Below are 288,358 nucleotides of genomic sequence, written 5' to 3' on the forward strand. Positions count from 1 at the left end.
TTATTGAATTAAGTTTTCTCTTCCCATTAGATAGTGAAAGAGCGACTTAAGTGTGTATGTAATGTGTAATCTTTCGGGGCTGTGACTCTTATTTTTTGGGATGGTGGTGAGGCTTTGGCGTCGGGACACGTTCTTTGCAGTGCACCGCAGACAAGAATGGTCCGACATCCTTTTCATCGTTGAATGTCCTCGGAGTGCCTGAGTGATCAGGCTCCTTGGACTGCACACTCTTTTGGGCACGCTTTGCCTGGCCCGTAACCACCGAGGGCTTCAAAAACGCCTCAGATGGCGCAGGCAGTTTGGCCGTGTTAAGTGCTGCCTCGGGTGGCTCGGTCTCCATCTCCTCCGTGCCCTCGCTTGTGCTTTGGGACAGTGGAGAGAAAGCCGCGGATGCAGCAGCATCCCGAACAAACGTGATTGCAACCACCGCTGCTACTGGCTGAGCAGGCTGTGTGGTGACTGCTTTGGCTGCCCGCGGCAACCCGAGGGGGTTGCGGGCGGGACCAGGTCCTAGTCGCGGTGCTGGGTCCTCGCTGAAACCAGACACCGCTCAGCCCCCCGTCGATCTGCGTTGGCTGTGTCTGCGTCACCAATACTCTCACCAAGACTACTCAAGGTGCCCCAGGTGGGGTTGAGCATGACCCAATTACACTCCCACTCCTTCATGAACAATGCTCGTATCGGTGCCGTTGTTTCTGATATACAAGGCAGAAAGCGTCCGATATGGTTGACAAGTCCCAGGTGGCGACGAACACCTGAGACGTCTTGCGGTGCAGGCATGACTTTTATCGCTGCTACCTTGTTTGGATCCTGAGAGATGCCCTCTGTACCTACAATGACAACGAGGAACTTGACGCTGCTGGCTTCGAAGGTGCACTTGTCGCAGTTGAGCGTGACGCTTGCGTTCCTTAGCCAAGTAAAAACTTCTTGCAGGCGACGGTTGTGCTAAGCGCGTGTCCTGCCGAACACGATATTATGGTCAATCATGTTCAGCACCCCCGCTTAGGCCTTTCAGGATCCTGGTCATCTGTCGCTGGAAGTACTGTGTAACTATCACGACCCCAAATGGAATGATGAGGAAACAGTCACGAAAGAACGGGGTTATGAACGGGGTGAATCCCTGTAATACGGACGACAGCTTGACCTTGTGAAAGCTCGACGTAACGTCCAAATTGGGGAAACCTGTGGTCTCCCCAGCAGACCAAGGCAATGTCCAACTGTGGGTAACATGTGGCGTTCCTTCAGAACAACCTTGTTGAGTCGGGTTAGAATCAAACAAAGCCTGTACCCAACCAAAGCCTTGAGAACCCCGTCCATTCCGGGGAACCAGGGTGTAGGTGTGTCAACGCGACGAATCACCCCGTCCCGTTCTAGCTTGTCCAACTCCGCGTTGATTGGATCCCGAAGTTACAGTGGCAGGGGTTTGGGTACGAGAAACGAGAGCGGAGTGGCATCTGTTATTACGCGGATAGTGAACACCTCAAAAACAGCTCCAAGTCCTTGAAAAAGGCTGGGTCGAGGCGTAGCTAACTGCAGGGTTCTGGAGCCTAAGAAACATGGTCCAAAAACTTGCACACGCCCAGGGCTTCAATGGCCGGAATGCCAAGCAGAGGAACGCTATCTAAAGGAAGGACATACAGCTGCTGCTTGACCGACTTGCCATGTCACCTCAAAGTAGCATTGTGCGTGCCTAGAACTGGTAGGGCCTTATTGCCCGGCCCCTTCAACTCACCCTCGGAATTCTGAAGCTTGGAAAGAATTACAGGAAACGTACTCGTGAACACTGAGACCTTGGCGACAGAAACCACTTTAAACGACAATGTGCGTCCGTCTATAAACACTTCAATGAACTTCGCGTTCGGGCGACAACCCCATCTTCCGACAGCCTGACGTTTCACCGAATTGGCCGAACATTTCCGGTTTTGCTTCCAGCCTACTGAGTTTTTTTTCATGCAAACTACCTTGAATTGGCCACTCTTGCCGCAAAAGGTGCAGATGGCACGACGGGTGGGGCGCTCCGTCCGTAGATGCGATGGGCGCCCGCAGAACGAGCAATGACAGGCCAGCCTATAGCCTTATGCAAGCTTCCCCTTCTGCGCTCCCGTAGCGTCGATGGCGAGCGAAGGCGGTTCTTCCGAGCTCCCAATTTTGTGTTCGTTATCTGCAACTTCGTGCTGACGTGCCTGAGTCAAGGCATCTGGCAATGTTAACTTTGGGCCTAGGCATAGCTGATCCGATAACTTGCGGTCGAGTAACTCAACTACGAAGCGATCGCGAACAAGCCTAGCTTCAACAGCCGGCGTTGAGCAGTTGCAGCTCTTTAACATGGTAGAAGTGCGGTGAAAAAACACCCACGACATCACCCGGTTGCTGTATCTGCCGCTGGAAGCGAGCACACTCGTAAAACTCATTGATGGGGTGGACGAAAAGGTTGCTGAAGGCCTTCTTGACAGCCGACGAGACCATGGTGTCGGCTTCTGATGCAAGAATGATGACGATGGTTTGTGTTTAATGGTGCAAGGCCGACGATGGCAAAAAGCACCAGAGAAGTTATTTAATGAAAAGAAGTGATTACCACAAAAGGTAGGTATAAAACGTGTAAACTGGACATCGTAAGATCGATAAAGATAATGGTGATGGCTGGGTATAGGGCCAGATCTGATTATGCATGATAGGAGATGAGGTTTAAAAATTTAACATCTGACAAATATTTAACACGCGTTTCACAGAAACCATGGCATTGTCACCCAGAAACAACGATGGGTGTAGGAGAATATGTTGTCTGTAGAGATCTTTGAAGTGTTTGTGTCGTGTTGTGTCAAGTGCCTTGCATTGTATGAGTATGTGAGCTACGGATAAGCCCTCCCCACACCTGCTGCACAGGGTTCTTGGAGATCGCGTGAGCAGGTGGGAATGTGTTGCATGCGTGTGGCCTATCCGTAATCGAGCCAGGGTGGTGTATGCTCCCAAGAGTGGCTTTATAATGTGTAGTTTGTTGTCAGTCTGTTGATTCCAGTGTACTTGCCATGTTGTGCGGAGGTGTTGTCTGATGTGTGGTTTGAGGTCGGTGTAGGGTATTGTTGTTATGTCAACTGTAGTTGTAAGGGCAGCAGCGGCCGCCATTCGGTCTGTGGTCTCATTACCTGGAATTAGAGTGCCCTGGCACCCAGCACACGGTCACCTCAAGGGGTAACGCATGCACAGACATAATAGTACAAATGAGAGCATTGACCACATGGTTTTTAGACTTCTGTGAGGATAATGTACGCACAACATTTACAGAATCAGTATAAATTACCGATTTGGGAATTGGACTTACAACAATATGTTTAACTACAAGAAGTATGCCATAGACCTCTGCCGTAAAGATACTCGTATTTCTACTCATAGTTCTACAGACATTAAAGGTGCCACCATGCGCAGCACAGGAAACAGTTGTGGCAGTTTTTGAACCATCCGGGTAAAATTCAGCACACTTATAATTGTGCTGCAGGGACAAAAAATGTTGCACGATCGCGCTTCAAGGCACTCTGTTTTTCTCGACAATTGTAAAAGATACATCACATGATATTGGGCGAAGCTGCCTCGGTACTAGAAGTTCAGTAGCAGAGGTTTTGATGGTGTCCGAGAACATGACATCAAGTTGCGACGCTTCTTTTCTTACTCTGAAAGCGAAGGGAGCAGAGACTGATGGACGATTAGTAAGAAGTTGAGATATGGATGTATCATAAAAAACTGAATTAAAAGGATGGTGAGGCATAGATGAGATTTTAAAAGCATAAAGCAGGTCTGTGTAAGCTCGCTGATGTTCTAGGCTTCATTTGTTACACTCTACATACAGATTTTCGACTGGACTAGTCCGAAAGGCACCACACGACAAGCGGAGCCCTAGATGAAGCACAGGGTACAGCATTGTGAGGGATGTTTTAGTGGCTGACCCATACACAACAATACCATAGTCCGGTCGTGAACCTACCAAGCTGGTAAAAACACGTAAAAGAAGTTGTTTGTCAGCACCAAAAGAAATCTGCGACGAAACCTTCAGGATAGTCATTGTTTTTTTGCATTTATGTTTTTGTTGTTTTATGTGTGAGATAAATGTGAGCTTTTCGTCAAAGATTATACCTAAAAACGTGTATTCCTTCTTGACAGGAATGGAAACACCATTGAGATGAATGTCTGGATCCGGCGGGATGCCACGCCTCTTGGAAAACAAGACACAAGTGCACTTCTCTGGAATAAATTTAAAGCCGTTGCTGTCTGCCCAACCAGCTAGCTTGTTAACACCAAGCTGTACTTGGCGCTGGCAGACAGACAGGTTACAAGACTTAAAGGATAATTGTACGTCGTCTACATAAATTGAGCAGGAAATCGATGGTGGTAGCGCCTTTCGAAGGGAATTCATTTTTACAATAAACAAAGTGCAACTCAAAACTCCACCTTGCGGCACGCCGTTTTCCTGCACATGAACCCTAGAAAGTGCAGTTCCAACTCGCACGCAAAACGTTCTTTCAGACAGGTAACTAACAAGCGTGTTCATGATGTTACCCGACATGCCAAAGGAATTCAAGTCGTTAAGGATGCGGTACCGCCAAGCAGTATCGTACGCCTTTTCAAGATCAAAGAAGACTGTCATACAGTACTGCTTGTGGAGGAAAGCATCTTGGATGTAAGATTCTAATGCAACGAGTTGATCGTTGGTAGATCGCCCTGCCCTGAAGCCTGCCTGGCAGCTCTCGAGAAGACCATTGTACTCTAAGAAGTACACAAGTCCCCTGTTTGTCATCTTCTTGAAGAGCTTACACAGGCAGCTTGTCAGGGCAATGGGGAGGTAACTGGCAGGAGAGGAAGGGTCCTTCCCTTCTGTTAGGAACGCCACTACTCTGGCCTCCCTCCAAGAGCGTGGAAAGTTCCCCGAAAGAAATATTTTATTGTAGAGGTGAAGAAGTGTTTCAAGCGTGTCTGCATGTAAGTGTTGGAACGTGTATGAAATCCTGTCAAAACAGACGACTGGGCGAGTTGGTACATTGTCTTGCTTGGTCACAGCGCAAATAAAACAGGACACAAAAGGAAGAAGGAACGGACACAGCGCTGACTTACAACTGAAATTTTATTGCGGTTGCCAGCGGTTTTGTAGGAACACTGGCAATAACAACAAAAAGGAAAAAGTAGAAAAGGAGAAGGAAAAAAAAGTTTTTATACATGATAACATGAAAGGAATAGATACATCACGTATTCCTTGGCGTGTCACGATAAGAATTTTGGGAAGGCATAAAACTCACAGTGGTCATGACGAAACGAGATAAGTACAATTGACATAACAAAAATAATGGTCGCAATCGAACCGTGGGACAGACCTAAGTAATCTTCATTTACCGGGAGGGGTGCGCTGCGCCAGTTAGGACAACAATGCGTAAGCACTCCATCTATCTCCCTCTCAGATAAGGAGTGTCAGTACTTGGCGCAGCGCACCGCTCCCGGTAAATGAAGATTACTTAGGCCTGTCCCACGGTTCGATTGCGACCATGATTTTTGTTATGTCATTTGTACTTATCTCGTTTCGTCATGACCACTGTGAGTTTTATGCCTTCCCAAAATTCTTATCGTGACACGACAAGGAATACGTGATGTATCTATTCCTTTCATGTTATCATGTATAAAGACTTTTCTTTTCCTTCTCCTTTTCTACTTTTTCCTTTTTGTTGTTATTGCCAGTGTTCCTACAAAACCGCTGGCAACCGCAATAAAATTTCAGTTGTAAGTCAGCGCTGTGTCCGTTCCTTCTTCCTTTTGTGTCCTGTTTTATTTGCGCTGTTACCAAGCAAGAAAATGAAATACTATCTCCAGCTAGAGCTGAAGGTTTATAAGTACCAGGAGCGACCTTCAGCTCATGAAGTGAAAAGGGGGTTTCATAGGATGAGTTCGACTTATTACTGTCTCGCAAGGACTTCTTCTCGCATGATGCTTTGTGTTTAATAAAAGTGTTGGTGTAGTGTGCTGAGCTGGACACGTGTTCGAAGTGTTGTGCAAGCGTGTTGGCCTGGTGTTCGAGTGTGTCCCCTGTTGTGCTAACCAAGGACAGGCTGTGTGTCTGTGTTCCTTTTAGCTTGCGTATTCGTGTCCAGGCTTCGTGAGTGTCGCTGTATGAGTTGATGGAAGTGAGGAAGGCGCGCCAACTCTCCCTTTTCGCCTCACGACGCACACACTTCCCAAGAGCCTTTGCCCGTTTAAAGGAAATGAGATTATCTGGCGTGGGGTACCGGCGAAGGACACCCATGCCTTGTTCTGGGCCTCTGGCACCCGCCTACAGCCCTCGATCCAACAGGGCCTCCTTGGGTTGTGGGACGTACTGGAGGACTGGGGCATGAACGTTTCGGCAGCGTCGAGTATGTGTGCCGTGATGAGTTCGGCTGCTTCCTCCACGTGTAGGTGTTTTATGGTTGTGTGGTGTAGTTTAGATGTTTCTGTGAATATACTCCAGTTTGCTTTTGATTTATTAAACCTGTTCTGGGAAGATCGACTGCATAGGCCTTTACCTATGTACGTTAGGAAAGTGGGGAAGTGGTCACAATCATATTGGTCCGTGCCCACACCCCACTCAAGACATGGAAAGAGAATTGAAGAACCAATAGCCAAGTCAAGATGCGAGTATGTGTTGTGTCCTAAGTTATGGTATATAGGCTGTTTTTTGTTGAAAAGGCATGCTCCTGAAGATTTAAGGAATTTCTCTATCAGGCGACCTCGGGCCTCCATTCTAGAGGAGCCCCAAAGAGAGTTGTGCTCATTAAGGTCACCTGTTAAGATGTATGGTTCGGGCAGCTGGTCGACCAGCACCCCGAAGTCAGAGCTCGAGAATGCATGATCAGGAGGAATGTAAATGGAGCATACCGTTATCAACCTATTAAATATTATCGTACGGATTGCTACACCCTTAAGGACCGTGTTCAGAGTGACAGGGTGGCAGGCTAAGAATTTCTGGGCGACAATTGCCACACCTCTTGAAGAGTGTGTGCAGCCAACTGTGTCCTTTCTGAATACCATGCGCCTATTTAAGAAATTTGTTTGTTTAGAATTGAGGTGGGTTTCCTGGAGACACATTATACTTGGCTGATTGGCATTCAGCATCTCATACACATGGTCAAGATTTTTAAGGAGGCCTCTGCAGTTCCATTGGATGATGTTTTCAGTTTCCATTATTTAAATTTAAGAATAATTGGAGTGTGTGTGTTTTTTGTTCATGTGTCGTCTTTCGGGGCTGTTATTCGAGGATTTTTAGGCCTTTCTGTCGGCTTGGACATCGGAGGCCGCTCCTTGCGCTGCGTTGCAGGCAGGAACGGCGCCACATCCATCTCCTCGTCGGATGCGAGAAGGGTGCCCGGCGGACCAGGCCCCTCGGACTTGGCACCCTTTCGGGAGAGGCGTTCTGCTGCTGTGCACGAGGTCGCGGGTTCGATTCCCGGCTGCGGCGGCCGCTTTTCTGATGGAGGCGAAAAGCAAAAACGCCCGTGTGTTCGAGATTTCGGCGCACGTTAAAGATCCCCAGGTGGTCAAAATTAATCCGGAGCCCTCCACTACGGCGCGCCTCATCGCCTGCGTTGCGTCGGCGCGTTAAACCCTACAACCACTAATCACCTTTCGGGAGCCCTTCGTTTGAGGCGCCACCGCCGAGGGCGTCCGGGACACCAAAGGTGGCACGGGAGGTGCGGTGGCGGTGGGAGCCGATGCAGGGCCCCCGGTGTCCATCCGGTCGGCACCCTCGAACGCACTGGAGGACGCGGAGGTGGAAGCGGGAGCGCCACCAGTCTCTACAGAAGAGGTTGTCACCACAACCGCTGCTGCCTCAGCAAGCGGCGTGGCGATGGATTGGGCTGCCTGAGGCACCCACGGGGGGGGGGGGGCGGGGAAAGGACCAGGTCAGACTCGCTGAACTGCGTCCCTGTGGACACCAGACACCGCTCCGCCCCCCGGCGAGCCGCGTCGGCGTACGTCCCCAGGGGGAAAGAGGCGAAACTCTTCCGCGCATCTGGGAAGGTGATGTTCTCAGTGACCTTCGCATTTATGATCGCCTTCTCCTGATTAAACTTCACCCATTTTCGAGAGTAGGCAGCGTGGGGTCCCTCGCAGTTGGCGCAAGTGAGGGTTGATGATGGACAATTGTCAGATGAATGATCATGCTGAGCGCACTTTGCGCAGGTGAGACGGCCACGACAGGAGTTGGTTCCGTGCCCGAACCGCTGGCACTTAAAGCAGCGACGCGGGTTCGGAATGTAGGGCCGGACATTACAATGTACAAAACCTCCATTGACGTACTCTGGGAGTGTGAACCGGTCAAAAGTAAGGATAATGTGCTTGGTCGAAACTACTTTGTCATCCCTCCTCATAGTTATGCGCCTCACAGCTGTCACGCCCTGATTTCTCAAGCCCTCCAGCAGGTCAGCATCTGTCTCATTCATCAGGTCTAGTTCGGAGATGACACCTTGAGTACTGTTCAGGGTCCGGTGGGGTGTCACCCTGATTTCAAGATTGGCTATGCGAGTTTGTTCAAGGAGGATGTTGGCATGCTGTTGGTTGTGTACTTAAACCAGGATTTCTCCAGTGTTTTGTTTTTTGGCCTTATATTTGTAGCCAATGATGCCCTCAAGAAATTTTGATATAGTAACACGGACTGTGATGCAAGAGGCTTTTCTTGTTCACTGGATTCCAACACCAAAAAAAGGGGGGGGGTTATCGGGCTTTGGAAGACTGAGGGTTGGGAGTGGTAGAAATGAACCTTCGGAAATGAACCTTTTCAGGGGCCGATCATGTTTGGGGGGGGGGGGGGGGGGTTTACGATTTACCATATGGCATGTAAAAGAAGCAGGGGACGGGGGTACTTTCTTCTCAAACCTTACCCTGATAGCCTGAGAGGTCCCGGAGCTCCCTGCCTGGTAAACAGACAGGGAGCCCATCCGCCGGAGCTTCACCTGGGCTCCGACGGCCACCGTTTCAGGTTTCTGCCCTTCCCCCTAAAACTCGTTACCACGGTCGGTTACAGCGTGAGTATGGGGGCTCGGGGTCCGCGGTGTCGCCAACACCATCAACAAGATTGCTCAAGGTGCCCCGTGCGGGGTCTGATGAAAGAACCGCTCTTGCATGCGGCCACATTAAGTGAAGCATGGACGGCGTTTGCACTTCCCGCCCCGCTGTATGAAGTCAGATGGCATAGCTGAAGTCCTCGAACTGCAGCAGCCACACGGGGCAGGTACTTGGACTGTCGACGTCGAACTGTGGCGGTGGGTATAGCGCCATCCCTAGCGAGGAATGAGGGGTGGTGGTGGCGTTCATGGGAAAGAGCGACCCACGGATCACTCGCATCGCAATCGCACTGCTGCCACCATGTTGCGGGGCGTACTTTCTCAAGCACGTACCGGGTAATCATGAACACACGACTGCCGGGTAAAGGGAAACTGACCCCCAAGACTTAATTTCTCTCGGAGTATATACATGAGCAAACGTGGCAGTGGTGCCTTCTCTCGGTAGCACACACTACATCAATGGTCGCCGGTTTGCCCTCTGTCTCTACGAGCACGCACTACAATTTCGTGCTTTGTCCTCCTATATGACGCTGTCTGATCTTCGTGTATAGAAAGTGCGCAAAAAACTACTAGCTTATTACGTGAGGCAAAATTTTATTCAAGCGCCTATATGTTCGAGAGGTGTCCGGCTTCGCCTGCAGTGTTCCGCCGCATGCAGGGCACCGTCTACAGAATTGAGACAGTTCGTTTAAAGCAAGGGTTCCACAAAATGTGGTGTCAAACTTTGTTCCAGGAAGGTATTTCTTTAACAGTGTGCAGTAAACACGCTCTAAAAGACGGAGCAATTCAATGCACACGTAAAAATAGGCGGGGAACACGACAAAAAGTAGCGAAAGGCCTTACCTGTACCGACGCCGGCGGATTTCATTGTACTTGAATAGTGGGTTCATCTCACCCTATTTGTAGAGGTCTCACATTCTATATTAGATGCAAAGCATCTCTTGCTCGGGGCTATATCAGGCGTACGTCCGTTTTCCGCACCTGTCCCCCTACACTATATAAAAAATGAAATAGTTAGCGACGCCCGGTTTTGATCCCACGACTCTCTAGTCGCATACGAAGGTACGCGGTGCTCTTCCCACTACGCTACAAAACCTTTTTTTATTGCGATATTTCAGTACAAAACCAGCACCATCAAACAAAAAACTGCAACGATAAAACTGCTAGTCATCACCTTACCAGCAGAAAAACGAATAAAATTATTTGAGGCTGGTCAGTGTTTCCATGACAGGTAACCACTCTGAAGGCTCAGGCTGAGCCCTCCATACTTCAATATTCATAGGCATTGAATCACCAAAATATTCTCTTGACCATTTACGTCAACGTCACTATGGCTTATAGCCATGCGGGACTTCCAAATTTTATGTAGGGCCAGGACCATCAGGAAGTCGTAAGGTACTTCGTCACTCTCAATCGGTAGTTACAAATTGAGGCCAGCTTCACCTAATGCCGTGAGCACCCAGGGGAAAATCTTTTTTGAGGGTCGGCTGATGCACGTTACAAACGAAGACCCCGTCCCAGCAGTTGAAAAACACGTGTTCTACGATCTCGGGTTTTCTGCACTGTAGCAGTCCACCCCACCCGGCAAAAACATTCCCTTTTCCTTCTGCCACGTTTTCACATCAAGGACGGCCGAGTGAAGTTTAACGAAAAATGCCTTAACCCATGAACCAATCTCCATACTTTTCACACGCTTAAGCATATCCTGTCCTGACCATACACGGTACAGCGATCTATACAATGGAACGGGAAGTACGGATTTAACGAGGTCATTATACACTCTTTTACGCGTAACACTAGATAAGTACTCTAGCGTGAAGCGTGCATGCAAAAACATGGTGGCTTGTACCACCTCACGGAAGTAGCCTTTCGTTGCGCCAAACGAAAAAGAAGCTGACGTTACAACAAAATCAGGAAGCGCTCTGGCCAGCTTCACCTTACACACAGTGCGCAAAAAGGGGTCCTTCACATCCCGAAGAAACAAAAAATGATTTACCACTTGACGCAAAAACAGATGCGATAATGATAGCAAGACGCACGCGCCGGAACAGGTTCGTACGGCTGGTTCTCTCCCATGACGACTCCCCAATCAACACAAAAAAAACTTGGTGCAAGGCGTGTACATGTGCCCACGAACAATGCAACACCTGTAGAACGTACCACAGTTTGCTAATTAAAAACACATTACACACTGAGGCCCTCGCAAATATTGAAAGTACGCTACCCTTCCATTTCTAGGCCTTTTGACGCAATTCGACTGTTTGACTGCGCCAATAAGGGTCGCTGTCTACAAACTTCTCCAGGGGCACTCCCAAGTACTTCACCGGCGCCGTCTGCCAGCTGATAAACTCGAAAACACTAGGCGTACTCTTCTACTGGCCATGCCAGAGGCCTATACATTTCTTCCAATTAACACCAATGGCACTGTACCTACCAAAACTTTTCAAGGTTTTTACAGAAATGTTTATGCTTCTCCTATCAACAAGAAAGAGAGCAATCTAGTCAGCGTAATGTAACACCCGCACTTCACCCGACTGAAGTTCAAACCCTTTGACGTCTTCGCTCCTGATTACACTTAAACAAAACACTTCAATGTACAAACAAAAAACAAAGGAGACAATGGGCAACCCTGACGAGCGGCACGTGGAACAGGAACGGGTGTGTCGATCGTTTCGTTTTGTTAATAACAAGCCTAGAAAAACACCCAGTGTGCGCCATGCGCACACCATTAGGAATAACAGAACCGAAATTCACGTGTTACAACGTATTTAACGAAAGTTCGTGCGACACGTGCTCGAAGGCTTTAGCCATGTCTACCTGGAGCAATGCCAAAGTACCTTGCATTCCATCACAACACTCGAGAACACTTCGGGCAGTATGAATATTTGTAACTACCGACCGCCTTTGATCCCGCACGTTTGATGCGGGCCTACCACGTCCTTTATGGCAGTCTGTAAGCGGCTAGCCAATATTTTCATTAAAACCTTATAGTCGACATTTGTCAGACTATTAGGACAATACCCAGATATCTGCCTGAGTTTCAAGCTTCCTCCGATTTCGGTATAAACACAGTGTGAGACACGAGAAAAGAAGGTGGCCGCACACCTTTATGGTACGCCTCAGAGTAAACTTTACATAAAATCGGGCTCATGTCAACCTTCAACGCCTTGTAGAAAGCGGCGCTGAGGCCATCAAGGCCCGGCGTCTTCCCTGGGCTCAAGTCGTCGATACCGCCGCGTATCTCTTCTACTGTAGTATCTCTTTGGAGATGCGCCTTAACTTCCTCGTCTAAGCACGGTAGCAAAGACGTAAACTCTTCTCTAAACTCAAAGACATCGAAAGGATGACAAGGAAACAAATTTTTATAGAAGTCACAAAAACGACGCTCTATATTAGCCTGGTCACTATAAACCACACCTTCGGCTTCAATTTCCACTATCGCATTTCTGCCAGCATACTTTTTTTTCTTCGCTGAACACTCTTTTCGTCGGCGCTTCCCCGTGCAAAAATCGTTGAGCTCTTTCGCGCACAAGCGCACCCTCATACTTCTCCTTATCTATTACTTCGAGCGGCGCTTTTAATCTTCTAATTTCATCCTTAAACGCCCCGGGCGATTCAAACTCTTTCTTAACGTAAACGTCCAGGGTACTTCGTAACCCGGCTTCTCTTCGCTTCTCGTCGTCTTTGATTGCGGATGATTTTTCAATGGCCTTTAACTTAACTTCTTGTTGGAAGAGCTCCCAATTGAGCGTAAAGTTCTTTTCTTTTCTCCACCGAAAAACGCCCGTGCACATGCGTTAACGACCTCGATGAAATGTTCATCCTGGAGCAGCTTGTTATTAAGCTTCCAAAGCCCCCAACAGAACGCGTGCGCCTGGTTTTTAATTCTACCAATGGTTACGGTCGCAAGGCAGTGATCGCTGAAGGAAACGGGGGAGGATCGGTAGCGATCGCTCTCCGGCAGATTCTCTGACGAAACATGCACTCTGTTGAGACACGCATGACTGCTGCCCTAAACGTGTGTAGCGAACGGTACACTGACGAAACATGCACTCTGTCGAGACACGCATTACTGCTGCCCTAAACGTGTGTGTAGCGAACGGTACCACTACTCCGAAGGCTATCGGCCACATCTTCCAACGCGAACTCAGCGACGATATCAGTTAAAACTATCGTACTCGCATCGCGGAAACTTGTCGAGCTACTTTTGTCTTGCGCGGGGCAGGCGCAGTTAAAGTCGCCAAGTAAAATAAGAAGCCTCTTCGTATCGCAAAACCCGCGAGCATCCTCAAAAAAAAACATATTCTTTCCGCTGCCTTTGTGGGGGCGTACACACAGATCAAGCGCCATTCGCTTGACGATAAAACAAAATCGCACACAACAAAACACCCACAATCGGACGCGGTGACGGTCTCTAGGGTTGCCCCAAAACTCCTTCGTACACTACGCTACAAAACCGGGACAGGAGCAAGTGCTACGAACGCGCCTTAAGTCCTCGACTCATTCAAACTATGTGAAGACGCTACTGATACAACGAAGGCACGCGAAGCTGAGCGTCAACGGAAATGACGAATTGAAAACTCTAGAGGAGGACGTTGAATTTCCCGCGGGAAAGCTGTTGAGGGAGGCGCCACGCGCCATGCAACTCAACCAGCCCCGTCTTCAGCGCCTCTGATGCTGATTGTGGCAGGATGCCCCTAAGGACAGGCCAACCAAACAATACATCACGAGATAGCTTCGCCTTCAACCACCGTCGTCACCTTCCCGTATGGGAACCGATGAAGAAGGAGAATAATACAAAGCTGCGAAGAGGAGGCCATGTACGTAGCTCTCGCCCCGTCCGCAGCACCTCTGATAATGATAGTGGCAGGATGTCGCTAGCGATTGGCCAACCAAAGAATCCATCACGAGATAGCTTCGCGTTCAACCACCGTCGTAATCTTCCCGTAAGGGAACCGCCGAAGAAGAAGCAGAAAAAGACAAAACTGCGAAGAGGAGGGCGTTTAAATGGTCTCAGCCGGTGCACCAATGTCAACAACCGTTACCTCACCAACACTGACGGAGGCTGCCGATTCTACCACAGTGCAACAGCATCGACAAGAATATGATGGAAGTCAGGCGTAGATGATCCATCAGTAAAAATGTGGGTCATACGAGAGTATTGGTCACTTATATGGGCAAGTGTTAGTTGAAGCAGGCATATCTGAGGCATAACTTTTTTTGATGTGAGTCCAGGTATGTTTAATTTTATCCATAGGGGTGATAGAGTCCAAGGCGGGAAATCAGATGGCATGAGTTGTCGTCGTTGGGTAAATACAGAGATGTTTATAGTATTAAGAGTTTCTGCGAAGCTTGAAATTTTGTTGCATCGCACAATACCTGCCAAAACTTGGATTTTGCGTGCAGCCTATGCCTCAAGTATATTCGAAATGTTTCCTGCATTCTAATAATAACTAAAGGCAAGCAACCAGCCTCTGCGACAGTGCCAACGCACGATGAGCCCTTAGGAAGGCCGAGGCAGGTACCCAGGCAGTTATTTCTAGCCGCATTGAGTTGCTTCTTGCCTGTGGGCGACAGCCGTTGCAGAACAGGCAGGCTGTAGCGCAGCAAGCCGTCTACATACGCTTTGCAGAGAAGCACCATGGATCTGCAGTCGCTGCCCCATCGACATCCAGCAAGGTATCCAATAACTTGTGCCACCGCAGAGAGACGAGTACGTAATCGCTTGACTTCCGGCGCCCATAATAGATTTCTATCTACGATGATCTCTGAGCTCTTCATTACATCCACCGGCCAAGCACTCTCATACCGTCTTGAGCGCCCAACATCATCTACATCTGCTGAGCTTCATGCCATCAAACAAGCACTTCGCTACATTCTCCGCCAGCAGCCAGCACGGTGGGTAATCTTTATGGATTCGAAGGCAGCACTGCAAACTCTTCGACGTGCTAGCTGCTTCAGCATTCACGAACATATATCCCCGATGTCTCTTACCTAAATCATCTAGTTTGTGTCGCCGGACACCGCGTAATACTGCAGTGGATCCCTGCCCATTGCGGCATCATAGGCAATGAAAAAGCAGATGAGGCTGCCAAGAGAGGATTGCAACTGCGGAACGTGAGGAACATTTTCTTCACGAAGCACGATGCCTCTAGGCTAGCAAAGGAGCTTGTTTTCAGGGTAAAAAGCACCTTCTGGTCTCTCCCGGAAAACCAGCACCCATTCCTGCATCATGTCGACCCAACTTTGGCAGTGAGGTTACCGGAGCGACTTCCACGTCGGCTAGAGACTTTGCTCCATCGCTTACGTCTCAACGTGGCGCTAAGACATACCTACCGCTATCGCCTTGGCCTAACCTCGAACCCCTATTGTGACAACTGCGGTTCACCAGAAACCGTCGAGCACATTTTACTGGAGTGTCCTACAGACTATCAAGCAAGAAACAACCTTGCACAGAAGATCGAATGCCTCAACCACAGTTCCTTGACTTTAAAAGCACTTCTAGGACCATGGCCATCTCCCTCCTCTCAGCGTAAAGTGCTAACCGCATTATTTGAATATCTCAATGACATCGGCGTCGCTGAGCTGATATAGGACCAGACCATTCTTGCACTGTACAACCGCCCATAGACTTTTCACGTGTCGCACTGACGGACTCCAACGCACACGCTTCCTCCTTTTCTTTTCACTTCTTTTATTTTCTCCTTTCTTCTCTCTCTTCCACCTTTCTTCCTATTGCAACTTTTTTTCCCTCCTGCCGTTCCCCGCAGAGTAGCATGTCGGCGTTAACATGCCGGCAGACCTCTGTGCTTTCCTCTAATAAAGAGATTTCTCTCTCTCTTTCTGATGGAAGAGTTTCGGCACCTCAAGAGCCACCACCTACTCACCGTAACACAACAGTACTTGCGGGCCGTTGCCACCGGTGTGGACCCCGACACGGAAATCCCCCTGGCGCTAGTAAACACCAGATCACTCAACATAACGGCCACACAGTGGAACCACACGGGACCCCCAAGATGCTTCGCATCCTCATCAGGGTTCCCCACGGGAAGATGGTGCGATTTTTTTTCTGTTACAGTTATGAACTGTGCAATTAGTAGGCAGCGTCATATTCATCAATACCCTCGTCCTACTCATGGAAATCAACATACCGAATGTGGAAGCGTTCCGCACGCTCTACTGGATATCGTAGACCTCTATCATTTCCTGCTCGTCAAATCGAGGGAGGGATATCTGCAAGTTGGCTCGGTAAGGCGTTGCACAGTCGCAGGCCTGTGACGCTGAGCGGTCGCCGCCAGGCACGGGCTCACGGGCGCTCGGCATTTTTAACCTGTTACGCGCTATGCGTTGCCCGCCATAAACTACGGCCAGCCGCAATGACGAGTGCCTTTGCTTTCTGAGTTAGTTTTCCACTTTTTTCTCTCAATGTTTCTTTTCCCACAGCTCTCCCTATTCTGTGATTGTTCTTAGGCCGTCACGTAGCGTGTCAAGGCTGTCCTCCTGGCCATCGGTTAAAGCGCGAACTTTTTCTGAAAGGTTATTTTAAACTTCGGCGTTCTGGCTCTAACTGATGTTGTGTGGCGGTTTCTACGTTTTCCTAGTTTAGCACTTTCTCTCTTAAGATTCAACCTTATTGCGCACCTGTTATTTCTTTTGGCACTGCTGCGTCCCTTGCCTACCATCTCTACGTCCTGCACAATAGCCTCGTTTTCACTGCGAATGAACTGAATTTTGTTTTTTTCTTTGCGTTTGTGACTTTTTTATGTTCATTTCCAATTCGTTGTCTGGGACAGAGTGCCTTCTTTATTTCTGGGTTATTCCTTTCTCCAAATCCCCCCAGTGTATTTATTGCACTCTGAGAGCGATCTATTCTAAAGTTTCCAACTGACCTTCTTGATCTTTGCTTATCGCCTGATTTTAGAACAAAGTCTCCAATCACAATCGTTACTGGGTTTCTCCCTGCTTTATAGCTGTTTCGAAGGCCCCGTGGGAAATCTCTGCGCCAGGTGGCCCATAGGCTGGTACTATCAATAATATGCATCCCTTGTTTAGCTCGATAACAGTGATCGAGACTCGTCGTTATGCTAGAAAATTCTTCCACGTTCCCTGCAACTTTTGTGCAGTGCAAAAATGAAATCCCACGCTCTTCCTATTCCTGAGTGATCGGTAGAAGAAAATACGCCCAAGAGCATGCTCCGCAAAGCCTTCGCTTGATATTTTAGTTTCACCTATTAAACCTTTATATCTTTTTTAATGTCCGAGAGCTCCGGTAATAGAACAAGGAAGCTTCCTTCACTACTAGGGGTTCGCGCGCTGTAAGCTTTTAGGTGCAAGTTCCGAGGGCCACCATTCTGGATGTAGATATTCGAAGCAGCTTCTGTTGTGTAGCTGTCCGGTCCGCCAACGTGGTTGGGTGCTCGATACGGCTGGAAACTAAAGGACGAGTACTTCATTGTACGGTCATTGAAAATGGTCAAGACATAAGAAAAGCCACCTGTTCTTATTGCTCAAAAATTATTTCATTCCATTTTGCAAAGAAAGAACATTCCCTTCAGCGCGCTAGGCTTCGTATGAGTTTTGCTTTTCCATGATTTCGTACGTAAGAAACGCGTCAGTATACTGGCCTTAATATTTGCCCTATGAATAAGGTACGCCCGTCTTCCAGATGGCTGTAAGGTGGGCAAACTCGTTCCGGTAGAGAAGGCTGGTGGCGTTCGAGGCACTTGAATTACCGACCAGTTTTTAACCTGAATATGTAGCTCAATAATTGATAATGTATTTATTCGCTGCATCATAGTTATCTTAGATCTAAAGGCTTGTTTGGTTGAAGAAAACGGCCCTTAAAATAGCATTCACTAATAAAACATCCAGAGCCTTCTACAATTCATCTGTCATTCAGTGCAGTCGTCTTTATTTCGCTAAAGCGTTCTACCTTTATGTTACAACACACTGTTTTGAACTCCGGAAACTAAAGTTGACCCCGATATTTAGAAACATTAAATTTTTGGCCAATTCACACGCATTATGTAGCTGTAATTACTAGTATGTTAACATTTTCCCCCTATAACCTGATGGGTTCCCTGCAATTTGTACATGGCCCTGTTTTTACTTAGCATACATTATGAGTAACAGTATATTTCTTTATGAGACTCTTCCCTGATGACTGCCTAGTTTATAGAGAAATCAATGGCTCACCTGACTTCTCTATCTCAGAGCAGGATGTCCGGTCAACATAAGTACTAAGTACAGCACATGGCTAATTAAGAACTGTTCAAAAAAGATCTGAATAATATGGCGAGCCCAACTACCTTGGCCATGTCCATATTTTATCTCAGTATATTCTGTGAAGCATAGATGTTATGTCAAATGTAACGCATTCGAGAACGAGAAATGGTTGTTGCAGTTTACAGTGTCACACTTGTGGTTCCATAGCAAAGAACAAGTTTGGTTCTTACAGCATTCAAGATTTATGGAAGCAAGTACGCGCTCCCCCCAAAAAAGATTACCTAAAACAACGGAAATTTGGGTAGAAAAGTCGACAAACTGGAATGCACATACACACACCAAAAATTAAATGCATCAACATCTCGATAAAGTGTCATTCGTGATAAATTATTGCACTGCAATATTTATCACGAACTGCTATGCATTGTCCAACCATCAACAGTAGTTTCAAATAGGGACGAAGAGTTTGGGATGGTGACTACAAGGTTCAACCCCCGTGTTGAATTTTATTCTGTCGCACACGTCCAAATAAACGAGATGTGGAAGCGGACATGGCTTGAGGAAAACGCGGAAAAAAGAATAATGAGAAAGAAGACTATCAGCGGACGCCATGGTTATAGTAGAGTAAGTTGTAGCTAGTTCTAGTAGCAGTGACAGCGAGTAAATTAAGTGTATTGTAAAAAGCGTTTCTTCTACTGCTGGTATGTAGACTCCTTTCTGCCACATATAATGGTGCCTCTAAACTCGGGAACGGAATTGGAGCAGCAAAGACAGCACATCAGAGGCCAAGAAATATTTCCTTCAAAGCGGTATCAATGTGCACAAAGCGAACCAGTTCACAGCAAGAAGAAGCTGGAAATGAAGAGACCGGGTCGTCGCAAACAGAGTAGGTGGATGATCAATGAAGCAAAAATTCTTTTGGATACTGCTGAATTGGAGACTTTGGGTGCGCTCAAAAAACGGTTATAGTCAAAAAATGACGAACTGGGCTAGCTGAACGTCGAGCTACAGGGAGCCATACAGCAAGAAGAGCTCGCTCCAGAGTGCTTTGCCGTGCTGATGCAAAAAACGCCATTAATGGCATACTGGGCCAGTTAAAGGCGAAGGAGAGGTCACTCCGGAGTGGTCAACGGCTGCCAAAATCGACAGCTACAGTCTCTGTGATAGATCCTGAGAGTAACGAGCATAACCGCCATGGGAGCTCCGTGATGCTCCCGACGCAGCAGCTCCAAACATTCAACGGCGAGCTTTGCCAGTGGCTGAGCTTTTGGAAGCTGAACGTTTTTAGATGCAAAGCATCTTTTCCTCGGGGCTATGTCCGGTCCGGCGTCGGTCCGTTGTCCGCACCTCTCCCCTTACACTATAAAAAAAGAAATCGTTAGCGGCGCCCGGTTTTGATCTCACGACTCTCTGGCCGCAACGGGAGGTACGCGGTGCACTTCCCACTATGCTACAAAACTGGGACAGGAACAAGTGCTACGAATGCGCCTTATATCCTTGACTCATACAAACAATGTCAAGAAGCGACTGATACAACGAAGGCACGCGAAGATGAACGTCAACGGAAACGACGAACTGAAAACTTTAGAGTAGGACGTTGAATTTTCGGTGGGAAAGCTGTGGCGGGAAGCGCTACGCCCATTGCAGCTCAACCAGTCCCATCCGCCACGCCTCTGATGCTGATTGTGGCAGGATGCCCCCAGAGATTTGCCAACCAAAGAATCCATCACGAGATAGCTTCGCGTTCAACCACCGTCGTCATATTCCCGTAGGGGAACCGATGAAGAAGAAGAATACAAAGCTACGAAGAGGAGGGCGTGTACGTTGCTCTCGCCCCGTCCGCAGCACCTCTCATTGACGGCGGCAGGATGTCTCTAGGGATTGGCCAAACAAAGAATCCATCGCGAGATAGCTTCGCGTTCAACCAATGTCGTCATCATCCGTAAGGGAATCGCCGAAGAAGAAGACGAAGAAGACAAAGCTGCGAAGGGGAGGGCGTGTACATTGCTCTCAGCCAGTGGACCAATATCAACAACCTTTACCTCACCTACGCTGACAGAGACTACCGATTGTGCCACAGAGACGACAACATTGACAGGAACATGATGGACGAGTTTTGGCGCCTTGAGAACCACCGCCTACTCATTGTAACACAGCAGTACTTACGTGCCTTTGCCACCGATGCGGACGCGGACGCGGAATTGCCTCTGGCGCTAGTAAACACCAGATCACTCAACATAACGGCAACAAAATAGAACCACACGGAACCACCACGATGCTTCGCATCCTAATCAGGGTTCCATACGGGCAGATGCTGTTATTTTCTTCAGCCGCGTACTCTACAATGATAATTGACGTGCTTTTGAGCGCATCACGATCAGACATCGAAGTTGACTGCAACCTGCAGATAGCGCACAATTCACCTCGTTCAGTCCCAACAGGCGGACAGTCGTCAGTCCGCGTAGCTGCTGCATCACAGTCATCCTTTTACGGTGAACTTGAAACGCTTCTGTTCAACCTCAAGATTGAATTAGAGAGTAGAAAAACAAGTATTATAGGCATTAGAGCGGACCAAGCTGAAACCAAATTAGGGTATAAAAGGTGCTCATGCTACCAAATGCGGCCGTGCTAAGTTTTATCTCCTCGAGCGAGTTCAGTTGTCTATTCTGTCATTCCAATACGTACTCTAGAGAATAATGCCACGAAATCAGTAGCTTCAAGAATAAAATCAAGAAGTTCTCAAATGACCGAGGATGCTTTCGCTGTACCTTGGGAGGGCATGTTTCAAGAGACTGTCGGCGTAAAGTCGAGTTTGAATACCGTTCCAGCCGGCATGTCTCTTCGGTGTACGATACTGGCAGCCAGCGCCGGGGAGCAGACAGATTGCGGAAGATGGACACCAGGAACCTGATGATGATGATGGTTGGTGTTTCATGGCGCAAGGCCAGCGAGGGCAAAGAGCGCCAGAAAAGAAGTTATATAATGAAGCGAAGTGATTACCATAAAAAGGTAGGTATAAAAACATGTAAATCGGACATTGTAAAATCAATTAAAGGTAATGGTGATGGCTGGTGTATAGGGCCAGATTTGATTACGCGTGATATGAGATAAGGTTTAAAAACTTAACATCTGACAAATAATCAAACACACGTTTCATAGAAACACTGGCATCGTCACCTAGAAACAGCGATGGGTGTAGTGGGATATGTTGTCTGTAGAGTTCTCTGAAGTGTTTGTGTCGTGTTGTGTGAAGTGCCTTGCATGTTATTAGTATGTGGACTACGGATAGGCCCTCCCCGCACCTGCTACACAGGGGTCTTGGAGATCCCGTGAGCAGGTGGGAATGTGTTGCATGCGTGTGGCTTATCCGTAATCGAGCCAGGGTAACTTCGTTGTGTCTGTTGTGAGTATCCGTGGTGTATGCTCCCAAGAGTGGCTTTATAATGTGTAGTTTGTTGTCAGTCTGTTGATTCCAGTGCGCTTGCCATGTTGTGCGAAGGTGTTGTCTGATGTGTGATTTGAGGTCGGTGTAGGGTATTGTTGTTATGTCAACTGTTTTTGTAAGGGCAGCAGCGCCCGCCATTCGGTCTGCGGTCTCATTACCTGGAATTCCAGAGTGCCCTGGCACCCAGCACACGGTCACCTCAAGGTTTAACGCATGCACAGTCATAATAGTACTAATGAGAGTATTGACCACATGGTTTTTAGACTTCTGTGAGGATAATGTACGCACAACACTTAAAGAATCAGTATAAATTACAGATTTCGGAATTCGACTTAGAACAATATGTTTAACTACAAGAAGTATGCCATAGGCCTCTGCCGTAAAGATACTTGTATTTCTATTCATAGTTCTACAGACATTAAAGGTACCACCACCATGCGCAGCACAGGAAACAGTTGTGGCAGTTTTAGAAGCATCTGTGTAAAATTCAGCACACTTGTATTTGTGCTGCAGGGACAAGAAATGTTGCACGATCGCGCTTCTAGGCACTCTGTTTATCTCGACACTTTTAAAAGATACATCACATGATATCGGGCGAAGCTGCCACGGTACTAGAAGTTCAGTAGAGGAGGTTTTGATGGTGTCTGAGAACATGACATCAAGTTGTGACGCTTCTTCTCTTACTCTGAAAGCGAAGGGAGCAGAGACTGATGGGCGATTAGTAAGAAGTTGAGATATTGATGTATCATAAAAAACTGACGTAAAAGGATGGTGAGGCATTGATGAGATTTTAAAAGCATAAAGCAGGTCTGTGTAGGCTCGCTGACGTTCTAGGCTCCATTTGTTGCACTCTACATACAGACTTTCGACTGGACTAGTCCGAAAGGCACCACACGACAAGCGGGGCCCTAGATGAAGCACGGGGTCCAGCATTCTGAGGGATGTTTTAGTGGCTGACCCATAGACAACGCTACCATAGTCCAGTCGTGAGCCTATCAAGCTGGTAAAAACACGTAAAAGAAGTTGTTTGTCAGCACCAAAAGAAATGTGCGACAGAACCTTCAGGATATTCATTGTTTTTAAGCATTTATGTTTTAGTTGTTTTATATGTGGGATAAACGTGAGCTTTTCGTCAAAGATTATACCTAAAAACTTGTGTTCTTTCTTGACAGGAATCGAGACACCATTGAGATGAATGTCTGGATCCGGCCGGATGCCACGCCTCTTGGAAAATAAGACACAAGTGCACTTCCCTGGATTAAATTTAAAACCGTTGCTGTCTGCCCAACCAGCTAGCTTGTTAACACTAAGCTGGACTTGGCGCTCGCAGACAGAGAGGTTACAAGACTTAAAGGATAATTGTACGTCGTCTACATAAACGGAGCAGGAAATCGATGGTGGCAACACCTTCCTGAGGGAATTCATTTTTACAATAAAAAGGGTGCAACTTAAAACTCCACCTTGCGGCACGCCGTTTTCCTGCACATGAACCCTAGAAAGTGCAGTTCCAAGTCGCACGCGAAACGTCCTTTCGGACATGTAACTAGAAAGCGTGTTCATCATGTTACCCCTTATGCCAAAGGACTTTAGGTCGATGAGGATACCATACCTCCAAGCAGTATCATACGCCTTTTCTAGATCAAAGAATACTGTCATACAGTACTGCTTATGGAGGAAAGCATCTTTTATATACGCCTCTAATGCAACGAGTTGATCGTTGGTAGATCGCCCCGCCCTGAAGCCCGCCTGGCAACTCTCGAGAAGACCATTGTACTCTAAGAAGTACACAAGTCTCCTGTTTATCATCTTCTCGAAGAGCTTACACAGGCAGCTTGTCAGGGCAATGGGGCGATAACTGGCAGGAGAGGAAGGGTCCTTCCCTTCCTTTAGGACAGCCACTACTATGGCCTCCCTCCAAGAGCGAGGAATGTGCCCCGAAAGCCATATTTTATTGTATAGGTGTAAGAGTGTTTCAAGAGTGTCTCGGTGTAGGTGCTGTATCATGGTGTATGTAATCTTATCTGCGCCTGGAGCTGAAGGTTTGCACGTGCTCAGGGCAGCCCTCAACTCATAGAGAGTGAATTCAGAGTTGTAGGAAGTTTTTGATCTGTCTTTGTCGTGTAAGGGCTTTTTTTCTGCAGATGTTTTGTGTTTCATGAAAGTGTTCGTGTAGTGTGCTGAACTGGACACGTGTTCGAAGTGTTGTGCAAGTGTGTTAGCCTGGTCTTCCAGTGTGTCCCCTGTTGTACTAACCAGGGGCAGGCTGTGTGTCTGTTGTCCTTTTAGTTTTCGTATTCGTGTCCAGACTTTGTGTGTATCAGTGTATGAATTGATGGAAGTGAGGAAGGTGCGCCAACTCTCCCTTTTCGCCTCACGACGCACTCGCTTCCCAAAAGCTTTTGCCCGTTTAAAAGAAATGAGGTTGTCTGACGTGGGGTACCGGCGAAGGACACCCCACGCCTTGTTCTGGGCCTCTCGCGCCCGCCTGCAGTCCTCGTTCCACCAGGGCCTCCTTGGGCAGCGGGACCCACTGGAGGCCTGGGGAATGGACTTTTCGGCGGCGTCGAGGATGTGCGCCGTGACGAGTTGGGCGGCTTCCTCCACGTGTAGGTGTTTTATGTATGTGTGGTGTAGTTGAGATGTTTGTGTGAATGTGCTCCAGTTTGCTTGTGATTCATTAAACCTTTTATGGGAAGATGGACTGCTCGGGCCTATACCTATATACGTTAATGAAGTGGGGAAATGGTCACTACCATATGGGTCTGTGCCCACACCCCAATCAAGACATGGAAAGAGAACTGGGGAACCAATAGCCAAGTCAAGATGCGAGTATGTATTGTGTCCTAAGTTATGGTATGTAGGCTGTTTTTTGTTGAAAAGGCATGCTCCGGAGGATGTAAGGAACTTCTCTATCAGGCGACCTCGGGCATCCGTTCTGGTGGAGCCCCAAAGAGAGTTGTGCGCATTAAGGTCGCCTGTTAGTATGTATGGTTCGGGCAGCTGGTCAACCAGTGCCTCGAAATCAGAGCTCAGAAGTGCAAAATCAGGAGAGATGTAAATAGAGCATACCGTTATCAACCTATTAAATATTATGGTACGGATCGCTACAGCCTCGAGGACAGTGTTTAAAGTGACAGGGTGGCATGCTAATGATTTCCGGGCGATAATGGCCACACCTCCTGAAGAGTGGGTGCAGCCAACCCTGTCCTTTCTAAATACCATGTACCTATTTAGGAAATTTGTTTGTTTAGAGTTGAGGTGGGTTTCCTGGAGACACATAATACTTGGCTGACTGGCATGCAGAATCTCATACACATCGTCAAGATTTTTAAGGAGGCCTCTGCAGTTCCATTGGATAATATTTTCTGTTCCCATTATTTAAATTTAAGAATGACTGGAATGTGTGTGTTCGTGTGTGTTCATGTGTCGTCTTTCGGGGCTGTTACTCTTGGATTGGGCTTTTTGGGCCTTTCTGTAGGCTTGGAAGTCGGTGGCCGCTCCTTGCGCTGCGTTGCAGGCAGGAACGGCCCGACGTCCATCTCGTCGTCAGATGTCCGAGGGGTGCCCGACGGACCGGGCCCCCCGGACTTGGCCCCCCTTCGGGAGCCCTTCGCTTGAGCCGCCACCGCCGCAGGCGTCGGGAACGCCAAAAGTGGCACGGGCGGTGCGGTGGCGGTGGGAGCCGGTGCGGGGCCCGTGGTGTCCATCACCTCGGTACCCTCCAACGCACTGGAGGACGGGGAGACAGAGGCGGGAGCGGCACCGGTCCCGACGGAAGACGTGGCCACCACAACCGCTGCTGCCTCAGCAGGCGGCGTCGTGGCAGGTTGGACTGCCCGAGGCAACCCAGGGGGGGGCGGAGGAGGGACCAGGTCAGACTCGCTGAACTGGGTCCCTGTGGAAACCAGACGCCGCTCCGCCCCCCGGCGAGCTGCGTCGGCGTACCTCCCCAGAGGGAAAGAGGCGAACCTCTTTCTCGCCTCTTGAAAAGTGATGTTCTCAGTGACCTTAATGTTTATAATCTTTTTCTCTAGTTGGAATTTTTCGCACTTGCGGGAGTACGCTGCATGCGGCCCCCCGCAGTTTACACAAGTGAGGGTTTCGGATGCGCAGTTCTCGCTCGGATGATCGTGCGCCGCGCATTTCGCACACGTCGTTCGGCCACGGCAAGAGTTCGTACCATGCCCGAACCGCTGGCACTTAAAACAGCGTCGCGGGTTCGGGATGTACGGACGGATGGAGCTACGGATAAAACCTGCATTTATGTGTTGTGGGAGTACTGCGCGGTCGAAAGTCAAGATAATGTGTTTGGTGGGAATCTCCTTGTCGTCTCTGCGGATAGTGATGCGTCTCACGGCAGTGACGCCCTGATCCTTCAAGCCGGCAAGGAGATCCGCATCCGTTTCATTCAAGAGATCTGACTCTGATATCACACCCTGCGAGCTGTTGAGGCTCCGATGGGGTGTGACCCTGATGTCGAGATCAGCCAGTCTAGTCTGAGCTAGAAGCTTTGCAGACTGCTGCTTGTCATTTATTTCGATTAGGAGTTCACCAGACCTTTGTTTTTTGCATTTATACGATTTTCCTATTATTGCTTCAAGATACTTGGCGATCAAGAAGACTGACTGAGATGCAAGAGGGTGGGTTGGATTGAGGGATTCCATCACAAGAAATCGAGAAAAATGGTCCGGTTCAGGAAAGGTTAACGACGGCAACGGAGGAAAGGATACTTCGGTGCGGCCCCTTTTCAGGGACCGATCACGGTTGGGGGGGGTTTTAGACAATACCATAAAGCATAGTATAAAAGCAGGGAGACGGGGGTACTTTCTTCCACAACCTTACCCTGATAGCTGAGGAGGTCCCGGAGCTCCCTGCCTGGTAAACAGACAGGGAGCCCATCCGCCGGAGCTTGACCTGGGCTCCGACGGCCACCGTTAGAGGTTTCTACCCTTCACCTTAAAAACACATCACCACGGTTGGATCCAGCTTATGTTTGGGGGCTCGGGGTCCGCGGTATCGCCAGTACCGTCACCAAGATTGCTCGGACACCAGGAACCTGCACTGCCGCACTCGCCCTACTCTCGATATGGAAGTGCTGCTGCCGACGTGCAGGATGTGAATTCAAGGGAACGAGCAATGGGCCTACATACGCGGCCTTTTGGATGGAGGCATTCAACGCTCATTCATACGCGAGATGTTGCAGGTACCCTCCGTCTGCGGGAGCTTGGATTGGAAAGACAAGTTTACATCTTCTTGCCTTTGGCCAAGATGAGTCGTACAAAGACAATATCGTCTAATTCAAGTGCTTGTGCGGAGCCAGTACAGCGGCGTTGTATTCCCTATAGCAGCAATTTAATTTCCTTTTGTTTTCAAGGTTATCATTCCAGTATCCACGAAGAGTGGCTTTGTGGCTTCTATCGAAACGGGTGGCGAACCCATTGCGGAAAACGTCTTCTATAAAGCATCACCGCTTAACTGGGATCAGTCTTCTACTTGTAGCAAGCTACCTCTGGAAGGGTATGACAGGAGAAGAACGCCTTCATCACAGAAACAACGGCCGGATTGCATTGAAGTCGGTCTTCGGTTGGAAGTGTCAGGGCACCTTGTCTGTGGACAGTTCACCGGATATCGCAGCGAATGTCGCCGGTTTGCGAGTGATCCCTGAGTTCGCAGAGGTGGGCCAAGATTTTTAGCTGTTTCGTGTTCTTCAAAGTACAGAAACGTCTCATACAAAGGCTACATGTGGAACGAGCGTAGCTTACAAAGACAGGAAGGGCAACGAGAGTGGCAGAGCAACTCCGCAAAAACGCCATCAAGCTTGTAGCAGATGCCGCTGAGATGCTGAGAGCAATCAGTACAAAGAGCTAGAAGTTACGTTCACAGAGCCCCAGTCACAACCTAAGGAACTTTTAAGTATTTTCAGTAGCCGAGGCACGCTGTCTTCAGAAGTTCAGTCTTTGAGCTCCCTGCGCAAATGCTTCCCACACAAAAAGTGTCATGATTGGAGCAGTGAAGTGTTTCGGCGAAGCCTATCGTCTATGGCGCAATACGAAAAGGAACGAGGTATAAAAAAGCGACATCCGCTCCTATCACGTCACAGATCACATTACATTTCGTCGTGTGAAAACCTTTGTACTCAAGCTGCAAAAAACAAACTGAAGCTCAAGTGTGCAAGTGAAAATGAGGGCGGCGGAGGATAAGCAGTTAGAAGAACAGATGGCGAACACCGCTGATGAAAGTGGAAGACAGTCGGAAGCGACCACACTGGACTGAGCCGGTCTGGAACCAGCATTAGTAATTCAAGGAACCTAATGAACACTTCAAATCTCGGTGGAGAGTAGTAGGTGCAACACCGAACCTTTTCATCCACGAAACCACCTCTATTTTCAGTGTTGTAGGTGCACCGGGATAGTAGAATTTGGCGCAAAGGCTGTATGAACGACGCCACGAGCTTGTATTTTTTGTGAGGTGAGGAGGCTGAAGATGTTCGGCCGACGCCAAGGTACTTACAGTAGCTAATATATTCAGTGTATTGTAAATGGAGTTGTTTGTTCTATTGCTAGAACTTGTACTCCTTTCTGCAACAGCCCTCTCATAGAACAAGACGACACAGCGCTTCATACCGCAGCAAGAAAAAGCTGTTCCTGCAGCGCAAAATGGCAACAAAACCAACCAAGTAATTCACCGCATTTCGTCGTCGCAATTATTAATTATATATTAAGTGAACGTTTCTCGGTTCAGCGGACAGCGGTTGCCCGATTATTAACGGGTTGATGCTTTCTCAAAAAACACTGCTCGACTGTTTAGGCTGCGAATTATCGTTGGGGTTCAAGGCCTAAAATTTGTTTTTATACAGAAAGAATCTCGTAAGTTTAGGTTTATTATGTAAAAATTGCCCCATTCAGCATGCATGTTTTCGTGTAAATATTTGGGCTTCAAGATATTTCGGCTGATGGGCACTATAAACAAAAATTTTGAGTAACTCCTAAAGGCAATAAATCAAAAATGTAACCGACTAGTTGTAAATTCTAAAGCAGCAACACATTATTACACATTTTGCAGAAAATGAAAAGTGCATTTAAATGCGGTGATCTTTATTATTGCTCTTAACATGAGCAGGCAAGAAAAGGTAACATCGAGATGGCAACCATTTAGGCGTTCAGACTAACAGTGACCGGTATTTTTCATATTCCGAATAAACTATATTGGAGCCTCCATTGCTCAAAACGATATTTTTGAATAAGGCACACTAGATCAGAGTGCTGAACGTCAATATAGACCACCTGAAGAGAATACCGACTATATCATGCGCGACTTTTATGGTGTTCATTATTTCCGGATACAGGCCTCATGACCATTATCAAACATGCAATCCTGCGCCCACATGTAAATCCACGTTACCAAGATTCTTTTAGAGGCAGCCTCGAAAATCGGCACACAAAAAAATCGTCCCAAAACAAGCCTCGCAGCCCCACGCTGAGATACACCATTAATAACCAGCTAATGTAAAGGAAATCTTCGAGGAAGTAAGCTAAATATTGTTACGTGGCGCGAGAACAAAGGAGACTATTCATGGTTAAGTAGAGGCGTAAGTAACACCGCAAGCGGTCAACGTATTTACAGTATGCACACGGCCGACAGCGCAGAGCATGAGCTTGCTGCATATCTGCCCTTTTCACGACATCGTCGTTATCAATGGCGGGGCATTGCAGCGTGCGGCAAAGCCACGCATGTCCGTTGACATAATGTCCGTTGTCATGACCGTTGATACAACGGTAGTTGGACATATAATTGTCAGCTTGTCTCGGCACAGCCCGTCTTAGATAATCTTCACTGGATATTCTAGGGCTTCGCACACGGACTTGGAGACATTGTGAAGTTGTGATGTTGGCTGGGCTGTCTCTCCCCTTTGCGTCTCAGTTATTTTTCACGGGAGTGTCCACGCCGACGCGATGGAAAACAAGAGTTCAGAAATTGGGATTATCCCGCCAGCTACGCTAGATATGTTACGTGGTGGCAGAACAGATGAGTCAGTGACAGATGAGCTACCAGAACCTCTATACTACGAGATCATTTCACTGCTCACTCTCAACCGCGTGGATGTGGCGCACAGATGACAGAGGCCGTTTTATTGAGAGCTTTTGGTGTCGTCCAGCTACAGTACAGCCCACAATACATACACACATATCAACTTGGGTATTTGGTCCTCAGATCTGTTCCCAATGATTAACTGGGAGGTGGACGCAAACCCCTATGGAAGTGCCGACTTCCGAGCCGCATTGAAATGTCGTGATGTAGTACTTTACAGTGGTTTTTCGCATAAAATTTTACGAAATCGGTGTAGACTGGAGTAAATTCAAACAAAATCAATCTTTCACTCACAACAATAACATATCTAGGCATTGACGCGACTTGCAGAGTCATTGCTGCACATTTGGTAAATGGTGCAGAAAAGTCCAAACCACAAACCTGTGGTGTCTTCTGCAATAGTAGAAGGCCTTTGTGGAATTACTAATGTAGACAGGCAGGACAAACTCAACATAAGGCCGGGGGTGTTCTTCGTAAGTAACCCATTGCCCAAAACCTCATTGGTTTGAAGCTTGCTAAAGCCATGGGAAAGCGAATTTCAGAGTGGCAAGAGCCAAGAGCTGGAGGTTCTTCTATCATCTAATAATTCCTTCACAGGTACAGCCAAAGTACTGAATCGAATAAGAAAATTTAAACTATACAAAACAAACAATCTACCTCTGTCAGCACCACTGACTAGAGCACCTGACAAATAAACTTGCAAAACACTTTGAACACATATCCAGTTAGTCACACTAAACAAGTACATTTATGCAGTATAAAATAGTTACCTGGGCGTAAGCCCATGCGGGAGAACAAGCCATCGAACGTCTCTTACAACTTCCATTCTCCCTCAAGGAGTTCCAGATTCCTCTGGCATGGACCACACCTCATGGAAAATGATCCCACACCTCCACCCAGACACAGTGAACACTCTCCTCTGCTTCTTTAACAAAATGTGGTGTCTCGGACTCCTTCCACGGCAATGTAAAGAATCAATTGTCGCGTCTATTCTGAGATAAGAAATAGATGCATGCTCTCTCTTTGTTTACCGCCTGATTGCCCTCACCACCTGCTTGTGTAAGGTGCTGGGAAAGATTATTAAGGCACGACATGTATTTCTTGGAATACCATCGTATCCTTGGTAGTTCCGAGGCAGGATTTAGGTCGGGAAGATCCGCGACTGTTCAATTGGTGGCATTGGAGTCATACGTCAAAGATGATTTTCTTCACACACAGTACTGCGTGTCTAATTTATTCAACTTGTAAAATGCACATGACACTGCTTGGCATTGCGGTATCCTGCGCGACCAAAAATCTCAAGGTATATTACGACACAGTCGGAACACACTGGAAAACTACCTGTCTGAACGTACCATTCGAGTAAGAGTAGGTGTTGCACTTTCCAAATTGCACACACAAGAAAATGGGTTTCACAGGGTAGATACTAAGCTTTAAACTTTTTATCATTAGGATGAGCACCCTTAAAAAGCACTGCCAGCAACAATTTCTTACTTCCTTTATAACAATGATATTTATATCAGGTACTAATCTTCTACCTCTTCATTAGTGAGCGGCACGTACAACTGGGTGTGAAGAAAGTTCCCAAGTGGGCTGATAAGAATGGGTTTAACGGAAATACTACAAAGAGCACGTGTTTTGTTCTCCAGTCAGCGTTGCCTAAGGCCAGATCCTGATAATATTTGGAATGGTATAGCCGTTGCGGTAAAAATAGCATAAATTTCTTGGTATTGTCCTAGATAACACGCGAACGCTTGTACCACGCACTAAACTCAGCAATGAGTGCATTAGGGCGCTGAATATACTGCAAGTATCAAACCATTAGTAATACGGAGTAAATGAACATTCCTTTTGCGTCTCTTCATAGCCTCGTGGGGTGGCGCGTGGACTATGGAAGTGACATATATGAATGCGCCACTAAAACAGCATTAAAGTGATGGATGCAGTTTTGCACCAATGGCCCCGCCTTGCGTGTGAAGCGTTTCGGACGAACCGCAGCCATAGCTTTTACGTTGAATGTGAGCCGTGTAGCCTACAGCACCAGCGCATGTATACAGCGATATGTATGCTCCCAAGGTGGCATCACAGAATAATTATCAAGGTGAAGTTATTCATTATAGACAAGTTGGCCACCAAGCTCTTTTTTAACCGTCCATTCATCACCATGTCCTTCTGTTTGCCTATGGGCGCGCAGGCACAGGAACTGGGTATCACGAATAAATATAAATGCAAAACTACTCCCACAGAGATCGTTGCTTCTTGGATATGTCTCCAGTGTCCTGTGATATCTCTTCTAGACGAAAAGACAAATAAAGATATGGAGAGAACTTATGTTACAGCATTTTCTGCACTTACAACACACACACCTTTACACCAATTTTTACACAGACGCCTCGAAGTCTTTTTTTGTGGTCTTATTTGCAGCGCATGTCTCAAACTTCCCTTCTACAAAACCACTGAAGGCTGACTAGTATTTTACAGCAGAACCACACCTAATTTTAGTGATGGTAATTCCATCATTGAGAAGAACAAACAGTCTATTTTGTTGAGAGATTTTCGTAGTGCCGTGATGGTATTACTGGTGAGAAAACCAAGTAAACATCCTTTCAAAAATTATTAGAAGGTAATATAGGGCACTGTAGCATTCGGGGAAACGAAATCGCCGACCAGTATGCTGTGGCGGCCGCTCTTCTTACTGGCGTGGATGAACATCATGTGCCGTATTCAGATATAAAACCTGCTATACGGTGGAGCATTCGTGAACTATGGGTGTAGCAAATAATCACATAAAAACTGTACACAATGAAACCACAAATGTAAGAACCTCATTGAGAAACAAGTTATCATTTGTGAATTATCTTGTTGAGATTATAAGTAGCCCACACTGACGCGTCGCACGCATATTTTTTGAATGGCGCACTGCCACAAAATTGTGACAGGTGTGCGGTACGGCTAAACGTGCTCCACGTGCTAATTGAGTACACATCCTTCAATGCTGCACGAAAACGACCCTTTCCTAAGATATACGCATACAAAATTCCGTTGCAACCTTCACTATTCTTGTGACGTGAAACAATGTTCACTTACATATGTGCCTTAACATATCTTGCAGATACCAATTTCTAAAACTCGTACCATATTGGGCGTGCCCTGAGACACCCTTATCCTTGAGGGAGTTGCTGATGATTCTTGTGTGCCCACAGGGAGCCCCACTAGCACAGCGCACTCAGTTTCCGGGCGCTTTCACAGGTCAACCATAGCCCCCTTCGTCTGGAATTATTAGCATCTTCATGTAGTAATATATTGGCCCTCTACACCCATATCTACAACATTTTGGGCAGCCCCATCGTCATCGTATTTCCATTTTAGGCACGAACCTGAAATTGAAGGACCACCTAATAGAGTCTCGGCGCTCTTTGGTCATAGACACCCTTGCGCCAATAAAAACATCGCAAGCAAAGATTATCTGACGAATGGGTGATGGTGACGTCCCTTGAGGTGTGGTATGTCAGATCCTCGTTGCCCCTGAAAACAAATCTCTTAAATACTGCACAACTGACTGTTCTCCTTGAAGTGTGGTATGTTACGCGCTAGCTATCTCTTCAGAATATTCTTCCGGCTCATCATCTTCGTCTACCACTTCATCGCAGACGCTTCCTTTGTGGCCCGAATCGAGAAGATTCGAAGGCCTTGTGTAGCTCCTCCGTGTCATGCGGGATCCTCGTTAAGCTGCTTTTCGGGACACCGTGCTTCATCGTGAGCGCGGCCTTCGTGTAAGATCTGCTATCGATGTCAAGAATAATGTCCATCTGCTTTTGTAACGTAAGCGCATAGTGTGAATGTTTCTGTGGCGGCATTGAAACAACGTAGGCTAGAGGCCTCTCTTCGCGAGTGCTGACAAGCCATCAAATTAAGAAGGCGGACACACGTAACAGACCCACGATGGCACGAACCAGGTGGCAGAAGCTATGCTCTGTAACCTCTGCGATTTGTTTCGAGTCGTTGCGCTAATACGGCTGACTAGTAATGAGATGATGATTAGGGGGTCAGCAAGGCTAAATAAAACCGAAACAGCGGGAACCGGAAAAAGGCTGATGCTCATGGCAATGCGTACGACTAGAAGTTTCATTTTCGGGTCCATTTACTCGGAGACTCAGAAATTTTAGTTACGGCTAACGGAAGTTTTGTTACGTTATCTGAATACAAATAAAAAAAAACTTACAGGCTAGTGTTCGTTTAGGCAGCAAGTCCGTGTAAGCGATTTCTGTTTATCGAGGTTCTGTAGTGGCGGCGCGTGCCGCCGATGAATGAACGACTAGACAACTTGAGTGCCCATCGGAACAAAAGACCCTTTATTCCAAGTTGCGCATGCTTATATACCTAGACAACACTGGCGCCACCTGCGGCAGTGAATCACGAAACCGAAACCAAAGAGACAAATATACAACAGGTTCTACTGTACTTTGCAATTTTCATACATAATAAAGGTCATCCCCTTTACTAGTTTTGAGGAGTCTATACATATCCACAACACCCCTTTCCCTAGTTTTACACCGCATAACTAGCCAGGACAAGAAATAAAGCATCACCAGCGGTGGTGTATTATCGCTACAAGACTGTGTCATATGATCTGAAACGGCTATGGTTTGGCAACCGCCGCCGTCTTACGCAGCCTGGAAAAAAATCTGCTTGGTTTTGTTGGATCTATCCGTTGGTGCCACCTTAGAATACGTTCGATTTTCCATGCTTTCTCCGGAAAATCACATAGAACGCCGAGGCAGTAAAAAGGAAAGCGGTTGGGTTTCTATTTATAAACACAATGAAACGCCTTGTGAGGTAAAGAAACTTGAGCAATATCATGCGTTATCATTGAAATTTTTTCGAAATCTGAAAAACTGAACTGGTACAAAAAAACTAAAATTAATATTAGGAATATAATATTGTTTGTTGAATATACACCTTTCATTTGTTGTACAGGCGCATTTACACATAATAGACACTCCTATAAACTCGTCTGAATATTTTGCCACATAAAGTGCCAGAACACCCTTCTACACTGGGGATTTTTAAACAATAGAACAAGCAAGTCCATCAATAACAAGTGTCCCTTTACGAAAGCCATTTCAACGGCTTGTGTAAATAAAACATTTAAATGGTCCAATTTAATTTTATTTAAACTTTTTTCATCCAGCGGTACACGTACAGTAAACACGAGCAAAATATTTGTACCTTTGCGTTCACAGTAACTATACGTATGTCACGTCTTGTGGCACATCTCAAACAGCTCAGAAGAATGGACACGTGAGAATCGTTGTCACGTTTACAACAGCACACATTTATTATGCACAACTACAACCCCTAAGCCGAATAACCAACAAAGAAAACAAAGAACTTAACCAAAGAAATTCCTAAATACTAATCCCTAACGAAAAACCAAAATAAAGGTCACTACAATGAAGTCCCTTAATAAAGCAACCCGTCCTGGTTCCAGTCTATACAACGTCCATGTCAACAATCCTGACAACGATGGTCATATAATATCAAGTCCCTAGCGGACGGGCCTACCGCTGTCTCCGGTGCTGACGTGTCGTAACCGTAGCGCGGCCGTGACACGCTGGTGGTCGTCGTTGTCCGCTGCCGCGGTGCCGGTGGTGGTGGTACCAACGTACTTGTGGGTGGTAGTCACCAGGTGGACCGCTGTTAAGCTACTCCTCGTGGTAGCCCTCGTAGCAAGAAGCAGCCCCTGGCCTCGGGGCCGTCGCCGTGGAAGCAGGTAGCACCGGGAGCTCCGGGAACGTCGCCGCGTGGGGACCGCCAAGGCGTTAGTTGACGGTGCGTGCTCGCTGTACGAAGGCGCCCGATCGTCTCCGCTGGGGCCACCAAAGCCCAGGTTGGTGGTACGACGCGGAAGTGGGAGCCGCTGCCACGTCACGTCGGTCCACTCCGGCTCAGGCTGACGTGGCTCTGGTCGATGGCGTGGCCTCGTACCCCCGGCTTGTTCCTCGGACTCGTGCCACCTGACCTTCCTTCTGTGGCGTTCTTCTGATCTCTCTCCCCCTCTCGGCCTGTGCCCCGGGATTAAATAGCCTCTGCCCGGCCGTCGCGGCACTCTTACATTCGCTGGGCCCGTATCCGCCGCATGGGTCACCACCACATTGGTTTATTCTCAACGTGCCTCCATCGCGTCACTTCGTCATTAGTCCTCCCTCTTCGCGGGAAATTTGCATTCTCTTCGTCTTCCTCTTCGTCGGCCTCTGGCTCTACTATGACAAGTCATCTTTGCCCCCTTAATCACGACAACGTAGTACGAGTTTTGTTTTGTGTTGTCTAATTGTTTTAAACTTTTAATGATTCTAAAGTTTCAAAGTGGTAAACGTTTCAATTGAAAATGTTGCGAAACACTGTTCTGGCGATTATTGTAGGCCATTTTTTTTTCATTTCAGTGGTGTAATTCGCGCAAGACGGTTGCTTTACTGCCATGTTAACACACTTCATTGTTGTTTGCAATGCTTTGCAGTACTGTGAAACTGTCGCGACCCCAATTTGAAGCCTGAGGAAACAGTAACGACCAAACGGGGTTATGAACGTGGTGAATTCCTGTGATTCGGACGACCGCTTGACCTGGTGAAAGCTCGCATGACGTCCAACTTGGAGAAAACTTTGGCCTCCCCCAGCAGACCAAGGCAATGCTCAACTGTGGGTAACATGTGGCGTTCCTTTAAACAACCTTGTTGAGTCGGGTTAGATTCACATAAAGCCTGTAGCCACCCGCAGCCTTGAGGACCGCAACCATTCCTGCGCAACATGGTGTAGGTGTGTCAACGCGACGAATAACCCCGTCTCGTTCTAGCGGATCCAACTCCGCGTTGATTGGATCCCGAAGTTCCAGTGGCAGGCGTCTGGGTATGATTAACGAGAACGGAGTCGCATTTGGTATGAGGCGGATACTGTACGCCTCGAAAAGAGCTACAAGTCCTTGAAAAAGAGCCGGGTCGAGGCATAGCTAACCGCAGGGTTCTGGAGCCACAGAAACATGGTCTATGATCTTGCAGACACTAGGGACTTGAATGGCTGGGATGCCAAGCAGAGGAATCCTATCTACACCCAGGACATACAGATGCTGCTTGACCGAGTTGCCATGCGACGTCAAAGTAGCATTGTACGTGCCTAGAACTGGTAGGTCGTTATTGCCCGGCACCTTCAACTCACCCTCGGGATTCTGAAGCTTGGCCGGAATTCCAGGAAACGTACTCGGAAAAACTGAGACCTCGCCGCCAGAATCCACTTTGAACGGCAATGCGTCCCCTTCTACGAGCACTTCAATTAACATTGTGTTCGGGCGACGTCCCCCCACCACTACAGCGTGACGTTTCACCGAATTAGCCGAAGGTTTCCGTTTTGCTTCCAGCCTACTTATTTCTTCTTCATGCAGACCACCTCGAAGTGGCCACTCTGGCCGCAAAAGTTGCAGATGGCACGACGCGCGGAACACTCCGTTAGCCGATGCGATGCGCGCCCGCAGAACAAGCAAAGACGGGCCGGCCTGTCGCCCGATGCTTGCTTACCTTTCTGGGCTAGCGTAGCGTCCACGGCAAGCAAACTCGATTCTTACAAGCTCCGGATTTTGTGTTCATTATCTGCAACTGCAGATCATGATGATGATGCTGCTGATGATCTGCAACTTCGTGCTGGCGCGCCTCAACAAAGGCGTCTTGCAACGATAACCTTGGGCTCTGGCATAGCTGATCCGACAGCTTGCGGTCGAGCAACCCAACTATGAAGCTATCCCGAACAAGCCTATCTTCAACAGCTGGGGAGCACTGTTGGAGCACTTTACCATTGTATTAAGTGCGGTGAAAAAAACATCCGCATCCTCACCTCGTTGGTGTGTCCTCCGGTGGAAGCGAGCAGGCTCGTACAACTCGTTAACCGGGTGCCTTCTTGACATCCGACAAGTCGTTTGTGTCGGCTTCTGACAGCGTTGTCGACGCAAGAACCGTTCTTGCATGCTGGACCATGCAATGAAGCATGGACCCCGTTTGCACTTCCCGCTACGCCGTATTAAGTGTGGTTGCATACCTGAAGTCCTCGAACTGCAGCAGCCATGCCGGCCAGGTAATTCGACTGTCGAAGGCGATGGGCACCGTTGGGTATAGCGCCGGCCCGAGCAAGGAATGACCGCCGTAGATGGCGTTCATGGCATAGAGCGACCGACAGATCAGTCACGTCCGAATCCCACCGCTGCCACCATGTCGCACGGCGTACTTCGTCAAGCACGCACCCGCTAATCATGAACACACATCGGCGGGCAACTGGCAACGGACCCCAAGGGTTTATTTTCCTCAGAATATATACATGAGCAAACGTGGCACTGGTGCCCTCTCTCGGTAGCACACACTACATCAATGGTCGCCGTGGTACCCTCTGTCTCTACGAGCACACACTACAGTTTCGTGCTCTGTTCTCCTATGTGAGGCTGTCTGATCTTCGTGATAGAAAATGCACAAAAATCTACTAGAGTGCTTCTAGTGGAAAAATTTCATACGAGTGCTTATATGTTCGAGAGGTGTTCGGCTGCACTTGGAGTGTTCCGCTGTATTCAGTTCGCCGTCTACAGAATTCAGGCAGCTCGTTTAAAACACGGTTCCCCAAAAAGGTGGTGTTAAACTTTGTTCCAGGAAGGTATTCCTTTACCAGTGTGCAGTAAACATGCCCAAAAAGAGGAAGCTATTCGTGGCAAACGTACAAAAACCTGAAGAACATGCCACAAGATAGCGCTAGGCTTCAACAGTACCACCGTCGCAGGATTTCAATATACATAAACAGTGGACACATCTCAACGCACTGTAGAGGCTTCACATTGTTTATATAACTTCTCTGTTAAAGTTATGCGCTGTGCAATTAGTAGGCAGCGTCGTAATCATCGATACCGCCGTGCTCCTTATGGAAACCAACATACGGAACGGGCAAGCGTTCCGCAAGCTCATTCTGTTCATTGTAGTCTTCCATCAGTTCCTGCTCGTCATATGGAGGGAGGCGGATCTGTAAGTTGGTTAGGGAAGGCGTTGCACACTGGGAGGCCGGCGACGCTCCGCAGTCAACACGAGGCACGTGCTCGCGGGCACACGGCATTTTTATCGCGTAACACACTATGCGTTGACCGCCACAGACTACGGCCAGCCACAATGACGATTGCCTTTGCTTTCTGATTTATTATTCCACTTTGTTCTCTCAATGTTTCTTGTCCCAAAACCCTTCCCGATTCTGTTATTGTTCTTAGGATGTCACGTAGCATGTCAAGGCTGTCCTCCTGGCTACCGGTTAAAAGCGCGCACTTTTTCTGTAATGTTATTTTAAACTCCCGCGTTCGGGCTCGAGCTGACGCCGTGCGGGGTTTCCTACGTTACCCTATTTTACATCTTTCTCTCTTAATATTCAGCCTTACTGCGCATCCAATATTTCTTTGGGAACTGCTGCAAAACTTTCCTAGCACCTCTACGTCGTGCACAATCCCTGCGTTTTCAGTGCAAATGAATGGAAGTTTGTTTTTTGCTTTGCCTTTGTGACTTTTTCGTGTTCATTTCCTATTCGTTGGCCGGGGAAGAGTGCCGTCTTTATTTCTGGGTTATTCCTTTCTACAAATCGCAACAGTGTATTTATTACTCTGCGGCAACAACCTATTGTAAAGTTTCCCATACCTTCTTCATCTTTGCTTCTCGCCTGATTTCGCAACGACGTCTCACATCACAATCATTAACTGGGTTTCTCCCAGTTTCATGTCTGATTCGAACGCCTCGTGGAATATCTCTACGCCTGGTGGTGAATAGGCTTGTACTATCCCTATTATGCATAGCTTGTTTAACTCGATAAAAGTGATAAAGACTCGTCGTTATGCTAGAACATTATTCCACGTTCCCTGCTACGTTTTCAGTGTACAAATCAAATCTCCCGCTGTTCCTTTTCCTAAGCGATAGCTAGAGCATAATGTACATAAGAGCATGCTACCCAAAGCCTTCGCTTGATCTTTTAATCTTAACCTTTTGACCCTTATATCTCTTTTAATGACGGAGAGCACCTGCAGTAGAACAGGGAAGCTTTCTTCACTGGAAGGGTTTCGCGGGTTGTAAGCTGTCAGGTTGAAGCTCCAAGGGCCACCATTCCGGATGGAAATATTCCTAGCACCTTCTTTTGTGTAGTGGTCCTGACCGCCAACGTGATTGGGTGGTGGATACTGCTGGAAACTAAGGCCCGAATTTTCATTGTTCGGTCATTGAAAGTGTTCAAGACATAACATAAAACCACGTGTTCCTATTGCGCAAAAATTATCTGATTTTATTCCCTACCCTCAGCGCGGTAGGCTTGGTATGAATTTTACTTTTTCTTATTTCGTACATAGGATATTGACTTACATATTTGGTATGTCAATAAGGTACGGGTGTCTTCCACAAAGCTGTAAAGTGGGAAAACTCGTTTCGGTGAACAAGGCTGGCGGCGTTCACGGCCCTTTGAATTACCGACCAGTTTTTAACCTGAATTCGTAGCGAAATATTTGAAAATGTATTTATTTCCTGCACATTGTTATCTTAGATCTAAAGACCTGTTCAGTTGAAGAACATGGCCTTCAGAGATGGCCTTCACTAATGAATTATCCAGAGCTTTCGACAATTCGTCTGTCTTTCATTGCATTCTTGTTCATTTTGGTAAAGTGTTCTCCCTTTATCTTACAACACACTGTTCTAAACTCCAGAAATTAAAATTGACCACGATATTCAGAAACATTCGTTTTTTGGGAAATCTCATGCGGTATGTCGCTGTATTAACTAGTGTGTTAATATTTTTCCCATATACCGTGAAGGGTTCCCTAAAATTTCTATATGACTCTGTTTTTTTTATTTAGCGGTAAAATATAAGTAACAGTATTATTTCTTCATGAGATTCTTCCCTGGTGACTGCCTAGTTTAAAGGAATCAAAAGCTCACCTGGCTTCTCTATCTCATAGCAGGATGTCCCGTCAGCATAAGTATTAGTGCAGCACATGGCTAACTACAAACTTCAAAAAACGACCTTTGTAACATGGCAAGCCCAACTACCTGGGCCGTGTCCACATTTTATCTCAGTATACTACGTGAAGCACAAGTATTATCTCAAAATGTCACGCATCCGAGAACAAGAATTGGTTGTTGTTACGTGAGGAACTAACAGATGGCGCCACGGAACCCAACCCACGGTGTATGAAAGCCGCCGACGGGAACAGCCCCCAACACGAGGCCCCACGAGTTTGATTCCTCTCTACCTCCCAGCGGCGGAGCGCGGTGAACCTTGAGCAGACGACGGCATCGAGTTGCGCCCGCGCCCTGTCCGCCACTTCCACTTTTCTCTTCTGCGCTGCAGCCATGTAGTCGCTTGTATACGCTTTCTCTCCCTGCTTTAAAATAAACCCAGTTAACCTCATATAACCGAAGTCCAGTGTTCTATATAAGAACCCACAACGAGTTGGGAACCAGCTGTACTGCAAGCGAAGAAATGGATAAGCTTCCAGCACCACCGGAATTTGACTCGGAGGGCAACGCAACGGAACAATGGCGCGTCTTCAAGCAAGCCTTCACGCTGTACCTGAAAGCAACGGACACAGCCAGCGCCTCGGCAGAACGGCAAGTAGCTCTTCCCTTTACCGTCGGAGGACCAGCATTGCTTGATGTATACAACACTTTGGACTTTGGTGTACCTTCCCCTTCCAGACCGCAACCAGAATTTGACTTCGCTCACGTGATTAACCTTCTCGACACGCACTTCCTACCCAAGCACAACGAACTCTAATCGCGCTAAGTTTTCCGTTCCCGCATGCAACAGCCAGAGGAACAATTCGACAGTTTCCTGACGGACTTGAAACAGAAAGCGCGCGATTGCAGATTTGGAACCCAAAGAGACAGATTGATCCGCGACCAAATCGCATGTGGAGTACATGACGAAAAAGCGCGTGCGGACATACGCAAGCTCGAGGACCCAACTCTACAGAAAGTTGTCAAGGTGTGTCTTGCTCATGAAGCAAAAAACTCCAACAGAAAAAATTCAAAGAGGGAGCGACGATCGATAGTCAAGTGCATGCAGTGAAAAAGAATACCCATCGAGCAACTGGCAATGGCAGCCAGAACACCACTAAAGCCAGGAAACCACAGAAGCCTGCTCTGCAGAAATGCAAGTGTTGCGGCGGCAGCCATGAACGCAAAAAAAGAATCCTGCCCTGCTTGGAAGCAAGTATGCAGAAAATGCAGAAAGCAGAACCATTTTGCGGCCGTATGCAAAAGTCACAAAGTAGTAGCTGGGTTGGAGATAGAAAGTGGTGAAGAAGATGATATTCTTGTCGTTGACAGCAAGAAAACGAGCGCAGTCTACACTTCACTGGAAGTTAACGGAAAACAAGTGACCTTCCAAGTAGACAGTGGAGCAGCTGTAGATGTCATCACGAGCAGGCATGTCACACGACAGCAAATGGAACCATGCGCAACAACTCTGCGTACATGGTATGGCGGCATGGTTAAGGCAATAGGAAAAGCGGAGCTCTAAACGACAGCAAAGAAAGGGACCACGCACATGGTGAAATTTGTAGTTGTTAAGGAAGACCTCACACCGCTAATTGGCGGAAAGACAGCAGAGAAGATGGGCCTCATAACAATAGCCTACAACCTTGCGGCCGGGATCGATGAGGTTTCAGAAGAAAACGTCACACGTCACATTGTGGAGAAATACCCAGATGTTTTTGGAGACTCTCTAGGAACACTTCCGGGAAAAGTTCACTTGGTGACCAAGGCCGAAGCATGTCCCAAAGCGATAGCAAGCTGCAGAGTTCCTGTGAGCATTCTAATGCAACTGAACACAGCCTTGACGAATCTGGAGCAGAGGGAAGTAATCAAGAAAGTTTCGGAACCAACACAATGGGTGAGCAGAATGGTCATAGCAACAAAAAAGAACGGCGAAATGAAGATTTGCATCGACCCACAGGCATTGAATGAGGCTCTGGAAAGGGAACGTCACACACTGCACATTCTTAACGATGTGCTACCTGAACTGGCAAGGGCAAAGGTTTTCTCTAGACTTGACTTGCGAGAGGGCTTCTGGCAATGTTCACTCGATTAAGAGTCAAGCTTCATGAAAACCTTTCAAACACCTCAAGGACGTTATCGATGGCTTCGCCTACCCTTTGGACTTGATGTGAGCAGTGAAATTTTCCAGAAGAGACTACAACTGGCACTTGAAGGGCTCAGTGGAGTTATCTGCGTCGCAGACGACATCCTGGTGTTCGGAATCGGCGAAACAGACTGAGAGGCTGCGAAATACCATGACTTAAAATTGGAAAGACTACTCCAAAGATGCCGGCAAATGGGAATACGCCTCAACAAAGAAAAGACGCAGTTGAAGACGTCGACAACCGTGTTCCTGGGAAACCTGTTAACGAAAGAAGGACTGAAAGTCAACCCAGGTAAAGTCAAAGCAATTCAAGAAATGCCCAGAGCAACAGATGTACGAGCAGTAGAGCGCTTCTGCGGAATGGTGAACTACCTCGCCAGATTTCTGCCGAGAATCTCGCGTGTGATGGAACCACTGCGAAAACTTATGATCAAAGAAGAACCATGGTAGTGGGCAAAACCACAAGAACAGGCATTTTGAAGTGCCAAGGAGGCAATGACCAAAGCACCAGTACTTGCGTACTACGACGTGCTCAAACCACTGGAAATTCAGCGTGATGCAAGTGAGACGGAACTGGGAGCAGCTCTTCTCCAGAACGGACAGCCCGTGTCATTTGCAAGCCGTGCGCTGACACGAACAGAAATCCGTTATGCACATATTGAGAAGGAGATGCTGGCAATCGTCTTTGCACTGAATAAATTTCATCAGTACTCCTTTGGAAGAGCCACTAAGATCATAACTGATCACAAGCCACTTCGGTCGATTCTCATGAAACAACTCGATCAAGTACCACGGCGACTGCAAGGAATCATTCTTCAAACTCAAAGGTATGACATAAGCATCGAGTATCGACCAGACAAAGAATTTCAGTTGGCCCACACGATGTCTCGTGCATTTCTGCCGAACGATAGCAGTGAGGAAGAACTTGACAACATCAACGTCGTGAGTCACCTGCCTGTGCGTAAAGAAACGCAGGAGAAAATCCGAAATGCATCGATAGATGACGTCTCAATGCCAAGACTGAAAGCGACAATCCAGTCAGGATGGCCGGAGGAAAAAGATCAAGTACCTCAAGACATACAGATGTACTTCACCTTCAGAGATGAAGTCATCGTCGAAGATGACATGATCTTCAAGGGAATGCGATTAGTCATCCCGATGTCGCTGCGAGCCGAAAGCAAACAAAAGCTGCTTGCGTCACACATGGGAATAGAAAGCTGCTTGCGACGTGCTCTAGAATGCGTCTTCTGGCCAGGTCTCAATGCTAACTGAAAGATGTGAGATATGCTAAAAGCATGCTATCTCTCAAAAGCGAGAAACTCTGATTATGCACCCGCAACCAAGCTACCTGTGGGAACGAGTGGGATGCGACATCTTTGAGTACAAGGACAAGAACTTTTTAGTCACAGTGGACTATTACAGCAACTTCTGGGAAGTTGATCAAATGAAATGTCTGAGTTCAAGCCAAGTGATTCTGAAATTGAAAGCTCACTTCGCCAGACACGGAATTCCGCAAGTACTCATCACAAATAATGGACCACAGTATTCATGTGAAGAATTCCAGAACTTTGCCAAGAGCTGGAGCTTTGAACACAAAACGTCGAGTCCAGCCTATCCACGTTCCAACGGCCAGGTAGAATCAGCAGTGAAAACGGCAAAAATGCTGCTAAAGAAAGCTGAAGAAAGCAAATCATAATTGCAGATGGCAATTTTGGACTTCAGAAACACCCCTTTGCAAGGCCTGAATGCAAGCCCAGCGCAACTGCTGATCGGCCGCCGTACAAGAACAACCCTACCGACAAAAGCACAACTTCTGCAACCAAGGACAGTAGATGTAAAGGACCGGATGAAAGAGAGAAGAAGAAAGATAATTTCTCATCTTGACAAACAAGCTAAGGATCTGCCAATCCTGAAGGAGGGAGAAAGCGTGAAAGCGTGACAAAGGCAAAACGTGGGAGAAAGCAACTGTGACTGAACGGGTGGACGACAGGTCATACAAGGTGAAAACTGGTGACAGCATACTGCGGAGAAATCGCGTCTTCATTACAAGTACACCCAAGCCTTCTGATGAGAGCCAGCCTGGATACACCACACCTGACCTGCCTGCGAGTACGTCGAACAACGAAGCTTCGACAAGCCGAGCATCACCCAACTCCTTGCCTACGGAAGTCAACGGATCCATCAGCTCAAACGGAAGAACATCTGACCAGGGAGGCACTCCGGTCCGACCACGAAGAACCAGGATGCTCCCAAAGAGGTTGCAAGACTTCGTCGTCGGATAAAGTGGACAGCTCTTTCAAATAAGGAAAGATGTTACGTGAGGAACTAATAGATGGCGCCACGGGACCAACCTCACGGTTCATGAAAGCCGCCGGCGGAACAACCCCCAACACGGGGCCCCACGAGTTTGATTCCTCTCGACCTCCCAGCGGCGGAGCGCGGTGAACCTTGAGCAGACGACGGCATCGAGTTACGCCCGCGCCCTGCCCCCCACTTCCACTTTTCTCTTCTGCGCTGCAGCCATGTAGTCGTTTGTATACGCTTTCTCTTCCTGGTTTATAATAAACCCAGTTAACCCCATATAACCGAAGTCCAGTGTTCATATAAGAACCCACAACGAAACAGTTGTTCCGGTTTACTGTGTCACATTTGCAGTTCCATACCGAAGAGCAAGCTGTGGTTCTTACAGCATTCAAGATTTAGGGAAGCAAATACGCACTCCCCCCAAAAAATTACACCATCTTCCCGTGTGGAACCCTGATGTGGATGCGAAGCATCGTTGCGGTTCCATGTGGTTCCATTGTGTTGCCGTTATGTTGAGGGATCTGGTGTTTACTAGCGCCAGAGGGAGTTCTGCGTCCGGGTTCACACCGGTGGCAAAGGCACGCAAGTACTGTTGTGTAATGGTGAGGAGGCAGTTTTTCTCGAGGCACTGAAACTCGTCCATCATGTTCTTGCCCATGTGGTCGTTTCTGTGGTAGAATCAGTAGTCTCCGTCAGCGTTGGTGAGGTAAAAGTTGTTGAATTGGTGCACCGGCTGAGAGTAATGTACACGCCCTCCTCTTCGCAGGTTTGTTGTTGTTGTTGTTGTTCCTGAACAATATTGGGGCATACGCAATCAAGAGATCGACCAAACATCAGTCGTTAATTCGACTGAGATTACCGACTAGGTGGATGATTCAAGGAAAACTAGAAAAATTTGAAAGCTTTTTTTTTCTTCTTGTGTTGGCGGAATCGAGTTTAGAAATTAGTCAATATTGAAACAAAACAACAAAGGGCATACATAAATAAGTAAATAAATAAATAAATAAAGAAGAAGAAGAAGGAGAACAAAAAGAAGCAGGAGGAAGAGGAGCACGAGAAGGAGGAGAACAAGAAGAAAAATAAAAAAATAGTGAGAAATGGATGCTTTTGGAGGTCTCAGGTAAGGTGCTGGAATAAGATGCGAATTAGGTTGTAAATCTTTTGCAATTTTCTATGAAGTGCAGAAGAGCAGAACAAACACCCCGGCGGCAATATCCCGTCTCTGAAGCCCCAAATGATAAAAGCGCCGGCACTCATAATGCCAACCCAAGGCGATGAAGCGGCACTTCAAGAAGCTTACGTCTGAGGCTTGAAAATCGTCTACAGGACAAAAGGAAATGGTCGACAGACTCTTCTTCATTACAGTAACTGCAGCTTTGTCTTCTCCTGCTCCTTCTTCGGCGGTTCCCTTACGGGAAGATGATGACGGTGGTTGAACGCGAAGCTATGTCGTGATGGATTCTTTGGTTGGCCAATTCCTAGGGGCATCCTGCCACAATCATTATCACAGGTGCTGAGGACGGGGCGAGAGCAACGTACACGGCCTCCACTTCGCAGCTTTGTATTCTTCTGCTTCTTCATCGGTTCCCCTACGGGACAATGACGACGGTGGTTGAACGCGAAGCTACCTCGTTATGGAATCGTTGGTTTGCCAATCCCTAGTGGCATCCTGCCACAATCAGCACCAGAGGTGCTGCGGACGGGGCTGGTTGAGCTGCAAGGCGCGTGGCGCTTTCCGCCACAACTTTCACATGGGAATTCAACGTCCTCCTATAAAGTATTCAGTTCGCCGTTTCCATTGATGTTCAGCTTCGCGTGCCTTCGTTGTATCAGTAGCTTCTTGGCGTAGTTTGAATGAGTCAAGGACATAAGGCGCGTTCGTAGCACTTGCTCCTGTCCCTTTGTTTTAGCGTAGTGGGAAGAGCACCCCGTGCCTACCGTTTCGGCCGGAGACTCGTGGGATAAAAACCGGGCGCCGCAAAATATTTCTTTTTTTATAGTGTAGGAGGAGAGGTGCGGACAACGGACGGACACCGGACATAGCCCTGAGCAAGAGATGCTTTGCATCTAAAAGATACCGTAAAACAACAAAACTTTCGGTAGAAACTTTGACAAACTGACATGCACTTACGAACACCAAAAATTAAATGTCGCAACATCGTGATAAAACGCTATTCCCGATAACTTATTGCTTTGCATTATTTGCCACGAGCTGCTATGCCATGTCCAACCATCAATAGTAGTTTCAAATGGGGAGGAAGAGTTTTCGATGGTGACTACACCTTTGAACCTCTTTGCTGAATTTTATTCTGTCGCACACATCAAAATAAACGCGATCTAGAACAGGACATGACTTGATGACAACGCGGAAGAAAGAACATGAGAAGGAAGACGATCAAAGGAAGCCATGGTACTAGTAGTACATTAGTAGCTAGTAGTACCAGCAGTAAAAGCGAGTAGATTCAGTGTATTGTAAATAGAGTTGTTCCTTCTACTCCAGGGACTTGGACTGCTTTATGCCACATCTTATGGCACCTGTAAACCAAAGAACGGAGTTAGAGCCACAAATACGATAGATCAGGGGCCAAGAACATTTTTCTGAAAACAGTATCAATGTGCACAAAGCGAACGATTCCTCAGCATGCAGAAGCTGAAAATGAACAGGACGGCTCCTCGCCAACGGAGTAGACGGATGATCAATGAAGCGAAAGCTCTCTTTGATACTGCTGATTTGGAGACTTTGGGTGCGCTCATAGAAAGGTTGCAGTCCACAAATGACAAAGAGGGCAAGCTGAACGTCGAGCTAGAGGGAGCATTTGCGGAAGAAGAGCTCGCTCCAGAGTGCGTTGTCGTGCTGACTCAAAAAACGCCGTCGAGGGAATACTGGGCTAATTAAAGCCGAAGGAAAGATCACTCCGGAGTGGTCAACGGCTGAAGAGATCGACAGCTGCAGTCTCTGTGATGGATCCTCAGAGTAGCGAGCGTAACCGCCACGGAAGCTCCGGGAAGCTCCCGGCGCTGCAGCTCCAAACATTCAACGGGGGAGTTTGGCCAGCAGCTTAGCTTTTCGACCCAGTTTAAGTCAGCCGCGCACGAGAATCCCAGCCGGACCATTGGAGATAGTTTCAGTACCTTCGGTCACTGCTGGGTGGGCCAGCTGCTTCAACCATTGCCGGTCTGCAACCGACAAAAGACGTCTATCCAGCCACCGTAGAAACTCTTTCCCGGCGATCCGGTGACACCCGCTGCATTGTGCAGAAACATTTGGGGCATATTCGATCGCTTTCTTTATTGGAGTCGTCTAAGGATGTCGGCGAACTACGGTGACTGCTCTATAACGTGCTGTGCCATGTGCGTGGCCTCACAGAGCTGAGTGTTTGTTCTGCCACGTACTCTAGTATGATGACTGACGTCCTTCTTAGCGTGTTACTATCAGATATCAAAGTTGACTACAACCTGCAGATTGCGCACAATTCGCCTCGGTCAGTCCCAAGAGGCAGACAGTCCTCAGTCCGCGTAGTTGCTGCATCACCGTCATCACCCTTTGGTGGTGAGCTTGAAACGCTTTTCTCCCACCTCTGGATTGAAGTAGAGAGTAGGCAAAGAAGTATATTCGGTACTAGGAAGACTATGCTCGCACCAAGTCAGGTTATCGAACGGAAGGTGCTCATGCTTCCAAATGCGGCTGTGCTAAGTTTTAGCCCCTCGAGCGAGTTTAGTTGTCTATTCTGTCATTCCGATATGCACTCTACAGACTAACGCCATGAAATTATTGGCTTCTAGTATATAATAAAGAAGTTAGGAAATGACTGACGGTGCGTCCGCTGTTCCACGAGAGGGCAGTTTTCACAAGGACCGGGAGACATCGTGAAGTTCTGATGTTATCTGGGCTGGGTCTCCCCGTAATGTCTCCGTTATTTTTGACGGGAGCGTCCCCACCGGCGCGATGGGAATCAATGATTCTGAAATTGGAATTGACCCTCAAAATATGCTAGATACGTTACGTGGTGGCAGAACAGACGAGTCACGGATAGATGAGCTACCAGAACCTTTATACTACTAGATCGTTTCACTGCTCACTCTCAACCGTGTGGATGTGGCCCACAGATGGCAGAGGCCGTTTTATTGAGAGCTTTCCAGTGTCGTCGGAAGCCTCTCTCTTCAATAAAAAACAGCCGACCAAATACAGTACAGCACACAATACATACTCATATATCGACTTCGCTATTTTTTCTAGTAATCTTTTCCCACCTATTAACTCGGATCTGGATGCAAACCCCCATGGAAGTGAACACTTCCCAGTCGCATTGAAATGTCGGGATGTAGGACTTCACATTTGGTTTTACCATAAAATGTCACGAACCCAGTACAGATTAGACTAAATTTAAGCAAAATGAAGCTTCTACTCACAACAATAATATATCTAGATATTGACAAAGCTTCCACACCCATTGCTGCACATATGGTAAATGCTGCAGAAAAGTTCAAACCGCAAACCGCGAAGCGGCGCCCACGGCCATCGCGATCGCAAAATTTCACCGCACTATTATCTGTTTGGTGTACTTGTAGACTGATTTTCAGATATATTCTGGATCTGAGTAGCGGCAACGAGTTTTAGCCGCTACAGTGTGTCGAGGTTCGTGCGCGATCCACATCCTCCGTAAAGGCAGATGGTTGCGTGCTCGCGTGCGTTGCGTTTCTGCCTGCAGAAGGTGCTCCGTGCTTCTCAGCATTATTCATATCTTGTAAATGACGCGCTATATCAATATACTCAGGAAAGCTGGTGTGACGGATGGCGAAGACCGACATTCTTCCTAAAAAGGTACGCTGTGCGAGAGTGTCGCTCTCGTATACCGCGCCCTAGCCGCCGCAGCCACCTGCGCCTCCCTCAGAGCTGGAAACGCTGATTGCCTGCAGCATTTGATGAAACAACCCGTAGCGATGAAGGAGCCGTCAACGCTAGCTGTGTCATAGAAGCTAGGATATAGACAAAAGAGCTACGTCAAAGCTCCGTTGAATGGTCGAAAAAGTTGACATGTAACACGGCAGTAAAAGAACGCTTATCTAGCGGTAGCGCGCCTAAAATGGCTACCTATTTTAGGCATCCCTTGAGGACAAAAATAGCGAAAGCATTTCGGGTTGTTGACCTTTTTTTGCAGATGTCAAATAGGGGTATCACTCCGTCAAAAAAGAGAACATTATTTAAAAAAAAACAACAAAGATTTATCGCCGCTTTTATTTAAGCCTTCTGGCTTTTGATTGAAGAGCAACATCGTTGGGTGCAGACAACTCGACAAGCAGTGAGTCTATTTCATATTTAACTGTATACAGAGCTTTTATTTGAGTGCGAAAAATTGTTTTTCTTCAACTTTAATTGGGAAAACTTCCTGCTGGTATCGAATAATTTAAAAACGTTTTAATGAATTTGATGGCTTGCTGCGCGTTATTTGAAATGAAAGGTATGCTCATGAAGGACTTCTATGTGATACAGTTACTTGATAATGCACTGCTAGATAATAATTTAAAAATAGCGGTATAAAACTTGAATCACCACTAATACTCGTGTAGGCACAATAGGGCAAATGAACGAAAATGATTTTACATTTTAACATCGTATGGCTTGAAGAGAGCGTATGCTGCTGAAGGGTATTTTTCTTTACTTTATCCCATGATGGGTAACTGCTGGGTAACAAAAGCGCCAAAACCATCATGCTAGAAAAAGCTGACAAGAAGAGCCAGCTTTATACAGTAAAGGCTACAGACCGTATTTTAATAAATAGCAAAAAGAGAGTGCACCCATCTAATGGAATGGTCTTGCGGAAATTAGGTACTGAAAATACCACAGCAGTGATGCCGCACACACCCTGCTACGAGTGCCGCTGTACGTTCATAGCGAAGTCTTGTTAAAATAGGCGTCCGACCAGTTTTCAGATGGCAAATTAATAAACATACCTAGGCTCGACCAACCTGTAAAGCGCGCAGCTTTTCATAGCGCCAATTGTTTCATAGTTCGACACCTTATCTCTACGATAGGGAGACATTACAAGCACTAGTGCGAGGTGTAGCACACAGAACGGGTGGAATCACAAACAAAAGGATGAAACGGTTCGCAAAGCTAAATGTGTGAAGAGGGGAGCGGAAGAGACGAAACAAGAAATACCCTATTCTTGGGTACACCTTGAAGGGCCTATTTAACGTCGTCTGCTGGTCAGGTGGAGGCCAGAATGCCATGATCTCCAGTGGCAGCCTCGGCTAGCTTGATCACATTCTCTGGACCTGGAAATCCTTACTGAGTATCGCTGTCTCCGAAGTTATTGGTAGACAGCGATAAAATAAGATTTCAGCGCTATTTGTTTTTGTCTATCACGATTTCTGTGTTTTCGTCCCACATGCAGTGGAGATTAGGTGATTAGGTTGTCGTAATTGAGCTTTGCGACTGGTCATTGTCTATTGACCCGTTGTTTCCAACTCGGTAGAAAACGGTTTTTGTAATTTTCAACCATCTTCTCTCTCTCTCTCTCTGTCTATATATATATATATATATATATGGAACGAGAGGGCTTTGAAGATGGTCAACAGATAGAAATATTATTTGGAGAAGGTATGAGGCCGCTACCTTCCCCAGAGTATTATTTCTGTATATATATAAATATATATATATATATAAATAATGAAGAAAATGAAATACGTCGAAATAGGATAGGTTTTAACGTTTCGACCGGGGACCGGCCTTCGTCAGAATTCTCCTTTCGGGCGCACCCTTGCCTCCCACCAGCAGAAGCCAAGTGTCTCATGTTTCAATGACCTTACCCTGATTCTTAGAACGGGTCTGTATGGGCAGATGTTCGCCCTTTGTGTGCATGGGCACATCTTCTTCGGACCTTCTTTGTTCCGCGTGACTAATTTTTCTGCCCTTGTCAAACACGTGCAGGGCATATCTTTTTTTGACCCCTCGTTCACCCCTGTTGCAGCGAGGGAGGGGGGAATTACCTTGCAAATTTTCTCTGTTTGGTTCTTCTCACTTTCTTTCCCATGTGCGTACCACGTGACTGCGTGTTATTATCCTTTTTAAATTTTTTCCAGCTCTCTCTTCATTCTTTTGCTACCCACCAACCATGATCCAATTGTACAAACTCTCCCTTCTCATACCTCGCCCTCACCCTTGCTACATTTTCTGAATATATATAACTCTGAAACGAACTTCCTCTGTAGTCTGAAGAAAAGAAGTCCTCTTCCTAAAACGTCAGTAAACATATTTCTATTTTCTACGTCTTTCTCTTGTGTCTCTTGTCAAACACACGAGACGCCGACCAGGCAAAAAATCGTTCTCGACGTTTCGGCTTCCAGCACGGAAGCCCTGTTCACAATGAATACATCACCAAAAATGGATCATTTCAATGGGGTTGAGTAATCAATGTAAGAAGCACGCGTAGATTGGATTTTGATTTCCGTGGTTACGATTAACTGTGTTAGATGTGGTCTGAAGGATTAGTGATTCCAGATGCAGGCGTGAATTTGCCGATTTTTCTGTTGCGACGATTGTTGCACCGTCCCAGTCAATCTTGTGGTCATTCGTGACGGCGTGCTCTGTAAAGCGTTGTTGCGAACGCTCTTATTCCTTACGTCACGAGCGTGTTGCTGTAATTGTTTCTTGTAGTTTCCTGATTCCCCGATGTAAACATCGTCACAGTCTGTCCACGAGATTTCATACACAACTCCGGGAAAACGTTCCTTGGGCAAGCTGTCCATCACTTTTACGAGCTGGTGACGCATCTTTCTTGGCGGAACATGTGCCACCTGTACGTCATACCTCCGTAAGACAAGTGCGAGACATTCGCTTGTTTAAGGAATATACGCCACAGACGCCCGTTTCTTGAGGGGAAGAGGTGCGTCCGGTTGTAACCTACGGGACAGCTGACATTTTATTGCATCGATAAAGCGTCTAGGGTATTTGCAGCTTGCGCGATCATCCCGTACCTCTTTCTTGTCCACAGCCACATCCTCGGACCGTGAGCACAGACGTTCGGCCCGCTGCAGTAACGTGCTAACAACGGCTTGCTTGTGGGCGGCCAGGTGCACAGAGCCGAAACTCAGGTATCGACCTGTGTGTGTATCTTTCCGGTAGGCGCTGAAGCTTAGCCTCTGGCCCTGCAGTGAAACGAGGACGTCAAGGAAAGAAAGTTTTCCATCCACCTCCTCTGCCAAAGTGAACTGAAAGGCTCTTTCCAAGCTGTTCAGGTGATCCAGGAACTTGCTCACCACATGTTTTTGGATGATGCAGAAACAATAATCAATGTAGCGGAGGAACACTTCCGGGGACGGGGCGGAGGAGTTCAAGCGCTTTTCAAGCGCTGTTCAAGCGCTTCCATAGTGAGGTTCGCCTCCGTAATCGAAACAGACGCGCCCATGGGAGTCCCCTCGCTTTGCTTGTAGAAATTGTCCGTAAAGACGAAGTAAGTGTTATTAAGGGAGAAATCTATGAGCCTGCATAGGTCCGGTACATCTATCGGGCATCTCTGGGGCAACGTTTCATCATAATCGAGAGAAGCGGTGCACACGTTGACAGCGACGTCTACCTGCACGCTCGTGGAAAGGGATTTCTGCCTTGAGAACACTTACTTCGTCTTTATGGGCAATTTCTACATGCAAACCACGGGACTACCATGGGCGCGTCTGTTTCGGTTACGGCGGCGGACCTCACCATGGAAGCGCTTGAACAGCGCGCGTTACCCTCCTTGGCCCCGTCCCCGAAGCATAATGCGTACACAATACTTGTTATACAACCATACTTGGCGACTTCACGCACCAATACGACGGTTTCAAAAATCATTCCATTTATAGCATTGATCGACTAATGCTTGGGATAAACTCTTTTAATTTTGCCTTATCACGTAAGTGGCAACAAAATTCAAAAATGCTAACAACGAAAAAGCAAAGATTTAACGCAAATTGTCCCTGGCAAATAAAAAAGAAAACGCTTAAAAAAAGGTCGAAAAGCAAATCAACAATAATAAAAGCGTTGTTTCGAACGCTGTCATTCCTTACGTCACGAGCGTGTTGCTGTAATCGTTTGTTGTAGTTTCCTGATTCCCCGATGTGAACACCGTCGCAGTCTGCGCACGGGATTTCATACACAACTCTGGGGAAACGTTCCTTGAGCAAGCTGTCCTTCACTTTTAGAAGCTGGTGACATATCCTTCTTGCCGGAACATGTGCCACCTGTACGTCATACTCCCGTAAGACACGCGCGAGGCATTCGCTTGTACTAGGAATATACGGCACAGAAGCCCGTTTCTTGACGGGAGGAGGTGCGTCCGGTTGCCCCTACGTGACAGCTGACGTTCCGTTGCATCGATAAAGCGTCTAGGGTATCCGCAGCTTGCGAGATCATCCCGTACCTTTTTCGTGTCCACAGCCACATCCTCTGGCCTTGAGCACAGACGTTCGGCCCGCTGCAGTAACCTACTAACAACGGCTTGCTTGTGGGCGGCCGGGTGCAGAGCTGAAACTGGGGTATCGACCTGTGTGTGCATCTTACCGGTACACGCTGAAGCTTAACCTCTGGCCCTGCGTGAAACGAGGACGTCGAGGAAAGGAAGTTTTCCATCCACCTCCTCTTCCGAAGTAAACTTAATGGCTCTTTCCAAGCTGTTCAGGTCATCCAGGAACTTGCTCAACTCATCTTTTTGGATGATGCAGAAACAATCATCAACGTAGCGGAGGAACACTTTCGGGGACGGGGCGAAAGAAGCTAACGCCCGCTGTTGAAGCGCTTCCATGGTCAGGTTCACCGCCGCAACCGAAACAGACGCGTCCATGGGAGTCCCCTGGCTTTGCTTGTACAAATTGCCCATAAAGACGAAGTAAGTGTTCTTAATGCAGAAATCTAGGAGCCTGCGCAGGTCAGGTACGTCTATCGGGCATCTCTGGGGCAATGTTGCATCAGACTCGAGAGCAGCGGTGCACACGTTGACAGCGAAGTCTATCGGCACGCTCGTGAAAAGGGACTTCACGTCGAAGGACACCATCAAATCGTGTTCCTCGATCGTGATGCACCCGGTCTTCTGGAAAAACCGGAGGAATTCTGAACATGACCTGCACCCTGACCGACCAACGGAGCCAGAACTTGGTGCAAGAATTTCGACAGGTTCTGCAGGGGGGAGCGTGTGCAGTCAACGATGGGGCGGATGGGAACGTCTGGCTTGTGAATTTTTGGCAAACCATAGAAGGCGGGCGCGGATCCATTGTGGCTGAGCAGTCTGTAGTAGAGCGCTTTATGGTTTGGAGGAACAGACAGAAACACGTCCGCCAGCAGCTTCTGGAACTCTCTTTCAAACTTGAGCGTTGGGTCCTCCTTTTTGGGGGGTACATAAGTTTCGCTGTCTTCGAGAGGCAGCAGCATCTTCTTTTCTTAGTCGGCCTTATCCAGGAGAACCGTCTCATTGCCTTTATCAGCTGGCAAAATAACAATATGCTCGTTTTCACGGAGACTCCTGCTTGCTTCACATTCTACAAGTGCAACGCAGAGCGGGAAGGCCCGCGATGGACAGCGTTGAGCACGCCAACCACTCGGGTGCGGGCTTCTTCGCGGCGAGTGTTTTCAACAAGGCTGACAGAATTTTCTACTCCACATACTACTTTCTTCTTGTCCGGTGCTGGTCCAAGTTGAAATTCAGCCCCAGGTTCCGGACACTTTCTTCATCTCGGCTTGGCCTGTATTGCGAGAAATTATGCACCACGGTTCTCGAAGGCGCCCTTATATTGGCCGATTGCACTGCGAGAAGGCTAGTCAGCTTGTCGTCATGGGCACGCTCACCTCTCTGGCGTTGGAGCTTCGTCTTTTGATTCGAGTTCAGCTGGATGCTGGAGAACTCGATGGGGCAGCGGTGCTCCAGGGTACGATGGGCGAAGAAGGCATCGTTCTCTAGGGCACGAATTTTCGCTTTGCAGTCCACGATCATAGCTTGCAGCAGCAGCCCTTCCGCTTTTCCTACCACACGGTGACCGAAGGGCGCAGACACAGGCCTGTTCAGACGTAAGGAGCGTGGAACCAGGTTACGAACTTTACATGTTAGGTTGAACTTAAGGTGGTTTTTAAACGAGGCGATGCGGCAGTTGAGGTTAATTTATCTGCGGATCTGGGTGATGAATTCTTGGCCATACGCCTGGCTAAGGGTAATGATGTCGAGACAGTGACGGAATTTCGTCTGGCCAGGAGAATACATTTCAAACACACTAGACGCCGACCAGTCAAAAAATCGTTCTTGACGTTTCGGCTTCCAGCACGGAAGCCTTGTTCACAATGAATACATCACCAGAAATAGATCGTTTAAATGGGGTTGAGTAATCGATGTATATAGCGCACGTAGATTGGATTTAGATTTCCGTCGTCATGATTAACCGTGTTAGATGTGGTCTGAATGATTAGTTATTCCAGATGCAGGCGTGAAGTTGCCGATTTTTCTGTTGGGACGATTGTTGCACCGTCCCAGTCAATCTTGTGGTCATTCGTGACGGCGTGCTCTGTAAAGCGTTGTTGCGAACGCTCTTATTCCTTACGTCACGAGCGTGTTGCTGTAATTGTTTCTTGTAGTTTCCTGATTCCCCGATGTAAACATCGTCACAGTCTGTCCACGAGATTTCATACACAACTCCGGGAAAACGTTCCTTGGGCAAGCTGTCCATCACTTTTACGAGCTGGTGACGCATCTTTCTTGGCGGAACATGTGCCACCTGTACGTCATACCTCCGTAAGACAAGTGCGAGACATTCGCTTGTTTAAGGAATATACGCCACAGACGCCCGTTTCTTGAGGGGAAGAGGTGCGTCCGGTTGTAACCTACGGGACAGCTGACATTTTATTGCATCGATAAAGCGTCTAGGGTATTTGCAGCTTGCGCGATCATCCCGTACCTCTTTCTTGTCCACAGCCACATCCTCGGACCGTGAGCACAGACGTTCGGCCCGCTGCAGTAACGTGCTAACAACGGCTTGCTTGTGGGCGGCCAGGTGCACAGAGCCGAAACTCAGGTATCGACCTGTGTGTGTATCTTTCCGGTAGGCGCTGAAGCTTAGCCTCTGGCCCTGCAGTGAAACGAGGACGTCAAGGAAAGAAAGTTTTCCATCCACCTCCTCTGCCAAAGTGAACTGAAAGGCTCTTTCCAAGCTGTTCAGGTGATCCAGGAACTTGCTCACCACATGTTTTTGGATGATGCAGAAACAATAATCAATGTAGCGGAGGAACACTTCCGGGGACGGGGCGGAGGAGTTCAAGCGCTTTTCAAGCGCTGTTCAAGCGCTTCCATAGTGAGGTTCGCCTCCGTAATCGAAACAGACGCGCCCATTGGAGTCCCCTCGCTTTGCTTGTAGAAATTGTCCGTAAAGACGAAGTAAGTGTTATTAAGGGAGAAATCTATGAGCCTGCATAGGTCCGGTACATCTATCGGGCATCTCTGGGGCAACGTTTCATCATAATCGAGAGAAGCGGTGCACACGTTGACAGCGACGTCTACCTGCACGCTCGTGGAAAGGGATTTCTGCCTTGAGAACACTTACTTCGTCTTTATGGGCAATTTCTACATGCAAACCACGGGACTACCATGGGCGCGTCTGTTTCGGTTACGGCGGCGGACCTCACCATGGAAGCGCTTGAACAGCGCGCGTTACCCTCCTTGGCCCCGTCCCCGAAGCATAATGCGTACACAATACTTGTTATACAACCATACTTGGCGACTTCACGCACCAATACGACGGTTTCAAAAATCATTCCATTTATAGCATTGATCGACTAATGCTTGGGATAAACTCTTTTAATTTTGCCTTATCACGTAAGTGGCAACAAAATTCAAAAATGCTAACAACGAAAAAGCAAAGATTTAACGCAAATTGTCCCTGGCAAATAAAAAAGAAAACGCTTAAAAAAAGGTCGAAAAGCAAATCAACAATAATCAACCGTTAACAACTTTCCACGCCCATTACTGCACTGAAACCTGCTACTTAAAATTTAGCAGTTACTAGAGCTACAAGAAACAACATGAACATCTAAAATCAACTGAAGAGGGCAGGAAAACTGGAACAACACTTTCTTCGCGTACACCTTAAGGGTAGGCTACAAAAACGTGGCACTCATCGGCTCTTTTAACAACGCCAACATAGGGTCTCCTTGGCGGTTGCCAAAGCCGCAGTTCTCACTTTTTCATTAGCCTTAGATGAAAAGAAATCGACTCAACCTGATAAGGTGCGACGAGTTCTTTTATGGATTCTTTGAGTCGCGTTTTAAATACGTCTACACTATTTTAGTAGGCCCTTGGTGCGGGTACGAAACACAAAGAATATAAAATGGCTACAGTAAACCTCCTGAACAAACCCGTAAAGGAAACTCATACCTTTAATTTTAGGCTGGTCTTCTTACCCGAGGAGTATGGAGGATTTTTTACGCATAATTCGTAAGCACATAAACACATGCTTTGAACTTGAACACTCCCTGCAACTTTCCCGCCGATACCAGTATGTAAGAGTCCACCTTTACGCGTCCGAAATTTCCCCTGAGGCGTCGGGAGTACTAGAAAGTAGCGTCGTAGCCCCTATTGTTTTTCTTAATTTCCATAAACGTTATACCCTACAATTCATCAGGAAAATCAGACTCATCAGATGATTCAACTATATGCGGAAAAATCATATTTCCGCAGTTGATGAGGCGATTTGAAATAGCAGTTATTGAGTAAATATAAATTTGAATAGCAGTAGTAAAGGTACAAAAATACGCGTTCCAGTTGGTAACCAAATTAGTGTGCAGTAGACTCTCGATAAACGGAATCTAAAGGGACTGAATAACTGTTTTTTTAGCAGCAGTTCCGTTTACTGAGAGATGTGCAAAAGTGCAAATTTTTGTTCATGCACACTCTTGACACCGTTTCATGAATTTCTGAGCACTAGAGGTGAATGTAGCTCATAATGTTTTCAGAAACCTACAAAACCAGAACCGGTTTAGACACCGCATTCAAAGTTTTATTTTGGCAACAATTAGTGACTGTGCACTAAAAATGCATGAATTTTATTTTGAGTTCTTGCACCTCCATCTTCAGGATCGTTTTTCCATGGCACGTAAGCTCTGAACTACGTTTAAAATCCTCCCTAATTCTGAAAAAAATCTCTTAAATAGCGCACAGCTCTTTGAAGTGTGGTATGTTATACGATAGCTATCTCTTCAGATTGATCTTCTTACTCGTCCTCTTCGTCTACCACTTCATCAAGACGCTTCTTTGTGGCCTGAATCGCGAAGTTCTGAAGGCATCCCGTATCTCCTCCGTGTCATGCTACTTTTAGGGACACCATACATCGTCGCGAGCGCGGTCTTCGTGTGAGAGCCGCTTTTGAATTAAGAATAATGCCCATCTTCTTTTGTAACGTGCGCGCGTGGTGTGAACGCTTCTGTGCCGCATTAAACAACGGAGGCTAGAGGACTCACTTCGCGAGTGTTGACGAGCCACCGAATAAGAAGGCGGCAACGTGGTTATGAAGCGCGAATAGGCCCACGATGGCACGAACCAGGCGGCAGAAGCTAAGCTATGTAACCTCAGCGATTTGTTTCGAGAACGAACAACGAGAACAAGAACTGGGATGCTGCATTCGTTAAGCTAATACGGCTGACTGATAACGACACGAGCTATACGAGGTCAGCAAGGCTAAATGAAACTGAAACAGCGGGAACTGGCTGACGCTCAAAGGTTGATGATCATAGCAATGGGTCTGTCAAAAAGTTTCATTTTCGGTTCAGTTTACAGACACAGGCGGACATTTCATTTCCGAATAACGGAAGTTTTTTTACGTTATCTGAATACAAACTAACGAACTTATAGGCTAGTGTTCCGTTTCAGCGGCAATTCCGTTAAGCGATTTTCGTTTATCGAGGTTCTACGGTACTTTTAATTTTCATACCTAATAGAGGTCACCTCTATCACTAGTTATGCAGAGTGTATACATATAAACGACACCTCTTGACTAGTTTTACGTAGTTTAAATAGCTATGACAAGAAAGGAAGCATCACCAGCAGTGGTTTATTATTGCTACAAGATTGTGTCATATGCTCTGAAACGGCAATTTTTTGTCCACCGCCACCGTCTTACGCCGCCTGGGAAAAAACTTCTGCCTTTCGTTGGATTAATTCGTTGGTCCCATCTTAGAATATATTAGAGTTGTCAGACTTTCTCCGGACATTCGCATAGTCAGAACGCCGAGGCAGTACAAAGGAAACCGGCTGAGTTGCTGTTTATAAATACAGAAAAAGGCCTTTTGAGGTATAGCAACATGAGAAATATCAGGCGTTATTGTTGAAACTTCTTCGCAATAACAAGCATAACTGGTACAATAAAACTAACAATATTAATAAGAATGTATTTTTGTTGGTTGAATATATACCCTTCCTTGGTTGTACACGCACATTTACACCTAATAGACACTCTTACAACCTCGTCTGATTAGCTTTCCAAATTAAGTGTCACAGGAACACCCTTCCACACTATATTATTGAACAATAAAACAAGCAAGTCCACCAATCATGAGCGTCACATTACTGAACACATTTCAACGGGTTGTGTAACTGAAACAATTAAATTTTCAATTGAATATTATATACCACTTTTTTTCTTCTAGCGGTACACATATAGTAAACACGAGCAAAGATTTGTATCTTAGCGTTCGCAGTACTACAGGGAGTATGAGTTTTGTTTTATGTAGTGTGATTGTTTTTAAATTTTTCTATATTGCTTTGCAAGTATCAAACTGCTAAACGTCTTAACCAGGAGTGTTGCAAAACAATGTTTTGGCGATTATTGTGGGTCATTTTTTTTCATTTCAGTGGTGTAATGTGCACACTACGGTTGCTTTACTGCCATGTTAACACATTTTGTTGTTCTTTGCAATGCTCTGGGGCTGTGCTTTTAGGGTCGACTGCCTCACTCTTTGACGCCTCGTCACGCGTTTCTGTATATAAAATAAATATTAGAAATGTTTGAACTAGTGGCAGTTTAAATAAATTATTACATAAACTCTTCATGTATACCAATTCACAAAACTCCACATTACTTGTTGCGAACATACGAGAAAACCAAATAAAAGTGTAACGCTTCAGTGCAGGGCTACTTATAAATATGTGCCATGTCGTGCCTTGCCGTGGGAAAAATAGACACGAAAAACAATCTCACTGCTGTGAAGCCAGCTAATGGGGGTTAGCGCGACCACGGGCGGCGCTGCGATGCGCGCCTCCGTGACGTCGGCGTAGGAACTCTCGCCTCGGTCGTCTTCTTTACTCGGTCTCGCTCTTCCTGCCCTGCTGTTTCTTTTCGCTCGGTTGGAGTCCTATGTTTCTTCGCACCATATTTTGCGTGCGCGTAACTTTTTATCATAATAATGGACTTAACATCGCATACACTAGCTCAAGGCGTGTGTTAAAGTGTAGTTTTGCATACCGCTACTGTCGAAACATTCCCGACGTCGCCCCATAGTTTGCGATGCCGATCCCATGCGGAGCGCAAACAGTCGGAGCTAGGCGTCAGATTCTTTATTTGAACACGGGAGCAGCCAGCTGCAAGTAACCGACAACGCAAACACAAGATCAAAAGAAATTACTGGCCTTTGGTGCTGTCGGCTTTTACAGAAGGCATTACGATTCCCGGTAATCATACGAAGTTAAAACAATTTTTGTCGCGTTGCCGAATGCTCGAAACTATTGTATCACATCACTTTACGTAGTCATGGCATCAAAGTATGCCGACATGCACTATGGGCGGCAAAAACGGTAGGTTAATTTCCGAATAACCCACTGTGCGTATAGTCGCTTGGTGGTTCTGCAATAGGCTTCTAACCACTATAGAGGCTTATTGAGGAAAACGAGTCATGTGTACGGTAAAGATGCAGTAACGGTATGTTTGTTTCGACCTTGTGGGTTACTTCTGTACGTTTCCCACAGCCATATATTCCCAATATTCATATATGCGTTATAGGAAAACTGCACGCAATGGGAGGGGGAGGAAGAAGGGAACGAGAAAACTTTACCAGTAAAATCGAGCTGATTAATGGGCCGGTTCCTCAGTCCAGGCAAGACAGCAAGACTATTTTTTTTTTCATTTCATAGAGCACCATGCCGAGTAGACCATAATTTGTTCTTTACGACTGAAAAGGTTGGAGAACAATAAAGAGCTGCTTGAAAATATTCATTGGGCTTGATTCTTGCAATATATGCACGCATACTATTTATTGCGTTCGTTAGCATTTTTATCAAGCCATCAACACCATAATCATGTCATAATTGTTAGGGTTGATAGTCACTTCGTTGTGGTAACGATAGTTAGGATGGAAATTCGGAGCACAAAAGCAACCCTCGAGTACTCTGGACAACGTTGTCTGGGGAGCGATCGCGGTGGCGTAGCACAAACCTTTTCATTGTATTTGCATGTGAATAAACAACGGATTCTGCTGATATGCCCCTTTTTGCACGCAGCCATAATTAAAGGTAATTTTTAAAGAAAGGAATGTATGCCATACCACACAAAGAGAATATCCCCATGATCTTCGTGAGCCTCCCAAACATTCCCAAACCTACTAATAAGACGTTTGTGACGGTGGAGAAAAATGAATGCGTTGGGCCGAGAAAAAAAAACGTTCATCTGATACAAGTCAACGACAACAATGAAAGAAATAGAAGACAGCCGCTTCATTTCCTGATTTGCGATGCGCGTGTACGGGCCCGCTTCTTGGCACGTAGCGTTACACTCTTGAGACTTTTTAAGAGCTTCTGAAAAATGCTGTAGGGAAGCCTCCGCATTTCGAATACTTATCAAGAAGCTCTGAGTGCCAAACCACGCGGGTAAGCTATAAAGGACGTGTTAAACACGGTATTCCGAACGATGCTCTGAAGACAGATGTTCTCTCTCTTCTCGTGTGTTTAAAACTTGTGGGGGATAAGCTTGAAATTATTCAGATGTGTGAGAAGCTGGCGAAAATAACCTAATAAATAGAAATGGGCTTTGTAATGCCGCAAAGCATCATACCGAGTTATTTCGAGCACGGGCACTGCAAGGGAAGAAAGAACAAGGGGATTGTATCAGACGACCGCGGCGAGAGTCCTTAAGCCGACGTAAGAGCCAGGGGGCGCCACTTAATCGTCTCACCGCCAATAGGTTCGAAATGTACGCGAGAATTTGTGAATTCTCTCATTAAATGCGATATGCTTCATTGTTTTGCCGTCCTGCGGAGTATCCTACAGGCAACGCATCGTACAGGAGACGCTTCTACATTCCTTAACTATAGTTTCAGCGTGGGATTTTTATTTGAATCCTGATGACGTAGCATGGCTACACTTTCTTTGGAAACGTTTTTTGGAAGAAAACTGAGACAAAAATAAATATTTTAAGAATAAATATTACCAAGTAGCAAGAAAGCTGCCCGTTCTGCGACAACCAAAAGTTTGGCCCAGAAATGTTTGTTTTTCCACCTGTCTCAATATTTCACTAACGCATCCAAAGTCACGCAAAGGTCCACAGCGCGGTATTTAAAAATTTTCACGAAGTTCAACTGCGCACGTCAACATATCAAAAGCCAACTGGAAGCGTTCAACTGACGAGTGGTGAAATGCTCCGAAAATTGAAAATATCAAGCGGCATGTCCAACCCCTGTGACGTCATCGCTTTACGTCCCGAGTTAGCCACAGGTGCCTGAAATCGCTTTCTGTTTTTTTTTTTTTTTAGTTATTACGAATCTTGATTTGTAGCAAACAATAAAACGAAAAGAAAGAGCTTTTTCCTTTCACCTCCGGACTTTCAAAAAGTAAAATTTCAAAGAATACACTTAGTGAACCTTTGGTCGAGTGGAATTACAACCAGTGCATTTAGTGAAATTGAAGTCGAGTTGGAGCAATGGTGCCTCCATACATCCCTTTGAACTCTGGTTTACTGAAAGCATTATTTGAAAAATGATAAACTCTGTTTTAGCTAGTACCTGTCACCTTGAAATGTTTACGAAAAGAATATAACGATGTCATGCGTCTTTTTTACCTTATGATTTTTCAAAATACCCCAAAGGAGAACCATGGAACTTGGTATAAAGAAGAGATAAGATGTACTTTACTCGAAGCCGTTTCGTTCACATAAATATAGTGCACTATACGTTTGTTTGTTTGCGGCTTTTATAGGTAAGCTTCGGGGCTACGACGGCGTTTTTATGTTGTGGATACAGAATAATTAGAACCACCCGTTCTTTTGATTATGCGCCTAAGGCGCTAAATATAGGGTTTGCTATATTGTTCGAAATTTGTTTGCTGTTTTCTGTATAAGAGTCGCACGAACAAGGAATCGCCACCGCAGTTTTTTAAGCGGACAAGCGTATTTGTAACAAGCGTACTGATTCAGGTTGAGAGTAAATAGGCTGAATTAACAAGATAGCGCGTTATAATTAAAGTGAAAAGGGTAGCAGGCTGCTTCAGGGTGGTTAAGTATACAAAACAAGGGAAGAAAGAACGATGCCCACAGAAATGGAAAAAACATCATACAAAATACATTCTTGTCGGCATCGATATAGTCGTGCCTATGAACGCCAGCTATTACAGAGCGAAAACAAAAAGTGGTGTGGACACATTCACGCGGCCGACGGGCCATCGGTGTACACAAAACAGGTCGGCCGGCAACCTACAAGACATGGCCGCCGGGCGGCCGGAGAATTAACCGAGGCCAAAGTTGGTGAACAGTTCCTTAAGGCTGTAGTTAATAATTGCTTCTCTCATCCCGTGTGCCATGTGTGTGTCAGTGAATCGGCAGAGAAATATAATGAGCGACGTTCTGAGTTTTATGCCTTTTCGTTTGGGTTCACTGGGCCGACCAGCGCATGACTCTAGTAGTCTTAGGTCCGTTGACACGCATGCTGTAGTGCAGGCTTAAGGCTTCGGAAGTGAAAATACGTCAATTATTACGACGTTCGTGGATTGGGCTGTTTTAATATGAACAATACGCACAACTCGGGCCCAGGTTACTGTTTCTGTGGCGGGGAGTACTTCATCAACTCCTCAAACACGCACCCGGCTAACCATGAACACACGACGCGGGGTAAAGGGCAACTGACCCCAAGGCTTTATTTCCCTTGGAATATGTACATGAGGAAATATGGCAGTGGTGCCCTCTCTCGGTAGCACACACTACATCAATGGTCTCCGTGGCGCGCTTTGTCTGTACGAGCACACACTACATTCCCCCTTGTTTAGTAATGAACACCCCTTCATGCACAACACTACACTACACTTTACCTCACAATCACAAGTCCAGTCTTCTGGGCCCCGGGATCACTCTTCCATACTTAAACGCACGAATAGGCGAACTTGGAGACTGGGACTGAAGTGAACTCACAGAAGACTGCGTAGGGGGAACCAACCCTGCCTCTGCTGCAAGTGTCTCTGACAGAAGGCTCACTCTCGGGTTGTTCTTCGGTTTAAGCTCATCCGGACCCTTCGGAACTGGTGTGCTGGACACTGGGACGAGGGGTAGCCGATTACGTTGGATAATTTCCTTCGATGTCTCCACGACGTAAGAATGGGGACGTTGCGCTGGCCCAGGAACCAACACCCAGACTTGCTCACCAGATTTGAGAGGGCGTTTGGGTGAGCCGCATGTCTTCGGTTGAAGCCCAGGACGTGCTTCTTTCGATTGGCATGATTACCCAGGTTGAACGACCGAGATGAAGGCCACTGTGGCTGGAGATGCTGCAAATTCTTGGGAAATCTTGATTGCAGGCGTCTGCACATCAGAAGTTGTGCAGGGCTTAGCACTTTAACGCTTGGGGTGTAGCTGCAGGCGAGTAGTGCCAAGTAAGGACCATCCACCTGGAGCAGCAGGTCCTTGAAGGCCTGCACTATTCTGTTCACTTGGCCGTTGGACTGCACCAACCGGTGGCTGCTGGTGACATGCTCGAAGCCGTAAGCCTGTGCAAATGTAGAAAAGTTTTTCGACGAGAACTGCGACCCATTCTCGCTGCGCACCACCCGTGGTATGCCAAGTGCGCAAACACGCTATTGACGGCTGCAATGACGGCCGGTGCTGTGGTCGAGTACAGACTGATGACTTTAGAAAAGCGCGACCTGTAGTCTACCAGCAAAACATAATCTTGTCCTTTCAGGTGGAAAAGGTCTACCCCAACCTGCTCCCATAGAAGGCTTGCAGTCCGAAAATGCATCATTGGCTCTGCGCGTTCAACGCGGGTTTCAGCACATTTTGCAGTGTTGCGCGTCAAGAATGCGATCAAGCATAAAACGCCGAACAGCTGACGGCACCACAATGCGGACTCCTTTCAAAAGTCGCCCCTCACAGAAACTAAAGGGTCCTCGTTATTGCCAGTACTCCTTGAGGTAAAGCGGCAGTTTTAACTGCCGAGGCGATCCCTTGGCGCAGTACTCAGCCAAGAGATTGCACTAACCATCGCTGCCCTGGACATGGCGTAGCTCGTAGCTCGTTTGTTTTAAGTAGATGAAGTCGGGGAAGGAGCGAAGAAGCTCTCCAAAAAGAGCTCTATATGTTTAGCGTGGCGTTGCGGAGGACCATCTAGGGGTACACGTGAGAGGGTGTCCGCCGTGGCAAGAATCTTGCCGGGTACGTAGAGGACCTTGTTACGTAAACCCCATCAGTTTCAGCCAGAACCGTTGAATGCGAGGAGGCAGCAAGTCGACATCCAATGTCTCCATGAGCGCTAGGAGTTGCAGGTGATCTTTTTCACTGAAGAACTTTAGGCCAAGGACATACTTCTCAAAACGAAGCACAGTCCAGCAGGCAGCCAATCCTCCTTCTCAGTCTGACTGTAGCACCTTTTCGTTGGCGTGAGCTACCGCGGAGGAAAGCCGACTGGTTGACGCTCACCGGAAGGTTGCTCCTGTAGCAGGACGGCTCCAAAACCGAAGTAGCCCTCTGTCTCTACGAGCGCACACTAGTTTTGTTCTTTGTCCTGTTATGTGACGCTGTCTGATCTTTGTGTAGAGAAACTGCACAAAATTCTACCACAATGTTACGCGTGGAAAAATTTGATGCAAGCGCTAATATGTTTGAGAGGTGTTCGGCTGCGCTTGCAGTGTTCCGCCGCGTGCAGTTCGTGTCTGTCTGCAGAATTGAGACAGCTAGTTCATATAACGGGCTCCGCAAAAAGTTGGTGTCAAACTATGTTGCCGGCAGGTGTTCCGTTACCAGTGTGCAGTAAACATGCCCTAAAAGGGGCCGCTATTCAAAGCAAACGTACAAAGAACAGGAGAAGATGGCAATGAGTAGCGAAAAATTTTAACAGTAGTGAAGCTGAAGGATTTTCTTGAACTTGAGTTGTGGAATTGTGGCGTCTATCTTCGGGCAATGGTTGCGATCGACGAATTTCTTCAGCTTGTAGTGTGGCGCTGGTTTTCGGTTTTGGGCACTGGCGGGATAGATGCCCAGGCTCGTTGCAATTGTAACAGGGTCTTCCGGTTGGTACCCTGAACGTAGAAAAACTGTTCGTTCCCGAACCCAACCATTCTGATTTTGTTTGGTTCGTTGGATTTGGTGTTTTGTCCTCTGTTTGGTCGCGTCCCGTTGATCGGCGGCAGTCTAGCATGGTTGCTCTGTCGATGAGGTCGATGACCGAAGTGCAGCATTGGGTTGCCAACGGGATGGCCCATTTGTCGTCCGTGATGCCAGCGAGAATGAGTGAAATTCTTTCTTCTTCCCTTGCGAGGTTGTACGGTGCTTTCTCAAGCATGGCATTTTAGGGGCGAAGCTCCTTAGGGCGTGGGTCTGTCCATCCTCGACGTATGTATGTAGCCACCTCTAGTTTAGTTCTTGGACTGTTTACTAGATGGCGTGGCTACCTCTAGTTTAGTTCTTGGATTGTTTACTAGATGGCGGTACTTGTATATGATGAAAAAATGCGCTTGGATTGTTTACTAGATGGCGTGGCTACCTCTAGTTTAGTTCTTGGATTGTTTACTAGATGGCAGGGAGCGTTGTAATAAAATCCGTTCGCTGTTGGCGCGCGGTCGGAGTCGCCCGATGGATAAGGCTGCAGATGTGCGAGCCCGCGAGGCAGAAGCGCTCCGTGAAGCTGCGCGACGCCGCCGCCAAGATCCTGCCGTACGGGAGCGGGAGGCCGAAGCGTGTCGTCTGGCTGCGCGACGACGCCGCCAAGATCCCAGCGTTCGAGAACGAGAGGCCCAAGCGTCACGGCAACGGCGCGAGGACCCTGCCGTACGCGAAGCGGCACGGCTGCGGCGCGAAGAGGATCTCGGAAACGTCAGAGAACGGGAAGCGGCGAGAAAGCGCGCGTATCGGCAGGCAGACCCCGATGCAGTGAGAGCTCGTGAGGCGTCTGCAAAACGCATCAGGCGAGCTCAGCCCCAAGGTGCCGACGCGCGGTTTAAGCGAGACTTTCTAGACGTTACGTTCGGACACAGATGTAGTGGGCGGACTTTCACTGAAGAGTCACGGTTTTACCGATGATTTCCCCTCAGGAGCTTCGCTTACTCATCATCATTCACCCCGTGGATATGCTGTGAATTTTTTCACGTACACGTACTCGGTTATGGTTTCGTTTTTGCGCAGCGTTCGTTGGTATTCGTAGTTAAGGAATTGCTGCATGGTCAGTTTGCGTTTGAAGCGTTCTGTTAGAGCTTCTTTCCATTCATCCCAAGTTTCTATTTATCTGCCATAGCTCGTTTGCCAGTCGCGGGCAGGACCCTTCAACCGAGAGATCGCGTTCGCAAAGTCAGTGATAGAGTCCAGTGGGCTAGCGATGCGATGCGCTCGGTCATCGCTGTCCAGGCCTTCACGTCTGCTCTTACAAAGCCTTCGAAAAAGGAATGGTTGTGGAAGTATCGCTCGTTGAGTGGACCTGCAGAGCCTGTATCGCTCGTGCTAAGCATTCGGTTATCGTAAGTTGAGACTCGACCATCATAGTCATTATTCGAGCAATATATTTCGTTTTCGATGGGGTTTTGCGGACTCCAAAAGTTTCGTCTCGTGCTTCAGCAGGCGTAACGTGCCGTGGAGTGTCAAGGGTTCACTCATGTTGTTCGCCGATGCGCTCGGTATCACCTTGGTCGTCATGGCGTTGACCAACTTGTTCCGAAGGGCGCTCGTTGGGTGTTGCCATGAGGATCTGGAGCTAAGACTTCAAAGCGTCGACATCGGCTTGCAGCTTACCGTTGGTAACCGCCAGGCTCTCCATGCTTGCCAGCTCTCCATGCTTGCCAGCCGTTCGTTGCTGGTGCTGCGTAGCATCGTCATGGAGTGGAGGGCACCGTCAGCTCGTCGCCGTGCGTTGTCTTTGAGAAGCCTTTTCACAAGTTCACTCTTGATGCCCGTGTCACGCAAAAGGCGAAACTTGAGTTCGTCTGTCAGCTCTTTCTATGTGAACAAGTCCAGGTAACGGGCGTCTTCCGATGAAAGGAGGTCAGACCCTGGAGTCGGGCGTGTCCGAGTTGTGTCAGCGTCATGGGATCCTTGCGTGGAGTGTTCCGCCATTCTCCGTCCACTTCAATTTATTTTGCCAAACATTTCGGGTAATGGGGCTTCAATTGTTGCTGTGAAGTTCCGTAGTCGGCTGCGCCATGTCAGAGTGAGGCCGGTTTCAGTAAGAACTTGTGTTGGAAAGAGAATAAACTGTTCAATGACAGAAAAACCTATTACATTGCGTTACAGGGTAAGTAAATAGCACTGAGAACGCCCGTCGCGTTCCTTGGCGGTGGGGCGACTCGCTGCGCACGAAGTTCTCGCTCACAAAAGAGAGTCCGAAACCCGAGCACGCACACAACACGTATAAACGCTGGCGCCGTTTCAAGGCCGCGTGATGGTACGTATAAACATTGGCGGCGTCTCGGGGAGGCGGTTGCGCTTGCTCCGGGCGTAAGTTGTGGCGGCGTCGTATACGCTGCAGGGCCGTCTTCTCCGCTTTTCGTTCGTACTTCTTTTCCTTTCGTTTTTCGGCCCCCAGAGAATTCTTCGTTGACCCTGACAATGGGTTCTACAGCTATCGCTATACCTCGGCTTCACCTGCAAAAACGCTGGTGGGAAGGTTCAGCGCTTTTGAAACGGAGAGGTTCAGTCCATTCACAGCACATGATACTGCAGAGTTTGTTTTGGAGGCATCTGTGTAGAACTCTACATTGATATTGATGCTGCAGGGTTAGGAAATGTGGACAGATAAAGGCACAAGGTGCATTGTTCTTGTAAATTTTTGTATACGAGAATTCACATACCTCTGGCGCTTGCTTACAAGGGGCTATAACATCAGACAAAGTTGTTTTGTAGGTGTCCTTGAAGGAAATCTCCATTTTGGATGCTAGAGTGTTTACGGTGATTGTGTATGGCTGTGGAAGTGAGGGCCTTTTACGAAATAGAGATACAGTGGAGGAGTCATGTATTAAGACGTTCGATTGATGCTTTACGATTGGGGTTGTTTTGACTGCGTACAGCAAAGCTCTGTAGGCAGGTTGATTTTCCAGTGACCACATGTCTGATTCAACATATAAACTTTCTAGTGTGCTGGTACGGAAAGCAGCAGTTGCCAATCGCAGGCCTAGATAATGAACAGCATCAAGCAGTTTCAGCGGAGCCTGGGGGGCTGACTGATATTCCACACTACCATATTCAAGTCTTGATCTGATAAGACTAGTTAAGATTTTGGCTAGGCATGACCTGTCCATGCCAAAAACATTGACTATAGAGAATGTTACAATGTTCAGTGCTTTTATATATTTATCGTACTTTTTTATGTGTGGTATGAAATATAATTTATCATCCAGAAGCACACCCAAAAATGTATGCTCTTTCTTTACTGTAATGATTCTTCCATGAAGTCTCACATATGGGTGCGACCGGAGGCCTCGCACTTTAGAAAAGAGCACACAGGTGCTCTTGTCTCCCTTAAATTTAAAACCATTGTAAACATACTTGAATGTCATCCACATAGACAGAACAAAAGAGTGAGCGGGCCAAAACTTTTCCTAAAGCGTTCATTTTGAAAATAAAGACAGAACAGCTCAAAACACCTTCTTGGCGTACACCGTTCTCTTGAGTATACACTCTTAATAAAGCATTGCCAAGCCGCACGCGATATATCCTGAGCGAAAGATAGTCCTGTATATTATTTACATATTGCCACAAATTATAAACGAGCAAAGATCCAGTAAGATGCTATGACACCCATGCAGTGTCATCTGCTTTTTCTATGTCGAAGAAGACAGTCATGCAGTGTTGCTTATGTAAAAATAACTTGCATACGACTCAAAAGCCACGAGACTGTCAGTTGTGCACTTTTGTGACCAAAAGCCTGCCTGGGCATTGTCCAAACTTCCATGATGTTCTAAAAAGTACACTAAACGTCTGGTAAACATTTTTTTTAAATGGCTTAAACAAGCAGCTCGTCAACGAAACCGACCTATAGGTGCTCGGTAAAAAGTTTTCCTTTCCATCTTTTAAAATTTGAATAACCATGGCTCCTTTCCATAAATTTGGGAGGCGTCCTGTTGGCCATATTTTATTGAGTAAATGAATTGCAGCTTTGGTGTGTGATTGTTCATCTTTTATCATTACGTATGTGATACTGTCCGTTCCTGGGGCTGTTTTCCCGCCCGTTGAGAGTGCTAGAGAGAACTTATGCATAGTGAATGGGCAGTTGTATCGCATTTTTTTAAATTAAATTTTTCGCGGGGGCTCTTTTTCCATGAGATTTTCGTGTCTTAAAAACTGTGCGGTATTGTGAGCAGAGCTGGAAACAGCCTCAAAGCGTCGGCCAAGAGCATTAGCTTGATCTGCAAGCGTGTCTCCCATCGTGCTAACAAGTGGGAAGGTGTTTGTGTTCCGCCCTTGCAATGCACTAATTCTTTTCCTAAGTTTGTGTTTATCAGTGTATGAGCTAATGGATGAAGTAAATGCTTTCCAGCTTTCAGTTTTGGCCGCGCGTCTTATTCGCCTGCCCATTGCTTTTGTAGTTTAAAAATTGAGGTTCTGAGTAGTAGGATGCCTTCTAAAGACACCCCAGGCTTTGTTTTGTTCCTTTCAAGATTTTATGCACTACTCATTCCACCAATGCCTCGGTTTGTTGTTGTTTCTGTAAAATGAAATACAAACATCCGTGTACCCCTGTATGTCTAGTGAATTACTTACGAGCCTAAGGAAAAAGGATATTATAAACAAAAACAAAAAATACAACCATTAATTCCACCTTAAAACTTCGCTATAAAACTTACTGCAATGTTTTAAAGAGTGTACTGAGGCAAGCAAAAAGGCGCTATTATGAAAAAGAATTTACCATTAATAAGAATAACACCAAGAAGCAATGGCAACTAATAAATAATTTTCTAAATAAACCATCGTCTTCTACTCCAGTTTCAAGAATTAATTTTAATGGCATCACCTATCAAGAGCCTTCCCAGATTGCCAACGCTTTCAGCAATTACTTCTCCTTTTCCTCAAACGATACAACTGGCACTTCGCAACCTAGCATGCCACGTTTACCCTACTCTTTTTTTCTCGGTCCTGTCACTGCACATGAAGTTTATTTGACGATCGGCAACCTCATTAACTGCAGCTCTGGTTTACATGGAATAACTGCCCGTCATGTAAAACTGGTTGCTAATTGCATATCTGAAAGTATAAGCAATATAACTAACCTTATCTTCAGAACTGCCTGTTTTCCCAACGTTCTTAAGCGAGCAAAAATTGTTCCAGTTTTTAAAAAAGGAGACAAACTGTTAGTTACCAATTATCGTCCGATAAAATTCTTTTTACTATAAGCAAGATTATTGAGATGCTTTTTGTGGAGAGGCTTTTGTGCTACATAACAAAATTTAACATTCCTAAGCCTTTTCAGTTAGGTTTCCGTCATGGCAGTTCAACCACTTTGGCCCTACTTTCATTACCTAATTTTGTTAAGCATTCAATCGATCGTTGTCTTATTGCTGGTTCGGTGTTTTTGGACTTTACTAAAGCCTTTGATATTATTAACCACCGCATTTTATTTAACAATCTTGAATCTTACGGTGTAGCTGGCCCAGCCTTAAGTTTCCTGAAGAATTATTTGCTGAATACAACTTATATAGTTTGTACTAACAGCTTCCTTTCAGAGACCAAAACAGTCAACCAAGGTGTGCCTCAGGGCTCAATTCTCAGACCACTACTTTTTATACTAAACATTAACGATCTTCCCAACATTCTGTCATCCAATCACTGTGTCTTATATGCCGACGACACTACCATATCATGTTCGGGAGAATCCCTAGTCTCCGTCACATCAAAATTAAACGACTCACTAGCTAGTGTAGTGAACTGGTGTAAGGATAACTGTCTTATAATTATACCTGCTAAAAGTCATTATATGCTTTTTTTATTCTAGCCATAAACATCTCCATAATCCTCCGAGTCTGACAATTGGTCCTCATCAAAATACTGTGTGCGAAGGCGTTAAATTTTTGGGTGTAATACTCGATAGTAACCTTAAATTCGCTTCCCAAATGAACCACCTCAAGAAAAAATGTGCATTCGGTATTCGCGCTCTCATAAAAGCACGACCATTTTTTTCATTTATTGCACTGATGTCTCTATATTTCGCTTTTATTCACAGTCACAATAATTATGGAATCGCCGCAAGGGGTAACACCTACCAATGTCACAGGTCATCAATTCAATATTTTCAAAATCAAGCTATACGTATTGTCACCTCTAGCCCTTTTCACTCCAATGCGTCGGTTGTGTTACATGAACATAACATCCTATGTGTAGAGAAAATGTTCCATTATAATTTATCACTACTGTTTTTCAAGTTGCTTAGTGCTCATTTGCCAAGTAGTTTTATTGATTCACCCTTCCTGCTTAACCCCAACTCCACCAGGTTTGCCTTTACCCGAAATCTTCTATTGCCATTCTTAATTATAATTACGGAAACCAAACGTCACACTTCGCTGCTGCTTCATCCTGGAATTCCTTACCACCAACTGTCAAATCTGGAACGCACTTTTCTTCTGTTAAAAGATCGGTTAAAAAGTTTCATTTAACGTAGCAATCTTCCGAACACAAGCATGTTGCTGAGTATTTTGCGTTCTGTTATTATCATAAGTGCTACTATGATTTGCATTGTTCCAATTCTTTTCCCGCGCTTGCCCAAACCGTGTTAACTGTATGGTCCCCCCCCCCTTTTCTTGGTTTCTTTCCTTTCGTTTTTGTTGTCTTGCTGTTTTTTTGCTGTCAATTACGCGACTGTTGGCTGTTTTATTTTTCGGTGTTCTTGCTTTGTATCGTTTTTTATCGTTCATCCCGGCCGATTAACTTTGTTTATTTGTTTGTTTAGCTGACATTCACTGAATGTCTGTACCCTCACAAGTTTGTTTTTGTATATATTATTGGTGTTTTCTTTATCAATTTTAAGTCATTCTTGTATAAATTACATTTAAAGAGTTTTATTTTTTTCATTCACCTCTGCTGCTCCCTTGCATATTGACTGCATTCGTTGCATTTACTTATCGAGGATCCCATCGCAGTCCCTGGACTTTGCGACCCTTGTCTTCAAAATATAACCCCCTGTATGCTTTTTTTTTTTGAAATCACAAAAAAGAAAAAAAAAATACGAAACTCAAAAAAGGGAGCGAAACAGTAGCTATTATCGGCCGAGTGTAATTAAAGGTATTTGTTGAAAATTACATTAGCATATAGTAGTGTGATTTGTAGAGGCTTTTACTGAAGAGAATAATGTAATTCACGCTATGTAGTATTAGACGAGAACATTCAACAACCATGCAACTAATATGCTGGTGATGAGGTCTCCAAAGTCCTTGACAATGCTACGCAGGTTTGTGTCACCCGTGTAACTTATCGAAGTCATCTGGCAAGTCCTCTCAATAAACAAAATGTAGCCTATTTTCCCACCTCCAGAAATATTTATCTATCGAACTCAAGAGAAAAATAACAATGAAAAGTAGCTATTTATCGGATAACTATCGGATAAGGGATAACTACTTAAGTACTCACGAGGAGCAACTTAAGGTTAAGGGAAAGCGAAACGCAGCTATAATGAAGCATAGAGCTCTGTGGGGGTATAACAAATATGAAGTAGTAAGAGGAATGTGGAAAGGAGTAATGGTTCCAGGCCTCACGTTTGCGAATGCTGTACTCTGCTTAAAATCAGACGTTCTATCAGGCCTTGAAGTAAACCAGAGAACGGTAGGACGTTTGGCCTTAGGCGCGCATGGAAAAACAACTAACGAAGCAGTTCAGGGAGATATGGGCTGGGCGTCGTTTGAAGTTAGAGAAGCTCAAAGTAAAATATGCTTTGAGATGAGGTTGAGGGCAATGGATCAACGAAGGTGGGCAGCTAAGGTTTTTAGGTACCTATACTTGAAAAGCGTGGACACGCAGTGGTTAAGGAAGACTAGACGGCTAACGATGAAATACGGAAAGAACAGTGGGGAATCCAAAACAGCCAAGGTAACCAAAAAAGAGGCAAGGCAGATTGAAACGAATAAATGGAGGGAAAAAATGGAAGCTAAAACGTCGTTAGAGATGTACAGTGCTGAGAAGATGAACATCAGAAAGGAAAATTTCTACGATAATTCCCAGGGTAGTGCTTTGCTTTTTGAGGCTAGAGCAGGGTGCCTGCGAACTAAGAGTTTTGTGGGGAAGTATTCACAAAATGATGGGGTATGCGTGGTCTGCGGAAAAGAAACAGAAACTATGCGGCACATAGTGTTAGAATGTGAGGGTATCCATCCAAATCTACATGAGAATATTGGGCTTTCAGAAGCCCTGGGATTTAAGGGTATCAGTGAGGAAGTTAACTTCAAGGCTGTCGAGGGGACGAAAAGAAGATTAGAATGCTGGTGGATGAAAAGCAGAGAGGGGAATATTGCCTAGGACAGTTACCACCTGTAACAGGGAAAAGAAAGTATTTCGGGCCTAATAAGCCTTAGGGCCTGCCATAAGCAGCGCTAGTATTAAACCAAGAGTGTAAAACATGGTTATATTAGTTCTTTTTGGTAAGATGACATGTCATCACACCGCTTCAAAGGGGAAACCAATAGGAATCATCATCATCATCATCATAGTTCATTACAGCCCTGATTGCAGTCGAGCTTGACGAATGAGTGAATCGGCGACATCGGTGTGCTCCGCGGTTATCAGGCGTAGCGCTTCGCTGCTCTTATGTCTTTTTCTGTGATCACGCCATAAACTTGTAACATAGCAGCAGACGATGGCGTGGCGGCGGTGGCGGCAGGGAAGGTGATAACGCAACAAAGCTTGCATTGAAGCAGAGCGCCCAGCTATGTTAATAAAAGCGATTGAAAGAAATAAATAGATGCGGTAAAAAAATTGTGTGATGTTCTTTAGTTCGACATCCGCCTTTCGCTCGCTTTTGGATCAACGTTACTCGATCGCCTTGTGGTGTTAGCGCCAAATTTGACCTCCAGAAATGTGTTTTTCTTGTCAGCCTCAGCTACCGTCCTAATTTTTATAGTACATGCCAAGTGTTTTTATATCTTTCTTGCACAATATTTGATACCTTGGTAGCGATCTTTATGAGTGACTTGTCAAATTACACTGCATGTCGTCATAGCTATAGGTGCAGCACGTCACTGATTGCTTACGTCTTGCTTACGCAAAAAAACATGGGCGAAATGCCGGCAATTTGTGCAGTCGAGAATAGGGCCCCAGGAATAGTCTGGATCTGGCTGGCGGCGACGAGTTTTAGCCGCCACTGTGTGTGCTGATTCGTGCGCGATCCATACCCTTCGTTGCCGTAATCGCGTGCGCTATGTTTCTGCCTGCTGAAGCTGCTCCGTACTTCTCAGCAACATTCATATCTTGTAAATGACGTGCTATATCAACAGACTAAGCAAAGCTCGTGTGATTTATGGCTAAGGCTGACATTCTTCTCTAGAAAGATACGCCATGCGAGAGTGTCGCTCTCGAAGACCGGGCTCGAGCCACCCGGCCCAGAGTTGGAAACGCTGATTGCCTGCCGCATTTGATTGAATCAGCCAATAGCGGTGAAGGAACCGTCAGCGCTAGCAGCGTCATAGAGGCTACGCCAGAGGAAAAAAGCTACGTCAAAGCTCTATTGAATGGTGGAAAAACTTCACATGTAATAAGGAAGAAAAGAACGCTTATATACCCGTAGCGCGCTAGAAATAGCTACCTTGTTTAGGGATTCTCTTAAGGCAAAGCTAGTGAAAGCATTTGATTGTTGTTGACGTCTTGTCCAGATGCCAAATAATGCGTGATCAGTCCGTCAAAAAAGCGAATATTCTTACTAAAAAAACAAAATAGATTTATGTCTGCTTTTATTTAAGCCTTCTCGCTCTTCATTCCAGAGCAACATTGTTGGGTGCAGACAACTGGGCAAGCCGTGAGTGTATTTCCTACTTACATGTATACCGAGCATTTATTTGAGTGCGAAAAAAGACGCCCGCCCGCCCGCCCGCATCTTCCCAACGGAGGGAACTCGAGTAAATGCGTCGCATAGGGGTGGTTGTATTGCGTGAACGTTGCGTAATTCGGTAGTTTGTGGTTACCGTTTGGATATGGGGAGGGTTTCGTCTTTATTATTCGTATTTACTGTTTCATGAATTTGGGACACAGGAAGGACAAGTGAAGGTATTGCGATCATTATTATATTTCTTTTATTCGTTGGTGCTGTCGTTGTATTGGACGGAGAGAAGGACTGCTTTATGGATTGTTTGCTTGGCAAGGCGCATGCGCGCGCAGTAGAGGAGCAGGAGTACGCGAACCTATCTCGTGATGGATTCTTTGGTTTGCGAATCCCTAGGGGCATCCTGCCACAATCAGCATCAGAGGCGCTGCGGACGGGGCTGGTTGAGCTGCAAGGCGCATGGCGCTTCCCGCCACAGCTTTCCCACGGGAAATTCAGCATCCCCGTCTAAAGTTTTCAGTTCGTCGTTTCCGTTGACGTTCAGCTTCGCGTGCCTTCGTTGTATCAGTAGCTTCTTGACGTAGTTTGAATGAGTCAAGGACATATGGCGCGTTCGTAGCACTTGTTTCGGTCCCGGATTTGTAGCGTCGTGGGAAGAGCACCGCGTACCTCCCGTTGCGGCCAGAGAGTCGTGGGATCGAAACCGGGCGCCGCTAACTCTTTCTTTTTTTATAGTGTAGTATCGCGGAGCTGTGGGTGTAAGGAGGAGAGTTGCGCATGCGCAGTGAGCGTGTGGACGGTGCCGCAACCAACGACGCAGGGCCAGGCGAGCCTAAGAAATGCTCCGCATTTAAATTTGGCTTTCTTCAACTCTTGTTGGACAAAACGTTCTGCATGTGCCGAAAAATTTAGAATGTTTGAATGAATTTGGTAGCTTCCTGCGCATATTTTGAAAGAAAGGGTATGCTCATGAAGGACTTCTATGTGGTACAGAGTTGCTTGAAAAACGACTGCTAGATAATAATTTTACAAATTGCGGTTATAATACTGGAATCGTCACTAAGACTCGTGTGGGCAAAATATGGAAAATGAGCGGAACGGCTGGTGATGTACAATCACGTTTTCAACGGCCTCTACTACTTATCATGAAAGGTATTCTTCTTTTTGTATCCTATGATGGGTAACTGTGGGGTGCGTCACTGATAGTGGAACTAAAGCGCCGAAAGCAGCATGCGTGACAACAACTGAGAAAAAAGAGCCAGATTTCATCAGTATAGAAGAAAGCCCGGACTTGAATATATATAACAAAGAGAGCGCAGCGATCAAATAGAATCATCTTGCGGAAATTGGGTACTGAACATATCACATTAGGGACGCCGCCCTCCGCCTGCTACAAATTTATCTGCGTTTTTATAGCAGAACCGTGTTAAAGTAGCCGTCCTACGCGTTTTCTGATGTCCAAATAATAAACCAAACCAGGCTCCATAAGCCTTTAAAGCGCGAGAATTTTCATAGCGGAATTGTTTCATAGCTGGATTCCTTAACTCCACGATAGTTAGACAGAATGAGCACCACCGCGATTCGTAGCACACAGAACGGATGCAATCACAAACAAAAGGCGGAAGCGGTTCCCAAAGGTACACCTGTAAAGCGCGAGCGGAAGAGAGGAAGAAAGAAATAACCTACACTTGAGTACACCTCGAAGGGCAGATTCAACCTCATCTGCTGGTCACGTGGCGGCCAGAAGACCGTGATCTCTTTTTTTTTCTTTATTGCCCATGTCAGACAGCAACACCAGGTACCAGGTACAATGACAAAGCAAAAAATCACAGTATTGCCGCCATGCCCCCCAGGGCCGGTGTTGTCATTTAAAATTCCCTAAGCTTAGTCAGGGGTTCAATTTTAGACAACCACTCTGGTGGAGAGTTCTTTGCTCTCTGAACTTCAACAAACTGTGACACACTTCCCCTAAAATACTGTCTCGTTGGTCGCGCGTCGACATCGCAATGCAGCCAAGCCATGCGAGAACGCCAAATGCTGTGCAGACCTAACAACATGACACTTTCCAATGGTACACCGTCCTCTCTATCAATGCACAAAAAACGAATACCGTGTGGGCTAAGTGGAAAATTTTTCTGAAGTGACCGTTGGAGGACATCCCGAAGGTTGCAGCCTCGGCTAGCTTGATCACATTATCTGGACTTGCGAATCACTACTGGTTGGCGCTGTCTCCAAAATAATTTTCCTGTACTTGGTAGCGATAAAATACACCTTTCTCGCTATTTGTTTTTGTCTCTCAGTTTTTGTGTTCTCGCCCCCTATGCAGGGGAGATCAGGTTGTCGTGATATGACGCTTGGTGACTCGTCATTGTCTGTTCACCCTCAGTAGGCCGAGAGCATGTAATGCAGATCCGCTCTTGTTTCGTCGGGCCATTTGTAAAGTGCGTCATACACCCTGGTTTGCTCACATTGTGTAACGCCGGATTTCAATACCGGCTGGCTTGATGGAGTCGCCGTGCCACGGCCTTCCCCATTTCTTAAGTTTTGCCTGGTTGTAGGCATTTGAGCCGGTGGCTTCTGTAATGGTCCATATTCTTGTACGTTGCTATACCGCTCTCGGGGACGATGTGGTCGTCGAGTACGTGTCACCTTCTCCTTCGCACTGTCTTGTTCTGTTCGACCCTGATGGTGGCGACAGCCGTTCGCGGCCACGGTATGAGTGCTCACAGCAGCGAGATTCAATTGTGAATCCTCCAACCGTTTGCAGAAAACTTTTAAGAACACCCGCCGAAAGCGATACATATAGGCCGTGCAAGTTGCCTTGAATATTTCTGCATTTAGAATCTTTGTGAATTTATTAAATATTTTTACGGCTCTTTGACGTTGGCAAAGTAGCATGCATGCGATTCGCATGAACGCGTTTGTATGGCTGCAATGTGGACGCGTTGAGACCAGCGGGGCAGTGGTTTGCTCGTTTAGCGTAGGCGACAGTGAGCTTTCATGGCACCCTATCATGATTTTTCTACAGGGATGTTTTTCGACTCGGGTACACGTCTGTAAATAAAAAAAGGAGTGAATACGGCGGCTACAATTCAACATTTTCACTGTGCCAAACTGCTGGCAGCAGTAAAATATTGTCACGCTGTCGTCTTAAGCAGGACAATAGGAAGCACAGACTCACTAATTACAGTGACAACTTCGTCAATCCCGCTAACATTAGCGCGAGATAGGATTGAAAGAATAGGAGGACGAAGGGCTTTTCCCGTTGCGTTTGCCCCACCAACAAGCAAGTGATGCCATTAGTTATTCTCTGTGTGCTTCGTTATTAGGACTGCTTTCAATTCTTATCTACACGCTACGTATTTATGACGGGTGTGGGGTATGACCCCGTAAGCACGAAAAAGATAGTGCTGCTAGAGATGGAGCGCCTGGAACGGAGCTGACTCCGGTTCACCAGCACACCAGTCGTCGACTCCAAGGTGCTTCACCCGAGTAAGGGCTGCTGCTCGCGAAACCCAGGGCAGCGACAACAGACGTCACGACCTCGATTACGATGCAGACCGACTATTCCATCCCAGGACAGTTCGTGATCTATACCCACGAACGCGGCCAACATTTCATCGTGATGTCTTTTGGGACGCTGAAGACTGTCTTGACCTCAATGAGCGCGTAGGGATGTTTAATGGTTGTGGTGGCGGGCTGAAACAGCGCACGTGTGTATCTGGCTCGCTCACCACGCGAAGACTTGGTTTTAGAACAAGGAGAGGTAGGTCTCAAACTGAGACGAATTTCGCAGCAGGTTTCTGGCTGCCTATACCAGGGCCGTCAGGAGGGAAAAGGTTGATGCTGCGCTACACGTCAGAAATTCGCGCCCCAATGAGAGCGTGGCAGTGTACTGCGACGACATGCCTCGCCATTTCAGACGCGCCGACGCGCGTATGGCTGAGGAAAAAAAACGCGTTGCCTTATGCGAGGTGTGATAACGGTACACTGTCGCATAGTTTATTTCAGGAACAAGGATGATAGAGAGGACACTGGAATAACGCGCCAGGCACAATGACCGCAACCTGAACGGCGCGCGAGCGGATATTCTGTCGGCTGCTTTGGCCACCAGCCAAGATCCTCTAAGGGAGAGAATCTGATCTGTTTTTCGGGAAGAACTCCGTTTCTCTCAACTGACTAGGGCTTCGCCGGCGTATGCCTCTCTTGCTCAAGTGGTTCGAGAGAAAGTAGGGCAAGCTGCTAAAGAATTAGAGAAAATAGATATGGAGCCGCCTCCTCTGAAATCAGCCGCATAAGCGCAAGCGCTGCAACATGCCAGCAGATGTGCTGCTGCGAGTGTCGCCCCTCCCGTGTTGAAGGATACCTACATAGACTGCGGCTGGTCCTGGAAGCCATTCGCTCCGCTGGTTTAACTATAAACCCCGAAAAGGGCCACTTTCGGCATAAACAGCTGCGTTTTCTTGGCCACGTTATCAGTCAGCAGGAGTGCCCCGTGTCTCAGACAAGTCGGCAGATGTCGCAGGCTTCCAGAGATCACCTGACAAAAAAGCTGTTTGGTGTTGCCTTTGAATCTCTGCTTGTAATAGGCGCTTTATAACAAATATTTCGGACAGGGCACAACCCTTGACACATCTGACGAAAGACGATGAACCATTTGTGTGGAAGGAAGAGGAGGAAGTGCCTTCAAAGCCCAGAAAAAACGGCTGCGATTAGCTCTGGTCCTTGCTCATTTTGGCGAATGTGTGGATAGAGAAGTCCACAGAGATGCCAGCAATGTAGGTCTCGGCGCGGTTCTTGTGCAGTTGCACGATGTTTCGGAAAGAGCCCTAGCGTACGCAATTCGTGCAACCTAGAAAGCAGAAGTCAATTACTCTACGACCGAGAAAACGTGCCTCACCGCAGTCTCGGCCTTCAGCAATTTCCGGCCATACCTATACGGTAGGCCGTTTAAGCTCGTCAACAACCACCACTCGTTGTGCTGACTGGCAAACTCAATATAACTTGACCCAATATAACTTGTTCAGCTGATATGGTTTGAAGAGTGACATTTTCGATGGTATTTTACTTATAAGCACGTTCAAGTAATGGGCTGCAGTTTTTTCGTGAACAGGTTGTGAGCGGAAGGTACGGGTTGATGTGCACGAGCAGCTATAGGTTTCGTGTACTGTCTGTTGCGCTGGTCACACGTAGTAACGTAAATTTCAAACAGTCGACCGCGACCGACCCGGCGGCTGCAGTGGTCAAAGTGGTCGGTTGGAGCGTTACACAAACAGCAAGATGTCTTTAATCTGCAGGTCATCCTTCCTCACAGAGAGAAGGGCACAATCTTTTTATTTTACTTTACTGGCAAATGTGTTATTTAAGTGTATATCGCTTGAGTTTGTTTCGACAGGCACAAAGTTGTTTCAATCAATGTATTATGTCCTACTTTCTTCTAGCTTGGCACGTGAGCTTGAGAATGGTCACCTGCTGGCAGCTGAAAGCACTTTTTGTCATTCTTTCATCAGCGGTGAGTTTAATTTTTCCAGATAGAGTTGTCATGCGTCAGCATTTTTTGTCGTTATTTTTCTGTAAAAGTCTTCTTTGCTTCACCATGAAATTGATGATTTCGGTGATATACAGGCAAAACACAGTGTGCATTTTGGCTCACTATTTCTGAAACGTGTTTTTTTTTCGTGTACTAAAGAAGGCGTTTAACGGAAAACGTTTCTCTCGTACTAGGCAGCAGAAACGCATAAGCCGCCATGTTTAAAACGGTTTGGGAATCGTTGAAGTGGATAACGTGTAAATAACACCGTTTAAACGCCTTCAAAAATAAACGAATAGTTCAATATGTGTGAAGTTTTCTCAAACCACATCGGGATAGATTTCTGTAGTGGATTTGGGCTTTTACAGCAATTAACACCTTATACACTTCTAGTATCCCTTGTGAATTTTGTTTCATTTTGGACCTATTTGTTTACTATTTAGTGTGCTGCGAGATTTGGTGCAAAGAGTTCTGCACAAAGAGGGTGTCTGTACTTACACAGCACAGTTCACTCTAGTAGCTTGTTAAGAGGAACTCTTTATGGACCTAAAAAGGGTGCATAATATAAAAACAGCTTGAAAGCTTAAAAAACAGATAGCTATGTCAGAACCCCGTATTCAGGATGCAATATCTTAGGTGGCACGGAATGACACCGGCGTTGCTCTAAACCCATACATATTCAAACACCTATTTTTAGCATCACTTTTGCACAAACGGCTTATAACCCAACTCAACTGGTAATTTTAGTTGCAGGTGAGGACGTTAACACGGCTTTTTCGGAAATGACACCGGAAACTTGCGTTTTTAAATCTTGGTTTACCGTTCTTGGCTTCATATTTAGAATCAAATTATTGCCAAGGATATGTTATAAGACCTGAAAATTGTCACAAAATACCGCCGTAAATATAAATTACTACTTTGGCTAGAAATTCTCAGGCAGAAACCTGCACTTCGCTCTCAAAGATGCACGTAACACAATTGTTTTGGCATGTATATGAGAATTCCTGGTTCGGACGATACTGCTATTATATTTGTAGTTTCATTTCACTTCATTTATTTAATTTCTCTTACCATAAGGGTCTGAAGGCATTACCTAAGGGAATCTGGAAGTTTCATAGCAACGTAACAATACGCAAGAGTACACTCTGTAAAAGAAACGAAGAAATAAACAACGTGGCTGTTGTAACTATTATAAATACACATTCATGTTGTCATTTTTGACAATTTTCAAAGGCAATTCATCCGCACGTTTTGTAGAATGCTTCTGCGCCTCTGAAGGTAAACCTTGCACATTAAACATTCGTCGGGGCTCTACGCGTTTTTGCCTGTTTTGAAGGCGAAATACTTCTCTTACGTTTTAACAACTTGTTTATTGCTCTATAGTAATAAACCTTTTTCTTCAATTTCATTTATTCCTCGATTTAATTGTACGGGATTCATCTCTGTTGCACCTTTCATGCGTCCCATCTTTCCCGCTTGTTTCTTTGTCTTGGAGTACGAATTACTTCAGCAAGCAAACAGCACACGCCACAGTTTTTGTGCAGTCTGAGTTCTGCATTGACAAGAGTGTGTTTTTATTCATGTAGGATAACGTTCATGTGTACGCGGCATGCAGTATTCAACAGCCTTCACGTCTCCAATCGAAACTTTGGTGAATTTTGTAATACTATGACATAAGGACCTCAAATGCCGAAATGCCCGGTCGATCCCGCCCGGTCGAAGCAGGACGGCAAGGGTATTTGTTCCTCGCTGGCTTCGGCGTGGAACGAGTACAGTTGGTACAAAGCTCAGCTGCTACAATGCAGACCCGAATATAAACACCATCGGATCACACACGTATCTTAATCTGTTTTCAATACACAGCGGCGGTCATTTTTTTGACTGGACAGCTGCAACAAGAGCGCTACCTGCAGAATAGGGCACTTGAGGTGTTCGCCGAAAAACTCCCAAGTGTGAAGTCCCTCTCCCACAATGACAAAGTGTACATCTTAAAATGTACGCAATGGTACTGGTTCAAATACTTTTCTTAATTTCCGCCCAGAACATTGATTTTCAAGGCTGCTTATGCGTTTCAACTCGTGCAAACATTTTCATAGTTTGCTACTGTTGATGCTAAAGTTGAAGTTGAGGTTTGATGTTATTTTTTTGCATATGGCGGTAAATGCGGGAAAGGCCGCGGCAAAAGCAAAACCTAGGAGACTGACAAAGAACTTTCCTTACAGCAATTCTGCGTGGATGATTTGCATTGTTAGAAATGGCATTATTATTTTTATTACGGTCGTTTTCGCACAGAACGGTAACTTTGGTTCTTTTAGTGTTGAATAGAAAACATGTTTGGGCTAAAATATAGTTAACATTACAATTACGAAAAAGCCCGGTCAAAGAAAATTTCCGACACCCATTTCAGCGCAAAGGTTTAAGGGATTTTACATACATCATGCTCGCGACTTTACGCTCCCAAAAATATGCACTGTGAGCGGGTTGGTAACATTGTTAAGTGATCGTAAGTCTTTTCGTTCTAAAGGAGAGGATGTTGAGGATGGTGTTTACCGAATGTGAAGAAGCTCTACAAAGGAGTGAAACTACCATTTTCATTTTTATGCCATGTTAGTTCACTATTTCAAATCAGAAAGTAACTTTTGCAAAGTAACATTGTTCTGCAGCGTAAAAGTTTGCCAAAGGAAGCTTGCGTAACTGTTATTATTCTGACGCGACGGTGGCACAAGGTAGCAATGGTACTAGGGTATGATTGGCATGGTGGTGGAAGAAAAGGACGACGAGGATCCATTTCGTCGAATTTGAAGTCTTGCCTTCAACCAGACCCGCGCCACTTGCAGTATTTTTACATTACGCTCCTGTAATTTAGATAGCGCCATTTCGGACTCTGTCCAGTTTGCGTAATACAACTATGCGGGCCAATATTGCCCTGAACCATGCATTTGGTTTGTTGTTTATACCTTTGCCGACCGGCTGCGCCGTCCTCTGCTATCTGCGTTATCCGTGGGCTATGTGTATCACCCATTGCTTTCTTTAGGCCGCATGTGTTATCTCTTTCGATAGGAAGAATGTATGGAACTAATGACAGCAACCTAGAATAAACTTCTTTGATCTGCAATGTTCTGGATGTAAATCGATGGTTCGAAAAACACTCGCGCCCAAAGTTGAAAGCCTGCAGAGCAGATGCCGTGGTATTTGAATAACCGACGCTCGCCTGCGCATGAAACTTTGTTGACTGCGGCTTCGCCGCCTCTCTATTCTGTAAGTTGATAGGGGAGCACAAGTTCACTCCAACAAACTTGTTTTCCTTGAAGCCACCTGCTTTGTCTTTGGCTTCGTGACATCTGGTGACGGTGTTGGGTGCGCAACTCGTTATGCTCCATCGCCTTCCGGAAGCCGCCAAGCCAACCCTTTTAGAGCGAGCCACCGACTGCAAAGTTTACCGGCCGAGTGTGGTCTCTTACCGGAACTAACCAAGAGAAAGACCGATGCAACTGACAACATAGTGCAACAAATAACTTTTATCATCGTCCTACAACAGCTACGGGAACCACGATCGTTTCGCAGATCCCCCGGAAAAGACCCTGAGAACTGGTTGGAGAAATGTGATACCGTGCGCATCTTTACAGGCGGGATCTTTCCGCCATGTTTTCTCCTATTTAGAAGATATGGCCTGAACGTGGTTTGAGAACCATAAAAGCTCCCTAACGGACTGGACCCTCTTTTCGAGCGAGCTATTTAACACATTCGCCACAGTCCTGCGGAAAGAACGGGCCACCCTATTGTTGGAAATACGTGGGAACCACCCCACCGAAAGGGTTGTGATCTACGTTGAGGAGATGAAGCAACAATTTAGCCGCGGGGACCCCAAAATGACGGAAGCGGAAGAAAAGAAGTTCTGGTTTTTAATGTGCGGTGTGAAGAAACTGTTTGCTGCACATGACCGCAAGCCTCCCAAAGCCGTCGTCGAATTCGTCACCGAAGCCAGCACAATTGAGAAGACCCTCGGAATACGTGCTAAGCAGTATGACCGCAACTGGGTTTGTGCGGCCAATGCGAACTACGTTGACAGCCTGCGGATTCAGTGATAGCCTCCGCGAGACCATCTGCGCAATAGTGAGAGAGGAGGTGCGGAAACTTCTCCCCACGCAACCGCAGCCTAAGTAGCTTCCCTTACCTACGTAATTAGCGAAGAAGTGCAACAATCGTTGGGAACTACGCCATCCGTAGTACCCCGCGAGCCGCAAGCTATGACCTACTGTGTGGCTCTTCCTTGACCTCGCCCCGCTCCAACACGCCGAGAGGCCCCGCCATACCACCGCCCAACGTCGCCCACCCGACTCAATGTAGTCCGAAGCAAGACGCCGAGGAAGACCGCCGTATGGCGAACACCCGATAATTTTCTTCTGTGCTACCACTCCGGAGAGGCCGACCACATCTACCGTTCCTACCCATAGAAGAAACTTGGACTGCGTGGTTTCTCTATCGACGCACCTCGCCCTCTTCCTGGCCAACACCCACGTGAGATTGATGAGTGTCTATCTCACACCAGCGGTGGCCCAGCTTCTTTCAATCGCTCGCCGTCTCCCTACCCATACGAGTCGCTTAACCACCGTAAAAATGCTGGCTTAAAACCTGGAAGGTCTCCCAGCCCACACAGGGCAAACTAAAAGCAGCAACTTCTTCAGGTAAAGTTGCACAACGGCGGTAAAACAAAAACGCTTCAACAACGCAACGATTCACCGAACACCGTGATTCACGACATTCCCTCAGCCAGACGACCCGATCCAAACCTGACGTGACTTCCGAACACCGCGTCAGCCACATGACGCGAAACGTACAAAAAATGACAGAGCTTTCGGCTGAGAATACGACGCCAATGACGGCGCATAGTGCCCGACTGCCAACACGTACAATTGGCGCGGCACCGAACCTGCTACACGTCAGCGCAGCTCTCCTGTCAAGGAAACAAGCTCCTCTGTTTGCATTGGCCATGATTTTAGGTGGTTTTGCGTTCATTTGATTATCACAGGCTCTGCTTTTCAGCATTGAAATGTTTTTGTTTCTTGTGAGTTAGTGTATTGGTGAGGCAGATATCTTTCAACTCCCCCAGTCAGGGTTCCTCGACCTGGTCGGATTTGCTCCCCATGCAGGACTTGTGTGTAGATGCATTTCTCAACGTAGGAGTGTGGAACATCCCCGTGGCCCTGGTTCCAACAAACGGGACGAAATTTTGCGAAACAATTCATAGGCGATATAGGTTGATCTGCCAGGGGTGCCTCCCTATTTCAGGACGATATCAGAGGTGAGACCGTTTGGAAGGGGTGGCATACTTTTCCGGTCATCTGACGATGTCGGCATCATTGATCTCCTAGCCTGTTCTCTGTTCTATTCAATGCCGGTGAGAGTGTTTATTCCTCCTCACCTCGCATGCTCAAAAGGTATCGTGAGGGGAGTTAGCAAGGACTTCAGTCCATCGGAGGTGCTGAATGGTATCGCAGCGTAGGGAGCCATTTCGGTCTACAGGTGCGGCAGGGCAGTCAACGACAGAAACAAGCCAAAAGAATCTGTTATCGTGAATTTGCGGGAATCACCTGCCCCTCGGAGATTAAGGCATTGCCTTTGCTGTTCCGGTTGGAACCCCTTCAGCCGCGACGATTCCAATGCCGCAATTGCTGGAGATATGGCCTTAGCATCAAAGGTTGCAAATCGAAATCCCGGTATGGGTCGTGTTGAGGAGCTCATGCTGCCTCCGAGTGCCAAGCAGCTGAACCTCGATGTTGTCTTTGCCAGGCATCGCACTCGCCTGATTACTCCAACAGTCCGTCTCGGGCCCGGAAACAAGTGTGTTGGAAATCATAGAAAAGGGATGGTTCCCACGTCGTGAAGCTTTAGCGGCGGTCCAAGAAAGGGCGTACGGTTATGCCACTGTGGCCTCCCGTCAGGACTCTGTCAGCGAGCAGTCCATTTCCAACATGGTCAATGCTTCGGTAGCGAACTGCATGACAACCATTGTCATCATCATCATCATCGCCATTATCACCATCCCATTTACGCCAACTGTAGGGCAAAGACCACTCCAATTATGCTCCAATTACCCGGCCCTATGCTAACTGCGACCAATTTATCCGCGGAAACTTCTTGATCTCATCTGCCCATTTAACTTTCTGCCACCCTCTGAAATGCTTGCCTTCACTAGGGATTCACTCTGTCACCCTTAATGACCAACGGTTATCTTGCCTTCGCGTTGCATGCCCTGCCCACGTCAATTTCTTCATAGTTTTTACTAATATATCCTTACCACGCGTTTGTTCTCTGACCCACTCCGTACTCTTCTTGACCCTTAATGTTACACCTATCATCGTCCATTGCCCGCTGAGTCGTTCTCAATTTAACTTGAACTCTCTTAGTGACCCTCGCAGTTTCTGCCCCGTAGGTGAGTTCCGGTAAGATGCCGCTGTCATACACTTTCGTCTTCAGGGACAATGATAGGCTGTCATTCATTATCTGAGTATGTCTGCCGTATGCACTCCACCCCATTCTTATCCTTCTAATTATCTCTGCCTCAAGGTTGGGATTTGGGGTCACATCTTTGCCTAAGTAGATATATTCTTTTACCACTTCCACTGCCTCGGCACCTATCCCAAACCACTGTACTATCCCCAGGTTATTGATCATTACTTTGGTTTTCTGCAAATTAATTTTCAGGCCCACGGTTCTACTCTGTTTGTCCAGTGTGGAAAGCATGCTTTGCAATTCGTCCGCCCGAGTTACTTAGCAGGGCAACGTCATCAGAAAACATGAGGTTGCTTTGGTATTCTCTATTAACTCTTACTCCCACCTGTTCCCAATACAATGTTCTGCACACTTTTTTTAAACATGCTGTCAAAACACATTAGAGAGAATGTGTCTAGTTGCGTGACGCCCTCCCTCATAGGTATTTTACTGCTCTCCTTATGGAGGATGTTGGTGGATGTCGACCCATTGTAGATATCCTCCAGTATTTTTCCATAATGCTCATCTACACCCTGGTTTCGTAATGCCTAAATGACTGCTGAGGTTTCGACCCAGCCCAATGCTTTCTCATATTATATGAAGGCTATATATAGGGGTTCAGAACACTCAGCACACTACTCTATCACGCATTGATCGTGTAAATAAGGTTCATTGTTCAATAGCCTTTACGAATCCCTGGTTGTTCTTTAGGTTGACTGTAATCTAACGTAGCAGAAATTCTCTTAGCGATTACCTTGGTATGTACCTTGTAGACGACTGACAGTAAGCTTAACGGCCTGTAATTATTCAAGTCTTCATGTCACCTTTCTCATGAATTAGGATGGTCGCGTTTTTTCATGATGCCGGTACCCTTGCGGTCATTAGGCATTGCGTATACAGGTTTGTCAGTTTTTCAAGTACAATTTCCCTGCCATCCTTCAAGACGTCTGCTCTTATCTGATCCTCACCAGGCGTTTTGCCCTTTTTCATTTTTTTTCAAAGCCTTTCTTACCTCTGTCGTTACTCGTGAGATTTCTATCTCCTCTGCACTACTTTCTCGTTCGGCATTATCCAGGAGATCCCGGCTACTGTACAGACCCCTATAGAACTCCTCGGCTACTGTGACTATTTATCCATGTTTGTGATGAGAGTGTCTTGCTTGTCTTTAAGTGCATACATCTGATTTTTCCCGACAAGACGCGTCTTCACTGCTTTCAGACTACCTCCGTTCTTTACAGCGTATTCGATCCTCTCCATATTATACTTCCGCATGTCAGCTGTCTTCCTTTAATTGATTATCTTCTAAATCATTGAGTACCATTGTAGAGCCAATATTTGGGTCCTTGTCCGAGTACGTGAGTCAAATGCACGCCAAGACTCAGAAAATGGCAGATTTGTTGCAAATGTTCTCGGCAATGTCCTTCGGCTTTCAGCTTCAGCCCGCAAGAATTGGCTCCATTATATGTGCCGCAAGTGGGAAACCAGCTTCACTGAATAATTCAGACTTATCAGAAGCAGCAGCTCCCTCAGCTTCGGCTCATCTGGCCCATTGCCACCTTCGGAATCGCTGCCGCGCGGACCTTGGGACTCTCCGCCGACTCCTCTTCCAAACATGCCATTCCCTTCGGATGAAAATGCGGTAGTCACTGATCTAGGACTGTTTCCTGTGCCCCCAGAAATGCCTTCCGCTTGTGTTGGGGACTGGAATGAGAGAGATGCAGGTCACTCCTCGCCACTGGCGCGAAAGCGCAGGCTCTCTTCCACTGATGAGGAGGTCAGTAAAGCTTCCAAACCAAAGAATACCAAAAATCAAAAAAGTTCCGGGCCGTCGACAAATGAGCTGCATGGCATACTACAACTGGCCATATTATCGGCGCAGCTTCGCTAATCATGACAACTGCAGGAATATTCCCATGGAATTGCCGCCCTCTTTTCACTGCTTCTCCTGATCTGAATTGGCTTGTGGCTCAATACCACACTGACGTTATTCTACTTCAAGAAACTAGGCTTTTCCGCAGAAATCATTTTTTATTCCAAATTTCCGCTCGTTTCTTTTTGGACAGGCAAGGTAGAGGTAGAGGGTTAGTGATTTTAGTACCGCTAAAATTGTGCCGTATTGCATACACGTCCTTTGTTTCGCTGTCATGTGAGAGTGACATTGTTGCAGCTGACTTTGAATTACCTGGAAATGTTTCAGGCTTCCTTGTAAATGCATACTGTGTATATGGGGTGACATATACTGGTTCACTGGATGCAGCTTTGGCGGCTTGTAAAAATGATGTCATATTCGCCAGGGATTTTATTTCTCATCTTGTGGACTGGGGATATCGTACTGATGCCTATGGGAGGCGTTTATGGGAATGGATTAGCGACCACTTTCTCTAATGTCAGAGCGGCTACATGCCTTCACGGCAAAAGTAAGTCGGTATTGGACTTGACTTTTGCGAAGTCGGGTCTTGTTGCGGCGTGGTCCGCAGAAGAAAAGCAGCGTGGAAAAAATTACAGTGTAACCAGTGCCCCGAAATTGTGAGCAATTTGAAATATTTTCGCCCTGTAGCACGGAAAAAAGAGTTATATAACACACGTCGCTTCTTTTTCCCCTCAAAAACTTGTGATAGGCGCGCACTCTCCACGTTCTTGCGGATTAAGAAAAACGGCCATAGTTCACTAAACCTTGATTCCTTGATACGCACGATAACAGCCTTAATAAATCTTCTTGATCAGCTGGCTTTAGGACATCAGGCTCGTTTCCCTTCCCCATACCCAGTACTGGCGCAGCCGGCCGCTAGCACCCCTGTCCTGGGGCGGGATCATCTGAACTTTGAAGAGCTTACAAAGGGGGGGGGGCTATACGATGTGTTACAGCGCGTACTCGACGCAGCACCAGGCGCAGATGGTATTACTGTCCCAATGATAAAAATGTTGTTTACAGAGTCGCCGGAAGACCTCCTGCATATTGTGAAACACTCTCTGCGCACTTCCTGAGGCCCTGTTGATTGGCGTTTGTCGAAAGTTGTTCCCTTGACTAACAACCCCGGGCTAGGTCTTTCCTTGGATAACATTAGGCCGATAAGCTTAACGTCTAAGCTTGTAAAATAGTTGAGAGGGTTTTATTGGCCAGAATGAGAAAGTTTTTAGATAGCGGAAATGTTTTGAGTCCTCGGCAGGTGGGCTTCAGGCCAGGCTGCTCGGTATGGTCGGCGCACACAGACATAGAGAGTCACCTTCATCTGGCTCGTCGTTCCAAAGAGGCCGCAGCGCTTGTGACTTTGGATGTCGCCAAAGCTTGCGATTGCGTAAAACATGGCATACTTTTAGAAAAGATGGTTTATGTTTTCCAGAATATCTTACTTCGTGGGTTAAGATTTTTTGAACAGGTCACAAATTTTATATTGCCCAGTGCCTACTTACCTCTTCACATTACAATCAAGCGCCAGGCTTACCTCAATGATCCGTTCTGACATCTGTTTTATTTAACGCGTTACTCAGCGAAGTTGCCGTTATTGCGGGCGTATTGTCGTACTTATATGCTGACGATATGGCATTTTTCAACGCTTTAACCAATATACATGTCTTGCTTCAGTCAATGAATATTTATATGTTGACCTTAGAATCATGACTGGACGGCCTCTGCCTATCCCTAAATGTCGACAAAATTGCCCTCTTGGTAGTGCCAGTGAAAGACCCAGTTTCGATTTATCTGACATACGGAGAGAAAGTACTACCACAGGTTACCTGTCTGAATATCTAGCAGTGATGTATGAGAGCACTCGGAATTGGCGTCCTCATATAAATTCATTGCGGTGAAAGGAGAGAGAGAACTTTCCCCGTTTCAAAGATTTGGTAATAAGAAGTCTATTATGCGCAGAGACGTCCTCCTTATGCTCTCATGCCTGTATGCGCGCCCTATTCTGGAATTCGGCTGCATTCCTTTTTCTAATTGTCCATTCTACAAGCTCCGACTATTGATTACTTTAGAAAAGCAAGCTTGGCGATTGTGTTAGGTATTGGCAAGGTACATCTCCATTCGGGTATTGTACTGGGATGCTCGAACCCTTCCTGCTACTTATCGTTTGAAGGTACTGACAGTAGAAGCATACCTTAGTGCAAAAAATTGCCTATACCACGATCACAAATAGTTTTTGTACACTTCCCATCGTCCTTTTTTGCCCAGCCATTGCCTACCTACAGGGATACACAGGTGGTGTTCGTACAGTCTTTGCTCGCCCATAAAATATCAACCTACGTTTGTACCTACGTTTGTGCCTATCGGTACCTACATTTGACTATCGCACTGTGATGGTGGACACTGATTTCGACATTTTTCTCTCCAATCGCACATGCTTGCCAGAGAGAACGATATCTCGCCTTTTAGCAAACAATCTAAAACAGTTCCCGACACATGTGGTTATAGCCACAGATGCTTTTGTTCGGGATAAAATACGGTGTAAGTATATTTTCGCCTGTGCTTGACTGGGCATTTCCTCTGCGCCTTCCAAATTTCACGTCAAAAATACTTGGCAGAACTTTTGGGAATCGCGCTCACTCTCCAAAAGCTCAGCGAAGAGCATTCCCAGGTGATTATTGTGACGGATTCTTTTCGATCTGCTCAACTTTATCTTCTTCAACCATTACTCCACATCGCCGATCGCTTTCGATGCTTATACCGGCACATGTCAGAGACATTCGTCTGGCCTGGGTCCCATGGCACAGCGGTGTTGAACTTAACGAAACGCCTCATTACCTGGCAGGAGTAGCGCTGAATAGTCCCCTGGTTGATACTGTGCCCCCGATAGCCTACGTTGTTGCCACTAGGTTTCAAAGATACAGTTCGCTAGACAGCTTCTCACCAGACAGTGTCGCTGGCTGCCCAGACATTGAGCTTCTCCGGTACTCTTGGAAGTGGGACTTTGCGCAGTTTTGACAGTGTGAGGTCACACTGACTTGCTTTCGCTGCCGCACGCCTAATTTGAATTTTTATCTACACCGCGCACGCATAGCGCCATCGACCATGTGTGGCTTCTGTCAAGTAAAGGAGACAATTGACCACTTCGTGTTGTCTTGCCGGTGGTTGCCCTCCCTCCAAAATGGCTACCTGGAGGTTTCTTTCTGGCTTCTGGGTCTCGCCTTGTCGGTGCCTAATTTATTGTCATTTGGGGCAGTGGGGCTTGGTTGGTGAACGGGGATGTTTGTCGCGCCTTTCACTCTTTTATTGCCGAATCAGGATGCTTTTCAAATTCGGCAAATAGACGTCATTGGTATCTTTGCCCTCTTGTGCACGGTGTTGAAAGTACTGTGACATATTTTGCTTCTTCGTGGACAGTCACCAGCAGCGTGTTTTGCGTATTTTTTTGTGCTGTCATCCAGGCGGAAATGTACGAAAACGTAAAAACACTGCTCCTAACTTTTTGTTCTATAGAGGTGGTGCCCGATGCATCATAGGCTTTTACACCGGTGCAGAATATTTTGGGACGGAGAAGTTGTTGGTGCGATTTTTTCGGCTGAGCTCGCTTGCCCCTTCTACGAGGGCCGCGGTGGTTGATAAATATTTGGAGCGGTAAAACAAGGTATATGTAGAAAATGACACGGACGTTACCCGCTATGCGCTTCTGACATAAATGCCCCGGATGTCTTGTTTACCCGGGAATGCTACCCTACTGTCATCTTTGTCAACATCACTTGTGTAACAACGACACCCAAATGTTTCCATTGTGAATATTTGTTGAACGACTCCCGTATTTTCTTTATTTGTAATTGAGCCAAAACAGCAAACACGTGCATACTTACATACATACATACATACATACACACACACACATACATACATACATACATACATACATACATACATACATACATACATACATACATACATACATACATACATACATACATACATACATACATACATACATGAGTATATAGGAACAGAGAGCACCACGGCTTTTTCAGCATTGTAGGATCATGCCGTCATTCTTATTTTGAAACAGCTAAAGATATTTTTTTATTTTTCAGGTCGCGCTTTCGAAAGGTAAGGATTCTTCATAATTCACACTGCATATCTTGATATCTAGACGTAGTTTTTATAAGCATATTTATAATTTTGTATGAGCTTTGGTTACTTTTAATTTCCAAAAAAAAGCCCTTTCGAAGACGTTTCACAACGGCTTTGATTAAGGTAAGAAGGTGTGGCCGCAGACATGCGGCGCTGACGGTGGCTATCCACGCGAGGAAACAACCCTTTCGAAGCTCACAAAGCCATGGCGCGTGCTGATTGCTGCTTAAGTTTCGCTTCGCGCAAAACGTCCATGCCTATGGGGAGATCCATGCAACACTGCGGTAGGGCAACAAATGTGCCCAAAAAATCTGAATCATCAATTCGGATCATAGGGGCACATTTTCCAAAAGTGGTCATAGGGTAGCCGCCGGGAGTTTGGATCTGAGGACTGTCCCAATGGGTCGTTAGCTTTTTGAGCGTGTTAGCAAGTTGTCGAGTAACTACCGCGTATTCTCCACGGCCTTCCGTCATGCGGTCATTTTGTGCCCCCTAAGAAAAATAGAAACCTCGGCACGCGTGGTTTCTTGGACTTCGGCATTTTGCGCGGCCGTTTCCTCAACCTATTGCCACACAGGGAGGTCTTAGGAGCTTCGACGGTTTCTAACCTTGCCTCCGAAGGTTGCACCACCCAGTTTCGCCGTGGCAGGGCCGGATACTATGGGTTTGAGAGGTCAGCAGAAGACTGGCGGAAGGGGACGGGTAGTATGCTAGAGACGGCAATCGTGTTCGACAAGACGGTGCGGTGACTTGACGGTCGGCGATGGAATCCGAAATGGCGGAGGGTCTTTCTCCAACTTGTGGATGAAGGGTTGTGGGTGGGAAGCCGGGCAGCCCAATGTTTAGATAAAGGCACCGGCGAAAGATATGAAATGGATCAGTACAGTGGTAGCCGAGAGGCCGGTGGTCATCCGCACACCATATGTCGCACTAGCACAGTCAGAGTTAGAAAAAAACTGCGGTTGTGAAAGGGGAAAGGCAGAGGATGAAAAGGCTGCTCAGAACGAAGAGACACATTTTACTGGGCCAAGTAATCAACTGGGCACTGCAGCGAGTACTAAAGGAGGTTCCCGTTTGAACCCATGCTCATTTCAACCTTGTCGTTTCTTTCCTCGCGCTTCAACCCGATAAAAACAACGACCTTCCCGTTTTCTATTTGCTTATTTAGCCGCTTCATGGAATAACATACCAAGTTGGACTCAAATGACTCGGACCAACACGTGCGATTTGTGAAATATAAAGTTAGGTGCGACTGTACTTTTACCCAGTCTTTTGAGGTACGTCCCACGTAACCCATATTCAAGCATTACACTTACGTCCAGCGTATTCTGAAAATGAATTTGAAGTTCCGTCTGCGTATTCCACAATAAACGAACTTAACACAGCCGGAACTAATTTCAGATACGCCCTACAATTTTGCACAACGTCACTGCACTGGTGCGTTTTGCGATGCGTGGCTGGAATTTTATTAAAGACGATAGTCTTTCTTCGGCCGCTCAAACCCAGAAATTTCGGTATGTCTGTCTGTCTGTCGGTCTGTGACTCGATTCAGCCACCGGGCCAAAGTAAAATATATATTGCACAATAGACTTATATACTTACAGCCAAAGGTAAACGTCTAGGCGCGGTTTATACCTTCATACTTGTCAACTTTGTTGATCAAGAACAAGACATTACGCAAATATAAGAGAGGAAATTAGAACACAAGGGATATTTACAGTGTTACTTTAATAAAAATTATGGAGGCTTGTTTTTTCGATAGCAAATGATATTCTACATCTACTGCACAAAAACGCCGAACGCTGTTGCCCGCGCCACCTACTGGCGGCTCGCAAAAAAAAAACACTCAACAACAGCAACGAAAGTTCCACTACCTAGGTTCCACGTTCTGCTTGAAACGCCCGTGTAGCATGGCCACGCGGTTCTATAAACATTGTAGTCGGCCGCCTCGATTCTCGCGCGTCTCCGCCGTACTGCAGCGCTGGCATCGAGGAACCCGCCCTGTAGCAGTGGAACGCGGTAAATTCAAATCGCATTGGCCAAACCTTTAGTGTGTTTACCTTGGGATGAGCGTGACGGTACAGGAACAGCGAGAGGTGAGCGGGATGAGCGGGGAAGCAAAGGGGGGATTTTCTTGGCAAATATCGCAAATGTCTACAAAGACTATCGTCTTTTGACGACATTTGGAACGAAAGGTGTACTGCTACTCTCTTTCGTGAGCATAGCAAGTCGACGTACATAATGTGCGTGCAAGAAACGTGCGAATCACCAGGCTTGCTTCATGAGGAAGAAAATAAAGAACGCATGCACGCAAAGGCACAAATAATTGCACACCATACACACGCGTATATTACAAGCTATAGTAACGAGAAGAAAACATGAACTAAGGAAACAAGTAGTATATACAGGTAATAGTAGTGGTACTACAAAGATACAGCAAAAAAAATACACAAAAAACGAGCACGTCTGAGATCTAGAAATGCTACACGTGGGCCATGTTCCGTTCGCGAAACAATAAATGTTATTCCTGCGCTATAAATTATCCAGAAAACTTCAAAGCGCACAAATAGACCGCGGACAAAGCGGAGGGACACACACAGGCGCTTACTCGCAACTGCCGGTTTTATTGAAAAACAAAAATTTGTACATGAACACAAAACAGATTAACCAAACATTGTGCCGATTAAGGCGTGTTCCTTCCCATGAAGAATAATGACTGATTTGCTTCTACACTTGTCATTATGTTCCTTGGTAAAGTATGCCTCTACCAATTCTCTGACTGTTTGATCATGATGCCTGTAGAGCACCTGTGTCACCAACCAACGGGTGACACACTTTTGACAATGAGCAGGCAAACTGGCGCTTGTTGAATTTTTCACAGTTGACGCATGCTCATTCAAACGAATGTTTAAAGAACGTCTAGTCTGGCCCACATACACAGATTTGCATGATAACGTGATTCTGTAAACGACACCAATCGCACAACGAACAAAAGGCTCCGTATGGGTGCGCCTGTCATGAGCAACCTCCCGAAGGGGTATGTGTCAAAGCCCCCGAAGGGGCATGTGCCCAATAGACGGGCTTGAAATGTGCCAGCGTTGAAGTGAATTTAGAGACGTGAGTAAGAAGAGGAGTGAGGCAAGCGCTGGGAGAAGGAAGAAGAGGAGAAGACCAGGCTACGCTCCTGGTGCCGACCCCAGCGTCATCGGGGCCTGACGACGCCTCAGGCCTACCGACCGGAGTTCCAGGCGACGATCCTGGAGGGAGACCCCGCGGCAGCGCACCGTCGGCGGCTCCAGGCTACCAACTAAGATACAGGCGGGGACGCTCGGGCTACGCTGCGACGCATCACAACTAGGGCTACGCTCCCTTGGCGGTTGGCAGCGTCGGCTGAACCCACTTCGTGCAAGCACTACGAGACATGACTGTCGGTTGTCTGGGCCCACACGCCAGATAGGAAGACATCACCCGTAACGTGAGCGACACAATACCTAGACCTTTGTGCAAACTCAAACCGTGAGAACACTTCTGTGACTGTTTACTGTTAGTTTATGTGTGCTGCGAAACACCGTCCTCGTCAATTAAACGTTTTTCTGTGTATCCTGTCTACTTGGTAAATTGACGTGACAGCGCCACACTCGTTCCTCTTTTTCGTAGGCCGTTTCTTGATGCGGCAGAGACTTCCCACTTTTGTTTTTGCCAAGAACAACACCCTTACGCCGCATCGGGACCCCACGTTCTTCAAACCGTGCGCCATTTTATGGACGTACGGGGCTACAGCACATTTTCTTTCACACCGGTCCTTCTCCTCCTCTGAAAATTTGCACTTTGGTGTTGTTGTTCTCGGTAGAAACAAAAGTGGGCATTCTCAGCCGCATTGTTAACAACAAGGACCGGCCAAAGAAACAGAGGAACGAGTGTGGCGTCACCCATACGCAGCCTTTTGTTCGTTGTGCGATTGGCGTCGTTTACGGAATCCCGTTATCATGCAAGTCTGCGTATGTGGGCCAAACTGCACGCTGTTTAAACATTCGTTTGAATGAGCATGCGTCAGCTGTGAAAAATTCAACAAGCGCCAATTTGCCTACTCATTGCCAAAAGTGTAAGTGTCACTCGTTGTTTGGTGACACTGAGGTGCTCTACAGGCATCATGATAAAACTGTCAGAGAATTGGTAGAGGCATATTTTATCAAAGAACATAATGACAAGTTCATAAGCAAATCATCCTTTATTATTCACGGCAAGGAACACGCTTTAATCGGCACAATGTTTTTTTTTCTGTTTTGTGTTCATGTATAAATTTGTGTTTTTCAATGAAACCGGCAGTTGCGAGTAATCACGTGTGTGTGTCCCTCCTTGTTGTCCCCGTCTATTTGTGCGCTTTGCAGTTTTTTCGATATCATGCACCAACTAGCCCAACTTGCGGTATTGCTTCGGAAAATTATGCCAGTTGCCTGAGCTTAGATAACGCGTCAGTGCTTGTTATCAGCGAGTCGAGAATATTCAACTCCGTTTGACACTTTGAGCCCTTTTATTAGGGTAGTCAAAGACGGAATAGATATTCCGTTTGCATATTCTTGAAGCGGTCTTAAAATGTCCTGTAAGCTAACAGCTTGGTGGGAGTGGGAGACGTCTTCAGGCACCGTTTTAGGTGAAACAGCTTGCGCAACGCAGTGGGGAAATACTTGTGATATGTGCGTCCAACCTAAGATCAGAAGTAAGCGTGATTCGCAAATATTTGTGTTGCGAAACGTTACTTAAGGGTATGCCGTTCATGAAGTGGGTAACAGTAGAAGGCTGTTTTATTTTTGAACCAGTCATGGGAACAGAGTTCCTAATGTTTATGGGCATTCGCCTGTAAAAACACCATTTCGTAATTTCACTAAGAGACGTGTTAAGCATTCTAATTTCCCAGTACATAAAGCAGTCATCTGCAAAACACTTGATGTTGCCCTCGATTTTGGAAGTTTTGTCGTTATTAGAAACCTAAGTACACTAGTGGTCCGAGAACTGACCCCTGCGGAACACCGGTTGTTACAGGTACGTTTGAGATGGAGTGTTTTCGAAAACAACAAACTGTGATACGTTAGGGAAAAGTCCTTTGACCCATGCCGCTATTGGGCCTTTCCCAATCACACTTTCCAATTTCACAATTATTTAGTATGGCCTACACACTCAAATGCCTTGAAAAGTTCCCGTAGTATGATGTCCATTTGCACGGGGTTGCTAATGGATAGTGCGACGTAGTAAACTACTTCTGCTAGTTGCGTAATAGTAAATGGAAGGCTGCGGAAGCCAAAACAAAACTTTCACATTTGACAAAACAAAACTTTCACATTTTTCAAGAAAACAGTTCGATGCTTCAGGACTATGAGCTCAAGTAATTTGCATCACGTGCTTGTTATTCAAATAGGCCTGAAATTCGAAATGTCATTTTTGTCTCCTGATTTGTGAATTGGTACTACTTTTGCTTTTTTTCCAATCCTCCGGTAGGGTAGATGTTGAAAGCGACTTGCGAAAAATGAGGCCCAGATAATTGCTACAGCATTCTGCATGTCTTTTTAGGAATTCGTTATTTATGTCATCCTGGCTGGTGGCTTTTTTGGGGGCCAAGTTAAGTATTAGTTGCATAAATCCAGTATCTCTGATGTTAATTTCGGTAATTTTGCCAGTATTGTGCTATTTTACACGAGGTGAAATGCCATTATCTGTCGTGAATACTGAGCGGAAGAAATCATTGTGCGCAATCAACTTTTATACGTTATCTTCTGCTGTTATTGTAGACGACGCTTCACGATTTCTATGGTAATGCCTGCAGCATTTCTAAGCGTATTTGTGATAAAGTTTGGAAGGGTTACGTTGGGGTAATGCTCTTTAGCTTGCCTTGTCTTTTTTAGTTCGGTGGCAGCATTTCATAAATTCTCGTCACCTGGCGAGCTTTCGCGGTTGATCCTCGCCGGCCGGCATAGCCTTTTAATTGACGCTTCGCATGGATGACTCCTCTGTTTATCCATGGTTTTATAGGTTGGGTTTTTTGTGCTTCACAGGTGTAAAGTTATTTATTAGTGGAGAACAATGACTTTAAACTGGAGCTAAAACAAATTTACATTTGTGAACATATCAGAGGCACTTTCAAAAACTGGCTGGAGTTCATGCGGTAGATAAGATTGAACACTGCCGTTGTTGGCTTTCTTATAAGTGATAATGGTTACTGTAATAGGGCGAACTATCATTTCCAACTCTAGTGGCAACTGACATGCACGCATTTTATGGTCAGATACCCTGTGAACAAAGCTTATCTCCATTTGGTTGATTGGAAAATGGTCACTGAGAAGTATGAGGTAAAACATATTTCCAGTTGTTCCTTGTATTCGCGTTGCATTGGATGCTACCAGATGAAGGTAAAAATGAAGCATTAATTAACTAGTGCTTTCAATGACGGAGGCGTGTGCTGCATTGTAGCCCAGTTAAATCACGGAGGTTAAAGTCCCCCATAATAATCGCACAAGATCTACATCCGTGCTGCGAAAGGAATTCTTGGACGCAAGCTGTACCGTCCTCACTGGTGAACGGGCTACCATAGACGCATCCAGTGGTTATACTCTTGCTGTCGCAAACTATCTTACAAAAAACGGTTCCTCGATTTCTACATCAGGCAAAGGTGTGAAAGGAATATATTTCTAATTTCCAAAGCAAATCTCCGCCACGAGTTGGCCGATCCTTTCTTATTACAGAGCAGCTTGGGGGACCAATTTTGTGACTGGATACATCTGGGGAAAGCCATTTCTCCTTTATAGCCACAGTGTAAGGGTCATAATCAAGTAAAATTTTCTCAAGTTTTTTATCTTGTTTAGTATACTCCAGACATTTATGTTCAGCGAGGTTAGCTTTTTAACTGTCTATTGCTTCGAGTCGTTCGCCTGCTTGTGATTTCGTTTTGCTTCATTTCCTTCACTCTACGTTTCTTCCCATTTTGGTCGTTTTTTATCGGTATTTGTTGTTGATTTCGTCACTCCAAATGAACACGCGAATCTCAATGTACAATTTCTCGAATGAAAGGGTAACCTTTTTTTGTTTTCACGGTTTGACTTCGCACTGCCCCACAGCTTCTCCCTTATTTCTCGTACTTTCGGCGGGAAGTCTTCGCCGATGGAGAACAACGTACCTTTCATTTTGAATCCTCTTTTTAGTATCTCAGTTTTCTGTCTCCCGTCCAACAGCCTAAAATTTCCTGGCCGTGTTTTATTTGGTACGGGTTTAGCAAACCGGTTTGTCCGTTCTATGGTAACCTTGTTTTTCTCGACCGTTTATTGATTAGAGTCGTGTTCATGTTGTCTGCACTCATTTCACTTGTTGCTTCGTCAACTTCTTGGAGACCGTAAACAATCAAGTTATTTCGCCTGCTATGCTTGTCTAAGTCACCCATTTTCTTTTGCACAACTTCGATGGCGTGACTCTTCAAATCAGTCTGAGTTTGGCAAGATTCCATTTTAACTTCTAGTATAGCCAGGCCATCTAACTTCTTGTGCATGTTAGGTAGCCGCTTTTTCTTAATGTCAATGATGTCGGCCGCTATTGCTTGCAGTTGCTTTGCAATAGCCGCTAAATCCGGGCTCGGGTTTGTCTCGATATCTCTGGCAAGCATAAGCAATTTTTCTAGAGACTCTGCTGTTTCAGAGATACAATAACACAGCCGTGGGCACTGCAGCACTACCAAGCACGGGTCACTTGAATGATAGAATTTTCAGTAAGAATTGTTTTCACCTGCAGTAAGAAGATGGGCGGATTAGATACCGTACTGGCAGAGCCGCCGTACCCAGTAAATGCGGAGCACGTGGATAGGAGATTTAAAGTTTGATGGGTGGTAGTGCTGGCATCAAGTGATGCGAAAAGTGGCCTGCGCGCCTTGAGGCCCTGGGCTATCTGGGCTATTGGTAAGGCAATTGGTAGAGTGTGCATGCAGTTGGGCTAAGACTTTGTTACAACAACGATAAAAAAAGAGACACAAAGGAGAGACGGAGAGAGAGAGAGAAAGGGGTCGTATTAACTAGGCAGCTGTCAAGGTTGCTCCATGACGGTGCTACGTACCTGGCATGGGCTGTAAGTTTGACAGTGCGGAAGCCTAGACAATCGCGGTTTCAAAAGGAAGGGAAAAGTATACAATATGGTTTCAGTGGGCGGGGAGACTGGTTTGGACGGATCCATACAGGCATGAACGAAGAATGTGCTTTGGGTGTGCCCCGCACGGAGGGACACAATAGATACAGTACGCAAAAGAGATTTGCACAAAAGCTAGCAACTCAACAGGAAATAGGTAGGGTCCATAGATCACAAAGGGTTAAACGTTTCTATGTGGGGGGGGGGGGGGACGCGGCCTCCTTGCCAAGGACAAATCGCATTATTGAGTCGCATTAGGCAAATAAAGCTGCTGTATTTAGTTTCTGCAAATTCTGTTGGGAAACTCAAGGGTATGATTAATAAAGATTGCGAAAAATAGTGAATTCGTTATTTTTTATCGAGGGATAAGCACGTTAGTGTTCCGTAATTTTCATTAATACCAAGCGTCGCTGACCCAACCCCATAAGTGAGATAAGACTCCTGAACCTCGCGGTCGTGGTGGGATTTGAAACCGGAATCTAAACTTGTTGCTTCAGTATGTTCAAATGCGTGACCGGGAACATTCAGATGTCTTGACAGGAGCAATAAGGGCCACTTTTTGCAGGAGAGCGGTGAAACGTCTTTCCGTCATAACATGACTATCAACGAAAAGAACTCCCTAGAAGAACTCGCCCGCTGTCCCGACATAATTAATAAACCTGCCCATAAAGGAGGCGCCATCGTAATCCTTGTAAAAACCGACTATGTTAGCCAGGCCAATAAGAAATCATCGGTATCGACGTTCTACAAAGCACTACCCACTGATCCCACTCAATACTATAAGCAAATCGTCAAAGATAAACTAGCTGAGCTTGTTAAAAATAGTACAATAAATGAAACCACGGCTCGTTACTAATCCCTGTAAGCCCAGGAGCCGGTAAATTATATCTTGTGCCTAAAATTCACAAGGTGAACAACCCAGCGCCCCCCAATGTTTCTGGCATTGGCCCTGTTACCGCAAAACCACTCGCGCTATGGCGATAATATCATTTGAGACATTCCGCCCAGCTTTCTCTCCTTCATTAGGATACAAATGATTTTCTCTCAGACATCTGAAAAATGGAAATTCCTGATAACTGCCTCCTAGTCACCCTCAATGGTGCGTCCCTGTATACTAATATCCCCAATGAAGATGGCATCACGGCTGTATCACGTGCGTATAAGCAGTCATCGTGCGAATAATCTATCGATTCTTCTACTCTCCAAACTTTTCTTAAGCTTATTCTTTAACCTAACAATTTTGAGTGTGACTGCGGTCATTACGTGCAAGTCAGCTGAAAGTCAATGGGAACTCGAATCGGAAGCAACTACGCCAGTATCTTTATGGCTCACCTGGAATCAAACTTTCTTGACACCTAACTCTTAAACCCACTGTACTAATAAAGGTATATCGACGACATATTCATCATCTGGCAGCACGGTGACCCGGAGCTACTTACCTTCATTGAGCATTTAACCTAGCCAATCCTACTATTTCTCTCGCTCATTCCTATTCGGAACACAGTGTAAACTTTCTGAACTACTACTTCCCATTGGTAGGCTTCAAACAAAACTGTATAGAAAACTGAAAGGCACGCTGCAGTATTAGCACTTCCAAAGTAGCCATTTAAGACACTGTAAGACAGCAATATCGTACAACCAAGCCCACCGTTTTAGGAGAATTTGCTTGAACCAAGCCGAATTTTACTCAAACGGTAGAGAACTCAAGACCGCCCTCCTGAATATGAAATACCCGGAAAAGTTTTCGACGGCGCTGTTGTACGGGCCAACCAATTAGACCGAAATGAAATCTGTAAGGAAAAGCCCCGAACGTTAACCCACAAACAAACTTAGTTCTAACCCACTCAGCCTCCACTACAAGGGTGTCCACCGTACTAACAAAACATCACAATATCCCAATTCAAAGTGAATGCCTAAAAAGAATATTCCACGAACCCCCACAAATTGTCTACCGGCGTAATAAGAATTAGGGCGACTTTATTATCACCTCTCTGTAAGGTGAAGCGCTCAGTCGGCGGGGACGACGACGATGACGTCGAGCACACATGCCCGTGAAGGGATTGTCCTCATTTCGGCAGCGACGAAAAAGAAGTGACAGGCCGAGGACGGTGAACGCGAGTGGACTATGAGAGCCGGCCACAACGGATCGGTGACGAGGCCAGAGGGGAATAAGGAACGACGGTGATTGCAGTGGAGGAGTTCGGAGAGGACGGTTCGAACAGAGCGGCGTCCAGGCGAAGATCGAGAGCTCATCGGGTCTCGGGGACCCAAGGTCAGAGGGATCTACCTGATGCCAGTGCCTCCCCTGACCAGCGTCCTATACCCCAGTGTCCCGGCCCGTGGCAGGCACACGAGCTACGGTGTGCCCCTCTGCTGAACGACCACGGCCTGGATGTCATCGTCTACTGGCGGCTGCCGGGTGCCGACTGCATGAGGCCTTCGGTCCAGCACGCGAGTCTTCCTGACGCGGCCCTCAGCGCAACGCACCGTGACACACCGACGCCCAGCGTACTACGCCACGTCACGGTGAACTCGTTATGAACTTTTTTGTGGCACTTTTCTAGCATTTAGATTTATAGGATTTTCTGTGCATTAGGTAGACGTTTTGGGCTTTGTTAGCTCTCTGGTAGTCTCTCGTCTAAGTATTATTGTCTGCGTAGTGCTTTGTTCTAGAATACATGTTTTCTTTTTAACCTCTCAAAGCGCCCTCGTCTGATTAACTGGTGACTGTGGCTAGCCCCAGTCGCCACCAAACATATCCTACTCAAGAACCTGCAGAGGGGGTTTCCCTTCCCTCCTCACAAAATTGGCGTCCGCGACAGGACGGCTCGGCATCTGCTCAGGCAGTTGGCAGAAGCGCGAGTTCCACTTCCAACGCGGAAGCCAAATGTGCGCCCCGAGCACGGAACTGGAGAAGCGCCCGTAGACGGGTCGTCGTCCCAACAGCAAACACTCACAGAAATGTGCTTGTTTACCCCGAGGAGACGAGGCGCCTTCTCCAAGGCAGACGCTGTTGTTGGAGGGGACGGCACCTGCGCACCCAGCTACCGTAGGAGGCCCTCGACGTGGCGTGCACCGAAATCGCCGGCTGACAACTCCTGCCTCGGAAAACCTGGTACTCAGCCATCGAACGGGAATGCTTGGCAGCAGTTTGGGCCGTCGAGAAATTTTTCATCTTTTTGTACTTAACAACGATTGTTGTCCAGGCTGACCATCAGCCCTTGAAGTACCTCGCTAGAGCCAAACACCTTAACAGTCGAGTTCTCCGGTGGAGAATATTACAAGAATATTACAAGAACTCTGCAAGAATATTAGTTCAGAGTAGAGTATATCAAGGGGTCCGAGAACGTAGGATCGGATTATATGAGTCGCTTGTTGCCGCCAGCCGATAATTAAGATAATTGAAGGTAACAGGGTGACGGTGCAGTGGTTGGTGTTGTTGGGTTCCAGCTAATTGTGCTTAACGACGCATTTTTTATACCTAGTGGTGGCAGGACACTGCGAATCGGGAAGTGTTGTGGTGACTCGCGCGAGACTTGTAGTGCGCGAGCGTGCGTGACAGTCGTTGAATGTGAGTGATTGTGTTCACCGTCTGCGGTATGGTGTTCACCGTGATGCCGACTGTGTCTACCCCATCTGAACACCCTGCAGGGATTCTTCACATCCAGGTGAATTTTTTTTCCTGGAAGAACAAACTTTCTAAAGGGGGAACATGGGGGCGTCGGGGTGTCGCGCTGCGGCGTGCCCCGGTCCTGAACGACCATTGCCTGGAGATCATCTTCCACCGGGGGCTACCGGTTGCCGACTGGCCGCGGCGTTTTGTGACGGGGCGCCTGGTGGTGACCAGGTTACGGCCACGACCGCTCCCACAAATACCATTCCTGAAAAAGCAGCGACGAAGCTGCACCGCCAAGGGCCCAGCACGCGAGACTTCCGGACGCGGCCCTCAGCGCAACGCAACGCAACGCGACACCCCGACGCCCCGAGTACTACGCCACGTCATGGTGAAGTCTTTCTGAACTTTTCTGTGGCGCTTTTTTGGTGTTTAAATGTATAGGCTTTTTTGTACATTAGTTAGACAGTTTGAGCTTCTTGAGCTCACATTTGTAAAATAGTTATTTCTTTTGGATTTTTTTTAACTCTGTCGTAGTCTCTCGGCTAAGTATTAATGTCTGCGTCATGCTTTGGCTGTAGAATACATGTGTTCTTCGTAACTTCTCAAAGCACCCTCGTCTGATTAACTGGTGACTGTGGCTACCCCCAGTCACCACTGAACACACCCTACTCAAGAACCTGCAGAGATGGTTTTCCTTCCCTCCTCACACTGTCGTATCAGCCGACCGGTAACTACTGCTTGTATGCCCTGTAATAAACCTCGATGTAAAGTATGCCCACACATGACCACTACACAGCGTGCAACCAGCACGGCTTCAGACAACTGCGTAACTATAAGGGGTAACTTCAACTGTGACTCCTCTAAAGTCGAATATCTCTTTAGATGCAAAGCATCTCTTCGTCGACGCTCCATCGTCCGGCATCCGCACCTCTCCTGCTTGTCCCTCTCGCCATGCCAGCTGTGATAACGCCACTCTCCTCCTCGTCGCTCGGCTCGCCTCGCGCCGGCTCAGGAACACAGCGGCAACACTGTCACTCCAGGAGCTGTGATAACCAGCTGTGATTACGCCGCTCTCCTCTTCACCGCTCGGCTTGTCTCATGCCTCCGAAGACAAGGCTGCACAGAGGAGAGCTCGCGACGCCGAACGTAAACGGCAGCGTCGAGCAGCGGATTCCTCGCTTCGAGAACGAGAAGCCGCGTTGGAACGCCAGCGGTGAGTAGCTGATCGAGACGGTGTTCGGCAACGTGACAACGCTTCGAAGCGCCAGCGTCGAACAGCGGATTCCTCGCTTGGGGAACGAGAGGCCGTAAAACGTTTCCCACTACTGTATAAATAAAGAAGACATTTAATAGGCTACCACACGTGTCTTTACTCTAACAACCAATTAACACGCTACTACTCCACGGCTTTGCATCCCCACAGGGTTCCCACGTGGGAAGATGGTGTAATTGTTTAGTGTACTGTTGGTAGGCAGCAATATATCGGCCAAACATAAACGCCCCTCCGAATACGATTCTGTATTCACCGCTCTTATGCAAAACGTTGCCCTCATTTGCCCCTATGAAGACATGTGACGGGTCCCTGTCATGGATTTGAACATCTTAAAACCACAATTTTAAAATACGCTTTCAAATTCCACCATGACGGCGAGGTTCGGGAATCTTATCTCATGTATAGGGTTGGGTCAGCGACGCTTGGTAATAATGAAAGATACGGAAAACTGGTGTGGTTCTCCCTCGAATAAAATTGGCGACTTCATAATTTTTGTCACATTCTTCATTATCCTACCGTTGAGTTTTTCATCATAATTCGGAGAAACTCCCCAAATACAGTAGCTTTGTTAGCCTAATGCGACTCGACAATGCGATTTGCCCTTGGGAAAAAGGCAGCGTTCCCACCGCCACTTAGAATTGTTTAACCCTTTGCTATGTATGGACCCTACCTATTTCCTGTTGGGTCGCTAGCTCTTGTGCAATGCTCTTTTGTGCACCGCATCTGTTCTGTCCACCCGCGCGGTGCAGACCCAAAACACATTCTTCTTACATGCCAGTATGAATCCGTCCAAACCAGTCCTCCCAACGAACGAATACCTTATTGTTTAGTTTATCCCTTCCTTCTGAAACCGCGATTGTCGAGCTTCCGCCCCGTATAAACTTGCAGCTCATGGCAGGTACACTACCCGTCGTGGAGCAACCTTGACAGCTGCTTTCTTAATTCCACCCTTTTCTCTTTCTCGTTCTCTCTCCTTTTTTGTTGTTGTTGTAACATAGGCTTAATCCGAATACCGGCATACTCTCCGTTTTCGAAACATCTTCCGATCCTCCTCAGAGTTTTCTTCAAATCTATATAAGAAATGTGTTTCGGTTATTTGTGACACCAAAATCATGTGACTGCACTCTAACTCTGACGAAGGCAAGTCCCGTTGACGCTACATGAGTAAACCTTCGGGCAATCCCTGTTCGCGCTAAACATGCGGTGGGCGCTGCGCCGCTGATAGAAGACGACGAGAACGACAACGCTTGGCCCCGGACTGACGCTGCTGCTTAATATAGAGCTTCCCAGCTTATTCTGACTTATAAGTAGCTCCAACTTACGCGTCTTTGCCACGTAAGAAGATATATATATATATATATATATATACATATATATATATATATACATATATATATATATATATATATATATATATATATATATATATTGGAGTTTATTGGCAGGTCTTGCAAGAGGCACCAATGAGGTCTCGCCACTGCAGAGTCCAAAGGAGGTCTGGCGTCCGCGCCGAAGCACTGTCTATGGGGCCGCCGCTGTGTCGCTTCGAGGATGTATAGCCACTGGGGGATTGACGCCACTCAGAAGGTCAGCCTCCGCTTTAGCCGAACACATGCCCGCTCGGGGAGACTGGTGCTCTGGCGGTCGCTCACTATATTTGTTACAATACATATATATATATATATATATATATATATATATATATATATATATATATATATATATATATTTATATATATATGGGAAATAAGGGGCTCCGTGAAATAAGACCGAAAATAAGGGTTGGCAGTCAAGAAAACCTCGGAAAGCAAAGGGGAGGTTGTGGTGGGTCATAGAAAGAGATGCTGAATTTTCCGGCGGGCATTTTTTCACCACTTTCTTTTCGACTCCAAAAATTCTTCATCTCTTTCTATGACCCACCACAACCTTCCGTTTGCTTTCCGAGGTTTTCTTGACTGCCAAACCTTATTTTCTGTCTATATATATATATATATATATATATATATATATATATATATATATATATATATATATATATATATATATATATAGTAAAAAGAGGCCTCTCGGTTCTTTTTAGTTTGCCCGTCCCCACCTCTGCCTTTCCATCCCCCTCTCTCACATATTTATGCTTTTCAAGTTTGTGCTTCTTTATTGCTGGCTCTTTCTCTCATGTTTCAATGCGCTTTTCTCTCTTCCTCCTCGCTTCCAATCTTAAACGTATGTCACCGCCCCGGAACCTCAAGTGCTTGAACTGTATATAAACCGCTTCCATTCTGTAAAATATTACGCTTGATAAAGGACGGTCCCCGTCAGAAACGTCGATGTAAAGTTACGTTTTCGAAGTAAACTTGTTATGTTTTTTATTGCGCCTCTTTTTACTATTTAACCTTCACTAGCCTAATCGTTTACCTTATATATATATATATATATATATATATATATATATAAATTGTAAGAGGGAAGCAGACTGGAACAAGGAAACGGTAATCCCAAGGCAGGTCTCTTTACTCAGCCCGCAGGGAACTCGGTGACTCGGCCGAACGAGCCCAGACGATGATGATAATCAACAAATGATGACGATATTGAGTATGTACAGGTGAGAGATTGGTCCCACTAGCGAATAACAATTAATTCATTCCAGGAGTCTTCTTCATGAGTCAAGACAACAACAAACGCTCACACTTTCCCCCCCTCGCTGGGAAGCGGCCGCCTGGACGCTTCTAGCTAAGGCGCGCGCTGGGTAAAACGCTTCATACGAGAGACATGAACGACTTCACTTCCACGTCTGCCACACCACGTCTTACAAGTGGTGGAGGATGCGTTCGACCCCGACCTCTACGTCAACCGAGCGCACCCCTGGAGCTTCGTTTGGGACGTCGTGTGCTACCCCGCACCTCCACCACTTGTAAGAGGGAAGCAGACTGGAAAAAGGAAACAGTAATCCCAAGGCAGGTCTCTTTACTCAGCCCGCAGGGAACTCGGTGACTCGGCCGAACGAGCCCAGTCGATGATGATAATCCACAAATGATGAAGATAATGGGTATGTACAGGTGAGAGAGTGGTCCCACTAGCGAATAACAATTAATTCATTCCAGGAGTCTTCTTCATGAGTCAAGACACCAATAAACGCTCACAATATCTACAAAAATCGGTTCGACCACGATAAAAAAAGAGAAGAGATTTAATAACGTTTCGGCCGAGGGACCGGCCTTGATCAGATACAGATATTCTCCCGTCGTCCAGAAAAACTTTGTTCCTATATATATATATATATATATAGCGAATCAGAATAGGAAATGAGGGGTTCGTAGAAATAACACAGAAATAAGGGCTGGCAATCAAGAAAACCTCGGAAAGCAAAGGGGAGGTTGTGGTAGGTCATTGAAACAAATAAACAATTTGGAAACAAAGAAAGAAAGCGGAGAAAAAATGCCCGCCAGGTGGGATCCAAACCCACGACCTCCAGAATACCGGTCTTGTGCGATAACCACCACGCTACCAGCGGGGCGATTCCCCCCCCCCCCCCGCTTTCTGGGGTATTTCTGTCAATGTAATTTTTTTCTGTGCTTGGGAGTGGTAGCCAGCGCCACTCTGACTTCTCGGGGTGCCGCGCTTCTCCCGTGAAGCGGTGGACTCGCTGCAAAACAAACCGTAGACTCCGCGCCCGAATCAATCGACTTAACGAGCACATTCAAGAATACTCTAACGACCTCCGCAGGGAACACTGGAATACCATGTGTGATGAACTTCAGAACACCCTGAACACTAGCAAGACGTGGCGTATACTCAAAGCTTTAATAAATCCCGACTCCACAAAGATTATGACCACCCAGAAGATCAATCGCCTCACCGCTCAACACAAAGACCCAGCCACTCTACTGGACACCATGAAGAAACTTTATATCCCTTCTTTGTGTCAACCTCGGTATTCTGAGTATAATGGCTCTCCACACCCCGAACTTGATGAGGAATTCACCTTGGCTGAGCTTCGCATCGCCCTCCGTATGTGTAGAGGCAGCAAATCTCCTGGTCCCGAATCTGTAAGTACCGCCTTACTTCGGAATATGTGAGATGCTGACCAACACCATCTCTTACATGCCATCAACCTCGTTTGGACAGGACAAATACCACTCTGTAACTTATGGAAGAAGGGCCACATGATCTTCATCCCGAAGCGCGGTAAACCTCTAGATCTCCCTAATCTCCGTCCAATAACACTGACATCTCGCGTTGGCAAAGTTATGGAGCGTATGGCCCTAAATCGCCTTCAGCAACATCTAGAAGATACCCAAGCACTCCCTCACTCTATGATTGGATATCGCTCACAGCTATCTACTCAAGACACACTGCTTCGCATGTACGAGGACATCCTTCAGTCTCCCAGCTCAGCCCAGCTGAAAGCCATCCTCGCTATAGACCTAATGAAGGCATTTGAATATGTGGATCACGACGCTATGCTGTCAGAACTAGCAGACACAAATTGCGGCTCGAACATGTACAGTTACATCCGGGACTTTCATCAATCTCGCACCCTGACCATACAAATTGGCGACCACAAGCTTGACGCAGTACCTCACCCTCAGAGAGGCATTCCTGAGGGTGCGGTCCTGTCTCCTACATTATTTAACCTCGCCATGCGCCGTATCCACCGTGCTCTACAATCTTTCCCCGAAATTCAGTACTCTCTGTATGCCGACGTCATTACTATCTGGATTAAACACGGCAGTCCGGGATTCATTCAAGATACCCTTCAAGACGCCCTCAGAGCCGTTGATCAAGCAGCTCACACTATCGGTCTAGCTTGCTCGGCTGAGAAAACTTTATTGCTGCTTGTGCACTCCCGTAATTGGAAACCACCTCAAGTTGTGCTTCGTCACCATGACAACACCATCTACCCACAAAAAACTTTGAAAGTTCTTGGCCTTCACATGCAATCTGATGGAGGAGGAGGTTTGCTGTGCAGCACATTTTCCGTCAGGCCGAACCCATTCTTAACATAATGCGCCGTGTCACTACACGCTCCAGGGGACTCAAAGAACAGGACCTTCTTCAACTCCGCGATGCTCTTATCCTCTCCCGCATTCGCTATCAAGCGCCGTACGTCGTCCTATCACGCACCTTGGAAGGGAAGCTTGACGCTCTAATCCGCAAAGCGACAAAAATTTCTCTGGGTCTTCCTATTACCACTAGCACCACCCGACTTGCGCAACTTGGTGTTCTCCCGACGGTTACTGACATAATTGACATCCACCGCAGCCACAAACGTCAACGCCTCTCCAAAACTGCAACAGGTCTTCATACCTTACGCACATTAGGATACCCGTCCCGTCCTCCCCGACCTCAAACAACTCCTCTTGACAGCAAAATACTCCAACATATTACCGTAGCACCTATTCCCCGCCACATGGACAAGGAACGCAATCCCAAATGCCGTCTTATTCGTGCCGCACACTACGCCAAGAAAGTAAATCGTGATACCGATAGCCGCCACGTATTCACAGATGCGGCATTTGAAGATAACCTGGGTGCGGTCGCCTTCATCACTTCAGAGGGTACTCACTACTCCATCACTCGACGCTGCACCTCCCCAGAAGAAGCCGAACTTCTCGCTATCGCTTTTGCCGCTGCTGACAACACATCCCCCGTCCGCACGATCAATATCTACACCGATTCGAAGTCAGCATTCTACCACCTGACTCAAGGTCTTGCGTTCCCCTCCTCACTGTCCCTCTTCAACAACGTTAAACGGCCTTTTCACGTGCACTGGATTCCTCGTCACGCAGGCGTTGCAGGGAACGAACGCGCTCATCAGCTTGCCCGCGAAGCTCTCCTCCGGGACCCTGTCGACGCTCGCGACACAAATCCTTGTCCTCCCTTCCACTCCTCACCTTAGCAGACACTCTAAGCATACGCCGCACGTTCCCTCCCCTCCATTCCGGGCTTACCCGTCGCGAGCAAGTAGTCATTCGGCAGGTGCAAACATATACACTGCACACACCCACTCGGCTCCACCTGTTCCAACGCACGCCAGACACCCCTGTTCCACTCTGTCCCCACTGCCTTATTCCCCCTAGCCAGGACCACATTCTGTGGGAGTGCCCCTACAACCCAACCCAACCACACAATTACACCGGAGAGTGGCTGGCTGTTGCGGCGAGTCTCCAACAGCCACGGGAACTGGCGGCCCACATCATCAGGGCCCTCAGCAGCTGCCTGGACCGAGGCGGCTGATTCGCCCCGCCATCCCATGAACAATAAAGTTTCTATCTATCTATCTATCTATCTATCTATCTATCTATCTATCTATCTATCTATCTGTCTGTCTGTCTGTCTGTCTGTCTGTCTGTCTGTCTGTCTGTCTGTCTGTCTGTCTGTCTGTCTGTCTGTCTGTCTGTCTGTCTGTCTGTCTGTCTGTCTGTCTGTCTGTCTGTCTGTCTGTCTGTCTGTCTGTCTGTCTGTCTGTCTGTCTGTCTGTCTGTCTGTCTGTCTGTCTGTCTGTCTGTCTGTCTGTCTGTCTGTCTGTCTGTCTGTCTGTCTGTCTGTCTGTCTGTCTGTCTGTCTGTCTGTCTGTCTGTCTGTCTGTCTGTCTGTCTGTCTGTCTGTCTGTCTGTCTGTCTGTCTGTCTGTCTGTCTGTCTATCTATCTATCTATCTATCTATCTATCTATCTATCTATCTATCTATCTATCTATCTATCTATCTATCTATCTATCTATCTATCTATCTATCTATCTATCTATCTATCTATCTATCTATCTATCTATCTATCTATCTATCTATCTATCTATCTATCTATCTATCTATCTATCTATCTATCTATCTATCTATCTATCTATCTATCGTGGTGAAGATGACCTTCTTTTTAATCCCCGCGCCGTGACTCAAGTGTCTGCGACATGTCGAGAGTAGTCAACCAGAATTGAACCCTCTTAAGCTCCCTATGGCACCAAGACTGCCAGAACAGAGGCCCTCGCTTTGCATGCAGCTAATCAGAATAGGAAATTAGAGGCTCGTAGAAATAACACAGAAATAAGGGTTGGCAGTCAAGAAAACCTCGGAAAGCAAAGGGGAGGTTGTGTTAGGTCATTGAAACAAATAAATAATTTGGAAAGAAAGAAAGAAAGCGGAGAAAAATGCCCGCCAGGTGGGATCCGAAGCCACGACCTGCAGAATACCGGTCTGGTGCGATAACCACTACGCTACCGGCGGGGCGATTTCCTCCCCCCCGCTTTCTGGGGTATTTATGTCAACGTAATTTTTTCCTGTGCTTGGGGGTGGTAGCCAGCGCCACTCTGACTTCTCGGGGTGAAGGGGACCTTCTTTTTAATCCCCGCGCCGTGACTCGAGTGTCTACGACATGTCGAGAGTGGTCAACCAGCATTGAATCCTCTTAAGCTCCTTATGGCACCAAGACTGCCAGAACAGAGGTCTTTAGATTCTAAGGGAAAGTCTTTTGCATTTCTACGAAGGAAACGCAATGCCCTACCCGCCCGAGCTGCCACATGGTCAACCTGGCGCAGCCAGGTAAGGTTGCACGTAAAGTAAACACCTTGGTATTTGTACTCCGTTACTTGACATAACGGTTCGTTGTTCATAACATAAGAGATTTCATTTAGGCTTCTTTTCCTTGTAAACCTCAAATGAACTGTTTTGCGTAAATTCAAAGACATGTTCCATTTTAAACACCACTGACTGATTTTGCCAAGATCACATTGAAGGGCATGTATATCTTCATATGCTTTGATTTCTCTTTACAGCACGCAGTTGTCTGCAAAAATTCTTATTCTAGAATTAATTTCGCAGGTCGTATCGTTTATGAAAATTAAGAATGAGTGCGGAGCCAAAATTGAACCCTGTGGCACGCCTGACGTAACGTCCGCCAAGTTTGACCGTACTCCAATTAGTACGACAAATTGCCTCCTTGAGTCAAGATACACTCCTACCCGGTTTACTATCTGGGGATTAATATTATATGTATTCATTTTGTCAATAAGCAAACTATGGGACACAGTGTCGAAAGCTTTCTTGAAGTCCAAGAACACGCAGTCTACAGTTGATTTATTATCTAAAGCTTGAGCTATATCGTGAGCGAATTCGGTAGGTTGAGTTACACAGGAGAAACCTTTGCGAAAACCATGTTGTGCAGGATTAAGCAGGGAGTTATCGTTTAGGTGGTGCACAATGTTCTTATATAAGATATGTTCAAGAATTTTAGAGGCAACGCACTTCAAAGATACCGGTCGATAATTCTCAACATTGTCTCGAGGACCCGATTTATGAATTGGGACTATACAGTTAAGCTTCCAGTCGTGTGGGATTGAGGACCCGGCTAGCGATTTTTCAAAGATAATTTTCAAGTATGGGGCAAGTGATCGCGCGCAAAGTTTCAGATAGCTATTGGATAAGCCGTCAGAGCCACCCGATTTGCAAATATTTATACCTTCTAATAATATTTCAAGACCACGCGTGCTGATCCCGATGTCACCCATTTCACTTAGACCACTATAAAGAGCATGCCTATTTTTACCGCCGGTTGATAACGAGCTACTGAAAACAGAGCTGAAATACTGATTAAGACACTGTACCTTTCCTACATCGTCATGTACGGCAACACCATTTACAGATAAGGACGGAATGGACACAATGTCTTTCCCATTTCTATTTACGTGTTTCCAAAAATCCTTTGGGTTTTGTATTAATCGCGATTGCATCGTCCTGAAAAAGGACTCTTTGGCAGAGCGAATGGCCACTTTGGCCTCCTGCGTTATTTTTCCAATTTTATGCAATTTTCCTTTGTAGGTGCCCTTTTCAACGTACCATACGCCTTTTGCCTTTTATTTGATAGGTTTAGTAATGTTTTTGAGAACCAAGGCTTGGTTCTATTATGTCTCGGCGTTAGCACCCATGAGGGCACAAACTGCTGACGCAGTTCAAACAGTTTCTTCTTAAGCAATATCTACATCTCATTTACTGTTTTACATTCTGCTTCGGTTTCAAATACTACGAAGTACGCATCTAGTGCTTCACTGATGGCGGCTAGATTCGCTTTTTCATAATTGTAAATATGTCTGCTAGCACCAGTTGTAGTTTTCACATATTGGATGCTGAATTCGCACAAAACAGCACTGTGATCGCTCAAACCCGGGATAACCAGAGTAGTCTCGACAAGCTCCGGTTAGTTAGTCAAGATGAGATCCAAAGTATGGCCTCCACGCGTGGGCGCAAGCACCATTTGACGAAAAGCGAAGATTTCTGCTATATTTTTTATTTACCGATTCAGACTACCGGTCGAACCACTGAGGTTAGCGGAGTCAAAGTGCGGCAGCGTGGTGACATCTTTGATGACAACGCGGTACGCGAGAAGGAAACACGGGAACGCTCATTCATGCGATGCAAGCAGTGCGATCAAGGCTATTGCATTCAACGCTAAAGTCTATAATTAACTGTCCTCCACAACTTTATCTGAATTCTTTATTCTTTCTATCGCAGTTATATCGCGTTTGCAGAAATTGAATGTCATGACGTCTTCTTGTGGCCCACTTGTTACGTCTGTGGCGAGCGTCAGGTGCCTTGCCTTCCACTCACACTATTTTAGGAATGTTCAATTTTCTTCCGAAGCAGTGGTGGGTGTAAAATCAATTATGCGAGGGGGTGTAAATTAGGCCTGGTATAACGCTTGGACGTTTTCAAATTGTATTGCCCTGATACGATATATGGCAAGTTTTCCCAAGTGTCTCATCTGTCACTTGATCGAATAGTTCATAATCGCAGTTCTCCCTATGGGCGCGTCCTGCAGTGTATTGTATTTAAATCAGAGAAGACGGTTGCTGATAATTAAAATTAATAAAAAACCTGATGAGGTTGTTGGTACACGTGATTGAAGGGAGGGCTGCAGTAAAGATTACAGCGACCAGAGAAGAATACCAAAACGCTAAACACTCAGAGGGGGTGACAGTAAAGAAATAAAGCCGCAGCACTCAAAGCACTCAATGTGAAAGCCGTCGGAAGTGCAGATCAGTGATTGGCCAGAATGGGCTGTAGCGCCGTTGCACGTTCACTGGTACCACCCAATGAAAATCAAAATTACCGCAATCGCAGTGCTGGCCCTCTTCGCCCCCCCCCCTCCCGCTTCCTGAAACTGCACCAGCGGGAGTTCTGTTCTTTTTGTGCTTTCTCTTCCTTCCGCACGTGCCGGTGCTGCACTACTACTTTTGTTCGCTTACAGTAGTAAAAATCAACACAACGAGGGTTCCTTTATAAATGAACGCTCGCGCTGCAAGTTAATTACTTATATTTTGCGTCAAATGCACCTAGAGTTTTCTTTGCGCTAAACAACAGGGAGATGTATGACAATCGCCAGCGGTTCACGAGTTTCGGGCGCTTATGGCTATATAAACTGCTTGGCTTTCGAAGCCTTTGGGCACGCCGTGACGACAGCCGCTACGACGGAACGCTGTGTGGCTCTACTTGGGTTCAGTGAGCGAGCTACGACGACAAGACGACCCTCTTAAGTGCTCTCCACACAAAAGCTTGTGTAGCGCTGTAAGGCACTTTTCGTAAGCTTCATTGCTATTGGCCCACCCCGGGCATACAAATCGGTAAGACGTTTTCACTCCAAGAAACCATAAATTACGCTTACCACTCTTTCGGCGAGCACATTCGCTTATTTTGCGTGCTTTTGGTATTTGACTTTTCTCTATACCGTTCGTTCGAGGACCCAGCATTCACAAAGGTAGAACTTGCTGATAGACACTTTCTATGAAAACCGCAATGCAGCAAGTGTATATTTGCAGACGTTGCGAGCTTTTTACATATGTGTTAAACCGGACGCAAGATTAGTAGTTTGGCATTTTTGTTAAGGCACATCGTGGATGGTACGGTGCTTTCTGTTAGTTTAATAACATAAAAAAGCACACTTTTCAAGTGAAGAAAATATATCGGGAGAATACAGTAGTATTGTATTTTAACAGATTGATATTACAGAAACGTAGTTTAATTTAACAGTAATTGCTATTTTCTTCAGAATATATTGACTGATTGAACACCAAATTTGCTTGTGCTGATGCTTTATTTCACGTATAATTATCTTCCAACCAGAACCACTTACAGACCAAACTCTCCAGAGGATTATAAAGGAATTGTTTTTAAATTCCACCAAGTTTACGAAGAGCAACCTCAATAACCATTCAAAAGAATGGGATAAACTTATTATAAAGGAAAAAGAGTAAGTCACCGCGGAGTTACCGTGCTTCTGTCATTGTCCGCTCATCGTCTTCTTCGTGTTTGTATACGGTTACCCTGGTCTTTAAAATGTGCTCGCCAAGGCTACGGGGGGAACACAGGGGTACTACAACATAAATAATTGTGTGTTTGTGTCTTGTAATGATTGTGTTTGCCATTTTCTGCATCTACAGAAATCCTAACGCATGCACGCTCTCCTTCAGTAAACGCCGTAAGGCTCTATACAGAAGCCTTCCAACACCATAACAAGCGACCATTTTTACAAAATGCGAGCGGTGGTGTATGTAAGCGTCCAGAATTGTTTTCGAGTTGCCGCACCGATATTTGGGGCATACAAAACGTCAGTGTGTTAAAATGCTTCTTCGGACTCTGTGCCGTGTAGGTGACGTCGCTGGCACGTGACGAAACCATACAATACCAGGTATGCCTTTGGCGGTGCAGCATAAAGTGTGGTAGCGGCATACAGTTGGACCTAGGGTGTGTGTGCAATTCGAGCAAGCTTTAGGTAGCTCTGTACTGTATGCCGATGGAAAAACTACCCAGGTGACCATGTGCACGAAAAGAGGTGGCGGTGGTGGTAGGCATACACCATTGTTGCGAGGTTGCACGCCAGTGGAAGAATTAGTCCTCAATAAATAAATAAAACTTGAACATCATCTTTAGAAGCAGAAATTTGCAATATGTATTCCCAAAAAATGTCACAAACTGAAACAATGCCTTACGGATGCCTCAATCATTGAATGTTTCACTAAAGTGGCATACAATTACACTGTGTGCGCAGCGCAAAACAAATGTTTTAAAATGAACATTTGCACTTTTATTTCATTTCATTTATACCCACCTAAAAGGCCAGAAGGCATTACATTAGGAGGGCGTGCAAGAATATTTACAGCTCAATCATGACCGCAAACAGCAGCAAACAGAAAAAAAAGAGAACATCAGAATGGTACAAAAAGTGCTGCAGTATAAAGGAAGGCAGAAACAGGGCTCCAACAAAGTAATCTACAAAGGTATAGCTTTGCTGCATATACTCATATTGTGACATGTGGCTGTTATGTTTATTTCGACAGGTTTGGTGGTTGCCGCAGGTGACTATATTATCCGGCAAGTTGTTTCATAGTGTTATTCCATTGGATAAAACAGAGTTGTTTATGGCTCACGTGCGGCCGTTGATTGGTGCTATAGGGTGGCTGTGGTGTATGCGGGATAAATTCTGTGTGAAGGTTATAAGAGGACGGGCCGTTATTGTGGGCGAGCGAAAAATCCTGGATGTGGCTGAGTCAACAAAATTCTATCAAGAATGCGTTTAACATCAGACAATTCTGGCTAATTGCGATTCGGTCAGTGTTTGTAATATTAGCTAAGCAAATATCTAAAAAGTACTTCAAACCCCTCAGCGGCTATTCTTGGTTTCAAAACTTTCTTTTTTCTGCGTGAAATACATTGATAGGCTCCTTTACAGACACACAATCTTCCTTTAAAGCAGCCAATTAATGTATTTCACATAATAAAAAGGTACACAATGCATCGGAGCCTTTGGTTTTATTTTTGTTTGTTTTGGCCAAAAACACCTTAACAATAAGACTGGTGACGCACGCCAGTTTCCCTAGAGTCATAGTTTACTTCGGCAACAGCGCATATGTTTTACTCAGATACCCATAGCTGCATTTCTCGTTTTTTGGCAGCTGAACGTCAAGAATCATGCTTTGGTAAATAATTGATAAAGAATTACACCTTACACTTGGCATGCCCTGATTAAGGTAATCTTTATTTTCTGGCAAGAACGTAGGTAACAGAGTGGTCACACACTGTGAACCTGTGTTCAATATTTCCCACGTTTATTCAATCAGCTTTTATTTACTCTCAAATCGCGGCCATTGTATATACCCAATAAAAATTGCAAACATCACATCGGTGAAGACGACTCGCTATTGGGGCACAGAAAGCTTTCATCGTGCGGTAACTAGTGAAGTGGCAAACACAAAATTATTTTCAACAATGAACCATCTTCACACGACAAATCAGGTGATAGAGAAGTGTGGTGAGTATACTGAACCCCTATATGTAGCCTTCATAGGGTATGAGAAAGCGTTTGACTCGGTAAAAATCTAAGCAGTCATTCAGGCATTACGGAACCAAGGTGTAGATGAGCAATATGTAAGAATATTAGAGGGTATCTACAATGAGAACACAGCTGCCATCATCCTCCGTAAGGAGAGCAGTAAAATACCTATCAGGAAGGGAGTCAGGCAAGGAGACACAATCTCTCCAATGTTATTCACACCATGTTTGCAAGAAGTATTGAGAACATTGGATAGAGAACAGGTGGGAGTAAGGGTTAATAGAGACTAACTCAGCAACCTCAGATTCGCTGATGACGTTGCCTTGCTAAGTAACTCGTGGGACGAGTTGCAAAGTATGCTTTCCGAACTGAACAAAGAGAGTAGAACTATGGACCTGATAATTATTATGCAAAAACCAAAGTAATGATCAATAACCTCGGGACAGCACCACAATTTGGGATAGGTGACGAGGCAGTGGAAGGGGTAAGTGAATATATCTATTTAAGCGAAGTTGTGACCCCAGATCCCAACCATGAGGCAGAGATAATTAGAAGGATAAGAATGGGGTGGGGTGCATACGGCAGATATTATAAGATAATGAATAGCAGCCTACCATTGTCCCTGAAGAAGAAAGTGCACGACAGCTGCATCTTACCGGTGCTCACCTACGGGGCGGAAACGTGGCTGCTCACTTAAAAGGTTCAATTTAAATTGAGAACGACTACGCGTGCAATGGAAAGGAGGATGATAGATGTAAAATTACGGAACAAGAAGAGCGCGGAGTGGGTCAGGAAACAAACTTCTGTTAAGGACATATTAGTAGAAATTAAGAAGAAGATTTGAACGTGGGCAGGGCATGTATTGTGAAGGCAAGATAACCGCTGGTCATTAAGGGTAACGGAGTGGATCCCTAGAGAAGGCAAGCGTAGCAGAGGGCGGCACAATGTTAGATGGGCAGGTGAGATCAAGAAGTGTGCAGGAATAAGTTGGTCGCAGTTAGCGCAAGATCTGGGTAGTTGGAGATTAATAGGAGAGGCCTTTTCCCTGCAGTGGGCGTTGATAGGCTGGTGATGATGAAGAAGAAGCACTATGAGTTGTAAAAGCAATACGGATTCAAGTATATATCTTTAAAACAACCCCATTCCCACTTTCATTGGCAAATAAATCACAATTCTATTACACATGCACGAATATGCCTACAATAACGGAGAGCAATTACTTTAAAGCAGCATCAGCTCAAAATACCAAAGATAACTTAGTTAAAAAATATATATCAAGAAATTAGCCCCAGAAAGAAACACAGTTTTTATCAGCTATAAAACAACACATACGAATCAACGAACCCTCCCACGCACATTAGGGGGCCGATTTGTTTTGTAGGGCTACAAATCGGGTAGTTTAATACCACTCAACGCACGTACTCTTTCTCGCTCGAAGTTTGTGAGAAACGTCAATGATGAGCTATCCTTATCTAATGCTGGATACCAATGTCACTTGTTGCGCTCAGATTAGCCGGAAGTACATGGTGGTCTGCCCAAAAGGAAGAGGTGTAAGATAATCTGATTGCATCAGCGGTGCACAATATAAAGATACCTGCGTATAGATCACCACCAAAAGAAAATTTAATGTTACATTTTGTAGCTGTTTCGTCATTCCCGCACGCTGCTGGAATAGATAGTTTTGTAAAGATTTTAAAGGTTACTTCAATATGTCGAAATAAACACTGCTCAGATGAGGTAAACTCTATCAGCAAATGTAATTGCAATAGCCTGAGCCATGGTCCAGCGACATCCTTCTCGTATTGCTAATAACAAAAATCTGCTTCGCGCTTGGTTTTGATATGGTTGGGGTTCCTTGTGGCAGCGGGACCATGCAAATGCATAGTCATCAATTTTTTGTTTTTATAAAGCCGCGAAACTGCCTGAACATCGACAACATCGGTATGATTTTAAGGTACGCGTGACACTTTTATCATGATCCCGATGAAAATGCAGGAAAACCACGGTGGCTTACAGGGAGACGTGGGCACCGATTAAAACACTTGCTGCTCAAAAGTGTTGGCTGGTATCAGCGGGATACCCGCTCGTGATTCACAAAAACCAAGTTTACCTCAACCATAACTTTAAGGTGTTGGTGGTTGTGTTTGTACCACACTAATGTATATTCCCTAGTCAGGAGCTTCCGCTGGGACTATGATGCCCACCAACAGAAAGACCAACCTTCATACTTGGTGTATGAGCATCAAAGCCACCGCTCGTGTCCATGCGGCGTTAGCCAATGATCGCTAATAGGCTTCGCTAGCAGACTTCGATAAACTCATTATTGTAGCATATTTTAAAAAGAAACCCCGATCTGTAAAAAACAAAATCTGTTTTAAGGATGATGATCTTTCTGGCTCAAATGACGGTGTTCCTTTTGCATAACTTTAAGACAATCGAAGGTCATTTATGTTCTTTTGCGCAAATACTGTGGGGCAATATTAAAAACAGTTCACAGAGCAGGGACACGTAGGGCAGTTCTGCGCCGAGATTTGTATTGTTTTGACAACGACCAGCGGCGGGTGAATAAAAATTTCCAGACCGCCGAAGACGAAAACGCGCCCAGTCTTAGATGAAAAGCTTCGCCAAGCCAACCCTGAGTCAGCATATGAACGAATGCACAATAAACGCTTCCGGGGGGTTTTTCTGGACTAACCAAATTTGCGAAATGAAAACTGAGTTGTACTATTTTTTATCACCTACACGCACTCTTATAAATAAACAGCCTTTTCACAACTCTAATGATAATATTATTCCGTGTTTGAAATATTGGAAGATATATCAATAAACATGCCAGCGTCTGCGGGGGCAATTACAATGGCAAAGGAATGTGAGCAGCTGATATTTAAAAAAAACATCTGATCGTGAGACTACGCTTTCGAGGATACATTGTCCCGAGTTCTCTTACTGTTGGGTAGAGGGCATAACGAACGGACGAGTCGCGAGTCAACGCGCAGATGACCGGTCGCAACGCTGTGCCACCCAATCGACAGCGGCCGCCACGTGAAATTCAAGTTAACCCAGGTATTTTATTGCACAATCTATTTCTGCTTGTTTTGGCACTTTAGCGAAGCCACGCTGATTCTAAGGTGTTAAAACTAACAGTACTCTAATATGAAATGCTGTTTGGTTCGGAATATCTGTTTAAAGGCCATGAAAATGGTTTGGTCGGGATTTTGTGCGCCGAAGACCGGGCGCCACACTATACTTCCCAACCGACCACGGCCGCCGCGTGAGATTGAAGTTATCCCAGGCATAGCATGTGGATAGTTCATCATAAAACGTAGTTATTATTTCCCATCTCTACCTTGGCACCAAAAGGGTCATCAGTACAGACGGGTTAGATTCTCACGCGGATAGATGTATTAGGAGCAGAGAGCTGCTTTATGTTTTTATTTTTTTCGCGCTTTAGCGAGCGCCCACTGCTGTAGCGTCGTGAACATAATACTAGCCTTAAAATTTCTGCGGCTGGCTCCTGCTGTTAGACGTACCTGCCAGAGCACACAGTGCTCTGGCAGGTACGTGCCAGAGCTTAGAAACGCAGACAATCGGGCTTCAGGTATACCTCTTCAAGCAATCGCCACCCCAGGACGGGGATTGAAAATATTTCTTGTGTAAGTATTCCTTCTTCTGGCTCCCTGAGAAAAAGCAACCCAAGGGGGGGGGGGGCGTCACCTATTCCGGATGTAACCATCATCATGGATACCTGAAAATATAAATCAGATAGATTCAGCCATGCTGAGAAGGTTCCCTGTACACAATCCCCACTTCCTCACTCGAAAAGCAACCGGTCACCCAGGTGTAGTATTTGGCGTATACCCGCTATGACGCCAAAACAATTCCGCCATAACTTCTCAGAAGCTGTAGAGCACCCGAACACGGCGCGGGCAGGCCAGCACTACCACAGTGGGTGCTAAGAATCTCAGGCCGAGTTTGGAACTTCACCCTGCCAATGTTCAACGCACAACTCTGTATGGCGAGGGAAGCTTAGCTGTACTACTAGAGGAGCTCTCAGATATTCAATGGGAAATCTTAGGACTAAGCAAAGTTAGAACAGGAGAAGGCTTCAGGGAGCTGTCTGGCGGGCATATTTTGTGCTGCAGGGGACTCCATGAGAAGGACGTTTAGGGAGTGGTATTTTTAATCCAAAAATAATCAGCACCTAAAGTTGAATTCTTCATCCGCAACACGGGGCACCTTGAGTAATCTTAGTGACGGTATTGATGAAACCGCAGACCCCGAGCCCCCATACTCACGCTGTAATCCGCCGTGGCTAGGGCTTTTAAGGTGAAGGGCAGAAATTGCAAATGGTGGCCGTTGGAGCTCCGTTCAAGCTCCGGCTGATGGGCTGCTTGTCTGTTTACAAGGCAGGCAGGTCCAGAACCCGTTCAGCTATCAGGGTGAGACCGAACAAGAAAGTCCTGTTCCCCGATTTTTTCATGCCATCTTGTTTTTTTTTTCAAGATTTCCCGAACCCAGTGATCGGCCCCCGAAGAGGGGATGCACCGAAGTAGATTTTTCACCATTGCCTACTAAGAAATTCTCCAACCCGACAACTGTCCCCGTTTTTTGATCATGGTATCTGCAGAAAAATCTCACACACTTGCGTCAGTCAGTCTTCCTCATCGCTAAGTTTCTTGAAAATATTCTGGGCAAGAACTACAAAGCAAAACCGAACCAGTGGCGACATCGTTGTGAAAATACAGAATCAACAACAGAATGAACTCTCCTCCACACAGCATGATTGGCACCATGCACATTAAGGTCTCCCCTCACCGCAGTCTAAACACATTCCAAGGTGTGATCTCGGAATTCGACCTTAAGGACGAAAAAGACTCTGACTTGCTGGAAGGCCTTCGTGAGCAAGGTGTTACAGCAGTCACACGAATCACCATCCGTAGAGAGAATAAGGAAATCAAAATAAAGCATGTAATCTCCGCTTTTGACCGCTGAAACCTCCCTCAATACGTAAATGCAGGCGTCCTCTCTTGTGAAGTCCTTTCCTATGTTCTTAATATGCGTCGGTGCTTCAAGAGCTAGCGGTATGGGCACGGTAGTTTGCAGTGTCGCGAGAAACTTACGTGTGCCAAGTGTTCTGATTACGACCACCCCGCAGACAATTGCAAAGCCAGTAGCATGAAATGCTCAAATTGGGAATGACCCCATCCGCATACTCTCGTACCTGTGATATGTTCAAACATGTTCAAACATAAGGAACGCAAGATGAATTTGAAGGTCACAGAAAACATCTCGTTCCCGGAAGCACGGAAAGGCTTGGTACTTCACTTCTCCAAGGTACGCCGACACAGCTCACCGGGGGTGGAGCGGTGTCTGGTTTCGGTGGCGACCTAGTTCAGTTAGCCTTATCTAATCCACCCCGCCCCCCCGCTGGGATGTCTCTGGCACCCCAACCTGTCACCACACTGTATGTTGAGTCAGCAGCGGTTGTGGTGGAAACGGTGCCCATCGGGAGTAAAGGCACATCCACTGGGTCCCTTCCACCTGCCCAAAGCCCACGCGAAGGCACCCAGGAGACGGAGGCGGCGGAAGCCGTGGGGGCTCCCAAAGCCGCTGCCCCGCCCGTATCACATGTGGCACCCCGACCCACTTGTCGGTGGTGGCCGCAGCAAAGAGCACACAGAAGGGCGCGCTGTCTAAGGCGCCCGATCTGCCTGGTTCTCAGAAGAACTCTGAAGACGACATGGACGTCGGACCGTTTTTGTGTGTGGCGCGGCCAAAAGATCGTCTCCCCACGCCAGAGCCCCCAGAAAAGCCACAAAAAGCATCGAATCAGTGGCCCGATAGATAACATGTAAGCATACACACTCCAGTACTTTTTACACTGAGTAATGGGAAGGGTAACAGAGTAACCGAGTGGATCCCTAGAGAAGGCAAGCGTTGCAAGGGGCGGCAGAACGTTAGATGGGCAGATGAGATTAATTTGCGGGGATAAATTTGTCACTGTTGGCACAGGACCGAGGTAATTGGACAATAATGGGAGAGGCCTTTGCCGTGCAGTGGGCGTAGATAGGCTGATGACGATGATGATGATGATGAACGGGAAGGGAAAGCGTAGTTGAACTGTGTAGACATCATTAAAAATTTTGGCCATGTGTACGAGATACTGCAGTCTAATCAGCCAAGTGTCATGAGTCTTCAAGACACGCCTCTTAATTATCGTGTCTGCACTTTTAGTCACATTCCTCTCCATCAGGTAATAAAGGAAATTCCTGTTTTTAGGGGCTCCCTTTCGCCTGCTGAAACGTTTGTTCAAAATACCACCGTGTCCCTAACCTAATTTTTACTGTCACCTGATTAGGTAGAGTACGAACCCCCGCTTTAAGGGGTGAATCGTCTGGTTTTGTCTTGTTTTTCTAGGCTTTATTTTTTAGGTCACACAGTTCAAAGATTTTACCATCGGTCCTTTTCTGCTTGTCTTTCCTATGATAGATCTTTATGCTTTTGGTAAAATTTCCATAAGTTGTGATAAATTTGTTTACTAGAAGAATATACGTTTTCATACGATCAGATGTTATCAGTTCCGTCCAGTCGTATTCTTGTGCATCTTTTTTACCCATTTATTATCAATTAGGTCTATGCACTGTGTGTCACTTCTAACAACTTCTGTACCGCAGTCCTCTAGTAGAGGTACCTTAACATAGACAATTTCTTGCTATGATGTCAGATACTGGCGTTAGATTAATCGTCTTAAATATGTGATCAATACAGGACCTTATTAGCGCATTTTTCAAGTGCTGTTCTCTAGTAACTCCAGAAGTTACGTTATATATTGAAAACTGCGATAGGATACCAAGATACGCCTCTTTAACTGGCCTGGATATCTTTAGGGTGTCAATGGTGATGTCTCCAGTTTTATAAGGTTTGTTGAGTACTCCAACGTTTTCAGTAATGCTTCCAGCTCGTTTAAAAATTTGCGAGCTTCAGTTGAAGGTGGTCGGTATATTGCGCACCGGAAAAACGTATTTTCTTTCGACGATATCTTGATTGCCACAATTTCTGCTTCTGTTAGTTGATGGTCAGGATATAGTTCTTTCTTTCACAAATGCTAATATTCAACCACCCTTCTACTCTCGTGCAATACTGGTATGAGTCGTAACCAGTTATTTTATGTTTTACACGACGTTTCATCAATGTTAGTCTCAGTTAATACAAGTACGTCAACTTTATTTTTCTCTTTTTCGGGTAAACAAACGATTAGTTTGTTGCAGAGTTTTCTAGAGTTTTTACTGTTTACATGAACTAATTCAAGATGCTGATAACACTTTTTGTACCATGATATTGATACAGGGTAAAGCTGTGTTTACAGTGGTGTATTTACGATGCACATTCAGAGGCTAGGTATAAGAAACCACGATGGAAGAGAGCACCGCGCAAGCCAGGGAGCGAACGCGCTTCACCGTCAGCGTCCTCTTCATCTCTCTTCTTGATGATGACGCCCGCTAGCACAGTACATGAATACCGTCGTATTTGTGGGGAATCTAATTAATGCCCCGTAACACAACCCCCCCGGTGGTAGGAGCGCCGTCTCGGTGCTTGTCAGGGTAAAGCTGTAGGTTGCGAGTGGTATGGCTTAAAACGCGTGACGTGGACGACGTCTGTTTGTGGAGAGCGGGATGAGTCTGACGGAACCAGCGGGGTGATTTCGTAATTGACCTCCGTCACTTGGCGTACGACACGGTAGGGGCCGTAGTACCTGGCTAGAAGCTTTTCCGAACGCCCTACACGGCGTGCAGGACACCAGAGCAGCACTAGGGATCCAGGTGCAAAGTGGCGGGTGCTGTGGCGGCAGTCATAGCGATCCTTTTGAGAGCGCTGGGACGAAGCGAGCCTGACGCGAGCAATGTTGCGGGCAAAGTCAGCATGTGCGATGGCGTCTTGGGCATATGCGGAAGGTGGCAGAGGGTGTTGAAATAGAGTGTCCAGTGGTAACGTCGGCTCTCGGCCGAATAGTAGGTAGAAGGGAGAGAATCCGGCAGTATCAAGGCGCGACGAATTGTAGGCAAACGTTATGTAAGGCAAGGGAATGTCCCAATCACCATGGTCGTCAGAAACGTACATTGACAGCATATCAGTTAAAGTCCGGTTAAGGCGCTCTGTGAGGCCGTTGGTTTGAGGGTGGTAGGCGGTAGTAACCTTGTGAACGGTTGCGCATGAGCGGAGGATGTCGTCTACTACTCGGGAAAGGAAGTATCGTCCGCGGTCTGTCAGGAGCTGCCGAGGAGCACCGTGGTGTAAGATGACGTCGTGCAGGAGGAAATCGGCTACATCAGTTGCGCAGCTGGTCGGAAGAGCCCGCGTGATTGCGTATCGTGTCGCATAATCGGTGGCCACGCCAATCCACTTGTTGCCGTTCGCAGACCGGGGAAACGGACCGAGGAGATCTAAACCAACTCGGAAGAATGGCTCAATAGGTATATCGAGCGGCTGAAGAAGACCGGCGGGTAGCGTGGTAGGCACTTTTCTGCGTTGGCACATGTCACAGGCGCCGACATAACGGCGAACCGAGCGGTAGAGCCCCGGCCAGAAGAAACGGCGTCGCACGCGGTCATAGGTCCGGGAAACCCCTAGATGGCCAGCTGTTGGAAGGTCGTGGAGCTGCCGTAGTACATCTGTACGAAGGTGCTCAGGTACTACAGGAAGCAGATCAGGACCATCCGGGCGGACATTGCGGCGATAGAGGACGCCATCCTTCATTTGGAACAACCGCAGTGAAGGGTCGGAGGGGGCAGCGGTTAAGCGGTTGATGATCCTGCTCAAGGAGACGTCAAGGCGCTGCTCATCAGCAAGCTGTTGAAAGGAGGAAATAGACAAGACCGAGGTGGCGAGTGAGTCGCAACTTGTAGGATCGGGCGGCTCGACTGGGTACCGCGATAGACAGTCAGCGTCTTGATGGAGGCGGCCGGATTTATAGACTACAGAATACGAGTACTCCTGCAGCCGCAGAGCCCAGCGCCCGAGGCGTCCGGTCGGGTCTTTCAGGGACGCAAGCCAGCATAGCGCGTGGTGATCTGTCACGACGGAAAATTGTCGACCGTAGAGGTATGGGCGAAATTTGGCGACAGCCCACACTAGGGCAAGGCATTCCCGTTCAGTAATAGAATAATTTCGTTCAGCTGGTGTCAGCAGGCGGCTGGCGTAGGCAATAACGCAGTCGTGGCCCGTTTGGCGTTGAGCTAAGACGGCTCCAATGCCGTGACCACTAGCGTCAGTCCGTACTTCCGTGGGAGCGGCAACATCGAAGTGAGCTAAAATGGGCGAAGTTGTTAAGAGTGAGATCAGGGTCTTGAAAGCCTGAGCTTGCTCACTTCCCCACGAAAAGACGGAATCCTTTTTGAGAAGGTCGGTGAGAGGGCGGGCGATATCAGCGAAGCCTCGGATGAAGCGACGGAAATAGGAGCACAGGCCTACAAAACTGCGAACGTCTTTCGATGACCGGGGCACCGGAAAATCTCTAACCGCCTTTATTTTGTCGGGGTCAGGCTGCACTCCATTTGCGTCGACAAGGTGGCCCAAGATAGTTAGTTCGCGCCTGGCGAATCGGCATTTCGCGGAGTTGAGTTGTAGGTTGGCTTGACGCAAAATAGCAAGTATTTCGGACAGGTGATGGAGATGAGCCTCGAACGATGGAGAAAAAATAATGACGTCATCGAGGTAGCACAGGCATGTGGACCATTTGAATCCCCGCAGGAGAGAGTCCATCATGCGTTCGAAGGTAGCTGGCGCATTGCAGAGACCGAAAGGCATAACCTTGAACTGATATAAACCGTCTGGGGTGACAAAGGCGGTCTTTTCTCGGTCCATCTCGTCGACTGCAATCTGCCAGTAACCTGAGCGTAGGTCAATGGACGAAAAGTATTTTGCACCGTGTAGACAATCTAAGGCGTCGTCGATCCTGGGAAGAGGGTAGACGTCCTTCTTGGTTACTTTGTTCAGGTGGCGGTAGTCTACACAGAATCGCCAAGTGCCATCTTTCTTCTTTACCAAAACTACCGGGGAAGCCCAGGGACTGCAGGAAGGTTCGATAATGTCTTTGGCGAGCATTTTGTCAACCTCTTTCTGGATGATGCCTCGTTCACTATGGGACACACGGTACGGACGCCGATGGATGGGTAGCGCATCACCTGTATCGATCCGATGGGTGACTGTAGAACTTTGCCCCAAAGCTTTGTCGCTCAAGTCAAAGACGTCGGCAAATGATGTCAGAAGACAGCGCAGTTGGTTTGTTTGTGCGGGTGATAGCTGTGGGCTGATCATTGGTGCAAATATATCAGGAGTGGTAAGGAGCGGATCGGAGACTTCATGGGGAATTGACAGATGGTTCAAAGCAAAAACAGAAACGTCCGGTGCACAGAAAGGAGCAAGGGTGGCGATGGTGAGTCCTTCGGGAAGGACTTGAGTGTGAAATCCAAAGTTGATTAGAGGCAAGTTAACGCTGTTGTGCTTGATGGTAACAACAGTGTGTGGAAGGGCAACACCACGCGTCAGGAGAACGTCTACGATGGGAGCGGCAAGGTAGTCTCCATCAGGAACCGGTGTGGAAGTAGCGAGAGGAACATAGGTCGCTGCTTGACTCGGCAGGCGAACGTATTCGCAGGAGCATAAGCGCAGCGGGGGTGCGTCGCTATCAAAAGCCGGTAACTCCAGATGCAGAAGTCCCGCTGAACAATCGATGAGCGCGGCATGTTCACACAGGAAATCGCGGCCAAGGATAATGTCGTGAGGGCATTTGTCCAAAACAAAGAAAACTACAGTGGTGTTGTGGCCGGCGATACTAACGCGAGAGGTGCACATGCCAGCGATGGCCGGCGTACCGCCGTCAGCAACTTGAACATACGACAGAGCCGGCGTCATAACTTTACGTAGGCGGCGACGGAGATTTGCACTCATTACCGATATATGCGCCCCGGTATCAATTAGAGCACGGACAGGCACGCCGTCAACATTCACGTCAAGTAAATTGTCTCTGGTAGGTAGCGTCAAAAGAGGATTTTCGGTCGAGGTCGGGAATGCAGCATCACCTCCGGGAGCTGCATTCGCTAGTTTTCCGATGTGGGACGTACGTAGTCGTTCGGCGAAGTAGAGCGGCGGGGCTGCGGGGAGCGAGACTGTCGGCGCTGGGGAGAAGGGGAGCGGCCAAATCGCAGAGTGGATGCGGCGGGGTTGTCGGCAGTGCGCTGCTGGTAGGAAGGTGCAAAACGACGCGGCGCATGGTCAATGGTATCGTCATTCCAGGAGGTTTGAGCGGAAGGGAACCAGCGACTGCGGCAATACCGTGCAACGTGGCCGACACGCCTGCAATTGAAACATATAGGCCTGTCATCGGGCGTCCTCCACTCCGCCGGGTTTCTGTAAGACGAGGGCCGACGTTGCGTGCGGAAATTCGGAGGGCTGGGGACGTGATCATTGTGACTGCATGAACGCGACTTGAAGGGAACTTGATGATGGGCTGAGTAGCTCACGTGGCAGACTGGGTGCAGGCCCATGCTCGTAATTTCGTCGCGCACAACCGCTTGTATCACCGAGATCGCCGGAAGATTGCCATCAGACGTCGAGTGGTGGCCGGTGACCGGTGTCATCGCCTCAATCTCGCGGCGAACAATGCGTGTCACTGCGTCCGCAGTTGTCTCCGAGGGTGGTTGACCGGAAGGCGCAAACGGTCCCTGACACGAAGAAGTGGCGGCGGTATTTGGAAGGCGATTGAATTGTTGTGTAACTCGACGGCTTTTGGCCTGCTCGAAACGCTTGCACTCACTCAGAATTGAGTTTACCGTAGAGCAGTCCTTGCACATGAGCAGATTAAAGGCATCGTCAGCTATGCCTTTCAAAATGTGGTCGATTTTATCTTGCTCGGGCATCTCAGCATCAACTTTGTGGCAAAGGGCCAGTACGTCTAGGATGTAGCTGACGTACGGCTCGGTCGACGTCTGCGCTCGCGACGCAAGCTCCTTTTTCGCCTCGAGCTGGCGCCCAGCAGGCTTGCCGAAAATTGCAATCATCTCCGCCTTGCAGCTATCCCAGCTAGTAAGTCTGGCTGCGTTGGTGTCATGCCACGTCTCCGCCGAACCTCTCAGGTGGAACGCAAGGTTCGCCAGCATAATAGTGGGATCCCAGCGGTTGTGGGCACTCACACGCTCGTAGCGGCTGATCCAGTCCTCCACGTCGACATCACCGGTACCGTAGAAGAAACCAGGATCTCGAGGCTGGCTAACGATGACCAGTGGCGTAGCGGCGCTCGTTGCTTCAGTAGGCGGTGCCATTGTGGGGCCTCGGAGATGACGCCCGCTTCGGAGATCCGTGATCAGCACCTCCGAGTCAGCCGCGTCCACGGCTCACTCGTGCCAAGGAAGGGGTGAGGTAGAGCAGTACGGGGCCAATGCAGCACTCTCCACCAAATGATACAGGGTAAAGCTGTGTTTACAGTGGTGTATTTACGATGCACATTCAGAGGCTAGGTATAAGAAACCACGATGGAAGAGAGCACCGCGCAAGCCAGGGAGCGAACGCGCTTCACCGTCAGCGTCCTCTTCATCTCTCTTCTTGATGATGACGCCCGCTAGCACAGTACATGAATACCGTCGTATTTGTGGGGAATCTAATTAATGCCCCGTAACAATATCTTCAGTAAAGCAGTGCCATTCATGGCAATTTTGGAAACTTTATATAGCTATTAGAGCTGCATTAGGTCTTCCATAGATTTTATTTGAATGGCAGATTTTCCTTCCTTTTCTTCATAAAGCCCTTGCCATTTCGTGTTCATGCAAACTTGTAAGATATTTCCCTTGTCTTCATTTCCGTAGCCCTCTGTACTGCTATAAATTTTGGTTCACAAAAATGCCTTCTTTATTGAGTTTGGTTCTTTTCACTGCCCAAGTGTCACAGACTTTCCTGTCCCAAAATCTGACAAGGATTGCCGGTATCCTATCTAGTCTACACCTCATCCTGTGCACAGCTTCAACGCTATCGACAGTGTGTGTGGGCTCCTCTAGTTTTTCAGCAATTTCCCCTAGAACACTCATAAGATATTCTTTGTTTGGAATACAGACTCCATGTACCTCAATGTTTTTCCGACTTGATCACTGTTTCATGTCATGATTTGTTTACATGGGACCTCGTTTTGTGAAACCCTGTTTTTGTAAAAGCTGTACTGAAATACTTATAGAATAATGTCAATGTCAATATCAACCCAATTGAGTGATGTACTAAGCTGTCTGATCTATTTGTATTTATTTTCATGTGTGCCTGAAGACTGCACACTTGCGAACGTATTTCAGTGATTACGTTTTCTTGAGCAGCAAGTGTGATTGAGACCGTATCAAAATTTTCTGACAAAAATTTGACAGACGCTTCAAATCCTCAAAGAGTTTGTTGTGCTCTGCCAGAGTTTGCTGTATATTTTCCTACTTGGTGCTTCGAGCGCTGAGCTGCATTTGAATCGCGACTATTCTCTCTAACATCTGGGTTATTCTTGCAAGAGATCCGCCCCATGTTGGACAAACAACTTCAGCGTGCCGTTGGCATCCGTCTGAGTGGCATGAGTTGTCAAGATGTCATCTTTATCTCCAGGCGACTGTCGCCCGTCGGACTCACGACAAGTTGCATACATCCATGATTCGTGTTCATCAGCACTAATAGCCTTTAGCTTATTTTTTGTTCCGCCAGAACAATCCACAATGGTAAACATTGCCACATTCGCCACATTTCATCGAACTAGTTCCTTGCGCAACATTCTTATGACACGCAAGGCAAAACACGTCCTCATAATCAGACACGTTGAGTTATGGCAATGCAGGCCAGCGGGGCTAAACAGCAACAGCAAAAGCAAAAAACAGCTAAGTAGCTGCGATGAGGTAGCCACGAAGCGTTTAACCAAATAGACACCCGCCTACGAGAGGCGAAAGTGATTAGCCGAATTAACGGCGCCCGTTCGTCCGGCTAGCCCCCCCGGTCTGGGAAGCCCGACGGTCCAAGCGTTGCTTATATTGCCTCTGCAGTGCTGGTTGTAGCCTTGCTGGTCAGCTGATCAGCCGGTCATCGGAGCTTGCCCAGTTTCCACGTCGGTGTTCTCAGGTGCAGATGACCCAGGATAGCGCTGTCATCCGGTAGTGGGCATTTCCTGACTTGGCATATTTCTACGAGAGGTTAAAGTGAAGACCCGAATAATCGGCACCGTTCGTTAGGCTTGCCCAGCCGGTCTTCCGATCAGGGAACAAACTGCAGTAAATGATTTTATTGTTCAAATAAAGAAAAAGGAATTGTTTTGGGCATTCAATGTAGTGCGACCAACCTAAAACCGGTGAACAATCGGGGTAGCAGAGTGGATACAAGAGATGGGTTTAGAAGAGGGTGACGGCCGATAACAGGATGGAGCGATGAAACACGGAAGTTTGGTGGCCAGTACAGGACTCGAGCGGCGCAGGACAGAAGCTGTTGGAAGTCAACGGGAGGGGCTTTCACCCTGCAGTGAACCAAAGTAGGGTGCTGATGGCGGTTGGATTGTGAGAGTAAGTTTTCATGGATATATTGTAAACAAAGGTCTCAGATTTGAGCTTTTTATCACCCGCCAAAAACACTACCATTCATTTGAAAATAAAGACCAAGGAGATTACGTGCTTAAAAACAATAAAAATATAATACTCATACCCAGTAGAAAAAGTCAGAAAATCAATACAATAAACTGGCACTTCAGATTCGCAGGATAGTGGTACAGTAGAAGCTCGTTAATTCGAACTCGAAGGGGACCATAAAATTGTTTCACTAGAGCGAAGTTCGAATTAGTGGGCGGGAGCAAAAACGAATGAACATCGAGCCACACTGCGCGGAAAGAACACAAAGGAGCCACGTCTGAAGTCGTTATCGGGAATTAGGCGCTACTGCACGTTTCTGGCAGGTGATTTTGTAAATAATGTTCACGGAGCTCGAAGAGCGAACAAAATTATTTGACTTGTACGTTTTACGCCATAAATATGCAGTAACAGGCATAAGCTGAGTAGCAAGCGATAATGTCAAAATATTGCCGCTATTTATGCTGGAAAACCCGTTTATTTGCAGGAATGTTTCGAGGCAAATAAAACACAAAGTAATCGCTTGATTACTGTTATTTTTAGGCCGACCTTTGTGACGACTTCTGCGCGGTTGAAATTAAAGCCACAGGGTCTCAATTTGAATCAGCTATTCGGGATACCGACACATTCGAATTATCGGACGTTTCTCTTCATTGAAGTATACAGGGCTGTGCCTGGACGACCGCATCGGTTCGAAATCACTGTAAGGTCAGATTAACCGAGTTTCAAATAGGGATCCTGTTGTGTATTCCTAAGTCTCTATTCTAGATAGCGTTTTTTCACAGACTAGACCGTACAGTAGACCACCAGCAACGTGTCAAGCAAGCTTCTACTTAAAATTGTACCTGGAAGGCAGTACCGTTCACTCCAAATATCGGCACACGGCTCTGTCTGCTACCACTGTGGATTAAGTTTACACATCTCCCGGTATTGTAGTGGCCGTAAGCCAGTATGATTAGGCGGACGACTCGCGGACGACTGGCTGACACGCAGCCCTTCTCTCGGGGTGACCTTTTTTGGCAGCAGCAGTTGCACCTGTGCGGAAAACAAACCAGACATTTTTTCCATGGAACAACTCTCCTGTTTAAGATTGAAGGTACCGCTGGCAGATCTCTACAAGTATCCGTACTGTTTCCAATGTGTTAATAAAAAACGTTTTCACTCCACTCCACATACAACAAGATGACAGGGGTGAACCCTTTGGTGAATGCTTAGGCCGTCCTGCAAGGCGCGTGCCGCTTCCCGCCACAGCTTTCCCACCGAAAATTCAACATCCTCCTCTAAAGTTTTTATTTCGTCGTTTCCGTTGACGTTCAGCTTCGCATGCGTTCGTTGTATCAGTAGCTTCTTCACGTATATTGAATGAGTAAGGACATCAGGCGCGTTCGGTGCACTTGCTCCTGTCCCGGTTTAGTAGCGTAGTGGGAAGAGCACCCCGTACCACCCGTTGCGGCCAGAGAGTCGTGGGATCGAAACCGGGCGCCTCTAACTATGTCTTTTTTTATATAGTGTAGGGAGAGAGGTTCGGAAAACGGACGGACGCCGGATATAGCCCCGAGCAAGAGATGCTTTGCATCTAGAACATATATGGCTTGCTAGCCGCGATGACTCACTGGATCAGTAGCCGCTCACCATCTGGGTACTTTTCCTTAGATCTCCGTTGTTCCAAACACTCCAAAACCCTTTTTATTAAAGTAGGTTCACTATCAAGGGTGTGCTACTTGGGGCCTAAGTGATAATAACCTCTGCCATTACTTCGTGGTAAGAAAAGTTAGCGATGTAAAAATCTAATCAATTTTCAGTGAGTGAACGAAACCTTTGTAATTTTTGCTGCCTCAACACGACATCATGAGCGCTCGGGCAAAGAGCAGTGTGAGCTACTTTTTGACCAAAACACTTGCAAGATGAGGCAGTGTTCCAGTCTCAGAGACTGCCCATCAAGCTTTAGAACAAAGTGACTTTCTCTCAGCGTTGAAGGAATGTAACCTTCACATGCAGGCGCTGAACTCCAGACACCTGCAGGCGGTGAAGCACGCCTTAGTGTCGTGTATGTATCCATCTGCGCGTATGTATCCATCTGTATCTATAAAGGGACAAGATAGATTTGTTGGGTGGCCGTGCTTCCTGCAAGGGAGAATCGGCATCACTACGCGTAAGTACGTCGCGCATCCCGCCATTCTTGGTATTTGTAGCTTCTGCGCATCCCGTCCCCCCGGTTGCATTGGTACACCCGATGACTTAGCTTACTAGCGAATGTCATGATTGGGGCATTGCGAGCTAGTCTGGCATTCTTAGATGCAAAGCATCTTTTGCTCGGGGCTATGTCCGTTGTCCATTCTCCATAGTACATTGTACGTTGGCGTCCGCACCTCTCCTCTTGAACCCCTCTTCACGCCAGCTGTGCGATAATGCGCTTCTCACTCCATCAGCCTCTCAACGCCAGCTGCGCGATAGCGCGCTACTCCCTCCGTCCTCCTCTCCACACCAGCTGTGCGATAGCGCGCTGCTTCCTCCGTCCTCCTCTCCACGCCAGCGCTATATATAACTGCGTGCACGCGCCGCTGCCTCACTTGCTTCGTCGGATGAGTCTCGCTCCGGCGTCTGATGAGTACCGACAGTCCTGCTTGAAGATTGGCTGACACAAGTTCAGCCAGCATCAGCCAACGAATTAACAGAGCCGTTTGTCAGAGGGGAACCCTGAGGTGATGCGAAGCATTGCGGAGTTTCCAACAAGTTCACGCGATGTGCGTAACCATCATCATCATCATCATCATCATCACCAGGCCTATCTACGCCCACAGCAGGGCAATGGCCTCTCCCATGATTCTCCAATTACCTCGGTCCTGTGCCAACTGTGTCCAATTTATCCCCGCAAACTTCTTGATCTCATCTGCCCATCTAACTTTCTGCCGCCCCCTGCAACGCTTACCTTCTCTAGGGATCCACTCTGTTACCCTTAATGACCAGCGGTTATCTTGCCTTCGCATTACATGCCCTGCCCACGTCCATTTCTTCTTCTTAATTTCTACTAATATGTCTTTAACACCAGTTTGCTCTCTGACCCACTCCGCTCTCTTCTTGTCCCTTAATGTTATACCTATCATTTTCCGCTCCATTGCCCGCTGAGTCGTTCTCAATTTAAGTTGAACCCTCTTAGTGAGCCTCCAAGTTTCTGCCCCGTAGGTGAGTACCGGTAAGATGCAGCTGTCATACACTTTCTTCTTCAGCGACAATGGTAGGCTGCTATTCATTATCTGAGAATGTCTGCCATATGCACCCCACCCCATTCTGATCCTTCTAATTATCTCTGCCTCATGGTTGGGATCTGGGGTCACAACTTGGCCTAAGTAGATATATTCGCTTACCACTTCCACTGCCTCGCCACCTATCTCAAACTGCTGTGGTGTCCCGAGGTTATTGATCATTACTTTAGTTTTCTGCATATTAATTTTCAGGCCCACGGTTCTACTCTGTTCGCCCAGTGCGGAAAGCATGCTTTGCAATTCGTCCCCCGAGTTACTTAGCAAGGCAACGTCATCAGCAAATCTGAGGTTACTGAGGTATTCTCCATTAACCCTTACTCCCACCTGTTCCCAATCCAACGTTCTGAATACTTCTTGTAAGCATGCTGTGAATAACATTGGAGAGATTGTGTCTCCTTGTCTGACACCCTTCCTTATAGGTATTTTACTGCTCTCCCTATGGAGGATGATGGTAGCTGTAGACCCACTGTAGATATCCTCTAGTATTCTTACATAATGCTCATCTACCCCCTGGTTTCGTAATGCCTGAATGACTGCTAGGGTTTCGACCGAGTCAAATGCTTTCTCATAATCTATGAAGGCTATATATAGGGGTTCAGTATACTCAGCGCACTTCTCTATCACCTGATTGATCGTGTGAATATGGTCCAGTGTTGAATAACCTTTACGGAACCCTGCTTGTTCTTTAGGTTGACTGAAATCTAAGGTTGCAGAGATTCGGTTAGCGATTACCTTGGTAAATACCTTGTAGACGACTGACAGTAAGCTGATCGGCCTGTAATTTTTCAAGTCCTTCATGTCGCCTTTCTTATGGATTAGGATGATGTTCGCGTTCTTCCAAGATTCCGGTACCATTGTGGTCATTAGGCATTGCGTATACAGGTTTGCCAGTTTTTCAAGTACAATTTCTCCGCCATCCTTCAAGAGGTCTGCTGTTATCTGATCCTCACCAGGTGCTTTGCCCCCTTTCATTTCTTTCAAAGCCTTCCTTACTTCTTCGGTCGTTACTGGTGGGATGTCTATCTCCTCTGAACTGCTGTCTCATTCGGCATTATCCTGTATGTCCCGGCTACTGTACAGATCCCTACAGAACTCCTCGGCCACTGTGACTATTTTATCCCTATTTGTGATGACATTGCCTTGCTTATCCTTAAGTGCATACATCTGATTTTTCCCCACGCCAAGACGTCTCTTCACTGCTTTCAGGCTACCTCCGTTCTTTACAGCGTATTCGATCCTCTCCATATTATACTTCCGTATGTCAGCTGTCTTACGCTCATTGATTAACTTCGAAAGCCCGGCTAGTTCTATTCTGTCAGCTGCGGTAGAGATTCTCATGGTTTGCCGTTTCCTGATTAGATCTTTCGTCTCCTGTGAAAGTTTACCAGTATCCTGTCTAGCCATAGTGCCCCCGACCTCTACTGCACACTCCGTGATGATGCGCGTAAGGTTGTCGCTGGCTTCCTGGCTCGTGGGCTCGGCTTCCTCGTTAAGGGCGGAATATCGGTTCTGCAGCGCGATCCTGAATTTTTCTACTTTACGTCTTACTGTTAGTTCGTTTATCGGCTTCTTTCGTAATAGCTTGTTGCGGTCCCTCCTCAAATCTAGCCTAATTCGAGATCTTACCATACGGTGCGTAACCAACGCAAGTGAAAATACAGGAAACTCCGCCGTGCTTCGCCTCACCTCAGGGTTCCCCTCGCGAAGATGGTGTAATTTTTTTCGCCTCTAATGTTTCGCCTGGGTATTTTTGTCAGCTACTTTTTCACTCCGGATGAACGGCTTCGACGCTTTAAACGCTGGAGCTGGTCATAGCTAGTGGACCTTCTGCAGTTTGTGGAATAGGCAGGAAATTGCCTAAACCATCCCGTTAGGCCAAAAACCTTCAAGCGTAACGGCCTTAGTGGACCGCCTTTTACGTCAGCGCGCGGCGCGCTGGTTCATTGTTGTGGATGCTTTTACTTCAGCCCCACGATAGTGGGCTGGGCAGACGCTCACCATTGATTTCACTAGCGGCTTCGTGTACAGTGCATTGTGTTTTTGTATTGTGGGTGGTAATGTAATAAACCCCTGTTCTGTGAAAGTTGCTACTTGTGTTTGGGGTTATTGGCGTAGACGTATCCGGAACCTACCCTGTACAGGGGTTTAGCTAGCTCAATTGCGCTGGGGGCAGTCTCCTTGCGACTGGTTCTCCGAGATGGAAGATTTGGAATAGCACTTTCTTATAGGCTTACGAAACTACGTTAACTTTACCATAAAGTGCCCAAACTGCGAAAACAAAAATACAAATTTAATAATGAGTTTAAAAAATCTGAACAATATTTTATTTCAGCACACCGTTGCGTATGAAAGTACATAATATGACCTGTGATTCACAGTCACGTATTATCGCTCACGAAAAATACGGTAATTTCTACCGTTTTGACTGTGACAAGATATTTATGTGGACATTGGATGAAGTTATGAATGTAAGCCATGATATAATGGGGACAATTAAGGTACCCCTAATTAAAAATCCCAACTGGATTCCGCAGTACGTTACCCTGAACTTTACCAAAGAAAAGAATATAACAACAAGACCAAGGGGTTGGTACAACAGTACTCGTACCGATAACGTCCTTTGGAGGAACATTTGCAAGCAAACTAACGTAAGTAGAGGTTTATTATTATATGATGGTTCGTACCTTTAAACATGCCTGGAAAATGTATACAAGTAAAGATGTGTAAAACATTATTAACGTTCACTTTCCAGCTTTTAGGTCGGCGGAAAAGTTAGGTACCTTGATTAACGAAAAACATTTCACAGTAAAAATGAGATGCTACAGTCTATAGCGCAAAACGTTTCTATAATAAAAGACGTGTTTGAATATCTCGAAATGCTTGCCACCAATTTTACGAAATGCATTTTTATTGTCAATTTGACATTCTTTTTGAGGTCCCATGGAAAAACGAACTGCCATTTTAAATTGTTGTACGAGTGCTGTGCTTTTCTTAAAAATAAAAATACCCTTTACTTGCTAAAATTGGTCAAACAGGCTGACATTGTGCATCCTTGGAAGTTTTGTGTTAAAAGTATTACAAAAGTACTACAGCGCACCCCGTAAATATCTCAAGAATGAAAATGGTTAAATGAGGGAGTTGTTTTTCGGGCAATCAGGTGTGAATGGATATAAATAGTCAAGGTCGAGTGGAAGGAGAGACAGTGTGAATCAGCCGGCTTAGTTCTTTTGGACCCTTGCTGCAATGAGAATGTTTCACTTCAAATAAACTTCTCCAATCGCTCACCACTGTAACAGTTCTGTGGGAGGTTGCGCAATAACAATGGCCTGGAACCACATGATCTATGGCGAAGCAGGCGAGTCGCTGCACAAGCGCAATTGGACAATTACGTTTCCAGCTCGGAAGATGACAAGGGGAGACAACCGCGAAAGATGTGCTGGCTTATCAGAAGTGCTTTATGATTCACTTCTTCACAGGGGTCCTACAGCGCTCCCTAACAAATGCCATGCAGTGAACGCAGACACGCTTAAACCCATTCAATGCTCAGCCGGTTGCACCAGACACTAGGCTAAATAGTGTCTTCGTCCTTGCCGGTAAAAACCCAGATGACACTCTCTTAATCAGGCACAGCTCAGTGGAAGGATTTAAGGGGTATTTTTGCGGTACAAATTTATGAAAGAGCCATCCAAGCACACCACTCTACAGCTAGCGCGGTTTCTAGGGTACGCTCGCCTTCCCCAAAATAAGTTCAGCATCTCTGCGGCCTTGTGAGTGTAAGACTTTGCTTGAGAAAAAACTTCTCCATCTAGTGAAATAAATTGCCCTAGACGTCTATACCTATTATTCACCAGAGGGCATTGTTTATGCACAAGTCGTGGTGCTACTTTTGCATGCACTTGAGTATGAACATGCGCGGAGAACCGCTACCAAACCTCGACTGCCTTCGAAATTTAGCCGCGGTTACCAGGCTGGACATGCACACTCCGCGCAAATCCCTACGGTTCTGCAGAGGATAATCAAACAACGTAAACATCTCCCGACAAGGACCGACGGCAGGGGACACAAAAGAGGGGGTGTCGCGGGGCAAAACTTTGCAGTGGTGGCAAGCAGTGGCAGTGACTTGGCAGTGGCGGCAAGCTTTGGACACGTCGCTAAGCTTTGGTTCTTGCTCTTTGAAACAGGTCCCGATTTCTGCAACTGCACCGAGCCCTTACGCAGGGCAGCGCTTCGCAATCGTGAGCAGGCGGCCCACTTTTCTGGAAGCAGAAGAGGGCGATCATCAGATTCACCAGTGAATTGCGGCGTGGTCAACTCTGTCACAGGGCAGACCGGTGAAAAGGAGCACCACCATCTTTCAGCTCGGCACTTGGCAGTGGCGGCAAGCTCTGGGCACGTCGCTAAGCTTTGGTTCCTGCTCTTTGAAACAGGTCCCTATTTCTGCAACTGCACGGAGCCTTCACGCAGGGCAGCGCTTCGCAAGCGTGAGCAGGCGGCCCACTTTTCTGGAAGCACAAGAGGGCGATCATCACATTCACCAGTGATCTGCGGCGTGGTCAACTACGTCACAGGGCACACTGGTGAAAAGCGGCACCACCATCTTTCAGCTCGGCACTTGGCAGTGGCGGCAAGCCTTGGACACGTCGCTAAGCTTTGGTTTCTGCTCTTTGAAACAGGTTAGTTTTTTTGCAAGAACGCCCCTATTTCCGCGGAATTTCTTTGACTCGCCGCTGCTGCCAAGTTCATTTGTATAGAGTGTAATTGCACTTTCTGTTCGGAACCTTGTTGATTGTGTATTGTTGCTGTCATGTCTAAAGACGTACACAAATTGAGAGACGAAATGAAAGCGGAGTTTGAAAAGCTAAAAGAAGGTCTTAAGGAAGAAATGAAGACATTCAGGGAGTCTTTTGAACGAGAGCTGCGCAACAAGGTCCGTGACCTAAAAAACGAGAAGAGATGGCTTACAGCATTGAATTTACCGACGGCAGTGTTTCGGAACTGCAGAAGAAGCTGGATGCTGAGGTTACAAAAAACGTTGAAATAAGTGCTCAAAACGAAGCGCTCCGTGGTAAATGTGCTGCACTAGAAACCAGAGTAGAAGGACTTGAGACACCGATAACCAGCGCAGAACAGTATTCAAAGAACACAAACGGAAAAATTCAGTGTGTCACTGAAGAAGACGGCGAATCGGTGCATGATATTTTCTCAAAGATTGGCCTCGCTGTAAATGAACCCGTGTCAACGTCTTACATTGAATCATGCCACCGCGTGTAAAGCGCAAAGGTGATAAGGCGAACAATGCGGTCCAGTTTCGTTCCCGAGCGGAACGGGATACGTTCCTGAAGAAGGCGAAAAAAATGCGGCTGACAAACAATGACGCGGGTCACGACAGTGAGGTACCTATCTACGTTAACGAGCACCTGTGCCCAGCCTCAAAGAAACTGCTGGGAATGGCCATCAAAAAAAGCACAAGTGTAAGTTGAGATCGGTGTGGTCGTGAAACGGAAAGATTTTCGCCAAGCTAGTTGAAGATGGTCCAGTTGTCGCGATAAAGACTGAACGTGACTTAGACAAAATATGCTAGGGAAAACGTGACAGACACGTGGTTATACTGCATGACGTGTAACTAAAGAATGGATTATCAGCAGTTTTCTCTGCCACATGATATTTCAAGTCACCATTCCTTTTGCGAATCTGTTCTATACATTAACTCTCGGTCGGCGTGTAACAAGGAAGATAGCATTCAGATATTGCTTAACGCCTTTGCTTTTCAATACGATATCATAATGCTGTCTGAAACATGGTATCACAATGGATGTCGTATGTTAAAATTACAGGGTCATGATAGCTTTTTTCTGAACCGCTGCAACGCTCGTGGCGGCGGCGTGGCAGTGTACGTTACACTAAGAAAAAAGTGTGAGTTGCTCTCTGATTACAGTAACGTCACGAGTGATTATGAAGTCGTGGCATTAAGAAATAAAAACAAGGTAATTTTTGTTGTATACAGTCCCCCACATGGAAATTTTGCAACATTTTTGGATTTTTTCAAGACCCTTTTAGAATATGTCTGTGTTAATAACTACGTTCTCAATTCTGGGCGTGACTTCAATGTAAACATTTTGGATAACTCACATGATACTCGCGAATTTCACTTGAAGCTGCATTCCTTAGGCTTTGTTAACTTAATTACAACCCCAACGCGTGTCATAAGCTGTAGCGCATCAGTGCTGGATCTGATCATAACCAATATTGAAACGACTGTTTCTAGCGCTCGGACAATTGCCTCTGACGTGAGTGATCACTTTCCGGTTTTCATGATCTATAAAGGTGTTACGCTGCAAAGAGATCACCGCTATGGTTCTCTTGTTTTGAAGTGTATAACAGAACGGAGTCTTAAGTCCTTTAAAAATGATATAATTACTTATGATTGGTCCGGTGTTTTTAAAGAAACTGATGTTAATGATGCCGATGATTTATTTTTAAAAGAGTTCGTAACAATTTATGGCAGACATTTCCCGTTTAAACGCTTAAGACGCTCTCAGAAAATCACAAAACCGTGGGTCACGAATGAACACATCAGAATGATGAAAAAGAAGAATAACTGTTATCACTCTTTTTTGTCTGATTGTCTGATTGGAATTTGTCTGATTGGAAATTGTCTGATTGCAATTTAACTGTGTTTCTACGGCACACATTACACACATTACAGTCAGATTTTGCTTCGTCAAACTTGCTATGGGTACATGAACTGTTGGTACCTTTGCCCATATATATTAATGTGGTTGGGAAGTAGTCGCTACCATATGGGTGTGTGCCCACATCCCACTCAAGTAATAGAAAGAGAACTGCTGAACCGAGTCCGAATTCTGAGTATGAATATGTGCTGTGTCTTAGATTCTGACATGTAAACTGTTTCTTGTTAAAAAGGCATACTTCCGATGATGTTAGAAACTTCTCAATGAGGAGTCCTCGAACATCCATGCGGGAGTAACCTTCAAGAGGGTTATGAGCATTGAGGTCTCGTAATAAAAGAAATGGTTCTGGTAACTGGTATATCAGAGCCTCAGACTGTGACCTCGATGGCACGTGATTTGGAAGAATGTAGAGAGAGCATACTCTTATTAACCTGTTGAATATAATGGCGCGAATTGGACAGCCTCAAGGACAGTGTTCAGATTGATAGGGTGACATGCTAAACATTTCCGAGCAATGATGCCCACACCACCTGAAGACGTACCACCACCATCCGTGTTTTTTTTAAATACTATGTACTTCTTCAAGCAATTTGTTTGCCTAGAGTGTAAACATGTTTCCTGAAAACGCATCACGCTTGCTCGATTTAAATGCAATATCTCATAAACATCATCACGATTTTACGGAGGCGTCTACAGTTCTATTGAATGTTATTTTCTCCACCCAGTATAAAAATTTAGGAGCTACAGGAGCCTGTGTGTATGTGTGTTCATGTGTCTTTCGGGGCTTGTAGTTTTGGAGGTGGCTTTTTGGGCCTTTCTGTTGGATTGGGCGTCGGAGGGCGCTCCCTGCGGTGCGTTGCAGTCCAGAACAGCGCGATGTCCATCTCGGCGTCAGATGTCCTGGGGGTGCCCGACGAACTGGGCCCCCTGGACTTGGCACCCATTCGGGTACCTTTGTGATAGCTGTCACCGCCACTGGCGTCGGGAGTGGCAACGTTTGCCTAAGCGGGGGGGGGAGGGGGGGAAGGAGGTGGCTGAAGGTAGGAGCCAATACGGGGGCCCTTGTCTCCATGTCCTCAACAGCCTCGAGTCTACAGGAGACTTGGGAAGGAGGAGCAGGAGCGGAATCGGTACCGCTTGGAGCGGTTGGCACCACAATCACTCAGGGCTCAGCAAGCGGTGTGGTGACTGGTTGGGCCGCCCCAGGCAACCGAATGGTTGGGGTGCAGATGGGACCAGGTCAGACTTGCTAAACTGGGTCCCGGTGGAAACCAGACGTCGCTCCGCCCCCCTGCCAGCTGCGTCGGCGTACCTCCCCAGGGGAAAAGAGGCGAACCTCTTCAGCGCCTCTGGGAAGGTGATTTTTGCTGTGAGATTGAGATTGATTATTTTCATTTCAAGTTGAACTTGTCGCATTTGGTAGTGTAGGCCGCATGTCGACCCTTGGTTTTTGCACACGTAAGGTTGTCTGAATCACAACTGTCGGTGCGGTGGTTCTGCGCGGCGCATTTTGCATAGGTTTCTTTGTCACGGCAAAACGTGGTAGTACTGTGCCCGAACCGCTGGCACTTGAAGCAGTAGTGCGGGTTCGGAATGTAAGGACGAATGGAGCATCGAATGAAGCCTCGTTGACATGTTCATGGAGTGGGGAGCAGTTGAAGGTAAGGATAATATGTTTCGTGGGGATTATCTTATCATCTCTGCGTGCAGCGCACGGCTGTGACGCCCTCATCCTTTACCTTCAACAAGGTCGGCATCTGTCTCGATAAAGAGACCTGCTTCATAGATCCCCCTGCGAGGTATTCAGGCTGCCTTGGGCTGTGACCCTGATGCTAAGATCGACCATTCTTGTCTGACCAACAAGTGTGGTTTCCTGCTGCTGGTTTTTTACCTCAACAAGGACTTCACCTATGCGTTGTTTTTTTGGCATTGTAGGTTTTCTCAATTATTCCATCAAGGTATTTTGTATTCAAAAATGCTGATTGTGAAGCAAGAGGGCGGGTTGCGTCAAGAGATTTGATAACGAGAAAACGAGAGTAGTCGTCTGGCTTTGGGAAGCTCATGCTTTGGAGTTGAGGAAACAAGACTTCGGTGTGGCCCCTTTTCAGTGACCAATCACACTTTGGAGGGGGGTTTGATTTTTCCATTCAGCATATAAAAAGGAGGAGACGATAGTACTTTCTTCGTTCGGGTTACCATCATACCGATAGAGGTCCCGGAGCTCTCTGCCCGGTAAACAGACAGGGAGCCCATCCACCGGAGCTTAACCTAGGCTCAACGCCACCGTTGGAGGTTTCTACCCTTGACTTTAAAACCAATCACCACGGAAACGTTACAGCTTATGTTGGGGGCTCTGGGTCAGCGGTTTAGCCAATGCCGTCTCCAAGATTACTCATGGTTCCCTGTGCGGGGAGCTGGAAGCAGCAGATGTCAAAGAAACAGGGGGAAAGTTGTTCGGAAGCAAGATAGGTTGCGCTTTTGAGCACGGTAATAATGGCAGCACGAAGAAAATGTTCTCGAAAGCATTGAGTTTGCTGCAATATTCAAACAGAACTAATTCATGATATCACACCCACTCGGCGTAACGTTTCAGAAATTTTCCTAGTACCTCTTCCGGATCACTGGCCTTCTTTGTACCAAAGTTTAGCACATGCAGAGGCAAACCTTTCTTCTCTATGGGACATGCTCAAGAATCTCTATGGGACATGCGCAAATAAGCATGCGACATCGGTGACGTCATTGTGCGTGTTTCAAGTAAACACTGACTTGAAAAAGTTTCAGATCCAAACATCTCTTGCTCTCGGCTCTATCGTCCGTCGTCCATCGTCGATTCATCCGCAAGCCCATGAAGACACCGGCAACACTGCCACCCCAGGAGCCCTTTAAGAGGAAGCGTGCTCGTCTTGTGCAAGCCCCGGAAGACACCGGCCACACTGTCCCTCCGGCATATCATGGTCGGGGCTATGTCCCTCCCTTGCTGTGGCGCCGTCCACACCCCAACTGCGCATGCTCGGCTTATCTCGGGCGGGCCCAGGAAGACAGCGGTAACACTGTCGTCCAGGAGCCATTAAAGGGCAAGACACCACCCGGCGTTCACCAAGCCGAGCATTCGCAGCGGTAGTCTGGACGGCGCAACAACGACAAGGGAGGGACGTAGCCCCATTACATCTAATAAAATTACACCATCTCCTCGTACAGAAACCCTGAGTAGTATGTGAAAAAGTCATGGGCTTAACGCAATTTCCCATTTCGTAGTTCCGGTAAGTGAAAAGAGTGGTAGTTACCATAGAAAACAAACTGTAAATATAGCGGTAGCTACGTACCCCAACCTAAAGGAAACAACAAACTGAACACTAATGAACACTTGAATCTATCCCATGGCTTCTTCGCATACTACTCAGGGTTCCCCTACGGGAAGATGGTGTAATTTTTTTAAAGCACCTGCTATCTGCTGCGAGTCTGTGACAAGGATGCGTACTGATGCTGTCTGGTGGGTTTCTTCTTTATGTTCTCTCTAGAAACGCCAAAATGTTTTCGGCAAGGTTCTAGCGAAGTTGCCGAGACTGTCTATGAAATACGTGTCTTTTTATTCTGACAATGCCGTTTTGGGGCCCCTAAGTACCGGTGATAGTTCATTTAGCTTAATTGGCTGTTTGGAGAGGCTTTCTCTTTTTCGTTTTATGCAAATAATCTTCCGAGTTATTCATATATTTGACGCCTTTATTTTTGTATGGCGACTTGGAAAATCTCTGTCAACGCAGGTAGCAATAATGCATTTAAATCTAAGCCGCAATTCCTGGACTGACATAAATCGCGAATCCGTTTTATATTTGTTTAACGACTGCTATAAATACATCAAAACCAAAGTAACCGCCGCTATTTTGTCAGATTTGACTTAAACGTGTTTGGTACCATGACTGCATGACGAGGGCAGCGTGTTCACTGAAACCATTTGTGGTCAAATATACTGTTACGTGACGGCAGGACGCAGGAAATGAACCATGGAAGATGCGAGTGATGTATTTACACTATACTACAGGATGTCGGCCATGAGGGAGTCCGCCCAGCTGGGTCTTCGTCTTCTTCTCTGGAGATTGGAGATTGCTTTCTTCTTCTTTCCATGACACGTCCCCCTCGTCGAAAGCGACCGTCCCGGTCGAGGCCGTCGGAAATGTACAGATGTGGTGAAAATGGACGAGGGGAGGAAAAGTGGAAAAGTCCTTGCGCCACGGATGAGAATGATGGTCATGGTGAGAACTGGCCCCGGTGCATCAATGCCTGCCGACACAGTGAAACAACGTCCAAAGGCCTCGGAAATGCACCGGACCTCTGGGCAGGGGAACACCGTCGTCTTCTATGTAGGTCGCGGCTGGTCACGTCGTTTCTTCTCGGCAAGTCACACGCTGGGGACACGGGGAATGGGGAATGGTGCGTCCATGGCTCACAGGGGCTGGGGCTGGCCGACGCATTCCAAGAGCCTTTCAGCGATGTTCAAGCAGCTGAGACGAAGCGAATCTGGGGCCAGGTTGAGGATCAACTCCGCAACCTCCACCAAAACATGTTACGTGACGGCAGGACGCAAGAAATGAACCATGGAAGATGCGAGTGATGTATTTACACTATACTACACGATGTCGGCCATGAGGGAGCCCGCCCAGCAGGGTCTTCGTCTTCTTCTCTAGAGATTGGAGATTGTTGTCTTCTTCTTTCCATGACAATACTATATTGTTTGATTATATTTTGCTTCTTGACCTAACTGGACAGGAATTTCAAATCAATATTGATTATGATTCCTGCTTTCCCCTCGTGTACTTTTGAACCAGTTGTCTCAATTCATGATAAAAAGTGAGTTGAAGTAATTTATTTGCTCTGGCGTTATCATTTTGTTGACATGGTGTAGCCTACCGATCAATGTTCGTTAAACATTGTCGCCTGCCAATACAATTCGGTTATTACCACTTACATCAGCGCCGAGAAATTTTTAAGATCTTGTAATAATTGTGGTAAAGTAGCAGGTGGGCTTATTACTACACCTATGATGCACGCAATATTTCAAAAATTTAATGTGCACCATAACGACTCGGTTATGCTGCTTTCACCTATTATGCCCTAAAAATGTTTTTCAAGAATAACCGTTTTCGACTATATTGTCGCGTGGACATTTGTCAAGCCGCGAACCCCTGCCTGTGGTGTGCATGATCGCCCCCTCTTGCGGTGTGTGTGATCGCCGTGCATTGTTCAATACCCAGTGAGTGATACGTTACGCGCATCTTGGCCAGCCAGGTGTTCGAAGACGACGACGCAAATGTGTGGGTCCACGGCTCGCGGGCCAGACTGATTCAGCCACCTTCGGTGAGACACGCCGTGCTGCCTGTACTCTTCGGTGTAGCGCTACGCATAATAAATAGGTACAATCGGCGTCAAACGAAACGCGAACAGGAAAATATGAACATGAACGCAGCAGTAGCGCGGTTTTTTTTTATGCAAGCCAAAATGACGCGTCGCTTAGTTACGAAAACGAAGTTTGGATAGCTGTATTTCCAAATATACCAATTGCGTGCCATTATATGAACTCTAAGAAGAGTATTTTTCAATTTTGCACGTCCTGGTTTATATTTCCGTGTTTGCGTTTCATTTGACGCCGATAGTACATCGCCATCCTGCTGTCTGCACCTCCGTCTACTAAAACGCAACATTTGTGGAAGAGCTCCGTTTTCTCATGCCTGGATCCCTGTCCGACACAGCGCAGAAAGGCCGTGTCTCATCGGCACCCCTGTCCATCGGAGCAGTGAGCGCCAGTTCGGTCTCTCTCCTGAATTACCGGGCCTCTCCAACGTCCGAACCCGTCGGTTCCCGCAAGTTCCCATTATGACTCATCCCCAGGTGTTTTCAACCCGGATCGTCGTGACCACGCGCTGCGGTTGCTCAAGTCGAGAATACAGATTCCCAACTACCCAGAAAACCACGTTACGTCATGCAGATATCCTGGAGATAACCACCAGCCTCACGAACCCAATAAATTCCGCGGGGATTTCTTTCATGATATAGAAGCCTCGGTTGCTCACTTTGAACGTGTGATAATGCACTCAAACTTCGGCACGTCTACTACTCGTTGGACGACGGCACTCGTACTTGTTACGAGAACATTGAGGCGACATTCATGGCCTGGACCGATTTCTGCCCGGAGTTCAGGAAGTCCTTTCGACCCGGTTCGTGTCTCACCATGTTTGCCGAGGACATCGCACGTCTTTTTCCTCGCGCTCATCCTGCCATGTCGGACGCGAAGACACTTCGCTACCTTGTGCACGGCATCAAACAGTAGCTTTCTGCCGGCCTTGTCCGAAACCCACCACGCACTCTGCAAGAGTTCGTCAGGGAGGCCACGGCTATCGAGCGCGCTGTGCCGGAGTGAAGTCTTCAGTAGACTCCGAGGTCCACCAAAGCTCTGTGGCCAGGACTGTGCGTGAGAAGCTGCCACAAGCATTCTCGCCTCCCGACCCGCCCGTGCAAGAAAGCCCACGAAGCTACGCAGCACCAATGCGGCAGCAGCCACCAAACCTTCCCACTGTCCCACCTCGTTAGCCACCTCGCCTGTGCAGTCGTTGCGCACTTCGCAGCCGAAGTTTCCACCGACCCGGGTGCGCAAAACGGATTTGAGGCACCCAGCCAACGGGCAGCCCCTGTGCTATCACTGCGGTGAGCCTGGCCATGTCTACAGACGGTGCCCTACCACGCGATCTGACTTCGTGGCTTTTATCCGGCTGCTCCTCTTACCAGTCTTTGCTAGCGGCAGACCGAAATCACCGACTACCTTGCTGCACGTAACACCACTTCACCTACTCGTAGATCTCGCTCAGCTTCTCCTGCACCACACCTCCGCCGAACCGTCGCGCCCCTCGTGATGGCTGCGACATCCGGTTGTCCAGCCCCCGACGGGAATCTAGACGAAGCGACCTCGGAGGCGAGGTTGCTGATTGTAGAAGCTCGGAAGACATTCCACCGCCGCCAACATCAACCAACGGATGTGCATGACCACTCGACGAGAACAGACCGCCCATGGAGTATTGCGACAGGGTAATCACACAACGATGACGACCCTTAACGCCGACATTGGTGCTAGTGCTGAGCACAGGGTTACTATCCACGGTCATAAGGTGACCGCTTTTCTCGAAACCGGAGCAGACTATTTATTTATTTATTTATTCAAAAATACCCCTAAAGGCCCTCACTAGGAGGGTATTACATAGGGGGCAGGATACATTGAGAACGAAAAAAAAAGAATACTAGCAGCACGTTAATAGGCAAACAAATAAATACAAGTGGGTGAGCCAGCAATTTGCCGAGCGGTTGCGCAAGGTAAAGGCTCCGTGGGACGGGCCTCAATTTTGTTTCGCTGGAGGCCACCTCATGACACCAGTCGGGAACTGCACGGCTAAGATTCGTCTAGGAGCATTGATTTTGTTGGCACGTTTGTCGTTCTACCTCGGTGATGCAAAGTCATAACCTTCGTCATGCATTTCCTGCTTGATTACGACGCCGTTAGAGACATGGGCGAGGACAGGGAGATGCCATCAACGAAGCTGCCTCCAGTACAACCTACCGAGAACCGACGTCTGCCACTGCGTAGCGCCGCTGACAACGTGAGTGTGCCACCATGATCGTACGCGTTTGCCGCAGTTGCGTGCGCCAATTCTTGCACTTCCGATGACGTTGCTGTGCTGCACACATCGGTCTCCGTCGACCACGGCTTTGCCATCGCGACAGGCCTAGTGCACCTGTCCTCTGGCCACGGAAACCTCCTTCTCACCAATTTCGCCAATGAACGCCAGCACATCCTGAAAGGGACAAGTGTAGCTTTCTTGGAACGTGTCGACAACATTGAGGACTGTTTTGTGATCCAAACTCGTGCCACCGCAACCGCGAGCGCTAAACTCGCGATAGACGTCAGCGCCAACCTGTCATCCGAAAAACGTCGAGCGCTCCTTGACCTACTGGAACAATGTAACGGACTGTTTTTTGTCCACGGCAGGTGTCGGTCAGACGCATTGGACAAAGCACCGAATAATTACAGAAGAAACAACGAGGCTCATCCGTCAGGGCCAATACCGTGTGGCCCCCAAGGAGCCCGATTCGCTACGGCGGCAAGTACAGCAAATGCTGGAAGACGACGTCATCGCACTGTCGAATAGTCCCAGGGCATCGACCGTCGTTTTAGTGACCAAGAAGGATGGGACATTGCGGTTTTGTGTAGACTGCGCCAAACTTAGAGAGGTTCCATAAAAGATGTTTACCAGTGGCCTCGCATTGGCGACCCCCTCGACAGACTACGACTCGGCCGCTATTTTGCGTCTATGGACCTAAAAAGCGGATATTGGCCGATCAAGGTCGATGAGCGGGACCGCGAGAAAACCGCTTTTGTGACGTCCGGTAGAATGTAGGAATTTATAGTGTTGCCGTTCGGCGTGTGTTCCGCTCAAGCCACTTTTCAAAGACTGATAGACACCGTGCTGGCGGGCCAAAAGTGGCAAACTTGCTTGGTGTATCTGGATGACGTGATCGTGTTTTCCACCACGTTTCACGTCTCACATCCGTTCTCGAGGCAATACCATCGGCCGGACTCAAACTAAAGCCTGAAAAGTGGTATTGTGGGTACGGGGAACTCTTGTTCTCCGTCCATGTGGTTAGCAGTGCCGGAGTTCGACCTGATCCTCCTAAGGCTGAAGCGGTATCTCAGTTCCCCTTGCCAACCAACAAGAAAGCCCTGGGGCGCTTTTGGGGCTATGCTCTTATTTATTTATTTATTTATTTATTTATTTATTTATTTATTTTATAAATAAATAAATAAATAAAATAAATAAAAATTTATTTATTTTATTTATTTATTTATTTATTTATTTATTTATTTTATGGAGGAGGAAGAGGAGGTGATCGCGGTTCGCCGCGGTCGCTCCGACTATAATTACGAGATTTTATGGCAGTTTTCGCCACAACACGTAAGCGGCGACCTTAAATTTTCTTGGGAATGTCCGAAATTCCGTTCAAGACATCGGTTTTCTCCTAAATGCATTTTTATGCATTCAGCCTGCTGCTGATAACCGGGCTGTAGGCTTAGCGCCCCGCCTGAAGAACTGCTGCCTGCCCTGGCTACGGTCCATCATGATGTGTTTCTACCAGACGCAGTACGTCTCTCCACAGCTGGGACGACCCCGCTACATGGCATTTCCGTAGGCCGCAAGCGCCAGGCCCCACCGTCGGGTGACCATATAGCCATGGAAACCACAACAGGCCCCGGCACAAGCGTGGATGTGGGGCTCGCTGAACAGCAGCGCAAGGAAGTTGTCGCCGATGCTAATTCAGACTACACGAATTCCAAAAGCCCGAAGCGCCAACGCAACGACATCGATGGTCTTCAGGCGCCGTGGTCATCGCGCGAAGATACCCTCGAAGCTGTCAGCGGAGTGTGGGAGAAGCCACGGAGTCGTCGGCAACGTCACATGGACAAAACGGTCCCACCTGTGTCTTCACCTAAACGAGTCAGTGATGAACGCCGTGAGCTCGGTACACACGTCTTAAAGATTCAACTGATGGAGCACTCCGACGTAATGACATTACCCGTTCATCTCCTGCAACAGGCGATCTACCGCCTCTCCGGAGACCCGCAACTGACCAAGTATGTTATCGTGAAAACTAATAAGAATTCCAATAGCATTACTGTGACCACATGCGACTCTGTACATGCCGAGCGACTTCTACGATTACGCGTCATCCCTATTTCGTCCGAAATGCGTCTACGGGTGCATGTATATCAACTTCCTACCCGAGGCATTACACGCGGCGTCATATATAAGTGCGACCCAGGAGCCGATAACAATACGCTCATGCGCGCTCTTAAAGCTGATGGCGTCGCTATACTCGCTGCACGCCCCATGGGTCGTAATGGAACTGTGCTTATCCACTTCGCTTCTGACGTCGTTCCACGGTTTGTAACTTACCACGGTTTCTTACGCCGTGTGCAAATTTACCAGCCGAAGTCACTAATTTGCACACGTTGTCACAAACCAGGACATAAGGCGTGCAGCTGTCCTTCCCCAACTATTATCTGTAACGAATGTGGTAGATACCACGAGTTGAAGGACTCTCCAGGTCTGTGTCCTTATAAGGAACAGGCGCAGCACTGTGTGCATTGTAAAAAAGACGGACACCTCGCCACTAGCCCAGTCTGTCCAGCTCGCGCTCACTTCGTCGAAATGCTTAAAATACGCCAGCAAAAAAACCGCTTTCAAAACTATTACCAAAATGGCAACCGTCAACGGCGACTTACAGACCCCGGCGACTCGCCCTTACCCGTTGCATCGAAAGCTTCAGAGATAAACTATCTCAGTCAAGACTTCACGCCGCTCGAATCTGCCGTCAGCTACGAGGATGATCCCATAATTGCTGAACTACAACAAGCACGTCAAAAAGCCGAGATACAATTCGCTGAGGAGATGGCAGCTCTACAGAAACAAATTTTATTACTCAAACGCAACCATGAGCAGCGAATGAATGACATAAAGAAGCACATTATGACACACAGACAGAATCTCTCCTTCAAGCAGGCATCAAGCAAGCCTCAAGCAAACAACACTCTCGAAAAGCAACAAACCACCTCCCCTGCCACTTCTCATCGCCAGGATGATACCTCGCCGGACGAACCACACTTTCAAGTTAACTTACCTAGTCATCACAAATTTCTCCCCATGTTAGAAAAACACACAAAAGAGACAGCAACATTCCCAGTCGAATGCCACCAGGACATGCAGTCATTTCAGCAATGCATGCAACACATAGCGCAACAGCTAACTGAGACTCAGAAGACTCTACAACGTATTGCCATGCAGTTAGACGTGACTACTGGTCACAACCCTGAAACCACAGCTCATGGCTTCGTCTAAGCCTTATTCCCACCCTGACGTTCTTCAATGGAACTGCCGTTCTCTGAAGTACAGTGCCGCAGAGCTTGGGGAACTTTTCCGGACAACAGGTCAGCCCCTCGCACTCCTGCTTCAGGAAACGAGAGGTACGACCCCAGAAATAGCAGGTTATCAAGGCTACTTTGTGCCATCCATACATCACAAACAACGCGGGGGACAATTCAAAACAGAAGCACAGGCCGCCATATTCATCAGGAAGGACATACCTCACACCCAAGTTGATACCTCTTCTTATTGTACGGAAATACAGGAAACAGTTGCTGTCCGCTGCACTATTAACAAGACCAGATATCTCTTAGCATCTCATTACGCCCGCCCTACAACAAATTATCGAGCTACTCCTGGCATTGATTATTCTTGGCTACCTAATTTACGCCAGCAATATCCGCATGACAAACTCCTCTTCGTTGGAGATTTCAACGCTAAACACCTAGCTTGGCACCACAATACAACGGACCTTCGCGGCCAAGCACTTGTCGATAACGCTACCAGAGCAGGGCTCGAACTTCAGAACGACCTCGACTACCCAACCCGTCACGGGCTTCACGCAAATCAGACGGACACTACCGTCGACCTCACGTGGGCCTCAACCAGTGTAGTTCGCGAATGGCGCTGTGGTGCAGACCCTATGGGTTCCGATCACTACCCCATATGGATAACATTGGCAGACTCCACTTATCGTGGCAAATTGCGTCGCACAGTGGTAGACTGGGAACACTTTCGCTCCCTCATTGCGGACTACGAGCACACTTTACCGTTAGCCACTAAAATAGCTCGGGCTGTTAAGCATGCCACCAGAACTTTCGACGTGCGAGACGACACTCCGACACCTGACAAACACTTGATCAACCTTTGGTCGACCCGCGAGATCCTCCACCTTCAATATCTCAGGAATGGAAAACAATTCAACGACTTACTCAAAGTTCGGAACAAAACAGCACAAGCCAGACGGTACGCCAAGCACCTCAGAAGAACTCGTTGGCTTGACCACTGCGCAAGCCTAAATGAACGAACCGGTTCCCATAAGCTGTGGCGCACTTACAAAGCTCTCTTTGGTACGACAAAATCCCTTAACACCACGCAAAACATCCTACTTGCTCAGTCTATAGACGAAGACGAACTGGAACGAGTTGCAGCCCAGACATTCTTCCCCAAAGATAATGTATACGACTCGACTATCTACGCCCCAACGTATGGTGATCACCTGAAGCCTGAGGATACATTCTTCACAATTCAAGAACTGCATATAGCCCTTGAGGCTGTTAATGTCAAGAGCGCTCCCGGAAAGGACAAAATTACTTGGCAAATGCTTCGTAACCTTGATGAGAAATCTAAAGAACAGTTGTTGGCGGAAATTAACACAATATGGGAATCTGGGATACTCCCTGTTGAATGGAAGCACTCCGTTGTACACCCAATACCAAAGCCTAAAAAACCCCCTACTTCAATTTCCAACCTTCGTCCCATTTCACTTACATCCACTCTTTGCAAACTGATGGAGCGCATGATCCTTACTCGTCTCACCTACCTGCTCGAGACAGCGAACGACGCCATTTACGACCCTGCACAAAACGGGTTCCGGCCCGGTCTGACCACTCATGACAGCCTGCTCTTATTACGACCAATGATAGAGAAAAAATGGAGAAAGAATGTTAACACAGCTCCAGGAGTCCTTGTTACTATTGACCTCAAGAAAGCATTCGACACAGTTTCCCACGCCTACATCATTTCGATTATGGGAGAACTTAACATCGGTCACAGACTCACCAATTTTGTCAAGAACTTTCTCTGCAACAGAACGTTTGAAATACATACGCGTAAAGAGCATCCCCACATCTTCCACAACCACCGAGGTGTACCGCAGGGCGCTATTTTATCTCCGACTCTATTCAATCTCGTCATGTCAAAAATTGCCAGGCAACTCCGACAAATTCCCAACATTCAAAGTACTACATATGCCGACGACATTACTATTTGGATTGACCCCCGTAAGACAGACCTGACCCAACAGCAAGTGCAGGTACATATTCAAACTGCACTTGACACTCTCGCCGACGCCCTCCAACACACTGGGATGCAGCCTTCACCTGACAAAAGCACATACGTGGTGTTTGGTGGCACACAGCAACAGAAGGACGCCTACACTTTTCAGTTTGTACGATCGCTCCTTAAGCCGTCCCCCGAAAAGTGGGTTAAAGTTCTTGGCATCCATGTCCCTGAGGATGGGGGCTGCAGTGTGTGGCTTGAACAAATCAAGAAAACTTGGCACCAACAGCTTCACATAATCAAACGCATAAGCAACCGGTTAGGAGGGGCTACAACGGAGACACTCAAACTGTTGACCCAGGCTGTCCTCACGAGCAAAGTGACATATGGGGCAGTATGCTTCGACTTCACTAAGGCTCAGTTGCAGCAGCTGGAGGTGCTACATCGGGAGAGCCTTCGAGTCATCACTGGCCTTCCTAAACATGCCAAACTCGAGGAGCTCTACAAGCACGCTCAACTCCCCCCTCTCACAGAAATCATCCGCACCCGCCAGGAAGGCCACGACTTCCGACGAGCATCCCTTTGCCGCTTCCACCATGGGACGACTTCATGGTCGTTAACCCAAAGCCACTCCCAGTCACCGGTCCTACGCTTCGCCACTCCAACAAACACAGACGCACATCTGAAATGACCGAGCGGTTTCCACATAGCGCTGTTTATACCGACGCCACTTGGGACCCCACCACGAATACTGCCGGATTAGCGGCCATTCACTCGACATTTCAAGCCGCCTGTCAACAAGAATATCCAACAGCGCCATCGTCTACCCACCTCCAACTCGAAGCGATATTACTGGCTGTCCGACAACTTCAAATTTCTCACTGGCCTACCAACCAGCCTCATGCAACTATCTTCACAGCCAGCCAGGAGGCATTCCGCGCATTGCGCCGGCTGCCTTATCAGAATTCTATCTGTGCGTACATCAAGAAGCTTGCCCGAAGGCTACATTGTACAACAGGACTACAAATTCGGGTAGACTGGGTGCCAGGGCACTGCGTTAACTCCACCAAGGAGGCCGCGCGCGCCCTGGCGAGCGATGTTCCCACCCAGTTCCCACCCAGTTTTGCCTCATCACGACCCCAACTTGGACCCCTTTGAAGCCCGTGCCACCTACCAGCGATGTGCTAGAGCTCGACTCCGCAGCCACATCCCTGCCAATGACTACCCGCTACCTACAGGACTGCCACGTGGCCTTCAGGTTCTGATCCACAAGGCTCGTGCTAGGGCGGCGCTTACAGAGGACATCCTTTTCAAGTGGCGTTCTTACATACCAAAAAAAGGGCGGCCCCCCGTTCTCCCAGGCGCTACGGCAAGCAATTCACCTCCGCCGGCCATGACACCACCCACGTGCGTCACGTGCTCTTTAGGAGCCACACCGACCATTGAACATCTCCTTTGGACGTGTCCGGGTCTGCACGCAGAGCGCACGTCTTGCAAACACAGCAGCATTACGTGTTTGACGGACTGGCTCTACCCACCCGCAGCCACAGCCAAGAAGGTGTTTGCCTCCTTGTGGGACTTCGCTCTGGCTACTGGCGTTCATCTGAGAATGTAGTTTTCCCGAACTGACACCACCCTCCCCACCCGCCCCCACATAGGCCGAGTCGCCATCCTTGTGCCAATAAAGTTTCATTCATTCATTCATTCATTTATTTTATTCATTTATTTATTTATTTATTTGTTTATTTATTTATTTATATATTTATTATTCCCTGAAGGTCATGGACATTCAAGAGTGGAGTGGGTATAGCAAGATTTACAAACATAAAAAACAGTGCATGTGTTCAAATACAAAAACATTGATTATACTGATTATACAAGGTTAGCTAATGCTTGGTGAAACAGGTGAATATCGCGTATGGAAAAAATATCGGCAGTGGTTCCACTCGCGGGATGTTGTGGGAACGAAAGACTCAGCAAAATATTTTGTGTTAGATGAATCAACTCCAACTTTATGACTATGGTCAATTTGACGTGATATGTACTGAGGCTGTGAAAGCAGTTCAGCATGGGGAGAAGCATGGTAATAAACTTTATGAAACAAAGTAAGGCGAAAAATGCGACGTCGTGATGCCAAAGATGGAAGGACAATACTACTTTTCATTGTCGTTACACTTACAGTAATGTTATAATTTGATAGAATGAAACGGGCGGAATTATTCTGAACAAGTTCAAGCGCGGTAAGTAAATTGTCGTGACACGGATCCCATAATGGCGCGGCGTACTTTACTTCTGATCTGATTAGTCTTTTGTATAGAAGAAGTTTTAAAGAAGACGGGCCTTAGAAAAATTTCGACACAAATAGCCTAGCATGTGTATGCCTTGTTAATAAAGTATTCGATGTGTTGCGTCCCGGTTAAGTTGTGAGTAATATGAACACCTAAGTACTTATAATACGAAACGATTTCAAGTGGTATGTTGTTCAGGCTATATACGGGCATACAACTAGTAATTCTTGATACACACGTTACTTTACATTTAGTGACATTAAGTTCCATTACCCATTATTTGCATCAGTTACACTAGTAGTTATTTCCCGAAAAATTACGCAGCCGTCGGCAAACAAATGAACATTACAGGATATAGGAGAAGGCAGATCGTTAATGTAAATATTACGTCCATCTTCCCGCGAGAGACCCCTGATGTGATGCGACGCATCGGGAGGTTCAATTGTTGTTGCCGTTGGGTTTATTCTCTAAATCGCGCGAAACCTGTTGTGAACGCGTATGATGCATTTGCATTACATGCGGGTGTTCGTATACGCGGGACACCGTATACGTGTCACACCGCTCACTGAAGGGACCATCGCTTTCATCACGTCTTCATTGGAAGACTCAAGTCAAGCACGGAGTAGTCAAAGCAAGGTCACGTCAGTACGAGAGCGAGCGCTTGACTGAACCGCCATGGCGCGATAGCCCCTTGATATTCACGGCGATTGAAAGAGACGCGACAACGCAGGAGATTCGCGCATGCGCGCACTTGCGCGCACCGGAGCAGTTTACGCAGTGTAGCGCGCGCCAAACAAGCGCGCCAGCTGTGGTATGCTAATGAGCCAGAGTGAGAGTGTTGCACACAGCTGTGGGAGAGAAGAACACAAGAGGGATGCGGAAGGATGCCGCGACGACGACGCAGGAGGGACAAGCCCGAGAGCAAGAGATGCGTCGCATCTAATAAGAAACAAAAGAGGTCCCAGAACAGATCCCTGGGGGACCCCAGAGGAAACCTGACTGAGGGAAGAGTTATAATCATTGGCTGAAACAAATTGCGAGTGATTATTAATGAAAAATTCAATCCGCTTCAGGATGGCGCCATCAAGTTGCCGTTTGCTTAGTTTGTGCAGTAGCAGTTTGTGGCACACTTTGTCAAAGGCTTTGGAAAAGTCTAAATAAATAGTCAGCTTTTGATGTTTGGTCGAAAATGCGATGTAACTTGTGAGTAACTTGTGTGCGGTGTAACTGTGTTTCGCATGAGAGTAATTTGCGAAAACCGTGCGGCGTGTGATGTAAAAAAAATTGTGATTCAAGAAAGCTGACTAAATTTGTGAATATGATATGTTCCAGTAATTTACAGCAGGTACTAGTTAAAAAAATAGGGCAGTAATTGGCGGGTGATGTTTTTTGGCCAAATTTGAAGATTGGAACCACTTATTCTATTTTTATTGTATAGGTAGCGTAGATGTGTTAAGTGATTTCTGGAATTTTTTTGTTAAATAATTAAAACTAAATAAAATTGTATTCTCCAAAAACTTTGAGTCTATTATATCGTAACCTATAAAAGAGTGGTATTTAAGTCCAGCAATCAGCTTAGCCACACCTGACGCTTCAATAAATACGGAGGACATTACAGGAAAATTATATGTTTGTGCACAAGGAGCAATGATTGTGGACACAACAGAAAAGTTTTTCGTGAATGTATCATTCAGCACAGACGCACAATAACTCGAAGGAATAGAATTACCCGATGCGTCTTCTAAGTGGATACTGTTATCATATGACGGATTTATGATTTTCCAAAACTTTCTAACGTTAGTATTAAGCATAGATGGCAAGGTTTGCGATACAAAGGAAGATCTTGCAACTTTTAGTGCAGATATGTAAGCGTTCGATGCTAATCTGTAGGCGTCCCATGGTGAATGAATTGGCGACTTTCTGGCAGAACGATAAAGGCGCTTCTTACGGTTAGACAGCCTTTTCAGGTGGGCGTTGTATTGCGGGGCGCGAGGATTACACGGGATAGTGCATTTCGGTATGACTTTTTCTGTTTGATTATGAACGTGACAAGCAAACTTGTGCCAGTTATTTTGAACAGAACGATCATCAAACTTTGTCAGAAAACTATCGAGAAAGATGGATATCTCGTGAGGATTAGCCTAGAAGTTTGCCGTTTTGTAGTCACAAATTACTTTTTTGTTGTTTCAAACTTTTTGGAATGATGCGGTAATAGCAAAACTGAGAATAGAATGATCGCTAATGCCAGGCAAGTATGATATATTGAAGGTAACATCGGGGCGTGTAGTTAGGATCAAGTCAAGCGTGTGTGCTGCGTGGGAAGATATTCCAGTTTCTTAATCTACTAATTGCGTTAAAGTGAAGATAGAGCAAAAGTTAAAAAACTCTGAAACTTGTGTCCAAAAAGGACAAATGGAAGCTGGTTGTGTAGTCAAATTTATATTCGGAAAGTAAAAGTCGCCGAGAAAAATAAGGGATAATCGGGGAAACGTGTTACGATGTTGTTCAGGGCGTCGTGCAGTTCGTTATCAAAAGTTGGCGACGACGAAGGGGAACGATAGCATGCGCCTAGGACGATTTTTTGATGGCCAATAGTGAGTAGCGCACATATAGTTTCAAGGGTGGTGTTAATGTGTATGCAAGGCGAAGATATGTTTTTTGATAACGCTAAGAGAACACCGCCTTCCCGATGCGCAGTTCAATCACAACGATAAATTGCAAAACGACACGCTTCATGAAAAATTTCTGAGTCCTGCACATGTGCGCGAAGCCATGTTTCGGTCAACACAATTATTTGTGCATCGCAGGTATCGATTGCGGAAGATAAAGAATCGTGTTTGTTAAGAATGCTTCTGATTTTAGTGAATAAAACAGAAATTCTTGAGTTAAATCAAGGGCCACTACCGCTCGCGCGTTCCTAGGAAGGGACACGTTCCTGATTGTTATCATTTTTGAAACCTCGACCAGGCCGTTCTACTTCAATAACCTGGCCAGCGCTAGTAGCAAACATGTAGCATTTATTGTTAATATACAGCTGATTGTAACGTAGGTTAAATTGTGGGTATTCTGGCAGATTTTTTAAAGTCAATAAGATTTTTTCGGGTGATGCGTGTAACGGGAGAGAAGTCTTCGCTAATGTCAATGTCTTTTTCTTTAAATTGGGAGCGTGCAGATAATATTTTGCTTTAAATTTGGTGTCACTAAATTTCACAATAATAGGACGGCATCCGTTTGGCGAAAATGAGCCTAATCGGTGAGCGCGATGAATCGAGTTTAGCAAAAATGAACCTATGACGGACGTAATTTCAGTGGCCACCTTTGCTTCAGTTTCTTCCCAGGATTCTTTGACATCAGGAATCCCGTGAAAAATTATATTGTTACGTCGCGACCTATCTTCGAGCTCGTCCAGGCGAGCCTGTAACAAGCTATTTTGAGCAGTGGTTTCCAATTCCAAATTATGCATGCTTGATAGCCAGCATTTGAGGTTTTCGGGTATTTGGAATTTCTTTTCTAGTTCCTCTAGCCTTTTTTGTATTCCAGTTACTTCCGTCTCAACATCTTTTTGGCCGTTTTTTATAGCTTCTACGGCAGCAGCTAGATAAGCGTGATTCTTCAAACTTTGCCCAGAACGCTCATGAACGTCTTTATGGGGCTGAAATAGCACACTAAATTGTTCAGTGGGGTCCTCCGGTAGCGTTTCAAATTGTAATAGCACTTCAGAACGCGTTGTTGGCCCGGGGTTAGCTTCAATATCTACGCCACACAATATAAGAAAAGCAGTCGAAAGGCACGTGCAAATGGTATCCAACAACACCACTGGGCACGCGGACAGCAAACGGCAGGTATTATTCAATTTTTTTAGCGTGAGGAGAATACATTCGACACATCTGCATTGGAAAAGCACGTATCAGGCATCATGTTTTATGCGCTGCTCCCATGCCCACTGAAGAGCGAATTGGTCAGCAAGCTGCTTTTGTCTTTCCGGGGAGCGATGTCATCGTCTGTGGGGCTGGAAGATGATATTCGGGCTTCGCCGATGAAGTTGCGTTAAAGAATACGCCACTGCTTGAACACGCCACCCATTATTTATACAGAACTTTGCCCGCATTGCAGCTCCACTGACCAACCTTACACGGAACGTTGCCGCGTTTCTTAGGAATGACGAGCAACAGAGGGCGCTCGGCGAGCTGCGCCAAAGGTGGCAGAGGTCTCCAGTCTTGGCCCATTTCGACAAAAATGCCACCACCATGCTCATATCGACGCCAGTAACGTTTGACTCTGAGCGGTTCTTCTGCAGTTGCAAGACCGCGCCAAAAGGGTGATAGCGTACGCCAGCTGAACGTTGTTCTCTTCGGAAGCAAACTACGCGGCCATCGAAAAGGAGTGCCTTGCTTTCGTTTGGGCAGAACTTAATTTTCGACCATACCTGTGTGGTCCTCCATTTGGCAGTCAGCGGCAAGCCAGTATTCAGTGCAGACCATTGATTTTGCTGTTGGCAGGCTCCCAGGCGGCAGACGTGCGTCGACGTTGTCAAGTTTGGCTGCATCCACGCAGCCATATCGGCCCTTCTTGGAAGCGCACAGTTTCCGCACGTGCGGGCACTCTCTCGACTGACCAGCCAGTCAGCGCCGGTCCTGGAACCGGTTGGTCATCGCCTGATGCCCGTTGTGCCTGGAACCTTCAACCACGTCACCCTGGCGGCCGGCCTCGCCTGCTTATACGGAGAAGCCACAATGCACCTCTGCAGTCAGCGGCAAGCCAGTGTTCAGTGCTGACCATTGCTTTTGCTGTTGGCAGGCTCCCCTGGCGGCAGACGTGCGTCAACGTTGTCAAGTTTGGCTGCATCTACGCAGCCATATCGGCCCTTCTTGGAAGCGCACAGTTTCCGCACGTGCGGGCACTCTCTCGACTGACCAGCCAGCCAGCGCCTGTCCTGGAACCGGTTGGTCATCGCCTGATGCCCGTTGTGCCTGCAACCTTCAACCACGTCCCCTGGCGGCCGGCCTCGCCTACTTATACGGAGAAGCCACAATGCACCTCTGCAGTCAGCGGCAAGCCAGTATTCAGTGCTGACCATTGATTTTGCTGTTGGCAGGTAAGGTAGTTACGCCACCAGTTTACTTTCATTGCTTGTACGTTCGCCGCTGACTGCACTGCCACGTCGTCGTGTGCAAAATGTTCTAAATTGGTACCCGCACAAGTGAAATGTTTGACATGTTGTAAATGTGGTGAAAGTTTCCACCTTGGAAAGGCGTGCTCGTCTGTTTCCGAGTCGTCGTTCTCGAAAATGAGCACCGTTAAACGAGAAACATGGTGCTGCCAGCCATGAAGATCGGATTCGGGGGCCAGTGCAGACACAGACACCCTTCCCGGTGACAACTCTTTTGCAAAGCTGTTCGCGGCTGTGAATGAGAGGCTTGATAGCCTCGTGTCCACTGTAGAGCGGCTCGCAACAAAACTGGAGGATTTGTTGCCACTCAAGACTGCAGTCGTGGAAATACAGGAATCGATCGACCATCTGTCCGCGAAGTACGACACAGTAGTTGCTACGATGAATGCTAACAAGGCAGACATCGCCGTACTAAATGCACATGCACAGTCAGTAACTACTGCAGTGGACGACCACGCAGAATCTTTGTATCAGTTGACCACCGAACTTAATCAGTAGAACAGTACACCCGTCGATGCAACTTCGAAATTCATGGTCTCGCTGTCCAGCCAAAAAAAACTTGTCTTCTTTTGTGTGCGAGCTAGCTCTGAAACTTGAGCTGACTAACTTCAGTACAACTGATATCGCAGCTGTTCATCGTCTGCCTAGTCGTCCTAATAAAATACCACCCGTCCTTGTGCAAGTTCACAAAGTTAGCACAAAAAAAACAGTGGATCAGCGCGAGCTGGCGGAAGAGGAAACGTTCCCTCGCCTTTACATCAACGAGAACCTGACTCGCTCTAATAAAGAGCTCTTCCGCTTGGCTAGGCTTAAAGGTAAAGAAAAAGGTTTCACGTTTGTGCGGACTAGAAACGGCAGGGTGCTTGCTAGGAAAGAGGAAGGTCACCCCATCGTTCATATCGATTCGAAAGCGGACCTTGATTTCATCGTATAAAAATGGATAAACACCACTTCCTAGTTTCTCAATCCTTTTCTGCAGTCAAAGAGGTTTTTTAATGGGATAGTAGTTCGGTTCAAATTTGTCACGTAAATATTCGAAGCATTAGAAAATACTGGGACCAGTTCTTGGCTTTAACCACCTCGCTTAGGACTTGTTGTGAAGTTTTTGTGTTAACCAAGATAAATTTTCCTTTAGACACCCTTTGCAAATACACACTTCCTGGCTATCAAGTTTATTCTTACTTACGCCCCATTGGAAAAGGGGGAGGCATAGCTGTCTTTATCAAAAACACGTGGTTGGTTTCAGAAATAACTTTTTCTTTCACTCAAGCTGAAGTAGTCGCATTGCGGTTATGTTCCGCATTATTATCTCTTGTCTTGATAGCGGTGTACCGCCCACATTGCTGTAAAGGGCGCATATTTCTTCAAGAACCTAATGAGGCCGTTTCTTCCCTGTTTTCTGGTGACAACATATGTATGACAGGTGATATAAACATTGACGCAATGCGCCCCAACTTGTCACTAACTGCGGACTATTTCAATGTATTGTTCAAATGGGGTCTAGACTGTGCAATTTCAAAAGCTACCCGTGAAGAATTTTTGTCCAGTAAGCTCGTGACTTCTTGTTTAGACCACATCAACGTACGCGTTCACGATTTTCAAACCCTCTCAGCTGTAATTGAAACTAAACTTGCGGACCATTATTTTGTTGCATGATCTTTGTGACCGAAGTCTTCGCATGTGCGCAGAGTCGCGAGCAAAACAGCATTTCAGTCATTGTCCCGAGGGCACTTGATAGGGAAATCGCACAGTACGACTGGCACAACTTTATATGTATTACATCTCCCAGTAACATGTACGAAAAGTTCGTAACCTTGCTCGATGAATTCAAGAAAACTTTGACACGAATAGTTAAGGTCAGGCAAACAAACTCTACTGAAAAATGGATGACAAAAGAAATCCTTGTCGCCATTAAAGAAAAAGATATGCTTTGGGCTCGAGCAAAACGTGCCCCATAAAATGCAATTCTCAGGGCAAGCTTTAAACCAAGTCAAAATAAGGTAAATGCGATGATACGTCTAGCTAAACGGAACCACATGCGGAATAAGTTTGAAGATGCGTGCTTCGATTCTAGGAAAACTTGGTCCCTAATTAACGGTATGAGAGGTTCTAATGTGCGATCTAGCAAGGACGAATACATTTTTTCCCATTTTTCTGGTGACGGACTGAATATTGCCAATAGTTTCAATGACTTTTTTTCGCGGGTCACAGGTGCTGCCCGATCTACCCCTGGCATTTGTACGTTGCAGAATAGCATACCTAAAGCGGCTTATCTGCCCCCACTCATTGAAGGTGACCTCAAGTCAATTTTATTTGCGCTGAAAGCCAACAAGTCACCTGGGCATGTTGGTATTTTGATAAATGTGCTGCGCAGAAATTTTGACCACATTAAAGCTGTTCTTCTTTTCATTTTATACCATATCATTGAGAGTGGCATCATTCCCATACAGTTGAAGAAGGCAATAGTTTTTCCTTTGTTTAAGTCAGGTTCTCGAAATAAAATTGAAAACTATAGACCTCTCTCTGTTCTCTCTTGTATAGTTCAGATATTAGAGAAACACATTTGAAATGTTATGACCTGTTTTTTATCGACTATTGATGTTTCCTCCCCATCTCAGTATGGGTTTATTGGAGGCCGAGGTACTGAAACTTTGTTCGAGGACTTTTCTGATTTATTAAACTATACTTTCGATCGTAACCAGATTGCATGTGCATTAGTTCTTGATGTCAGTAAAGCTTTCGATAGCGTGTGTCATACCCTTCTGCTCACCAAACTACAAAGACTAGGTTTTCGGGACAACTTTCTGCGTTTACTTGAAAATTTCTTACTTGACAGAACTCAGGTTGTTCGGATTGGTAAATTTTGAAGTAATGTTTATTTTATTAGGTCAGGTGTACCACAAGGGTCTATACTGAGTCCTCTGCTGTTTAACTTGTATGTTAACGACCTCGCCTATTCTATATCGTCTTCAATATTTCAGTACGCCGATGACACGGTTTTTGTTTCTTATGCTTCTCGTCATTCTGACGCCATAAAGTCGCTTCAAGTTTCTAAAAGGGAAACTATGAATTGGTTTACGGCCAATTCTATTGATGTTAATACCAAAAAAACACAGCTGATTTGCTTTCACAATACATTGAAAAAAGTTGACTTAACGCAATTTTTATTTTTACACTCAGCGGGCTGCTCTTCTTGTAGATGTATTCCTCTAAAGTATGTGTCCACTGTGAAGTATTTAGGTTTGTATTTCGATAGCGACCTTTCTTGGAATTCCCACTTAGCTTATGTATGTAAAAAATTCGTGCTGTACCATCTTTGTTGTACAAATTAGGAACATTTATTCCATTTTCGCTGCGAAAAGTCATTGTACATTCCCTTTGTTATAGTGTGCTTAGGTACGGCATTATAGTATATGGTCACTGTTCTTTACGTTGGATAGAGCGAGTTAATTCCATTTTGCGTTTTTTGCTGCGTACCATTGCATATGACTTGTGTATGGAGAAAGATGACAATGTATTCAAAACCTTGATGTTGCACGATTTTACCTCGCTCCTAAATGAAACCGTTATCTTAAAACATTTTTGGATTATTACATTCAAAATGTGTTACACTCCTGCTCGGTCCGTGAGACCGAAGCAACGTTACGCAATTCCTCGTTGTTCCACAAGGTACGGGAAAAGAACACGCCGTTACTATGTGCCAGCTATATTTAACACTTTTCCATGTGACTTTTTTGCGCATGCTTTGAAATATAAACTGAAAAAGGCTTTAAGGCGCATGCGCTAGTGCTTTCCAGAGATTTCGGGAATACTGCATGGTTATCTGTTCTTGGTTGGTACTGCGTACTGTAACATATATAATTTTTTTTAACGCTTGTCGCCTGCCAGGCTCTGCCTGACAAGCCCGTTGCGGCTTAGGTAGGCCTGATTATGTACATGCCTTCTGTTTGACTAATAAATATTATTATTATTATTATTATTATTATTATTATTATTATTAATATTATTATTATTATTATTATTATTATTATTATTGCAGTGGTCAGTGACCATCACTCATTCTGCTGCTTGATGAGTCTAAATAACCGTCTCGACGATTAGCTGGGTGGAGCCTTCGTCTTGAAGGATTCGACGTCAAAGTCATTCACAAATCCGGCCAAGAGCATGCCGACGCCTATTGTCTCTCGCGAACACCAGCTTTGCCTGCGGCGGCGAATGACGACACCGATGACGACGCTTTCTTGGCGTGCTGTACACATCCTCCGTGTAGGAGCAGCAACGGGGGGACTCCGAACTACGGCCGCTGATTGATTTCTTGGAGTGGCGTTTGCCCACTGTGCCGCGGGTGTTTTCAAGAGCGCTGTCATCCTTTATTTCCCCGGTGGTGTCCTCTATAAAGAGAACTTTTCTCAACGAGGCCAAGTTTTCAGCTTGTTGTTCCCGCAGTACGTCCTAACGAGGTTCTGCCGCTTGCCACGATGAGCCGCCGGCGGGTCACCTCGGCTACACCCCTACCGTGACTAGGATGCAGCAGTCATACTACTGGCCAAAACTTTCTTCAGCCATGCAGCATTACGTGCGCACGTGCCGTGAATGTTAACGACGCAGAACGCCACCACTCCGGAGAGCGGGCCTCCTGCACCCTATTTAAATACCCGAGAATCCGTTTGCACAAGTCGGTATAGACCTTTTGGGAACATTTCCAATACCTTCCATGGGAAACAAGTGGAATATAGTTCACTTCGTTTGTCCTTGTTCATTTTGCGCTTACTTACACGAGCATTATAGTCGCCACCGACCACTTCACTCGGTATGCAGTAACAACGGCTCTTCAAAAAGAAACTGCATACGAGGTTACCAAGTTTTTTTATTAACCACATGGTTCTCCGGCATCGCTGCCCGGCAATTTTTATTACGGATGGTGGCAAAGTGTTTACTCCTGGGCATGTCGACACAGTGATGCAACTCAGAGGTACTTCACATCGGACGTCAACAGCGTACCACCCGCAGACAAACGGGTTGACCGAACGTCTCTACAAGGTAATAGCGGATATGCTGAGTATGTACACTCACGCCGAGCACAAGATCTGGGACACAGTATTGCCATACGTCCGGTTCGCTTACAATACGGCTCAAGAAGACACGACTCGGATGACGCCGTTCTTCCTTCTTTATGCCCGACCCGTGATCACTACGTTAGACGCAATGTGACCGCACGGCACCAGCAACGACAACATGCAGCTAAATTATTTTATGGAGTGAGTGGAAGAGGAGCGTCAACTAGCGCGCTTACGAACAAGGCAGCAGCAGCGCTATGACACGCCCCATTACAACCTCCATCACAGACAGCCGTTTAAAACCCCTGCGAACGAGTCTGGGTATTGGCTCCTATTCAACGTCGAAAACTCCGTAAGAAGCTCCTAAAACGCTAGTGTGGTCCTTATAGAGTTGTGCGCCAACTTAGCGCTGAGACGTCACCTACGAGGTTGTGTACAACGGCATCGTTTCTCAACGCCGGCTTAACCGCCGCTCTGACGTCGTTCATGTCGTGCGTATGAAGTCCTACTTCACACGTTGAGGTAGAGCTTCAATGCCGCAAGCGAATTTTTTTTTCAGGAGTTATGCATGCCTCGAGATTGGGGGGGGGCAATTTCACGCGGATATTTGTCAAGCCGCGCTCCCCTGCTTGCGGTGTGCGTCATCGCCCCTGCTTGCAGGGTGTGTGATCGCCGTGCATTGTTCAATACCCATTGAGTGATACGTTACGCGCATCTTGGTCAGCCAGCTGTTCGAAGACGACGACGTAAATGCGTGGGTCCAGCGCTCGCGGGCCAGACTGATTCAGCCATTTTCGCTGAGACTGGCCGTGCTGCCCGCACTGTTCGGTGTAGCGCTACGCCTGATAAATAGATACATCGCCATCCTGCTGTCTAGACCCCCGTCAGCTTAGACGCAACAATATGCTAACAGGAGAGTAGTTGACGGAATTGAAGACTTTCAGCGGCTCCGCGGACACTTGTCAGGAAGATGTAATTTGTAGATTTTGTGCTGGCCACCGCTGGCTCGAAACATTCACCAGGATTGATTTAAACCCTCTTCTCAATGTTGGAAAAAGAGGTTGCCGGTATTCTGCCTCCTGATCTTCTTTTGTGGGTCCTGAGAATACCACTGGCTTATCATAGTAAACATGGCCTGTGTTGCACTACACTCTTCTTTGTATCCAGTGGGATAGCCTTCAACAATGCAATGCCCCAGGTACGCTCGATTGGCTCACAAGTATCATTTATTGAGCACTAAAAGGGCGACCTGCAGGACACATTTTGTACGTAAGCCCTCTTCTGGACCATAATGAACCCTTTCATTTCGTCCTTGGGTACTTTGAACGTAAAAGTGTGGTATTAAAATTTGAACATGTCACTTAAGATACCGCTATATCATTTGGCGTGGTTCACAGCTGAGAAGGACGAAATCCCGCTAGATCTGGACAAGGTGACCGCCATTCACGAATTTTCTGCACAAATAAAAGCGAACCACATTCGAAGCTTCTACCGTGGGTTTACGGCGAATCCCGTCGGCTTATCAAAGTAGAAACATGGCCAGCGTAAAATCTTTGTTCTCAGCAACAAACGAGTAAAATAGCTCGTACCGCGAAGTAGATGGCGAGTCGCAAAATTATGAAAAACCGCGTACAAAGAATCATGCCACACGCTTTACGGAGTGCAACAAGGAAGTTGTATACGACGTTCCGAGTGGTTGCTGTCGCTCGTATGTTGGGCAAATGGGAAGATTCCTGAATGCCCGGCTGCGTGAACGCGCAAACAGATTGAAGACACGCACGGGAAGAAATCTCGCAGTCCATTGCGCATTGTGCGGTTCGTTGCCTCGTCTACAAGACTGCGTCATTTATGAATAAGTATAAGGATGTCGCCTCGCGGGAGATGTACGAAGTGTTTGTGGTTGCTGTAAGAGATGACAAGTGCATCAATAAGGACTTTGTGGGCTTAGCAGCGAAAGAGATAAAATAGACCTTGTAACTGTAGAAAAGACACGATGTGATTGCACGTATGGTATGTTTGTGTAATTCTTCTGTTTGTTGTTTTTCTGTGTGTGACAAACGTATTTACTAGCAAGCCGCTCTAAATATGCTCAGTTGTTTGTTTTGCGCTTGTCTTTGCTTCCTCTTCAGTTAGCACTCGTGTTTTGGCAGTGTTTTGTGTGTACACGAAAAGGCCTTGCCTTTTTATGTGTTCACCACAAAAACGTGTTTTGGTGTACTTTTAAATTTGGTTCGAAAACTAGGAAAGTTCAGCTGTTTGCACAGATTCCTTGCTTTTGTTTCAACGGCCTTTAGCATTATATCCTCTCGTGTAATCATTACATTATCTGCATAATTTTGTATTTTACAAAACAACGAGATATGCAATAAACACCCATACCAACCGCCTGTGTGGGATGGAACGACGCAGAAGTTAAGGTGTTCTGCGTACATCCCCCCCGCACGGGGCACCTTGAGTACTCATGGTGACGGTGAGCAGCGACACACCGGACCCCGAGCTCCCATACGTAAGCCGTGTCCAACAGTGGCGAGGTGTTTAAATGTGGAGGGTAGAAGCCGTAAACGGTGGCCGTCGGAGCCTTGGTCAAGCTCCGGCCGATGGGCTCCCTGCCTGTCTAGCAGACAGAGCGCTGCGGGACCTCTCTGATTACCAGTGTAAGGTCAAAGGAGAAAGTACCCCCGTCTCCCTGCTTTTATACTATGCCGTATGGTATTTTCAACTCCTGCCCCCCCAACCGTGATCGGCCCCCTAAAAGGGGCCGCACCGAAGTATCGTTTCCCCCATTCCCATCTTTGACATTTCCTGAACCAGATCATTACTGTCGATTTCTTGTCACGGAGTCCCTCAATCCAACCCACCCTCTTGCATCTCAGTCAGTCTTCTTGATCGCCAAATATCTTGAAGCCATAATAGGAAAATCGTATAAGTGCAAAAAACAAAGGTTTGGTGAACTCCTAATCGAAATCAATGACAAGCAGCAGTCTGCAAAGCTTCTAGCTCAGATTAGACTGGCTGATCTCGACATCAGGGTAACACCCCATCAGAGCCTCAACAGGTCGCAGGGTGGGATCTCCGAGACAGATCTCCTGGACGAAACGGATGCGGATGTCTTTGCTGGCTTGAAGGATCACGGCTTCACGGCCGTGAGACGCATCACTATCCGGAGAGACGACAAGGAGATTCCCATCAAGCACCTTATCTTGACTTTTGAACGCGCAGTTCTTCCATAACACATAAATGCAGGTTTTATCCGTTGCTCCATCCGTCCGTACATCCAGAACCCGCGGCGCTGTTTTAAGTGCCAGCGGTTCGGGCATGGTACAAACTCTTGCCGTGGCCGAACGACGTGTGCGAAATGTGCTGCGCATTGTCATGCGAGCGACAATTGTCCATTCGATACCCTGTCTTGTGTGAATTGCGGCGGGCCGCATGCAGCGTACTCCCGCAAGTGTGAAAAATTCCAACTGGAAAAAAAGATAATCAACATGAAGGTAACTGAGAACACCACCTTCCAGGAGGCGCGAAAAAAGTTCGCCTCTTTCCCCAGGGGGAGGTTCACTGACGCAGCTCGCCGGGGGGTGGAGCGGCGTCTGGTGTCCACAAGGACCCAGTTCAGCGAGTCTCACCTGGTCCCGCCCTCGCCCTCCGCTGGATTGCCTCACGCAGCCCAACCCGGCACCACGCCGCTTGCTGAGGCAGCAGCGGTTGTGGTGCAAACCACTTCTGTTGGGACCGGTGCCGCTTTTGCGTCTACCTCCTCGTCTCCTCCATTGCGTTCGAGGGTGCTGAGGGGATGGTCACCACGGGTTCCGCATCGGCTCCCGCCGCCACCGCACCGACCGTGCCACTTCTGGCGCCCCCGACGGTCGTGGCTCAAACGTAGGGCTCCCGAAAGGGGGCCAAGTCCGGGGGGCCCGGTTCGACAGGCACCCCCCGGATATATGAGGACGAGATGGACGTCACGCCGTTCTTGCCTGCAACGCACCGCAAGGAGCGGCCTCCGACGGCCAAGCCAGTAGAAAGGCCTAAAAAGCACAATCCAAGAGTAACAGCCCCGAAAGACGACACATGAACACACACGAACACACGCACTCCAGTCATTCTTAAATTTAATTAATGGGAACAGAAAACATCATCCAAGGGAACTGCCGAGGCCTTCTTAAAAATCTGGACGATGTGTATGAGATTCTGCGTGCCAGTCAGCCAAGTATCATGTGCCTCCAGGAAATCCACCTCAATTCTAAAAAAAGAAATTTCCTAAATAGGTACATGGGATTCAGAAAGGACAGGGTTGGCTGCACCCACTCTTCAGGAGGTGTGGCCATTATTGTCCGGAAATAATTAGCATGCCACACTCTCTCTTAAACACTGTCCTAGAGGGTGTAGCGGTCCGTACAATAATATTTATTAGGTTGATAACGACGGTATGGTTCATTTACGTCTCTCCTGATTTTGCACTTCTGAGCTCCAATTTCGAGGCACTGGTTGACCAGCTGCCCGAACTATACATACTAACACGTGACCTTAATGCGCACAACTTACTTTGAGACTCCTGCAGAGCGGATGCCCGAGGTCACCTGATAGAGACGTTTCTTACATCCTCCGGAGCATGCCTTTTCAACAAAAAAGCCTACATACCATTACTTAGGACTCAATACATACTCGCATCTTGACTTGGCTATTGGTTCTACAGTTCTATTTCCATGTCTTGAGTGGGGTTTGGGCACCGACCCATATGGTAGTGACCATTTCCCCACTTCATTAACATATATAGGTACAGGTCTGAGCAGTCCATCTTCCCATAAAAGGTTTATTGAATCAAAAGCAAACTGGAGCTCATTCACGCAAACATCTCAACTACACCACACATCTACAAAACACCTACACGTGGAGAAAGCCGCCCAACTCCTCACGGCACACGCCCTCGACGCCGCCAAAATGTCCATTCCCCAGGCCTCCAGTGCGTCCTGCACCCCAAGGAAGCCCTGGTGGAACGAGGACTGCAGGCGGGTGCGAGAGGCCCGGAACAAGGCGTGGGGTATCCTTCGCCGGTACCCCAGATAACCTCATTTTTTTAACGGGCAAAGGCTTTTGGGAAGCGAGTGCGTCGTGAAGCAAAAACGGAGAGTTGACGCACCTTTAACACTTTAATCAACTCATACACTGACAGACACAAAGTCTGGACACGAATACGCAAATTAAAAGGACAACCGACACACAGCCTGCCCCTGGTTATAACAACAGGGGACACACTGGAAGACCAGGCTAACACATTCACACAACACTTCCAACACGTGTCCAGTTCAGCGCACTACACACACACTTTCATGAAACACAAAACATCTGTAGAAAAGAAGTCCCTGCGTGGTAACAACAAGTCGCACACTTCTTACAATTCTTCTTTTTCAATTCATGAGCTGAAGGCAGCGCTGACCACATGTAAGCCTTGAGCTTCAGGTGCAGACAAAATCACATACACCATAATTCAACACCTGTACACAGACACCCTTGAAACACTTCTACACGTATACAATAACATATGGCTCTCAGGGCGCATTCCTCGCTCTTGAGGGAGACCACAAATAGTGGCTTGCCTGAAGAAAGGGAAGGACCCTTCCTCTCCCGCCAGCTATCGGCCCATCGCCCTTACAAGCTGCCTGTGCAATCTCCTCGAGAAGATGATAAACAGGAGACTTGTGTACTTTCTTGAGTACAACGATCTTATCGAGGGCTGCCAGGCAGGCTTCAGGGCGGGGCGATCTACACATGACCAACTTGTCGCCCTTGAATCATACATAAAGGACGCTTTCATTCACAAAGTTTTGCACAAGGGTGTTTTTTTGACCTTGAGAAGGCCTATGACACCGCCTGGCGCTACGGGATCCTCATTGACCTGAAGTCTTTCGGTTTTTCCGGCCATATGCTCAGCGCCCTTACATGTTATTTGTCCGAAAGAACGTTTCGCGTGAGAGTAGGTAGCGCACTCTCAAGAGTTCATGTGCAAGAAAACGGCGTTCACAAAGGTGGAGTTCTAAGCTGCACTCTGTTCATAGTTAAGATGAACTCCCTTGGGAAGGGATTGCCACCTACAATTTCCTTTTCAATGTATGTAGACGACGTCCAGGTATCTTTTAAATCATGCAATGTGTCCATCTGTGAGCGTCAAGTCCAGCTCGCTGTCAAAAAACTTGCCAGCTGGGCAGACAAGAACGGTTTTGAATTTAAAAGAGAAAAAAGCCCCTGTGTTGTCTTCTCCAGGAAGTGTGGGATTCATCCGGACACAGAAATTACCCTTAATGGCGTATCGATTCCTGTAATGAAGGAACACAAGTTTTTAGGTGTGGTGTTGGATTGAAAACTTACGTTAATCCCTCACATTAAACAATTGAAAGATAAATGCCTAAAGGCTCTCAGCATTCTTAAATCTTGTCCCACCAGTCCTATGGAACGGACAAGCAACTCCTGTTACGCATTTTCACAAGCCTAGTGCGGTCTAGATTGGACTATGGGAGTGTTTTGTATGGGTCAGCCACAAAAACAGCACTTAAAATGCTCGACCCAGTGCTTCACTTGGGGTTGCGCCTTTCTTGTGGTGTATTCCGCACGAGCCCGGTACAAATTCCCGGTACCACACCGGCGAACCTATGTTGACTTGTTCTATGCTTCTAAAATTTCATCAATGGACGACCATTTATGTAAATCAGTTTTAATGATACATCCACATCACACCTGTTTTTAAGTCACCCATCAATTCCGGTTTCCTTCTCGCAGAGAGTGAGCGACGAGGTCACTCTTCATGAGGTCGCCTTTTTAGACACATTCAAATTATCTCACACTGATCTTGTAGCACCATGGTATCTTCGTCCTGTTGCATGTGATTTGTCTTTCTTAAAATACAATAAGAACAACACACCAAGAAGTGGGATTTTGCAGCAGTTCATGTATGTGCAGGACATATACAGGGCTTCAGAGTTTTTCAGCGATGCATCTAAAACGTCCACTGCAGTCTCTTGTGCTGCGCATGGACCCAATTTTGAAGCATCTAGAACCACGATTGTAAAGACAAGTATATTTACGGCCGAGGCATAAGGCATTTTTCTGGTTATAAGTCACATATTTGAACATCATATTCGTGACTACATAATTTATACAGATTCGCTGAGTGTCGTCCGTACATTGTCATCCGGAAATTCCTCGAAGAACCATGTAGTTAACCTTGTCTTGAAATCAATTTTGTTGGCGTATTCTTCAAACCTTGAGGTGACTGTGTGTTGGGTACCAGGCCACTCTGGCATCGGCGGACATGTACTGGCGAACGAAATGGCCGCCAGTGCTGCACTCCGAAACACGGTAGACTTACCAATAGTAGCTTACACAGACCTGAAGCCACACGTAAGACAGCAACTCCGTAAAACTTGGCAAGCAGACTGGAGCGAACAGACAGACAACAAACTACACGTAATGAAACCACACTTGGGATGTTGGGATAGGCCACACACATGTAACAAACTCACACCTGCTCACTGGCTCTCGAAGACCAATGTGTAGGAGGTGTGGGGAGGGCCTATCCGTAGTCCACATCCTAATCACATGCAAGGCACTCGACACAACAAGACACAGACACTTCAAGGAACTATACAGACAACACATTCCGCTACACCCTTCTTTGTTTTTGGGTGACAATGCCGTGGTCTCTGTGCAATGCGTTTTTAAATATTTGTCTGACGTTAACTTTTAAAACCTCATTTCCTATCATACGTAATCAAAACTGGCCATATAAACCAGTCATCACCATTGCCGTAATTGATTTTATTGTTATTCTGGCGTTTTTAGCCACTATTTCCTTCTAGATACTTTTTTGTGGCGCTATTTGCCCCAGCTGGCCTTGCGCCGAAAAAATCCAAACATCATCATCATACTTATATCCCGATGCCTTTATTATGCAACTGTTGACATAGAGGTTCTTAATGGGACAACACGTCATTGGCTTCCAAGATACACCTGTTCGCTTTTTTTAGGTTCCGCACTAGCAGCTTTTAAAGACGATATCCTTTCTTGGGATAATTAAATCCAGACATTTCGGTCTTTATTTTTTTCTGTCACTAACTCAATTCAGGCACCCGGCCAAAGTAAAATAGATATTGCACCATAGTGTTGTATACTCACTGCCAAACGTAATGTCTAAGCCCGGTTTATATGTTCATGCTTGTCAACTTTGTTGAACAAGAACAAGACATTAGGAATTTATCACACAAGAAATATTTACAGTGTTCCTTTATTAAAAATTCATGCATGCTTGGTTTTCCGAAAGCAAATCATATTCTACATCTCCTTCTGTGCCTCCTTCTCCTTGTCTCACTACGCGCCCTTACTGAGTAAGGACGAGAGTATCACCGTTTTGGCCCGATCGCGCTTTAAAACGTCTATCGCGCTTCATTAGCCAGGATTGAGTTCAAGCGGCATCGGGCTCAATCGCCTTTTAAGCTGCCGTGTAGCAGCGCCCGATCCGGATTAGGCTCGATCCGTATAAGCTCAATCGCGATTGAAAGTGCACGTGTGGCAGGGGTATTAAAACAGGAGCTTTCAGGTAAAGGAAGCAGGGTTCCTAAGAAAGATGTGGCCCCGCTTGTGACCGACATGTGTGGGACAGCATTTGGTTCGTCAGTTTTTTGAATCGCTGTGAAATAATTATCTTTTATTTACCACTTCAAAGCAGCCTTTTTGCGAGTGTATATTTCACCCTCGTTTCATAAAATCCAGTTGTAAGTGAGCGCCAGTCGTTGTCCTCTTTGCCGAGTGTGGTTTTTTTGCTCTTAAGCTGCCAGTTTACAAGCAATTGGTACGCAGTGCGTACTCGAGCAAGCTGGACAACTTCGCACGTTGCACAATCTTCGGACGTCTCTGTTGTGGGCGTCGTCGTTTCTTTGCGTGCGCCAACATGACGTCGAGTTCGAAGTCAGCTGTGTTGCTTTGGCCAGCTCCATCGGAGTTTTCTGCGTGGTTTCCTGGATAGCTGTGTTGTACGCCACCGTCACATAAGGAAGAAAAAAAAAGTTCTTGCGTTTTTGCTGCCGCCTCTTTCCATAGGGGCGATTTCCCGTGCAAGCCGGGTTAACATCCCAAGCGTTGTAGTCCCACACAAGGGCCGAGCGCCCGGCCGGGAAGTCGCTTGTACCTATTTTACCGGTAGGTGCCTGGCGCCACCAAGGAACACGAATTCACATGGTGCCTTCCACAGCCACAATGGACGCTCAACTCGCAACCGCCTGTGGCAGGACATGCCGCCAGACTCTTACACCCCCGGCAATGGCTCAACGCGGCATGATGGCGGGGGGCCCAACCAGATGGACAAGGGTCAGGGGCCCCTCGATAAGGTAAAGGCATCTTTCCAGACGTGGATTCCCCTTTCAATGGTCCGCGGTCGACCATGCACGCCTGCATCCATTAAAGAAACCGGTGGGTGCCCTGCGGCACCAGGATTCGAGCCCAGTACCTTACGCATACCAGGCGAGTGCTGTACCTCTGAGCCACTGCTGCGGTTCTAACGTCGTGTGTCAAATGTCGAAGCAGAGAGAATATCCGCGATCGTGTTATTGATACGTTTGGTTATTCCGTTGTTTTAGCAGGGTACGCCGTGGCTCTTTAGTTGTACATGATGCTGTAGCGTATGAGTCCTTGCATGGGCTCTGCAGTGAACGCCATTGCGCAGTCTGTGTATAAGACTTCAGGAACTCAATCTTCCTGCATAACTTGGTTGACGAAACATTTTGCTACTTTTTCCGCAGATTTCTTGGGAAGATCGGTCGTCTCTTCACACCGCGTTATTTTGGTATTCGGCTACAATCACCTTTTAGAGGGTTCATGACGGAGAGCTAGGTCCCTAAAGTACATTCCGATATGTTGAAGGTGAGAGTACAGTAATGGGCGACTTGGTAATCCGCACTGAGCACTAATTGTCTTTTACGATGGTTGCCTGTGTTACGTCGTTTCGCCCGTAGAGATAATCCACATCCCTGGTGGACAGCGCTATTAAAGGAACGTTGACGCAATCGTCGCCTAGCCTTGTGATTTCCACAGCCACCCCAATATTCTTTTTCGTATGGTCACAATCACGCTGAATGGCGGCATTTGTCAAATTTGTGATCGCCCATTGCGGTAGCCCCCTTGCAATCTTGGCTGTGTAGGCCTAAGTGGCATTTCGCACTTTTGTGAAGGCTATGTTCTCTGAGCCTGTATGTGGACCATACGGGCAGGTGTCAGAACACCAGTCTCAGAGAACAAAACAACGTCCAGAAAAGTGGACGTTCTTGCGGACGTGCGTCTCCGTACCGATAATAAAGAGCGTGCCCTCTTTACCTGTGTCATGTGGCGGCGGGCCTACAGGGGCGAAGATGGGCAGTGCTTCTTTCAAAGTTTTCTGCCGAATTTGTAGACCACCGTAACGTCGAATTCATGCAGTAGCAAGACGCACCAACCGAGACAGCCGCACTCACCCGTCAAGATTCCCAGCCAACACAGGTGGTGGTGACCTGTTCCAACAAACGGCCTGCCGGACGCGTAAGAGAGTAACCTTGAAACTCTATATATTATAGCAAGAAAGTCTTTTTCAGAGCCCGAGTAGTTTTGTGCTCCTTCAACGAACGCGACTGGCGTACGCTATTGCTTTTTTTTGCATCTGTTCTCTTTTTGAATGAGCGCCACCCCAACCCAAAGTCGTTTTGCGACTCTGTAGATTTTCGTCTCGGCATATTTGTCATAGGTACAAGCAGAGGCGATCGCTGAAGCAGGTTTTCGGGCTCACCGAACGCATCCTGCCGCGTCTCACCCCAGTAAAACGAAAGGCTGCCTTCCCTGAAGCGGGTGGGGAGTTTGGCGATTTTGGCGAAGTTTTTGACGACGCTCCAGCACTGCGCGCAAATTCCGAAGAATATACGCAATACTTCCTTATACTTCGACTTTGAAATATGAATTCCTAAAACTTGCGTTCCTCGTGTAGACAGCGGACCTTTATGCGCTTCGTCTTTACCCCGAAGAACAGCTGCCATCAAGCACAGACTCCAGTTTTTCAAAATAGTGTTCTTACTGCCGAGCAAATACAACAAAGTCGTCGAGGTAAACAAGGAAGGGCTTAAATTTTAGACCACCTAGTGGAAGGTTCATACGTTAACTCTTATAAATGTTCATGTTGCCGTGCATAGCGCAAGCAGTATCGCGTTTGAACTAGTATACGCCGTACGAAGTTATGAAGAGCGTTTTTTCTTTTGTCTTTCACGTGCCCTCTAAGTTACGAGTAGCCAGCCGGTCTTCAGATTCATCTGAGAGAAGTATTTCGAATGCGAAAGCTTGTTGATGGTGTCAAGAATTCCGGGTAGGGGCTACGCGTCTTTGCTGATTATTTTGTTCAGTCAGCGGTTACGAGTAGGAAACGTCACAGTGCCGTCTTTTTTCTGCCCACCACAACTGGGCCCAGCCAGTTTATTTTCGCGAGATATACCATTCGGTCGCCAGCCGTGTCATCAATTCGGGGCCTTGTAGCTTTACGCTCGTCAGAACTACCCCGGTTAGGTGACTGTAACGTAGAGGCGATTCAGTCTTCGGCAAAGAAATTGATGCTTCCCAAGGTGCGTCTCACGCCGCTTCGTTAACTAAGAAAGAGCGCTCTTATGGCAGTCTGGCAAAACTCCTTATTTTCGTGCTTGTCTTGCGAAAACGCCCCATTTACGTCGAAGCAGTGCGCAGGCTTGAATGCGTCGTGGCCTTGACATTCAATGTCGGCTGTTGTGGTCGTGTCGCTTGAGTTGTGATTTTATTAGCAGAATGCAATGAAAGTACCTTTGTCAACATGCTGACTCTCCTGGGAGAAATCACGTTCAAGAACCGCAGAATACTTAGCTTCCAGAGTGTCGGAGCCTCTTGCGGCAAAGGCACCACGGTCGTGAAGGATCACGACCTCAACAGTTTGCGGCAGTAATCGGTGGTCGGTGACCACCTCGACGGCGATCATCAGGTTGGCACGGTGATACAGGGAGATATATTTATAAGCAGCTCTTAGGGAAGCACGCATTTCGGGCATTGGCCTCGGGCCGATAGTGGGATAGGCCGAGAAACCCAGTGAGTTGCCCTGCTCACCAATGATAGCAAAGTTAGTTCTTTGGCTTTACATGAAGGCCCCCTCTAAATTGAGGTTATGCGCCCAGGGGGACGGACAATTTGGTGGAATATTGATGTCGGTGCTAATTAACTAAAATTCAATTATGACATTTTCAGCGGCTGCAGTAAGCAGGCACGTTCGAATGGAAAAGGTAGGCACATTAGTGTTTGCACGCGGTTTCGAGCTGCGAAGTTTACTTGCCGTTCACCTGATTACCCATGCTAGAAAGGGACTATTGGCTCAAAGCTCCTCCGTTTTCTCCTGTTTCGCTAGCGTTCCCGCCTAATACACATTGCAATAACACCAGCCGAGCCTGAAAGGGTGCCACTTATCACTTTTGCCTATGCCTCCACCCCGTTGTGAAACTAACCACCGTACACAGCAGGTACGCCTGAAAAGGGAGAAGCTGTGCGCCGGTCTTCACTCCCTGGCTTGCGTAATCATGTGAGCGGCAACTAAACTACGCAGTTCAATATCTCGGAGTACCAATGCACTATAAAATTCTGCCAAATGAAACTGCGTATAAAAAAGATTTCGTCTAAATCTTTTATAAAACCTGGCGGCTTACTGCAGCCACTAAAAACGTAATTATTCAATTTTAGTTAATTATGCCGACGACATCAATAGTTACCACCTCATTGTGTGTCCCCTTTGTGCGTGCCCTTACTGTAACGGTGGTCTTCACGTATATCTAAGCGCGAAATTTATAAAGAAAGACCTCCTAGGTTTGATTAGCCCGCACATCTTTGATTTTCTGCTTCCTAGTTCATATTTTCGTGTTATGCTCTCAGTTTTTGTCAGTGTACATAGCACACTCCCAATAAACAGTTAGTACCACATAGGACCTAGCTCAACACATTCGTGCACACAGACGCAGAACCTTCCCGTTGTTTTAGTACCTCCGTGTTTCGGCCAAGTTTCTCACAACAGCATCAGTCTATGCGTTTATGACATTTTTCGAACCGCAACCTTTCTTTACATATTTTATGCCTACGGGTCATTTTAAATATTACTTAACCCGCTTGACCTCACTCCGGAATTCGCACTCCCATGTATACGTGCTATCATCGTCGAACGAAAGGTTTACTTGACAGGAATATCATTTTCGCTCCCTCCTGATAATAATTAACCAACTGCCGGCCGTTACTTTGCCGAACCCCGGTCGTTGAATACGTTACATATGAGCAAACACTTGCGTTATTAACATATGTTTATTGTGGGAATAATATTCTGAATATCTGCCACTTGTAGACGAGATCTTGAAAGTGTGCTCGTTTTTTTTTTCATTTCCTTTTAATTGACTTTTATTGAAGTTTTATTGAATTATCAAAGGCTTTCAGCCGCATTCATCATACAACAGTGCTAAAAAGTTAGTTATATGAAATTTGGGGCTTGCCTCTCCAACTGCTAAATTTCAATTTAGAGAACCGGCAACGATGTGCAATAATAGAAAGATACATTTTTTTTCATTTCACAAAATTAGAACTGCGTGCACAAGGCAGTATCTTAGGCTTATTCCTATTACTTTTTATATTAACCACATTATTACAATTGATGACAATCCCAAATACATCGCGCACGCCGAAAATGCCAGTTTATTTTTTCAAGGTAAGAACGTGCGACTGCTACAGCCTGTCATTAACAATGCACTTCAGTCATTGCCGGCATGGAGTGAAGCATATTCTCTCGTTATTAATTATCGTTAAACAAAAGCGGTAATCTTTCATCCAAAATGGAATTCCTGCCATCAACATTCCTAGACATACATCCTTAACCATTGATGGCTCGGACATTGAAATAGTCAACAAGGAAAACACACTACGCGTTTTTTTCTACAGACATATGTCCTGGCACGCACTTGTTAATTACCTGCTTAGCTATGTGTCAAAGTGCGTGCTTTTCTAGGAAAATTCCGATCTTTTCTTACTGCGCCGGTAAAACTGATAATTACCAATGAAGTCTTCTTGTCCCATCTAAACTATTGGTTTTTAGTTTGGGGTTCCACTACGCAGACCAACTATAAAAAATTGTACCTGCTGCAGAAGAAAGCAGTGGGTGATATTACAAATGCAGAAAAATAGGCGCATAAAGAACCGCTATTTGGACAGGTTAATTTGCTGCCTTTTAAACAACAATGTGCTTACAACCTAGCGATGTGGTACAAATCCTCCATTCAAAATATTAAATCTGCATTCACGCAGTTACTCCATGTAAAAGAAAATATGCCCATTTATAGTATTAGGAACCAAGATTAGTGAACATTAAATTTTGTCGCACGAATTATGGTCAACAAATGCTCTGTTCTGATTTAATCACTTTCATTCTTTTTTTGGTACACCAGCATTGTGGACTTACGTTGTATATTATCATGTAGTTTTTGTATAAAAAATATCGCGTGTATTTTGTAAGAAATTTTTAGCTATGCTTGAAATCTGTACCACCATGATACTCTGAAATGTTTGCGTATGTACAGCTTATGTTGTGCTGAACTGCTGTAGCAACTCTTATGTAATGCCTTGTACAGGTGTCGCTCGGGCTCTTTCAAGTGAAGCTTGAAAGAGCCCGGCCTCTTTCAAGCTAAACTTGATCTTTTGTTTTTCGAATGTCCCTCCTGATTACCATTATATCTTTCTTTTTTTGTTGTAGCCTTTCATGTTCTTTCTTTCACTGTATAGTCAGCAGTTTCTTTCGTGATGTCAGTTTGGAATGTGAATGTTTGTGACCCCAGCTTTGTATACATTCCCTGAAATCATATTTCTATGTTGCCCATACGAATTTTACTTTCATGCCTCCAAGAGTGTTTTTACCAATAATCTGTCGTGTTTAGTTTTTGGAAATAAAAGTGCGCTGCAGTTAAAGGGTTTTTCCCCTCTGATATAACAACCTTGTGTTGCACTTTTCACATTTAGAAAATCACTTGGCCGTTATTACTGTCACTAAGAGTATGCCCCAAATTAAGAAATATAACTGTAGTGCAAACGAAAATATAACTAATCTCTCCTGTTACAGCGAACAAAAACGAACAGTATTTGAAGCATAATATAATGATGTCGCGAAAGCGTAATAAAAGTAGATCCATTATTTTTCCAGAGGTAGTTTAAAATCAATTCGTAAAGATCACTTCACAAGCTTAAACTTTTCTAGAGTTTTCAAAGTATGATCCTACAGCTCCGAATAACCATTGCCAACCTTTTACCCAAATATTGAAGGCCACCTGGTAGCTGTAAAAGAGAACTCCATTCAGCTACATCTGCGCAACTGCTTTTGCCATCTGCAACGTTCCATGTTGAGTTCATTTCAGAGTTTTGGAGACACTGTCCTCTGTGATGACCATCCGAAAATACTGGTCCCGTTTCAGAGTGTTCGTACAACTTCGAGCACTTCATCAGGAACTTTTTTTCATTTCGCTCGCCTTGCTTTTGCCAATATTGTTGCACAGATATTTCACATTTGGAAATCCGCCATTAAAATGCGATAAACAGTTGTTTTCGGCCTTCCATGCTCTTATGCTAATATTCCCCAGACTTAATCTTTTTTCTCGCCTTGCGTTAGATGTAATTCACAGCGCACTGCCTGACTAATTTCTTCGCGAAAGGTATTGCTCTTGGTTCGCAAAAAGTCCTCTATCCACAAGGAGAAGGGCAACTGAAGCAAGTCGAAAAATAGACACTACATGCTTATGCTTTGTACCGACTCATCGCCACACCAAGCGCCGCATTATCTACGCACAAACGCCTGCACCAACGCATTGCTGCGTGGTGAAAACTGGAGCATCGGCGTTTCGTCTTTGAATTGGGCGGCAGGCGCGACGCAGTGCGTGACTGAGATCTTAGATACAGCTATCACTTTCGATCGGTGAACATTTTCTTGTCGACGACTAGAAGGGCAACTTAAGCAAGTCGAGAACCAGACCCTTCATGCCAATGCGTCGTAACCACTCATTGCAAGATCAAGCTCCGCCGCATTTTACGAATCCCTGCCTGCACCACCACATCACTGGGGGGATAATGCTGGAGCATCGGCGCTTCCTATTTGGAGTCGGAGGCAGGTATGACTCCGTGCCTCATTGAGTTCTTTTCCGCGGGTATCTCCCCTTCATTGATGAAAATTACCCCCTTCATTGATGAAAATTACCTTGTAGACAACGACAAGGGCAACTGAAGCAAATCTAGAACCAGACCACGCATGCGTATGCGTCGTAACGACTCATTGCAAGAACAAGCACCACTGCAATCAGGCACAACCGTCTCACCACCACATCGCTGCAGGTATAAAGCTGGAGCCTCGCCAGTTTGGCTTTGCAGTAGGTGACAGGGGTGAAACAGTCCCTGACGTAGCTCTTTGCGGCAAATACCACCATCCACAGAAGAAAATTTTGTTGCCAAAAAGAGAGCAGCAACTGAAGCGCGCCGAGAACGAAAACCTGCGTGCGCATGAGTCCTACAAACTCCTCCCAACACCAGGCACTGCCGCATGCAGGATCCGTTGTATGCGCCACCACATCCAGACGGCAATGAAGCTGGAACATCAGCGCTTAGCCTTTGCAGTCGCTGGCAGGTGTAACGCAGTGCCTGAGCTGCTACAGGTGTTGCTCTTGGCCGGTGAAAATTTCCCTGTAGACAACGAGAAGGGCAACTGAAGCAAGGCGTGAACCAGACATTGCGGGCGAATGCATTGTACTGACTCACGGCACGGCTGATCCCCGCCGCATTCGCGCGCAATTGTCTGCGCCACCATACCACTTCGCCTTGAAAGCTTTATAACAAGTACAGTGTTGACGCTGCTGGCGCAGTAGTATTTTCCAGGAGAACGGCTGAGTCGGTTTGGGCGCTGCCAACATTTTATTTCAAAGGCCCAGAAGTTGGTTGCGAATTCACGAGCGGCACCGTCAATGTAAGCAAGCCATATTTGCGGCGCATAGTGGTCGGTAGGGGTACTCTGTTCAGCTCATTAAAACAGCACTCAGCAGGAGCGTCGGCATAAAAACTTGAAGTGGTTCGTTAGGCGGCATTCTGGAATTTCTGCTATGCCCCCTGCCGAGCGATCCACGGTACGTCACCTCCATACCAAATACAGGTGCCGATGATTATGGCGCAGTCGTATCTTCCGCGGGAAAGGCTGAGACGGGCCCGGCGCTGCCAGCGACGATTTCAATGGCCGAGAAAGTTGGTTACGAATTCCTGAGCTGTGCCGTCGATGTCCGGAAAACTATCTGCTCCGCATTGTGGCCGGTAGTTGTGCCGTCGGTGCCGTTCATTGAGCAGCAGAAGCGAGAGCGTCTGCAAAAATACTTCCGTCGGACTGTTAATGGGCATTTTGACGCTGCAGCTGCGCCCACACCATAACTATAGCAAAAATGTTGAATGGTAGTCGTGGTAAACTCCCTCCCATACCTGGTAAACAAATCATTTACAATCTCCAATTTTGTCTTGAAAAGTGAGCCAGTGTCTTAATTTTTTAAATGCGGAGCATTTCTTAGGCTCGCCTGGTCCTCGTCGTTGATAGCGGTGCCGTCAACACTCACACTGCACATGCGCAACTCTCCTCCTTACACCCACAGCTCCGCAAAACTACACTATCAAAAAAGAAATAGCGGCGCCCGGTTTCCATCCCACGACTCTCTGGCCGCAACGGGAGGTACGCGGTGCTCTTCCCACTACGCTACAAATCCGGCACAGGAGCAAGTGCTACGAACGCGCCATATGTCCTTGACTCATTCAAACTACGTCAAGAAGCTACTGATACAACGAAGGCACACGAAGCTGAACGTCAACGGAAACGACGAACTGAAAACTTTAGAGGGGGATGCTGAATTTCTGTGGGAAAGCTGTGGCGGGAAGCGCCACGCGCCTTGCAGCTCAACCAGCCCCGTCCGCAGCGCCTCCGATGCTGATTGTGGCAGGATGCCCCTAGGGATTGGCCAACCAAAGAATCCATCACGAGATAGGTTCGCGTTCAACCACCGTCGTCATCTTCCCGTAGGGAAACCGCCGAAGAAGAAGAAGAACGAGAAGACAAAGCTGCGAAGAGGAGGGCGTGTACATTGCTAGTCGGTGCACCAATGTCAACAACCTTTACCTCACCAAAGCTGACGGAGACTACCGATTATACCACAGAGACAACATCGACAAGAACATGATGGACGAGTTTCGGCGCCTCGAGAACCACCGCCTACTCACCGTAACACAACAGCACTTGCATGCCTTTGCCACCGGTGTGGACCCGGACGCGGAATTCCCTCTGGCGCTAGTAAAAACCAGATCACTCAACGGCAACACAATGGAACCAACCACACGGAACCACCACGATGCTTCGCATCCTTATCAGGGTTCCCCACGGGAAGATGGTGTAATTTTTTCGTTCATAGTACATCCCTTTTGAAGTTTTCAGCCGCATTCTAAGGACACTAAAATCTATTGTAATGGGAGCTTCTTCAAAGATTCTGTTTGGCTCATAGCTCTTTCAATTATGTTTCCTTAGTCCAATGGTTTTCAAGCCTTTTGTATAGTTTTTTACATTTGCGATGTTGGGTACGACATCGACATTGAATGTGGTACACCAAATAGAAAAATCTCTGAAAAGACATTTTGGGGATTGACTCAGGGTATCGCTTGGGGCTCATCAGTCCGTATTACAGCATCAACAAACGATTCCTTGTCTAATATGTCTCAGGTGAAGGATTTGCAGGTTGTACTGGTTTGCAGGTGAAGCGCCGGAAATTGGGGTCATGATCAGTAATGTCTACATTATTATTTCCTCCATAGGATCCTGGTGACCGAATAAAGACAGCATAATTATCAGGCTGCTTGAACCATGATTGCAGTGATGGGCAGGGAGAATAAACATTCATATTAAAAACTACGAAAAGCACTGTAGTAAGTGGAGGAACCAGGGGAAGAAAAGTCAAGTACATGTGTATTGAAATCGCCCCTAATTACTACATCTGGGCCATAAAATGATAGTGTACGCAAATATCATGCATGGCTGATCAGAAATTTCTGACTGACGAGGGCAGAGATCCACAAACACTTTTAAAAGTAACTTCCTGTTGTATCGATTGGCAAATCGTTGTTGAGTTGTAGCCAGACACTTTCTCAGGAAGTTACGCTCAACTTTAAATGATGTCGACATTTATATAAATTGATGTACACGGCTACACTTCCGTTACTGGTACTTGCTCTATAAGAAAACGCTCATTTTTGACGAACATTTTTTTGCCATCTCAAATACAGGTGTTAGTGATACTGAAAAGTGAAAAAGGACTATCAAGACCAGTGAAAAGGTGCTGTATGTCGTCATCAGGTGAAAAGAGGCTTCTTGTAGTACTATGAATAGCAGAGCGGGAGCGGGAACCAATTCATTGAGTTGGTCTGCTGGGGAGAAGATTGCCATGAGTAGACAGATTTAAGTTTGACAGAGGGAGAACGTCAAATTAAATTTGGTTTGCTAGGGAAAATTTTGGCACACCCGCTTCGTGGTAAATGTGGAGCACCTCGCGGTCTTTAGACGACCTACCTTTGATTTGACTGCTGTAATTCCATAAGTTGGTCAAGTTGTTCGCTTTTTTTAATCAAAGGGCCTGATAAAAGAACGCCTTGTTTTTGGAGGTTAGGTGGTCGGTGTTATAGAGAGGGATATCAGCGGTTCCAAGCAATCCGATGTCTGTGTGGCAAAATTTGGCTTTGCGGCTTGCTCACCAATTCTGCCTTTTATTCTGAGAGCAAAAGCGAGCAAGCTCATCCTTTGGTCCCGCTTTGACGGTCACAACGCGGGAAAAAGTGTCGATACCGGAGAGCCTGGTTACAATCAATTGTCGCACCTCAGGTCTGCGTGACTGTTGCAGGGGTTTTTCGTTTCCATGGCAGAATATTCTTGATGTCCAACTTGTTTACCAGTGAATACTTTTTCTTTGCGCAACATTTTGAGATGGAGCCGCTGTTCGCGCTTCTAAGGCCTTGTTCTCGCAATTAGCGGCGTTATGATAGCACAAGCATTCCACGAGACCAATATTGTGTTCAGCTAAAGTATCTCGCTCGTTAGGTATTTTTGATTTCAAAAACAAAAAAAAAACTTTACACCAAATAGCCGTGATTTGATTATGTAGTTGTTAAAGATGGCGGTAACCTATTTATAGGACAGTCATCCAGCCCTGAGGAAAGGTAACGAACTTTTTTGTTCTGGTCAGCAGCAGACGGCATTGTACAGAATTAAGCTATGCGGCACATGTATGCACAAGATAGGTGTCAGCAAGAGAGAACCAAACAATGTGACATCAACACCTACGCCACGACCAAGCAAACGCAAAGGAAGCATTACAGCTGTACTAACCTGTGCCGGAAAGAATCGTGTGTCCACCACCGAAACCTTCTTTCTTCCTAAACCCCGGAGCAGTGGGTATGGTTAGCTACCAGGGCGCTAACCAGATGTTAGCTCGAGAACTCGGGTTGACCTGATGTCCCAGGCTAGGGCAGCAACGGTCGTCCGCGGCTTTTTAGACTAAGAAAAGTCCACCCACCTAATGTTGTTTCATTATTGTCAGTGCATTGATGATTAGTCTTCCTCTACTTCATGCTTTATTTTCTTCTTTATTCAGACAAAGAGTGAGACAGGATGTGCTCAGTACCTGCGTTATTTAGACTCCTGTAAAGCATCTTTTACAGATTACCTTTTTTGTAGCAGCGCCCTGTGTCTTGCAATTGCCATTTAAGAAATTTATAAAAACCAAGTTCTGAGGTCTACCATTTTTTATCGCTACTTGCTTCTGCGAACGCTGTGCAAGTTTGCAGAGCTTTCAGCGATGCATCATAAACTACACTAAGCTTGGTGTCTGCTTCGAACTGACTTGATTTTAATGTTTTTCAGAGCATCAACGTCATAAGCAAAATTTTTACGACAGCAGGCTGTGGTATTTTCTTTCTATGAAAATAAACCCTCCAAATCTTCACTTTTGACAGATGTTTGAGCGTTGTACGAGAAATAGTACACAGGAAACTTAGAAAAACCTTGTTGCTAGCTAGTGTATTAGCTTATTGTGTTAGCATAGCCGTAAAGTTTGAGGTAACAAGCTGCTGGATTCTAGGCTGCTCTGTGTCATCGGGATTGATACTCTGAATCACATGGTCACTGCTTCTGCAGTTACCAATAAATTGGACACAAAAACAGGACCGTACACCAACCTCAAGACACAAATAAAACATCATTGTTATACAATGGAAAACACAAATACACAAAGAGATAATTTGCATGCACGAAAACCACACTTGAGACGATAAACTACAAAATCGAACAACAAATTTATGGAAGTTACCATATCCAGAACATGAATCGATCGCTCGCATGCCGTTCCAGGGGCTCACTGGCTCTTAAAGACCTGTGCGCTAAATGTGGAGAAAACGACCGTCCATTTGCCGCATCCTAATTCATAGTACGGATCTGGACGTAACACGACACGAACACTTTCACCGACTCAAGCGATATGTACCACTCCAGCCATCTTTATTTTTGTCCCACCATTTCATACTACCTTTTCAGCGCAATTATTGCACTTTTCAGAAAATAAACTTAGGCAGAAGGATTTATATCTTCGTAATCAAAAACAGGCCCTCCACACACCCCTCGTCATGGTATATATTTGATTTGACGGGTACTCTTTGGTGCCGGTTTATTCCTTATAGCCTGTATTCAATAGCGAGGAACACATGCAGGCAACCATGTGAGTGCGCCTTCACTGGTTACGTCGGGCTCCGCGGGATGGCGCTACTTGTCCGTGGTGGGCACGCCTTGGGCGGACAGTACCATGCCTTAGAGGAAAAAGCTGGGTGTGGTGTTCACGGGTTGCGAGCACGAATACCCGCTCGAAGAGACGAGATTCAAGTCGGTCGAGGACGCAAAAGGGCAGGAGTTCAGGTGCAGAGTGTGTGTGCTAGCGTCGCGCCTCGACCGGCTCGAGGAAGAAAAGGAGCAGCTGAGAGTTCAGGTAGGCGAGCTACAGGAGGAGTTGAGGGATGATCAAGAGCAGAGGAAAGCACTCGAAGCGAGGTTGGCGCAAATGGAGGTCAAACTGGCGACGAAGGGTGACATCCCAACAAGCAATGAAGCAGGACACAAGGCAGATGTGTCGGCAGTGCTTCACCCGAGAAAGGAAAGGAGGAGGACAAAGATGCAACGCCGGAAGACGATCCCGGACTGGCGCTGACTCAGCCGGTGCGCGAGCAGGTGGCCGCGCCGGGGGGCAGCCACAAAAAGAATGAAAGGCGCATGGTGATCGTGGCGGGAGACTCGAACAGGCGGAACTCATAAATGGAGATTAGAGGCCGGGTGAGAGAGGAGAGAGTGCAGGTTGGCGTGTTCCCGGGGCAGACGGTGAGGGTAGTGTTAGAAAAGCCAAAGGATAAAATGTGGGAAAATATTCAAGACAGAACCTAGTGATTATCGCAGGAGGAATCAATGACGTTCTGCCGGGAAGAGGTGCGGGAGTGCACAAGCAGCTAAAAAAGGGGGTGAAGGAACCTCGTGCGCTGTGCCCACACGGGCAGGTCGTCTTGAGCACAGTAGCAGATATAATTGGAAGAGGGGTACATGTAAAAAGGGAAGTTGTAGCAGTAAACCGAGACATACGGGAGCTGTGCAAGGAGCTGAGTTTCGCTGTCGTAGACATCGACAGGGATGTCCGATGGGTGGGCCGGAAAAGGGCGGTACAGCGTGAAGGGGCGCATTTCAACGGGCAGGTGGCAGCAGCCATCGGATGGCGACACGCGGTGCGAACTGTGGCTTTTTTAGAAGTGCCACAGGACTTTGCGAAGATGGCGTAGACGAATACAAGGAGCAAAGGGAGATAGCCGGGTTGGGGCAGATCGGTGCAGGCAAACGAAAGGGACGACGACGGCGTGTAAAGAAGAGAGGGGGGAAACTGAAGACCGCGTACATAAACATGCAGGGTGGCATGAAAAGAGAGAGGTGGATGGAGATTACTAAGAAGGTAGAAGAGGAAGATATCCAGGTATACACTGTCCCCGAGACGCACCTACGGGACATGGAGGAACCTCCGGTGATCGGAGACTATGTATGGAAGGTTGTAACAGGACGGCTGGATTGAGAAAAGGCGGAGGAGTAGGTATGCTTGTGCGGCAGGGGGCTAATTGGAAGAGAGTGAAAGAAGACTGGAAAGAACCTGTGTGGATGAAAGGGATAGTGGAGGGTATGTAGATGGCTTTAGGGGTGTCTTACATGTGGACGGCTAATGATAGCAAAGAACAAAACGAAAATCTGGTGGCGCGTCTAAAAAAGGACATCGAAGATTAGAAACGTTCCGGGAGGTACTATTGGTAGTGAATATGAACGCCCACATTGAAGATCTGGACGGGTGCACAGACTTCAACGGAAATCTCATGCTACATATGTGTGAGTACCAGAAGCTGATCATAGTAAATGGGGAACAAAAATGCGAGGGTCAAATAAAGTTGGAGTGTGGTAGGAGACAGTCGAGTATTGACTATTGCCTCATTTCAGAGGGACTATATGAATGGTTGGATGGAATAATCATAGATGAGGAAGGGGGCCACAGTCTGGGCAGTGACCCCAGGCACATAAGCCTGAGTTTTGGGAAACTGAGGAGGCGAAAAAAGGGGTCGACCGGGGCAGCGCACAAAGTTAAACAGCAAACAAATTGCGGTTATAGCCAAGAGCATAGAGGCTGACATAGAAAGAAATACTGGAGAAGAGCGGGAATTCGTCAGGCTCATCAAGACTATGCAGGAGAAAATTGTCAAGGCAGAGGAGGCCAATCGATGGAGAGGAAACAAACACCCAAAAGCTGGTGGGACAAAAGAAATTACACCCACCGCCCCTCACGGGAACCGTGGTGTGATGCGACGCTTAAGGGGGTTCCATTGTGCGTTTCCGTTTGGTCGATTACTCGAATTGCGTGAGCAATCGTCGGGTAATGCGAGAGAGAGAGATAGTACAAGCGTAGCACGGACGACCTTCAAGTGAGAGAACGGCCGGAGCGCGGCACTCCGCTTAATGCGCAGCGCTCCCGAAGGAGAGGAGACCGTGGAGAGAGAGGGCGCTGCACATGCGTACAGCGCGCTTGCCCCGCGCGCAGCGCAGCCCACCGGCGGTGTGAGAGCGCGCCGCAGTGCGCGCGCCCCAGATGTTGGAGGAGAGGGTGCGCTATCACGGCGAGAGGAAAGAGGGTGAGTGGAGGAGAGACGCAGCTGTGCGGACGCGGACACGGACGCCGACGACGACGGACGCAGGACAGGGCCGCTGGCAAGAGATGCTCCTCTCAGCGTCGCATGTAAAAGAAATCAAGGCGGCGATAGAGAGGCGTAAACAGCCGTCTAGAGAGCACAGGCCGGCCAAGAGGATGGGGAGACATCAGGAGGAGGGGAACCTAAAATGGGAGCAGTATAAGCAAATGAATCAGGAAGTGCAGCAATTATTGCATGCGAAAATAAAGGGGGACAGCGAGCGGTGGGTAGCGCAAATACGGAGAAGGAGTTGAGACGCGCCGAAAAGGTTTTAGAGCCACGTCCAGGCATCAGGGAAACGTACGAGTCCCACAGAAGGCGGTACTATAGAAAACGAGCAGGGGCAGATGCTCAAGGTAGAGGAAGCATTGGCATACCTACGCGAAATTACCACGGAAGAAGTTCGGTAAGGTGGATGAAGAGGCCCGCACAGACTCAGAAATGTTGCGGCGCGTAGGCCGGAATGTCTGGAGATAGATGGGGACAATCGAAAAGAGCAGAGTAAAAGGTCCCCAAAAATACCGCGGCAGGCATGGATGGGATACCGATGGAGTTGATTAAGCAGTTAGGACCAAAGAGCAAGGGAAAGATACTGCAAGCCATCAGAACAAGGATAGAAGAAAAGACATTACCAGCCGCGTGGCAAATGAGCAGGATGAACTTGGTGTAGAAAGGCAAAGGAGTCAGGATAAACCCGAGCTCGTATAGGCCAGTAACAGTGATGTAAGTGATGTACAGGTTAGCAATGCAGGGAGTGAAGTTCGAACTAGAGCAGTGGGTGGAAGAAAATAGGATATTAGGGGAGCTTCAAAATGGGTTTCGAAAGGATAGAAGACAACATGACAACATATTCGTGGTAAGCCAATGCATAGAGGTTGGGCAGATGCAAAAATAACCTTTGTGTTTAGCCTTTTTGGACATTAAAGCGGCGTATGATAATGTAGACAGAGAGAGGTTATGGAGTATCCTGGAGGACGAGGGAGTTGTGGCAGAGTTCATTAGCTTACTCAGGGAGCTACACCGGGAGAACCAAGTGTAAATAGTGTGGAAGGGAGTAACATACAAAAGGCCTGTATACACCTACAAGGGTTTGAAACAACGATGACCTCTCTCTCCGCTGCCGGGTTAGAAAGGAAGCTATAAGTCAGCACGCTGGGGTTTGACTTATCCTATGCGAAAAACAGGCAGGTGGTGCAACAACGTGTTCCGGGACTAATGTATGCAGACGACATATTGTTGATGGCGGACAACCGGATAAGTATGCAGGGCTTAATGGATATATGCGGTGAAGAAGCGACGCACATAGGGCTATCCTTTAGCAGAGAAAAATCGGGGATCATGGTCTTTAATGGCGGCGAGGAGCACAAAACAGTATCCGTGCAACAAGTAAAAATACCACTGGTGAAAGATTATAAATATTTAGTAGTATGGCTGAACAACAGCGAAGATTACACGCAGGCGCATGAGGCTAACCTTAAGACGAAAGGAAGACGGAACGCAGCTATAATGAAGCATAGAGTCCTATGGGGATACAGCAAATACGAGGTGGTAAGGGGAGTCTGGAAAGGGCTCAAGGTACCAGGATTAACTTTCGCTAATTCGGTTCTCTTCATGAAGCCAGAGACCCAAGCGGGCCTGGATGTAAATCAGAGGGCGGTAGGCAGATTGGCCCTAGGGGCCCACAGCAAAACTACAAATGAAGCGGTACAAGGGGATATGGGCTGGTCGTCTTTCGAGGCGAGGGAGGCGCAGAGCAAGATAAAGTTTGAGGAGCGACTTTGTGACATAGAGGATGAAAAATGGGCCGCGAGGGTGTTCAAGTACCTGTATATCAAGAGCGTTGACACGCGTTGGAAACGGAGGACCAGACAGCTGACCAAGCGGTACGGAAAGTCGGTAGGGTAAAGAGGGGTGTACACAAAAGTTAAAAAGCAGGTAAAGGCAGCAGAGACGACGAAGTGGACACAGAGAATGGAAGCGAAAAAAACCCAGGAGACTTATATGGCAGAGAAACGGGAAATAAGAAGGAGGGATTCTATGGCAATACGAGAGGCAGTGCGTTGCTCTTCGAGGCACGGGCAGGGTGCCTGAGAACCCGGGCATACACGGGTAGCTACAGGCAGCAGGATGAAACGTGTGCATGCTGTGGCAGTGATCGGAAAACTATAGATCATATTGTCACGAAGACAAGGACGATGCAGTTGTGTTGAATGAGAAACACGTTTATTGGAGCGAACTTGTGCTCCCCTAACAACTCAAAAGAATACAGAGGCGGCGAAGCAGCAGTCAACAAAGTGACTTGCACAGGCGAGGGTCGTCGAATCGAATGCCCCGGCGTCCGCACTGCAGGCTTTTTATCTTTTGGCGCGTGTGGTTCTCAAAACGGCGATTCTCATCGAGAACATAGTAGATCCAAGAAGATTATTCTGGGCTGTTCACGTTAGATCGGAATGCTCTCCCTATCACAACAGATAACACATGCGGCACAGAAAGAAAGAATGGAACACGCGCTTCCCTTGGCGCAGAGATAACACAGACCGGCGCAGCCGGGCGGTAAAAGCAAAACACAAATAAACAAACCCAATGTATGGTTCGCGGCAATATTGTCCGGAGCTGCACAGAGATACAGCCACCGCGGGATGATGGGGAAACGACGCTGACGGAGGCTTTGGGATTTGGGGCGAGGGGGAACTTCAACTTCGGGGCTATAGAAGTGACAAAAAGGCGACTGGAGTGGTGGTGGAAGAAAAGTAGGGAAGGGATGTGTACGCAGGTGGAGTAATCATACGGAGGAGAATTTAGAACAGCGAGAGGAGAAAAAAGGGGGGTGGGGGCGATGAGTTTAAAACAGAAAAGAGGGAGTGATTGGAGGGAGGAAACAAATGTGTAGGTTGGCTGGGAGTAGGGCAAGTAAACTTAATAAAACAGGCAAGTCGGTTGCTGACAACTGACGCCCCGATTCAAAGGGAAAGCCACTTATAATCATCATCAAGCGCATGATATGGGTTGGAAATTCGAAGCTCTAGCCGGCCGAACGCAAGGTAATGCCTCGACTCCAATGTGAGTGCGAATAATAGCTCTGTTGACACCACCGTTGGGAATCGAATTGAAACAGACCCGACGACGCACGCCAGCGTTATATTTTTCTTCGGCGTGCGGCCGCAGTGGCACAAGCCGCGCCATGGCCGTGGCGCTTCGGCCATGTTCGTGGCCATTTCAGTGTTGCCAAACGACGAAATCGACAGCTAAACGTTTCAATAAATACCGTCTATAATTCCATCACTCTTGAAAAACTTTTTTTTCGCAATGTTTCCCCGAAATAGTGTCAAACATTTACCCATCATCAAGTTTAACACATTTTTAAGAGAACGTGGCCATATAGCGTTACATTTCAACTTGTTTTGTGCTGAGGTGCGGTCGTTCAGGACGGAAACTCTCTTATCGTGCTGGAGAGAGTGAGGTATTATATGTATTTCGCTGAAAAAATGTTCTACGCATAACAGCAGCTACTTCTTTTTGCCTCACGTGATTTGTTTTCAATAAAGCATTTCCTTATCAAAAGGCTGAACACAGAGGTCCATAGAAATAACTTTCGAAATTTTATTGACAACTTTGTTAAAATGTCGTTTTTTTCAGACGTGCCCATTTAAAGCAGACGTATATCTCCTTGGTGACGTCGCATTTGTGCAGCAAACGATAACTAGACCTTTGATAGTTGGCATTGGAGAAGTGATGACACCAAACTTAGCTCAAAAGTATGGATTTCAGTGGATAAACAAAACGGCAGTTAAGTATGTTATTACCGGAAACTATTCGGATGTATATTGCTCCCGCCCAAAATATTGCAATAAAGGATAAAATTTTAGACTTCTTTTTAAACTATGGTATTTTCATTATTTAGCATGTATATACTGATGAAGATATCATTGGCAACGTTGAGCTTTTGTTGGTGTTCTAGCTATACGGGATATGCGTGAGACATCCTTATGCTGGGGCCGGATGCCATGTTACTCTTCACTGGCCCTCGGAAGTATCATCGTGACATCTATACACAAATCGTCACATGTTTCGCTGGTTAGGGGAAGTAAAATAACAGAATGACTTCTAACGTGCACGTTGCAATAAATTGCATTTTCATTTATTTCATACAGTTTCCCCTTTACCGTCGTTATATCGGAAGGAGGAAGAAAATATATTGTTGAAACAGTCTAATCAAACAGAAAACGCGGCAACAATCATTATATCAAAAACGGGATGCAATAATGGGAGGAAAATCATTCCAATCTCATATCGTTCTAAACGTATTCTTGTGCAAGGCGTTTTACTTGAAGAAAACGTTCCTGACGGTTTGATTGTGACCTGCTTTTTAAATGCAGAACATTTCTTAGCCTCGCTTCTTCCTGCTTCGGACGGCGTCCACATCTCCGCGTCCGCAGCAGGTGCGCCTCTCCTCCTTCCCTCCTCTCTCTCAACAGCAGCTGGCGCGCGCATGCGTCGTAGTCAGCCCGTTCGCTCCGTCGCGGTCTCGGCGTAACAGGTGCGTGATAGCAGCGCGGTGGGGCGTGGAAGGGCGCGCGCTGCTTGCGCATGCGCGCTCTCCCCCCCGTACTGCTCTCCCTCTACTGCGCGCGCTGCAAATATAAAGCGGCTAGCGGTCGCTCGTGCTTCAGTCACTGCGTTGCTCCTTCCTTCCTTGGTTGACGCTCGCTCCACCCTAACGCGACTTTACTCTCATCTCTCTACCCCAAACCAACACCAACGCAACTACGACCCAACTACCCACCCTAACGCGACTTTACGCGGCGTTAACGACCCCCAATGCTCGCATTTACTCGTGTTCCCCTCGCGGGAAGGCGCGGCAATTTTTGTGAGATGTAGGATGTTGTAGGATATGCTTCTAATTCCGGCGTTGGACTTGTAAATATAGAGCTATTTTGCCGGACTGAAGATACATTTCCAGAAGTAATGTTTACGTTACTTTAACTCTTCCTGGTAGTAGGTATACAATCTCAATTCCCCAAAACAAAGTTCACGGCACTTGGCAATTTTGTATTTTTCAAATAAATTGGTTATCCCCTTCTTAAAGATATCCCAGCAAAAACATGAATAGGTGTTTTTTTGCTTAAGGAAGAGTTTGCTGAAATTTTTCTAAGAAAAAAAACACGTGCAGCGTTAGGTTTTACGATGTTTACAACGATGGTTAACTTCGCATCTTTATGAAATCCACTGGCAGATTTGTGTTCTCGCTATGCGTGAAGGCCGTTTTTTTTTTCGGTAGACCTAAATGGTTTTAAGTAAATCTCACGCGAATGCTCGCTGTACACCCGCCCAATTTTCTACCAATATCAAGGGAGCCTCAACAGTTCGGTCTATCAGGGCCGCGTGATGGAGCCCTACGGCGAACTCGGACAGAGTAGCCACATGCGCACGGAGCAAAAGGCTGGTGCTGCCGGCCTCGCCTAGACTGTTCCTAGGGGAGACAGACATCCCGGATTTTTTATTCGCTTATCACGCTGCCTGCCAATACTCGAATTTTTTCTTCAAACAAAGACTCATGGCGCTAACTGAAAACAGAGTAAACTGTTGGCCGAACGATCAATTTACCGTTCATTCATATTTTGCTTCCAAATGTTTGTCGAAATGGTTACCGCCCACTGTTTTGATCAATACTGAAAAATGGAAAGCAAAAATGTGAAAATGAATTCCCCGGAATAGGTCATGTGATCTTTCCATCAGGAGTGTTTTACAACTACGCTTGATTGAGTTGGTCTGCCCGCATGCATGAACCGTACGTATACACGAAGTCATGCAAGCGTTCACTTTCTAAAGTGCCAAATTCCACCCACTTTCAAACAATACGCTTTCGTAGACGGATAATAAGGTCGAGTTCATTGATTGTAAGGTTTAACGCGCCGACGCAACGCAAGCGATGAGGCGCACCGTAGTGGAGGGCTCCGGATTAATTTTGACCTCCTGTAGATTTTTAATATGCGCCAAAATCTCTTACACACGGGCGTTTTTGCTTTTCGCGCCACGCCTTAGTCACTGAGCCACCGCGGCGGTCAGATAATAGGGTTCGTTCGGGCTCAGCAGGTGTTACACTTCATTATAATGCCTAGTTGGCTGCTTCAAAAAACAAGATGAAACGTCCTAAAAATGTGGGCCAGGCGTGGGGCGCAGCGGAAAATAGCCACCGCCATTAGTACTACGCAGCCAACTGTCAACAGAATAATCCAGGCATTTAGAAACAAAGCGCGTATCGGCACGATGCACCGGACAGAGGCCGCGGTGAGCGCAGCACTTTTCCTGCCAAAGTTGTCAACAGCGCACTCTAGGGCAGCAGTAAAGTAGCAGAGATTGCTCGAGCCGGTATCATCCACTGCCTGCAGAAGCTGTGCCAACAATCTATGGGGTTGACACTAAGATACGGTGTAAAGAAAGACGCCCGTGATGAATGCATCGGTACCTCCCTGTCATTTGTATTATCTACAATCTGACTGGTCAGCTACAATATCAATAGCTATTGTATTTTCGTCTGCGCCACTTGAACTGTTCTTTCTTCTCGGGCTTCTTATTATGACTTTACTTTAGATGCCTTCTTTGTGTGGGCGTCCATGCATGACTTGTGATTATCCCGGCTGTTGCTGTCTAGGACAGGGCGCCGACACTTACGTATAATGAATGCTACGAACCAAGTCTGTTATATGGGTGGCGTGTTCCCTACAAAAAATGGCCCCCTGAGCCACCAGGGTGCAGAAAACGGCGCAGCTGCCTGCTAGGCAAATCCGCACAACGTGCCTTTTTGCGACGCAACCAGAAACGGTATGCCGAAAACTACAGAAGACGACGAGTGCGCAATGATTACTGCCGCCTTTGCGAACCCGTTCATTACCGCAGAACAAATAACGATCACTGCCGGCATCGACGACTGCAATGAGGTGTGGTGGCAGAGGCTTTGTAGAGCTGGGTGAAGTAGAAGGACCGCTGCCCCAAAACCCGTTGTTTTAGCAATTGATAACGCGAAACGGCTTGCTTTTGCACAAAGCCGTGCTGACTAATCAGCAGAAGACCAGAAGAATATGGTTTTTCTTCGAAGAATCGATCGTGTGCACTGATTGGGGCTAAGGGCGCTGATCCTATTGCGCAGAAGGCACAAGGTTTGTCTGTTTTTATTGGGCTCGTTTATCTTTTATTTGTATTTTAGGGTGGTATTTTTATCTTCAGGTTTAAATTAACCCGGAGCCCTCCCGTACAGCGCGCCTCATCGCCTGCGTTGCGTCGGCGCGTTAAACCTACAATCAATCAATCAATTTTTATCTCCATGTGTTTGTAAGTTCAGGCCACGGAGAAAGAAGTATTTCAGGAACGTAATCAGTTGGCCTGGGACTGCGAGGGCGGGCGGGGCGTTAATGTCCCTGTCTGGCGAGGAGTAAAAGTGGTTTGTGGAGCAGCGCAACAGTTGAGGCGTCAAGCGCGTTGCCTTAGCTTACATGTTCTTCTATTGACTTGATGCACAAAATTTATTGGGCATGGAATATATTGTAAACATTGCCCTATTTGTGTAAAGTAAATAAATAGAAGAGATGGACATTTCATTAGCAGCTATTATCAATGCTGCCCTAGCTACATGCCGTACTGCGCTTGAAGGGAAGTACTAGAAGGAATCCCCCAGCAGACGACGTCTTCCGACACCGCCTACTCTAAACTAGTGGCTCACCCTCACCGCTCTCGCTTCTCGCCGGCCTCTCAGATTTGTGCGCGCTTTTTATGTTGCGCAAAGGCAAGCGTCTTCAAAACATGCTTCCTGTGGATGGGGCGGAAATGTGTCGTGCCGAACGGCAACAGTGGCTACACATCCGGCAAAAAAAAGGTAAAAAGTGACCCAGTTCGGTTGGGAATGTGGGCTCGTGCTATTCCCAGAAAAGATCGGGAGCTTACGTCTCGTAACTGTTCGCTTAAGGCACTTCCCGAAGAACGGCATAGAGAGGCGGCCGTATTACGGGTCAGTCTTAGTGGCGTAGACTTTCTAGAAAAACCTAAACGTCCTGTCTTGTTACCAGACACCGTGCCGTCAATATTTCCAAGCTGTCCCAGTTACTTGTCTTCTGTACGCTAAAAGAGAAAGCCGGCATTGGCGCCAGCCGGCTATGCACTGACTGACCTTAAGCCGGCGAGGGTTTTCAGAACTCACTCCGCGCGCGTTTTCCCCTTGCGCCTCGGGACAGAGGGCGTGTTTGTGGTCCGTGGCCGGCGCCGTGACTTTATCGCGCCACCGGAGCAAGCACTGGTGCGCCTCCTAAGTAGTTGTTGTGCCTTGGTTGATGCTATTGTCCCTGTTGCCGGCATTCTGCTTTGCTCCTTCTCCATTCCTTCCCTGATATTTGATTGATAACATCAACCACTGCGGTTTCTTTTTATTTTAACGGAACGCGGCATCCAACGCCCAGCACGTCAGAGTTAGAGGGTGCAAACTGGTGCTGACAAAAGTTGCCGAGACAACTGCGTTTCTATCCTACGATGTTTGGCAAGATAGCGATACTTCGACTCCCACGAAGCAGTTCCGTACGCAGATGCCGGATTTGCAAGCTATGCTTCACGTGCAGGAAAGTTAATTAAAAGACAAAGTCTAGCAACCACGGTTTTTAATCACCGTCACCCAGGAGAAACAAAGGATCTGTGCATATGTGGCTTAAAATGTGATCTTGCAAGGTTGCAAATGCGAGGTCTTGGTCAGTTCGAGCAAGGAGGAGACAAGGTAATCGTATAAATAATGTTTATTACGTGATGTCGAGGCTGGGCGGAACATTTTGGCGTTTTTTAAAGAGAGAGAGGGAGAGAGAGAGAGAGAAGATCTTTATTCGGGACGAAATAGTTGTGGTTTAACAAAATGCGGTGAATACATGGCAGGGAGCTCAAAGATGGAACCTGAGCCTACGGCATCAGAGGCAGAAGACCTTTCCTCTGCTCTGTCAAACAGCTCGCGCTGACGTGGGGGTAACCAGCTGCTCTAACCTGCCTCCGAAGCTTCGAAGAAGTGGAATATGTAATGTTTAAGTTCCCCTCCCCTGGCCATGCCATTGGACATGGCTAGGTCCCGCACAAAAATCAGGAGGTTTCCCCTGTTTGGGCAGCGTTCTAATTTAATGTTTGATGTTCCTACTGAACATCTTAACGCACATGGATTTTCAGATAACTGTGTTGGTTTTTCATCCACACAGTTTGGCATTGAGACCTCGTTGTAGTAACAAGATTGCTTTCATAGGCATAGGATTGAAGATTCGTTCTTAAGGTTTCTTGAACGGAGCAGTTAGGTACTTGTGGTTACAAGAAGCCCAGTAGGTGAGTTCGTGTGCCTCTTGCATGTTCGTCATTCGCTTTGAGACCATTTTAACCGGCTTTCCAGGCGACGTTTTTATCTTGCTGCATTACGGATGGGAACATCTTATCGATGCGCTTTGTATTCTTCCTCCAGAAAAGTGTATAATGTCCTTCTTGAGTCTGTATTGATGATGTGCTTTTATTTATCATCCCCAGGATCCCCAGGATCATGCATCTTTAATAAAAACTCCTTCTATATAAATTCACACAAGACCTATCTAAACAAGTAGTCATCGACTCCGCAGTTATTTTTTCAGCTCTTTAGTGGGACGTGAAAACAAACGCATGTGGTAGTCATTACATTTGTACCACATTACCATGTATAAGTAAAGTCCCAGTTTACCTTTGCATAAGATTATGAAAGTAGAGTGATCCGTAAACAAAACAGAAACATTAAAACTACATATCACGTTCATAACAGAATTACACGTGCAAGACGCAGCCACAAATCACGGTGCCCACGCTTGATGTCGCCGAAAAGACTATTCCGAAGGCGTTCCTTCGGGCACATATTCAAAGGAAGCCTTTGTGTAACAAAAAATGGCAGGCATGGCTGGCCAAGAACAAGGGGCCCTTCGTCGATATCCCGCGTCACGGTACCTCGAAATATTTGAAATGCAAATGCTATTTTGGAGGGTGTGCCCGTGAGCCAAAACGAGGCAGTTGACGCTGCTTTCTAAAATGAGTAGGTTCAAAGCCAGACGCATGCAAGGCCCGAACGCGAATGCATAAACCCAAAAGACGAATTACACACAGCCTGGCCCTGGTTAACACAGCAAGGATCAAGTTAAAGACCAGGCACAACACTTCACAACACTTGCACAACACTTGAAGCACGTGTCCACTTTCGCAAACTAAAGCAGAATTCAGTATTCGAGGAGTAGCAACCGGCGAGAATTACGATATGCTCGCGCCTGACGCATTTCTTGCGCGTAGTTCTGCAAATATTACACATAATTTGAGAATGGTAATTTTAATTGAAGCGGAAATAATAACGAGGGTGATTAGAAAACTCTAATGACTCAATCGAAGACCGAAAGCCTAACCAGAATATACAGAATTATCAAATGTTGCTTTACTTTTGCCCTCACTGTGAAAAAATATTTCAGAAAGCCAGTTTTCGAGCAATACAAGCAAGGACAAACATTCTTCATCGGGAATTTAATCACCGTTGCTATGGACAAGCGCCCTGAACTTGTTTCCAAAATAGCATATCCTCCAGTCCTGAGGGAATATTTATTGCTTATATCTGACGTGAATCTGATACCTCCTAAAAAGCACAAAACTAAAATTATTCGAAATTGCAACAAAGCCAACTTCTAAGCAATCAACGTCGAACTGAGCAATTTTCTTGACGTATTCATCGCCAGCTTTGACAGCCGTAGCGTGCAAACAAACTGGGGCATGTTCTTATCAAAAGTCAATGATATTACAATAATAAATACCCGTTCATATTATCACAGTTAACATAGAAGCGCCATGGTAAAATGTTAACTTACAATGTTTGTCAGACTGAAAAAAGCGCCTTCGGGATAGTCTTTTCGGCGACATCAAGCGTGGGCACCGTGATGGTTGGGCTGCGTCTTGCACGTGTAGTTCTGTTATGAACGTGATATGTAGTTTTAATGTTTCTGTTTTGTTTACGGATCACTCTACTTTCATATTACAGTACCACTGTTGGCATTTGCCACGCGCCAAAGGTTTTGTAATATTATTGAGCATGTTTGGCTGGTTATTGGGGGGAAAGGTATGTTTGGCTCTTTTTGGTTCTCCTATATATTCCTCTGAAGCTCTCTTGTAATCTTGCCAACGGGCGGGATTTGTAGACTGTTTATCATACCGGTACAGGCGCTTTTTTCAGTTTGACAAACATTGTAAGTTAACATTCTACCATGGCGCTTCTGTGTTAACTGTGATAATATGAACGGGTATTAATTATTGTAATATCATTGACTTTTGATAAGAACATGCCCCCGTTTGTTTGCACGCTACGGCTGTCAAAGCTGGCGATGAATACGTCAAGAAAATTGCTCAGTTCGACGTTGATTGCTTAGAAGTTGGCTTTGTTGCAATTTCGAATAATTTTAGTTTTGTGCTTTTTAGGAGGTATCAGATTCACGTCAGATATAAGCAATAAATATTCCCTCAGGACTGGAGGATATGCTATTTTGGAAACAAGTTCAGGGCGAGATGTTACAACCAAGTCAAGAATATTGGAAACGGACTGCTTGATTCTTGTGTATTTGGTTATGAGCTGCGTTAATTAAAATAATGTGCAAACATCCATGAAGACACATTGTAATGAATAAAAGGCCTGCAGGAATGCGGGGTTGATTTTACACCTAATATTGGAAGATCGAAGTCGCCGAGTAGGATTACGGGCACGTTCGAGAATTGGGACATCACGTGGTTAATTACATCATGGAGATTATCTGTGAAGCCTGGTGGAGAACTGGGTGGACGGTAGCACACTGCGAAAACAGTTTTTGGTGAGCTATCTGGGCGACAGCCCAAACAGTTCCAATGTTCTTACTGGCGTGGACAACACTTAATGGTATTTACGCACTGCTAGTAAGACACCGCCACCGTGTGGTGTATCGCGATCAAAGCGATACACAGTGAAATGGTTACCCTGGTGAAATAAATAGTTATCTCAGATGTTTGGATGCAGGCATGTCTTGTTGACGTAATTATTAGGGGAGTGCGAATATTCGAAAATTTCGAATAATACTCAAATAATAAGTATGTTATATTCGTATTCGCTTCGAAAACTATGTATTCGAAACATTTCAAATATTCAAACGGGTTCGAATAATCGGCTATTATCGAATATTTGGATTGATTAGTTAAACAGGGGGGGGGGGGGGGCATGTCTTTCAACATTAGAAAAGGGACCACAACATAGTTTTCTTTAAAGCCACATTTTCGGCTTCTATGTTTTCTATCCTGTGCGTCTGCAAAGTTTCTCCGCCGAAAACCGTCGCAAAGTAGTAAAAAGAATACTTCTACCAGCTGCAGTGACAAAATGTCAGCGGAAATGGGCGAAACAATTGCCATTTTCACAGCGCTGTTTCTCTGCAACGGTGCCACCCGGCGTGGCCGTTTTGGTACCATTGGACCGGCCGAGCAATCCTCTTTCCGGTCTTTACCGCCTCTTTTATTTTCGTTCATTCACAAATGCACGAGTGGCAAAATATAAATTCGCATAAATGACGCCAGAAATAGATGCTGAAGCGTGGTTGGCCTTCCGGCCGGCGCGCGTTTGAACGGCCCTCCGGATTGGGCGTCGCTGCGGCAATGCAAGATGGCCGCCGCCTGAACTGTGTTGTGCGCGTTTCTGAGTTCATTTGCACTGCCTCGTTTTTCCAAGTTTCTTTTCCATCATTTTATCTGCTCTGGTATTAAACATGGGCATTATAGCGATGGCGATTCCTGAGATCACAAGCCGTATTAAGGCAAGTTGCATGGCTCGAAAGGCGGAGAATATCGAACGCTTCTTGGTGCGTGGGACTTCACCCTGGAGGGTGAAACACGGTGTTCGCGCTTGTGATAGCGGTTTTTGACCTCTAACACAGTAGCCCAATACCGAACCTCACAGAAAGAGGCAGGGACTTAGTGCAGAATTCGTGTATAAGCGACGTTGCCAACAAGCCTTGTAAGGTTTTTTTTTTTGGGGGGGGGAGGGGGGTGGGGGGCTCATTGCCATCAAATCTGAACAAAATAAGACAGGATGATGAACGAAGACGCAAATTGCACAACTTTACTTGCTACTTGATTTAACCTTGATGTTACGTACCGACTGCAGCTTCATGAATTCAAAGTGTCAGCAAAGCAAATTTCGGGGCTGCCGTGATACTGAGGTTACCTTCAAACGTCACTTGTAGGTTAAACGGGAAGGTACTCTGCCTTTTTTTGCCTTGAAAAAATTTTTGATGACACCCTTATTGCAAAACAAACTAAGAAAATCCATGAGGTCTTGCCAAGAGTCGAACTATATACTTTCAAAACACAACACCAGCACCTAAGCTCTAATCCACTCGACCACGCCGAAAACAATGCGTGGACCCAAGAATTTGGTACCCTAACAGAGGCTTATAGTAATACTGCAAGTGATGTAACCAAAGTTCCCTTATTTAAGCCAAGAAAAGCTTTCTTCTTCTTCTTAGGTGGTTCGGGTGAAAAGGAAAACGAAGTGCACTGGGGATATTATTGAGCCCAAGTGGGGAGCTCTATCTGCTACCGCACTTCGTTTTCCCGTTTATACTCACCTTTTTCCTGTATTTATTCACTTTACTTCTTTTAATCCAAATTCCAGTTTTCCCTCTTCTCTCAGTTAGCGCCCATTTCCTGGCCAATCCCCCTGAGTTGGTACGCGCCATTTTTTTGGTACCAACCAACCAACTGGGGCTCACCTGCATACAACCCAGTGCGGTGGGGAGGGGAAGGACGGGATATAAAGATTTGAGAGGAAAAAGGGGGTGATAAAGAGATAGGTCGACGAGTAACAAAAGCGAGGAGCCTCGACATAGATTTTAGTGAAGCAGCAGCTTCATCGTTCGCCCTATGCAAGCTACGGTAGCCGCGAATGAAATTGAATGCACCGCTAGATTTCTGGGGTTGATAAACTTTGTTCGTTACGCACCGATCTTGCAGACAAGCCCATCATGCTAACACTACAAGCGATGTAGCCGGAGCTTCCGTATTTAACTCGCAAAAAGCTCTCCCAAACCCCCGATCTCCCCGATGAAAGCCAAGCTAGCCACAGAGGAATGCGCACTTTCGAACAGAAATAGCTTGTAATTTGCCTCAAGGCACCGACTTACCGCCCGTTAAAAAAATGATTGTTTTCTGCGAACGTAATGACTTCAAACCAGGAGATGGACATTGAAACCGGATGATTTCGCCTGCTTTCGGGTGCTTTCTGGCGCTGCGTCGACGGTGATATCTGGCGAACAGCATAGACATCGGCGTAGCTACATAGGAGCAGTGGGAGAGTGAACTTACCAGCTCGGACCTAAGTAAGCAGCTTTGGCTCGCTGAAAGGGCGAAGACGGCAGGCCAACCAACGCAGTCCTGGACTGAGGACCCCGCCCGCTTCGAAGCTCAACCTACCTGTTCAATAAAGTTTTCTCCTACTTCACCTCCTCCTACCGCGTCAGCTCACGTCCCCGTGCATTTTGCCGACGCCGTCAACGCGGGGCGATGTCAACGCGCGAAAGCGTGAAAATACGCTGGAAGTGTTTGCGGCCGCAGAACAAACCGTAAAATTACGGCACCCACAACCCCACGGCAGCTGTATTTCCACAGCAGACCCTGAAATTGCCTTAAATGCCGTAATCTAGATTGTCGGTACGATTACTGTTTTTTTTTAAATACCCACGCTCAAGCTCTTCTTGTATATAATTGGAAACTAATATCTGTATTTACCAATAACTTGTGCATCTATTTCGCAACGCGTTTTATCAAGGTGGGTGTCTTTCAGTAACTAGTTTTCCCCTCGGGCGAACACGAGACAGGAAGTCGCTGGACGGCAAATCCGATCGTCCGACAGTTGTATATTAACTGCACTCCGTATCGATACACATGCTACAGGCCGGTGACGGCACGGGTGTGCACGCCTTCAACTTTCGTTATTTCGGTGATTTGTCTACCATGGATTTATCTACCGGACGAAGAAATACTGCCAAGTAGTGGAGGTAAGTGAGCACTAGTGAACCTTGGTTTCTTGTCATATGTATTTAACCTAGTAGAGTGGCTCTCTAACTTCGGTACGCGGAAGCGGTTAACCCTAACAATTTGAGGGGCTCGCTTTGTGCGTTGCGGAGATTGGTCAGTAGACCTTTGTACCTGGCTGCTGCGTTTGTAAACATAATAAATTCTCGCGCAATTTCTAGTACTTTGTTTGGTGAACTGTTTGTGTTCTGGCCTGTTTTGCTAGGCGAATGTTTCGATATGAAATGAAATAAGGGAAACTGGAGAGTCCGAATATAAGTGCGTGTGCGGATATAAGCGTGTATAGGTTACACGCACATCATGTACTTTCAGCGTGATATTGGTTTTAAGTGCGATGCACTTTATAAGCGACCCTGAATCCGCCGTCATCCGCTCTGCTCCTCCTCTCCCCTAGCAACGGCGCGAGGAGTAGAGAGGAGCGTCCGTAGCAACGGCGCAGCGACGTCACACCCCACGTGACCCGCGCGCGCTCCGCCTCCCGCGCCGTGGCTGCGCGCGCCCGCGCTGGCTCCCGCACCGCTCCTCGCGCCGTGACGTCACACTCCCACGTGACCGCGCGCTGGCGCCTTTGCGTCTGCTCCCCCTCTCCTCGCGCCGTGACGTCACATGCTCTGCAGCTGGCGCGCCTCTGCCCCCGTTAGGTTTGCACTCACCCTCGGCGCGCGCCTCTCCCCTCGCCTGACAGCTCCCCCTCGCTGGTACTGCGCCTCTCAAGGCGATGGCAGAATTACTACGCCGTGTACTCTCGGCGCAAGAAATGCATTCGCACTTCCTCACGATTCCCTTCGGGGAGGTGGGGGCAATTTTTTGTTTCGTTTCTGCAGATGCCGTTTTTTTTCGTCATAATAGTTTTCGGTTAAAAAACGTGCAAAATAAATTGAATGATTGCCGTGCGTGTAGCAATAAAATAAAATAATAAATCGAGTGAATTACGAGAGTGCAGCATTAGATTAAAATTCCATACGGATGCTTTTTTCGCGTTTGGATTGAGTGTTCATTCTTTTCGAACGCTCAGTTTGGTCCTGAAATGTTGAAATGGGCAACGTGCATGCAACCGAAATTTATTTGTAATGTCAGAACTACCCACATGTCGTAACTGGTACAGTGGTATGCGCAGCGCTGGTTACGTTTCGTACTCGTACTGCAGCATCGCCAACGTAAATTAACCTTTAAGAACCTATTCAACGTATTCAAAAATGGCTGTTAAATTTCTGTCACTCATAGAATTTTTAGCTTAATGAATTTAGTGTGTAACATACCTTGGTGATCAGAGTAACTCAGCATTTGGGATTTCGCAGGTTTAAGGCAGAGTATGATTCTGATGTCTGGTCTGTCGTTTCCTAACAACTTACATGTTGCAGGCTGCTGACTGGTGCATCTTAGACTATTTGTGAATGTGATGGTGCTGTAATAATTTCTTGAACTACTTTGATGCTTCCTGCTGTACCACGTATACACTTCAACTAAAAATGTAGGCCTAGCAGGACAAGCGAACAGGACAACATGAGTTTTTCAGTGATGTGCTTTTTTAAGGTTTGCTTATGCACATATACCAACTAGCCCACCTCGCAATACGGCTGCAGGAAGTATACGTCCATGGCAGTGACGCTGTCCGGGTTTGCACATGTTTCCTTTTGCCACATTTTGTGGACATGGCTTCATCCGTGTATATCCACGTAATTAGGATAGACAGAGAAAAATATTTTGCAAGTTCAGATGGGACCTGTAGCTGGGCTAAAATGTCCCCAGAGTCCCCATTCACGAAATATAGTTCTTATTGTTGTAGCATCAGCCGAGCCGGTTTCTTTCAGGAACCGCCTTTATTCCGAGGCGCACACTGGCAGCCTCAACGCAACAACCCCCCGCCGCGTACAATGCATGAGCTTATCTACACCTGAGGCAGCAGTCACGCATGCGCATCAGCACCAGTACGTCGGCGCTTCCAGCCATAACATAAATAATGATAACGCGGCGCCAGTGCGTGAACGTGACATGACATTCCCTCCCACTTATTTAAAAACAATCATAGCCCCAGCGCTTTGGAGGTAGCCTATCCCGGGCACTCCGCCGTACAGTTTGTGCGTGGTCTCGGGGCTCAAGTTGGGTTGTAGGTCTGTCCCGTTCCGGTTGGGCATCCGGCTGGGAAACCGGGGTTGTCGGGAACAGAACCTCCGACGCATGTGGCAGGTCAATTTCTGGAATGACTTGTGGCTTCTGTGGCTGATCTAAACAAGAACGTCGCAAATGGTCTGCGTGTAAATATCGAACTTTGTTGCCAACACATACCAAATACGTGCAAGAAGACTTCACTTGCGTCACTTTACCAGGGAACCATTTCACAACTTCCCCCCTCACAGGACGCACAAGTACCCGATCACCAACTGCAAATGACCGTGGCCCCGCTCTGCGCTTATCGACCGACATTTTCACTTTTTCCACCTTTTGTGACATAGTGCTCGCCACATTTGGGTGTAGTAATGATAACCGAGTCCTCAGTTTCCGGCGCAGGAACAGTTCTGCGGGCGTTTTCCCTGTGAACGTATGGGGCGTTGTTCGATAACAAAACATGAAATTATCGATCCTGTGTTGCAAAGACCTCGTGGTTGCTTTTTTCTTTGTCTTCAAGTAACTGTTTGAGCAGCGCCTTTTTTTATTTGTACAGCGCGCTCGGCAGCCCCATTCGATTGCGGGTGGTAGGGAGGCGCAAGCAGATGCCTGACGCCATTTGCCGTTAGGAAAGTTTCAAATTCTACCGTGCGGAACTGAGGCCCGTTATCAGTTACCACAGCTACTGGCAAACCATGCGCTGCAAACAAAGAGCGTACAACTTCGACAGTTTTGGTGGCAGTTGTGAAGGTCATGAGTTTCACTTCTAACAACTTTGAGTAATCGTCAGTCGCAATCAGCAACATCTGACCTTCCCTCTCTGCAAAATCCAAACGCACCGTCTCCCACGGGTGCTCACACAACTGCCAAGGCGAAAGTGGTGCTGGTTGTGCCGCAGGAAGCACACTCTGGCATGTTTTGCACTTGCGCACTGTTTGCTCGAGAGCTTCATCCATCCCTGGCCGGCATACCGTTGAACGGGCTAGAGCTTTCATCCTGGTTATTCCCAGGTGTTGTTCGTGCAACAGGTCCATCACCACATTACGCAAACACTCAGGAATCACAACCCTGTTTGTCCATACAATACATCCATCATTGACGGAAAGTTCAAACCGTCGAACCCAAAATGGTTTCAGTTCGTCTGAAACAGTCTTGGGCCAACCATGACATGTCGTGTCTCGAACCACTCTTAACAGCTTGTCTCTGCCTGTCTCGCGATCAATGTCTTTAGCTGTCAACGGCAGCTCAGCAAGTGGAGAAAAATAAAAAAATATCTTCCACCTGCTCTTCAGAGTCCGCCAGAGGCAGCCGCGACAAAGCGTAAGCATGGCTAATCGCTGTTCCAGGCTTGTGACTTACCTTGTACTGGTAATTTGCCAGGAATGCTAACCCGCGGTGTATCCTGCCTATTGCAACAGCGCTTGCTTGACGTTTTGGATCGAACAGGCTAGTTAGTGGCTGGTGGTCCGTTAATACCTGAAATGTTCTGCCGTACAAGTACTTGTGAAATTTTTTTACGGCCAACACAATGCCTAACGCTTCTTTCTCAATTTGCCCGTAGTTTCGTTTCGCTCTCGAAAGGGATCGAGATGCGAAGGCATCGGTTTTTCTTCACCATCTACTCTTTGCGATAGCACCGCTCCCAGTCCATATTCTGACGCATCACAAGTAAGCTGTATTTCTTTTTTCACATCGTACAGCTGCAGAACACTCTTATCAGTCAGCAACATCTTGCATTTTTAGAATGCGTCGTCGCAGCGACGTGACCAGTGCCATGCCGTCTCTTTGCGAAGCAACGAAGCAAGGGTTCTAGCACAGTGGCTATATTTGGCAAAAAGTTCGCGTAGAAGTTAACCAAGCCCAAAAAAGCTTTCAGTTGAGTCTTATTTGCAGGCTTTGGCGCGTTCTTGATAGCTAATACTCTTTCTGAGGTGGGGTGTAAGTTATTCTTATCACTTTCGTGCCCCAAGTACGTTACTTTTTGTTCGAACAGCCTGCATTTTTCAGCGTTCACCTTTATACCGTTCGTACTGAGGCGCATGAGCACTTGCTCCCCTCTGTGTTTGCACTCTTTGTGCGTTTTGCCTGCAATTATCACGTCGTCTAGATACAAGGCTGTGCCTGGCATTCCGTGCAAGATCTGATCCATCACGGCCTGGAAAACAGCCGGGGCACTCGCTACGCCATAAGGCAATCGCCGGAACCTGAAAAGGCCCAAATGCGTGGTGACAGTGAGCAATTCCTGTGGTCGCTCTTCCAGTTCGAGCTGCAAATACGCCTGGGAAAGGTAATGACCGAGAACACGGTTCCGCCTTGCAGTGCTGTGAAAACATCCTCGGTCACAGGCAGAGGATAATGATCCAATTCTATAACCCCATTCACTGTGCAACGGTAGTCGCCACAAATCCTCAGACCTACGCCGTCCTTTTTAGGTACGATCACAAGTGGTGTGGCCCAAGAACTGTGCCTGACCCTATAGATTATTCCCGCTTTTTCCAGCTTCGCTAGTTCCTGTTCAACCCGTTCGCGAAGAGCGTACGGTACTGGTCGCGCCTTACAGATGACGTTACACGCTCCTCCCTTGAATACAGTGCTAACTTTGAATCCGTTTATCGAGCCGTACCCCGGTGCAAACACATCCCGATATTTCTCGGTCAGGGGCACTTCAGCGTCAACTGCTTTCACTCGCACCACTTCTTGCCATTTTATCTTTATCTTCTCAAGCCAGTTACGCCCGAACAAAGAAGGCATTCTTGCTCCCTCAGTTTCTTTAGCGATAACCAGGGGCAGTCACACGCTTTGGTCATGGTATTGCACTGTTACATCCACGATACCTTTTATCGGTACTGGCGTGCCATTGTAGGTTACGAGTTTCACATTAGCTTTCCGGAAACTGGCTTTTTTGGAAAATGCGTCGCGAATTCGGCTTCCGACATCACAGACATAGCTGCGCCAGTGTCAAGTTCCATAGCTACTTTTTTTTGTCTAACTCTACGTTTATCCATGCTCCGTCGGGTGGCTAACAGGAACAGAGGCCTGAAAGAGGACGACACCATCCGACTGGTACAAGCCTTCATAACCTCGAGAATTACATATTCGGTCCCCTACCTCAGTCTCACCAAAACGCAGAAGAATACTATAGACACGATTATCCGCAAGGCAACGAAACAGGCCCTAGGCATACCTATTTATTCGTCAACCAACCGGTTGCAAGCCATGGGCTTACATAACACGGTCGATGAGTTGACAGAGGCCCATCTCTAGCAGCGCGTCCGACTAAGCCAAACGGCCCACGGACGCGTAATACTCACCAAAATAGGATGGCGCATAGAGCCAATGCCTACAACAACGCCCCTGACTGAGAAATGGAAAGAGGTCATACACACGAAGCCCCTTCCCCGTAACATGACCCCTGGGAAGGACGATGGCAGGAGGGAAGCAAGATCACTAACCCGTTCCAAGCAACTAGACGGACACCCAGTAGTCCTCTACACAGACGCCTCACTACAGAAAGGCAGCGACCGCGCGGCAGCAGTCGTGACTGACAGGGAGCGGCTTGTTACCAGCGCCGCAATTAAGACGACCAAAGACCCAACGACGGCGGAGGAAGTGGCCATAGCCCAGCACTCGTTCAACCGGGGGCAGAGGTAGTGGTCAAAAATTCTAAAAGAGCGTGCGGCAACTACCGGAGGGGGACGATCTCCTCAGTGGCGGCTGCAATCATCTCTAAGAAACGAGCACCGGGGAGAGCCATAGAGATCACGTGGGTGCCCGCCCACTGAAAGGTAGCCGGCAACACCATCGCCGACTACCACGCCCGAGAAATGACCCTCCGGGCAGGGCACGACGCAGACACCCAAACCCCAGTGCTCACGTACAGAGATATAACGAGATCATATCGAGAAGAGCGGTGCACCCTCCCTGAGCCACACCGCACCCTGACGAGGGACCAGCAAACAATACTCAGGAGACTACAGGCAGGGTCGCTCACGCACCCCGTCCTGTTACATAGAATGTATCCCAAGAAAGAAGAGGACACGTGTGCATTCTGCAACAACAGCACTGGCACTCTTGCACACACAATCGCAGAGTGCACTAAACCCCAGGCACCCCTACCCCCCACCCCCCTTCTCAACCCCCCCCCACTCCACGAGCGATGGGAGACCTTGCTGGCCAGCCCCGCCCTGCAGACTCAACTTTTGCTAGCGGCCAGGGGCCTGGAGCTGCTGGACACATACGGGTCCCGTGAACAGGGAACCACCCCGTCCGGCACTTAAAGGTGCCGCCGTCTTTTCGGGCTCCAATAAAGTCTACTAATTCTAATACTACTACTACTTGACTACAATGGCAGGCGTTCCCGAGCTGTTGTCCTTGGGACAAATCGTTAGCAATTTGTTATCAGAGCCCTCGTTTAGCAGCTGGTTCACTTCTTTCGTTTTACACATTTTTGCAACGTGTCCTTTCTTGTCACACTCAAAAGAAGTACTGTTCAAAAACGGACAACTTACAGGGGCATGGGGCCCTCCACACCGGTGACATGGTTTCGACCCGGGGTGAAAAGTCTTTGGCTCTCCTTTTTTCCGCGTGCCGGGCTTGGGGGGCGTGGCTCGGTTGAACGGTGCTTTTCTCGCCGCTGGCAGCGATGTCGTGGCTTGTCGTTGCCAGTGCACTTCGGTGTCGCCAGGTGCACGTCCAGCGTTGTTACCAGTGAACACTTCCTTTGTGTCTTGCGTTGCGGTTTCCATGGCTGTAGCAATGCAGCAGGCCCGGTCCCAAGTAAGTTCAGCATCCTTCATGGCCAGAAGTCGGCACCGTATGGCATCCGCTTGTATCCCGGCAATGAGACGGTCTCGAAGAGCGTCCTCCAGGAACGCGCCGAACTCGCATGTGGCCGCCAATTTCTTTAGCTCGACCCCGCACTCCATCACGCTCTCGTGTGCCTCTTGCTTACGTTGGTTGAAGCGGTACCTTTCCGTGACCACTGAACGTTTTGGAGCGTAGTGCTTTGTAAGCACGCTGGTAGTTTCTTCGAAAGTTACCTTGCTCGGCGTTTTTAGCAGGAGCAGACTGCGGAGAGTGACGTACGCCTTTTCCCTGATGGCTGTCAGGAATAGCTGCAGCTTCTTCTCCTCCGCGATGTCGTTGGCGGTGACGAACAGCTCGAAACGCTCGAGATAAACATCGATGTTTCCGCTATCCGGCTGGAACTCCGGAAGCTTGCCGAAGTTAGAAGCCATTATCGCTGCCGGGGCTGTGGCCACCTTTACTGCGTCGTGACGTATCCTATCCTCGTCGCCAGTTTGTTGTAGCAGCAGCCGAGCCGGTTTCTTCCAGGAACAGCCTTTATTCCGAGGCGCACACTGGCAGCCTCAACGCAACAAATCCCAGCCGCGTACAATGCATGAGCTCATCTACACCTGAGGCATCAGTCACGCATGCGCATCAGTACCAGTACGTCGGCGCTTCCAGCCATAACATAAATCATGATAACGCGGCGCGAGTGCGTGAACGTGACATGACACTTATATATAGTGGTACCTCAAATTAGCTGTCATAGTTAGTGTTAAGGTTGCCTTAGTAGTGCCAGTGCTGACATTAAATTATATCCACTTCGCTGTCTTCCTGTCCGTAACCCCTGTCCTGTCCCTAAATCCTAACCTAAATCCTGTCCCTAATCTAACCCCCAGTGAAAGTGTTCGTTTATTGTTTTGTTGCTCGTTGTCATTACGCGCGTTTACTATTGTACATTGTGTATTGTCTGCCTCCAATAAATTGTACACAGTCACTGAGTATTTGTTTCCCTTCCTTATGTAATGCTCTCGGGCCTTTAAGGATGCAATAAATGAAATCAAAATGAAAAAAGTAACTGACATTTATTTCACATTTAAAACTGGCTAAATTGAAATGTCTCAAACTACTAAACATTCCTAGGTTATTCTCGAATCAATCCTATGGTGTAGGCGAAACACTTCGGCATCTTGCTACTGATCTGGTAGGGTCTCGGTTGGACTCATGCAGTGTTGTCTATTGCTCTGCTACGAAAACAGCACTATAAATGGTGAACCCACTGCTGCATGGGATGCTGCGTCAGACTCGCTTAGTTTCAGCGCTACACAAGTCTAGAGCCTTTGTCACGGGCTATTGTCACCCGAGGATATTGTCACGGGCTCGGTCTTTGGCCCCTTCCCATAAACGGAATCAGTGGCCAACCTCCGCTCTGCGGATATGCGCCCTCTGGGATAAGTGAGCCCATAGGCTGGAGAATAATACGCTCGCTGATGTCGGTGTGCGTGCCGTACCTGGGACATCGCGGCTGCCTTCTCTGTCGTTACTATCCCGTCTATTTTTGTACCAGCAATGTCTAAATACATCCCCATCGTTGCCACGTCACATCTTGTGATGAAGGTGCTACTTCCGTTTTCCGTACCGCTCGCTGGGCCACTTTGAGAAACTACAGAGCTTCGAAGCGGGCCTCACCTTCACAGCTCTGTGATGTGAAGGTGAAGAAGACACAGCTCTGGGCTTCATGCTTATCTTTCGCTAATTAGACCTTCATTAGAGTATGCGTCAATAATATGGCACCCCCACCATCTTTATCTTACAAACTTACTAGAATCCGTTCAAAATAAAGCTGCAAGGTTCATTTCATCGTCATACTCCCGACAGCAAAGTGTATCTTCCATGAAAAAATCCCTTGCCCTTCCACCCCTTGCCACGCGCAGAAAATTTTCCAGGCTGTCATACTTCCACTCTCTGTATCACAGCGCCCACCCGTTTGCACGCACTCACATTCGTCCAGCCCCGCACGTTTCATCTCGCCTTGATCATGCGCATAAATTCCACCCTATATTCGCCAGAACAAACGCTTATCAAAATTCCCCGCTTCTACTCAGCATCGCCGAATGGAATTCATTGCCATCCCACATAGCCATCTTGACGCAGACTTCATCGTTTCAATCTGCACTCTTAGCCTTCCTTGAAAATGAATATTTATGATGTTTTTTTTTACGGCTTCACATCTGTATTTCCGCTGTACGGCGCTTCTTGTGCCTAAAATGTTTTTTTAGTGTAGTAGTTCCTATTGTTCATGTGGTTGATTTATTGAACTGTGTTGCCAAGAACTGATTTTATCTGTGTATAATTTAGTCCCCCCCTATGTAATGCCTAGGTTTATGTGTAAAGAGTGTGCCACAATTTACTGTGTGCTGAAGGAATGTCGCCGATTTGAGCAGGCGAAATGCCACCGCATAGCGCAGCAGTTCACCAGGCTGCCTCACACCACAGCAACCTCATCGTGTGCGGATCTGACAGCGCCTCTCAGTTTACCGACGGTTCCAGGCCCGATGCCACATTCTGACACGTTGACAAAGATTGTGCGCCGCAAAATCAAGGCCATGCCCCCGGCTCCTCTACACCCCCATGGGCATGACCATAACGTGCTGACTACACAACTTATACAGGCCGTGGTGCGTGAGTAAGTTGCCAACCTTGGCATCTACCCTGTGTGCGCTATGGCTTGTCCCTACGTCCGCCGGAACCTTCCGCCTTCATTTGCCCGGAATAGGTTTCCACGGCGTCATGACGTCCCACCTCGTTACCGCCGCCGTAACCCTGCAGAATGGAGAACCCCTGACGACCGGCCTATCTGCTTCCAGTGCTCTCGTGTTGGTTACGTCGCTCGTTATTGCCGACAACGCTGGACGTCCCCTGCAAGCTTCCGGTTTTCGCCCACCACCTACTCTTCTGACGATCGACCTATTCAATTCCCCCCTCTTACTCTACCCCAGTATGTTCCCGACAGCTCTCACAGCAACCGCTCTGGCCGCTCCCTGTCACCACAACGTCGCCAATCTCGTTCACCGTAGCCTCGCCGCCCTTCGCCGACGACTTCTTACGCACGCACCTCCCTGGGAAACTAGCCAATGCAGCTCCCGGAGGTGGTGCTGCATATCCGACCCGGCATGAAAATCTTCTGTTTACAAAGACGACGCGACGCAGCTTGCTGGACGTTGATGTTGATGGTGTTCGTGGGAGCGCTCTAATAGATACCGGTGCCAGTATCTCCGTAATGAGTTCCAACCTTCGCCGCCACCATCGTAAGGTCCTGACGCCCGCCCCATCTCCTGTCGTCAGTGGCCGACGGCCGTACGCGCACCGTCGAAAGACTGTGCACCGCTCGGGTTGGTGTTGGTGACTATCACATTCCTATCTTGTTCACTGTGTTCGATGCATTCCCCCATGACATAATTCTCGGGCTTGACTTTCTAACCGACAACGCTGCGCTTATTGACAGTGCCACGGGTATTATTCGTCTTGACCTGCTGACGGGTCCTATTGCCGGCACTAAACTTCCCTACCACCTCTGCTCCACAGAGCATGTCCGCTAGCTTCCCAACACAATGTCCAACGTCCGTTCGTCACCGTTCCCGCCAGTTCCAGACGGCGACTACGTCGTTTCCCCTATTACCGACGTCCTCCTCCAACACCACGTGGCTCTTCCTTACAGTGTCGTCACCCTCGCCAACAACGAAATTACCCTGCGTTTCCTCAAATTTGGTTTTTTGCCCCAAGTTCTCCCAAAGCGGATGTCGCTAGCCACGCTTTTTCCCCTGGACGAATGCCAAATTTCTGCCGTGTCTACTGAAGCCTCCATGGGTGCACTGAATAATTCCAAGAATTGTCGGCCCACCCCTGGTGACATCGCAAAAATGATAGCGTCGGACCTTCCTTCGTCGGAAGCTTGTGAGTTACACCGCCTGCTTTTGTCGTACGGAGACATTTTTGATTCGGACGATCGCCCTTTGGCACAGACATCGACGATATCCCACCGCATCAACACCGCGGATGCGAGCCCCATCCATCGGCGATCATATCGGGTATCTCACGGAGAACGCAAAATATTTCAAGATGAAGTCGAGAAAATGCTAAAAAAGAATGTAATTGAGCCTTCTCCCAGTCCATGGGCGTCACCAGTCGTTTCGGTAAAAAAAAGGATGGGTCGTGGCGCTTCTGTATTGATTACCGGCACTTGAACAAAGTCACCAAAAAGGACGTTTATCCGCTTCCTCGGACTGATGACGCCCTCGACTGCCTGCATGGTACATCGTACTTTTCTTCTACTGACCTTCGGTCTAGGTATTGGCAAATTGCTTTTGATGCTCAGGACCGCGGAAACACTGCATTTGTGCCGCCCGACTGTTTGTACCGATTCAAGCTCATGCGATTTGGTCTGTGCAACGCGCCAGCTACCTTCGAAAGAATGATCGACTTCCTCTTACGTGGCTTAAAGTGGTTGACCTGCATCTGCTACTTGGACGATGTCATCGTTTTTTCCCCGACATTTCAAAGTCATCTCTAATCGTCTTGCAGACATCCTAGAAGTTTTTCGTCGCGCCTGTCTCCAGCTCAATTCCTCAAAATGCCGTTTTGGTGGCCAGCAACTCAAGATCCTCGGCCACATAGTCGATGCTGCTGGTGTCCGGCCTGATCCGGAGAAGGTACGCGCCGTCCAACAATTTCCAGTCCCGCGTTAGGCAAAGAATGTTCGCAGCTTTGTGGGACTATGCTCCTACTTTCGTCGATTTATTGAGAATTTCACTGAGATCGCGCTGCCATTGACAGATCTCCTTAAGGCCATTTTCCTGGGGCCGCGCGGAAAGCGCAGCGTTTGCCGCTCTGGTTGACCTCCTGACTCGTTGCCCAGTTTTGGCCCATTTCGATCCGTTGGCTCCCATAGAAGTTCGCAGGGAAGCGAGTGGCCACGGGACATGGGCAGTCCTGGTGCAGAAACAGACTGATCAGGACAGGGTGATAGCCTACGCCAGCCGACTTCTGACTCCCGCTGAACGTAACTATTCTATGACGGAATGTGAGTGCCTCGCCCTCGTCTGGGGTGTCAGCAAGTTCCGGCCCTATTTGTACGGCAAATCCTTTGCGGTTATTACCGACCATCATGCCCTATGTTGGCTTTCGTCGCTAAAAGATCCGTCTGGATGACTCGGCCGCTGGGCGTTAAGATTCCAGGAGTATGACTATTCGGTGGTCTACAGGTCTGGTCGCAAGCACAGGAACGCCGACTGCTTGTCTCGTCATGCTGTTGATCCGCCTGATCACACGTGTAATAATGATGACCCCTACGTATTTTCCCTGTCCGACTTTCACGACATAGCCGCCCAACAACAACCCGACCCATCGCTTTGGCAGGTTATAGACCTTCTTAGCTCAGAGCCGTCCGACCCATCTCTGCACGCCTTTACACTGCTTAATGGAGTCCTGTTTGGCCGAAACTTCCGGGTGGATGCCCCGACGCCTTCTAGCAGTACCTCAGCATCTCCGTCCCGACATACTCCACCAGCTTCATGACGTACCGACTGCTGGGCATCCTGGTGCCACTCGGACCTACGACTGTGTGCGGCGACGCTTTTACTGGCCCGGCCTTTACCGGTCTTTGCGAAGGTACGGCACGGCTTGTAACCTTTGGCAACGCCGCAATACGCCCCGGTCACTTCCAGCAGGCAGTCTTCAACCAATTGATGTTCTTTCTGAACCATTCTTCCGGGTTGGATTGGACCTTCTCGGGCCTTTGCCCTTATCCTGCTCTGGTAACAGATGGATCGCCGTTGCCACCGATTACATCACGCGTTACGCCATCACACGTGCCCTTCGTACCAGCTGTGCCACAGACGTCGGCGATTTTCTACTCCACGCCGTCATTTTGCATCACGGTGCTCCTCGTCAGCTGATTACAGACGTGGTCGATGCTTCTTATTTTAGGTAGTCGACGACCTTCTTCGGTCCTGCCGCATTAAACACAACCTCACCACTGCCTATCATCCGCAGACTAATGGGCTCGCTGAACGATTTAATAAGACGCTCACACATATGCTCCCTATGTACGTGTCCACGGGCCACCGTGACTGGGACGTTCCTCTCCCTTACGTTACTTTCGCCTACAATTCGTCGCACCTCGACACTGCCGGCTTCTCTCCTTTCTTCATCCCTTTCGTCCATGACCCTGCCCTGCCATTGGACACCATGTTGCCTGACTGGACCACGCCACGAACTCAGTATGCACGCGATCTCATTGCCCAGGCTGATGTGGCCCGCCAGATCGCCCGCGCCAAGATTAGGGCGTCACAGGCAAGTCAGAAGCGCCGCTACGACGAGACCCACCGTGCGGTGTGCTTCCCACCTGGTTCGCTGGTTCTCCTTTAGACGCCTTCACGCCATGTTGAGCTATGTTAAAAACTTATGTCCCGCTTCACAGGCCCCTACCGCATCATTCACTTGGTTACTCCTGTGACGTACGAAATTATTCCAGTCACGCCACCGCAGTGAACTGTGCAACCAGCGTCTCAAATTGTGCATGTGTCCCGCCTGAAGCCCTACTTTGTCCGGGATTAAGTTCAGCCCTCTACTTCTACTGTCTTCAGCCCCGGGACGTTGCTCCTACCACCGGAGGTCATGTCACGGGCTCGGTCTTTGGCACCTTACCATAAACGAAACCAGTGGCCAACCTCCGCTCTGCGGGTATGCGCCCTCTGGGATAAGTGAGCCCATAGGCTGGGGAAGAAGAAGACGCTCGCTGATGTCGGTGTGTGTGCCGTACCTGGGACATCGCGGCTGCCTTGTCTGTCGTTACTATCCCGTCTATTCTTGTACCTGCAATCTCTAAATATATCCCCTTCGTTGCCACATCACAATATACATGGACTTGCTGTGTGCCTCAAAAATGGTGCCTTCGACTAACCATGTTTTCATTTAAACAAAAGTTAAGCAACCAGCAGCCTTCGGGCCGCAAGCTGCTACACGCTGTGCCCGCTGGCTACGTGCTGGAGGCACATGCGACCGTATGCCACCGCATGCGGTCCTAGCACTTTGTCAGAACCTCCACCAATCCTCCTGTCACTTCCTGTATGAAGGCCAACACGGCTGTTTTGACCTCTCATGGGGTTGCACGGGACACAAGGAACGAGAATCGATCGCTTCCAGTTGGCATTGTCCACATCCTCACAATTAGCCAGATTATTCCCAAATGTTCTCAAATATTGTTGTCAACTTGCTATATTTTTTCTCTTTGCCTGCAACTCACCCCTACACCCTAACCGATTTACCAACCGGTCCTCCGCGGTGTCTGCTATATGGAACTCGGCCATCCATCTCGAAAGGTCGCCGACCCCTGATTTCGACCGTTGTCACTATGTCCTGAGAAAAATGCTTCTCAAATATATCTATATTTGCGCCTTTCCCTTTCATATTGGGATAAAGAGCTTATGAACTACAGGTTATTTTTCTAGACACCCACGAGGCAGCCATCTATGATTTCATTCAACCATGACGTCACCGAATTATGTCATGCGATATACCTTTCATAAAAATAGAAAAAGATAGGATGCTTAGAAGTGTCACTCTGCAACACTTCGTTTTTGCAGTAGAAACACGGGTGCGCAGAATGTTACACTAACGCGTCAAAAAACTTTGTACCATGTCTTGTGGTGCGTATAGCCGATACCTTTAGTTCGCCAGAAGCAGGAACATCAAAAGCAGCATTTTTCAGAAAAAGAATACTCAAGTGTACTTGTTTTAATTGACATTGTTATAACGTTCGATTTCCAAGTACATCCTGAAAACGAAGTGCTTAATTAAATGTTGTGAGCACGCTGTCCTACACAATGGCTTTTGGTAACTGTGCAATCAACCTCGTCTTTTAAACAGATATGAGATCACACAAACAAAATCTCGAACCTAGCATACGGTCACTGCTAGTCACCGTATGCTAGGTTCAAGACAACCCTGAGATCAGCTGGATGGACGTGGAGGGTGTAATTTAGGATTATTGACATCTGGGCAAGTTGGTATTGCCTAAAAATTTTGCAACAGCATCGTAAATACACACACACTAGAGGAACAGAATGGCAGAACGACACTGTTCCAGTCACTGCGTCATTCTGTCATTCTCTTCCTCTAGTGTGTGTGCGTGTATTTACGCGGTTGTCCGAAGACAACCGCTCGTGGTGGTGCACATAAAGACACAATGGGCGTAACAACGGCAGCTTACACTGACCAGGAGCAATACTTTAGGGAACTTAGCCACACATTATGAAAAATTCGCTTAGAAACGGAGAGAAAGCAGCACGTACTAAAACAATACTTGGGTCGATAAACAACTGATTTACTTAAAACACCCACAGATGTTTCTTCGCAAGGGCATGGTTATGCCACACTCATATAAAACACTTACACATGTTCACTGGATCCGCAAGAACATAATGTACTGCTGTGGAAAGGGTATATCCGTTATCCACAACCTTCTTCAGTTCAAGCCACTCGATCCAAAACCATGCACACGATTCTAATAACCACAATGACACTACATTCCCCCTCATCCATCGTACATTTAGGGGCGATCCTATGTTTTCTGTCGAAGGGGTTTTCAATATTTATTGCGCGTTCAATTGCTGCAGCTCTTCTAATACTACGAATAACCACAAACTGGCCTTCTACAGCAGCGATCCGCATTGTATTTGATTTTAATACTGTTCTTGCTCACTAGTATTAGTAGCCGCCTTTTCATCACCGCGCTCTAACCTCTCCTTTTTGGCGCTCTTTAAACCCGTTGACCTGGCATACTAAAACCAACCGTCATTACTATGGTTCAAAAATGGTCCTTCACAAGAAAATCGAAGTGGTTTTAAAGTTCAATGTAATAAAGTTACCAACCTGACGTGTTTGCTGCAACAGAGTCAATTCTTAAGTAAACTGGACTAGATGAGTTGGGAGAGATATCCTCGGCGGAATCCTTCTATATACTAAAATGCAGGAGGGTACGCTTACAGCGAGAGATATGTCTACAACTTGTCGGAGACGTCATGGTTTGCTCTGTTCTTGGACGCTTGTTGGTACTGACTGGCATGTGTTGAAACGGTGTGATTGACGTGTTTTTGTAATCGCGAGCGCTACGAATTTGTGTGGAACCCGTAGAATGTCGAGCAAAATGCTTAAAATTCTGCGCATGGCCCTCAAACGATGTATAAAAGCGGAGAGCCTTCCTGCCTAGGTTCTTCTTGTCAGGAAGAGGTTCAGGCAACGTCACCAGGCACCACCACTGCGGAAGAGGAATAACAAGATCAGCCCCGTCAATCTTGGCCCTTTGCAACGACTTGCGTGTGCAAGACGAGCCCTGAAGACGTAGCGTCATCCATACCGGGCCGAAGCCATCGTAGACATTACGTACGCCTCCGGACGAGAGCGCCGATAATACCCGCAGGGGGCATTTTGTCCTGGCCATAAACGCGCCGACGCGGATATAACTGGAAGATACGCCCAGCGTTAGAATATTTTCCCAGGGAAGGGACTGCCATCTATACAGTCTCAAGCAATGTGGTAAGCGAATAAAGTGTGTTTTACTGAGCCACTGCTTCAGTTTCCAGTCCTGGCCGGTAGCAGCGTGGTGGCACTGGTCGATTAGCCTGAGCGTGGTTTCCCGGCAATCATGTGTGCAACGCTTCAATTGTGGTTCCGTGAATTATTTAGCAGTTCTTGTTTTTCAACCACCGGGGTTTATGGTGTTCGCTTATTTCCTTTTATTTTGTGTCATCAGCGAATGAAAATTTAAAAGAATATAATAGGAGGAGGCAACTTGTACGACTTGGAGGCTAAGTGGCTTTTCTCTGGAGCAACTGCGCTTCTACAGCACCACTGATTCCATATCACCGTGGCAAGGACGCCGCCTTCAGCGTGGCCGGTTTCCTCGACCGCGTCAAAATATACGAGTTCAGATAGTTACATTCGCTACGTCGGATACTTAGAGCATAACATAGTAACGTAGTGGTTTGGGGTTCTAGGTCGGTTCCAGCAACTGTAGTTGAAGGTAATTATATTAGATGTTTTGTTTGCTTATTGATAATCTCTTGAGAGTACAGTTTGACGAGTGCTCAATCAAGACAAAATACCCAGTCCTGGACGACGTTTATGCCTCATAGATACGCCCAGAATCAGCGGGCTACGTCAACACAAATAATTGGACTTGTCTGCAACCACGTCATAAAAACTATAACATATCAGCTTCCTACATTGTGTTTACTTTGCGGATCATTAAACTTCTCCCATATTGTCACTAGTTCCTTATTATGTGACGTAGCTGAATTGGAGCGGGTGTTATGAGACATAAATGCAAGTATTTTTCAACTATGTAGAATGTAACCCACTATTAAGTTGAATATTTAAAGGGTGAGCCTATCGTGGCTATCTCGAATGTATTATTCTGAGGATATTCTGTTTCCCTTGAGTCTCTCAAGATACTTTGCTAACTGGCAGACTATCTTCCGCACTAGGCCCTGCTGATAATTTCTTTGTCTCAGATGCACACTACAAAACCCGCTGTTTGATGGCTGCAGTGCGAAGAACAAAGTGTACTTGACTTTTTTTCAGGGGACTGCAGGATCAGGGGACTGCCGGGACTGCCAGAATTTTTCAGGGGACTGCCGGAAGAACAAAAGCATGGTACAGCAAAAAATAGATATGAAAGAGGAAACATATTTTGTTATGTCTTTAAAATCAGTATCTCGTTTGGTAGAAACACCTTGTACAGTGAAACTGCTCATCGAACGAAACAAATGCGCTGTCGCCATTGTACCAGCTCAACGCTCAAGCGGCCAATCGTCACTACGATAACTTTTTACAGTTAATGAACTCCCTTAAGCATGGTAAATGGTGTTACAAAATAAAAGCAAACTCCTTACTGGGTCTACTGCATTCAATTGAACAAATTTTTCCATGATCAACATTGGTATTACTCGGCCACATTTGCTGAAGACTGCTCGTCCACAAAGTTGGCACTGAAGGGCTCTGGCAAACCATAAGCTTGGTACGCTTATCTGCGTAACCCGGAGACTCGTTAGTGCCACCGCCATGGTGCCGATTTTACGTCAAAAGAAAACGAATGCTTGCGAAAAGCTACAAAAATAAAAGGGTTTACATAAATAACTTGCACGTCGTAACTCCGAGGGGACGCAATCAGCAGTTAACATGTACAGCTATATTGTAATAATACTAATTGTTCAACAATACATAAACCTCTTGACTGTAAAAGTGTCCCTTTGTTAAAAGAAAAACTGATCATCAACATTGAGCCCGTGACAAGAAAGGTCAGGATAGAAGCGCAAAATCCTGTGTCCTTTGTCTAGTGTCTCCAAGATGGTACTCTAAATCAGAGCGAAGTATTAGATGCTTATGGCCAGTCAAGACCATTGTGGCATATGTTTTCATCCTGCCGTTTTTTGTGCCTCCCTGCATTGAAACGGGTGCCCATGCCAATCCCCATAATAGGTATTTAAGTAGAGTGTTCCCTTACAAATTTGTTAGGAGGTACGATATTCATTGTTTTTAATAGCATCAGTCTTTATCTATTTCTCGCGGTATTCAGATATGGCCTAAAACGTAATAGACACAATAAAGGAGCACCGACACCAATTTTCGGCGTTAATAATACTTCACAGTTCGCTTCTTTCACTCAGAATACCCTGGCTGAAATAAGAGCGGCCAGCGACGCGAAGAGCATTGTTCAATTGGATCTCATTTATCGCACCGATGGAGCAGCGTGCAGAGCGGCACTCATCAAGTGGACATCAGCGTGACATCACCCCGTAAAGCCGAAAGAAGGGACGCGACAGCGCTCGTCAAAAACTCGTGACGTCACTTCACGAGCGTGTTCCCACGAGCGGCGAGCGGGCGCAACACCCTCTCAAGCGGCCGCCGGTGACGTCCGCACAAAGCGGTGGGGTCAGGCCAGGATTCAGTCATATGCGCCCTTCGGCATAAAAGCTTGGGAATTTGAAACAAACGATTTTCAGGCCGTTCAATGTAATAAAATATCGTGCGTTGAGGTATTTCGTAAGTGCCGTTTTAGTTCGCCAGACCATTAGGCATCGATAAAAGCAATAAGAGTGTAACGTAAAATTTTCGTGTCAGTGCTCCTTTAAGGAAGGGCGTTCTGAAGCGAAAATGCAAAAATGAAGGATTGTGATTACAGATAGAAAAAGTGAGTTCGTAAAACTGGTTCTCTGGTGCGATTTGTAATGTTAGGGGTTAGGTTTATAGCGATTTGCTATAACAAAATATCCCGATGGTGGCGCCATCTCTATTTCATTGTGTAATGAAACAAACACACACACACGATTATTGTGTCTTTAGCCTGTCTCTTCGCCCATGTCCTAGCCTCTGACAATTCACAAGAAAAAACCAAGCCAGCTTGCACAATGGTGCGAGCCTGAAGCCGCAGCAGAGCTACATTCACTGCTCGCCGATTGGCGCGCTGATCACGTGGCCGCGTATGCCATGGATGAGGTGGCCGATGTTCATGAACGGGATGCGGTGAGTGACCATCCGCTCTTCGGCTTGTTTTAGACAGGGCAAAGAAGCAGGCTTGCGAGGGTACAAGACGCAGTTTATTGTACTGAAATAGTGCATACTGCCTTTCACCAGCGATTATCGGCACGTCTCGAACGCCTTCATCCCTGTGATTTGTAACGAACGAGGAGGCTTCGCGTAAAAGGTGCAAGGCCAAATACGTCTGCTCAGCGGTGCGCACGCAGGTCATGGTAGACAGGTTCACGTCCAACAGAAACCGATTGCCGACGCGGCACCCGTCCGCAAAGTCCATGTTCAGGAATGTCCATGTTCAGACAAATGGACCTCACACTGAAACTTACCTCCATGACTCTATGAGCAGGGATAATTTGTCGGCGATGCTGCTTGCCCAAAGGCACATTTACACGAACCGATTATCTTCGCCGAGTACATGCTCGCCTCGGCGCTCGGTGCGCTTCCGGTTAGGCCACCTCTTCATAACGCGCCTGGATCTTCTTTTGTCACCCTATCCCGAACGTACGCAGCACAGCGTGGGAGAGAGTTCAGCCGCCGCCAAGTGTCACAAGAATGAGGTGTTTCCTTGCTGAAGGAGCTCATTTAAACGCGAAGCGGCACGTAGACGAACCAGAAGGAAGAATAGGCATTCACAGCGAACCAGGCCGAGCCGCTCGCATCCTAAATAGCGAGGTCCGTCTGGCGTAGGTACCCAGTAGCCAAGTCTCGGTAGTATTAGGGGGGGGGGGGGCATGTGACGTAAGAAGCTGACGAGAGGGGGTGCGCGTGTTTCCGTTCATTTACGGCGCAACCCATCTTCGCTTGTGATCCTATCCACTTTCCTAATTCAAATGCTTAAGTTTTTAATTGTGGTGTTGTGTAGAGGGTGCATTTGCAGGTAATTCCGTGCGATTTCTAAGGAGTCCTTCAGGTGAGAGCGTGCCATGTTACATCACGAGGTGCACGCTCATGCATGTTCGGAATTTTTTTGGTATTTTTTTTGTGTTGATTGACGACGCAAAAAAGAGCTTTAAAATCTTGGTCGTTACAATTGTTGGTTAGTTCGAATCGATATACCTTCCTCGCGTTGGGACAGCGGGAACGCTACAGCGTGATGCGATTGTGTGTGACACGGCTCCGTTGAAGCCCATGTTACCTACTATGAAACTGGGATCAATAGTTATTAATCACATCCACTAAGATAAAGCTTATTATGGGTATCAATTTTTTACAGCGCACAAAATTCTTGGATTTAAGTATAGTTTATACAAAGCACGAGTTCCAGTCATGTTGTCTAAACATCACTACTATATGTGTGATTTGTGCTGGTTCCTGCGTCTGTCAGTTTTTCTGTGCCTATCTGCGTGATTTAGGGTTTTTTATAGGTGTATGTCTTCGCTTAATCCGCTGATTTTGCCTCGCTCAGGATCATAATGAGTAGCATGCCCTGCTCCATTGTTAACTCGCGTGTAGTAAAATTCTAAGTATTCACGGAGGGCTGAAATTGCCAATTGTGTACAAGGGAATTTTGAGTGAGCGAATGTTTTCAGACAACAGGCTAATATACCCTTCTTGAGTGTACTGGCAATTTCTTTGCCTCAGAAGCACGGAACTAAATTTGTCCTATTACCACGAGGTGCGTTCAATTGGGTCATTAAAAACTGGAAGGCCAGTCACAAGTTGTTTGCCCTTGTCATATGCCGTTTTTTTAAAAATGATGCCTTACATTGAGGCCTGGGTACAACTCCGTCATAAATTAACTGATCATCAGAAGCAATTATTAACTCAACATGTGTGATATCTATTTCTGTAAGGGTCTACGCTGGTAGCAGAATGACTACGCTGGTAGAAGGGAAATGACTCGTACTGATGAGAAGCGGCGTAGTTATGCGCACAATTATTCGGAAGTTCGCAGTTGTCCTGTAAATTTTTGCTTCATTCAGCTCATGCGTGCATCAACATAAAAGATAGCACTGAGACGAGTAGATTGTAAACATATGCAATGCACTGGAGTTTAGCTTGCCTTTGATTACACAACAGATTTGTAGCATTCATCGCACAATGGGACGATGTAAGGACGCACTGCCGTCCCAGTGCGTCCTTAACGTCGCAGAACGGCTTTTACCCTGGTCACCTCCCACATTTGTGAAGACCAACAAATAAATAAATAAATAAATAAATAAAGAAAGAAAGAAACAAAGAAAGAAAGAAAGAAAGAAAGAAACAAAGAAAGAAAGAAAGAAAGAAAGAAAGAAAGAAAGAAAGAATAACGTCTGTTCAAGAGTCCCTGGCCTTCACAGAACAACTACACAAGCTGCGTGGAAACTCTCATAAATTGGATGCGGTTCGTGACCTATGTTGTCAGAGCTTCACTGATGAAGAAAAAAATGTTTGGTTAGTTCCAAATGTTACACTTTCGAAGCAGCGCGGGTTTTTTATTTCTTCTTATCAGCAAAAAATTCGTTACTGTGATTTTCAATACACCTCTATATTATCGGTCTTTCCTAAGCCGTAAAGATAAAAAAGTACATTGTCACGGCCCCCGTAAAATTAGCATCAAACAAATTAGCCTGTCATTTTCGAGTGCCTTACCGTAAGATACACTGGCCATTGGCTGGCGTTCCAGCAAATTTCTCCGCCATTTTTTCGTCGGGCTACCATGGTTGCCAGACCAGGACTGCCCTCTGTAGAATAGTTCGCATCATCCGTAAAGGCCACAGATCTATCAGCCCGCTCTGGTTACAAACCCCTGCGCTATCGCGCCGCGGGCTCCGGATCGAGCCCAGGGTTTTTGTTCGCTTCGTCCCCACGGGAGGTACTACAAACGCATGGGCCCCGTTAAGGCAGTTCGTAAAGAAGAGGGCAGGCCTGATCTGGCAAGCATTGGGACGATGGAAAAAAAATCCTGGGCTCGAGCCCGAGCCCGCAGCGTGAGCGTGCAGGGGTTTGTAACTGACAGATCTGCGGCCTTTAAGGGATGATGCGAGCTAATCAACAGAAGGCAGTCCTGGTCTGGCAACCACGGTAGCCCCATAAAAAAATGTCGGGAAAATTTGCGGGTACGCCAGCCGAAATGCTAACCTGGAATGTGCTTGTAACCACCCTGCATAGCATGTTTATCGGCTTAATACATTTCTCTTTTCATTCCTGGCAGACGTTCCTTAGAAATATTACTTGTGAGTTTTATAGTATCCCGTGTTAGCGAAAATTCGATAATACAACCGTGAAATTATTCGTGACAGACATTTCTCAAAATCCTAAGTTTAAAATTCTCTATACTATCTCGAACAGGGTTTCAGCAGGCCACAATCTTAACGTTGCAAACTAGAGAGACCTAACAACGGAATGGGACCAGTTTGACGTGGACATTTCAACACGAGAAGTTTTATGTGCGAAGGACGGCCTATCAACGATCGAATTGCACGATCGTTGACTGATATCATGCGGTGCGGCAGCAGCTGCGGATGGTCATGGCGACGCCGACGGCATATTAGAAGAGAGACAGCAATGGTTACAACGGTGTTCAACACCAATGGTGTTCAGCAGGAAGCGAGGCAATCGAACATTTAGATAAACTTCGTAGCTTCGTCCGGAATGCAGAGCTCAGTGCACAAACGGAAGCCTATTTTTAAGTGCAGAGCACTTTAGGCACTCCCCTTGTCGTCCTCGCTCGCTCGCTGGTTCAAGCATATCGCCATGGTGTTACGATGTACCCTGTCACAGTCCCTTCGCCGCGGCGTAACAAAGAGGCTTCAAAAGCCAAGCGGCTATGCGAGGATATACGTAACGTTAGCTAAGGTTCAGCTGGTTATTTTAACAATACAGCGAAACAGAAACAAAGACTTAGGCGAGGCACAGAGGACGAGCGCTGACTTCCAACTGAATTTTTATTACAGAGACAAGCCATATTAATACAAACACGCATGCACACACCTACGATGAAGCAATTTGACACGATTGGTAATCTCTATCAAATGTGCCGGAAACATTACATTCAAAACAGACGCATATATGATTAACAGCCCACACGCACTCAGTACGTAAGTGTACATTGATACGGGAAGTTACGTTGCTCCTTTTCGCACGTGTAGAAATTTAAGTTCCTTTGTGGACAGGGCTATAGAAGGAGCGCTGACACAATCTTTGCCTAGCCTACTGATTTGCGCAGCCTCCACAATTTCCCTTGTCAACTGACCACATTGATGCTGAATGACCTGGCATTCATCAAATTTTGGAGTGCATTTCTCGGTGGTGCCCTTGCAATCTCGGCAGTGTATGCCTAGGTGCCCTCTCAAACTTTTGTGGATGTTGTTGCTGTGTTCTCTGAGCCTTGTGTTCAGACACCTGCCCGTCTAGCCCACATACTTTTTGCCGCATGACAACGGAATCTCCTACACTACCGACGTTGTGCATGCGACAAACTTTGTTTTGAGCTTGATAGAACACTTGCGGGGTTCTTGTTTCGGGAGGTAGGTCTGTTTGCAAAGGGCCGCCAGTTTGCGAGGGGCTGAAAAAACTACTTGCACATCAGCGGTATTCCCTATTTTCTTTAGCCTATGATCTACATTATGTATGTAGGGAATCACCGCGACCTTTCTCTTTGTTTTTTCCGGAATGACCGTGGCCCCACCCTCGCTCTGGCAGCGGTTTTGTCTGAACACCCTCAAAATTTGCTCAGCCACAGACGTCACCACGTGAACAGGGTAGCCGGAGCTGTTTGTTTGTCTATTGAACTTCTGACAATACAATTGCCAAGGTGCTGAGGCAAAAGGCGATGCAGGCATTGCAGTCGCCCCAGGTGCAGCAGCTGCCGCCAAAGACGACTGCAATACTCGCCTGACTAGGCCCCTAGCACCTGACAGCACAAGCGACAGCAGAAGCAGCTATACATGCCAAAATACATACAACAAGCATGCACACTTCCGGTGTAACAACAGCAACATCTGCCAAAATAAAGCATACTAAGAAGACATAACTGAAGAGAATTACACGCTTTTCTTGCGTAACAAAATGCAATAGAAATAAAATTATCGTGCCCACTCTTCGTTTTTCGCAGAGAAAGTAATATAGCGTAAAAAATCACGAAGTCAACAGATATACAAGAAAAATCTTACACATCATGGATAAAATACAGTTTGGTTTTCTGTTTAAAAGCGTATACCGAGGAAGTGTGTTCAACCATGTCAAATAATAGAGGGTGATTGTTCAAAAGATTATGAATTTGCCATTTAAGTGTTTGAGTGCCATAATTAGTTCTAGTTCGTGCTTTTATAAAGTTTTTATGCCGGAAATTATATGCCACTTAAGGGTTAGCGAAATAAACAAGAAAAAGCTCTAGGTTAGTATTGAACTCTAGAAAAAACGTTTCAGCCAGTCGTTGATTATACAATGACTGAACATCAAGTATACAATCTTGTTGAAGGTATGTATATGTATTGGTATAGTTTGAGAGATTATGAATGAACCGCAGACCCTTCTTTTGCATGCGATGCAAGCCAACCATGAGTGATTTTGACGCAACTCCCCATACAAGTATGCAATATTGTAACCGTGCGTGCACATAGGAAAAAAAGAGTTGCTTTTTTATTCTCGTGGGCAAATTTACTTAACATGCCTATGTGTTGCGCAATGTTACGTTTTATAGAACTTATATGACATCCCCAACGAAGATGTTCATGAAATACTACACCTAGAAACTTATGGTCAGAGACTCGTTCCAAAGGCTTAGATTCAAAAGTAATTACATTAGTAAGAGTAACAGTTGCGTTAATAGAACAAAATACCATATACTTCGATTTATTAATGTTCAGCTGAAGCTGATTGGAATGGAGCCATTGGGATAGGCTTTCGAGCCATGAATTTGTGAAGGAAACAAGAGATGATATGTTCCGGGATGAAAAGAAGACATTTGTGTCATCTGCATAAAGCACAATTTCTGGTGTATGGAGGATATAAACTATGTGATTTATGTATAGAATAAATAATATCGGTCCTAATATTGACCCCTGTGGGACGCCAAATTTTATATATTCAGTATCTGAAGACATGTTATGAAGTAATACATACTGTTTCCGATAAAATAAATAACTCCGTATCAACTCGAGTGCAAGACCTCTTGCCGTAATATGGTAACTTAGCGTTTAGGATTTTATGTTTAATCGAATCGAACGCTTTAATAAAGTCTAAAAAAATACCTAGAGTGTACAACTGTTTCTCTATGTTGTTTAAAGTTTTTCTCTAATATTTACTGAGCCATCTCCGTTGATTTGTTTTTCTGAAACCCATACTGATTAGCTGATATTAGATTTTATTTATTTAAGTGACTTGTAATACGGGAATTAATAACTTTTTCTACTATTTTCGAAAAAAGAGGGAGTACAGATATCGGCCTATAATTGCTAATGCAATCAACGGCACCTGGCCTATATAAACCAGACTCTCGCCACTTTCATTTTATCCGGGAAAATTCCAGTGGATAAAATAACGTTTTGTTACATGACAGACTACATCAGCTATAATGTTCGCTACAGCCTTTATGGGTGCAGCCTTAATACCATGAAATCCACAGGAACAATTATTTTTAAGCTTACTTATAATGCCAACAATTTCCGTTGGTGTTGCGGGGTGAAGAAAAATAAAATTAACGAGGTTACTGTTGATATATTCCTCAGGCTCTTTAGCAGTAACTGAGCCAGTTGCTCCAAAAGACGAAAGGTGTCGGTTAAATTCATTAGAAAGTGCCTTTCCAGTGACAACTTGTTCACCTACTTTCATTTCAACAGGGATATTGGTGTGTGTTTTCCTTAGCAAATCTTTACAATACGCCAACTTCTCCGAGGACCGTTGGATACGTCTGCAAATCGGTCAGTATAATACCGGATTCGTGATTTCTTAATATCAGCATTTATATTATTTCTAGCTTTTTTAAATTCCTTTAAAATACACAGGTCCCTGCTCACAATAAACTTGTTAAAAAGCGCATTTCGAGCTTCTATTCTTTGTAAAAGCTCGCGGGTTATCCATGATTTTCTCGCCTTCTTGCATTTATTTATTGTAGCCGTTGGGAATGCGCAATCGTAAATTTCCGTTATTTTGCTCAAAAAGGAATCGTATAGTAAATTACAATTTTCTAGTTTGGAAAACCCGCCCTAATCAACCGTGGACACCATTTCTCGGAAAGTCTCAATTGTGTCGTTCGTAATCACTCTAAAAATAACAGGCGTTTCATTTGTATTACAAGCGTACCAGTTCAGTTTTGGAATAAGACAAAAAATGGATAGATGATCACCAATATCACTCATAAGAACACCTGACTTCAATTCATCTGTATTTTTATTTGTTAGGCATACGTCAATTAGTGTTTCACTCGTGCCTGTGATACGAGTAGGTGCGTCATTTAGGTTTGAAAAACCGTTAGATGTCACAATATCAAAGAACTCATTAACAGATTCACACGGATGCAAGAGGTCAATAATAAAGTCACCCAAAATCACCACATGACTATTTACGGATGGCAGATAATCTTACAAAGGACTCAAGGAATTCAAAAAACTCTGGGAGGGACCCAGACGGAGGTCGGTAGATGACGCCTGCCACAAACGCACTAGATTTAACAAAAAGGCATTCAAAACTTCTATTCATTATAGTGTACTGTGGGATAACCTGGTAAAAAAAATTATTACTAATATAAAGTTCTACACCGCCACCTTTCCGCGTGTCGCGTGATATCGACTCACATTTATAACCTGCAAATGTCACTGCATCTTGACTACCGGAAAACCATGTCTCACTAAAAGCTAATACGTCAAATTTGTGATTTAGGGATGAAAAAAAAATACACATTTCGTCTTCTTTATCCCTTAGGCTACGCACGTTTAAGGGATAGAAGCTCAAGACGTTTGTGGGATTCTTATCGGCAAAAGCGGTAGAGCGAAATGAAGTGGCATTGTGATAGTACCGTGATAGCGGCATTGTATCAAATTGGGCAAATGTACTGCGAAACACCGACAAATCACTCCGCACTCATTTTGTGAAGGTCCACCTTGCTGTGAACAACAACCGCCGGTAAGCCCTGTTCTTTCCTGAGAAGAACCTTGTTATTAAATGCCAGGCAAAGCGGAATCCATTTTAACTTGCTCAGTCACGCGTGTACCGAAGGAGCTCTCTGTTGTATTTGGTTTGGTTCTCAGTAATTGATACTGTCGATTTCGCAGCCCTTAGGTCCTGTCGTTAGTCAAACCAAGAGTCTCGAAGCGATTGGCGCTAAAAGCGCACAATGATGCCTGGCACTCTCTCATGTCTCGAGGGAAGTCTGTGTACATCAATTACATCATCAACAGAAAGTGCAGGCAAGCTAATAGTCCGCGCTACATCGTTAAGTTTTGTGATCAAGTTTTAATTTTCAGAAGGTGGAATGCCATGTATTTCGAAATTTTGCTTTCTACTGCGCCACTTCAAGTCGTTCACAGCTGCCTGAAGGGACGGAACATCCTGTTTGGCGCACTTGCATTACAGTTTTCCGACGCGTTGCTTCAAGCCAGGTATCTCCGCCTCATGCTCCGCCTGCTTTTTCACAACTTCGTCGTACTTCTGGGACATCAACTCGATAGATTGCTGTACTTCGATAACCTGAGCTGGCAAGCCGGCTAGTGCATCGAGTTTTTGCACAATGTCTGCAAGAGTGCGTGCGATATCAGAATCACTGCCCAACCTAGCGCCCCCTTTGCTCTTTTTAGCGCGGCAGCTGACACATCGCCACGATTTGCGAGCTGCCTCGTTCTTGCCTTTAAATGTGGCCTCAGACCGCCACGAGCAGTCCCCGAGATGGTAGACGTACTCACATTCGCAGCACTTTAAAGCACGGCCATCGGGCGGCAGGCTTTCGTTGCAGGTACGACAGGTGTCTTCCGGTGTGGACATTTTCACAACAAAAACGTAGGAAAACGCAAGCAGCACATACAGCGCAGAACAAAGCAATGAGGCAGCGGCGGTGGTCGAAATGAATAAAGATTTTCGGGGAATTAGATAAAGTCACCAACCTGGGAATACGAAGAAAACGTGTAAGGGACGTGCTTCCACCGCCACCGCTGCCGCCAAAATGCGTGGCTCAGAGCAGGCTCGCCAGGAGTAGTACAGTCATAGAAAGCTTCATGACGTCACGATGCGCACAAAGCAAATATGGTTCACAGTCTGGAAATACGAAGAAAACGTGTAAGGGGCGTGCTTCCACCGCCGCCGCTGCCGCGAAAAATGTACAGGAGTACTCCCTGTAATTGGGTGCTATCTCGCATCCTGTGGGGGCATGATCTTTTGGGGGCATGATCTTTTGGGGGCATCTATGGGGGCATAAGGTCACTCTAAGCTGGTGAAAAGGGGTATTGTGAAGATGTGCTTGCTCAATGCCCTAAAAAGATAATGCCCTCACAGGATTCGAGATAGCATCCAATTACAGGAAGTACGCCTGCCAAGCTCTGGCTACCCTGTTCACGTGGTGACATCTGTGGCTGATCAAATTTTGAGGGTGTTCAGCAAAAACCACAGCCAGAGCGAGGGTGAGGCCACGGCCATTCCGGAAAAAACAAAGAGAAAGGTCGCGGTGATTCCCTACATACATAATGTAGCCCATAGGCTAAAGAAAATAGGGAATACCGCTGATGTACAAGTAGTTCTTTCAGCCCCTCGCAAACTGGCGGCCCTTTGCAAAAAGACCTACCTCCCGAAACAGGAGCCCCGCAAGTGTTCTATCAAGCTCAAAACAAAGTTTGTCGCATGCACAACGTCGGTAGTGTAGGAGATTCCGTTGTCATGCGGCAAAAAGTATGTGGGCCAGATGGGCAGGTGTCTGAACACAAGGCTCAAAGAACACAGCAACAACATCCACAAAAGTTTGAGAGGGCACCTAGGCATACACAGCCGAGATTGCAAGGGCACCACCGAGAAATGCACTACAAAATTTGATGAATGCCAGGTCATTGAGCATCACTTTAACCAGTTGACAAGGGAAATTGTGGAGGCTGCGCAAATTAGTAGGCTAGGCAAAGATTGTGTCAGCGCTCCTCTATAGCCCTGTCTACAAAGAAACTTGAGTATCTACACGTGTGTAACGAAGCAGCCTAGCTGGCAACCTCAGTGTACACACAGGTGCTGAGTGCGAGAGAGCTGCTAATCATATATGCATTTGTTTTGAATGTAATGTTTCCGGCACATTTGATATAGATTACCTATGGTGTCGAATTGCTTCATCGTAGGTGTGTGCAATTAAGGCTTGTTTCTGTAATAAACATTCAGTTGGAAGTCAGCGCTAATCCTGTGTGCCTCGATTAAGTCTTTGTTTCTGTTGCGCTGTATTGTTAACTAGCCCAACACCACACTTTGCTCAGCTGGTTATTCTTAGCGTTTGTGTGTTTCAAAGATTAGCTGATTATCATGCTTACTGCTGCTTATTATCTAATCAAAATCCAATCCAAGCCAAGCCAATTCAATTCAATGCAATCCAATCCAATCCAAACCTCGCACATGCGTGGCACGGCTCTCCCGGAGCTACGCGATACTGGTCAACATTAGCCAGTGTAGCCAATCCAAACAAATCCAATCCAAGTAACGCTGTTTGCGGCGTACCCCAAAGGCTTCGAAAGCCAAGCAGTTTATGAATTCATAACAGTTCGAAACTCGTGAAACGCTGGCGCTTGTCATGCATCTTTCCTTTGTTCAGCGCAAAGAAAATTCTAGGTATATTGGAGGGAAAATATACGTAATAAACCGGCAGCCCCCGCGTTTCTTTAGTTAAGGACGCCCGTTGGGTTGGCTTTTTTGCAATAGTAAATGCAAAATGTGGCAGTGCAACGCTGGCACGTTCGGGGAGAAAAGCACAAAGAGAAAAGAACTCCCCAGGAAGTTCGAAGGAAGGAAATTCGAATTGCATGAGGGGATAGCAGTTAGCGGATAACGGCGGTACAAATCATTATGGCGAATCACTGCTCGCACTTCCAACATTTAAGGGAAAGGCTTTGCTTTTTTAATTCCCTCCTCGATTGTTAAAATGAAGAACGTGTAGCGCAAATTGACCAGCTTCTTCAATTTTGCCTAATAAAATTAGGTTGCTGCGGGAGTATGCATATTTTTCATAGATTGTAACATTTTGAGTGCAGAGCATTTTAAACGCTTGCCTTGTCGTCCTTTAAATTGTGCTAGCTGACGCTGCCTTACATTGACGTCGCACGCACCGGGTTTGTCTGATGCCGCACTGGCCCGCTGACATAAGTGACCCCGCAAAAACCTGACCCTGTTTCTCAATTCATATATAATGTTCCATAACACATTTATGAGCGGTAAGAACAATAGTCGTAAACGTCCCTCCACAGGAAACCCGCGTCCCCCAGAAATATTGCACAGCTATGTAAGCGGACTGTAACCAGTGTTACAAGAGAGGTTCGGTTGATAGCCGCAGCAAACGGCAGGATACTACCTGTCGTTCTAGTTGCCTGCATCCTGGGAAATATTGCCGACACCACAAACCATGCAACTGGGTGAAACAATGAAAATTTTCAGAAAAAACAAGGAACCTCAATTGAATTGCTGCAGCTGCACACAGAAGAAGCCCATAGGCATACATTGACCCTGACTCCCTCAGTGAATATTTCAGGCATTCTGCCTGTAACTTTCGGCACAAGTCATCGTTGGTCGACGCCCATATATTAGGGTTTTAGATCTCAGGTGTCGCCAATCACTGTGACCATAAATACTGAAGGCTCTCAATACGTGGTTAATTCGCAGATCGCTGTGGGTACGTGCCAAAATAGCAACTTCTGGGCCAAGTTATTTGAGCAGTAGAACAATAAGTAGGAGAAACTATTTCTCTGCGCAGAACAATTTTTATGCCGGTATTCGGTATGCTTATTGTTTCAGAGCATCTTTGTGTTCTAAAACAACAAAGGTAACCGAAATCACCGCCTGAAATATTACCGGAATAGTTTTCTTAGCACCTACTTGATTCTAAGTACAAAACAATGAAAAATGTCATAATTTTGAGGGAAGGTAGTCCGTAACTCTTCTCTATAATATTAGCTACGCAGAAATGGTTCAACCAGCGTAACAATTAAAAACCAAAATGTGCTGGCATGTGTCAAATTGCTGGACGGTATTTCAGTGAGCGTGTCAAACGTTACGGTTGCTTTGTGTATGACTTGGCCTTGTATCACTTCCCTGCTTGCCTTGTGGTTTTATGAATATATACGTTTAATTAGTAGAAAACTGTTGGGACGTTGTTTTTTCAAAAAACTGCACGCTGTTTCACGAGCTCACACCGAAATGAGACGAAAATGCTGAGGGATATGGTGGGGTAACAGGCATTAACAATGACCCACTCAGGTAGATGTGCCAAGATGGGGTTTTTGTTAACCGAAGGCACACTTATCTGCGGTACCTTGTTTTTAAAAGCTGGGGCTTGATCGGTGTCGGTTGATTTATAGAAAGAATTAGCGCTGAGCTCTCTTTGTACCACAGTAACTAATTCCGTCTGATAATAAAAATTGTACCACCTTTGAGGGCGGGTTTGAATATTATGTCGGAGCCCCTGCTTGAATCTTTCAATTCCTTCTTCTCTTCCTGAGAGAGATTTTAACTCCCCTTTTTAAAAATATGGTACACCAGCCACTGATGTGGCTTCTAAAAAACAAGAAACTGCGGAAAAACTGCAGAATTATTTTACTTTTTAAGTAGAGTACTGGACGATTTTATGTTACCGAAATTCATGGAGCAGGGAATGCAGGCAGACCCATCATTTTATGTAGAGGAATTGTAACCGAAACCATCTCTTGTTTTATCAATACTCTAAACAAAGACACTACGCCCCCACTAACCTCCTACGTCAAAAATAAAAACCGGTTTTAGCTGATAATATGAAATTAGTTAAACCGAAAGATAGCCTGCTAGACACCCTCGATGTCGCTGGCCGATATCAAATATTCCACGTTCGGACTGAATTACATCTGTAATCGCGGCATACCATATTGCATCCGAAGACATTCCCGTCCATGGTGAAGCTTTAACCATGCTTCCACATCTTGTCTTAGAGCTTCAACAATTTAAAATTAATAATACGCACTGCGTATAAATCAAAGAAACCCTCATGGAGAAATATTAGAACACAACTGCGCTAACGTTTTTATTGGATAATAAAGTTTGAATTTTAAGCAGCGCACAGCTTCATGCTTACTGTTATTTTAGGTTTAGTCACTACATTTTTGTCATTTCTGGCCACAGGACAGTGGGCCGCAAAAACTTTATCGCCGCTTTCAACAACGCCAAAGAGAACATATCATTCTCCCATTGATCTTCCTTATGTGAGAAGATTGCAAAACAATCTTGTGACTTTATTGTATATGATGCCAACAAACAGGCTGCGATTTTAAAAGCAACCACGTGAAACACTGTACTCTTAGTATAGCATACAGTCAGGCACCGCGTTTGAAAAGAATATGCCCCTTCCCGGGTGCGTTTCCCTCTAACGGTCAACAACTACTTATTTACGCGACAACTTTACACATCGTCTGTCATTATTGTTGATATTAAAAAGTCTGCAAAGCAGTACCGCCACCACCTGATAAACAAAACAGAATTCCAGTCTTTGAACACCACCCCCGAACTTATGTCGCCTATTTTTCTTGGTATCCTAACGTAAACCACATACTCAGAAAGAAACAGAATTTTTTTTTAAATCTACAGGTGCCAAATTTTTTCCTGAGCTTCAGTGCGTCGTTGACCGACGTGCAAGGAACATTGTCGGCTAAGCTCAATATCCCAGACTTCAGAAGCAGCGGACACTGGAACAAGCGTAGAGGCCAACTGTGCCAAATTATGACTGGGGCCTCTGTCGCTAGCAGCACCACGTTTTCATTCCACATCCAGATTCTCGACAAGATTTTAGATTTTATTCTAGACAATGCTTGTTCTAGACAATGCTTGTTCATTCTAGACAATATTACCTCCTTGTTCATTCTAGACAATAATACCTCTAGATTTCATTCTAAACAATGCTTCTGACAGAATAAGCATTGTCTACCTTCCTAAATGAGCCATATATCAGGCCCAGTAGGTTGGTGAACTGAAAGTTTGTTAGATGGATAATTGACAACCACCGAGCACACAGAAAGTCCCTAACACAGCTTCATCTCTGTAAACATGTAATAACCTAGGACGCCTTTCCACGCATTCCCACCCATGGTCCGTCAGTATTATCAGAGTCCTTAAATGTTTTTCTGGTCAAGAAACTCCGCCGTAACGCTATGGGAACAGTTTGCTATGTCGCCGAAGTCACCGCGAGGCGTCGCTGAGTGCATAGTGGGGGACAGACGAAACCTGCACGCTGCGTCGGCGAAGCAGCACTCCCACGGAATCCGGTAGCATCGGCACGTTGTTTTCTGAGTTTTAAGTTACCAGCTGATGTGACGCCTTTGGTAATATTGTGCGAGGACACTGGACGGAAATGCCCAAGACTTTTTGCGTACCGGGATGCCACTACGGCTACAGAGGTACAGCGAAAAGGTCTGGTTGTGTTGCTTGCCAAGTTACGCCGATAAGCGCGAGCAGTGGAAACGTGCAAAACCGCGACAGGAAGCCGGCGGCTTTTCTTTTGACTCGCAGCATGTCCGTGTCTGCGAAAAACATTTTGACACTGCGGACGTTGTTTGGAACGACACATTTTTGGTGAAAGAAGACGCCGTCTCTTTGCGACGTGAGAAACCCAAGCTGCTGCCCGACGCCGTTCCAAGGCGCTTCGACGGGCTGCCGGCGTATTTGAGCAAGCCGAAGCCGCGATCCCGTTCCCTGTGTTTATTCACTGATGTGTCAAACACGCCAATTTTCCTTCGCACTTTTTCATTTTGCTTCCAAAGTATGCGTGGTTTTTAGTAGTTTTGTTACCTTCATGTGTCGGCCTTGTACATAGTTTTTCAGTGCCTTTATATACTTTGCATTCTTACTTCGTTTACATTAGGTTTGTTGTGCAATAGTGCCATGTTCGCGAACATTTGCCGCGATGCGTGCCTTGGATTTGTCTGTTTTGTTACTAGTGCATGAATGCACCCTGCTGTCTGATCTTGTGTTACGAGCTGAGCGCTAATTTACTTTTTCCGTCGTAAGCAACGCTCGGCAGTTTTGTTTAATAAGTAAAAGATGTAACCTTGTCTTCACCAACCCAGACTTTCTATCTGATTAGCAATGTTCTTGGTCTGTACAAATGTTTCTCGAAAGAAAAGCATTTCTACACAAAATAATGCATAGCAAACGTTGAGGCATTCAATTCGCTGACACTCCTCGGTCCAAGTCACTTTGCTGACTGTTTCTTCGACGCTTATGCTTTCTAGCTTATTGCGGAACACAAGTTCACTCCTTCCTTTCAGAACTTTAATTTGCCCTTGAGTACGTGACATCGCTGCGCTGTCTGTTGTTTATGCTTTTATAGCTTATTGTGCGAAAATGTTTTCTGCTATAAACCGTATTGTTTTAGGAACACTCCATCATCATTGAGGACATGACGATATGTATTGAAATATTCCCTTCGTGGCATTATTCGCTCGTTAGCTTGACAACATGTAGTGTATTTTGACCAATGTGAAGTAGGCAGCTGAACAAATCAGTGGTGGAACAGCAGCATCATGCTCATAAACAGGTGTGCTTTTTTTAGGGACTTTGAAACACTGCTTCATTTCAGTAGGTCATGCATTCCCGGTCAAGTATATTCATAGCTATGCCTTGCGTGTATAGTCGATCATAGCAAAACGCCCTGTTGAACTGAAGCATGCGCATCGAAGTGGTACAAAATAGGAAACAGCGCAAAAACAAAACTTGGACAAGTGGTAGTTGGATTTGGCTCGGAGGGTGGGACATTTCTGGGAAAGCAACTCATTCGGAAATTGGAGTTTCCCGAATGACCTTGAGTGGCTGCACAATATTGCCCGAGACGCACGTTTCCTCGTTCTGTGTCTATGTAACGTTACTCTGTTGAATGAACCAACTATCCCAACAGCAAGTTTTATTACCCTGTTGAAGTTCCATGAAAACGAACACAAGGTAGCTGCGAACTCGAACCTAAACTTGGTTAGAATCGTAGAGATGGGCATGTATTAATGCGACGAAAGGTGCATCGCTCGCACTTTGAAGCTTTGCTGAAGCTTTATGTAATGAGCGCACAGGAATGAGGTCAACTGTAACAAACTAAACACACGAAATGTATAGCTTTAGCTTCGGTACCGCAGCCGCGGCGATCATCGGCGGCGTAGACGGTCGGATTGCATAGCGCGATCAGCGTCGCCGCGGGTGCTCACTGCGCGTATAATATTTGCTAATTTCTAAATCTGAGGCTTCGCCAGAGTCGCAAAACCAATGCGATAACATTCGCTTAAACAAAGCACAATTTTACGCTGCCCTGCACGAGATGAAAGAACTGTCGCAACAACAGGTACATTCATAACTGCTGCTGCACGACTGGCTCCATTAAAGCGTTGATATCATGTAAAGGTAAGCGAAGAAAACCTTTTCACACGCGAGTGCAGCAACCACATTGTACGTCAAGCTAAATATGAATGATAGCAGAATATTTTATGAGCTATCAACAACTGCCTCGAACGGGTACCCGCTTCGGCAGAATGCTTGCGCGTGGGTGGCGCGGGCATAAAATCCCCCGCGCTGACAGCGGTGACCCTAGCGGTAACCTTTGTCCCTGTATGAAACGGGAGCTGGAGTTTTGTCACCAGAAAAGTATTGAAGGACTCTGGTAATATTTTAAAACACAAATGACCATAAAGTGTGTCCATCGTATCTCATCTATGATTTCAATACAGTCCAAGGTGCTATTCCAAAACACCAAAGATAGCTCGCTCCCGTGTATCTAGCTGCTCGAGTTAACAAATCGTGGTAGTGGGTCATTCAATAAACCCCGACAGAAACCACCGCAATCGCGAGGAGTACACGCTAGGAACTATCAGCGGAGCTAGTTGAGGCCGCTCATGTTGCAAAAGCCCTGTTTCTGGAAACATCCGCGTGCAGCGTGGTTAACAATAAAGTTGGGATGTGCCCTCCATTGCGTAATGAAGATAAGACAGCTATTACTTTTAAACTACAGTCTGGCCCCAGCCTTCATTCAAAGTTCCACCCTCTAAAAGCGGCCCGGTACTATATTCGCGGTTGTCTTTTGACCACTGAATTGTATTAGCCATGTGGTTTTAGGGTGCCTCCATTGCAGATCAGTGCAACCAGAACCCAAGAAAGCGAAAGGATATACTGCACCTAAGGATCTCTGTGACGAAGTGGGGGTGGACGACAAGGAAGAAGAGTATACCGAGCGCTCAGCTGCAGACAGAGCCTTCAAGAAAATCGAATCTTGCCGGTGATGAGGGGACGCCTGTCACGCACTGGGCTTCAGAGCGCGGCCCTGTGATCGTGTTCGGGGAAAAACCCGGAGCACAACCGCTGCTCTTCCCGAGAGCCGTCCTCCGCTGATGCCGTGCTTGGTGTTTGGCGAGAGAGCGTGGCTCCGTGTTCATCCGGAGGTGGCACCATCGGTGCGGAGCCGCGGCTACGCTGCCGCTGCCACGACGATACCTACCCGATGTCCTCTACTGGGATGTGACATGGCGTAGAGCCGGGCATCGAATCAGCCGCGCCGTGACGACTTCGTCGACCCCACCCACGTCTTTCGTGGCGTCGACACCCCGGGGCTGGGACTAAACCCAGTAGGACATCTTTTTTCATCTATTGGGAACAGGTTCGCTTTATCCTGTGCATCTTTAGCGCGTGTAACTATAGTTGCCTGTTCTTGCTTCCTCAGGCTGCGGATCTTCTGCTTCTGCTTGCTAATTATGGATGATGCAACATTTACCCCAGCACGCACTGGTCACTGTCTCGTGAGTTTCACGCCAATTCTGGCCCATTTAATAAAAAACGGGTGAGCCTGCCAGGATCCAGTGGGGCACGAGTGCGCCTGTACGATAGCTTAAACACCATTGATCTTGAGAAGATCATGACAAGGGGAACTCAGCTGAGACTGTCAGGACAACAGATTAGGGCGTGTATAGAGAGCGAACGTCTGAGTAACGCAACAATGCACCCGCCGAGAGGGAAGCCAGCCTAGAAACCACTCAAAGGGAGACAGAAGCCGCGGAGCGGGCTAAAGAAGCCCCAGATAGAGCTAAAAATGCTGAAGAAAGGGAGAATGAGCTGCTACTGTTAAAGATCCGACTCCAACAGTGTGGTACAAGCCAACCAAATTCGCCGCAGGAGGTGAAGTTGTTGCTACACCGCCTGCGATCAAACCGCAAAAATTGTTTTTTTTTTAATGAGGAGTGCGATGACGTGCACGCGTACCTGCAAAGGTTTGTGCGCGTTGCTACCGGACAGGAATGGCCTCAAGATGAATGGACCCTAGCTGTAAGCATATGCTTGAGCGGGGAGGCGCTTACCATCTTAGGCAGTTTGAACGCCGAAGTGTCTCTAGTTTACTTCAAGGTCAAACGGGCGTTGCTTCAGCGTTTTCGGTTCACAGCCCAGGCTCACCAAGAAAAGTTCAGAAAGGCGACGACAGAGGATGGTGGAACCAGGAAGCAACCAGTAGCAAGACCTGCGGGACATGTTGATCATTGGATAGAGATGGCCAATGTGCAAACAAATTCAAGGCGCTCCGTGAACAAATGACTGCAGGACAATTCATCCGCTGCTGACATCCTAAGCTCATCATCTTCCTCAGAGAGCTGAAGTATAAAACGCTGAACGACCTGGTGGAAGCTACGGATTGCTTTCTAAGAAGCGAAACCTCTCGAACCATGGAAAGACTCCCGAAGGCGTCCGTTACACAACTAAAACCGCGGCTGATTTACACAAGGAAGCGCTACCGAAATGCTTTTTTGCGCAATTGCCGGGACACTGAGCTCAAGATTGTCGTGACACCCCTAAGGATCCAGTAAAATGCGCTCCTTGTAGTCGCGTCGGTCACAAAACTAAAAACTGCAGGAACCTTCGCATTGGCAAAGAGCAGGTTGCACCTTGTGCTGTTGCTCAACCTCGGGAAATTCCACAGCAGTACATAGAGCTCAACGACGACAAGTGCAATGAAAATACTGGTGTCAAGCATTGTTGTAGCATCGTGAAGAAGCATGGTTGCCTAACCAAAGCAATGCAACTAGTGGAACGGCTATTTTTCTGACAGCCTGTCACCGTTTTGTGGGAGACGTAGCAATAGCGTACTTATCTGACGTGACTTGGTCGCAGAAAACCAGTTAACGGGAAGAATTGCCTAATTACTAGTCTTAGACGGAACAGAGATCAGAAGTTCCCGGAAACCACAGTTTGCGTACCAACCCCGTACTTTGTGGGCAAGGTGACCACCGATTGCGTACATCAACTGATTTCTGACGTCGTGCTAGGGAACATTCCAGGTGTGAGAAAACCTCACATGCCAGATCCCGACCGGTAACTCAAAAACAAAGATGGCCGAAATGAAGTACCGTTTCCAACAGTCACCCAGCTACCTGCCGATTTTTCGATTTTGCCTGTCGCAAAGACAGGGAAAGGAGAGTTTATGCTCCAAACTGTGCCTCTACAATTTCGGTTATACAGGCTGTTCTTCGTCAGCAAACTACAACCATGGGCCTCCCTTGCGTTTCTTCTGCGAGTCGTGCGCCATCGCTATACATTGCGCCGCCCATGGCCCCCTGGAACAAATTTATGCCTTCAATTTACCGACGTCGCCATCCCTAAGAATGGAAAACCCCCGATGACCTCCCCATGTACTTCAATCGCTGCCTTCCGGGCCACGTTGCTCTATCCTGCTGGAGTGGCTGAATGTGGTCGCCCCGCCCTGCGTCGTTGAACCACCGTTCCAACGACATTTCTACACCTGGCTCTAATTACCGCCTAGCTTTGTCTCTCGACCTTTCACGGATGACCGCGATGTCCATACTCCCAGATTTTCCGCTTATTTGCCGTCGCCACAAAGATGCCAGTCCCGCTCAACACAACGCCGTCGCCCCGGCCTCCGACCAGGTACGGCCGCTTACCATTAGAAAACTAGCAAATTCAGTTGCCGGAGGTGACGCTGTATCAAGGACCACATCCGAAAATACTCTCTCCCCTTGGTTACCCGAAAAATGTACTGGACGTTAAAGTTGATGGCGTTCTTCTCAGTTCACTCATCGATACAGGAGCGCATTTACCTGAGTGCTCCTCTTCACCACCGTTTACCCAAGTCATGACACCACGAACATCACAACCTGTTACAGTCACTGATGGAGGAGCATCTCTTGTGCTCGGAGTGTGCTCTGCTTGTTAGACTTTACTGGTCTTAAACGTTTGCTTTGCGTACTGTGCTTGAACGTTGCTCGCATCAGAATATTCTTGGCCTTGACTTTTTCATTGAGCACGCCGCCCTTATTGACTGTTCTACAGGTGTTCTTTGCCCAGAGATGCCGATTTTAGCAGCTCCCGTTGACGCGCCCGACGAGAGACTTTCTTTCCTCTAAACAGCACATTCACTTGGCACCGAAGGCAATAACTAATGTTGCCCTGTCGTGGAGCTCGCTAGTTCCCGACGGTGATTACGTAGTGTCACCATCGTTGACATGCTGCGTACGCACAGCTTAAGCTTCCTCATACCATAGTTACTGTTACTTATAACAAAGTCATCTTTCCCTTGCCTTATTTCAGCTTCTGTCTCTAAGTTCTTCCGCCTGGTATGAGACTAGCCACGCTGGATGCGGTTCATGACGGCGATGTTTGCGCTGTAACCCTTGGTCCAATCGATAGTGAAACGCTACGTACGACTCCTCCGCCAGAACATGCCAAACTTTCGAAGATGATTGCAGATCTAATGCCAACTCAAGCTGAAGAACTGAGTTGCCTTTGTAGTCAGACAGCGACAACTTCATTTTCGGTGATCATCCTTTTTACCAGATATCTATCGCCCGTCATCGTTCGAACACCCCAGAGGCCATCCCTGTGCACAAGCGACCGTATCTTGTGTCACACGCTGAGAGGCTTGTAATCCAAATAGAGGCTAACGCAATGCTCCGTAGGAACATTATTCAGCCGTTATCAAGACTTTGGGTGTCACCGGTTGTCCTGGTTAAAAAAAAAAAGATCAAACATGTCGATTCTGCGTGGACTACCGGCACCTTAACAAAATCGCAAGAATGATGTCTATCTACTTCCATGAATCGACGATGCCCACAACTGCCTTCATGATGCCGTGCACTTTTCTTCCCATTAACCTCAGGTCCCAATGCTGGCAGGTCACTCTCGACGACAAGAACCGCGAAAAGTCTGGATTTATTACTCAGGATGGACTCTACCAATTCAAAGTAATGCCATACGGACTTTGTAATGCCCCAGCTACATTCGAGCGAATGATGGAATGTCTCCTCCGTGCCTTTAAGTGGTCAGCTCGCCCTTGCTCTCTTGATGACCATATCGTCTTTTCCGCAACGTTTCAGACCCACCTCTAACGCCTGTAGGATGTTCTGGCCGTTTTCCGCCGAGTCATGTTTCAACGTAACTCTTCGAAATGCTTGTTTGGACGATGCAAATCACCATCGTCGTCCACCGATTCCATGCTGAAGGAGTTAAACCTCACTCGAAAAGATTGAAGCTGTGCAAAAATTTCATGTTCCACGCTCACCAACATACGTGCGCAGTTTTGCCGGTTTCTGCTCGTCTTTGCGCCGCTTCGTCCGAAGTTTTGCTCAGATAGTTCAACCTTTTACCCAAATTCTCAAGAACAATACTCCATTTTCTTGGGGTTTGACCAAGCCGCAGCTTTTTGTCGACTCGTTTACACTCTCATCACCTCGCCACTCTTGAGCCGCTTTGACCCTTCTGTTTCGCCGTGGTGCGCACTGACACCAGTGGCCATGGTATAGGGGCTGTTCTCGCGCAAGTCTATTGTGTTCCCGAGTGGATCATTGCGTACATGAGCCGCCTCTTGTCACTGCCAGAACGGAACTGTTCCATTGTGGACCGCGAGTGCCTCTTGCGGATGTGGGCTGTGGGAAAATTGGGACCGTACTTATATGGTCGGCAATTCACTATGCGCTCTGCTGGATCTCTAAATAACCACACCGGGCGGCTTGGTCACTGGGAACTACTACTACAAAAATACACTTTTAATTTTGTTGACAAGTCGGAATATAGGCAAAAAGACGCCGATTGTATATCCATTTACCTTGTCGGTACGCCTGACATCTCTGACACCGCTGCCGATGCCTAACTCTTGGCAATAGCAGATTTCCTCCTCATAGGCGGGGAGGAGAATCATCGAACGCCCCGAACGGGACCCTTCTGACGCATCGTTACTAGCCTTCCTCCTCTGTGAAAGAGTCCTCTACCGTCCCAACTACCGCTCGGATGGGCCTGACATCCTCTTTGTTGCACCTCGAACGCTTGCACCCAGATGACCAGCAGATGCATGAAACACCATTCGCTGGTCATGCCGGTGTGGCGCGCACTTATGTCCGCTCCCGACACCGATTCTACTGCACTGGTCTTTAACGGTCGGTCAAACAATACGTCAACGCATGCGACTTGTGTCAATGCCGAAAATTGCCACTGCTCTTTGCAAGTCCCCTTCAGCCCGTAGATATCCCCACTGAACCAATCTTCGGCGTAGGCTTATACCTCCTTGGCCCTTTGTGTTCATCGATTACGAGCAATACGTGAATTGCGGTTGCTACCGACTACGCTACCCGATTTCTAATCTCTGCACTTTCCAATGTTTATTTGCAGGAAAATGGCGTTCCTCGAGGCGGTGTCTTGAGCTGCACACTATTTATTGTTAAGATGACCTCGCTCCGGAAGGCATTGCCACCAACCAATTCCTGTTCTGTATATGTAGATGACGTCCAAATATCTTTTAAGTCGTGTAACTTCTCAATTAGTGAACGCCAAGTCCAGCTTTGGGTGAACAAACTTGCTGGCTGAGCGAACACAAACGGTTTTAAACTGAACCCTGTAAAAAGTACTTGTGTTGTGTCGTCCCGGAAGCGCGGAATTCATGCGGACCCTGATATCTCTATTAATGGCTTAGTAATCCCTGTCAGAGGGGAACAGACGTTTTTGGGAATAATATTCTACAATAAACTCGCATTTATCCCTCACTTGAAACACCTTAAACACAAATGCCTAAAAACAATGAACATTCCTAAAGTCATGTCACACCAATCTTATGGTGCTGACAAGCAGCTCCTCCTGCGGCTTTATACTGCAGTGGTAGGATCTCGCTTGGATTATGGCAGTGCTGTGTACGGGTCCGCGACGAAGACGGCGCTAAAAATGCTTGACCCAGTGCTTCATTTGGGGCTTCGTTTCGCCTGTGGTGCCTTTCGCACTAGCCCCGTTGAAAGCCTCTATGCAGAGTGTCACAAATGGTCCCTGTATTACCAGAGGACATACACTAACCTGTTGTATGCCTCTAAAATCATGTCTATGACAAATCATCCTTTTAATTCAAGCATTCATGATGCGTCATCAGAGCAGATCTTTGCAAATCGTCCATCTATTTTCATGCCGTTCCCTCTCATAGTGAGAGCAGAAGCTTCTGAGCTGGCTGTGTCATTTTCACACATCCACAAGACACCCATTACTGATTTTATTGCGCTGTGGCAACTCCGGACAGTTTGTTGTGACTTCTCCTTTCTGCAATTTGACAAAAACAGGGCACCAAGGGTAGCCATTATTCAGCATTTACTCTTCCTGAAGAAGAAGTATCAATGCGCAGAGTATTAGTGCGGCGCATCAAAGACAGCTACGGCTGTGTGTGGTGCTGCGAATGGGTCGAACCTTAACGTGTGTAAAAGAATGAACTCCCACAACAGCATTTTTACGGCTGAAGGACATGGTATTTTACTTGTTTTATATCACATCGTTGAACATCAAATTTCAAAGTCCATAGTGTTTACAGATTCTCTCAGTGTTGTACGTGCACTTTTGTCAAGAAAACGCTCAAAAAATTATGTAATCAATCTTGTTTTTAAGGCGCTTATGTCGGCACACACCTCAAGTCTTTGAATAACAATATGTTGGGCTCCTGGCCACTGTGGAATAGCCGGGAATGAAACCGCAGATCAAATGGCCACTGCTGGTACACTGTTGAATATAGTGGACATAGCAACAATGCCGTACACAGATATGAAGCCACGCATTAGACACCAACTTCGCAACGCATGGCAAACACACTGGAGTGAACAGACAGATAACAAGTTACACGTAATAAAACAACACTTAGGATCATACACTACTGACTCACACAACAGACACATTGAAGTTACCTTAGCTAGGGTGCAGATAGGCCATACACATGTAACACACTCACACCTGCTCGCTGGCTCTCCAAGACCCATGTGTAGCAGGTGTGGGGAGGGCCTATCCGTAGTCCACATCTTAAATACATGCAAGGCACTCGACACAACAAGACACACACACACTTCAAGGAACTATACAGACAACACATTCTGCTACACCGTTCCTTGTTTTTGGGTGACAATGCCATCGTCTCCGTGCAAGGCGTTTTTAAATATTTGTCTGATGTTAACTTTTTAAACCTCATATCCTTTCATGCGTAATCAACACTGGCCCTATACACCAACCATCTCCATTGGTTTTATTTGATTTTACTGTTATTCTGGCTTACACATTTTAGTAGCCACTGTCTTCTCTTGTATAATTTTGTTTGGCGCTGTTTGCCCCAGCTGGCCTTGCGCCAAAAACACCCAACCATCATCATCATCATCACCGATATGTCATCTCCCGTGCCCTTCCGCTAGAAAACGCCAATTTGGAGCACTGTGCTCTGACGGAACGCCTAACAGACGTTGGCCAATCCTTTTATTGCAAAGCAGTATATGTCTACCCCCCCCCCAAGTTTTCATTCCGGCGTCATTGATTTACTCGGTGCCGCTACGGGGCTCCTCCTCGCTACCGCGGACACCTCTTTCACAACTATTTTCCCGCTCGCCTCCACCGATGCCCCTTCGGCAATTTGCGCAGTCGGAATGAAATGGTGGTATGCGGTTATCATAAGGTTGCGAAAATAAACAGAAGCACGGACGGGTGTAAAAAATGCACTAGCGATTACTACACTTCTTAATAATAAATTTGTGCGCAGTGCGAGCTGCAGTCTTCTCGGGCACGACGCATTTCTGTTGCCTCTCAGAAGGTGTTCACAGAATGAATGAACGTACGGCGGCGTGCGCTACTCTGGTGCTACCTCGCAGTGCGCCTCCGCCGCCAGCCAGCATGCTGCAAATCACGTTTCAACCTCCCGCGCTAACGTCACGTGGTTTGGATTAGCGGAGAATGAAACAGCGTCTGCTGAATGTACCAGAGGGAGGGCGCTCCCTGGTGCCGACACATAAACCTATTATGAGGGAAAGGCCGTGAGAGAGATGACGCCGTACGCACGCGAGTCGTACTCGACTTCACCCTTCGCTAGACGCTCCTCTCCGTTTTCTTTCTTTTGTCGCGGCCGCGTTCGCTCACTCGTTTACGCGGATATAAATCAACGCCGCAACCGCGAAGCCAAGTTAACGGCTCCCTAATTGCTGCTCCCTAAAACGACCGAAACCTGCCGTCGCATTTTCCGCTCACATTCACATCGCCAAGTAGCTGCGAATCTGTCCCGGCCAAAGAGAAACTTTCCCAGTTGAAACGCTGGCTTCAGTCCATATTTCTTTTCAGCTTGTAGGGCCTTCCGAGCGACATTCTCGCCTAAGTGTGCGCCATCACCGGTTGCCGCTTTGTGCGTGCACGCTTTCGGGGTAGGGGGCGTGGAACCGGCGACGCTATGGCGCAGCCTTTCACGCATTTTCTGTTGTTTACGCAGGCTATTTGCTGAAGTTCCACTTCAACGCATTCACCAATCGAAAAAGCTGACGACGGGCCTTCCAAAGCTACTCAAGAAAACGGACACTATCAGACGGATGGAGCGCGACATGCCCAGCAGCTGATTTCGACCGATGCCCGCTTCCAGTCTGCGAACAGTGGTGTGATTCAGCGGCAGCACTCGGCGACTACAGCCTACAAAAGGCGTACGGCAGCAGTGGCCAGTTAAGGCGTGGAACCGGCGACGCTATGGCGCCACCCTTCACGCATTTTCTGCTGTTTACGCAGGCTATTTGCTGGAGTGCCAGTTCAACGCAGTCACCAATCGGAAAAGGATACGACGGGATCTTCCAAAGCTACTCAAGAAAACGGACACTATCAGACGGATGGAGCGCGACATGCCCAGCAGCTGATTTCGACAGATGCCCGCGTCCAATCTGCGAACCGTGGTGTGATCAAGCGGTAGCACTCCGCGACTACACCCTACAAAAGGCGTACGGCGGCAGTGGCCAGTTGGGGCGTGGAACCGTCGACGCTATGGCGCAGCCCTTCACGCATTTTCTGCTGTTTACGCAGGTTAGTAACGCCATGTGCTGCGATAAAAAGTTTTTTCTCGTTTTGCCGGTTCCAGCCCAAAGCTGTTCCATTGTGTCACATCGCACTCGGTGCGCCCGTCTTGTAGACAGCGTAATTTTCGCTTGATGAGGCGGTTCGCGTTTTATTTTTTATTGCTCTTGTTGTGTGGCGACGTAGAGTTGAATCCAGGAATGGATACACCAACGCTGCAAAAGATTTTGGATGGGCAAGAGTTTATCAAGGCTAAGCTTGACACGAGACTAATCAGGCAGCCCAAAAAGCCGCTCTTGATCAACTTTTCAATCGCAATTCTTCGTTAGAAAACAGGGTTACTACTTTTGCTAATCTGGAATCGGCTGTAGCTGAGTGTAAAGTAGCTTGTGATGACCAGAAACATACCGCGCAGAGTCTTCTGGCAAAAGTTCACGACCTCGAAAACCGCAGCAGGCGTTGCAACTTGATTTTTTATGGTGTACCAGAAGTCGTATCTGAAAGCCGCCCAGTTGATGTGCCAGAACGTAAAGGTCCTGCATCTTGGGTAGTGTCAGAACAGCACGTTGTTGACCTATGTACTGGTAAACTTGGTATTACGCCAAAGACTATACAAAGAGCGCACAGAATCGGGAAGTTTAGGCCCGGTAAAATTCGCCCGCTTATTGCCAACCTTGCGTCTTTCAAAGAAAAACAGGACATTTTACTGAATGCCAAGAAGTTAAAACGGGCTGATATTAGCCTATCTGAATATTTTTCGCAGGAAGTGCGCAGTAAACGGCGCCACCTTTGGGAGTTTGCTAAATCCCATAGAAATGATGACACCAAGGCTAACGTAAGGAAAGACACTCTTTACTTAGACAAGGTGAAGTATGTCTATGATGAAGCTACAAAACCAAGTAGTGCAAAGCAATTGACATACTGAGAGTTCACCTGCTAACATTTCCTTCCTCGCGGCAAATTGCCGGAGTATCAAGAATAAAATTGACGAATTTAACACCCCTGTAGACACTGGACAGCCATCAGTAGTTATAGGTGCAGAGTCGTGGCTAGATGACAATATTTCAAGCAGGGAAGTGTTTGCAGAACACTTTACATGCTATAGAAAAGATAGGAACAAACACGGAGGGGGCGTGTTCATATTAGTGGATGAAACCATCGCATCCTTCGAAATTGATAGCCACAATTTGTGCAAGGCAGTATGGTGCCAACTCCGACTTCGAAACGGCAAAACCTTATCTGTGTGTTCCTTTTACCGTCCCCCTTATGCCTCTGCCGATGTATTGAAAGAACTAGCCCAAAAGATTGAAACCATTCAAACAGACTACATTGTTATAGCTGGTGATTTTAATCTTCCCGATTTAAACTGGAGCCAGCAGCCCTCATTTCCTGGAGTAAGCAGTGGAATAAATATTGAAATGGTGAACGTCATTAACCTGTTTACACTTACTCAGACAGTTATCGAACCAACTAGAGGGAACCATGTTCGTGATTTATTTTTTACAAATGCACCGGATCTAATGCAGTCCACACGGGTAATACCGGGAATTAGCGACCACCAAGCGGTTATTTATGATATGAACTTGGATTACGTAAACATTAGCAATATTGGAAATCGTCGTGTTTGCAATTGTGATAAAGCAGATATTACTGAAATAAATTGCGCCCTTGAGTCATTCTTTGTTGTTTTTTAAACACTTGCTGAATGTTGTTCTGTAGAGGAGCTTTGGTCGACTTTGAAAGAAAAAATTCTGGATCTTCGTGACCGTTACGTTCCATCTTGGTGGCTAACCAAAAGCAAAAATAAAAGCAGACCGTGGTTTACTAAAAAACTGCGCGGCATGATGAATAAGAAAAATAAAGTTTACAGAAAGTTCAAGCGCGCTCCTACATCAGCAAACCTTGATAACTTAACGAAAATAACAAGTGATGTGAAAAGTGCAATAGCGCTTGCCAAATCGGCCTACTTCAATTTTTTCATAACAAAATTAAGCCAAATCCTAAGGAGATTTGGAAATACGGAAAGAGGAATCTAAAGGACACGGTTTCAATACCTGCTCTTGTTGTAGGTAATACTGTTGTTCACGAAGATAAGGAAAAGGCCGAATGCTTTAACTATTATTTTAAGTCTGTGTTTCCGGCTGTTCAAACACGACTAGGTACAGAAGAGTGGCATTTGGTGGGCGAGGTTCCTTACATGAACGACATTATTTTCAATACAAATGGTATAGAAGCCTTACTTCATGGTCTGAGCACTTCTAAAGCTACTGGACCAGATAGTTTGCCAACTGTTAATAAAACCTTGCGCGCATATATGTCGAAATACTTAAAACTAATTTTCGAGAAATCGCTTGAACAATGCTTACTACCCGAGGACTGGAAAATAGCATCTGTGGTACCAATTCACAAATCAGGGCCCCGAAGCGTCGTCTCAAATTACCGTCCAGTTTCATTGACCAGTGTCTGTTGCAAAATTCTTGAGCACGTTCTGTACACAGCGATAATTAAACATATCAATGACCATTCCCAGTTGAACCCCTACGAACATGGATTCCGCAGAGGCTACTCAACCGTTACACAGTTAACAGAGTTTTCTGATGATGTTGCGAAGGCATTAGATAATCGAACAGATGTTGATTGTATTTTTTTTATTTTAAAAGCCTTGGATTTGATCCCTCACTATTTGCTGCTACAAAAACTGTCTCATTATAATATCAATGTTCAAATCATCAACAGGGATTCCGAGTACTTAAGGTCAAGACGACAGTATGTTCTTGTGAACGGTAAAGAGTCTGGTTTTGTTGAGGTGACATCGGGGGTTGTCCAAGGGTCAGTGTTGAGGCCTTTACTTTTTTTTGCCTTATATAAATAATATCAGTGAGGGTGTTAGTTCGTGTATGGTACTGTTTGCAGACGATTTTATAATTCATAGAGAAATAACCGCTGAAAATGATGTCCTTCAAATTCAGAGTGATTTAGACAAAATTCAAGCATGGTGAGAAAAGTGGGAAATATAGCTGCACCAAGACAAAACCGTGTGTATGAAGTTTACTAGGAAAAAAATAACGAGACATCTCTCTTATACTATCGACAATGCTATCCTTTCACCTGTTACAGAGTACAAGTACTTAGGAGTGTACTTCACACCGTTTTTGTGTTGGCATCGGCAGGTAGACTACACTGTAGCCAAGGCTAGCTGAGCTCTAGGATTCCTGCGTCGAAATACCCGTGATTTTCCCCAGGCTGTGAAAGCACTGTTGTATAAATCAAATGTGCGCTCTGTGTTGGAATATGCATGTACAGTGTGGGACCCTCCGACTGTGATTGACAAGCAAAAACTAGAAAGGGTTGAGAACCTGGCCGTGCAATATGTATTAGGCAAACATGCGAGAAATAAAGAATACAGTGCAACATTTTTAAAACAAACATTGCAACGGGAAATATTAGAACACCGCCTAAGCAAGCTCTGTCTGAAACTATTTCATGAAATATACTTTTCTAAAACGGGTGTTCCGCGAGAAGAGTACATTGCATCACTGCATTATACATCAGCGCGGATGAACCATGCCTATAAAGTGCGAGAGTACAAATGCAACACTGCACCCTTCGCAAGTTCTTTTTTCCCAAAACTATTAGGCAGTAGAATCGGTTATCGTCAGCAGTCGTGTTGCGCATTGGAAGCAACTCCTTTTACGATGCCTTGTCCGAAGCTGCGCTATTGACCAAAAGAACTGAAAAGTGTGACAGGGCTTTTGTGTGTGTGTGCGGATGTGTGTGTGTGTGTGTGTGTGGCGGAAGTATCTTTTTTTCTTTTCTTTGCAATGTGCAATGTGCATTTTTCTTTGTTGTTAACCGTTGGCCTCAGCGAAAATGCATTTTCATGCTGTTTTGTGGTACAAAACTGCGCAGAGAAATGTGCTTTTTGTTCAGTTTTCTACATGTGTAGTACTGAATAAAATGTACCTATATGTATTTCAATTTTCAGTGCCATATTCCAGTTGAGTGATTGCCTTCGTTTGTTGCGAATTGATATCTGCTGTATTTTTCATTCTTTCTTTTTTGGCATGTAACCCCCCGCTGTAATGCCTTCGTGGGGCTGTGGGTAATAAATAAATAAATGAGTAGAAAAAGGGGGGCTGCACGCGCAGCTGGGCTTCATGCCGCTACCGTTGAAGTGCGGATTGTGCTGGTGGGAGATTTAGATGTCGGAAAAACATGGCTCAATGCAACCGAATTGGGCCATGTAATTCTGATATCTAAATCTCCCGGCTGCCCCAGCTGTTACTCGGCTGTCATCTCAATCGAGTGGTTCGGTAGCTTGATGTGCTACACATACATCTTACGCACACAGTAAGATGCATACGAGGGGGAAGGAACACGGACAGCCACATGTTTGTGTTGAGCATAGAGCTCAAGGACTTCCAGGCTTTAAGTGGTTATGGGAAGGATCCATGTCGTTTATTTGGAGTAAGAGCAAGAATTGAAGAGTTGGGCGTTACACAAGCGCGAATGGATGCAAAAACAACGGAAAGTTGCTGGCACCGCCGTTACCGCCTCAAGTTTAGCTCATCGAGTAGCGACTAACTCCTCCCGGATGAACAGCAAATTGCCTGTTAAAACGCCGCCGTGAGCCAATATCCCTTCTTGAGAGGGCTTTCAGGGGATATTTTCCAACGACATCTGTCACTTCTGAGCACCCGCACATGACCGGTTGCCGGGTTATGCGTGCGCAGGTTTGTAGTAAAGAATAGTGGGAAGAGGGGAGGGTTCTACGCTCAGCTATAGGTTTTATGCCCGTACTGATGGATGACATGCCCGTTGTGCGGGGCCGAGGTTTAAACGCGGAAGTTAAACAGCCCATAGAGACCTGTCCGGAGTCCTTATTGATATAGGGGATTGGGTTTGTGTGTTAGGCTATGTTCAGATTAACGACGCAAAAACAGTATGGCGATCTAAGGACGTAAAAATGTCATGTCACGCAGTTCGGTTGGCTGAGACGTGAAATGACATCATTCTTTATAGTTAATACTGCAGTTGCGGCAACAGTCTGAACCAGGCTTTACTCAAGGAGTAAGATGCTTACGACGCGGGAGGGACAAAGGCAGTTTCGTGTTCATCAGCAAGACCAAAGTTTGGATCCGTCAGAGGCTCAATCAGCAAATTGGCTAGGAAATATGCTCCACCGCTTAATTACGGCAAACGTGTTTTGTTTTGTGCACTCCGCGGACTACGTCCAGCTTTGAAGGTCCTCCTTCCTCACAGAGTGGAAGATCACTAGTTTTTTATCCAAAGTCATCGCCGACCAGCTTCTCTTTTCTTCCACCCGATACAAGTTGACCAAAGGTACCATCCCCATCGTAGGAAATGAGTCTACCATTGTTCGTTATAGCTCCTACCAAGTGTCTTTGTCAGAATGGAAGGTGATTGATGAACACGTCGTTCATATTTTTAAATTACGCCATGTTCTCGCGTGGGAATCATGACTAGGATGCGAAGCAGAAATGGCGGTTGGTTTATGTGTAAGTAGAGTTGATGGATAGATGGATAGGATAGTTGATGAATAGACGTGTGGGTAGGGTGGTATGAATGTCTGGCCCAGACGGGGGTTGGGAGCATACTGTACGCCGCGCAAAGTGTGTGCACACCTCTTTTATACGGCTCTGAGGAGGAGAATGGAGGAGATTATACGCAGACGCAGTGGAGGTGTGGACGCCGGTGCAACGCCGCCTCTCTGCGCTGACGTTTACGTTCCGTTTCACGTGAACGGAGTTCAGGATGCGCTGCTCTCCGCTGCCGCGCTCGTGCCCTCCTCTGTGCGGCCTTGAGAATAGAGAGACGCCCATGCGCAGTGGAGGTGTCGACATCGGCGCAACAACGCGGGACGAGGCTCGACCATAAGACGCTTCTAATCTAAAAAACGTCATTCGGCCCACATCCAGCCCGTAGACTTCCGCAGCCTTACTGGTTCCGAAACAGGATGGCACCATCGGTGTTTGCGTCGACTATCGCACTCTGAACAAATTTACCTGAAAGAATAAGTGGACCATGCAGAGTAGACGACACCCTGACTGCCAACAAGGAGCCACAAGGAGCCACGGTCGTCACTTTACTGCCGTGACAGTTCACCATCCGCTCTGCCGCTTTTCTTTTCACCTCTCTGGCCGCCTTGACCGGATGGTTCTCCGCCTCAAGCAGTAAGATGTTTCGGTGACATCAGTCTTCCAAAACGAATACGCATACGCACGCACTGTCTGGTTGTACATTGTACTCATCATCTTTTCAAGCTTTAAGGCAGCACCAGTAACCCTCCCACAGAAGATGGACTACCTGATTTGCCCGCTCTGCAACGAGCCGACGCGTACTGCTGTCCTATGATTGAATACTTTGTTGACCATACATAACCTGTGAACACGTCGCCAACAGGACCAGTTGCAGTTGCTACACAGGATGATTTACCGACTATTAACCACCCTCATGGCCGCAAATGAGTTCCTGTAGTGCCTCGCCCACTGGGTGTCGTATTCTCGAGGAATATCACAATGGGGCTACTGATGTATACGTTCGACTCGCGAAAACATATCAGGAAATTCATGGCCACTACTTCTGACCAGACCTTTCAACTTCTGTGGCCACATACGTTCGCTCCTGTACTTATTGCCAGAACCGCAAGCGCTGTGCTACTCCTCCTACTGGATTCCTGCAGCCACTCCCTTATTTTTGGGCACCCTCCGAAACCATCCGCATTGACCTGTACGAGCTCTTGCCTTTGAAGGAATGTGGATGCCGTTGAATTGTCAGGGCCTTAAATCATCTGTCCACATACGCTGAGACCACACCTAATCGGGCTGGCACAGTTGATGAAGTGCACACGTCATCCTGGGCAACATCATTGTGCGCCACGGATCACCGCGTATCCTCCTGAGCTGCCGTGGTCGGATTCTCTGTCAACCATCTTTGAAGAACTTCTGCGTGCGTCAAACATGGTGCATACCCACAACACCCACATTAGATCTCCAGACAAATTGCCTGATTAAACGTTTTCATTGAACGCTTTCCGACGTGTTTTCCATGTACATCTGCCCTGTTCACCGCAACTGAGACTGATTTCCTTTGTTATGTTTGCCTATATCTCGCAGTGTAAATGACAACAGATTAGTCGCCATTCTTTCTTATTTTCAGCCGCTCCCCATGTGCTGCCTTTCACTCACATTTCTTCTAAGCCTCCAACTCTCGTGATGCACCGTCTTATGAACAGTGCATATTGCGCCTCACTGACTACCGGAAATTAGCGCAACGTCGCACTGACATTCAACTGCAAGTGCGCTAAACATTTTACTACAAGACAGACTCGTCTGTTCGATTTCACCCAGGAGATAAAGCGCTCTTGTGGACCTCATTTTGTGTTTTCGGTTTCCGCGATACATTTATACCTCGTTTTGTTGGGCCATATGTATTCCTTTCCAGTCAATTATAGTGGCACGCCAGGAACATCACCTACAGACCATTGTCAGCGTGGTACAGAAATTGCACGTGACTCTCGGTTGACACACAAAATTCTCGGTCTAAATTTGCCATCCGACACGGTCGAACACCAATGGTTCCCGGCTCACACGGGCATTGGAGGAATAGAGACGGCCCACACGGCAGCCCGAGCACTTGTCTCCAGGGCGTACGATGTGGACTCTTCCCTCCATGGAGCCAGATCGACCAGGGACAGTCTCTTCACATTCCGAGAGGTCACACAGCATTACCGCCTCTCCCACCGCAAGCTTCCACCCGCTCACTCGTCCCTCACTCTGGAGGAGGAACGCCTCTGGCGTCAACTCCAAACGGAATCTCTACCGAGCAGAGCCGTCCTCCATCACGTCCACCCCTCCCTCTACCCATCCTCGCGCTGCCCCCGCTGCGGTGAAAAAGCCACGGTCCAACACCAAATGTGGGCTTGTGATGAGGACCCATTCCCTCCAATTAATTCTCCTGACCAGTGGATGGAGGCGTTGGGCCGCTCGGACCCCCAGCTCCAGAAGGAGCTCGTGACTCGAGCGGCTAAAGTCGTCGCGACCCTTCGGGTCGTGCCCACCAAGCCCTAACCCTTTATGTGAATAAAGTTATTTCTCTATCTCTCAGTTGAAGCCCTTTCAGTGCCGGACTAGCGACTGATTTGTGGTCAGCCGGCTGCTTCCGCAGCCGGAGGGGAAATTTTCGTAAGCCCTTTTGACAACGCTTGCAGTGTTTCAAACCTTATAACTCCCTCATCATCTGTATATTATCATGAGTACTAACTCTTTACTCCTGTCATCATCATCGCCTGTACATAATCATCACCTCCACTTCGCCTGATCCTCTTTCTAAACGTTCGTCCCAAACATTAGCTCTCCACCTTTATACATAGCACACGAAAACTAATTAATAAAACTAAACGTTTCGCTAAAAAATGAAATTTATTAATAATGAAACGAAATACGTGTATGCAAGTTTCCAACTCAACAAAGCAAAGCATGATGACGGAATCATAAACTTGAAAACAGTAAACTGCTGTAGCAAACTTGCATAATATTCTCTCATCGTATTGTATGCAAGCAGATCGCAGTGTAGTTTGCTCCATATCTATTAAGCAAAAAATAGTATATATTCATAGACCGCGGTTTAGCCGGCGTGGCGGTATGGAATCAGTCCCTTATCTTTTCCAGGTATGCGATAACGTATTGTTCCACTTTTCATTTTTGGGTGTTGTAAGGAACGATGTCATATATTCCTTCAATAAACCACGTGAAAAAAGAGGGAAATCTGTATAAACGAATTCTGCACCTCACAGGCACTGCATATGTCAATATATGTTCTGAGTGCTCGAGGGACACATTCGCAGTATTACGATGTGGTGTGTTTTCTGCCGCCAAAACAGTGAGAATATGTTCATATTAGTTGTTCACCAGCGACACGCACAATACTTAATTTTCGAGGAGAACAATGTCAGGATAGCTTCGTACCTTCGTCCTTGCAGGAAGGAAATGTTCATATTGGGATTGTACCGGCCAGTCACGAGAATGGATTAGTGAATGACCTGATAGTACTCTTTCATGTCATATGGATTAAAACATTTATGCTTACTATACTAAGCTGTTTAAGAGTGGTAGGCAAGTTCCCCCTTCTAATTGTGCAATAATTCAGGTTGGCTTGTTTTTTTGCGCAAACTGCGTTGCATCAGGATTGCTTAGATACCTTCAAGTTGTTGTAAAAATTTATTTATCGTTTTTGTTTGTTCATTCTCAGGTACTCTTGGGCGATTGGGCACTGTATAAAGGGGGTATAAATGTCACATAAGAACTGCCACGTCACACACAAAGATTTGACGCTTAGCCAATACGAAAGAGAATGCATCACTGCACTACCTTCAACACTTACATTCTACAACACATACATCACAATATATACATAACAATACTCCGTCCTAGAACACATGTAAGACAACTTAAAGCAGATACAGTCAACTTTACTATAAAAAAACTAACAACCAATCAATCACGAATAGTAACTAGAAATAATTTTGTAACATTGTGTTCAAAATGTTCTACAGTTTGAGAACCCCGTATATAATCCGGTAAGTTATTCCAGCCTTGTATTGTTGTAGTGAAAAAGAGCCTGGATATGTGTTCACACGGTATTGAGGGACAAGCAAATTTCTGCAGAGGTCACTTCGTAGACTCCGGACTTGAGGGGATTAGGAACTGCTCTGCATCTAACTGAAATGTACTTTGGGAAGGCAAAAACAGGAGTTTAGGTCTTGCTATGCGAGGGTGTTCCACGAGGTAGTGTAAATTTAGTTCTTGCTCATATTGCCAAATTATTACGGAAAGATTTTGAAAACATAACTCTTGCGGCCCTTCTAGTATATCTTATTTGCTAATCCATTCTGATAGGGTTCCCATACGATGCTTGCGTATTCAAGTGTAGGCCTTGCTATTGTTAAGTACGCTGTTAATTTTACGGGAGCGTTACAGGAACTTTATCTAGGCATCATAATTTCTCTTCAGAGGTAGAGCAAATATTAGTGATATGTCTTGTCGAGTTGAGGTCTTGAAATAGTGTTACTGCATGGAATTTACATTCGCTAACAGTAACCAGTACAGTGAAACTTATTGATACTCAAAATTTTGTACGTGGATTAATTTAGGACATAAAAGAACGCTTTTTCTTTATTTATTTGCATTTTCCAAGTTAGAAACTTTTATAGGACGTCAATCCAACACTAGGCAATTTTTACTATTATGGTTGCATATTGTACGATAAACAATCGTCACAGAACGAATCGAACAGCATCGTTTTGATTGATATCCGAACGAATAACGGTAATACAACCCAGAGGTAACGCAGGCCAGAGGACGGACCCCTGAGCGACTCCTGCAGTTACGAGTAAACATTCGCACTGTTAACCGTTTGTGCCCACGTAGCGTGTTCTAGATCACACCACACGTTTGATAAGACCTGATCTCTTCACTTATAGTGTTATTTGTGTCACGCTACTTGAATTTTATAATACTTTCTTATAAGAAATGCTCTCGAAGGCTTCTGAGTTCTCATGGCATATTGCAGCCAGCTGTTTTTTATTATTTATTGCTTTCGAAAAGTCTTGGATGGCCTCAATGAGCTGCGCCACAGTTAATAGCTTTTGCCAGAAGCCATGTTGATAAAAATGTTGCCTTTTTGTATTTTCAAGGTAGTGATATATTGATTTAGATATTACAGCATCAAGGAGTTTGAAGAAATTGGCCGCAATTATTACTTTTCTGCTTATCTCCGGTTTTGTGTACTACGATCCCTTTCGCTACACGCCAGTCGTCTGGTACCCATTTTTTGTCGCAAGGATGCATTGACAATTATTTACACGTATCGAGAAACTATTACAACATATTTATGCAAGAACACATTTGTGATGCCATCCAGACCCACATATTTCGATCGTGCCCGTTTTAGGCGTTTATGTTCTATTTGAGCAGTGAGGCAATTATGTTCTGTTGTGTTTAGCAGGACCGATAGTGTTTCTGTATAGACCCGCCGCAGTGGCTCAGGGGCTAAGGCGTTGCGCTGCTGAGCACGAGGTCGCGAGTTCGATTCCCGGCTGCGGCGGCCGCTTTTCTAATGGAGGCAAAAAGCAAAAACGCCCGTGTGTACGAGATTTCGGCGCACGTTAAAGATCCCCAGGTGGTCAAAATTATTCCGGAGCCCTCCACTACGGCGCGCCTCATCGGCGGCGTTGCGTCGGCGCGTTAAACCCTTCAATCAATCAATCAATGTTTCTGTATAGGTAATTCGCCCTTCTGGCATGTCAGACATCTGCGATGATGTCGTTGCCGCAGTTGAAGCAGCCCACTTCAAAACATTTGAAAAGACTGACGGGGATAACTTATTATAGGAAGACTCAAATTATGAACGGGCAGTTGTGGTTTTGTCGTTAACAAAATGCTGTATTGGCTCTAAGCGGTTTACAAAAAGTGACGCGAAAACTTTTGCAGGAAAGACACCAAGAAGTTCTTCAGTGTTTGCGCGCACTATTTCTGTTTTCTTTGACTAAGCTTTATTTGCCGCACTGAAGATAGGTAAAATTACTTTTTACAATATTTTGCTTTCCTGTGACTTCGCAGTTTTTCTTGAGACAAGTGATCTCTCCCGTTATCTTGGGATTACGCGTATTTTTTTTTTGCTAAATTAAGACACTGCAAGATAATGGTGTTAATATTGTCCATTATACTTTGGCGTCATTGTGACAGCAAGGACTGTCTAGATGAAACGACAAGAAATCAGCGATAATTCTATCGTCAGCGTTACCAAAAAATATGGACATACGCAATGCAATCTTTATTAGTAGTTGCAGAAACGTTTGGTTTGATTTGTACAAATACAAATTTATGGTCCCATATGCCATTTTCAACTGTTACTTGATCATTTTCAAGATGTGCACAAACAAATATTAACTCTAATATGGACTGCACTGTTCACGCTTTTCGATTGCTTTTCTGTCGACACTGCATAACTGCATTAACGAAAGCAATGCTGTGCGGCACTTCGCAGTCAGCTCTTTCCCGTAACTCTATGGTGAGTAAGTCAAACCTCGGCAAGTTAAATTATGCGGCAAGTATCAACCGCTCGTTTTGCGTCTTTATAATTATATGTACTGTTAAAAGGCTTCTAATTATTCGATTGACGCGTTACGGGAGCTATAGATTGCTCCTTTTATGATTGAATTGGTTCATACTTTCATTTGGCGCGAAGCGCTCTCAAGCGCAGGGGTACCATTTATGTCTACGCATTCAACATTTTCCTCTATTAGAATCGCAACTTCTCCGCAAGTTTTTTTATCTTTACGTTTTATCTTAAAACCTGTAGGGAATATATCGCAATCCTATATTTCTAGTTTTAGATACGTCTCGGTAATAATATCCACATGTGGGACCTAGCTGGCTTGCACTTGCTCGGTATCATCGACGTTAGTCGCTAGAATCTGAGTATAAGGCTTCATAAGTAGAAGTTCTGTTACGCAGAAGATGGCATCGGTTAATGGTCCGTATCTTTCATTGTAGTCTATGGCGTTTTCAGTGTGGTTATCCGCAGTGGCCGTATCCTGGCCCGCCTCTTCTTGGAGTCTGCCCACGTTTAGACATTGTTATTCACAGTAAGCCTGTCTCTGTTTTTTTCTTTGAAACGCCGACTTCCAAAGTAGACAGCGCTTATTCAGTGTCTGTTTTGAATAGTCGTTGTCAACAGAAATACCACTTAATTTGTTTCCAACAGCCTTTGAAAAGGCTTTCCCTTTTTCGTGAAATCATACAGCTTCAGTAATACTGGACGAGGCTTGAAAAGGTATTCGGCGGATTGGTTGTTATGCGGCTTTCTGGTTCTGTACATCCGATTTATGGTTTTTAACTTATGACCTACCTTTTCTTTCAGTACTTCTAAAACTACCTGTTTTCACGTACTTATAAAGTTTTATTTTCACTCTGCGATATTCCAAGCACCATTCGATTGTTTCTATGAATTCTATGTTCCAAACCAGCAAGTTTTCCTTGTTTCTTTTCGAAATCTAAATTCAAAATCACAGTTGCCTCTTTAGCCAACCAGAAATTTCCGCTTGGTCACTGCAAAGCTGTACAATGTCTTCCAGGCCGCAAGTGTCTCGTTAGGGCGATTAGGGTCTCCTCAATTAAATTTTTGCAATCAAACAATCCTTGTACAAGTACTATTATATCGTCTCTAGATTTGCATCAACGTCACCATCAAACACCAAACATAGTGATGCAAAACAAGAAAAGAACACCCGTAGGGACGGCAGCGGTGCGGGGTAAGAAGTGTCCCTCTTTTGATACAGGAATGAATTAACTCGCTGAAATAGAAGAAAATTGTTTGCGCGCATCCCCAATGCATTGCCTTCGTGCCCATTGCATGTTTCCGACGAGGGTGCGGGCTTCATACGGTGCTGCCCCGGTGTTGTTCCACCTTGGTTCATGATGTCTATGTTATCGATGATCCACGAGGGAAGTTACAATTTGGTAGAATGAACTGCTGCAGTCTTGTAGCCCAGGCGAATGCTCTGTGAGCTTCCATTAAAGGAAGTGCAGACCAGAATCACCTTTCGAAACATCCGAAAGTTCTTTGAGCACATCGCGCATGCGGTGCCGCCATGCCCACATTGGAGTTTGAGCAGAGTACAATTTGTTTATCTCCTGCTTGACTATTCGCAACACTCCTTCCTGTTTCTGATTGATTGAAAGGTTTAAGTTGCCGAAGCAACGCAGGCAATCAGGCGCGCCGTAGTGCAGGGCTCCGGATTTAATTTTGACCACCTGGGGATATTTATCGCGCGCACACATTTCGTACACACGGATGCTTTTGCTTTTATCCGCCATCAGAAATCTTTGAGATTTTTACCTGAAATGCATAAGATGGTGTTAAAGGAGCCATAATGAGAAAACACAAGTTTGGTTCATTCAAAAGATTGCCTCGTAAGAATCATAGTGACACCGCTTTTAACGTAAACGTCTCTCAAAAAAGCTACACGATTAGGAAGAAAGGGAACGGACATGCGACCCACTAGCTCATTTTCCGCAGATAACCTTTGATGTCATACGAGACAGCTCTGCAATTGGCGGAGGGCGGCAAAAGCAAACGCTAATTAGGTAGAGCTTATAAGCTTGCCGAACGAGATACTTGCTCTAAAATTCAGGGCACATTCTTTTTAAAGCCCTAAGAATGGTGGCACAAACAGTGTAAGTTACGAAAGCACACGTAAACATGGAATTACCGATGCGTACTGCTGTTGGTACTGCGCGCACTATGCTTGGTTTAGCTGCACAGGGCTGCGGGGCTTTGAGGTTATCTCAGACGACACTGTCCAATCGACGCAAGCGACGATGTCTTACGTGAGCGTATTTGTCGAGCGAGCACCATGTTTCACGAAACGATTGTCTCCGTGAACAAAGCGAGCTAGGTACAAACACGTTCACAAACAAACCAAATGCAGAAAACGGATATCCGCGGTGTGGTGGCGCCATCTAGGTTACCTAACAGGTAAACAAGGCCCTGTGATGTCATTGAAGACTGCGAAAACGCAAGATGTGGCCGGAAATTCAAAATTTTATCTTAATTCAATATTTTCTCAGTGAATAAAGCATTGTTTGCATTCGGACAAGCGCTGGGGGCAATATTAAACACGAAATCGCCCGAATAAAACAAACTTGTGTTTTCACAAGGAATGGCTTCCAACGCTGTTTCGCCGTTACCTGGCCTCTGCTTCGAATCGTCTCTACCTGGGAGAAACTGTAGAGGAAACGTGGGCCGGGAAAGAAAGCCCCAGCTCAGAGTGACCAGCATTCGACCAAATCCCCGCCACGTGTCTCCTCCCACTGAGCCACCGATCAAGACCGAGACCAGACAGAAGAAGACTCCGCATCCCAGGCCCTCTCCTCCGACGTGGTTCGAGTTTCTCAGGCGATCTGATTTTGCCTTCAATACGTCGCTGCTGTGGAGCTAGGCATCGTCAGGCACATCATGTTCATCTTTCGCGGCAGGTATATCTTCACCCTGTCTTCGTCTCATTGCTTATCCGCATGACAATCCTCTCGTTGACTTGACCTCGACCACGACGTTCGGCTTGGACCCATTGGCTTATATTAGAAGATTCAGGGTGGTAATGCCTCACAGCGCCTTGACCGCAGAACGATTACGACGACGACGATGTTCCTGGCGGACACATTTCGCCAGATGTGTCATTGCCGCTATATACATAATGTAAACAGATTTCTCCACCCCTTCGCATCGTTTCTCTCAATTTTGTCCAGCCGCCACCTAAAAATATTTTAAAAACCAAACGGCGTATCAATTTCGGAAAGCGAAGAATAATTTGTTTGATGGTTCGCTTTCTTTTGTTACGCGACTATTGGGGCTGCTGATGTATGCGAACTGAACGAGCATGTGAGCAAACTTTTCTGTGTTTTCCGCTGTAATATCTTTGGAGGAAGTATTAAAAACACCGAATACAGCCAGATAATAACAGATGTTTCAAAGAAGACCCATATAATTTGAGGTCAATACATGTTTTATCTATGCACGTTTTCAGTGGGCCGATCAGTATCAAAACGTCTTCAATGAAATGTCATGGGGAACGCAACGTGGAAACATTCCTAAGCAACTTCTTACGTCATGACTGTGACAAGATACTGACGTAGAGACCACAAGAGCCAGCTCACCTTGGCGACACACCTGTAACATTTAACCCTGCATGAATAAATCAAACAATTACAGTGACAAAAGCTCGAGAGTGACAAAAATATAACAAAGAGACTAAGGGGTTGGGACAACGATGGCACTATTAAGTGCGAATGCACTTCTTAAGCGACCCTGAATCACGCGTCCACCGTCCGTCCGCAGCCTAGCAACGGAGCTAGCTAGCGTGCGTAGCAACGGCGCCGGATTACCGACGCGTGAGGGCGCTCGCATAGCGCCTCCTCCACCCCTCGCCTACTCTCCAGCTCGCAACACCCTCTCTCGGCGCGCCAGCCAGGCCACTACACTATATAAAAAAATAGCAGCATCCAGTTTCGATCCGAGGACGTTGCGGCCGCAGCGCGACACTCTACCGACTAAGCCACGGAAGCCACGCTGATTTAAGAGTTAGGAACGCTCCTTATATCTTTAACGCATTCAAACTACGTCGTCAGCGGCGTTGCGTTGGCGACTCAGCGGCGTTATAGCGGCTTGATAACTGCGTGGTGTACACGTAATACTACAAACCCGATGGAAGAGATGGAAGAGAAGGCGGCGAGGCGGTGGGCTGCGGGTGCTGAGCGCAAGCGCCGCAAGCGGGCCGACAACCGTGCATTCGCACTTTCACATTCTCTCCCTCGGGGAAATGCGGGGGAATTTCTTTTATGGTACGGTCTTCAAAAGAAAACTAGGGTAAGTAAGAATGGGTACCTTCATCGAACCTTTAATTTGTTCGGTGCATGAAACTCACAAAAGTACATTGTTTCAACATATTTTTATCTGCTGCGAGACACGTAAGTTGTTGCAGAAAAACAATATTCTAATTCTAAGCGCATCTTCACTTGCCTATGGATTACATATAGCCGACCGGTGGAAGCAAACATGGATTAATCCTATATAAATTTCCTTTAATTAGGTACTAACAGCGACTAAGCTATTAAATATATGCTCATTTAGGGAGCTAGTCCGCCAATAAATGACATTGCCCTTAACCTTTGTGGATTTTACTTTCGATTTTTACAGGTGTGGATGTGGCATTTTCAAGTTACTGTAGCCAAGCAAGGAGGGCATTTTACAGGGACATTGTATTGTTACTAACCTAGGGGCGAATTATAAAATTCTTGAACGCTAATCACTTGTGTATGCAATCCTACGTGTCTCAATTGCATGTTTTTATATCAAAGCTTTTCGAAGAGTATCACATTTTGCAAGCAGGATTTATTGTGCCCCTATCGTAGTTTTTCATTGCGAAGAGGAGGAATGGTCATTAATGGTTACTCACTGAAACCGATGGGTTAGGAAATTCTGCATCCACGTGTTAAGCTTAGTGTTGATATTAAGGGCAGTAAGTTTGTCGAAGGCCCTGTCGAAGGCCTTGGCGAAATCTATGAATAAATCATATATTTGTGAGGATGAATCTGCTACTATTTGGACATCAGTCATTAGTTCGAATAACTGAGCTTCACAAGAACGGCCTCTCAAAAAACCATGTTGATTAGAAAAGGGAAGCTGTGTTTTGTTAGGTAGCTCATAACGGAAGACGATATTATGGGTTCTAGAAGTTTGAAAACTATGCTGGTAAAGGAAATATGCCTGTAATTAAGAGGCACGGATGGGTCGCCTGGCTCAAAGATGGGAATAACACGGGCAACTCTCCAAGCAAACGGTACGCATTCTGTGTCTATCGATTACGGAAATAAAGCAGCTAAGATCGGGGATATGACCACTTTAGTCGTTTTTAGCAGCTTGGTGCATATTTCATCGGGGCCTGGTGCAGAGTTGTTCGGGAGTCTATCAATGGCTCCAGCAATGCCCTCCTGAGCGATAAGGAACTCATCCATTGTTGAATCTAACGACTGTATATTAATAGTGGCTGGTTATGGGCTTTCTTCCCTCCCTCTCATTTCCGACAGACAATGTTTCTACCGCACTTAAGTGTGCTTACTAGCTTCGAAGGCTAATACCCGGCGATACTTAACAAGCTACTTTAGTGATGCACTGTTCTTGTGCCCTTTTCCTGGCTTTTTTTTTCTTTGTATTTTCACACGAATAATCTTCGACCGGCTTCTTGTCTGTGTATTGTGGTTTCCTGCGTTTATTTTTCATGTCTTCTTAAATTATCACAGCAAGAGAACTGGTAGAAACCACAGCCACCCTAGAATCGACCTTCTACGCGGCTGTTGTCCACCTGTCCTTCTCACCTGCCAGCACTTCCAGGTGTCACACGGCAGGTATTATTCCGCACTTTTTAATTTTTCAATTCACTGCTTTATTAATTTTGCACACCTGGCAAATTACATCCTCTAACCTCCCATCCTTAAACCTCCAGTGCTGCGAAGAAAATAAAGAGTAGCAGCAGTAGGAACTTTCAGATTGGTTTGCTTTATTTTCTTTTTTCGTTCACCATTTTCATCGGACAGCGCTCAAGCAGTCGTTGGGTTTTGTTGTTTTGCAATAAACCCAATCGCTTCACTTCCCTCTCTTCTTTCGCCACCTTCCACATTTCGGTTAGCCTCCATGTGGCGTCACGCTGTTACTTACCTATCCACTCTCCCCTTCACTCACTTTGCGTCGTCTGTATCGCGCCAGACAAAGATGATGGTGGAAAAATTTGTGAGAAGGTGTATACATCATTTCCGATAGTAGTTAGGCGCCATTTGTCTTCTACTTTATATATTTACAACAGGGACCATCTAGAAATCCCCCTGCTAAGGCGACCATGAACAATAAAACATGCCGTAGCAACGCTCACCACGGGAGTCCCAATTTCAACACGGCCAGGCAAAAGCCTTCTCGAGTATCTTCCCAGTTGTAATGACAATCGCACACACCCAGACCATTCGTAGGCTGGGCGTAGCGACCGAAGCCACCCCCAACAATGGCGTCGCCTTTGTCTACGGAGTAGTATTGTAGCTACGAAGTCGTCTTCATTCGGTGCACGTTAGCATATACAAAGACATAGCGCCAAACAAATACGGCTTCCCTAGGCCACATTGAACCAGTGCTGCACAGTGGCACGAACGCCTTGTCCTAACTGGAGATTACTCTACTCCGAGGTGAAATGTTGGGCCTATGACAAGATTTCGTACGGCCGCTTTCTTTATATGTCGTAAAAACAGAGTCGATCTAGGAGACGTGACTTCGACGCTAACAACGCACTCGGCAATGCTCAAACACGGCTTTCACTCACACTATTATGTAAATTTCTTATAACCTGCCGCCATGTGCACGTACTCAAAAACTAAACATACCGTCATTTCGCAGTGGGAACGAGGGCGCGTTTGCTCTGCTACAGTGAACTCCTTTGCTCATTTCGTTGTGCTTGATTGGAACTACAGTGAAGTTACCGTCAAGCAACGCAGCTAAGATAATTCAGAGGAAAAACAGAATGCTGTAAAAAATGACCGCCCATCCAACCTGTACATGTGGCTGGAAAGCGAAGCTGTAAATGGCACCCACAACAATTACCCCATGCGACGTCACTTGAGTTCACACAAGTAGCTCTACAAAGACTGAAAAAGAGACAAGTGAAATAAATGTATGAATATCTGAATGAATGATTGAATGAATGAATGAATGAATCCTTTATTTACTCTTATATACACTATATACGCAGATATGTAGGTATAAAGATGTACTGAGTCAAGTATAAAAATGTTTGTACAAATATAAACTTCACCACGTCATTTATATGTTCAAAGTCATACTCTTTGCTACAGGTAAATAAGTGCATGATTCATAAACGGAGGTTGGTTGAGTTGTATTGATGAAGCACAGCAGTGGAAACTTGTTTTTATAAAATTAAAGGTGGCTCAAACTCGCTGTTAGACGATCTAACTTCTCCTCCGGCTCTGCGGCCGCCTGCGGAGGTGGCGACCCTGTCTGCCAGAGCAGTCAGATGCGATTCGTTGGTGTCATTATAATTGTTATTATCATCATCATAATCAGCACCAGCCTATCTATGCTCACTGAAGGGCAAAGGCCTCTACTATGGATCTGTATTTATGCCGGTGCTGCGTTAACCGCGACCATTTTATCCCCGCAAGCTAATTGACCTGATCTGCCCATCTAACTTTCTGCCGCCCACTGCCACGCTTGCCTTCTGTAGGAATCCACTCTGTTTCCTTTAAGAACTAGCGGTTACCTTGCCTTCGCATTATATGCTCTGAAAACACCCATTTCTTCTTAACTTCTACAAAATCTTAACACAGGTTTGTTCCCTGACCTACTGCGCTGGTGAAATTGCATGTCGAAATCTTAAGAAAAGCGCAACACTTGAAAAAACGCGGCTCAAAATGAAAGGGAATACAGGGCGAGCAAAAAGAAACACAGGACAGGGGAACACAGGAAGAGTGCAGAGGAGTGTTGCACTTTTTTGAAAATTTCGACATTCGATATCTACTTAGGCCAGGTAGTGACCGCAAATCCGAACGTGAGGTAGAGATAATTAGAAGGATAATAGAGCGGGAGTGCATTTGGCAGGCATTTGTGTCTTAATCTAACCCCCATAATCTTTTGTTAATTGCTCACTGCCTCTTCCACAGTTTAATTTGAACCCTTTTTCTGCAAACGTTTCTGTGGAAGTTTCTGCTTCGCAGGTGAGTACGTTGCATCTTTCACACACTTTCTTCTTCAGCGACAACGGTAGGCTGCTTCAAGTGTTGCGCTGTTTTGGACATTTCGACATGCAACTTCAACTTACTGCAGCAGGATGTTAAACTCGCCTTCCTGCTGCAGCTGAATAAATATATTCGCCCACAAGTTCCACTGCCTCACCACCTCCCTCAAACCGCTGTGCTCTCCCATTGTTATTAGGCATTACTTTTGTTTTCTGAGTATTAAATTTAAGGCCCACAATTTTACACTGCTTTTCCAGTGCAGTCATCATGCAATGGCATTCGTCGCTCGAGTTAGTAAGCAGTTAGCAAGGAAACTCATGAGAAGATCTGTTACTAAGGTCATCACCATCATCATCGTCATCATCATCTCTATTATAATAGATGATGATCGAGCATACTATCCATTCCCCTTGCGCCCACTGTTTAAAATCCAGTCTACAAAATTACGCAGCACATTGGTAGCTGTGAACCGAATATTGATATCCTCTAGTATTCTTACGTAATACTCGTCTACAACTTGATTCCGCAATGCTTCATGGACTGCTGGGGTTTTGATAGAGTCAAATGCTTTGTCATTTTCTATGAATGCTATACATATAGGTGCTTAATGTACTCCGCGCATAGCTCTATCACCTGAATAATCGTGTGAATATAGTCCATTGTTGAATAGCCTTTACGATACCCTGCTTGTTCATTAAGTTGACAGAAATCAAAGCTTTCAGATCTTCTGTTAGCGATTATGTTGGTAAGTACCTTGCAGACCACTGACAACAAGCTGAACTGCCTGTAATTTTTCAAGTCTTTCATGAACAACTTTCTTATGAATTAAGATGATGTTCGCGTTCTTTTCGGTTACACTCGCTTGTTATTTTCGGTTACACTCCGGTACATACGTGGTTATTAGCCATTGCGTGCACAAATTTGACAGCTTTTCTAGTACAAATTGCCTGCAATCCTTCATGACGAGTGCTGTTATCTGATTCTGACCTGGTGCTTTGCCCCCTGGCAATTGTTTCAAAGCCGTTTCCGTTTTGCTCGCTCGCACTTTATTATGGAGCACTTTTGCGCCTGGTGCAGGGGTTTGGTAGAGGGGTTAAGTAAGAGGAAGGCGATGTCCGCGTAACCGAACGAGCAAACGACGCACCACAGGGAGAAAGAAAACGGAGGACCAGCGTCTGGCAAAAGTATGACATGAGGGCACTACGCGCTGCTAAGGCGTAATCTCCGACAGCTGCACCATGATTCAGCACCACTCACTGCCTCCCCCTCGAACTTTCGTCATGCAGCGCCACGGAACAGCGCCCTCGCCCTTGGAGGTCGGGCAGACGCGGCTCCTCTCGTTGTGGCTCATTTGCACCCCGTGACATTTGCGGGAGAGGTTCAAACACGATTTGCAACAACAAGCTCAGCGGCCGCGAAGCGCTGGGAAATAACGGCAGAGTAACGCGTACCCCCCTGCGTTATGTGATCGCGCGATCACGTTTAGCGACGCAGCAGATATGCCCCGTCACCAAGAGTGGAGTTAGTGCTGCGCCAAAATTTCGAACTAGGGAGTATGGCAATCGTGACGGAATCTTTTAAACTGCGCGTGCGGTTTGCGTCGTCAAATTTTATGACCATTGTGCTTTGTCTTTTCACGGTAGTTCCAACAAAAGTGCGAACATATTATTGAATCTGTTTAGATGATCCTATTATCTAAGGTTTAGTTTTTTTTACTAGTCAGTACCCTTTGTTGATTTTCTTATGTGCGGAGGTACTTGTGTGTCATGAGTCTATTTTTTAGGGCCCCAGAATGAATGCTACGTTGGGACCTGAGCTATATCCTAAGCGGTGATGGATCGATCAAGCGATTGATTGATATATTAAGGCCATAGTGCTTTAGTGTTTTCGGAAGTGAGCAGGTTCTCTTCGCGCAGCTTTAAAGCAGTGACAAATAAGCACTCGAGCTGATGTCGCAAAGATTTCGTTGCGAAAAAAAGAGAAAAGAGGCGGCAAGAAAGCAAAAGTGGTTTGGCACCTAGGAGACAAGAGGAACGGGGTGGTCTCGGTCAGTTCATGGCTGACGTCAACGTGCTGGTTAACTCATAGCCAAATCGCATCCTCGACTTGCTGATAGCGTTCACAAACCACCCCCCTTCTTTAACCGGGTGTGATGCAGGTTGTTTTTGTAACTGAGGAGGTTAAAGTTTACTGCACGGACAAGAGTAGAGACGGTTTGGCAACGGACAAGGACCAAAATATATTTACGGGCAAATTACAAAATACCGTGCACAAATGAACATCCAACTAATCTAATGACAACAGTGCTATGATAACAAAGTCCCCTGCGAGAAGTCCCGCTCCAAATTGTTCGCGCTCACGCGTACCTCCTAGTCGGAGAGTTTACTCGGTGCGCAGGGCTCGGTGCCCTTGTCGATGCCGGTGCTGTGCCGGTGCCGGTGTCGGTGCCGGGCCGATGAACAACACGTTGTATTCGGCCGGGTGTTCCGTGGACAGTCTCGACTGGAAGAGACCAAGTGTTGCTCGGTGTGAAGATCTCCGGAGCATAGACGCCCAGCTGAGAGCTTCCAGGAGGAATGTGCGGCTCCGTGACGAAGACCCTCCTAGGCGTTCTCGCCCAGCCGAGAGCTTCTGGAACCACCTGCTTCCTGCCTTCAGCGCTCGCCCCCTCTTCTTCCTCCTCTTCTTTCTCTCTCGCGTCCTTCTTCCGCCTCCGCACACACCTCGTCTTCCTCGCTTCGACCTGCCCACCCCTGTCCGGTGAGCAGCGCCTCCCCACACCGGGAAAACAGAGGCGCCACAGCACCGTGTCATCTCACTACCACGACAAGGGCACCACGCCAGCTCCGTGTCATCGACCCCAAACCTTACGACCCCAAACCTTAGAAGGAAAGGTTATGCACAAGACTTTTTGTAGGAACTGTACTGATTATTTCTCTTCATTTTCATTTGTGTAGTTTTGTAGCGCAAGCTACACTACACTACCTTGGGTAGCCTTTGTGGGGTGACCAGTTATTGCCTTAAGTCGTAGCAGTCAAACCACAGGGGTTGAACCAGCCTTTCAGAGAGGTGCGTATTAACAAATACGCCAGTTGAGGCTAATGGGCTGCCCGCAAACATTAATCAAGCCGGCTAGCCCCAAAAGGACCTCTTACAGGCTGCGGAAGGATACGTAGGTGCCTACTCTAACGTGTGCACATACAGGAAAAACTAGAGAAAAGAGAAGAAGAACGCGAGTAAGATGCGGAGATACGGCAATAGTAGGAGGCTGCAGGTGCTGTGTTCTCGGCGTGTTTTATGGTGGACGCAATCGCCCAGGATACCTCAACCCCACACCGCACCTTTCGCCTGATCTCATGAGTGGCGGCAACTTGACAGTGCCGGCACCGCCATGGCTGTTCTTAGTCGCGCGAGATCCCTGCCAGACCGCACGCTATCCGCCAATCACGACCTTGACAAAGGCAAGGAGAGCGTTGTAATTAGACAGCTTCGAAGCACTTACACCAAACGTGAGCCCGAACTTTTGTAAGATAAGACTTTTCATAATGGCGGTTTCGTTTACATTGGGGTTTGATTTTATTAGGGCGTCTAGGTCATGTACTTTGTAATTCACGTGTTCTTTGTCTCGTGAATTTATTCTGGTTTATGGTCGTTGCCAATTACCCGCGTCCTTTCCGCCGGTAGATATTAGGCTCATCACTACAAAACAAGCTCCACTACATCGGGTTAGGGCGAGTGTGATATTGCTGCATCTTTATTATTGTTGGAGCAATCCCCGACCGGCTAACGGGGCTGTTTCTAGTAATGGGTATGTCCTCACTGGTGGTCACAGGAGAAAGAAGTGCAAGCTCGCTTGCTCTAGCTGTCGATCGACAGTGTTTTCCGGCACAAGTTTGCTCTTTAATTAAACGCTTTCACTCTCCTTACTGGAGCTCATCGCTACAAAACTTCCAAAATGCGGAAAGCGGATTGCTTGCAAAACGCTTAGTAGTTGTGTTTTCTAGTTCTTTCGAAAAACATCTAACACGACTGCGAAGCGTTTTGGAAGCAATCCGCTCTGCCGAGCTCACCATTTTGCCTCAAAAATGCCACCTTGGTTTCCCGGAGATCAAATTTCAACGCGTCCGCCAGGATCCAGAAAAACCAGCGGCCATGTGCTCTTTTCCCAGCACCAACCGACAAAAAAGCGGTCCGACGCTTCCGAGGCCTCTGTGCCTATTACAGACGCTTTATGTAAGGGTTCTCTGGAATTGCGGAGCCACTCAGGCGCCTCACTAAAGAAGACGTGCCCTTTGTTTGGACGGAAGAGCAGAAAGTGGCATTTGATGAACTGTGTAGCCGCCTGCAAACAGCCCCGTTAGCCGGTCGGGGATTGTTCCCACAATAAAAGTCGCGGCAATATCCCTATCCCAGAAATGATCTGGGCACTAGTTTTAGTTTTAGCGGTTATAGACAATACTATTTTTTCCTTACTTTAACAAGACATTTTGTTCTCTCTGTCAGTTTGCCTGTCCTTCGACTGAGGCACCCGGACAAAAAATAAAAAATTCTGGAACTAGAAGCTTAGGGCCAGAACCTCTCCAAACTAAATCTGGTTCTACATTTTATACTTGTCAACATTATTCAGCTATAAAAAAATACTAGGCACATTCCAAGCCAAGCAAACAATATGCAATATTTTATTTTGAAAATTGATGTGCGCTTGATATTGTACCAAAACAAGAATACGCGTTAACGACATCTTGAATAAAATATTATACCACCTTCCCGTAGGGGAACCCTGAGTAGTATGCGAAGCAGGCATGAGGCCGATTCAAGTGCCCAGTAGTTTTCGGTATGTCGTTTCCGTGAGGTTGAGGTACGTAGCTACCGTTATATTTACCGTTTGGTTTCCATGGTGACTACCACACTTTTCACTTACCGGAACTACGAAATGGGAAATTGAGTTGACCCCGTGGTTTCGCGTACTACACAGGGTACCCCTACGGGAAGACGGTGTAATTTTATTGGAGGGGGTGAGGATGTTAGAGTGGAGAGGCATTCAAGAGAGAAAGAGACGACGTTGTAGGCGGTATAAGTTTGTCTTTATTTAATCATTTAGATGATCATTTCCGTGAAGTTGAGGTACGTAGCTACAGTTGCATTTACCGTTTGGTTTCCATGGTGACTACCACACTGTTCACTTACCGGAACTACGAAATGGGAAATTGAGTTGACCTCGTGGTTTCGCCTACTACACAGGGTACCCTTACGGGGAGATGGTGTAATTTTATTGGAGGAGGTGAGGGTGTTAGAGTGGAGAGGCATTAAAGAGAGAAAGAGGCGACATTGTAGGCGGTATGACTTTGTCTTTATTTAATCATTATCATGATCATTTCCGTGAGGTAGAGGTACGTAGCTACGGTTATGTTCACGTTTGGTTTTCATGTTAACTACCACACTTTTCACTTACCGGAACTACGAAATGGGAACTTGCGTTGACCCCATGGCTGTCTCGCATACTACTCAGGGTGCCCCTACGGGAAGATGGTGCAATTTCATTGGAGGGGGTGGGGGTGTTAGAGTGGAGACGCATTAAGGAGAGAGAGAGACGTTGTACGTGGCATGGGTTACTATTTATTTATGCATTATTATCATAATGTTCAACGTAGGTGACGTAGTGCCATGGTTGGCGTTCCGCTTTGATTATGACCTCTTTTTGGTCTGTAAAATGTAACGTCAAGGGCTGTTGTAGTAAATGAACCCTCAGCTTGGTGAAGATGAGGGCGATGCACGTTCCCCGGATAGTTGTAGGATGATTCTCATCACGGCGCGCCGAGACTCGCCGACGCACGCCGCTGCTGACGACGATGAAACGTCGAAGGCGCCTGAAATATGCTTGTCTCGTGCCGGCCCAGGAAGACAGCAGAAACACTGTCGCTACAGGAGCCCTTAAAGAGTAAGCGTGCTCGTCTTGTGCCGGCCCAGAACGACACCGGCAGCACTGTCGGTTTAGGAGCCATAGAGGCGACCGGGCGTTCAGCAAGCCGAGTATGCGCAGTTGGGGTGTGGACGGCGCAACAACAACGACAAGGGAGGGACGTAGCCCCGACCATGAGATGTTTCGCATCTAATAAATACAAAAACCGCTTTTGCCTGATTCTAGATACCCTGGCGCCATTCTAAATCCAAAGTTACGACATTCTTGCAGCACAGCGCACAACAATAGTACATACGAACACACACACAGCGGTGTCCACTACTCCATCTGCGCATGAACGGGACAGGATTTGACAGCGTACTTCCACAGGCCTTTCGCGGTTCGCTGTGCTCTAAGAATGTCAAAGTACCAACAACCCCATCAATCTGCACCACAAAAGTCACAAAATATTCTTCTGATGGTCCTCGAGCTAGGAAAGGCAGGCAAATTGAATTGACTTGCGCTAACTTCCGGAGTGTTTATTATGGGAGGAGCGATGACGGATTTGATGAGTGGGAAGACGAGCTTTAGGCGCTGATGGTTGAGCGACTGCCCGGTGGGTTGACCTCCTGCAGTACAGGAAGTCCTGGCCCACTCCGGCTGCCCTGGCGCATGCCATTAGGCTACGCTGGATTGAGAGATCGGACCTGGCCATTCAACCCGCCCACTGCGGTGGTACGGTATAGGTTTTCTGACATTCCCTTACCATGGGGTGCAGTGGGTCAGGTTGTGAACAGAAATTACAGCTAGTGTAGTAGAGGGTGGGGTACATGGCGTAAGGACAGTGGCGTGAGGACAGGAATTTGAAGTCGGCAAAATGCAGTCGCCTTGGCTCTAGACAAATGGGGATGTGGTGGCGGGGACTGTCGTCATTCGTGGCGCTAGTGGGCGAGGATATACGTAACTGAAGTAAGAATAGTGGGCTTGGGACTGCGAATGGGGCTTCGTGTCTTCGCCTTCTTGAGAAATATCTAGGTGGGTATGAACGCGAGCTTCGGCAAGTGCCGCCTCGCTTTCCTCGCAGAACTCCGGTCGACCGGTCGAATGATGTGCATTTGCCAGAGCTGGCCCACACTTTACAAAATTTTGATGACCACGGGTGTTATGCGACCTATCCGGATGTTGTGGAAGGTGGCGTGGAAGTTGGCGGCTCGGACGTTGGCCGTGACGTAGTCATTTTCAGCGGTGGTAGTCAAAGCAATGACAAGTTCTTCTGCTGCCTATATAGATGTCGTGGGAACTGTAGCGGCGGTCATTTCTGCACTGTTGACGTCGGTGACGCTCACAGCGCGGGCAGGTTGTTGGGGGTGCGGGAAAGGCATTCGTGAAACTAGAACAGGGATAGTTTGGCAAGCATTTTCTAAGGGCTCGTATCCGGTCGTCTCTCGTTTATTGCTGTAGATAGGATGCATATTTTTAGGAATTGGTGGGACTTTGATGGATTGTCGGTTGGCCAGAGGGATGCCTTGCCTCCTTTAGCATTCTGGAAGATGCCTCTAGCCGAGCCGGGTAAGAGTAGCCCTTCGGGTTTGCGTTAACTTGAAGCACGTGAATTGGAAGATGCGCATAGCGTCTTCCAGTTCCCCCCGTGTATTATGGACGCCGTGCTGTAGAAATTTTCTTGTTGCTGTTTTCGGGGTAATTCAAAGGCGCCCTTGTAGGATTGGCGAACGCCGGTATTTGTTTTTTCCTGCTCTCCCGTTTTTAGGGCCACGATTACTGTCCCTTCCGAAACACGGCTAATCAGGAAAGGGTGATGAAAAAAAAGACGAGATGCGTTTACATCAAGCGGCTGAATACTACTGCTTCAAGATGGAATTTGCAACCAAGTACGCACATACGCGGCCATTTTGTTTAGTTGTGCCCGTGCATGCCAACTCCTTATTTGAGCACTTTTAGAGGCACTAAATAAGTAAGTTACAAATGATTACAAATTATGCATAGTTACTATTTGAGGATGTAGAGGCAATTTCGCAATTTTTAAAAAATATGCATGGCATATTTGTACAGCAAATGTGCAAAAAATAACAGTTTTTGTTTTACCATATTTTTTAATAATGTGGCCAGGAATTCTCAGCCACGCAATGGTCGACAGCGCATTGTTTAGTGCTGGAGAGTAGGTTCAACCTCTAAGACGCTAATGTATGGGAATCAGAAGTCAACAAATACACGTTGAAATGGAGATATGCTCTAAACTTCAGAAAAGAAACAACACCAAAGGGCATTTTTAACCTCTTTGAGGGATCGCTTTACCCTAGGGGTTGGCTGAGAATGACCGCGGTCGCCTTATTTTCCTTGTATGTTAAGACGCTCGGGTTCTAATAACACAAAAAGGGTGCAAAATATAGTTTCAATGTCAAAAGCCGAATGCACGAAAAGAGCAGTTGAAACAACACTTTTGGTGAACTTTAGGCTAAGCTGAGGCAATGACATTTTCACACTATATTTTGAAATATGCTTTAGCCAACGCGTTTTTGTAAATGCTGAAAACCCACCTTTACCGCAGCCTAACATCTTGAAATGCTAAGAAAACCGTTTTGAGAAGTTTTTTTGTGGGGATAAAACTATGCTATGCAAGGCGTTTGTTTTGAGAAGAGCCAGAGCTGTGGTTTACTATATTTTTGAGGTGCAGGGAACGAGAACCACAGGAGGGGTTTTCATTCAACAAAAAAACAATCCTTACACCCCTAGACGCAGGCTTGCGCCGTCGTCTGTAAATGCATGGTTTCCGAAAAATTCGAAATCGCTATGGCCACTCGTGTTCTTGACGTACGCCAACTTCGCGGACAACAGGAGGCTTTTTGTAATCAAGTTTCTTTTTAGCTTACCTGTGTAACAACCGCACAGTGAAGCAATCGCCACCCCGACTTGTTCGTAAGTGGACCAGCATATTCATTCCTAGATTGTGAACCAGAAGGATAGTAGAGAGGCTACATGAAAGGACAAGGCTTTGTGGTTAGCTACAAGGTAGTCGGGGTTCATAAAGACAACCATACTGTGAGAAACCGGAAAAGTGACAGTGGAAACACTCAGGCGGCCCGTCGGAATTAGCGACCCAGAAAATTTATTTATTTATTTTATTATTTATTGATACATACTGCAACCCGTCAGGGCTATGGCAGGAGTGGGGAACAGGCCGGTACAAAACAAACATGGTGTAACACTTTGCGAAGGAAAGTAAGATACAAAGTGGCAAGACATGGTATCACATGGTGGCATAATGAAGACATGGCGGCAAGGAACAGGACACAGCAAACATACTGTGGAAAACTGTGCATAATGTGCATACTGTGCATACGGTGCACAGCAAAGATAAACAGCAAAAAAACTGTCAAAGGGTATTTCTGGATAACAAGAATTTGTTTAAGGGCAAAGAACGTATGTCACCGCATAAGTTAATCCAAAGTTCAACAGTTTGTGGAAAGAAGCTAAATTTAAACGTTTTAGTACGGGTGTAGAATGGTGTCATATTCAAAGGATGGTAGTGGAGTGTTGAAGAAGGTCTGGAACATGGTAAGTAGAGGTCTATTGAAAGTTTGCACGTCAAAAAATTATAGAATGTAATAACTTGAGAGACTCAATGTTCCTTCGCGATGAAAGTAGAGATAGGTTGAAAGATGGTAATGCTGATGTAGGTGAAAAAGCAGAGTCCTATCGCCTGAAGATGAATATAATGGCCTTTTTCTGTACCGATTCTATTTGTTTTACTTCGCGCTGGTTGTAGGGGTTCCATACAGGTGACGCGTATTCGAGCACTGGGCGGGTAAGGGTACTCTTGTACACAGTTAGTTTTGCATCGCTAGGGGCCGCAGATCGTGTACGCCGGAGGCAACCAATTTTTTTGTAGGGCTTTAGAAGTACTGTAATCACGGAGGGACCAGGACAGGTTAGGAGTAAAAAAACAAGCCAAGGTATTTATATTGGTAAACTCTCAGCAGGGACAGTCCATTAAATGAGTAGTTGAAATCTGAAAGAACTAATTTATTAGTAAAGGACATGGACACAGTTTTTTGTAGTTAATATTCATTTGCCAGGAACGGCACCAGTTGCAGAAAGATGCAAATGAATCGTTGAGAAGGATGTCATCATTGGGCGAGCGAATTACATGATATAAAACACAATCATCAACGTACAAACGAATCTTAGAGTGAACAATATCAGAAAAGTCATTAACATAAAGCAAGAATAACAGAGGCCCGATGACTGAGCCCTGCGGAACACCAGAAGTGATTTTGGCCGGCGAAGAAGCAACGGAATAAAAGTACACAAATTGAGATCGGTTCGGAGGAAAGCAAGAAATCCAGTGAACAAATTGTGGGTTATTGAGGATTCTATTTAATTTGTGCAAGAGTTTTGAATGAATAACAGTGTCAAAGGCTTTAGAAAAATCGATAAAGATGGCGTCAATCTG

At 46.6% G+C, this 288,358-nt stretch overlaps 1 long non-coding RNA gene across 1 annotated transcript; it reads left to right on the forward strand.

Moving 5' to 3' along the window:
* Positions 1-50,591: 50,591 nt before the first annotated feature.
* LOC144173670 (uncharacterized) lies at positions 50,592-200,490 on the forward strand. Its single transcript, XR_013323354.1, has 7 exons — positions 50,592-50,621; positions 77,673-77,707; positions 83,173-83,243; positions 95,769-95,784; positions 119,954-120,080; positions 142,376-142,691; positions 200,248-200,490. It is a non-coding gene; the product is annotated as an uncharacterized LOC144173670 (long non-coding RNA).
* The last annotated feature ends 87,868 nt before the right edge of the window (positions 200,491-288,358 follow it).

The sequence above is a fragment of the Haemaphysalis longicornis genome, unplaced genomic scaffold (genome assembly GCF_048455015.1).
Source record: "Haemaphysalis longicornis isolate Haplotype H1 unplaced genomic scaffold, Haemaphysalis longicornis Haplotype H1 scaffold_3, whole genome shotgun sequence".
Lineage (NCBI taxonomy): Eukaryota > Metazoa > Arthropoda > Arachnida > Ixodida > Ixodidae > Haemaphysalis > Haemaphysalis longicornis.